The sequence below is a fragment of the Stegostoma tigrinum genome, chromosome 26 (assembly GCF_030684315.1).
Source record: "Stegostoma tigrinum isolate sSteTig4 chromosome 26, sSteTig4.hap1, whole genome shotgun sequence".
NCBI classification, from domain to species: domain Eukaryota; kingdom Metazoa; phylum Chordata; class Chondrichthyes; order Orectolobiformes; family Stegostomatidae; genus Stegostoma; species Stegostoma tigrinum.
In genome coordinates this window covers 45,590,091-45,865,903 of record NC_081379.1, presented here as the reverse complement: position 1 = coordinate 45,865,903, position 275,813 = coordinate 45,590,091, and the positions used below count along the sequence as shown (strand labels likewise).

At 46.0% G+C, this 275,813-nt stretch overlaps 2 protein-coding genes across 5 annotated transcripts in view; both read right to left on the bottom strand.

Annotated features, from left to right (window-relative positions):
- Positions 1–32,488: 32,488 nt before the first annotated feature.
- On the bottom strand, positions 32,489–209,707 carry depdc5 (DEP domain containing 5, GATOR1 subcomplex subunit). Of its 4 annotated transcripts, none has more exons than XM_048556254.2 (41): positions 209,534–209,707; positions 207,009–207,096; positions 200,228–200,274; positions 197,152–197,237; positions 195,264–195,347; positions 194,933–194,982; positions 186,786–186,855; positions 180,316–180,394; positions 178,009–178,070; positions 174,462–174,531; positions 167,846–167,918; positions 165,605–165,708; positions 162,901–162,975; positions 157,833–157,967; positions 154,862–154,923; positions 143,131–143,204; positions 139,131–139,200; positions 137,448–137,484; positions 134,506–134,632; positions 131,340–131,554; positions 124,188–124,391; positions 118,914–119,049; positions 117,411–117,508; positions 110,393–110,449; positions 106,653–106,836; positions 97,943–98,103; positions 95,984–96,104; positions 91,906–92,073; positions 90,507–90,726; positions 88,466–88,599; positions 85,799–85,922; positions 67,448–67,623; positions 64,768–64,851; positions 63,356–63,488; positions 62,731–62,839; positions 60,035–60,259; positions 52,193–52,362; positions 46,727–46,898; positions 43,953–44,013; positions 37,204–37,286; positions 32,489–34,438 (listed from the first exon to the last, which is right to left on the bottom strand). In XM_048556254.2, the coding sequence occupies exons 1-41, from the start codon at positions 209,589–209,591 to the stop codon at positions 34,143–34,145; spliced, it is 4,782 nt and encodes a 1,593-aa protein (XP_048412211.1). In that variant the 5' UTR covers positions 209,592–209,707; the 3' UTR covers positions 32,489–34,142. The 4 variants fall into 4 exon arrangements, with proteins under 4 accessions (XP_048412211.1, XP_048412212.1, XP_048412213.1 ...); XM_048556255.2 differs by having other exon boundaries at positions 64,768–64,848; XM_048556256.2 differs by having other exon boundaries at positions 106,653–106,809.
- Positions 209,708–260,899: 51,192 nt separating this feature from the next.
- rsph14 (radial spoke head 14 homolog) overlaps positions 260,900–275,813 on the bottom strand; it is a 631,180-nt gene continuing 616,266 nt past the window's right edge. The window contains exon 6 of the mRNA XM_048555903.2: positions 260,900–261,951. Within this exon, the coding sequence (XP_048411860.2) occupies positions 261,713–261,951 (239 nt within the window). The 3' untranslated portion in view covers positions 260,900–261,712. The remainder of the gene's footprint in view (positions 261,952–275,813) is intronic.

The following is a 275,813-nucleotide window of genomic DNA, read 5'->3' as shown; positions in this document are numbered from 1 at the left end:
TGTGTGTGTGATTTGTGTGTGTGTGTGTGATATGTATGTGTGTGTGTGTTATGTATGTGTGTATGTGTGTGTGTGTTATGTATGTGTGTGTGTGTTATGTATGTGTGTGTTGTGTGTGTATGTGTGTGTGTTATGTATGTGTGTGATGTGTGTGTTATGTGTGTGTGTGTTATGTATGTGTGTGTGTGTTATGTGTGTGTGTGTTATGTATGTGTGTGTGTGTTATGTATGTGTGTGTGTGTGTACGTATGAGTCTGTGTGTGCATATGTGATTGTGTGCAAGTAAGTGGGGTGTTCGTGTGTGTTCGGTGTCATCTTGGTACGTGCTTACACACACTCACGTACACAGGAGATAGGTGAAACACTAAACAAAGATTTTGCATCAGTATTTACTGTGGTGAAGGACATGGGAGCTAATGAACTTGGGGAAGCGAATAGCGATGTCTTGATGAGTACATATTAAAGAGGAGTAGGTGCTGGAGGTCGAAAAACATATAACGGTAGAAAAAACCCCAGGACCTGATCAGGTGTTTCCCAGAACTTTGTCAGAAGTTAGGGAAGACATTGGTGGGCCCCTGGCTGAGATACTTGAATCATTGACAGCCACAGGTGAGATGCTAGAAACTGAAGGTTGGCTAATGTGATTCCATTATTTAAGAAAGGTGGTAAGGAGAAACCCGGGAATTATAGACCGGTGAGCCTGACATCAGTGGTGGCAAAGTTGTTGGAGAGAATTCTGAGGGACAGGATTTACATGCATTTAGAAATGCAAGGACAGACCAGAGATAATAAACATTGCTTTGTGCGTGGGAAATCGTGTCTCACCAACTTAATTGAGATTTTCTGTGGAGGTGACAAAGAGGGTTGATGGTGGATATTGTCAATATGGACTCCAGTAAAGCGTTTGACAAGATTCTGCGTGGTAGACTAGTTAGATCACATGGGATCCAGCGGGAGTTAGCCATCTGGATACAAAATTAGCTTGAAGGTAGGAGACAGAGGGTTTGGATGTGAATACAGGAGATATAGTTAGTAAGTTTACAGTTGACACAAAAATGGGTGGTGTAGTGGACAGTGAAGAAGATTATCTCAGAGTACAACGGGACCTTGTTCAGATGGACCAATGTGCCAAGGAGTGGCAGATGGAGTTTAATTTCGTGAAATATTCGGTGTTGCATTTCAGTATAGACTTATACAGTTAATGGGAGGTCACTGTGGAGTGTGGCCAAACAAAAGACCTCAGGGAGCAGTGTATTGGGTCTGAAAGTTCTTGAAACTAGAGTCACAGGTGAGGCCACTTTTAAAATACTGCATACAACTCTGGTTACCGTTCTAATCGAAGGAAGTTGTTCAACTTGAGAGAATGCCAAAAAGATTTGCAAGGATGCTGCCAGGATGAGAGTGTTTGAGCTATAGGAAGGGGCCGAAGAGACTGGGGCTATTTTCCCTGGAGTATCACAGACTGAAGCATGAAATTGTCAAGGCTTCGAAAGCATGAAGGGCATGGATAAGATGAATAGTCAAGGTCTTTTCCCCAGGGTGGGGGAGTCCAAAACTAGATGGTATAGGTTTAAGGTGAGAGGTGGAAGATATAAAAGGGGCGTAAGGGACAGAGAGTGGTGCGTGCATGGAATGAGCTGCCAGAGGAAGTGGTGGAGGCTGGTACAATTACAACATTTAAAAGGCATCTGGATGTTTAAATGTATAGGAAGAGTTTAGAGGGATATGGGCCAAACGTTGGCAAATGGGACGAGGTCAGATTGAGATGTCTGGTTGTTGTGGATGAGTTGGACTGAAGGGTCTATATCTGTGCTGTATAACTCTGCAGTCAGTCGGGAGAGATGGCTGAGGAGCTGTGAATGCTCACAGCCAGACTAAGCTCACTTTCCGAGTTCCGAATGTCATTGTTACGGGTGCCTCACTCAGTAGGACAGCTCTACTAAAGAGCCAGCACAGCTTTAGAGGGGCTAAACATCCTCTCGTCGTGCTAAAGCCAACTGCGGGCTCAGTCCAAACAGAGAATGTGAACATTACAACAACACTGCTCGCAGCCTGTCTCCAGTGAGACCCCGACCACGCGGCGAGGCTACTTGGACTGGGAGAGAACTGCTGCTCTAACCAGATGAGTGAGTGACTGACCTGAGCGAGGGAGGCCACTGCTGCTGCCCCTGGAGGATATTTCTGGACACTGCGTCAACAATCTGTGGGTCTTTTTGCGGTGACAGGTAGTTCTGGCTGTGAGGTCCCCTTTCGGCTCCTGCCGACTGTTGACTCTCTTCCCTCGCCGTCTGTAGTTTGCAAACCAGTTGTAGATCTGCTCTTTTTGAAGACCGGTCTCTTTGATCAGCTGCTCCTAAGTAAGAGGTGAACACAGGGCTCCGCACGTTACTCAATGGGATACTGTCAGCCAGGACTGACTCACTCTACACCGGGGGTACACTCGGGACTGACTCACTCTACACCGGGACTGACTCACTCTACACCGGGAGTACACTCGGGACTGACTCTCTATACACCGGGAGTACACTCGGGACTGACGCACTCTACACCAGGAGTACACTCGGGACTGACTCACTCTACACCGGGACTGACTCACTCCACACCGGGAGTACACTCGGGACTGACGCACTCTACACCGGGAGTACACTCGGGACTGACTCACTCTACACCGGGAGTACACTCGGGACTGACTCTCTATACACCTGGAGTACATGCGGGACTGACTCTCTCTACACCGGGAGTACACTCAGGACTGACTCACTCTACACCAGGAGTACACTCAGGTCAGTCTCACTCTACAATGGGAGTACACTCAGGTCAGTCTCACTCTACAACGGGAGTACACTCAGACCTAACTCACTCTACAACGGGAGTACACTCAGGACTGACTGACTCTACAATGGGAGTACACTCAGGGCTGACTCACTCTACAATGGGAGTACACTCAGGGCTGACTCACTCTACACAGGGAATACACTCAGGGCAGACACTCTCTACACCGGGAGTACACTCAGGTCAGACTCACTCTACACCGGGAGTACACTCAGGACTGACTCTCACTACACTGGGAGTACACTCAGGACTGACTCACTCTACACCGGGAGTACACTCAGGACTGACTCTCTCTACACCGGGAGTACACTCAGGCAGATTCTCTCTACACCGGGAGTACACTCAGGTCAGACTCTCTCTACACCGGGAGTACACTCAGGGCAGACTCTCTCTACACCGGGAGTACACTCAGGGCAGACTCTCTCTACACCAGGAGTACACTCAGGGCAGACTCTCTCTACACCGGGAGTACACTCAGGACTGACTCACTCTACACAGGGAGTACACTCAGGGCAGACACTCTCTACACTGGGAGTACACTCAGGCAGATTCTCTCTACACCGGGAGTACACTCAGGACTGACTCACTCTACACCGGGAGTACACTCAGGACTGACTCACTCTACAACGGGAGTTCACTCAGGACTGACTCACTCTACAACGGGAGTACACTCAGACCTGACTCACTCTACAACGGGAGTACACTCAGGACTGACTCACACTACAATGGGAGTACACTCAGGACTGACTCACTCTACACAGGGAGTACACTCAGGGCAGACTCTCTCTACACCGGGAGTACACTCAGGGCAGACTCTCTCTACACCGGGAGTACACTCAGGACTGACTCTCACTACACTGGGAGTACACTCAGGGCTGACTCACTCTACAATGGGAGTACACTCAGGGCAGACTCACTCTACACAGGGAGTACACTCAGGGCAGACACTCTCTACACCAGGAGTACACTCAGGGCAGACTCTCTCTACACCGGGAGTACACTCAGGACTGACTTACTCTACACTGGGAGTACACTCAGGACTGACTCACTCTACACTGGGAGTACATTCAGGACTGACTCACTCTACAACGGGAGTGCACTCAGGACTGACTCACTCTACAACGGGAGTACACTCAGACCTGACTCACTCTACAACGGGAGTACACTCAGGACTGACTCACACTACAATGGGAGTACACTCAGGACTGATTCACTCTACACAGGGAGTACACTCAGAGCAGACACTCTCTACACCGGAAGTACACTCAGGCAGATTCTCTCTACACCGGGAGTACACTCAGGTCAGACTCTCTCTACACCGGGAGTACACTCAGGGCAGACTCTCTCTACACCAGGAGTACACTCAGGGCAGACTCTCTCTACACCGGGAGTACACTCAGGACTGACTCGCTCTACACTGGGAGTACACTCAGGACTGACTGACTCTACACCGGGAGTACACTCAGGACTGACTCACTCTACACCGGGAGTACACTCAGGACTGACTTACTCTACAACGGGAGTGCACTCAGGACTGACTCACTCTACAACGGGAGTACACTCAGGACTGACTCACACTACAATGGGAGTACACTCAGGACTGACTTACTCTACACAGGGAGTACACTCAGAGCAGACACTCTCTACACCGGGAGTACACTCAGGCAGATTCTCTCTACACCGGGAGTACACTCAGGGCAGACTCTCTCTATACCGGGAGTACACTCAGGGCAGACTCTCTCTACACCGGGAGTACACTCAGGACTGACTGTCACTACACCGGGAGTACACTCAGGACTGACTCTCTATACACTGGGAGTACACTCAGGACTGACTCTCTATACACCGGGAGTACACTCAGGGCAGACTCACTCTACACTGGGAGTACGCTCAGGGCAGACTCTGTCTACGCCGCGTGTACACTCAGGACCGACTGACTCTACACGGGGAGTACACTCGGGACTGACACACTTTACACGGGGAGTACACTCAGGGCAGTCTCTCTTTCAACGTTTGCTCGCTGGCTCGTTTGGGTATTTGCAGTTTTTCACCATTCCAGGCAGTGCTGGAGGAGACAACTTTCCTCCTTCTGCCTCTCCAGAATAAAAACTTTCCTGTTCTGTCCCCATCACCCACATTGATCCGATGCCTGTGGAACTGTAAATTCTCACCAACCTGCTTCCTCAAGCCTTTCAACCAGTGTCCATCAGATCACAGCAGAGCGCATCATGCCACTATCATCTTCACTTGGTCCTATTGACAGTACGCCTAGTCTGAACACAATGCTCAGGGACAGACTCCACCTCGGCTAACAGGGTGTTCAGTGACCGGAGAAAGGTGAGTACTCTGGCTGCCACTGCATTAACAATAATGTCCCTTTAAGAAACCCGACAGACAGATGAGGTAGTGTCCGGGTGTCACCACATAACCAGGGGACCAGGTCCCTCTGCATTGTACCTATCAAGACCCAGGGCGTGTGTAGAGATCACGGTCACTCTGTCAGTTTAGCTGTAAAGAAACCCAGCAGAGATCTCCAAGTAAACAGAATTGAGGTACCTCATTTATGTGTCATATAGACAGCACAGACATTCATTGCATCCTCTTCACTAGGTTCAGGAATTATCTCAATGCTTGACAAAGTAGTTTTTCAGATGCCTTTTCAGTACTGACATTTTCCTTCACTTCATACTGTTCTTTACTGGCTCATGCAGGTTTTAAGAGGAATTAAAATTAAGAGCAAATGATGTTCCAAAATGTAGTAAATCCACTAAATGGTAGAATACAGGTCAAGCGGTCTTTCCTGGACTGGAGAAAGTTCGTGCAGAATGAAACAGGTCTCTGTTACACTGAATTCACACTTGGAATCAGGCCATTCAGTCCAGCTAGACTATACTAGCAGTTCCATTCTATGTGCGCACTCCCACTCCCCAGTTCATTCGATTAGCAGAGCTTTCTCCCTGAAATGTGTACCTCGAGTCTTCTTAAACACACATCTGTGATCTGTCTCAAACACCATACTGTAACCAGTGAGTGAAGAGGTTTCTTCTCTAAAAGCAATGGCCAAAGATGCTGCATACGAGGTTATAAGCTAAATGCTTGAAAATGGGGATTAGAACAGATGGATGTTTCACGACTAGCACAGACGCAATAAGGCTGAAGGGTCTCCTTACACGTTATACAAACTGTGTAATAATTGTACTGCAGATCCAGGAATAAGGGATGGGCAGGATGGAGAATCCTGAGAATTAGTAACTGTGCAGGGTCCTGAGCTGTTCAGTGATAACCACATCTGAATTGGCCCCTTTTAAGTTACTGCACACACCCACACGTGCAAAACAAAAATTTAAAGGGGCCTCACCTTAAGGAAATATTGCAAGTAACTCCACGATGGAATGAAAGAGACAGTACTGTTGGCAAAGCCTTTCTCAGTGTGTGTGGGAGGTTGGGATCTTGGGGGGTGGGGGGGTGGGCACGGGCGGTCAGTGTGGGAATATTCCCGATTGCATCGGAATTGAAATGGTTGTGGTTGTGGGAGGTCAGTCATGTCAGTTCCAGGACATCTCTGCAGGAGTTCCTTGGGGCAGTGTCGTAGACACAGCCATCTTCAGCTGCTTCATCAACGACCTTCCCTCCAACAGAAGGTCAGAAGTGAGGATGTTCGTCGATGATTGCACAATGTTCAGCACCATTCGTGACTCCTCGGATACTGAAGCAGCCCGTGTTCACATGCAACAAGATCTGGACAATATCCAGGCTTGGGCTGACAAGTGGCCAGTGACACTCACACCACACAAATGCCAGGGAAAGACCACCTTGAATACAAGCCAATCTCATCACAACCTCTTGACATTCTACAGTCTTACCATCAATGCACCCCCACGAACATCCTGGGGGTTACCACTGACCAGAAACTCAACTGGACTCACCACAAACACAGTGGCTACAAGAGCAGGTCAGAGGTTGGGAATACTGCAGCGAGTAACCCACCTCCTGACTCTGCAAAACTTGTCCACCATCTGCAAGGCACAAGTCAGGAGTGTGATGGAACACTCCCCACTTGCCTGGATGGGGGCAGGCCCAACAACACTCAGGAAACTTGACACCATCCAGGACAAAGCAGCCGCTTAATTGGCACCACCTTTGCCACCTTCAGCATCCACTGCCTGGACCACCAACGCGCAGTCGCAGCAGTGTGTACCATTCTCAAAGTGCACCGCAGTAACTCATCAAGGATCCTCTGGCAGCACCTTCCAAACTCACGGCCACTTCCAACTAGAAGGACAAGGGCAGCAGATACATGGGAACACCACCCCGTGCAAGCTCCCTTTCGTGCCACTCACCCTCTTGACTTGGAACTATTTGGCTGTTCCTTCAATACGATTGGTTTAAACTCCCTCCCCCACTCATCCAGCAGCAGTGTGGGTGTACTACACCAAATGGACCACAGCAGTTGGAGGCAGCAGCTGATTGTCACCTCTTTGGGTGCAGTTAAGACTGGGCCATTAATGCTGGTCCAGCCAGTCACGTCCAAATCCTGTGAATGAATAAAAAATAAAGTACGCACAATTTAGTTGTTCCTTCAACGCTGCCGTCGGATTCCTTTGGTCATTTCCAACTGACCAGTCGATACAAAAGGAGATAGTAGGAACTGCAGATGCTGGAGAATCTGAGATAACAAGGTGTAGAGCTGGATGAACACAGCAGGCCATGCAGCATCAGAGGAGCAGGAAGGTTGACGTTTCAGGCCGAGAAAGAAGGGGTTCGGCCTGAAATATCACCTTTCCTGCTCCTCTGGCGCTGCTTGGCCTGCTGTGTTCATCCAGCTCTACACCTTGTTATCTCAATACAAAAGGAAGCCATTTTTAGGAAATTTATCCCACCTCCTCGGTCTTTTCCAATCCTCATGACTCAGGTGGGAATAGTGTGCTGGAAAGAAGCCCAACATTCTGGAGTTGTTACAAGTATGAAATATGGCCAGTTATTGGTTATTACCTGACTGACAGCACTACCTAAGTTAAAAGAAACTCATGCCAGGTTTCATCAAAGAAGCAGAAAACCGCAATTGTATTTATTATAACAAATCTATCCTCTAATATGTGGCAAAACAGATTATTAATTGCTAATTTACAAATTTAAACTATATCCTATTTAAATTCAAACACACACACATCCTCATTCATTCACACATATGATGCACAAGCATTTGAGATAAAGAGTCCTTTTAAGAATATTGTAGCTAGACATTCAGACAAATATAATCATAAAGTCTGCGGGTCTAGACAAAAAGAGGTGGAAAGAGATGATTTCCTCACAGTTCCATTTTGGACTTTGTTGATGATATTTTGTGGCAACCCTTAATTCAGTAGTCGGTCAGTTGGACCTAGGTCTTAGTTTGCAACAGAAGTTTTACTTCTGTTTTTGAAAAGTCTTTGCACATTATTTCTCTGCCAATTAAAAAGAGAGTGTGATTTGGCTTATTGCAGGCTTTATGCATATTTATGTCTCAACTGCTCACATGTCTATAATAAACTATAGCAAATTTGTTATTAATTGGCACTTCTGGGACCAGGACTGTACTGGTTAATCAAATGTCCATAATCAAAGTAAAACACACACTAATAGAAATGTAATGCAGGGGGTGTACACATCGCCGTTATATTTTATTTGCAGCATAAATCACTTAAATAACAATGCAACATTGCCTTAACTAAAATTTAACAGCAGAGCGCCTCCTCACTCACAGCCTCAATTGACTACCTGGACATTGCAGAGACTATAATAAGACAGTGAACTGCCCAGATATTTCACGTACATAATTTTTGCTAGTTTATTGAGAATGCTAGTTCACAAGGTGCCAGTCAATCAAAGTTAGGTGTATTTAAACAAATCCGAATTCTGTTGCCGGGCAAATACTTTTATTGCCAAGAAACCCGGTGCCACCATCTCACAAAACATAAATCCTTGTGAAAAACACACATCATTGTGTATTCAGTAAGTGACCACACTGTTCAACTTTTCTTGAGGTTATAAAAAAATCTAACTAACTCTCCACGACAAACTTCCATTCGTCCGGTTTATATTCTAAAAGTATTATCACACTGTGGCCCTGCACATTTCTCCCTTCAAGCATTTGTTCAACATGACAGAATTGTTGACGGAGACTATTTAATCGACTGGGTCTTCTGCACTGAATGAACACTGTGGCTCTGTTCCATTCTCCTGCCTTTCCCCCACACCCTGTACATTATTCCCACTTAAATTAACACTCAGTGCCCTCCTGAATGCCTCCATTAAACATGTTTCCACCACAGTCCCAGGCCCTGACTTCCTTTTGAAAGTTATGACCGAAGCTGCTCCTAATGCCCTCTCAGACTGCTCCATAACCCGGGGAGAAGCTGGGGGACAGTAAAATTCAGGGCCATTCTGCAAATAGCCAAGAGTTACCCTTTGAGCCTGCTTGTGCAGCCTGGTACAGACGCAGTACCCCAGTCCCGGTCTCGGAAAGGACAGGGACAGAACTAGGCAAACAGCATCCGGTGTTTGTGCCACTAATGTGCTGCTCCCACCATCATCCTTCCCACTGAAACATCAGATTAATAACAACTAGAATTCTGTTACCAGTATCAGGAGGTGGGAGTCAGGGTTTGAGAGGTACACTGGGTCCATCATTGCTTTCATCGCGGCAGCCACAGACCAACAGGTTCATCACACATTTCAGGTAAAACTGAAACATTTCCACGCCACCTCCCCATTTCTCCATCAACTGTCCCTCTTCAAGTGGTGCTCTTTCATTCTGTTTCTTCTCATAAAGTCATACAGCATGGAAACACACTCTTCAGTCCAACCTGTCCATGCCGACCAGATGTCCTAAACTAATCTTGTCCCATTTGCCAGCACTTGGCGCATATCTCTCTAAACCCTTTCTATTCATGTACCTGTCCAGAGATAGCAGGAACTGCCGAGGCTGGAGAATCTGAGATAACAAAGTGTGGAGCTGGATGAACACAGCAGGTCAAGCAGCATCTCAGGAGCAGGAAGGCTGACATTTTGGGCCTAGACATTTCTGAAGAAGGGTCTAGGCCCGAAACGTCAGCTTTTGTGCTCCTAAGACGCTGCTTGGCCTGCTGTGTTCATCCACCTCCACAACTTTGTTATCTCATATATACTCCAGTTGCCTTTTAAATGTTCTAATTATACCCATCTCCACCACTTCCTCTGGCAGCTCATTCCACACACACTCCACTCTCTGCATGAAAACGTTGCCCCTTAGGTCCCTTTTAAATCTTTTCCCCCTCACCTTAAACCTATGCCCCTCTAGTTTTGGACTCCTCCACCCTGGGGGATAAAGATCTTGACTATTCGCCCTATCCATGCCCCTCATGATTTTATAAACCTCTATAAGGTCACCATCAGCCTCTGACATTCCAGGGAAAAGAGCCCCAGCCTATCCATCCTCTCCTTGCAGCTCAAACCCTCCAACCCTGGCAACATCCTCGTAAATCTTTTCTGAACCCTCTCCGGTTGTCCTGGTTCATATTCTATCCCTCAACTAACACCAGTAATAAACTGATGTGACATAATTACATTGTAATGGGTAGCAGCTTGCAGTGCACAAAGGGACGCTTTGGCGTGAGCTGAGGCTATAAAGGATGCTACATAAATGCAAGTGTTTCTCCCTTTACCCTCTCAGGCCGAGTGGGTCTGTAGTTATTAGCTTCTGCCCAGGCTTTCAGGTACTGCCTGGCCTCCTGGGGTAGACTCCTCATCTTGATTTCCTCAGGACACAGGGAGCGAGGTGGAGGATTCCTGCAACAGACACGGTTAAACCATCACTGAACCCACCCGGCACTACTCCAAGGCATCCCAAACAAGCATCCTCTCGCCGCAAACTGATTCTCTCGCTCTCTCTCTAGCGTCAAAATCTGCAAATACAGAGTCCTAGAGATGTAGTGCGTGGAAAAGGCTAGGTGGATTAGCCATGGTATGCGGTGGGAGGGGGGGTGCGGTTACAGGGATAGGGTAAGAGGATGGGTCAGTGTGTGGTGCTCTTTAGAGGGTCAGTGTGGACTCAATGGGCTGAATGGCCTGCTTCCACACTGTAGGGTTTCTATGACATGGTACAACTTGGAAACAGACCCTTCAGTCCAACTCATTCATGCTGACCAGATATCTTATATAAATCTAGACCCACTTAGCCCATATCCCTCTAAAACCCTTCCTGTTCATGCACCCACCCAGATGCCTTTTAAATGTTGTAATTGTAGCCGTCTCCACCACTTCCGCTGGCAGCCCGTTCCAGAATTCAACACCATATTCCAAAAGTGGCATCATCAACGAGAGCAGCTCGTGGTCTCGCGGCACGCCTACCTCTTCCTGCAACGGAACCGTTGTACGGGGGTCAAGCTGTCCTTCCCGAGTTGCTCCTTCAGTTTCGTATAATGGACTTCATACCACAGAGACCTGACGTCTCCTTTCTCTTCGATCCTGCAGGCCTAACATCAAACAACTGCCTATTACTGGGCCAAACTATTTCCAGCGTTTGCTATCATCCAAAGTCTCTGACAGTGAAACTTCCGGGATCCGAAACTGCACCAGGGACCCCCGCCCTGTATACCGACCCCGCCACATTGATAATTGTTACTGACAGTGCCCCAGTGCTTGCCTTGTGTATCCAGCACAGCGGTGCTCTCAGTACTAAGAATGGAAGTGGATACAGCATGGGCATCAGAATTCAATTCAATTTACCAGGTCTTTTAGATGGATTTCAATCATTCACGAGATGTGGGTGGCACTGGCTGGATCAGCATTCATCGCCCACATATCCCTAATTGCCCACAGGGCTCTTAAGGGTCTGGAGTCACATGCAGGCCAGACCAAGTAAGGATGGCAGATTCCTTCCCTGAAGGTGAACTGGATGGGTTTTTTCAGCCATCAGCCATGATTTCCTAGTCATCATGAGGCCAACTTTTTATTCCAGATATTCCTAAATTCAAATTTTGCTTTCTACTGCGGTGGTATTTGAATCCACGAGACAGGGTCATGTTTAGGGTTCACTGGAGGTTTGGGGGGGGGGTGGGCTTTAGCCTGAGGATATTTTGGTGGGTGACTGGAACAGACAGATGTGTCTTGTTCTGTCCTTTTGGAAAACACTGACATTTTCTGTGAGATAACAAGGTCCGGAGCTGGATGAACACATTTTTTGAAGAAGGGACTAGGCCTGAAACGTCAGCCTTCCTGCTCCTCTGATGCTGCTTGGCCTGCTGTGTTCATCCAGCTCCAAACCTTGTTATCTCGGATTCTCCAGCATCTGCAGTTCCCACTATCTCTGGAACATTTTCTATGACACCGGATTAGAATTTGATGTCAGAAAGAGATGTTCTCAACCCCTTGAGGCCTGTAATGTAATAAGCTGCAAGCCAATGGGAGAATGGTTCACCATGCAGTCTGTCCAAGGACATCCCTGACAACACTTACGCTGTGTCATCCTCCATTTAGAACTGGGATCCCGCTGTGCAAACAGATAACTTTCTCACTGTCTGTGTTCTACTCAGCAGATTGGCCAGAAGCAACCTTGCTCTGCAAAATATGATGGGAATCACGATATTCACCAGCAGGCTCTCACGTAAAATGAGTATATCCTCTGAAAATCTTGGACTTTTTCCTCTCCCTCCTGGTTTCTTCAAATATTTTGGGTTCAGTTGCTTAGCTTCTCTTAGTTAGATATGCGCTTGGCTAGCCCTGACATATTGTTGGTCACCGTTCTCACTCTCCCATTCAAACTATCACAGCAGCATCTTAGTCTCTTCAACTATCTGTACCCACTGGTATAAAAGGGTTTCCAGTTGAAGAGAGGGCAAGCTCCATTTAGTTCAACTTCTACCATCGTGCTAGTGACAAGCTGCAACTGTAGTGAGTTCATACAGCACAGGGACAGACTGTTCGATCCAACCAGTCCATGGCGACTGTAATCCCAAACTAAACTAGTCCCGCCTGCCTGCTCCTGACCCTTATCCCTCCAAACATTTCTTGTTTGTGTTACTGATCCAAATGTCTTTTAGATGTTATAACTGTACCACATCCACCACTTCCTCTGGAAGCTCATTCCACACACAAATCACTTTCTGTGTAAAGAAATTGCCCCTCCTATCTTTTTAACATCTTTCTTCTCTCACCTTAAAAATATTGCCCTCTAGTCTTGAGATCCCCCACCCTAGGGAAAAGACACTGTCATTCATCTTATCTATAGCCTTCAAATATTTTGGGTTCAGTTGCTTAGCTTCTCTTAGTTGGATATGCGCTTGGCTAGCCCTGACATATTGTTGGTCACCATTCTCACTCTCCCATTTAAACCATCCCAGCAGCATTTTAGTCTCTCCAACTACCTGTACCCACTGGTACAAAAGGGTTTCCAGTTGAAGAGAGAGCAAGCTCCATTTATGTAAATCTCTGTAAGGTCAGTCCTCAACCTCCTTCGCTCCAGTGGAAAAAGTCCCAGCCTATCCAGCCCCTCCTTGTAACTCAAACCCTCCATCCCCAGCAACATCTCGGTAAATCTCTTCTGAACCAGCTCCAGCTTAATAACAATCTTCTTATAACAGGGGAGCCCAGAACTGAACACAGAGATCCAGAAGAGGGTTCACAAGCATCCTGTACAACCTCAACATGACGTCCCAACTCTTGTACTCAAAGGACTGAGCAGTGAAGGCAAGCATGTTAAAGGCCTTCTTAACCCTCCAATGTAAATGTGATGCAAACTTCAAAGAATGATGTACCTGAACCCCTAGGTCTCTCTGTTCTACAGCACTTACCCAAGGCCCTACTTTTAATTACATAAGGCGTGTCCTTATTGGTTTTCCCAAAATGTCAATGCCTCACATTTATCCAAATTAAGCTCCATCTGCCATTCCTCAGCCCACTGATGCAGATCCTAAGAGCTTCTTGGCTCATCAGATGACTGTACATCTCCTGCTGAATTTTATCCCTTCAGAATCCTCAATCCTTAAGGGGTTGACTGAAAATCCCCGAAGATTTTGTTCTTGTTTCCTACAACTTTTGTCTACATGGACATTTTTTCTTACAGTATCCCCGTGTCCTACGCTCTAGGATGACTTTACAATAGGATTCTGGGGGTGGAGAGTTAATGTCCACACCGGGACTTTGGTGGCAGAAGGTGTGTTCGTAATGTGGTCACAAGGACTGACTGTAAATCCTGCCGGTACGTCTGAAGGCAGGCACCTAGAGCAGGGGAGTCTTCTGCACAGAAGGCAACGGCTAACCATGTAGCATTTACTGCCCACGAGCGTGGGCCATCCAATGCAAGTCCATGTTTGGAGGATTGGCCATGCCAAATTGCTCACAGTGTCCAGGGGTGTGCAGGCTAGATGGGTCAGCCATGGGAAATGCAGTGTTACATCCATAGGGTAGGATGGTGGGTCTGGGTGAAATGCCGTTTGGAGGGTTGGTGTGGACTTGATGTGCCAAATGGTCTGCTTCCACACCGTAGGGATTCTATGATTATTTAGGTATTCTTTGTTCAAACCCTCAGAAATGCAGGTTGGAGGACAAAACACAAGTTGTATTGTAATCTTATGGGGATGCCACCTAATATTGCACTCTCTTCCTTTCCAGATTCCACAGCACTGTTTTCTCAGTACTTTACTGGCAGAACTAGTTTAGCCATTCCTCCTTGCAATCTCTCGACCAATTGTTATGTGTCTGTGGTATAGTCCCAGCAAAGAACACAGTACTCCGCACAAGATCAGATTGTAAACCTTTGGCGCAATGTGTGGAGATTTCCCTGTTTCTTTCTCTCTTTCTGCTCTGAGCTCTCTATCGTTCAATGCATCATTTAACACTGTCTGTATTATAAATACTGTTGCTTCCTCCAAAAAGAACAAACTCAACGTCTGCTTGTTGTGATTCACCAGTTAACCCCACCTCCCCCCCGCCCCCAACTGCAGTCTTTGGGATAAGTAACAAATCACAATTCTCTCTCATTCTCACACTCCTTATGGTACAGCGTTAGTGCGTGTGGATACTTGATGAGGGCAGGGTTATGCCCAGAGGCGGCCGTCACTTCTACCCTGCTGCACTGAGAATGGTCTTGCTGATAAATCATATTCTGAGCCTCTGCTGTTTATTCTGATACGTCAGGGTTTGGCAGCCTGTGCAAATTGCATACCTGCCCCAGTGCCCAATACCTTCTAAAAATAACCTCCAATAACAGCTCAACAACCCAGCACCTTTCAAAAAGGAATGTGATCCGTGCTGGAAAAGGAAACTTTTGTGGGAACACAGATCAAGGAAGCAATTAAATAGTACCGCATTAATCAAGTTTATCCTTTACACTGTTCAAGAAACCTGACTAAATCAAATTCAACCGTACAATGCAAAAAGGAAACAGACTCGTTTGAAAAGAAGAATACGGGGAGAAGATGGGAGAATGTCACAGCCAATTGCTCATTCGGAGAGCTAGTACATGCACCATGGGCTGACTGGCCTCCTTCTTAACCGTAATCATTCTGTGATCCTCTAGTGCAGTGCTGAGGGAGGGCTATATTGCCTGAGGCACACCTTCCTAAGTAGACGTTAAGCCAAGGTCTAGTCTACTCCCTCAGGTGGGCATGAAAGAGGAGCAGGGAAATTATTCCCATTCTCCTGGTCAATGATTCTACCCCCATCCACCCCAAAATAAGGGGTTGTATGGTGGCTTAGTGGTTAGCACTGCTACCTCCCAGTACTAGGGACCTGGGCTCAATCTCCAGCTTCAGACATCTGTCTGTGTGTACATTCTCCCTGCGTCTGCATGAGTTTCCTCCCACAGTCCAAAGTTGAGCAGGTTAGGTGGATTGGCCATGAGAAATGTAAGGGTTAAGGGGGATAGGGTCAGAGGTGGAATGCTGTTTGGAGGGTCAGTGTGGACTCAATGGGTCAAATGGCCTGCTTCCACACTGTAGGAATCCTATGATTTTTGGTCAGTCTGGTCCACGGTCCTGCTTGGCTGCCAATTCAACAAAGACGCTGCACTTCAAAGGGTTTTCGTTATCTGCAATATCTTGCCTAAGAACAATACTAAATGAGTCAGTTGGGTCCAGTCTCCCTTGTTATTAATTTCTGGATTCTAAGGCTTGAGGATTCTCTCCTCGTTATACTAGTGTTGAGGTAGCAGAAGAGAGAGCTGAGTGAGATTCTAAGAATTGCCAGAGTGCTACCCTTACACTGTGCCAGATCAAATCTTGAGTACTGTGTTCGGTTCCTGCTCAGTGACAAAGAAAACATTCAACTCCTAGGCAACCGCCTCCCCCTCTCACCCTGTTTATTCCAGAACCCTCTCCCCCTCCCCCTTTTCCTAATGAAGGGTCTAGGCCCGAAACGTCAGCTTTTGTGCTCCTGAGATGCTGCTTGGCCTGCTGTGTTCATCCAGCTCCATTCTTTGTTATCCCAACTCCTAGGCACTCTAAAGAAAGGTCAGAGGTTGGCTGCAATTCATGAGGATTGACGAGGAAAGGCTGCAGGAACTTGTATTAGAAGGGGATAGTGAGTTTAACAATGGTGTTAGAGTAACCTAGGTGTTAGAACGTTAGAATAATCTAATCACACACCTCTGAAACACTGACTTTTAGAAAAAGTAGACAAATAGAAACATCTGAATAATAAAGGATGAAGATAATGGGGAGAAGGATCTTAGTCCAGGAAATGTGAATGGAGAAAATGGTAAGAGCTATAAGCAGTAACAGGGAGATTTTGTTTTGGTGGTGGGTGTTGGTCAGAGTATCAGGAAATGACAGGAGGATTAAGATGCAACAATCACTGGCAATTTGAACCCACATTTCAACTTTTCAGACCAAATTGTCAAAGGCAGCTTGGAGGATAAGATCATGGAGTGTATTTGAGACAATTATCTTGAATTAAAGCAACCAGACTATGTTAGATTAAAGATAATGGGAACTGCAGATGCTGGAGATTCCAAGATAATAAAATGTGAGGCTGGATGAACACAGCAGGCCAAGCAGCATCTCAGGAGCACAAAAGCTGACATTTCGGGCCTACACCCTTCATCAGAGAGGGGGATGGGGGGAGGGAACTGGAATAAACAGGGAGAGAGGGGGAGGCGGACCGAAGATGGAGAGTAAAGAAGATAGGTGGAGAGAGTGTAGGTGGGGAGGTAGGGAGGGGATAGGTCAGTCCAGGGAAGACGGACAGGTCAAGGAGGTGGGATGAGGTTAGTAGGTAGCTGGGGGTGCGGCTTGGGGTGGGAGGAAGGGATGGGTGAGAGGAAGAACCGGTTAGGGAGGCAGAGGCAGGTTGGACTGGTTTTGGGATGCAGTGGGTGGGGGGGAAGAGCTAGGCTGGTTGTGTGGTGCAGTGGGGGGAGGGGATGAACTGGGCTGGTTTAGGGATGCAGAATCTCCCCTTCCCCTACTGCATCCCTAAACCAGCCCAGTTCATCCCCTCCCCCCACTGCACCACACAACCAGCCTAGCTCTTCCCCCCCACCCACTGCATCCCAAAACCAGTCCAACCTGCCTCTGCCTCCCTAACCGGTTCTTCCTCTCACCCATCCCTTCCTCCCACCCCAAGCCGCACCCCCAGCTACCTACTAACCTCATCCCACCTCCTTGACCTGTCCGTCTTCCCTGGACTGACCTATCCCCTCCCTACCTCCCCACCTACACTCTCTCCACCTATCTTCTTTACTCTCCATCTTCGGTCCGCCTCCCCCTCTCTCCCTGTTTATTCCAGTTCCCTCCCCCCATCCCCCTCTCTGATGAAGGGTCTAGGCCCGAAACGTCAGCTTTTGTGCTCCTGAGATGCTGCTTGGCCTGCTGTGTTCATCCAGCCTCACATTTTATTATGTTAGATTAAATCTTCTGTAATGGGATAGGGTCATTCATAAGGACTCTCTGTTAGTGGTTATAATATGATGGAATTTCATATTAAGTTTCAGACTGATATGTGATTATATTCAAAACTAGGGTCTTTAAACAAAACCAATTTTGCAGCTTTTGAGAGGTGAATTAGGTGAGGTTGGTTATGGATTTAAATTAAAAGATATGACATTTGACAGTCATTGAATGAAATAATTCATAGCTCTCCACAAATATCCAAAAATTGCCTTGAGGAATAAAAATATCACTGGAAAAGTGATACAAATGTGGCTAATTAGAGAAATTAAAGAAAGCACTAGATTGAAAGAAAGGGTTTACAATGTTGCCAAAAAAAGTAGAAAGTCAGACTACTGGGAGAGTTCTGAAAATAAACAACAGATGACAAAAGAAAGTGATAAAGTGGTAGAAGACAGGATGAGAGTAAAATGGCGAGAAATATAAATCAGATTCTAAAACCTTTCACAAGTAAAAAGGAAGAGGTTAGTGGGAGTGAACGTAGGCGTGCGAGTGGTAAGGGGGAATTAAGGTTAAATTAAAATACCTTGTATCTGTCTCCTGCACAAATCATACCAGAAAGACTGTGTGTGGACATCCCTCTGATTGAGTCTTCTAACGTTGTTAGGCTGCAGCTAGTTTCTGCTGACTCAGAAACTCCCCTGTTTTTATCATTGAGTCATGCAGCACCGACGCTTCGGTCCAACCAGTCCATTCTGAACATAATCCCAAACTAAACTAGTCCCAGTTGCCTGGTCCTGGCCCACATCCCTCCGAACCTCAGTCACTCATTGACAATCAACCCATGTAGCCACACTATCACTCAGGGTGGCATGGTGTCTCAGTGGTTAGCACAGCTGCCTCACAGCACCAGGGACCCGGGTTCGATTCCAGACTCGGGCAACTGTCTGTGTGGAGTTTGCACATTCTCCCTGTGTCTGCGTGGGTTTCCTCCGGGTGCTCCGGTTTCCTACCACAGTCCAAAGATGTGCAGGTTAGGTGGATCGGCCATGCTAAATTACCCATAGTGTTCAGGGGCGTGTGGGTTACAGGGGGATGGGTTTGGGTGGGATGCTTCAAGGGGCGGTGTGGACTTGTTGGGCCGAAGGGCCTGTTTCCACATTGTAGGGAATCTAATCTAATCTAATCACCATACCTGGCTGGGGATGGATACACCAGGCGATAGCTCAATCAGGAACGTCTGGCACTTCAGGCTGATCTTGGGCCAGGAAGTAATTACTCAGAACAAAGCATCGGAGAAACCGACAGGGTGAAAGGCAACAAATCCACTGGACCCTGTGGCATGTTGTTTTATGGCAGGAGGTGGTGAGCAGATTAGTGTTGACTGGTCAGACTGAGGGTTCAGTGGCCAGCAGGGAGTGAGTAGAGGAGACCAATATATAAGATGCTATTGTGAGGGGGTCAGTGAGAGATCCATGAGGAAAACTGTGTAAAACTGCTAAACGAGGCACGCTGGCCCAGCCTGTCGCATATTCTTCTAAACAGATCCCCAGCATGGCCGGGACATTTCACTTCCACAGAGGAGGAGGCAACGGTATTATCGCCAGAGTATTAATCCAGAAACACAGCTGATGTGCTGGGTTCAAATTCGACCATGACAGCTGTCGGCAGAGTCTGATTTATTTTTAAAAATCTGGAATTAAAAATCTAACGATCATCGTGAACCTATTATTGATTGTCAGGGGTCAGGGGAGAAACCCACCTGGTTCACCGATCCCCTTTAGAGAAGGAAACTGCCATTCTTACCTGGTCTGGCCTACATGTGACTCCAGGCCCACACCAAGGGGTTGACTCTTAACTGCCATCTGGGCACATCCCTTCAGTGAATAAAAAAAAACTACTGTTCTTCCTCAGGGGTGGGAGAGTAGCAGTCAGTGTGAGGGCTGAGGGGTGGCTGAGTGTGAGTGAGGGGTCCTGAGGAGAGTAGGGATCGTGAGGATCACTGGAGGTGGGTTGGGGGGCTGGTGAGTGATGGTCAGTGAGGGTGAGTGGGGTGTGAGGGAGGGTCCTAAGGGTGTGAGGGGTGAGGAAGGGGTTGAGTGAGGTGTAGGGGTGACGGCGGGGGATGAGTGAAGGGTGAGGGGGGGAATGAGAGATGATCCTGCGGCTGTGAGGGTGAGTGACGGGCGAGGGAGCGTGAGGGACGCTGAGTGAGAGGTGAACGAGGGGTGACACAGGCTGAGTGAGGGAGGGTCTTGGGGCAGTGAGGGTTGAAGGTGAAGGAGGGGTAGCTGGGGGTTCACTTGGGGGGTGTAAGGCTAAGAGGGGGTGAGGGAGGCTGAGAGGGGGTAGGGGAGGCTGGGAGAGGGGTGGGTGTGAGGGTGGGTGTGGCTGTGGGGGTGTGAGGGGGTGGGGGTGGGGAATTGGGGGAGTGTGGGGGTGGGTGTGAAGTGTCAGGGTGGGGTTGGGGGTGTGTGGGGTAGGGATTGGGGGTGTGTGTGAAGGTAGGTGTGGGGATTGGGGGTGTGTGTGGGGTTTGAGGTTGGTGTGAGGGGGTGTGTGTGTGTGGGGGGTGGGGGTGGGTGTGAGGGTGTGTGTGTGGGGGGGTGTGTGAGAGGGTGTGTGGGTGTGGGTGTGACGGTGTGTGTGTGTGGGGGTGTGTGTTGGGGGGTGTGTGAGGCGGTGTGTGAGGGTGTGTGTGGAGGCGTGTGGGGATTGGGGTGCGTGTGGGGGGGTGGGGTGTGTGAGGGGGTGAGTGTGAGGGGGGTGGGTGTGGGTGTGACGGTGTGTGTGTGAGGGGGTGTGTGTGTGTGCGTGGGGGGGTGTGTGAGGGTGTGTGTGAGGGTGGGGGCCGTACCTGCAGGAAGCGGGTCGCTTTCCCGAACTGGCGGAGCTGCAGCAAGTGGCGGACGGCGGCGCGGAGCTGCTCCCCTGTGCAACCACCGTCCCCCCCGCTCACATCCCCCTCCATCCCCCTCATCACCCCCCCGCCCCCCTGCCGACCCCGGGAGAGTGAGGGTCAGTGACCGGCCTGAGGGGTCCCCCCACCCCCAGGGGCCGGCTGCTGCCCCGGGGCTGTGCCTCGCTTCACTGCAAACGGGGCAGAAACCTGCTACTTCCCCCCCACCCCCCACTCCCCACTCCCGGTCTTTCTCTCCGTCAGGGCACGGCCTTTACAGCGGGGAGGGGGGGGGCAGTGACCACACCCCGAGCCCAGCATCCCCGCCCCAGGCCTCGACCTCAGCCACCCACAGCAACAAAACCTCCCCGCGGGGCAAACCCCCACCCAGACCAAAAACCCCCATCTACAGCAATACCCCCCCACCCAGAGCAAAAACCCCCATCCACAGCAATACACCCCCACCCAGAGCAAAAACCCCCATCCACAGCAATACCCCCCCACCCAGAGCAAAAACCCCCATCCACAGCAATACACCCCCACCCAGACCAAAAACCCCCATCCACAGCAATACCCCCCCACCCAGAGCAAAAACCCCCATCCACAGCAATACACCCCCACCCAGAGCAAAAACCCCCATCCACAGCAATACCCCCCCACCCAGAGCAAAAACCCCCATCCACAGCAATACACCCCCACCCAGAGCAAAAACCCCCATCTACAGCAATACCACCCCCACCCAGAGCAAAAACCCCCGTCCACAGCAATACACCCCCACCCACAGCAAAACCCCCCATCCACAGCAATACCACCCCCACCCAGAGCAAAAACCCCCGTCCACAGCAATACACCCCCACCCAGAGCAAAACCCCCCATCCACAGCAATACACCCCCACCCAGAGCAAAAACCCCCGTCCACTGCAATACTCCCCCACCCAGAGCAAAAACCCCCATCCACAGCAATACCCCCCCACCCAGAGCAAAAACCCCTGTCCACAGCAATACCCCCCCACCCAGAGCAAAATCTCCCAATCACAGCAATACACCCCCACCCAGAGCAAAAACTCCCATCCACAGAAATACCCCCCCACCCAGAGCAAAAACCCCCATCCACAGCAATACCCCCCCACCCAGAGCAAAAACCCCCGTCCACAGCAATACCCCCACCCAGAGCAAATTACCCCCACCCAGGGTAAAATCCCCTCACCCAGAGCACAGAAAACCCCACCCACAGCAAAACATTCCTACCCAGCGCAACGCCCCCACCCACAGCAAAAAACCCTACCCAGAGCAAGCACCCTTCTACAGAAACACCCCCCTTCCCCCCACACTCCAGAGCATACCACTGTGGACCAACTACTCCTAGATGGCTCAGTCCCATCCCAACTGACCTGGAGTTACCTGCAAAACCCCTGAAGCAGATTCAGGAACAACTTCTTACAGATGATGAACAGACTCTCTAGCCTCAAATCATCCTGATCTTGCTAATGTTGATCCCGCTCACCGCACACCCTGTGTAATGTATGACTCTATCTAAGTCTTTTCAAGTACGTCCTTTGTTTGCTGTGATCTGCCTGTACCGCTCATAAGCAAAACTTTTCACTGTATTTCGGTACATGTGACAATAAAATCAATCAAACGAAAATCCGTCAATCAATCAATGCCTTGGCATCGCAATTGCACTTCTGAACATTTCTGAAATGTTCTGAGGTTTCTGCCTCTACCACCCTTATGGGCAGTGAAATTCACATTCCCACCCACCCTCTGGGTGAAAAGGGTTTTCCTCACATCCCCTCTAAACCTCCTGCCCCTTACCCTAAATCAATGCCCCTGGTCATTGCTCCTGGAACCCAGGGTTTCTTCCTGTCTACCATATCCGTGCCCCTCATACTTTTATACATCTCAAACTCCCCTGCTCTGAGGAAAATAATCCCAGTTTGTCCAATCTCTCGTCATCACTGAAACTCTCCAGCCCCGGCAAATCTACCCTGCACCCTCCCCAGTGCTATCACATTGCTCTTGTACTGCGGGTTCCAGAACTGTGCACAATACACTAGCTGAGGCCTCACCAACGTTTAATGCAGTTCCCAGCATCACCTCCCTGCTCTTAAGCTCTGTGCCTCTGCTAATAAAAGCAAATATCCTGTATGTGACTTCTTAACCACTTGTCCTGTTACCTTAAGGGATTGGTGTACATTCACACCAAAGGCCCAGTGATCCTCAGTGCTTCCCAAGATCCTACCGTTCCATCATGTATTCCACTCCCTTGTTTGTCTGTATTTAAAAGTTGCTCTGTGCCTGCCCTGGGAATGTTTGATATCTGAATGTAGAAAGGTTGTATCAATCTGGTATGAGAGTTTTTTCTGGGACAGTATCTGCCCTGGAAACGTGATGAGAGAACGTACAAGATTTGGGTCTTACACTGTATCTGACCCTGTGCTGTCTTTGTCCTGGGAGTGTTTGCTGGTGGGACAGTGTAGAGGAAGCTTTACTCTTTATCTGACCCTATGCTGTCCTTGTCCTGGGAGTGTTTGATGGTGGGACAGTGTAGAGAGAGCTTTACTCTGTATCTAATACTGTGATGTCTCTGGATTGGGAGTGTTTGATGGTGGAACAGTGTAGAGGGAGCTTTACTCTGTATTATTGAACCTCATGCTGTCCCTGTCCTGGGAGTGTTTGATGGCGGGACACTGTAGAGGGAGCTTTACTCTTTATCTGACCCTGTGCTGTCTCTGGATTGGGAGTGTTTGATGGGGGAACAGTTTAGAGAGAGTTTTACTCTTTATCTGAAACTGTGCTGTCTCTGGATTGGGAGTGTTTGATGGGGGTCAGTGTAGAGGTAGCTTTACTCTTTATCTGACCCTGTGCTGTCCCTGTCCTGGGAGTGTTTGATGGTGGGACACTGTAGAGGGAGCTTTAATCTTTATCTGACCCTGTGCTGTCTCTGGATTGGGAGTGTTTGATGGGGGACAGTGTAGAGGGAGATTTAATCTGTATTATCGAACCTCATGCTGTCCCTCATCCTGGGAGTGTTTGATGGGGGAACAGTTTAGAGAGAGTTTTACTCTTTAACCAACCAGGGACAAGCAAAAATAAAATGCTGGCCGGCCAGTAATATCCACATCCAGAAAAAATTAATAATTACAATGAAAATTAGTGCCAACTTGTTCAATGTGGATTCAGATTGTAGGTGCTCACAAATTAATTTGGGTAACAATAGCTTTTTGGTAACATGGGACATTGCTCTGGATCTTGAGGCCTGTGAGTGAATAACATTTGGATTAAGTGTGCCCGTGTATAGTTAATATTCAGATCACTGCCGCAGTTGGAATAGAAAAGCTGTGTATAAATGATGCATTAAAAATCAAAGAAGACACAACTGCTCGAGGTGAGAAAAGCCCTACTTAATTGTCGGCTCAAAGCCTGACAGAGCTAAGACCATCAAAAGTGTTACATCAATCTTTCCATAAAAACATCCAGTAACTAAACCAGTGATAATGGGAACTGCAGATGCTGGAGAATCCAAGATAACAAAGTGTGGAGCTGGATGAACACAGCAGGCCCAGCAGCATCTCGGGAGCACAAAAGCTGACGTTTCGGGCCTAGACCCTTCATCAGAGAGGGGGAAGGGTTTAGGGGGATATGGGCCAAATGCTGGCAAACGGGACCAGGTCAAATTGGGAAGTAAGTCTGGAGAATGAACAATGAACAGAAGATCGCAGACAAACTGAACAGACATTTTACAATAGACTTCATTATAATGGGTGAAAATAACTGCGCAGAAATAGTTGTAAATCAAGAAGTGAGGGAGGAACCCAAGATAACAAACACTGATGAAGTGGTACTTGGCAAATTTTTGGAACTATATCTCCGGCTTCTTATGGACTTCATTCTAGGGGGTAAACAATCTCTCTCATTTGAGAGAGATGAGCTGCCTGTATTATCAACATCCTGAGGTGACCAGTAACCAGAAATTGAACTGGATTAAAAAATAAATCTAAGTGCAGAGGTTACAAATTTAGCTCAGGGGCTAGGAATACTGCAGCGAGTAACTCCCCTCCTCATTCCCCAAAACCTGTCCACCATGGACAAGGCACAAGTCAGGAGGAATACTCCCCATTTGCCTGGATGAGTGCAGTCCCAACAACACTCAAGAAGCTTAACACCATCCAGGACAAAGCAGCCCACTTAATTGGGCTACAAACATCCACTCCCTCCACCACCGACACTCAGTAGCAGCAGTGTGTACTATCTACAAGATGCTCTGCAGAAACTCACCAAAGATCCTCAGACAGCACCTTCCAAACCCACGGCCACTTCCAACTAGAAGGACAAGGGCAGAAAATACATGGGAACACCATCACCTCCAAGCTACTCACCATCCTGATATATTACTGTTCCTTTATTGTCACTGGGTCAAAATCCTAGAATTCCCTCCCTAAGGGCATTGTGGGTCAACCCACAGCAGGAGGACTGCAGCGGCTCAAGAAGGCAGCTCATCCCCACCTTCCCAAGGGGCAACTAGGGATGGGCAAGAAATGCTGGCCAGCCAGCAACATCCACATCTCATGAAGAAAAAAGAATGCAAAAATGTCTAGATTTGGGTGAGGTCCCTTTAGAGTGGATAGGCATAAATGTGTCTTTATCAGGTTGATGATGTGGAATGAGTGCTGTGCTGCAGGTGATGGGACCTCAATTTCTTACAACTGATATAAATAACTTGGATATCAAGGCCAAAGATTTGCTGATGACATGGAGACAGGTGGGAAAGTAAGCTACGGAAGGGAGAGAAGGAGGTTACAAAAAGATACAGATATACTACGAGATGGTTAAAAAAAATGTCAAATGAAATAGAATGGAAATGTCCTTCTAGGCAGAAACAATAAAATGAAATGGTGGAGGTTGCAGACCTCTGAGGCGTAGAGAGATCGAGATAGCCTACTGCACGAATCACAAAAGGTTAGTCTGCAGCAAATAATCGGCAAAATTATTCGGGCTCTATCTGCCCCTAAAGGGCTTTGCTTGTACGTACTCAACTGGAGATATGGGTGTTTTTACAAAGTTAAGATCAAAGGGAGAGAGTGGTCATGGTGATTTTGGTGCGGGAAGGTGTTCAGTTGTGTGAGTTAACACTTCTGTGTAGGAAAGGATAAGAGAAATTGGGACACTATCATTCACTGTGTGGGGTATTCAGGCGAAAGAAAGAAACTGCAGTGAGTCACGAGCACAGTCCAGTCCATCAAACAAACCAGTTTTCCTTCCATTCAGCCCATTTACACTTCTCGTTGCCTTCGGAAAGCAGCCACATAGTCGAAGACCCCTCCCACCCTGGTTATACTATCTTCCACACTCTTCCATCCAGCAGAAGATATAAAATCTTGAATACACGTACAAACAGATTCAAGAACAGCTTATTCCTGATGTTATCAGGTTTTTGAATGATACCTCTCAAATGTTAATTCTGATTTCTCTCTCTGCACCTTCTCTGTAGCTGTCACACTGTATTCTGCCGTCTGTTCTGTTACCTTGACATATTTTGTATGGTCTCCTTATTTAAGCTATAAACACTGGCAGTAGCGAGTTTTGAGAAGATTTGTAACTCAGGTTGAGGTTCTGGATGTGAGTTTGCTCGCTGAGCTGGAAGGTTCGTTTTCAGATGTTTCGTCACCATTCTAGGTAACATCATCAGTGAGCCTCTATAGAAAGCGGGGCATAACACCAGTGCTTCGTCGGAGGCTCACTGATGATGTTACCTAGAATAGTGACGAAATGTCTGAAAACGAACCTTCCAGCTTAGTGAGCAAACTCACATCCAGTACACTGGCAGTAGTTCAGAGAGGGTTCCCTGGATTAATACCTGCCATGGGCAGATGGTTTTCTGAGATAAGGTTGAACGGGGTTGGATGACCAAAAAATAATATGGGGATGGTTTGAATCTGCTGGCACTTGGGAGACGACAGGGTGACTTGATTGAGGCACAGGATCCTGTGGGTCTTGCCAGGGTGAATATGGAAAGGATATTTTTTCTTGTAGAACCAGTGCAGCAGTGAAGGGAGAGCAAGACCAGGTGTGGAAAGGCCACAGTGTGCAGGCTATAGAAGGATTGTAACATTTATCTTAATTTCTTTATCTTCCTACTTTATACCACAAAGAACTGTAAAGTAGAACTTTTAGCTTTTCTCTTTATTTCTCTATTTTGTACCTAACCTATTTTAGTGCAGATTTATGCTTTGTATCTAAGATGGCATTTGTGTGGTGACACTGTAGAGTTTTCGCTGTACTCCTGTACTTCTTTACTTGAGTAAACATGTCAATAAAACCCAATGCTAATTCTGAGAATGTTTAAAAACAAGTGACTGCCCACTGAAGACAGAAATGAGGAGAATAGTATCAGAGATAATGGGAACTGCAGATGCTGGAGAATTCCAAGATAATAAAATGTGAGGCTGGATGAACACAGCAGGCCAAGCAGCATCTCAGGAGCACAAAAGCTGACGTTTCGGGCCTAGACCCTTCATCAGAGAGGGGGATGGGGAGAGGGAGCTGGAATAAATAGGGAGAGAGGGGGAGGCGGACCGAAGATCTTCGGTCCGCCTCCCCCTCTCTCCCTATTTATTCCAGCTCCCTCTCCCCATCCCCCTCTCTGATGAAGGGTCTAGGCCCGAAACGTCAGCTTTTGTGCTCCTGAGATGCTGCTTGGCCTGCTGTGTTCATCCAGCCTCACATTTTATTATCTCTGATTAGGAGAATAGTTTTCTTACAGATTGCAATGAATCTTTGGAATTCTTAATAATTGGAGCCGGCAGAGTATTTGCCTATTTTTAAGACGCAGACGGGTAAACAAGAGGGTGAAAGGTTATTTATGTGTAGACAGCAATGTGGGTTGATCAGAAAAGCCAAGATCTTACTGCGTCCTATTTCTGAGACCCACAATGGCTTATTTTATATATAAAGAGGCAGGTGCTGCTTGTTATGGTGACAGTAAAATTGAGAATCATGACAGAAGTGTACAGCTTTTCCCAATATCCTGTCTTGAAGATGTTTTGAATACCAGCTGAATTTGGGGCTATAACAGCATGACATGACTTACAGCTTCTCAGCTTCAGTGTTTGATCCTGAATATTTGCGCATCATTATTTTAATCTAAAACATAATCAGGCTACAAAAAGAATTACCAGGTTCAGACGATTGAAGGAATTTGACTCGCTTGAAGAAACTAAAGAACTTGACAGGGTGGCTCAGTGGTTAGCACTACTGCCTCACAGTACCAGGGATCCCGGGTTTCATTCCAACCCTCAGGGGACCATGTGTATGGGCTTTGCATGCTCTCCCTGAGTTTGTGTGGGCTTTCTCTGGGTGCTCTGGTTTCCCTCCCACAGTCCAAAAGATGATCAGGTTAAGTGGATTGGCCATGAAAAATACACGGATGGGATGCTCAGTGTGGACTTGATAGACCAAACGGCCTGCTTCCACACTGTAGATAGTGTATGACCAGGGGAAGTTTTCCCCTTATGGGAGATGCTAGATGGTGGGGTCTCTTTTAGCACAGAGGGTCCACAGCTATTAAATTCAAACTTAGAATTTCCAGAGTGTGGAAGCAGACTATTTGGCCCATCAAGCCCACTCCACAGAGCATCCCACCCCAACTCTCCCCCCTACATTTCCTCTATGGCTAACCCAATCCAGCCTGCACATCCCTGTGACACTGGGGGCTTTTTAGCACGGCCAATCCCACAAACCTGCACATTTTTGGGCTGTGAGAAGAAGCCAGAGAATCTGGAGGAAACCCATGCAGAAACGGAGAGAATGTGCAAACTCCACACAGACAGTTGCGCGAGGATCGAATTGAACCTGGGTCCCTGGTGCTGAGAGGCAGCAGTGCGAACCACTGAGCCACTCCAAACTGGAAGCTCAATTTGTAGATTTGAAATGAAGACCAATTTTCAGAGCATATACAATTGTCTGTACTACACAGTCTAACACTCTATGTCCCATGTTGATCTTGTCACAATACGGTCTCAGCTGATCTTTTGTTTCCACTATTTCTGCCCTAGATGTAAAGGTGATGCACTGAACTGGTTTTGCAGATCGATACGTGGCCTTTCTCTTACACCAGGCATTGTCTCCATTTTTGGGCTGTGCACTGGAGATGGAGTTAACACAGCAAACGTGCATTTTCTGTTTGTACTGAACCAGCTAATTTCGTTACAGCATGAGGAGTCAAACTTTAGCTAACACATGTAGTAATTAAATCCCCACTTGCCTGTCCACCACATGCATTTTATTTGAAATACAAACCAGAAAGTGCAAATTTGGACTGCTGTGTTTCAGAGAAAGATATGTATTTTTTTATAACTTGAAGAAAAGGTGGAATTACATGCTGAACACTAATTGATGATGCAAAGTCATGAAATATTGTTAAGAAGATTGTTTCGAACAAACTGGCACCAGGTGCCTTTGGGCTTCAAACTGAAAACTGCCCCACAACAATATTTGGATTGGTTTTAAGTTTGTCACAGATTTGAGGGACAGTTGCTCACTGCCTGTCAGAAACCTGCAAAGAGGAGAATTTCTAATTCAAGCAAATACCTAGGTCAAAGTGACCAGCCAACAAATTGAGGATTACCATGGGAGGCAACAACAAAACAACAAAAAGGTGAGAAGGCCCCTCATTTTCCCTTGGGATTTGGACCCTTCATCCACGGACGTTGTCCCTTTTTTTCCCCCAAAGTTTCCATCTGCGATATTCCTGCAAAGCTGCATCCACTTTGTGAGTGTGTGTGCTTAGATTTAAAGGGAGTATTGCTTAAGGGTGCAAGTTAGTAATCTTTCCACTGATTAAAGGGTACATTTGCTCATAAGAAGTGGGTTTTCGGTATTTTGTTTATTAATGAAACCTGGTGTGAGTTTTGTTTATCTTTTCTGGTGGTCACAGTCAGGCGCATTAACTGTCCTCGTGATTAAATTAGTCACTTGTGACCTGTGGAAGAGTGGGGTTTGATTTCAATCAGTGTTGTGATGCCACATAAAAATCCAAGTTTGTTTTCATCAAAGCTGCTCCTTCTCCTGGAGCTGAGGTTTCCAAACATTAGGGCACTTGCTCAATGACTGTCTATGTGTCTGCAGATTGGCTGCTTTCCTTTAGATTTATAGAGTCATAGTGCCATACAGCATGGAAACAGACCCTTCAGTCCAACTTGTCCATGCTGACCAGGTATCCTAAGTTAATCCAGTCCCATTTGCCAGCATTTGGCCCATATCCCTCTAAACCCTTCCTAATCCATCCAGATGCCTTTTAAATGTCGTCACTGTACCAGCCTCCACCACTTCCTCTTGCAGCTCATTCCATACACGCACCACCTTCTGTGTGAAAAAGTTGCCCCTTCAGGTCTCTTTTAAATCTTTCCCCTCTCACCTTCAACTATGCCCTCTAGTTTTGGACTTCCCCACCGCTGGGAAAAGACCTTGGCTATTCACCCTATCCCTGGCCCTCATGCTTTTATAAACCTCTATAGGGTCACCTCCTCAGCAACTGGAGTTCCGGGGAAAATAGCCTCAGCCTATTCAGCCTCTCCCGATAGCTCAATCCCTCCAGCCCCGGCAACATCCTCATAAATCTTTTCTGCACCCGTACAAACTTTACAACATTCTTCCTATAGCGGGGAGCTCAGAGTTGAATGCAGTATTCCAAAACTGGCCTAACCCATGTACTACATAGCCACAACATGATCTCCCGACTCCTATACTCAATGCACTGACCAATAAAAGCAAGCTCACCAAACACCAGCTTCACTGTCCTGTCTGTGGCTTGTTTTTCCACTTGCTTCATTCCAATGGGTATTTTACACAGTTTACACTAAATGGGATTACTCCAGCTGAATGAGTAACTGTGGTCGGTTTTGAAGGTGTGTCGTAAAGGGGGAGGAGGTCTCGCCTACTTTGCAAAAAGGCGAGAAATTCGGGAATAGTTTTTGAAAAAGGCATTATAGTAGATCAGGAATTAACCAATTTGAATAGTGGGGCAAGTTGGAGTGGCTGATGGCCTATTCCTGCTCCAAAGTTGCTCCAAAGGGGTGGCACGGTGGCTCATTGGTTAGCATTGCTGTCTCTCAGCACCAGGGACCCAGGTTCGATCCCACCCTCGAGCAAATGTCTGTGTGGAGTTTGCACTTTCTCCCACCCTGGTTTCTGCCGGATACCCCGGTTTCCTCCCACAGCCCAAGGCTGTTTTGGCCATGGAAAATACAGGATTACAGGGGGAGGGTGTGGGATGTGTTTTGGAGGGCTGTTGAGGACTTAATGTGCCAAATGGTCTGTTTCTACACTGCAGGGATTCTCTGATTAATGCCAGGCTTATGCTGCTTTTGCAAATTTAAAGCTCGAAACAAAAGAAAAACCAAGTAATTATTTATTGAAATAGCCAGAAGGAGGATGAAGCAATCGAGCCTGACAAGGGAAGTTAAGGACAGCATAAAGGCAAAAAAAAAGAGCATACAATACGACACCAATGCAAGAACTGGGAATAAAGAGGGTGAAAGATGAAATATGGGAGTAAGCTAGCTAGTAACATCAGAGTGTAAGAGTTTTTTTTCCCCCCCTGAGATATAAAAGAGAAGAGAGAGCCTGGAGGAACTGAATAGGTACTTTGCATCAGTCTTCACAGCGGAAGATGCCAACAGTATTCCACAACTTCAAGACAATTGGGGGGCAGAGGTGGGTGTGGTGGCCCTCACTAAGGAGAAGGTGCTGGGGAAGCTATAAGGTCTGAGTGCGGATAAATCACCCAGACCAGATGGACTAGTCCTCAGGGCTCTGAAGGAGATGGCGGAGGAGATTGTCGATGCATTGGTGATCTTTCAGGAATCACTAGAGTCAGGGATACTCCCATAGAGGACTGTAAAATGGCTGATGCAAAACTCCTGTTTAAAGAGGAGGGAGGGCAGAAGATAGGAAATTATAGATCTTGATCATTAAAAAGATTTTAGAGTTCATTGTTAAGGAGTACTCAGAAGTGCATGTAAAATAAGGCTGAGTCAGCGTAACTTCATCAAGGTTTTTTTTTGGGGGGGAGGGGCAGGGTGGGGAATCATGCCTGACAAATTAGTTAGAATTTTGAGGAGATAATGAGTAAGTCCCGCTTTGTTAAAATGATCTATTTGAATTTCCAGAAAACCTTTGACAAGGTGCTGCACAAGAGGCTGCTCAGTAAGAGCCCATGTGATAGGGGCAAGATTAGCGGATTGGCTGACTGGAAAAAGACAGGGAGTAGGGATAAAGGGGTCTTTTTCAGGATGGCATCTGATGACTGGAGGAGTTCTGCAGGGGTCACTTTATACACTGACAATCTGAACAAAGGAACTGAGGGCATTGTGTCATCTTCAAACTTAGCAATTAAGATAGGTGGACAGGCAGGTAGTTTAGGGGAAGCAGGGAGGCTGCAGAAGGATTTGGGCAGGCTAGGGCAGTGGGCGATAAAGTAGAAGATGGAATACAATGCGGGAAAGTGTGAGGTTATGCACTTTGGTCAGAAAAGTAGAGGCAGAAACTGTTTTCTAAATGGGTAAAGGCTTCAGCAATCTGAAGCACAAAGTGGGGATCCTAGTCTGGATTCTCTTAAGGTTAATTTGCAGGCTCCATTGGCATTTAGGAAGGCAAATGCAATGTTCATATTTATTTCCTGATCAACCACAATCAAATCATGGTACAGTCTTCATGCACTGAATAGCCTAATTCTGCTCTATATCTTCTGGTCTAATGGAGATGGGAAGTGTATTTATGAGATTTTAAAAATCTTTTGTGGTCATTGAATTGCTCAGCCCAATAATTTTCTACATAGAATTTTTAAAAATTGGACAACAAATGACAATTTTTTAAATGTTATTTTATTTGCAAATATAAAATTTTGAAGATCAAGCTCAGGATATGTTCTTGGTGTTTGCTTCTCTTCAGATCCATCAGTCAAGTACGTTGATAAGGACAGAACCAGTCTGAGTGCAGGCAATGGACTAAATCCTACTGACCACAGCTACAGTCATACACCAAGTGGGCACTCAATCGCTGGCAAGAGAAGAGGTATGCAGAGGGTTGCACAATCTTAAACAACCTTCCACAGTCCCTCCCTGTTCAGGAATTGCAATGAGACACTCCAACATTTGATATGGAAGGCATGAAGAATAAATATCAGCCCAAGTCTGCCCCTGACACTTGGACATTATCTGCTTACCAACTCCATTATCTTCATTGGGTAATGTTTCCAATAGGGACCCACTCAGCAGTGATGGGGTCTACCACACACAAGGGGCACTGTGCAGGGAGGGTCCGGGTTAATACACTCACAAAACAGTCCATGGAGGATGGTGTATACTTTGTGCATTTTTTCCTGTTCACATAACCCTGATGACTGAGGAGTGCAGACGAACATTGTGCAAATTATATAAATCGACTGAAACTTCAGTGCTCACTTTTAGGGTCTATTTCGAAGTGTTCAAGATTTGATTGAACCTCATCGCTGGGTGCCAGAATCCTCATTAGATTCTTCTATCTGCTGCAGGCAATTGCAAACTAGTGGAGAATGTATGCCCCAGGGTGAGGTGTGCTTCGTGGGGAGGGGGAAGGACTAAACAACGGGGAATATGAACAAAACGCTCAAAGGACATAATGAATGAAAGAGCTCGTGATCTGGCTGGCAGTGTGTACAAGTGCCGTACACTGGAGCCTGGTCACAGTTCAGAGAGCAGGCACTGTCTGGTCCTGATGATCAGCACTGTGCATACAACAAGCCCAGGCAAGTTTACACAAGACTACATTTGGCCAAGTTAATATTTCTATTGGAACATTATCCTTCTTGAAGATTTGTGCCATTCCATTCCTTCAGTTTTCTTGCAAAGGGAAAGTATTCCGTGCGCGCGCGCACACACGCACACGCACACACACACACACACACACACACACACACAGAGACACAAACAGTTCCAATTTGGATACGATCTCTCAACACAGTCAACTGTACAGGCACATCCCTCAGAAAGTGTGGGCACTGGGGTCAGTCATTCTAATGAGCTCAAGAAACTAAGCTTGGAAACGAGCCCAAAGCACAGCGAGCACACAGGGTCGTTTTGAGAGAGCAGTTTGTTCAGAGAGAGATTTGACCCGATGATGGAGGAGTCACAGGTCCTTCCTCTCGGAATTTCTCCACAATTACTTTCACAGCTGTCACTGCCGGGGGGGGCCAGGAATTTGTTCCCAGTCTGACTGGTCAGATTCGCTGATCCTTTTTAGCCGGGCCAGCTGAAATCAGGCGGAAACCTGGAACTACAGTCAGCTCAACCAAGAAGCACTGACAAGGTCAACCAGGGCATTACAGAAATGGTCAGGGAAAAGCTCAGGTGCAGAGGCAATAAGGTTGAAGAGTGCCTAGCACTGCAGACCAGCAACATATCTGACAAGCCACCCCAGGTGATGTACTCCAATGGGTAAAGGAGAGATGGAAGTGGTACTGGTCGGATATCCAGAATGTGGCCAGGATCCCTGGGACTTCCCAGCTGCCATATTCCGGATCTCTCTCTCTCTCAGGGTGCACTGGAATGCATTTTCTCCAGGCAGCTCTCCCAGAAACTGACCAGACGGTTCTCCTTGTTGCAGCAGAAGTCACTGAAGTCCTTAAGTAGCCGGTCAGCGAATTTCTCATCGCCAGTAGCACTGGAGCGCCATGTTTTGGTGAGCATAGTGTTGTAGGCCCAGTTGTAGCCAATTCTCTCCTCACCAAAGAGGCTCTGCGTGCTGGAGCTGGTGGAGTTCCTTCGCCGTCTCTGCTGGCCACTCGCGAACTTGCGTTTCGAATATGGCAACTGAAGGAAAACCGTACCTGGGAGAAGCGGAGAAAACCAGCAATATTATGTTAACAGGCTGTCTCTGCAGACTGGGGCGTCTTCATCTCCATCTAAGGGAGCAGCTACTGGCTTCACCTTCTCCTTTTCACCCTTATGTTTAAAGCGCTAGACAAACCTCTTTTACAGCTTCCTGTGGGAATTTGTAACATAATGAGCCCTAAAGCACTGCCCTCATTTTTCTCTCCAACAGCAGATGTGAGGCCTATAGGTTGGACACATCCCAGGCACAGGGAGCAGTGGCCTGATGCCAAGGGAAGGATGTCCATGTGCATGGTCTGTGCCCATCTTCCTTATGCCAACACTGCAGCCGTTTTTGCTGCTCAGCCACACTCCATGCTTCCCAGTTGTGCTGTAATCATTTACACCTCATCTGTTTCACACCAAAGGAGGCCGTTCAGTCTATTAAGGCCAGGCTGGCTCTGGGCATCAGCAATTTAGCCTGTCTAAATTGCCTCCTTTTTCGCTAAACTTATCCAACACCAAAACCCTCTTTTATCTCGCACCATCACTGCATTTGTCATCTAATTATTCCCAAAGACATGTTGGGGACAGTGTGATTGAGCAGACACATTGACAAATGATTTGGATCTTGGTAGCCTCAGAGCGAAGGGACACGCCTTTAGACCTGAGATGAGGAGGAATTTCTTCAGCCGGGGCAGGGGGGGGGGGGGGGGGGGGGGGGTGAATCTCTGGAGCTCACTGCTGCAGAGGCCTGTGGAGGCCAAGTCATTGAGTGTGTTCAAGACAGGGAGAGCGAGAACGACAGCGTGAGCGAGAGAGAGGTGTTCCTGATTGGTAAAGGGGAGCCAGGGTTACGGGGAAAAGGCAGAATGGGGTTGAGAAACATATCAGCCATGATTGAATGGTGGAGCAGACTCGATGGGCTGAATGGCCTAATTCTGCTCTGACATTTCATGGTCTTATACAGAGGACAATTTTGTAGTTTGTAGATGGTTCAAAACTAGGGAGAATTACAAACCGTGAAAACAGAACTGTCTAGAACCTCAAAAAGATATTGAAATGTTGATGGAGCAGGTGATTAGGTACCAGATGAAGTCCAATGTAGAGAGGTGTGAGGTGATACATTTTGGTACAAATTACTAGGAGAGGCAGTACAAAGAGTATGATTTTAAATAGTGTGCAGGGGCAGGGAGACCCAGATGTACATGTGCATAAGTCATTAAAGGTGGCAGGACAGATAGAGAAAGCCGTTAATAAAGTATACAGTATTCAAGGCTTCATTAATCGTGGCTTAGAGTACAACAGCAGGGAGGTTATGATGAACTTACATAAGATGCTGGCTAGAGCTCAGCTGGAGTACTGCACATGGTTTGGGGCACGACATGATAGGAAGGATGTGAACACACTGGACAGAGAGAAGCACAGGTTTAGGAGAATGGTTCCTGTGATGAGAACCATCTGTTATGAGGAGAGGTTGGAGACAGTGAGGCTGTCTTTTGCAGAAAGCCATGGGATGGCCCATTAGAAGCTTACAAATTCATGAGGGGTCTGGGGTAGAGTAGTCGAGGATAAGCAGTTCCCCTTGTAAATGAATTGAGAACCACAGGGCACAGTTTAAAAGCAAATTGCAAAAGAAGCAGAAGCAAGATCATTAAAAAAAATCTTCTCTCATCCAGGTGGTCTGGATTCAGAATGTACTGCCTGGGAATGTAGTGAAGGCAAGATCAACGAGAGTATTCTTTCTCTTTAAATAATCCAAAGTGCAGGGTTTCAGGGGAAAAAAAACACTAATGCAGAACACTTGTGTAGGTAGTGCAAGCTTGAGGGACTGAATGGCCTCTTCCTGCATCATCATAATTTCTGGGATATATCGGGGACAGTGGGATTGACGCTCTCAGCTGAAATATAGACAAAGAAAGAAGACGATAACTAGGTCAAAAAACAGTATTAAGAAATAGAGGTTATTTTTGATGGAACAATGTAGTTTGAGGCTCAGGATAACCCAAGTGGCAGCAGAAATTAGCTTCTGGGTGCTCAGGAAATCATATGTAATGGAATATAACTTTGAGAGAGATTTGTTTTGTCCTGTTCATCTTAAAAGATGATTAAAAAATGTAGCTTAGGTGTTTGCTTCATGGAAAGCAAAGTAATAGCTTTGCTTTTTTTAAAAATTAGACAAAAGAAGCATGAATGGGTGCAGTCAGGTTCACACACAGGCAGGGCTTTAGTTTTACTTTCAGTGGGAAAGTTGGTTTTTTTTTGGAGTTGAAGCTGCTAGAACAGCTCTCTCTCTGCCATTACAGAAAGCTCGAGTTCTCGCGCTGCTACTAGATTCAGTCTGTCAGCGTTCCTTCTCCTGGACTGTAGATAGCAAGTGATGGAAATCTGTTTTGCTGAATTTGTCTGTGCCTAGGGGGGGTTATCGGATGCTGCTATATTGGAACAGTTGATAAGCAGGAGTTAAAATATATTATTTTGTTAAATATTTTGACAGAGCCAAAGTTATGCCATTTTTTATTTGTATTTTAACTGAGTTATAAGAATAAAGTATGTATTACTTAGTAGTAATTTGTAGTAGTAGTTTGACCAATCAAATCACATCTGGAATACAGCACCTCACACTTGCCTGTCAATAAGAAAGAAAAGTTAAGGTCTAGTCTACTTCCTTGATGTGATTTGAAGGTGCTCAGTCAGATCCATAACAACATCTCCCAGTGACGTGGTCACTCCGAGTGCCACCTGAATATACCGAGCCCAGAACCCGAAAGCTAGAACTCACCAGTGACATGAATATACTGTGGCTTGTTCTCTGCAGGGAAGTTAAATGCTGAAGCAGTGTACTTGTCTTGGACAAACCCAAACCTGTGATAGCAACAAAAGCATAAAAAGGTAAATGAAAGCAGAAATTCTGGCCACTCCGATAACCAGACTACCCCAATCTGTAGTTACAGTAATCCAGATGTTCAGCACAGAAACAGACCCTTCGGTCCAAATCATCCACACCGACCAGATATCCTAAATAAATCTAGTTCCATTTCTCAGTGTTCGGCCATTATCCCTCTAAACTCTTCCTATTCACATACCTGTCCAGATGCCTTTTAAACGTTGTAATTATACCAGCCTTCACTACTTCTCTGGCAGCTCATTCCATACATGCACCACCCTCTGCGTGAAAAAGTTGCCGCTTAGGTCCCTTTTAAATCTTTCCCCTCTCATACAGTCATTGGCTGATCCGATAATCCTCACCTCCACTTTCCTGTCTTATCCTATAACCCTCAATGATTAGGGATCGGTGCTTCTCGGACTTCAATATTGACCTAGCCTCAACAGCTTGCTATGGAGAAGTATTTCAGGGATACACTACTCTCAGAGAAAACAAAACCTCACTTCTGTCTTAAATGGGTGACCTCTTACTCAGAGTTGATGCCCTCTAATGCCAGACTTTTCCACAACGGGGAACAACCAACTTTCCCAATATTATTTTTTGTTATGCACAGACCTCCGAGAGGCCCCTGCTCACCTTGGCCTCTTCCATTCATTATATACATTTAAAGAATGCCTCATAATTTGCTTTTATATTACTTATTTCTTTACCCTCCAGCTAGTTTTCTCCCTCTTCATCATTTTGGTTTTTTTTTGGCTTCCAGAACTTGCCCAATTGTCTGGTTTACTATTAAAATTTATCTCAATGTCTGGTTATCTTTCCACTTTATCCAATTCTCAACTTCCTTGGTTAATCCTGGCCAGTTTACCCCTTCCTAGAATCTTTCTTCCTCACTTGTACATACATTTGTTTTGAGTCATGAACTATTTTCTCAAATATCTGCCATTGTCTATTCACTTTCTTTTCAGATGCTAAGCTTCCTTCTCAATCCACTTCAGCCCTCATTCTTTTACAATTAGCCTTATCTAAGTTTAGCACAGTTGTTTCTGACCCATGGTTCTCACTCTCAAACCGCAAGGTAAATTCTGCAATGTTATGGTCACCCTTTTTTTGGGATGACTTCCACTGAAATACTTTATTAAACCTGTCTCACTACACATTGTCAGATCCACAATAACCTGATTGGATTCACAGTTCGAGGAGATGGTCTTGAATACTCTCAGATACAAATAAATTCCTCCTTGTGGCTTCCTCTGCTGACTTAGTTTTCTCAATTTGAAGATTAAAGTCACCCACGATTAATGTACTGACCTTTAAAAACATATTCCATCGTTATTCACCGATTTATTATACGTCTCCTACTTCCATCAGTGGCCCTCAGCAGCTCCCCTTATGACCCTGTTGTGCCAATGTGACTGGAATTTCTTCATATCAGCATTGGTGATTCTGGCTCCCCCTGCCCAGGTCCTGATGGTTAGACTATTCTTCACTAATCACGCCTTAAAATCTATGTCAACAATCCTGACAGCTGCTGCTGTGGCTCGGTTGGAATGTAATATAAATGCACCTTCTTTAAAGGCAAAGATAGGAAGATGTTGCTCTTAACATTGAAAGCCAAGTCTGACTTCTCCGCAAACACAAGCCCGAAGCTGCACTGCTGAGAACAGACAGTCTTTGCCCACTTCCAATCGAGTGGAGTTCACAGCAATGCTCCTGCAGTAAACACCAGCTGCAAATCCCAACATCGCCAGCCCCTTAACGCGCTCAGTCACATATCACGGTTCAAAATCTCAATCTGAAAAAATGCTTTTAAAAACAGGATTTCTGTTATCCAGCTGGGGGAGTTTTACTCAGGCTTTTACCTGTTCATGGAACGTGGGTGTCACTGGTTAGGCCCAGCAATTATTGCCTAGAGGGTAGGTAAGAGTCAATCACCTTGCTGTGAGTCTGGAGTCACACGCAGGCCAGACCAGGTAAGGATGGCAGCTTCTTTCTTCAAAGAATATCAGCGAAGCAGATGAGTTTTTGCAACAATTAACAACAGTTATATGGTTGCCATTAAGACAGCTCTTTATTATTGAGATAACAAGGTGTAGAGCTGGATGAACGCAGCAAGCCCAGCAGCATCAGAGGAGCAGGAAAGCTGACGTTTCTGGCCTTGACCCTTCAACATCAGCCTTCCTGCTCAGCCTGCTGTGTTCATCCAGCACTACACCTGGTTATCTCAGATTCTCCAGCATTTGCAGTTCCTACTATCTCATTATTTCTGAATTCAAATTTCACTATCTGCCATGGTGGGATTCAAAACCATGTCTCCAGGCATCAGTCTGGGGGGTTCTGGATTGCTGGCCCCGGGACAACAGCACTGCCTTCCATTTTGTTATGTACACACCCGAGAATTTGGTATCAAGACAAAGTGCTCAATGAAAAGGCAAGATCTTAGGCACAAAAGCACTTTTTATTGTGCAGATGCCAAATAGAACTAGATGTGTGCTGCCTGAGATATACCAAGCTCTAACCTTACTGTTACATTGTGAAAAAAAACATATTCTCTAAACTCTATCAAATTTTCACCTTCTACCTAACACGACCAATCCCCCTCCACCGACATCTTCATCCGCCTAGCCGAACTTGTCTTCACCCTCAACAACTTCTCTTTCAATTCCTCCCACTTCCTACAGACAAAGGGGGTGGCCATGGGTACCTGCCTGGGCCCCAGCTAGGCCCGTCTCTTTGTAGGTCATGTGGAACAGTCCCTCTTCCACACCTACACTGGCCCCAAACCCCACCTCTCCCTCCGTTACATTGATGACTGTATCGGCGCCGCCTCGTGCTCTCACAAGGAACTCAAACAGTTCAGACACTTCACCAACACCTTCCACCCCAACCTCAAGTTCACCTGGACCATCTCTGACACCCCTCTCATCTTCCTGGACCTCTCTGTCTCCATCTCAGGCAACCACCTAGAAACTGATACCCATTTCAAGCCCACCGACTCCCACAGCTACCTACCATACACCTCCGTCCACCCACCTTCCTGCAAAAATTCCATCCCCTATTCCCAACTCTTTTGCCTCCACCGCATCAGTTCCCAGGATGAGGCATTCCACTCCCGTACACCTCAGGTGTCCTCATTTTTCCAAGGACTGCAACTTCCCAACCTCAGTGGTCAAGAACACCCTCGACCGTGTCTCCCGCATTTCCAGCAACTCATCCCTCACACCCTCTCCCCGCAATAACAACCAAAAGAGAATCCCCCTCGTCCTCATGTTATCACCCCACCAACCTCCGGATACAACGCATCATCCTCTGACACTTCCGCCTTCTACAATCTAACTCCCCCACCAAAGATATTTTTCCATCCTCACCCTTGTCTGCTTTCTGGAGGGACCACTCTCTCCAGGAGTCCCTTGTTCGCTCCACACTCCCCTCCAACCCCAGCACACCCGGCACCTTCCCCTGTAACCGCAGGAAGTGCTACACTTGCCCCCACACCTCCTCCCTCACCCCCATCCCAGGCCCCAAGATGACATTCCACATTAAGCAGAGGTTCACCTGCACATCTGTAAATGTGGTATACTGTATCCATTGTACCCGATGTGGCTTCCTCTACATTGGGGAAACCAAGCGGAGGCTTGGGGACCGCTTTGCAGAACACCTCCACTCGGTTCACAATAAACAACTGCACCTCCCAGTCACAAACCATTTCAACTCCCCCTCCCATTCCTCAGGCGACATGTCCATCCTGGGCCTCCTGCAGTGCCACAACGGTGCTACCCGAGGGTTGCAAGAACAGCAACTCATATTCTGCTTGGGAACCCTGCAGCCCAATGGTAGCAATGTGGGCTTCACAAGCTTCAAAGTTTCCCCCCGACTACTGCATCCCAAAACCCGACCTCCCTAACCTGTCCTTCCTCCCACCTAACCCCCCCCCACCTCAAGTCCCAGGCCCATCTCCTACCTACTAACCTCATCCCGCTCCCTTGACCTGTCTGTCCTCCCTAACTCCCCACCTGCACACACTTTTATTGGCTCTATCCCTGCCTCCTTGACCTGTCTGTCTCCTCTCCACCTCTCTTCTCCTGTATCCATCTTCTCTCCACCTTCCCCTCTCTCCCTATTTATTTCAGAACCCCCTTCCCCCTCCCCCATTTCTGAAGAAGGGTCTAGGCCCGAAACGCCAGCCTTCCTGCTCCTCTGATGCTGCTTGGCCTGCTGTGTTCAACCAGCTCTACACCTTGTTATCTCGGATTCTCCAGCAACTGCAGTTCCTACTATCTCTAGCTCAGTCCACACTGTGCCAATTATATCCAGTGGGAGCAGTTCTGCCATTGCAAGGTTGCTCCAGGGTCCCAGTGCCCTTACACTACATCTGTGGCCTGAAAAACAGGACACGAGGAAGTAGTTCACCACACAAGTATTTACCTTACACATTACAATGAAACAAAAATTTTGCAATACTGACTTTGCGAAGTACACTATTGCTGGGTTAATAAGGGTACCGTTTAAAAATGAGGATAAATATCCTGCCCAAGCCAATGGAAGCAGCTTGGCACTGAGCAGCTATTTACTTAGGGAAAGTCAGCACTGGGCTGCACAAAGAACATTTTGCATTTGAGAGAGTAAGGAATTGAGTGAAATGCTATGAAGTGTGTTGATGCAATGCAGCTCTCACATAGAAATTGTGAATAAGGCAAGCTCAGGTACCCTCTAGTGGTGAGGGTCCGGTACTGCCAGTTCGTCTTCAGGGGAGCCCATGGACATGATCGATTTGGATTTCCAGAAGGCCTGTGGCGAGGTGCAGTACAGGAGTCTGCGAATGAGTCCACGGTGTTAGGGGCAAGGTACTAGCATTGACAGAGGATTGAGCTGACTGGCAGAAGACAGAAAGAGGGGATAATGGGGCCTTTTTCAGGATGGCAGCTGGCAACTCTTGGAGTTCCGCAAGGGTCATTATTGGGACCACAACATCTGTATTACACAGCAACAATCTGGATGGAGTAACTGAGGGCACTGTTGCTAAGTTGGAAGATGACAACAAAGATGGAAGGAAGGACAGGCTGTGTTGAGGAAGTGGGGAGGTGGTAGAAGGACTTGGACAGACTAGGACAGTGGACAAAGCAGTCACAGGTGGAATACAATGTTGGAAAGTATGGGGTTATGCGCTTTGGTTGGAAGAATAGAGGCGTAGACTATATTATAAACAGGTGAAGACTTCAGAAATCTCTATCACAAAGGGAGTTGGGAGTCCTAGTTCAGGGCTCTTTTAAGGTTAACATGCAGTTGGCAGTTAGAAAGGCAAATACAGTCAGTTCTGCTATGTGTTTCTTCAAAATGAATTGGCTTTAATGTGATTGAAGAATTTAGACTATTATTTGTAGAATGCAAACTTTCCTTACCTGTACTGGCTATACCACAATTCTGGCCCCATTAGTTTAAATGGGGTGGCTACTGCGTGGTTTTCTTAATAAGACGAGGTTGCGCGAGAACTGACTATCATGTTATTTCAGAACCAAATGTACAACATTAGTATTCATTTCAGGAGGACTATGATACAACAGCAGAGATGTACTGCATTTGGAATATTGAGAGCAGTTTTGGGCCCTGTATCTAGGGAATAATGTGCTGACCAGAGGAGTTCACCAGAATGACCCCAAGGATGAAGGGCTGGTCATATGAGGAGTGGTTGAGGACTCTGGGTCTGTACTTGGTGGCGTTTAGAAGAATGAGGAGTGGATCTGATTGAAACAGAGTACTGACAGGCCTGGATAGAGGGGGCATGGAGAAGATATTTCCACTAGTTGGAGAGACTAAGACCTGAGGGCACAGACTCAGAGTGAAGGTATAGCACTTCAGATCTGAGATGAAGGGGAATTTCTTCAGGCAGAAGGTGGTGAATCTGGAACTCATTGTCCAGAAGGTTTTGGAGGCCAAGTCATTAAGTGTGTTTAAGACAGAGATAGAGAGGTTCTTGACTAGCAAAGGGGGTCAAGGGTTACAGGGAGAAGGCAGGAGAATGGGATTGAGAAACATATCAATTGTGATTAAATGGTGGAGCTGAATGGTGTTTATGGTCTTACGAAAGTGAAGAAACAGTCTGAACAAGGAGGACAGTTAAGAGTCAACCACATTGCTATGGGTTAGGAGTCACATGCAGGCCAGACCAGGTAAAGCGGGCACATTTCCTGGGTTTTTACATCAATGGAAAATAAGATCATGTCACCTGTCAATGTCATCACTTGACATTTAATTCCAGACTATTAGTCTTTTAAATCTAATTCAAATTTCACCATCTGCCATCAGTAGGTAGATTGTTTTCCAGGTGAAGATCTTTTTATAACAGAACTTTTTAATAGAATCCCTACAGTGTGGAAACGGGCCCTTCGGCCCAACAAGTCCACACCAACTTTCACAGCATCCCACTCAAACCAATCCCTCTATAACCCACCTAATCCACACACCCCTGAACACTACGGGCAATTTAGCATGGCCGATCCACCAAGCCTGCACATCTTTGGACTGTGGGAGGAAACTGGAGCGCCCAGAGGAAACCCACGAGGACAGGGGAGAACGTGCCAACTCCACGCAGAGTTTACACTGTCTGAGGGTGGTGCTGCTGACGGAAGTATCCCGAAGTATTGTACCTGGCAAGAATGGCCTCTTGCAGAAGCTGCATCCGATCCCAGTATGTCTCAGGTTCGAACCCTGAAAAATACGAACAGCAGTACAGTGAGAACAAAGAGTGTAAAGACCAGTGCTGTCTCTTCATAACTGCGCTGGGAGTGGATCAACTGGTCACTAAAGCTAACCCTGATTATCACAAATGCCTACTTCTTCAATGCATCCCAATGTCTACAAAGTGTCCCATTCACCCCACTGTGGTAGGGCCCCAAGGTGTCCCATCCATCTCCAATGTCTTGTACATGTCCCTTCCACCTCAATGTCTAAAATGTGTCCAATCCATCCCACAGTCCCCATGTCTTTTACATCCCCCATATCATTCCCAATGTCCTATACTCACCCCATCCATCATCAATATCCCCTTTAATGTGACCCTTCTTCAGAACAGAACTAAATGCCTTCTCTGCACAGATGCTGCCAGACCTGCTGAGTTTCTCCAACATTTTTTGATTTTATTTGTTACCATCTTCTTAGTTGTTAAACTCTATGAATCTAAGCACTGAGGGTGGCTGGAGCACAGAGTGTGCTCAGGGGTGGAGGATTTCAGTGTCCACCCCAAGAGTGGCTCAGCAAAAATGCTATTGATTGAGCTGGTCAAGTCCTAAAGGACATAGCTGCTAGACGGCATCTGTGGCAGGTGGTGAGGGGTCGACAGGCAGTAGAATTGAACGCCATCTGTAACCTCATGGGCCAGCATATCCCTCACTCAACCATTACCATCAACCCAAGGAAAAAAACCCTTGTTCAATGCAGCGTGCAGGAGGGCATGCCTGAAAGCTACCAAACAGCATTAGCAGCAAGTGACAGACAGAGCTAGGCGATCCCAAAACCAACACATCAGATCTAAGCTCTGCAGTCCTGCTACATCCAGTGGTGAATGTTGGTAAACAGTTAAACAACTCACTGGAGGAGGAGGCTCCACAAATATCCCCCTACTCAATGATGGAAGAGCCCAGCACATCAGTGCAAAAGATAAGGCTGAAGCTTTCACAGCAGTCTTCAGCTGGAAATGCCGAGTGGATGATCCATCTTGGCCTTCTCCAGTGGTCCCCAGCACTACCGATCCCAGTCTTCAGCTAATTCGATTCACTCCACACGATATCAAATGTTTAGAGACACTGAATGCTGCAAAGGCTATAGGCCCCGACATTCTGACTACAGGACTGAAGACTTGTGCTCCTAAACTTGCGGCTCCCCTTACCAAGCTGTTCCAGTGCAGTCACAACACTGGCATCTACCCGACAACATGGAGAGGAATCCAGTCCATAGGATGATCTGTCCTATCAACGGGGGATAAACTGCAGAGAGCAGCCAGTCTACTGGGTGTGGCCAGGGAGATACAAGCTTCCCAAGGGAGATTCCAGGGCCCAGTGGGGGGGAGTGGGGGGGGGTGGTGTGCAGTGGTGTTGTGCAAATTAAGTGAGTGCCTGGAAATGGTGAAAGGGGGAGATAGGAGTGCTTATGAAGGGGGAGAGGGAAAGAAGCTGCAAACAAAGAAATAGCTGGGATACGGGGAGGGAAGGAAGGAAGGACGGAAGGAAGGACGGAAGGAGGGACTTGCAAATTAGTATGCTTTCATTGAACAGTCTATCAGTCACTTTCAAAAGAAAACATTTGTTGCTAACGTGTGCTGTTGTCTTAAGCCAATTTAAATGATATGGTATAACAAGGTGTAGAGCTGGATGAACACAGCAGGCCAAGCAGCATCAGAGGAGCAGGAAGGCTGACGTTTCAGGCCTAGAAAGAAGGGTCTAGGCCTGAAACGTCAACCTTCCTGCTCCTCTGATGCTGCTTGTCCTGCTGTGCTCATCCAGCCTCTGCAGTTCCTGCTATCTCTAAAATGATATGGTGCCTTGGAAATTAAAGTTTGCTTCAGTTGTACATTTAAGTTTAATGAAGTGGTGATGATTGTTGAGGATATTGAACGCATCTATGTGAATCTATAATGCTCTGTGTATCAACACAAATATAGAAAGTAACACCACTCCGTGACCAAAACTCACATAATGAGGTCTCCCCACAATAGGAAAGATACTGTGTAACTTTAGCGTGCAGTAAAGATTTACCAGGATGTTGCCTGGTTTGGAGGGGTTGAGCTACAGGGAAAGGCTGAATAGACTGGGGTTCTTTTCCCTGGAGCATCAGAGGCTGAGGGGTGGCCTGAGAGATTTATAAAATCATGAGGGGCATGGAGAGGGTAAATATAAGGACTTTTCCCCAGGATAGGGGGAGTCCAAAACTAGAGGGCATAGGTCTAAGGTGAGAGGGGAAAGATAGAAAAGGGACCTGAGCAGCAACTTGTTCACACAGAGGGTGCGGTGCAGGTATGGAATGAGCTGCTAGAGGAAGGGGGGAAGGCTGGGACAATAACATTTAAAAGGCATCTGGATGGGTCTGTGAATAGGAAGGGTTTAGAGGGATATGGGCCAAATGCTGGCAAATGGGACTTAGATTTATTTAGAATATCTAGTTGGCTTGGATGAGTTGGACCGAAGGGTCTGTTTCTGTGCTGCACTCTATTAGTGAGAATGAAAACGTAGCCCCTGAAAATGCAAAAACTACACCTGAAATTCAAAATATAGTCCGCAGGAAGAGCTCTTGGAAAAGAAATGAGTTCGCCTCCTTAAGTGGATAAGTGACAGTTCCAGCCCCTTCACCATGACATTTCCTTGAAACCCCCCCGACAGTTATATTATTTGATTCCTCTCAGTGTACGGTAAGACAGCGAGACACTTACCATCAAAGAGATGCTCTGTGCCTTCCTTCATCAAGCAGCTGATATTAAGAGGGATGAAAAGTTGTGTTCGCAGTGGGTCTCCGTACAGGTAGCTGGGTAGAGCAAACGGACCCTCGAGGACAGGCACCAAGAGAAACCCACAAGAAGTGGCCTTTCTGTGCCAGCCTTGCACCTAGGTGAGTAAATTGGTGACAGATTAATCAGCCTGTGATTTAACCAGGCCCAGTACAACAGCAAAACGACTCTATGCCCTGCTGTGTTCCAGCTACAATGGTTTGCAGTTACAGCACACATTTTATTAACCGGGGTCCATGGGAACCAGGAGTGTGCTAGTTAATCAAATATTCGGAGAATGAAGAGCTACACATTGCCGCAATAAACCCTGGCTAAGCAAAGCTTCGAGGCTTCAACATCCCTCAGAAACAACACACCTCCTAAAATCAACATCAGTGACTGAAATGCAATGCCCGCACATCACTGTTATACTTTACAGCATAAATACTCGGACGATCACGGTAAATTGTGGTATTGAACATTTGCCAGTTTATCGAGAATGCTGGTTGATCAAGGTGCCAGTTAAAACAAAGTTTGCAGTTCGTTGTCAAATGGTGATTAGCAGCTGGTACCTCTGCCCACTTTGGCCATATCTTTCACTGACTCTTATTCCTGTTGGCACTGGATCTATCTTACCCAGTTAATCATAGAATTCCTACAGTGTGGAAGCAAGCCATTCTGCCCATCGAGTCCACATTGGCCCTCTGAAGAGCATCCCACCCAGACCTATTCCCTTAGTCTATCCCTGCATTTTTCATGGCCAATCCAGCTAGCCTGCACATCTTTGGACTGTGGGAGGAAAGTGGAGCACCCAGAGGAAACCCACACAGACACGGGGAGAACGTGCAAACTCCACACAGACAGACACCCGAGGGTGGAATCGAACCTGGGTCCCTGGGGCTGTGAGCCAGCAGTGCCAACCACTGTGCTAGTGCACTGCCATGGTCAGGGCATCTATCCTCAACTGCTCAACAAGGTCCCATGTGACAGCTGAAGAAATTTAAATTCAATTATTCAATTCATCTGGTTCACTGATGTCCTTTTGGGAAGGAAATGTGCAATCCTTACCCAGGCTGGCCTACATGTGACTCCAGGCCCACAGCAATGCCCCCTGAAATGGCCAAAGAGGAGATGTGGCACAGGGACTATTACAGATGCGCAACAAATGCTGGCCTTACCAGCAATGCCCATATCTGATGAAAGAATACATTTTAAAATCAATTCCTGCCTCTGTTAGAATAGAGATAGGTGGAGTGGAGTCGGGTATGAGATTCTGGAAACATTCTTGCTTCCCACAAGAGTAAAACCCACTGTGTTTCTGGGGTTAAAATTGCCCTCCTCAAAGAATTTTCATCAGTTTGGAAAGGTTTTCCATATGATTTCACTTGGACTAAAAAAAAATCAAAGAAACCAGCTGCAGGAAACAAAGAACAAGAGCAGAGCTCCAGGGTTTATATGACCATTCTATCAGATCATGGTTATTCTGTACCTGCCTTTTAAATCCTAACAAAAACACAATCTCATAACTGAAACTTCAAATGAACCCTGTTCTCAAAAATGAGTAAAATTAAGAGAGCAGAAGACAGGTGAAGGAGGAGTTTAATTGAGATAAATGTGAGGTGCTGCATTTTGGGAAGACAAATCAGGGCAGGACTTACACACTTAATGGTAAGGTCCTGGGGAGTGTTGTTGAACAAAGAGACCTTGGGGTGCAGGTTCATTGTTCGAAACTCAATTGGTGGGTAGTCAGCAAAGTAAAGAAGGCATCAGAGATAGTAGGAACTGCAGATGCTGCAGAATCTGAGATAACAAGGTGTGGAGCTGGATGAACACAGCATGCCAAGCAGCATCAGAGGAGCAAGAAAGCTGATGTTTCGGGTCTGGACCCTTCTTCAGAAAGGTGCTTGGTACACTTGCCTTTATTGGTCAGTGCATGGAGTGTAGGAGTTGGGAGGTCACGTTGTGGCTGTACAGTAGTGAGGACAATTTTGGAATACCATGTTCAATACTATAGTCTCCCTGCTATAGTAAAGATTTTGTTAAACTTGAAAGGGCTCAGAAAAGATTCACAAGGATGTTGACTGGGTTGGAGGGTTTGAGCTATACGGAGAGGCCGACTTGGCTGGGGCTGGAATTTGAGAGGCTGAAGGGTGACCTCATAAAGGCCTATAACATCATGAGAGGCATGCATAGGGTGAATATTCAGGGTCATTTCCCCAGGGTAGGTTCACCAAAACTAGAGGGTGTAGGTTTAAGATGAGAGGAGAAAGAAATAAAAAGGATCTAAGGGGGTAACTTTTTCACACAGAGGGTGGTGTGTGTATGGAATGAGCTACCAGAAGAAGTGGTGGAGGCTGGTACAGTTACAACATTTAAAAGGCATCTGGATGGCTATATGAATAGGAAGGGTCTAGAGGGGGATGGGCCAAACGCTGGCAAATGGGACTGGATTAATTTAGGGTATCTGGTCAGCATGGACGAGTTGGGCCAAAGGGTCTGTTTCCGTGCTGTACAGCTTTGTGACTCTAAATGCGGAAGCAATGAAACAAGATACCAGAATGGTTAGATACAAGAGAAGAACTGGCTGCTCGGTGACGAGCTACCAAAATGAAGGGCCACCACACAAGTCCCATTGCAAACTCTGAGAATTCAGTCTCTGGGCTTGGCAGGTATTTATCGCTGATTTCTAGATCCCTGTGGCCGGTGCTGAGTCACTTCTGTGAGCAATGTTGAACAGCTGGTGATGTTGACATTTGCCTCTGTGATCATAGTCACTCCCAGCCAAAGTGGATTCTGACAGCGTGTTTGAGGGTTTGAATTCAGTGAGACACTGCTACAAGGTTATGAAAGCAAATCTTCACCGTGCTTAAATTTAGATAAAATTAGGCAGAGCTAATGAAACAGACTGTGAGATAGTCATCCAGATATCATGTAGCAAGCGAGAGTCATTTTGAAAGGTACCAGCCATTAACTTGCTAAATAACCCAGAACATTATATGTGCTTGACACAGCGTCAGCAGTGACTCATCAGGGACAACAAATCTCAACTTAAAGCTTATCAGCTGTTTGTGTTGATGGACATCTTTGACATTGTTACCTGTATTCACTTTCTTAATGACTAAAAAAACTGAAATAAAACAATGGCAATGAGGTGGAGGAACGGGAAAGGGAGCGAGTTAGGAAATGGGGAGAAGTGGAATGTGAAGAGAGAGAGACGTATCAGGAAATTGGTGAAAAGATGACACAGAATGTCAGAAACGGGGGCAAAAAGAGAAGGAGCAAGAGCTTGATGGGAAAAGGGCACCAGTGTGTGCAGGAGGCAAGTCTGAACCACTTAGGAGGTTGAAGGAATTGGGAGAAGGTGAGGACAGATTTTAAAAAAAGAAACCGATTTAATGGTCATTTACTTCATGGTTAAGAACGTATAACTGAAAAGGAATGATTCAGTTTTCAACAAGTTATTGTTTTATATTAAAAACACTCTTTGGTCTCTCCTTGAAGTACAAAGAGAAGTGAGCAAATACTTGCTTCTTTATGATTGTACTGAAAGGTGCCACAGGCTTTCTAAAAAAAAAATCTACTGGTAAAGCATTTCTCATTTTGTGTTGATTACTGTAACTCACCTTCAGGACTGCAAGCTTTTCTCCCTTGCCATCTCAGAACATATCAGGACCTCCTCTACAACTTCATGCATCCTGTCACACCAGAGGGTTGGACTGGTTTGCCATGAGGTCATCGGGAATATACTTCCTCCGGCAACTCATTCCTTTTACGCATAACTCCCCGCCTGTGGGAAAAAGTTGTCCTCAGGTCCCTCTTTCCCGTCTCACCTCAAATCTATGCCCTCTAGTTTTGGACTCCCTTACTCTGGAGAAAAAAAAACTTTGACAACTCACTGTATCCTCATGCCCTCACGATTTATGAACTTTGAAGGTCATCCCTCAGCCTCCTATGCTCCAGGGAAGAAAAGGTCACAGCCTCTCCCTATAATTCAAACTCTCAGTAACATCCTTTTAAATCTGTTTTGTACCCAGTGTAGTTTAATAACATCGTTCCTGTAGCAGGGTGGTCTCCTGTTTTACTCACACTAAGCCTGTATACTCTTGGCTCAGATGCTGGATACCTGCATCTCTCACTTCTGGCTGCAAGCCAAGAACAAACCTTATTGCTCTGGCTGGGAACACAGTTAAGCGTCAACATGCTCAATACCATCCAGATCAAACCAATACAGCTGGCCCACACCCCATCTACTTCAACACCCACTGTCTCCACCACTGACACTCAGTAGCAGCAGGGTGTACCATCAATAAAATGCAGTGCAGAAACTCACCAAGGCTCCTTTGAAAGCATCTTCCAAAACTTCGACCTCTGCTATTTACAAGGTTAAGGGCAGAAGATGCAAAGGAACGCCATCACATGCAAGATCCCCATAAAGTTAAATACCTTTCTGACTTGGAAACATCCCGTTCTTTCATTGCCCTAGGTTAGAATCTGAAACTGCTCTCGAACAGCACTATAATCACATATGGTACAGCTTTCCAAGAAAGTGACTCACCATCAGCTTTGGGGGTTGGGCAATAAATGCTGGCTTTGCTATAAAACAGGCAGGCAGAAAATCACAGAATCTCTACAGTGTGGAAAGAGGCCATTCGGCCCATTGAGACCATACGGATCAATCGAAGAGCATCGCACCCAGACCCACCCCACATTCACCATGGTTAACCCACCTAGCCTACACATCCCTGGACATTTGAGGCAATTTAGTGTGGCCAATCCACCTAGCCTGTGCATCTTTGGACTGTGGGAGGAAACTGGGGCACCCAGAGGAAACAGACATGCAGAACATGCAAACTCTACATCGACAGTTACCAAGGATGGAATCGAACCTGGGTCCCTGGTGCTGTGTGGCAGCAATACTAAATCACTGCGCCTCCGTGCCGCCCCCTATTCTATGCAAATAAACAGTGAGGAGCAAATTCCTCACTGGCAATCTTTATAGATTCCAGAAGCTCTGTACCTGGATTACAATCAGGTGTCAGGGACCGTTGGAAAGTCGTAGCAAAATGCCGTGGATGCTGGGAATCTGAAACAAACACAGAGAATGCTGGAGAAACTCAGCAGGTCTGGCTGCATCCATGGAGAGAAAGCGGCTCACGTTTCAGGCCGAGTGTAGAAAATACTATGCCTCCTGTATCTGCCAGAAGTAACAGAAGAACCCATTTTCTAGGGACTTTCAGTTCTGGAGAGTCAGGCCAGACTCAAAACATCAACCACCTTTTCCTCAGGATGCCGTCAGGCAGTTTCTCCAGTGTTCTCTGGAGCTGGTGCTGGTTAGGAAAGATTACATGTAGCAAGGAGACAAGAGTGTCTACTCCTTCTGAAGGTGTAACTGTGCCGTCTGATGCCACCTACCATTTCAAAGAGCATGGCTGATGTTACTGCCATCCAGTGCAACTTGACTTCAAAGGCAGCATTTATCGAGTAGTTGCTGTGGTAATAGCAGCTGCACCATTCAACCCGGTCTGAGCGGTTATTGACGTCCACATCGAGGGTCACCGTCTTTTGCTCAGGGACTGTGGCAGCTATGCAGGAAGAAGGTCAAGAGAAAGCAGCCAGAACAAATTAAAAATTAGCCGCAAACCTCAATGTGTTAAATACCACAGGATTAGCAGGGTGGGAAACGTCAAAAGTGAAGCATAATTTTTAAACTTAAATCAAGGTCATCGAGGAGGGGAATCAAGAACCATTGCTGGTTTTGTACAAAACTGGGTCAAAAATCGGTAAATTTCTTCCCCAAAAGGGTGCCAATTGCAACTTTCAGAATGGTTTTTGTCAGATTTTGACATCGAGCAAAGGGTGCTCCTGCAAACCAAGTTCAGGCACAGACTGCCTGCTTCATTAAGACTTCAGTGTCCACTTACTTTTTAACGATTTTGTCCTGTTTTGGCCCAGTCACATCTGTTTTTGTCAATCCCCTAACTGGAGATGCCTCTAAAGTAGAGTCTAAACAATGCCAGTTTATTCGGGCAGGAAGAACAAATAACGAAGAAAATTACAGCACAGGAACAGGCCCTTCGACCCTCCAAGCCTGCGCCGATCCAGATCCTCTGTCTAAACCTGTCGCCTATTTTCCAAGGATCTGTATCCCTCTGCTCCCTGCCCATTCATGTATCTGTCTAGATACATCTTAAATGACACTATCGTGCCTGCCTCTACCACCTCCACTGGCAACGCATTCCAGGCACCCACCACCCTCTGTGTAAAGAACTTTCCACACATATCTCCCTTAAACTTTTCCCCTCTCACCTTGAAATGGTGACACCCCCTTGTAATTGAGTCTCCCACTCCAGGGAAAAAGCTTCTTGCTATTTACCTTGTCTATACCTCTCATGATTTTGTAGACCTCAATCAGGTCCCCCCTCAATCTCCGTCTTTCTAATGTAAATAATCCTAATCTACTCAACCTCTCTTCATAGCTAGCACCCTCCATACTAGGCAACATCCTGGTGAACCTCCACTGCGCCCTCTCCAAAGCATCCACACCATTTTGGTGATGTGGTGGCGAAGACTGTAAGCAGTATTACAAACGCGGTCAAACCAAAGTCTTATACAACTGTAACATGACCTGCCAACTCGTGTACTCAATACCCGATCTGATGAATGAAAGCATGCCTTATGCCTTGACCACTCTATGGACCTGCGTTGCCACCTTCAGGGTACAATGGACCTGAACACCCAGATCTCTGTGCATCAATTTTCCCCAGGACTTTTCCCATTTACTGTATAGTTCAGTCTTGAATTGGATTTTCCAAAATGAATCACCTTGCATTTGCCTGGATTGAACTCCATCTGCCATTTATCTGCCCAACTCTCCAGTCTATCTATATTCTGCTGTAATTTCTGACAGTCCCCTTCACTATCAGCTACTCCACCAATCTTAGTGTCATCTGCAAACTTGCTGATCAGACCATCAATACCTTCCTCCAGATCATTTACATATATCACAAACAACAGTGGTCCCAGCACAGATCCCTGTCGAACACCACTGGTCACAGGTCTCCAATTTGAGAAACTGCCTTCCACTATAACTGTCTCCTGTTGCCCAGCCAGTCCTCTATCCATCTAGCTGGTACACCCTGGCCCCCATGTGACTTCACTTTCTCCATCAGCCTGCCATGGGGAACCTTATCAAACGCCTTACTGAAGTCCATGTATATGATATCTACAGCCCTTCCCTCATCTATCAACTTTGTCACTTCCTCAAACAATTCTATCAAGTTGGTAAGACATGACCTTCCTTGCACAAAACCATGCTGCCTATCACTGATAAGGCCATTTTCTTCCAAATGTAAATAGATCCTATCCCTCTGTAACTTCTCTAGCAGCTTGCCTACCACTGACGTCAGGCTCATTTGGGAGGCCAGCCCAATGACAGTGTCCTGTGATAGAGTGTTCCTAACTTAGCTATAAGACAGTCTGCTGTGAGACTGTTTTACTTTCAGCAAATACCAGAGTGGAAGAGGCGCCAAAAGTTTTGGCATTATTTGAGACCAGTAACACTGCTCATATCTTGTCCCTTGGGAATAAAGCAGCCTTCTAATCTGAATCAAACATCAAGTGTTATCCTGTCTGTCTTCGGAAAGATTTAAGCAACAAATATTTTGCAACACGTATGTGTCTGGTCCAGATAGGAATTGGGGTGTTATGGTGGCTTTTCTCTGTTGTTCAAATTGACGTAGGGCCACGTGAGCTAACTCCCAGCGGAGCAAGACTGTGTCCGAGAAGCAATGAGTGCAGTGAACCCAAGCGGGTACTCATTGCGGGCCTGGGTTTGCAGCAGAATGCAACAACAAATTGCGTTTATAAAGCACCTTTAACACAGCACCCTTCATAGAGAGAACTATGGTCTTTTTGCAGACAGTGGGGTTCCTCGCTAGCAGAACACCAGAATGCTCACATCCTCTATGGGAGAAATCCAGAAGAGACAGCAGCAGAGGAAGATAAACAACTTTCTGAATAAAGCCAGAAGCAGACAGCATTTTGAGACCTGCTGTAGATAATTACTGGCTACAACACTGAATAAAGACGAGATCATGGAAGCTACCATTATCGCTCTGGTAAACCCATCACATCTGTACAAAGCTGTGATTCATTGTCTTGGCTGTGAATTGTAAGAGGCGTTTTGTTCGGGGAGTTCTGTCTATCTCACATCGACTCCCAGCTGAGTGGCCTTTGATTCTGAGGACCCTTTCCAACAGACATCACAGAGACTGCTTTTGTCACTCTGATTCGAGATTCTCCAACTTCCAATCATATTGCTGCTCCCTGTTCCTGGAGTACAGGACCATAGCAACAGCAACCTCACCTTGTCAGCTATTGGATGTCTAACCTGGATTCCCACATTCCGCCAGCACAGGGGAAGATGAAGGTTTGATCCTGTGGCTATCCAGTGTAGGAGCCGAAAAGTAGGGATCCATTTTCAGTCACCACACAATGTTGACCCACCTACCCAAGTTCATGGGGGCCATTTCCTAAAAACTCTTACGTGGCGCGTGGCTGTTGCTGGGAAGGCCAGTATCCGTGGTTGTCCCTGAACAGACTGCCCTGCCTCATCATTTCAGCGGGCAGTTTAGAGTCAACCGCATTGTCATGGGGCTGGAGTCAGGTGCAGCTCAGACCAGGTAAGGATGGCAGACTTCCTTCCCAATAGGACATGAACGAACCAACTAGCTTGACTTTAGTAACGATCTGGTGGTCAATGAGGATTTACTTTGAAATGCAGTTTTAATTTAAATGAACTTAAACCCTATCAGCCAACGTGAAGCCACTTTCTACCCCCCCAAAAAAAACCGCAGGCCAGGGCCCATGGATAACTGCTATGCGGTCATTGGTCCAGTCGCACAGTCCTGACTGGGAACAACTAGTTCAGCCCAGACCAGGGGAGTTTCTGGTCTGCCCAGGTCTAATTGTAAATGTGCCTTCACCCATTTGTTCCATCAGTCTGAGCCACAATTCGACAAAGTGAGAGGTAGCTGAGTCATGTAACCGAGTCCTGCGAGCTCAGAACTAATTCTAGAAATCTATTACTGACACACAGCTCCTTCTCACAGTAAGTCCATAATGATTGGAGCAGTTTTCTCTGCCTCCGCTCTTTCAACTTGCACAAGGCTTTTTTATGTTCTTGTAAATTCCAGTCCGGTGAACTCATACAATCGTTGCTTCCAAACAAAGGACAATATTGTTTTGGTGACATTCAGTAACGTGCCCCCTTTGACCTCAGTAGCCTTTATCTGGCACCTATGGTACAAGGAACACTTCGAGACAGCTTTCCACCTGCCACTTAAGTTCCACAAATCCTGGGAAATGTTACTTGCTCGAAGCAAGTACAGTGGGATTTATACCCTGGGGCAGACCTGCACTGTTTTCAACGAGACAAGTTTCTCAGGTGCTCAGCTGAGGTGCCTGGTTTTGTGGTGTTGAAATGCTATTTAAATGCAAGTTGTTGTCACATGTGAACCAGCAAGATCCCATTGCACTATTTCAAAGGGAAAGGGAATTCTCTTGTGGCGATTAGCCCATCGTTATCACACTGTGGATTGTGGGACCTCATTCCAACATTACAGCACTGCTTCGGGGTATTATGTCAACATCGGCGCAAGTCTCCTTTCTGAGACGAGCAAAGTATTTAAGCGGAATGGGTATAAAAGCAAACACCGCAGATGCTGGAAATGCTGGAACGTTCTGATGAAAAGTTGATGACTTGAAACATTAACTCTCTTTCTCTCTCCATAGATGCTGCCTGACCTGCCGAGATTCCAGTCTTTACTTTCTTTTCTGAATGACACAGAGCTTTTTTTTGAGGCTAACTTTAGAAATGAAAAACACAAAACCCAAGGGAAAACAAGATCAGGTGCTCCTCTGAATATTAACCCTTCTTTTACGTAACTGTTCCCAACATATCTTTAGTTCAAAGGAAATAAACGTAAACAATATACTTTAGCTGCTAAAATGCAAATCATTAACCGTAAAATGCTGGTATTTTTGCAATTTCCAAACAGCCAATGAAGTCACAATCTCTGCCATATTTCCTGGCAACTGGTGAAAAATGAAGAACTTTACGTCACTGATAATAGGAACCACAGATTTTGGAGAATCCGAGATAACAAGGTGTACAGCTGGATGAACACAGCAGGCCAAGTATTTTCTGATGAAGGGTCCAGGCCCAAAACGTCAGCTTCCCTGCTCCTAAGATGCTGCCTGGCCTGCTGTGTTATCTCAATTTTTTTTCACTGCTTAGTAACAGCAGCACAGCCACAAACTTCCAGATTCCTAGGCCTCTAGCTGTGGATGAAGTCAGCCTCTCAGTCACAAAAGTGCTCACAACTTCAAAAAATCTAAGAGAGTATAACATTCTCAACAACTCCTGCCAGTCTGTGGGCCTCACAATAAACTGTGCATACCAGAGGAGTGACAATTCGTCTAATGTTCACGTACTCCACCCTCCTGCCACTTCCTACACATCGGCTAAACTCATACGTCACCACAAGGGCCATGCATATCTGCTCACTAGGCAGAGGGAGGAAATAAACAGCAGACTTGGTCTCTCAGCTCCAAGTATTCAGTCAGGAACTTGTGCATTTCCATCACATGTGCTCCCACCGCGTGGGGCTGTGAAAAACCAAGGGGAACGATATGATAGATAACACAGATAGGGGAAAAAGTCGTCACATCGACAAAACAAACTGTGCCAATGGAAGTGAAAACAGTGGCTTTGCAAACATTGAACACATTCCCATCTCCAATTCTTTATGCTTCATCCTTTCTATGGGAAAGCAATTTGCCATAACTGCTTTTGTTATGTCTCACAGTTAGCATGCAGTACACCTTCAGGATATAGGCTCACTGGGAGATATCATCGTTGTACCATAGTGTGTGACCTGAGGGAATAAAGATCTCAGACTCCATCTCAACTAGGTCCACTTGGAGCATGGCATGCTAATGGAAATGTGCTACCGTTTGTAACTGAATAGTCTAATATTAGCCCAGACATTGAACTGAGTCTAACACCAGGAGCTGTAAAATAAAAATCTTTCAATACCACGTCACCCATGTCTAGTCTTTAAACTCCAGGGTCGAAACGCTGTTAACATCACCCAGAAAGACCCTGCTGGAGGCAAGTCAATAATCAATGGCACAATAATGGCTCTTGTTTGACCTTTGCAGGTAGTCAAATACCCGCACCTTCCAACAGGGATCACTGGACAGTTAGTGATCGGCAGCAGGGAGTAGGTTCAATTTCTCCCTTTGTGGTCTCCATTGCTGTTCAACAGAGAGTCAGAGAGAGCAGAGACCCACCCACGTTTTCCCATTTAGCACTGTACCAGTAGGGCCTCGTCTGCCAAGAAATCAACCTTTGTAACATTGTGTCAACCCACACCCTCCACCACTGAAATTAACGAGAGGGGGAAGGAGAAAGGAATGATGCAGGTTTATCTGAAAGGACTGACTTGCTGGGAGGGTGGGGGCAGGTTTAAGTCACAGGGCGCTGTTGGAGCTTGTTCCCCAGCTCCATTGGACATGCAGTTCCACATCACAGGTTCAGCGAAGGGAATCGGTTAATGACATCCAAGAGGGGAACCGATGAGATCATGTGGACAGGTTGGATTCAGCAAAAGCTTAACAGATGCTAGGTTTTAACCAGGAGCCAGAAGAGAGAGTGGGCATGGTGTATTTGCCTCAAAGCTCGGTATCAAACAGCTCCAGTGGTTTCAGCAGCAGCAGGGTATACCATCAAAAGGAAACAATGCAGTGCTTTGTCAGAACAAGCTTATCTTGGGTACTTATGGTTAGTAAAGGTTACTGCTTGGAAATTGATAGAAGAAATGTTCTGGAATGTCTGTTTCAACAGGCAGTCCTTGCTTCCGAATCAAAGGCTTTATCACATACCTCACTTCACAGAATATAAGGGCCTGGTTTTGGGTTCTAGACGCTTATATATCTCATGTTATATCTTGGCATTTGGCCTATACTGAGGACTCAAATCCTGATCAGAATGGAGATGCTTGGCAAACAGAAGTTACTGGAAAAGCTCAGCAGAGTTTGGCAGCGTCTTTGAAGAGAAATCAGTTAATGTTTCGGGTCTGGTGACCCTTCCGCTGAACTCTTAACTGGAGGCTGTTCTACTGTAAATTACTTTAACTGCTGTAAGCATATAATGTATAGCTATCCTCCACTCACTGGACTTTTGCTGGACCTGAGACAGTTTATTTGCTTACGGGGGAAATTGAGAGCTTGGAGATTTAATAATTTGAAAGCACCAATTCCAACTCATCGGCTCACCGAATGCTGTTCAGTATTCACCCCATTTAAACAATAATAGAGTCGAACAACGCCTTCTGCATTACAGATGAAATTAATTATCCAGACACCCCTAGGGCGCAGGGCTGTTTTTCTTTTAAAATAAGTCAATCTATTGTATCTGCAAGAGGATGAGGTCAGGGAAGGTCTCTGCTCCTTCATTCACAGTCCCTACAGGTAAAGTATAAGGAAGAAATGGCTACCTTTCATGTCAGTGAGAGTCAGTGTTTTAAGCCTGTTCTGAGATGAGGAGGAAGGGTCACTGGAGCTGAAACATTAACTCTTGATTTTTTTTTTCCTTCACAGATGCTGCCAGACCTGCTGAGCTTTTCCAGCAACTTTGTTTTCGTTCCTGGTTTACAGCATCCGCAGTTCTTTCGGTTTTTATACAAGGTACCATGGTCCCAGCTGGAAGTTCTGGTTTGAAGGGATAAGCTCTGTTCTCCTTAAAAGTGTGGGATACAGGCAGCAACTTTTACGAGAGATCACTCCGGTGAATTGAAAGGAAAGCTAAAAGGTTGCGGGACAGAAATTAAAAACTGAATCCATATTGGCAGTACACGGGAGGCAAGGTGTTATTTTAATAGAAAGTACATAACCCCCACCACCCCACCCCCCCCAACCTTCAGACAAGCAGGAATTCCACGCATTTTTAGTGAGGTGGTTGTCAACATTCCAACTGATCCAGTGTGTGTGGGCTCTAGATTCAGGAAGCTAGAAGGAGGCAAAGGTGGTGGGGGGTTTGCGGCCTTGTGAAGAGGCTACAGGACAGGTAACTACAGATGGGTAAACAGCCTGAGCAGTTGGCACGGAGAACGGGAGAAGGCACTTAGCAGCAGTCCACATGAACTCATCCCCTTGGAGCCCATTCCCCCGCTGCCTGGGGTGTGCATCTACCTAGTAAGGCAGCAGCTTGACTTCGTCCTCCAAAACTGCGGCTGAAGGAACTGTGCCTACTTGCATAGGACGCTGGCCTACTGGGCAACCACGGTAACAGGAAGGCAGGAATGTCAACGTGAAGCCGCTCCTCTGTGAGGAAAGCCACCTCGAACCACTTGCGCTGGAATGCAGCCAGGTCATCCATTGTCGAGGTGTACCAGATCGTGGAGGACTGCAGGTTCCCTGTTAATGGAGGGTGGTGGCGGTTAGTTTGGGACAGCTTACAGATCGGAAACCCGACGCGCAAACTAGTCAGTTTCTCAATAAACGTCACGTTGCCAGAAGCACCAGTCAAATGTACCCCACGGCAACGGGGGAAAACAAAGGGCTTCAACACTGCCAAGGGAATATGAGCAGCTAAATTAAAAGAACAGAAAGTCATAACCTCCAGTTTACTACCTAACTACCTTCTTTATTTCTTCACTTTTCTGCCTTTCCATTCAATGTTTTGGTTTACTTTTGTATTTTAAGATGGCGCCAGAGAGTGGTGACGCTATATAACACTTTTCACTGTACTTTGTAACAAGATACATGTGACAATAAATAAATCAAATCTTATAAGAAGGGAGGGAGGCAGAGGTCAGGAAATTATAGGCCAGTCAGCCTGATCTCAGTTGCTGGTAAGATTTTAAGGGTCCATTATTAAGGGTGAGATTGAAGAATGCTTGGAAGCACATAGTAAAATCGGGCTACTTTTTCAAGGAGAGGTATACCCGTCAAATCTGTTAGGATTCTCTGAAGAGGTAAAAAGCAAGTTAGACAAAGGACAGCCAGCTGCCCAGATCTATTTGGATTTTCTGAAGGGCTTTGGCAAGATGCAGCACAGGAGGCTGCTAAATAAGAAAACTGCCCAAGGTGTCAGGGGCAAGGTAACTGGTATGGATAAAGGACTGTCTGACTGGCAGAAAGCAGAGAGCGGTAATGAAGGGATCTTTTTCAGGATGGCAAAGATAGGTGGAGGGACAGGCTGTGTTGAGGATGCAGAGATGCTACAGAAGGGCTTGGTCAGGCTAGGAGAGGGGGCAAAGAAGTGGCAGATGGAATACAGTCTGGGAAAGTGCGAGAGTATGCACTTCGGTTGGAAGAATAGAGGCACAAGCTATTTTCTAAATGGGGAAAGGCTTCAGAAATCTGAAAACATAAAGGGACTGTGAGTCTTATCCCAGGATTGTCTCAAAGTTAACATGCAAGTTCAGTAGGCAGTTAGAAAGACAAATGCAATGTTAGCATTCAATTCAAGAGGGCTAGAATACAAGTGCAGGGATGCACTGCTGAGGCTGTATCAGGCTCTGGTCAGACCACATTTGGAATATTGTGATCAGTTTTGTGCCCTGTATATAAGGAAGGATTTGCTGGCATTGGACGAGGTTTACAAGAATAATCCCAGGGCTGAAGGGCTGGTCATATGAGGAGCAGTTGAGGACTCTGGGTCTGTACTTGACGGAGTTTAGGAAGATGAGGTAAAGTCTCATTAAAGCTTATGAGCATGGAGAGGCCTGGATAAAGGGGATGTGGAGGAGATGTTTCCACTGGCAGGAGAGACAAGGACCCAAGGGCACAGCCTCAGGGTGACGGGACAACCCTTTAGATTTGAGATAAGGAGGAATTTCTTCAGCCAGGGAAGTGGGGGGGGTGGTGGTGAACCTGTGGAACTCATCACTGCAGGAGGCTGTGGAGGCCAAGTCATTAAGTATATTTAAGACAGAGATAGATACGTTTATGATTAGTAAGGGGAGCAAGGGTTATGGGGAGAAGGCAGGAGAATAAGTTTGAGAAACACAATAGCCGTGTTTGAATTGGGGGGGGAGGTGACTTGACGGGCTCTATGGCCGAAACCGGCTCCTGTGTCTTACACAGTGTAAAACCTGGTCTGAGGAAGTCTGACATTTATAATAGTGCCTTTCACAACCTCAGGACATACAAATATGTTTTCATTAAGTACTTGACTGACTGTAAATGAGTCACTGTTTTAAAAGGAGGGAAACATGCCAGAAAACACATGTAATAGAGTCACTCGGACTAACAAGGTGGAAGTTTATTACCGTCTGTGACAGCAAGACCACTTTCGGAATGTGACTCCAACTTTGCTCTGAGCCAACCTTCCAGCTGCTTTCCCAATCGAAGCAACAAACAGCCCACTATCAGACTCGCTGACTGACTGGGAGGGTCATTTGGTTTGAAGGGACCTGATACATGCAGCAGCATCAGGCCACAGCCCCTGCAGGAATGGCAGCTCCCCACCCGACCCTCACGGGGTCTCTTACTGCAGCCCAGCTGATGGGTACTCAGTGCGCCAAGGTGCCCCCAGCATGGCAGGAGAACACGAGAGCTCAGTGGAGGAACACCATTAGACAGCCTCAGACTGCTCCCACAGGTGAAGAAACTTACATCTCCACTCATTCCTCTCACTGTAGGCATCTAGTGGTCAATGCTGACACTCACCCCTCAGTCTCCGTCCTTGCCTCACTCTCCACAAATGGTGTACAGACAAAGGAAGCAGGCAGGAGGGTTCAGCTCCTTGCCTTGGGCAAGATGGCAGGTGGTACCAGGGTCTGGGCAAGTGTCACAGGGTTCGGGTCGGTCATTCTTGAAGCAAATGGTCCCTTTAAAAAGCCAGGCTGTGACTGCGCACCATGTGTAACATGCATCTTTACCTTTCTCGGTGTCTTTGTCGGTGACAAGCCTGTACAGGTAGAAGCCGTACACAAATGCCCGCATGGACTCCCCAAACGCATGGACAATCAGCTGCTCGTCCAGCATTTTCTGCAGAAAGCAATACATACAGGGCAAGGTCAGGGTCTCCACACTCTGAGTGCCCGCCAGCATGGGCAAACCTGGCACAGGCGCACCCAGCACAGCACCAGAGCGCAACTGCCTCCGCAGCGACATGGTGGAGCCACCTCCACATTCACACACACACACACACACACACACACACACACACACACACACACACACACACACACGCAGGGTCACCCAGACTGAGAGCTGCAAACTTCACCTGGATCCCAGTCAATACTCCGAACGGTACACAGCGTGTCCAGATTCCCAGCAAGAGCCAAAGGAGGGCTCTCGGTGCTCCTGTAGCCTGTCGCAGAAACCCCTTTGCTCCCACAAGATTACAGTAGCCACGGAGCGGGGACCTTGGCTCAATTTGCTCTTCTCAGTCAGGGCAGACCCTGCAGCTGCAGCAGAGGGTCAGCTTGGTCAACACAAACTCTGTTTTCAAGTTGCCCGAGACAAACTGGATTGGTACATGCTATTGTTTGTGTACACTACCTGCATGATATCGATGGCCATTGACTGCGTCTGCACACCTTCAACGTTACTGATAAGCCAGTGTACCACCTCTGCACTGATGAAGCAATTGGGGTGTAGACCCCTTTGCTCCGGCAGCAGCTGGATACCAGTTCTGAGAGCAGGGAAGAAGCAGAAACTATTAGAGCCAGCATTTAACTCAACATCCATGGAAAAGAGAACAAATTAACACCAAATTTCGAGTTTTATTTAATCGATCACACAAACCCAGGCATCAGGCACATTTCTAACATACATTGGTTATCTGACACGGTCCAGAGTAATCACACATTTTTAAGTGGTGATCAGTCTGATTAAGATGACATTTGGAGTTTTGAGAATGCATTATTCAATTTCCTGACATCACATTTCCTCCCTGCCACTACTGCCCACACTCAGGTAAAGTTCAGCTTCCATGCACAGAGCTGGAAAACAGTCTCTAAACAGCTCCAAGTGAAATATAAAAGCTTACAGACACAAGGATCTGCTTAACTGTACAATATACTGCCCAAATATGACAGCTACAAAGCAAAGATAATTTCCTGTACAAATTATTATATATTCCATCCAATTTCTGACTCAGGCTCCACTTCACCAATGAAAAATTTGCCTGTGTCTCTTAAATCTGTTTCCCAAAGATTCAGATACTCTTGGGGATTCTTACCACACTCAAATTGTTGTGATATGGACCACTTTGTGCTGCAGACCAGGAACTGGCTGATGAGTGCACAAGGACACAGTAGTGTGGCCTAGTGTTACAGTTCACTATATGCCGCCTGGTGTAGACTGACACTACGCAATGTCTCACTGGTCTGTGAAGGAGAGCTGGTGCAGGGCCAGTTCACCGGCATTCACACCAACTGGAACTGGGCGCGCTTCGGTCGGGAATGAGGCAGCACTGTGAAATTGTAACAAGTAAAAGGGAAAGTTGTCACAGTCCCAGCAGGGCACAGGGCTGCTCTCTCATGGCAGAGAGACTGCTGATGGTTTAACTCCAGGGTCACTATGCCTCAGGCAAGAGGAAAGGTCAAAAAGGCAGGACATTCTTGGTGACTTCAGCTGGTATGAAACTCCTCCTGAATGTGCCCCCTCAAATTCAGCAGCACAGGGTTTACAATTAAGGCATATTTTAACCAGATGAGCCCTGCTGCTAATTTACCTCTCAAGTCTATTTCATCCTCGCTCACAGTGTGAGAGAGCATTAAAGCCCTTATTTCTATTTTTCCGTAATCTTATTAACTGAATGACCAAAACTCACACTTTTGTTACAATCAATGCCCAGTAGAATGGGATAGACAATGCTGCTGAGAGGAAATCATGACCCTCAGGAATACAAGGACAGACACACTCACAGGTACATCCCCAGGACAAAGCAGGATAGTTTAAAGACTCACGTGGGGTGCTTCATTATTTCTAGTATTTCTACTAGCGACGAGGAGGAAGTCAGTGAGTTTGCGACCCCAGCGGAGAGCTGGCTGCTGTAAATGTAACAAAAGCCACTAAGTAACATCGTGGATGTGTTTCAACGGCTGAAAAAATACAACTGACTCAGCAGTTACATCATCTAGAGTGTGACCAAAAAGAGCTCTCAACTCTCCAAAACTAAGAAGCAATTATTCAGGTAATTACACAGAATTACAAGCAGAGCAACCAGCCATTCAACTGAGCTAAGCTGGTCTTCATAGATGATTCCACTTTCCCTACTCACCCTTTCTGTAAACTTTTCTATTCTCTTCTGTCTCTCTCACTTTCCTTTTGAAAACGTCTTAGCTCATTTGCCTCAATGGTGTACAGTTTCACATTCTCAAAGTAAAATAACTGCCAAACTCGCTAATGGATTTATTAGGTACTGCCGTGTGCTTGTGATCTGCTGAGGGTCAGTGACCTGAAACCTAAACTTGGCTTCTCTCTCCTCAGTTGCTGCCTGAGAGGCCACATACTTCCAGTGTCTTTCGTTCTTATTTGGTGAAACTTGAGATGCCTTGTCCTTCTGTAACTCAGCACAAGCCATGCCCCCGTCCTCTGAAACTAGGGCAATGTGGAAGTGACCCAGGCAGTAGCTCAAAATGTTGTCTCCTCACATTATCTTTTGCCAATTTTATAAACATGGTAACTCGCAAACTCACACTGGAGGTGAACACTTCAAGAGGCAGGATATAGAGGACCAATGCATCACATAAAATAACTCCGTTCTAACAACGTGTATCAACGCAGCCTCAGAAAGCACCTCTAGCTGGTCATTTGACCATTCCCATGCTGAGTTTTTGGGGTCTTAGTGTCTAGAACAAGCTAGTGACTAAAAATCTTCATTGCACCATTTAGACCATGTTTTGAAAGTCTTAATGTTTTTGATCATTTTTCTGTACATAATTTACTATGTGTAGCACAGATATAATGTAAGTCGATAATTAGCAAGTTTTAATACTTTCATTCAGCACCAACACTGGGCAGGGTACAAACAAGAATGTAGTTTAAACTGCTTTCCCTACTCAGCTAAAAAAAATCAAACCAGTAATTACGCATCGCATCCCACTTTTCTGTTTGATCTTAAAGCTGAACAGTCAGTTTATTTCCAGGCAATGTATCAACTGTCAATCAAATCAAATAAAGGAATAAAGAAGTCTTGTTTCCTTTGTATGAAACCTTTGGGAGGCCATACCTAGAGGATCAGAAGCAGTTTTAATCTCCTGGAGGGAGGGCTTTATTCTTGATTCATTCAAGAAATGAGGGTGTCACTGGCCAAGCAGTATTTACTGTCCATCTCTAAGTGCACAGAGGGCAGTTTAAGAGTCAACCACACTACTGTGGGTCTGGAGTCACATGTAGGCCAGACCAGGTAAGGATGGCAGTTTCCTTCCCTAAAGGACATGAGTGAAACAGATGGGTTTTTCCCAACAATCGACAATGGGTTTATGGTCATCACTAGATTCTTAATTCCAGGTATTTTATTGAATTCAAATTCCACCATCTGCCGTGGCGGGATTCGAACCTGGATCCCCGGAACATTATCTGGGTCTGTGGCAGGGGACTAGTTTCTGGGATGGCAGGGCTTTAAGGTGAGGACAGACTGAGGAGGCTTGGTCCATATTTTCTGGAGTTTAGAAAAATGAGAGGCGATCCAATTCAAACATAAATAAATCTTAATGGGGTCAACAGAAAGGATGCTGCGTCAGACTGTTGTTGGGGCAATGGGATGGACAGGGATTGTGTCTAGAATGAGGGGAGACCGGCTCAGAACCCGGGGCAAGACAGTTAGGACTGAGAGGAGGAGACATTTCTTTGCTCAGAGGGTAGAGAATCTTCGAAATGCTCTACTTCAGAGGCCAGTGCAAGTTCAGTCATTAAGCAGGTTCATGTCAGAAATCAACAGATTTTGAGTTATTACTGATATCGGGGATGGAGATATTGGGGAAGGTGGTGTTGATGCAGATGATTAGCTATGATCCAGAGTGGTAGTGCTGGATAAGGAGAGGGCGAATGGCCAAAACCGGTTCCTACTTTCTCATCATTTATAGATGTCAAAATTATACATTTTATTCCAGACTTTCAATTGTTGAGTAAGGCAGGCATTATTGGGTATCAATGGGGCAGAGCAAGTATTACTGTGAATGGGGGGGAAACTGAGTGGGTATTATGCATTATCCGAAACTAGTTCAAGATGAGCACAGAGGAATTTCCCCGCACAAAAGCAATGAATCCCCACCCTTCCTACAGAAACCAACATACCAGCCTCTCCAGTCCCTCAAGACTCCTTATCAGGAGGACAACTTGGTCAGCAGGAACAAGTTGGACCAGGGGCACTGTCTCCGTGCTGTCTGACTGTGTGGAAACAACGCTCACCGAGTTCACATGACGTCACTAGCTCAGCGCAGTGCAATGACGGCATCAAAAACGCAGCATTAGAAATTAATAATCCAACAACTTAGATGCAGATACCGTTCCCATTCAGTGGCACAGTCACATCAGGAGTATCGGAAAACAGCAAAGATTTTGTATGAGATTTTCTAAAAAAGGCATGGCTTGCCCTTCCTGCACACCTCAAATAATGTCTGTCAATATTTTTGTGAACCTCACCTGCCCTCTAGTGTGGCAGGGGCTGGAGGCTGGTCTCCTGTGCCCTGAGTGATGCCCACTGTTGAGGTTTGGGCATTTCCCAACGTGTTGGGTCGGTCTCCAGTTGAAGCAGTGGGTCCTGAAGCTGGGCTGTAATCTGGATAGTCTGTGCCTGTTTGCAACTGGTCCCCTTGGACCTGTGACCAGGAAAACATGAACAATAAATGCAGATATAGTGGATTTTTGTACCATTTCAAAAAACTGGTAAACGAAACCATTTGAAATCACATCTTGAGAAAGACTCACTGAATCAAAACCAAAGTGTCTGTTCTAAGCAAATGCAGACGCATCATAGACCAAACAATATCAGCCCCAAATTAATTTACCACTGTTCATAGTAAGGTGCAGAATCAGGACAGCACACCATTGTAGCTATGGGCTGCCACTTCACCCTCAAACCTACACTGATGGATCAAAAAACCATTAGACAGAATTCACAATCAGAAACAAACAGTGGGAATTTCGTAACAGAATTACAGCAAGGTAGAGTTCTTCACAAGGAGTTCCTTCTGCAGCTATCCTGTCAAGTCTCTTAAGAATCTTATATGCTTCAATAAGGGCATCTCACTCTTCAAAACTCCAGTGAGCACAGGCCCCAACCCTTCTGACCCTCTCCTGATAAAACAGTCCCTCTGTCCGCAGCTGAATGAATCTTCCCTGGGCCTTCGATGTTAGTATACATTTCCTTAGGTATGATACGGAGGTACTGGTGTTGGACTGGGTGGACAAAATTAGAAGTCACGCAACACCGGGTTATAGTCCAACTGGTTTACTTGAAATCACAAATTTTCAAAGCACTGCCCCTTCATTAGGCGACTGTAACCTGGTGTCACAGTTTTCCTCAGATAAGGGGCCCTAAACAGTTGACAGAATTCTGGTTATGGTCTGACCAATGCCTCGAATAGCGATTTAGTAAAACCCTCTCTACTTCTATACTCCATTCCCTTTGAAATAAAGGCTAACAGTCAATTTGCCTTCCCTAATACCTGCGCAAATTGGATGCTTACTTTTCTGACTTCAGGATGAAGGCTGCCAAATCCGTCTGTTCTGTAGCTTTCTGCTCTTCAGTACTTCCTGCCAAAGGAACTTCACATCTCCCCACATCATATTCCATCTGCCAACTTTTTTGCCCACTCATTTAATGTGTCTATATCCTTCTCTGAGTCTGCATCACCATCTTCCTTCCAAACTGCTTTTGTGTTCTCTGCAATTGGGCAACACTATATTCGCTTTCCTGATCCAAGTCATTAATATGTTGTAAATAGTTCTGACCTCAGCACTGACCCCTGTGGCACTCCAATAGTTACAGGCTGCCATCCTGAAAATGCCGCCCTCATCCCAGCTCTCAGTCTTCTGTTAGCCAATGCTCTGTCTATGCTAATATACTGTCACCCAAGTGTGTTTGGGGCTTATTAATACCTTATTGTGCAGGACCTTATCAAACATGTTCTGAAAATCCAGACTGACAAGATCTACTGCTTCGCCTTTATTTATTCTGCTTGTTATCTTGACAGAAAAATATAAAATGTTTTCACACCTTGCACTGCGACTATTGGGTGCAGTATGTTGCTTTTAATGCAGTGATTCATCAGATTGAGAGGTGACTTTATACAGGTTTATAAAATCATGAGGGGTATGGATAATGTGAATGGTACATGTCTTTTCATTAAGGTGAGGGAGTTCAAGACTGGGGGCATGTCTTTCTTAAGCGAGAGGGGAAAGATTTTTAAAAAGGCAAGAGAGGTATGTTTTTTTAAAAGACAAAGAGAGGTCCGTGTGTCGAATGAACTTCCAGAGGAAGTGGTGGATGTGGGTAAAGTTACAATGTTTAAAAGACATTTGGATAAGTTCATGAATAAGATAGGTTCAGAGGGATATTGGCCATATACAGACTAGTGGGACTAGTTTGGGCATGGACTGGTTGGACCAAAAGGTCTGTTTCCATGCTGTATGACCCTATAAAAGTCAGTCTTTTAGGAAAGCTAGACCCATAGTTTGGAGGGTAACAGCTCCGACTGGGTCAAGGTTCAGATTCAGTCTTCCATCTGTGCTGACAACCTCTGGCTAAGGAAGCTATGTGTCCAAAACCTCCACGGTCAAAACTGGGCTCTGTACTGACTGAAGCTTTGTGACAACAGTAATCAATATCTTCAAAGACAACTTGGCAACAACAGGGAAATCTACAAGAGAAATTGACACTACGTGCATGTTGCATTTTCTACAATCTGGTTACAAAGTGCCCTGATACAAGGCCTTTCCATTAGCAATTACAGAAAATTTTCAGGAACAAAAAAATACACATTTAGAAGGCAACTCATCTGGGATATTTTCTGGCTGCTATACAAGGTTTGTTATTTCACCCATCTTTAGCAATACGAAGACAAACCCGTTAGAATTACAGGCACTCAGGAGTATGATAGTTATGCCTGCTTTATTAAATAGACTTTTTTCAGACTGCAGGCTAGGAAAGGAAGCTGTGGTTAGTTCTATCAGTTGTAGTCATGGGTGGGACACAAAGCCACTTCCAACCTTCTCTTTAAACCTTCCCGACAATCCTCTCCTGAAAAATAATGTTCTCTACCTCCTGGCTGCAGTGGTGCACTGAGGAGAGTGGGAGTCAGTCTAGATACAATTTGCTGTTGGAACAAACTATTACACATAGACTAGGGATTGCAAATTGAATGCCAAGCAGCAACAATAAGGCCAAAAGCCATAAGGGCAGAGTAGGCCACTCAGCCCATTGAGTCTGCTCCGCCATTAAGTGAGATCTTGGTGGATCTGATAATCCTCAGCTCTACTCTCCTGCCTCTTCCGCATAACCCTTGATTCCCTTCTGTCTCAGCCTTGGATATAGTTAACAGTCCAGGCTCAACAGCCAATAATTCCACAGGTTCACAACCAAGAGAAGAAATTCCTCCTCAGCAATGTTTTAAATGTGTGAAGCCTCATTCTAGGATTGTGCCCTCTGGCCCTGGACTCTCTCTCAAGGGAAATCAACCTTTCCTCAGTCTAGCAGTGAGTATGGGAGTTGGGAGGTCATGTTGTGGCTGAAAAGGAAACTGGTGAGGCCACTTTTGCAATACTGCATTCAATTCTCATCTTCCAGCTATAGGAAAGATGTTGTTAAACTTGAAAGAATTCAGCAAAGGTTTATGGGACTGGAGGTTTTAAACTATAAAGGAGAGGTTGACTAGGCTGTGGTGATTTTTGTCAGTGGCTGAGGGGTGACTTATAGAAGTTTGTGAAATCACCAGTTGGGAGAGTAGGGGGTTGGGAGAGTAGGGGGTTGGGGGAGTGGGGGGTTGGGGGAGTGGGGGGGTTGGGGGAGTGGGGGGTTGGGGGAGTGGGGGGTTGGGGGAGTGGGGGGTTGGGGGAGTGGGGGCACGGATAGGGTGAATAGAACATAGAACATTACAGCACAGTACAGGCCCTTCGGCCCTCGATGTTGTGCCGACCTGTCATACCGATCTCAAGCCCATCTAACCTACACTATTCCATGTACGTCCATATGCTTATCCAATGACGGCTTAAATGTACCTAAAGTTGGCGAATCTACTACCGTTGCAGGCAAAGCATTCCATTCCCTCACTACTCTGAGTAAAGAAACTACCTCTGGCATCTGTCCTATATCTTTCACCCCTCAATTTAAAGCTATGCCCCGTTGTGCTCGCCGTCACCATCCTAGGAAAAAGACTCTCCCTATCCACCCTATCTAACCCTCTGATTATCTTAAATGTCTCAATTAAGTCACCGCTCAACCTTCTTCTCTCGAATGAAAACAGCCTCAAGTCCCTCACCCTTTCCTCGTAAGACCTTCCCTCCATACCAGGCAACATCCTAGTAAATTTACTCTGCACCCTTTCCAAAGTTTCCACATCCTTCTTATGACGCGGTGACCAGAACTGTACACAATACTCCAAGTGCGGCCGCACCAGAGTTTTGTACAGCTTCACCATAAGCTCTTGGTTCCGGAACTCGATCCCTCTATTAATAAAAGCTAAAACACTGTATGCCTTCTTAACAGCCCTGTCAACCTGGGTGGCAACTTTCAAGGATCTGTGTACATGGACACCGAGATCTCTCTGCTCATCTACACTGCTAAGAGTCTTACCATTAGCCCAGTACTTTGCCTTCCGGTTACTCCTACCAAAGTGCATCACCTCACACTTGTCTACATTAAACTCCATTTGTCACCTCTCAGCCCAGCTCTGCAGCTTATCTATGTCTCTCTGCAACCTACAGCATCCTTCGTCACTATCCACAACTCCACCAACCTTAGTGTCGTCTGCAAATTTACTAACCCATCCTTCTACGCCCTCATCCAAGTCATTTATAAAAATGACAAACAGCAGTGGACCCAACACCCACCCTTGCGGTACACCACTAGTAACTGCTCTCCAGGATGAACATTTCCCATCAACTACCACCCTCTGTCTTCTTTCAGCAAGCCAATTTACGATCCAAACTGCTATATCTCCCACAATTCCATTCCTCCGCATTTTGTACAATAGCCTATTGTGGGGAACCTTATCGAACGCCTTGCTGAAATCCATATACATCACATCAACCGGTTTACTCTCATCTACCTGTTTGGTCACCTTCTCAAAGAACTCAATAAGGTTTGTGAAGCACGACCTTCCCTTCACAAAATTGTGCTGACAATCCCTAATCAATTTATTCTTTTCTAGATGATTATAAATCCTATCCCTTATAACCTTTTCCAACACTTTACCAACAACTGAGGTAAGGCTCACTGGTCTATAATTAGAGATAATGGGCACTGCAGATGCTGGAGAATTCCAAGATAATAAAATGTGAGGCTGGATGAACACAGCAGGCCAAGCAGCATCTCAGGAGCACAAAAGCTGACGTTTCGGGCCTAGACCCTTCATCAGAGAGGGGGATGGGGAGAGGGAACTGGAATAAATAGGGAGAGGGGGGGAGGCGGACCGAAGATGGAGAGTAAAGAAGATAGGTGGAGAGAGTGTAGGTGGGGAGGTAGGGAGGGGATAGGTCAGTCCAGGGAAGACGGACAGGTCAAGGAGATGGGATGAGGTTAGTAGGTAGCTGGGGGTGCGGCTTGGGGTGGGAGGAAGGGATGGGTGAGAGGAAGAACCGGTTAGGGAGGCAGAGACAGGTTGGACTGGTTTTGGGATGCAGTGGGTTGGGGGGGAAGAGCTGGGCTGGTTGTGTGGTGCAGTGGGGGGAGGGGACGAACTGGGCTGGTTTAGGGATGCAGTAGGGGAAGGGGAGATTTTGAAACTGGTGAAGTCCACATTGATACCATATGGCTGCAGGGTTCCCAGGCAGAATATGAGTTGCTGTTCCTGCAACCTTCGGGTGGCATCATTGTGGCACTGCAGGAGGCCCATGATGGACATGTCATCTAGAGAATGGGAGGGGGAGTGGAAATGGTTTGCGACTGGGAGGTGCAGTTGTTTGTTGCGAACTGAGCGGAGGTGTTCTGCAAAGCGGTCCCCAAGCCTCCGCTTGGTTTCCCCAATGTAGAGGAAACATTGGGGAAACCAAGCGGAGGCTTGGGGACCGCTTTGCAGAACACCTCCGCTCAGTTCGCAACAAACAACTGCACCTCCCAGTCGCAAACCATTTCCACTCCCCCTCCCATTCTTTAGATGACATGTCCATCATGGGCCTCCTGTAGTGCCACAATGATGCCACCCGAAGGTTGCAGGAACAGCAACTCATATTCCGCCTGGGAACCCTGCAGCCATATGGTATCAATGTGGACTTCACCAGTTTCAAAATCTCCCCTTCCCCTACTGCATCCCTAAACCAGCCCAGTTCGTCCCCTCCCCCCACTGCACCACACAACCAGCCCAGCTCTTCCCCCCCCACCCACTGCATCCCAAAACCAGTCCAACCTGTCTCTGCCTCCCTAACCGGTTCTTCCTCTCACCCATCCCTTCCTCCCACCCCAAGCCGCACCCCCAGCTACCTACTAACCTCATCCCACCTCCTTGACCTGTCCGTCTTCCCTGGACTGACCTATCCCCTCCCCACCTACACTCTCTCCACCTATCTTCTTTACTCTCCATCTTCGGTCCGCCTCCCCCTCTCTCCCTATTTATTCCAGTTCCCTCTCCCCATCCCCCTCTCTGATGAAGGGTCTAGGCCCGAAACGTCAGCTTTTGTGCTCCTGAGATGCTGCTTGGCCTGCTGTGTTCATCCAGCCTCACATTTTATTATCCTGGTCTATAATTACCAGGGTTGTCTCTACTCCCCTTCTTGAACAGGGGAACCACATTTGCTATCCTCCAGTCATCTGGCACTAACCTGTACACAATGACAAGTTAAAGATCAATGCCAAAGGCTCGGCAATCTCCTCTCTGGCTTCCCAGAGGATCCGAGGATAAATCCCATCCGGCCCAGGGGACTTACCTACCTTCACCCTCTGAAGGATTTCTTATACCTCTTCCTTGTGAACCTCAATCCCACCTAGTCTAGTAGCCTGTATCTCAGTATTCTCCTCGACAACATTATTCACTCTAGAAAATGACACTGTTGAAAAATATTCATTTAGCGCTTCCCCTATCTCCTCTGACTCCACACACAACTTACCACTACTATCCTTGATTGGGCCTAATCTTACTTTCATCATTCTTTTATTCCTTAAATACCGATAGAAAGCCTTAGGGTTTACCCTGATCCTATCCACCAACAACTTCTCATGTCTCCTCCTGGCTCTTCTGAGCTCTCTCTTTAGGTCTTTCCTGGCTACCTCGTAGCCCTCAAGTGCCCTAACTGAGCCTTCACATCTTATCCTAACATAAGCCTTCTTCTTCCTCTTGACCAGAGATTCCACCTCCTTCGTAAACCATGGCTCCCGCACTCTACAGCTTCCTCCCTGCCTGACAGGTACATACTAATCTAGGACACACAGAAGCTTTTCCTTGAATAAGCTCCACATTTCTAATGTGCCCATCCCCTGCAGTTTCCTTCCCCATCCTATGCTCCCTAAATCTTGCCTAATCTCATCGTAATTGCCTTTCCCCCAGCTATAACACTTGCCCAGTGGTATACACCTATCCCTTTCCATCATTAAAGTAAACATAACAGAATTGTGATCGCTATCACCAAAGTGCTCACCTACTTCCAAATCTAACACCTGGCCAGGCTCATTACCCAGTACCAAATCTAATGTGGCTTCGCCCCTTCTTGGCCTATCTACATACTGTGTCAGGAAGCCCTCCTGCACACACTGGACAAAAACTGACCCATCTATAGTACTCGAACTATAGTGTTCCCAGTCAATATTTGGAAAGTTGAAGTCCCCCATGACAACTACCCTGTCTCTCTCACTCCTATCGAGAATCATCTTTGCTATCCTTTCCTCTACATCTCTGGAACTATTCAGAGGCCTATAGAAAACTCCCAACAGGGTGACCTCTCCTTTCCTGTTTCTAACCTCAGCCCATACTACCTCAGTTGACGAGTCCCCAAACATCCCTTCTGCAACTGTAATACTGTCCTTGACTAACAATGCCACACCTCTGCCCCTTTTACCATCTTCTCTGTTCTTACTGAAACATCTAAATCCCGGAACCTGCAACAACCATTCCTGTCCCTGCTCTATCCATGTCTCCGAAATGGCCACAACATCGAAGTCCCAGGTACTAACCCATGCTGCAAGTTCACCCACCTTATTCCAGACGCTCCTGGCATTGAAGTAGATACACTTCAACCCAACTTCTTGCTTGCTGGTGCCGTCTTGCTTCCCTGAAACTTTATTTCGGACCACCCTACTCTCAACCTTTTCTGTAGTCAAACTACAATTTTGGTTCCCATCCCCCTGCTAAATTAGTTTAAACCCACCGGAATAGCCTTAGCAAATTTCCCCCCCCAGGATATCGATACCCCTCTGGTTCAGGTGAAGACCATCCTGCTTGTAGAGGTCCCACCTACCCCAGAAAGAGCCCCAATTATCCAAGAATCCAAAACCCTCCCTCCTGCACCATCCCTGTAGCCACGTGTTCAACTCCTCTCGCTCCCTATTCCTCGCCTCACTGGCACGTGGCACGGGCAACAAACCAGAGACAACAACTCTGTTCGTCCTAGCTCTCAGCTTCCATCCTAGCTCCCTGGATTTCTGCCTTAAATCCCCATCTCTCTTCCTACCTATGTCGTTGGTGCCAATGTGGACCACAACTTGGGGCTGCACCCCCTCCCCCTTCAGGATCCCAAAAACACGATCAGAGACATCATGCACCCTGGTGGCAACACGCCAACCGTGAGTCTCTCTCGTCCCCACAGAACCTATCTGTCCCCCTAACTATCGAGTCCCCAATGACTAATGGTCTGCTCCTCTTCCCCCTTCCCTTCTGAGCAGCAGGGATGGACTCTGTGCCAGACAGCCGTGCCCCACTGCTTTCCCCTCGTCAGTCGTCCCCCCCAACAGTATCCAAAATGGTATACTTATTGTTGAGGGGAATGGCCACAGGGGATCCCTGCACTGCCTGCTGGTTCCCTTTCTGTCCCCTGACCGTAACCCATCTGCCTTTTTCCTGTACTTGAGGAGTGACTACCTCCCTGTAACTCCTCTCAATAACCCCCTCTGCCTCCCGAATGATCTGAAGTTCATTCAGCTCCAGTTGCCTAACGCGGTTTTCAAGGAGCTGGAGTTGGGTGCACTTCCCGCAGATGTAGTCAGCAGGGACACTAGTGGTGACCCTTACCTCCCACATTCTGCAGGAGGAGCATTCAACTGCCTTGACCTCTGTTCCCATTATTCTAAATTCCCAAGACTTAAAAAATAAAGAATAAAAAATAAACTTCTTACCTTACCAATCAGGCACACAGAACCTTTTCTTTTGGTTAGAGGAGGATGGGTGGGACACACTACCCGGGTAGTGTTTCGGGTAACGCAACCACACAAATATATTACCTCACTCACTCACCAGTCCCATGTCGGCTCCTGCTCAGTGTCCCTCCGCCTATTCACGAGGTAAGCTTTTTAAAGATTCAAAAACAGTGACTCACTGGCTTCCCGACAGGCTCCTGCTCCAAGCTCCCGCTCCTGCTGCAACCAGAAATGGAATAGCCAGGGCGGTGGAGTCCACAACTAGAGCGCATAGGTTTAAGGTGAGAGGGGCAAGATACAAAGGGGTCTAGAGGGGAAATTTTTTCACAAGGAGGCTGGTGAGTGTCTGGAATGGGCTGCCAGAGGTGATGGTGGGGTTGAGTGCAATTTTGTCACTTAAGAAACATTTGGACAGCTAAATGGATGGGATGGATATGGAGGGATGTGGACTAAACACAGGCAAACAGGACTAGATTAATTGTGAAAACTGGACAGCATGGGCAATTTGGGCTGAAGGGCCTGTTTCCATGTTGCAAACTTTTACAGCTTTATATCCAGTCGGTGTAAACAAATTGTACCGGAGGGTCGGTTTCCGCATTGTGTAATTCTATGACTCCATGAGTCCCCTAAGAATCTTGTCTGATAATGTCTTATTCCAACTTGAGAATAAGTAATGGAAACAAAAACTGAAGGGATCTGGCTCTATCTCCGCACAGTCCAAGTGCTTTTGGAGATGTGCTGTCAAGCTCAACTGTCAAGTTGTGCTCTTTGAAGGGTTTGGGAGCTCGAAATTGTACCCAGTGTGGAACTGAGTCACCAACAACAGCCTCAGGTTTGACCCCTCATTTGAGTGGAATTGTTTGCAGGTTAATAACTGTTCATATTAGCACTACAAGGCTGGACATAGGAAACAGAAAACAGATTGAATCATTAACTCCTCCAGGGAACCCTGAGGATGAGGATAATTGTGCCTAAACAGCATGACTCACACGACAGGACCACTGGCACTAAAAACAGAAGTTGCTGGAAAAGCTCAGCACGTCTAGCAGCACCTGTGGAGAAAAATTAGGGTTAATGTTTCAGGTCTGCTGATCCTTCCTCAGAACATCAGTGGACTTCTGTCAGGCCTGCTGAGCTTTTTCAGCAACGTCTGTTTTTGTTACTGATTTATAGAACCTGCAGTTCTTTCAGTTTTTATGTAAGATCACTGGGAGGTGATTATGGAACTGTATCCTGCAGAGAGATAATACCCTCAGTAGGAGAATATTAAAAAGAACCAGAAGTGGTTAAAATTAAAAGTTAGCAGAAAAGTTTGGGAGAGACAAAAGCTTTCTCCAAGTCCACCCCGATGTAACAGCTAAAGGTTGGCAATGATTTAGTTGGAAATGATGGGTTGCACGGAACAGAGTTATTAAAACAGCAATACAGAGCTGACCAGAGGTTGGTACGTCACTGCTGTACAGTTGGACCTAATCACAAACTCCAGAAAGTAGGCCCTATCCTGGGAGCAGTGATGCCAAGAATTGTCAAAAGCAGAGCTCACACCAAAGTAATCACAGTTAAAGGGCAGGTGTACACACAGGAGCGGTGCAACGTATTACACTGAAAACGTCATACCAACAATTAATATTAGGCAAAATAAATGTAGAAATTAGATGGTACTGGGAATCTAGGAACCTGCAACTGTTGGAGCTGGAATGACCAAAGGAAAATTAAAAACAAAAACACAAGCTTTTTAAAATATATGGTTCCTCTTCAACCGCAACATGATTTGATTCAATATTAAGTCTCTGATGCCTGTTTGAAGAATATCATCCCTCTGGAAAATAAGTTATTTTAAGTCCATGTGATAACTGAGCACCTTAGTCCAGAGATAACAACAAGTTGCTTTGATCCAGAACCTTTGAGATGCACCCTAGCTACTTCAAAGGAATGCACGTCAATTTTTTTGTGAAAGCAGGAGGAATTCTGATTGTTCTCTTTGAATTTTCAGATAGTGACCTACACAACAGAACACAATTCCCTGCGAAGAGAAATGGACTGAGCGCAGGATGACACCATCATCCCTTTCCCCAGAAGTCTTTTTAATTGTATCTTTACCCAATTCAATGATTTCAATCCTGTCTGATATAATTCTGCTCCATGCTTACGTTTTGCCTTTTCATCCAATCTCTCCTTCCACTCAGCATGGACTTGATGGGCCAAACGGCCTGCTTCCACACTGTAGTGATTCTATCAGGCCCCTCTCTGTTATACAAACCTCTCAAACTTCCCTTCCACCCAACTCCTTTACAACAAGAAAAGCGTGCATTTAAACACTTCTTTTGACAACCGCTGGCCATCACAAAGCACCTTACAGCCAATAAAGCATTTCTGAAGGTCAGTCACGATTGTTACTCAGGAAACACGGCAGTCAATCTGTGCACAGCAAACTCCCACAAACCACAAAGGGATCATGACTGGATAATCTGTCTTTATAATGTTGATCTAAACATAACTATGAGTCAGAATTACAGGAATAATTGTCCCGCTCATCTTCAAAATTGCACCGTGGACTTTTTGCATCCATCTGATAGCAGATAGAAAGGGCCGTAACATAACGTCTCATAAAAAGCCTTTGGCAAAGCAGCGCTTTCGAAGAACGAGGCGTTGGGTTGGTGGAGGAGATGGAAAGAGGAAGAAGAATCCCTTAGAAACCTATAAAATTCTGACAGGGGCTGGATAGGGCAAACAAAGAAAGGGCATTCCCTATGACCAGCAAGCACAGAACCAAGGGAACAATCTAAGGAAAGGGTGCTAGGCAATTCAGGACTGAGATGAAAATTTGGAAAAAGGCCATTCAGCCCATTGAGTCCACATTGACCATCCAAAGGTGAACCCAACCAGGCCTAGCCCCCCTGCGCTTTCCCAGTGACCCTGCATTTCCCCATGGCTAATCCACCTAACCTACACCTCCCTGAATGCTATGGGCAATTTGGCACAGCCAATTCACCTGGCCTGCTCATGTTTGGGCTGTGGGAGGAAACTGGAGCACCTTGAGGAAATCCAAGCAGACACGGGGAGAATGTGTAAACTCCACACTGACAGTCCCCCCGAGGGTGGAATCAAATCCAGGTCCATGGTGCTGTGAGGCTGCAGTGCTAACCACTGAGCCACTGTGTTGCCCAGAATATATCGTGGGGAGCTTGTGCAATTCTCTGCCACAGAAAGCAGTTGAGGTCAAAACACTGAATACTTTCAAGGAGGAGATAGATATAGCTGTTAGGGCTAAAAGTATCAAAGGATACAGGGAGAAAACAACAGGGCATCGAGTCATGACCATATTCAATGGCAGAGCAAGCTTGAAGGGCTGAATGGCCTGTCCCTCTCAGTAGTATCATTAGTACTGTATCTGCCTGAACTGTGGTGACCAAGTGCTACAATTGACTTGAACTCAATCACATGACTTAAACATAGAAAACAAGTGCAGGAATAGGCTATTCGGCCCTTCGAGCCTGCACCATCATGGCTGATCATACAATCTCAGTATCCGATTCCCCTTTTCTCTCCATACCCCTTCACCCCTTTTGCCACAAGGGCCACATCCAGCCCCCTCTTGAATATATCTAATGAACTGGCCCCAACAGTTTTCTGTGGGAGAGAATTCCACGGGTTCACAATTCTCTGAGTGAAGACATCCTTCACCATCTCAGTCCTGAATGGCTTATTCAGGCCTATACTCAAATCGTCTCAGCTACAAAGACCACCATGCCATTAGCTTTCCTCATTGTCTGCTGCACCTGCATGCCAACCTTCAGTGACTATTCCACTATGACACCCGGGTCTCGCAGGACCTCACCTTTTCCTAAGCTGCCACCATCCAGATAATAATCTGCTTTCTTGTCTTTGAGACCAAAGTAGATAACCTCCCATTTATCTACATTATATTGCATTTGCCATGTATTTGCCCACTCAGCCAGTCTGTCCTTGCAGCCTCTTAGCATCCTCCTCACTGCACACACTGCCTCCCAGCTTAGTATCATCCTCAAATTTGGAAATACAGCATTCAATTCCTTCATCCACATCGTTAATGTATATTGTATCTGGGGTCCCAGCACTAAACCCTGCAGCAACCCACATGTCACTGCCTGCCACTCTGAAAACGACCTGTTCATTCCAACTCCAATACCATGAGCTTTAATTGTCCTTACTAACCACTTAAAGGCCAGAGATTGAATGGGGGCTGTAGTCAGAATCAATCTTTCTTCTCTGCTCCTCAGAAAACAATACCCAACCACCTTTGACATTTCTCACAGTGAGCAAGAAAATTCAACCTCTTACAACTGTAGAGAATATACAGATCAGGGAACGATAGCTGAGGGGACAGTGAGGTACAAAAATTCACAGTGAAGCCAACTATCAATATAAAATACAAAATGGAGAATTGACACTACAGTGATAAAACTTTTTGCCCTGAGCCCTGCTGAAGGCACCGCTGATAAATATTGCACCCAGTGCAGAGACAAGCTGAAGAAGATAACAGTCAGTAACATGTTAGCCAAACTCAAGAGAAGACAGGATGCTCTGGCCACGGACACCCGAAGGAAAGAAGGGGCAGTCAGCCAGAGTTCACTCTCCAGCTTGTTAACATGAGTATGGATGTGTTCGCTTAAGCAACCCCTTGTGGAGATTCAAACATCATATCTAGGCTGACACACCGTGTACGATGAACACAATGCTGCACTGCCAGAGGGGCCATTTTCCTTGGGAAAGTGGTACCTGTGAAATACTGATACACTGACATCCCCAAACGTTTGGGTGTGTACGGTACTAGCCCAGTGCAGACAGAGGAGCAGGAAGGCATTCCCATGTTTAGAGCCCCATATCCCAGGAAGGTTGCACTGGCTCTGCAGTGGGTTCAGAGGAGGTTCCTGAGAATGTTCCCAGGAATGGAAAGCTTAGCATATGAAGAACATTTGAGGAGTCATTGGAGTTTAGAGGATGAGAGGGGGAATCTAATTGAAACTTACAGAATAAAGAATGGCCTGGACTAAGTGGATGTTGGGAAGATGCTTCCATTGGTAGGACAGTCTAGGAACCGAGAGCACAGCCTTAGAGTAAAGGGAAGACCTTTTAGAATGGAGATAAGGAGAAACTTCTTCAGCCAGAGAGTGGTGAATCCATGGAATTCAGCACCGCAGAAGGCTGTGGAGGCCGGATCATTGAGTGCGTATAAGACTGAGATAGATAGGTTCTTGATTATCAAGGGGATCAAGGGTTACGGGGAGAAAGCAGGAGGATGGGGTTGGTCTGGAGAACTTATCAGCCATGACTGAATGGGCCAAGTGGCCTAATTTCTGCTCCTATATCTTATGGACTTATGGAGAGGTTGATTTTGAATGGCATCACTGAGGGACAGCATGTAGATTAGAATGATGGCGTTAGAGGCTTGAGAACTACAGAGGCAACCATGCAGGCAGTGGAGGAGCTATTCTATATGATGCTTTCACTATGTCTGGGTAGGTCAGATTAGACCAAAGCCACAAAATCCTGCTTAGATTGTTTCTTCCTAAGAAACGACAGAGTTTACCTTCTACGTAGTCAGCAAGGTCTCCTAGACATGAGATTTTGTCACTACTCCTTTCTCCAGACCAAAATGTAAAATTCCACTTGGAAACTCCTCCCTCGCTCTGTAATAGGAAATTCTATTTTCACAAAGAACTGGAGAAGCTCATCATTAAAGATAAAAGCCAGTGTCACCATTAGAATTTAGTTTAAACAGGATTTATTGTCTCTTTTTTCCCCACCTGGCCAACAGTGGGCTATACTTCAGAGGTAGTTTGTTGGCTATGAAGTGCCCGAGTTGACATGAAGTTATGAAAGGTGTTATCCAAATGCAACTCCCTCACATCTAGGCCACTTGCTAGAAGATGCAACAGCTCTGAACTCAGACACAGAAGCTTGTAACACTAGCATGTTGATTTTGCAAACAACTGTCTAGCCATCTATGGAGAAAGTTGGCACAAAAGGCTGTGCTATTGGACAGAACTCAGAGTACAGCCAGCAGGTAAACATCCATTCAACTGTAACACATTGGTCTCGCTTGTTTTCCAACTCGGTTCAGATTTGCAAAACAAATGGATGACTGAACTATCTACAAATAATCTCAAGCAGTCAAGATATTATCTTCCTGACAGCAAAGGGAGCTTGCCTCTGCATTCTGTGGATCAGGTGGTAAAAGCCTGTGGCACAGAATCTATAATGACATCCGCAGCAGACACAGTGAATTATAAATTTGCCATCACAGCGTGGTTAATTGTACAGCGACAGTAACAGCTCCATTTGACATGCTGGGTGCAGCCGGGCTTTCGTGCATAATTAACACGGATTGAGATAGCAATTCGATCGTGTCGAGTCTGCTTGGAAATGCTTGTAAAACAGAACAGTTGGGCCAGAGGCACTGCCAATCTTGGTTGGCAAATGAAGGAAAGATTTCACACTCTAAATGGACCTCCATTTACTCACACAGTTCTTTTAAACCTCATGCTTCCTCTTTGCTATTTCCTTTCTGCATTCCATGTGATAAAAAGGCTACATGGGAACAGCAGCAGTGTCACAAAGCAGCATGGGTAGAGTACATTACACCTTGTAAGGAATGAGTAGGGAAATTAGTCACTGTGGCCACGTATTATATATCTGCATGGAGGTCATGCTGCAACATCTACAGGACATTGGTTAGGACCACTTTTGGAATATTGTGTGCAATTCCGGTCTCCCTGCTCTCCGAAGGGTGTTGTGAAACTTGGAAGGGTTCAGAAAATATTTACAAAGACATTGCCAGGGATGGAGGGTTTGAGCTACAGGGAGAGGCTGAATAGGCTGGGGCTATTTTCCCTGGAATGTCGGAGGCTGAGGGGCGACCATATAGAGGTTTATAAAATCATGAGGGGCATGGAGAGGGTAAATAGACAAGGTCATTTCACCAGGATGAGGTGAGTCCAAAACTAGAGGGGTATATGCTTAGGATGAGAGGGGAAAGTTATAAAAGGAACCTCAGGGACAACCTTTCACACAGAGGGTGGTGTGTGTATGGAATGAGTTGCCAGAGGAAGTGGTGCAGGCTGGTACAATTACAACATTTAAAAGGCACCTGGATGGGTACATGGATAGGAATAGTTAGAGGGATACGGGCCAAATGCTGGCAAACGGGACTATGGATGAGTTGGACCGAAAGGTCTGTTTCTGTGCTGTATTGCTCTAGGATATCAATGCTATGTAGATCAACATCAATTGCTATTATGAGTCAACCACATTGCTGTCGGTCTGGAGTCACATTTGGCCAGACCCGGTAGGGACAGCGGTTTTCTTCCCTTAAGAACATTAGTAAACCAGATGGAGTTTCATGAAAATCAACAATGGACTCATGATCATCATCAGACTTTTAAATCCACATTTTTACTGAATTCAAATTCCACCATCTACCATGGCAGCATTCAAACCCAGGTCTCCAGAACATTACCCAAATCTCTGGATTATTTGTCTCGTGATAACACCACTGGGCTATTTGTCTTTCCTGCTCTGATTTGAAGTTTGCCTTATTAAATACAGTGCGCCGCTAAGTAATACAGCAGACTGAATTCAACAGGGATCTGTCATTACCTTTTCTAATGCTTGCTGCACAAACAAGGAGTTCAAGACAACAGCAGAGTATTGACACACAGCTCCCGACCACACGAGAACAGAAACTTGTCAAAGGAGAGTTAAACAAAACCCATTCGGCACCCTGCCCTTTCACTGGAGCAGTGAGAATCATTCTCCATTCTGTACAATACAACCATAAACTGACCCTCGAGGCAAGATCCTGGGCTGAACTGCTGGTAATAGCTCCTGCGTGGGATAATCCATCATCTCATTTAACTCTCTGTGATATCCCGTCACAGGCTGGTGGAATGACAGTGCTACTATGCAGTCAAGTGAAAGTAACACCATAAACGTACGCACAGCACAAGCTGATACCAGAACCCAAAGGTGAGCAGGGCAACCACTGAAGTCAGACTATCACAGTGATAATGGGAACTGCAGATGCTGGAGAATTCCAAGATAATAAAATGTGAGGCTGGATGAACACAGCAGGCCAAGCAGCATCTCAGGAGCACCCCTCTGATGAAGGGTCTAGGCCCGAAACGTCAGCTTTTGTGCTCCTGAGATGCTGCTTGGCCTGCTGTGTTCATCCAGCCTCACATTTTATTATCTCAGACTATTACAGTGTCTGCTTTCTATATAATCTATACAACCTGAACAGTCACCAGGACAAAGACAAAAAAATTCTCATAATTAACTGTGTCTAACAAAAAAAAGGGAAAGACTTACATTTATGTAGTGCCTTCCACAACCTCAGTACTTCTGAAAGCATATCACAGCCAAAGGTACTTTTGAAGAGCAGTCACTCTGTATATCGGAACCAACTTGAGCACAGCAAGATCCCATAAAGCACCGATGTAATAGCGGCCAAATAACCTGCTTCACTGGTGATGATTGGGGGATGATTGTTGGCCAGGGCAACAGGGAGAAGTTCTGCTCTCTCCTTCATTTTCCTGCTTATGATACTCCACATGAACATAGCTCATTGGCCAAAGTTTAGGGTTATCTGACCCAACTCCTTCTTGTGGCCCAGTCTCAGACTCAGTTTGTTCACATTCGTGCTGTAATTTTTCACATGTTCTGTGATTTAGTACTTCTGTCACTGTTAGAAATATAGGTCCCTTTAAGGGTCAAACCTGAATATCCCCAGAATTGATTGAGAGAAGGTAACTAGATGGTGTATTTACGATGTGGGGTGCACTTTTTGAAACAAAAAAGAAACAGCCAAACCAGGATGGGTATTAATAGGTCCAGGTAGCAGACCACAGATGGGGCCTTAATCCCTGACTGCCTGCCTCTCTTCCACAGTTCCATCTGTGTCTGTGCGTTCTTGGAGAGGGAGCACAGAGTGTCCACTGGCACCAGGCATCTCATTGTAACACCATGGGTGCATTAGTACCCCACCAACACCATTCTGATTTAACCCGCTAAATTTTCTTTATAATCTGGTTAACGTTACAATGGTCCTCGGTGTGCAGTTTCATTTTTAATTTGCTTTGTAATTTATAAAGAAGGCTGGGTTCTTCCCCACTTGGCCTGTGGACAGGGAAAGGGAAATGTGGAAACTTCTGTTTGTGCTAATCTGAACTAAAACCATTGTAAATCTATAAGTCTTTGGTCCCTAATGTATAAATGGATACCAATCTGTTCAACTACATCTCAATGAGATTATTTGCATGCACTTCTGCCTGTCCCCTATGTTCTACTGTTCGTAAACTCAAGTGTGTCCCACCAAAGTCTACAGCCCACTCATTTGCCAACCAGCTCTCTAATCTAGTCGGACTCCCTGTCAAATTAAACCTGGATATTAAAGCTCGCAACCTTGCGGCCATGATCTAATGAGTGAGCAGATAGAAGCGAGAGATCTTTATTACCTTCCTTGGGCTGTCAACATAGCTGGGAGTAACGGCGACGTTCGCTCCAGAGTGCAGGGTGCTGTCAGAGGCTGGGCCAGCACCTTTCCCTGAATGGACTGCTGCCTGCTGCTCCTCAAAGCTCCTAGGGGCCATTGGAAGGGAAATAAAACAGAAGGTAATGTAGCAGCAGTGATAAACTGAACCTTGCAGTTGCAATAACAGGGGATATGAGACAGGATACACTCCAGCATCACCGGGATCCCCTAACAAACAACAAGTGGGCTGCTCGCCTCTTCTCAGCTGACGCATTACGACCCAAGTCTAGACCAAATGGGACTTAAACCAGGGTCTTCTGATCCAGAAGTAGGGACACTACCACTGCATCACAGGAACCCAATAGAGCAGTTATGAAGAGGCTCTCACTGTAACTAAGTTCTATAGTGGCCGAAGACAGCAGCTCACCACCCCTTCCCCAGGGCAACTAGCAACGGGCAATAAATGCTGGTCCAGCCAGCGATGCTCACATTCCATGAGTGAATCTTCAATAAAAGGGCAGCACACTAAAAGTTAGCACTGCAGCCTCTCAGCGCCAGGGACCCGGGTTCAGTTCCACCCTCGGGTGACTTGTCTGTGCGGAGTTTGCAGATTCTCCCTGTGTCTGGTGGGTTTCCTCTGGGTGCTCCAGTTTCCTCCCACAGTCCAAAGATGCCTGGGCCAGATGGATTGGCCATGTTAAATTGCCCAATAGCGTCCTGGGATGTGTATGGTAGGTGGGTTAGCCATGGAAAATGCAGCATTACAGGGATAGGGTCGGCAAGTGACTCCACGTGGGATGTTCTTCAAAGAGTCAGTGTGGACACGTTGGGCTGAATGGCCTGTTTCCACACTGTAGGGATTCTATAAATCGGATACAAAAGACTTAGAATGAAAATCACTTTCAAAAATCACAATCCAGTTGTATTACTTTGCAGCTGGTGTTTTATTTACAATTTGTACCAGAGCAAAAGTCAAGTTTGAGGGGTAAAACTCAAGTCAGGTCTTGTGAAGTCAAGTGGGCAGATCAACTTTGGAATTCTTGACCTGAAGGGGCCATGGAAGCACAGATATTAAATTCATGACACAGACTGATAGATTTCTGACTACTAAAAGCATGAAGGGGCATGGGTTTAGTGCAGAAATCTGGCAGTGAAGTAGACTTCAGCTATGATCCACAATGGTGGAGTAGGTTCAAGGGGCTGAATGGTCTAGTCCTGCTGTTAGGTTCCTCACTGCAAACTACTCATAATGGTACTGATATGGTCCTGAATTCAGCAGGGTCTAGCTGTTCTGGGCTGGATTTCTAATGCTTACATGAGTAGACAGCAATTGTGAAAACAACACTCTCACGAACCTTACTCCCAAAACAAGGCAAATGAAAAATGAAAGATTTCTGGCATTGGCTCTTTTACAAGATCGACTATTACCTGAATTTTCATTCATTCACAGAGCATGGCATGCTGGCCATATATTGCCCATCCCTAGTAGCTCTTGAGAAGGTGGTGGCGATCTGCCTCCTTGAACTGCTGCAGTCCTCCTGCTGTGGGTTGACAGAGTACCCCTCTGTGGGATCCCACTGAGGAATACAGATTGAAATCTCCTACGTTATTCCTTAGGGGGGAATTGCGGGATTGTGATCCAGCAACAGTGAAGGACCGGCAATATATTTCCAAGTCAGGAGGGTGAGTGGCTGGGAAGGGAACTTGCAAGTGGTGCTGGTCCTAGGAATATTCTATCCTTCTCCTTCCAGATGGAAGTGGTCACGGGTTTGGAAGGTGCTATCTGAGGACCTTTGCTGAATTTCTGCAGAGCATCTCATAGACAGTATATGCACTGCTACTGAACGTTGGTGATGGCAGTGAATATTTGGTATTACTGTATTTGTAGTACATATTTTTCAAAAATCCACAACTTGCCCAGCTCGGGAATCTCCACTAAAATGGCAGGTTCTGTTTGATATCCCAATCCTTCAGTGTAAAACAAACCCTCTCTGTTTTCACCCTGCCAAAAACTTTCCAGGTTGCTTTGGTTCACATTCTGTCTGTGAAAACGTCGGAGATCTCAATTTGTACTCCTCAGTGGGGTCCCACAGATCAAAAAATCCTCATCGCCAACTGGGCTGAAACATGGAACTAACCGGGAGGGAACAGATTAAAAAAAGTTAAACAATCCGGAGGGTTAATCCAAATAAAATGTGGAATAAAAACCTCTGAGCAATTCAGAGAGAAGAGTGAATTAAGCGGATGTGTTTACTGGAGACTATGTAATGAAGCAGATCACCCTGAATGAGGTCTCAATTACAACTGAATGAAGACCGGCATTTCTGACATGCTTTCTCCTCAGTGTATATTCAACCGGGTTAATGATTCCCACTTCGCTCAAACCCCAAATAGAGGTTAAAGCTCCCTTTCACGGCAAGAGCAGTGAGCTTTCTGAGGTAGGAAAGGAGCAAGGGAGAGAGGGAGAAAAGTGCTGAGGGAGAGAAAGACAGAGGGAGGGATGAAGGAATGAAGAGAGAGAGAGGGAGAGAGAGAGGGAGAGAGATGGAGAGAGCAAGGGAGAGAATTATAATCTAACGGCTTCTTCAGTCACAGAGGAACTCATGATGAATGATGTGGAACTGACCACTCAGAGCAAAGGAGGTCTCACCTCTGGTTAGCTTCCATCTCCAGCAAGGCCGACAATGCTGATGTTCCCTTCTTCCCAACAGATGGACCTGCTGGTTCAGTGGGATAGTTTGAGAGGGGCCCGGTCACCTGCAGCCCTTTAATGGGAGCCCCCTTCTGAAAGATGAATTGCAAAAACCACATGGATTAAACAAACCTTCAGCATCACGTTCATGGCCAGCTGAAAGCCAATTATAAGATCATTAGATATTGCAGCAGAATTAGGCCATTCGGCCCATCATGTCTGCTCTACCATTCGATCATGGTTGATATGTTTCTTGAACCTATTCTCCTGCCTTCTCCCTGTAACCCTTGCTCCCCTTACTAATCAGGAATCTATCTCTGTTTTAAATACACTCAATTACTTTGCCTCCAGTCTTTCTGAGGCAGTAAGTTCCACAGATTCACTATCTTCTTGCTGAAGAAATCCCTCCTCATCTCAGTTTACTCTGAGGCTGTGCCCTAGAGGCACACTAGTGGAAACACCATCCCCATATCCACTCTATCCAGGTCTCTCAGTTTCTGTAAGTTTCAATCAGATCTCCCTTCATCCTTCTAAACTCTATTAAGTACAGACCCAAAGTCCTCAACCATCCTCATAGGACAAGCCCTTCGTCTCTGGGATAATTCTTGTAAACGTCCTTTGGACCCCCCCCCTCCAAAGCCAGCAGATCCTTCCTTCAACATGGGGCCCAAAACTGCTCATTATATTCCAAATGCAGCCCGATCAGAGCCTTGTACGGCCTCAGCAGTACATTGCTTTCTTGCAGGCTAAACCTCCTGAAACGAACGCCAACATTGCATTTCCTTTCTTAACCGCCAACATGTTAACCTTAAGAGAATCCTGACCTAGCCCAGAAGTCCCTTTCTGCTTCACATTTCTGAATTTAGAAATTGGCCTACGTCTCTATTCTTCCCATCGAAGTGCATAACCTCATAGCTTCCCACATTGTATTCCATCTGCCAGTCCTTTGCCTACTCTCTTAGCCTGTCCAAGTTCTTCCGCAGCCTCCCCACTTCCTCAGCACCTGACCCTCCACCTACCTTTGCGTCATCTGCATACTCAGCAGCAGTTCCTTCGTACAGATTGTTAAACAGTGTGACGTAAATAACGTGGTGCCAACACTGACCCCTGCACAGCTCCAGTCGTCACTGCCTGCTATCCCTCCTCAGAATTGATGGGAAAAAGTTGATTTTTATGCAGAAGATAGGGTGTTGGGGCATGGGGTAAGGAGTAAATGATAGGTGGGGATACAGCCCAAAGAGAGAAGAGCATTGGACAAAGGAATGGTTAACAATCTGGTTGGGAGGATGAATAGTTATTCATGGGGACTGTTAGTGGCTAATAATAGGCTAACAACAGACTCTGTGATAATAAGGCCCGATGTGTAGGAGTAGGGGTAAGGATGAGGGAGAACTCAAGCCGAAATGGTGTTGAACTTGATACTGAGTCCAGAAGGTTACAGAGTGCCCAAGCAGAAAATGAAGGGTTGCTCTTCCATGCTGCACTGAGCTTTGCTGGAGCATTGCCACAAGCCTGAGACAGAGATGTTGGCCAGGGAACAGGGGTGCCATGTTGAAGCAGCAGGCAACTGGAAACTCAGGATCGTTTTTGTGGACAGATCATATCACCCTATCTTCTCCACATAAACCAAAATTTTCATAGCTACCATCAGTTCTGAGGAAGGGACACTGGACCTGAAACGTTAACTCTGATTTCTCTTCACAGATGCTGCCAGACCGCTGAGCTTTTCTAGCTATTTCAGTTTTTGTTGGGCAATGTTAATCCCTTTCCTCCCTAACGAAATGGGATAAGTGGCTCTCAAATCCATGGAGTAGTAAAGAACTGACAAAAGCTCATTCAGTCAGAGCAATGCTGGGGGCAGCTGCCAAACATTAACACAGCACGCCCCAGTCAGGTCATTTACACACTCCACTGTCTGGCTCACCCGGACGACAATAAGGGGTGTCCTCCCCGGACAGTAATAAGGGGTGTCCCCCGGATAGTGCGACAGCACACTCACCCGGATGATTCGGTCTGAGCGATGGCGTCTCCGGATTCGGTTCAAACCTTCCACGAAGCGAATGAAGCCATCCAGGAGCTGCCACTCCTCCTGGTCGGAACGGAGCTTCTCTCCGTAAACATCGCAGCGGCTCTCTCCCTCCATGATCCGCTTGGTAGCCGTGACACAGGCCGGCAGCAGCAGGAACCTTGTTCTCCAGAACTTCAGGGATTCTATCAGGCTGGGAAACAAACAAATTGAAAACAGGGAGATTTACGCATCGCTACCAGGGTGTCACTTACTTCGAGCACAACTTGCATTGAAGTCGCATTTTTATTAAAGCAAACTACCCAGAATGCTTCACAGGAGCGCTGCCAGATAAAATCTGATGCAGAGATGATAGAGAAATGAGTGGTCAAAGACTTGGGTCAGAGACTTTTTTTTAAACAAGAGCATCTTAAAGGCAAGTTCCTCTCCAAGCCACTCTCCACCCTGACTTGGAAATAGATTACTGCTCCCTGAGTGTCGCTGGGCCAGAATCCTGGAATTCCCTGCCTCATGGTATTGTGGGTCAACTCACAGCAACATGAACTGTGGCCGTTCAAGATGGCAGCTCACCACCACCTTCTCAAGGGGTAACTGGGGATGGGCAATAAAATGCTGGTCTAGCCAGTGACACCCACATCCAAGAGGAAAATAAAATGGAGGATAGCAAGGTGGAAAGGTTGAGAGAGGGAATTCAAGAGCTTAAAGTCGAGACGGTGTAAGGAACGGCCACCAATGATGGCGCAATTAAATGGAGCGGGTGGAGAGGCAGGAGAATGTCTCAATGAAATGTTCTCTTGAAGGTGGTTGGAGGTCCGCAGAGAAAAATAAAGTGGGAGAGAATGTCAGTTAAGAGGTCACAATAGGCAGATGTGGAGATCTGGGAGACTTGTATAGATACAGGAGAGTGCACAGCTAGGGAGGGGAGAGGCCACAGAGATTTGGATGAACTCCAAACAACAGAGGCTGCCAGGCGGACTGTCGGCCGAGGGATCACTGGAATAGACAAGGCCGGAGGCGAGTGGTATATCACAGATGAAGGGCACAAGCAAATATGTCCTTGTTATTGAGATTTCTAATCTTGGCCTGGTCTCCAGTTGACTCCTACTTACACACAGGAACTCTCACACAGAAGGTAGCTCTGAAAAGTCTCCCACTCTAAGTCTGCAGTTGGCATCTACAACGTTCTCCAGCGTCCTTCTCTCAGTGGGAGTCTGGCACTTTGCTGCATCCTTTTACCCGTGCGGGAGGTTCATGCTTTACAGCAGGACAACTTTCACCCATCATCGGTGGGTCTGACAGAGCAACCAGAACCCTCGAGGGAGCTCAGAGACGGCAAGGTGGCCAGGAGTGGGATGAGGGGGAAGGGACGTACCTGAAATCCTCGGATCCCGAAGAGCAGATGTACTGATCCAGGTAATTCCACTTGTACTCTTCCAGCCGCTCATGTGAGAACTCCACCCAGCACGACACAAACTCAGTACTGGAATGTGGTGGGCACAGGCTGTAGGTGTACTGGATCTGAGCGGACTCGTATGGGTACCTGAAACCAGACAAAAAAATATAGCCGTTCTCAGTCAGTGACAGCCCCTGTGCGATGCCTTCACCCTTGTCAGTTTCTGCAATCTCTTCTTTCCTGTCTCCCCCCAGCCTCCACCCCTCCTGCAGCATTGAGGGGATCTCCAGGGCAGCCTGCTTTTCAGAACCACGGGCCAAATCCTCCCATTGGCAGAGACTGGATGTACAACTCCAGGTGTGGGGAGCCTGAAGCACAGACCCACTTGGGAATGGTCCAGGAAGGTTCAACTTCCGCCGGGGAATTTCCCAGCTCCCTGGAACACGCCATGAAAATCGGTGGCTCGGAATGAGAGACACATGGCTTGGAGGTACGTACCTGGGCCCTTACCCAGGGAACTCCGTACAGTTGTGGGCGCCATATCAAAGGCGGCATGTGAATGTATTGGAGAAAGCACAGAGTGAATGGTTTCAGGAATGAGAACCTTCTGTGCGAAGGATAGATTGAAGAATGTAGGACTGTTCCCTTTAGAAAGGAGGCTGCGAGGAGAGCTGATGGGGCTTCTCCAAAATCACCAGGGAGAAACGGTTTGTGTTCATAAATAAAAATGATCAACAAGGCATAGATTTAAAGTGACATGTGAAAGAAGCAAATGGTGATGAAAGAAAGTTGTTTTTTACACCACAAATAGTTAGGGTCTGGAATGCACTGTAGGAAATGTGTTCAATTGATGCATTCAAAAGGGGTACTGGATGTCTATTTGGATAGAAGGGGTGTGCAAGGGTGAGGGGAGAAAGCAAGAGATAGGTGTTAGGCAACAGAACCACTATAGGCATGATGAGCCAACCGGCCTCCTTCTGTGCTGTAACAAATCTTTGAAATGTTGGTCAGGTTAAAACTGAGGCTAATATCATTTTTCTGAAGAAGGGTCTAGGCCTGAAACGTCAGCCTTCCTGCTCGGCCTGCAGTGTTTATCCAGCTCCACACCTTGTTATCTCTAACACCTGGGGAACTGCTCAAATGAATAGATACCCCTCTGTCACTCACAATCAGGGCTCCCTCACTCTGAACCAGCTAACCCTACCGACCATCTGGCCACCCCGTGCCCCTCACCTGCAAAACCTCTCCCCACCCCCAGCTAACCTCACTACAACACCCACCAACCCCCCCACTTGATGCTGGGTGAATAAATGTGGGAGTGCCCTGAGTTGGCATGGAGGGTAATGGGGGGGGGGGGGGGGGGTTTTGTTGGGTTGGTTCGGGAGACATGAAAGGTGGCACAGGGAATGGGTGGGGGCAGGGATGGGGTTTGATGTGGGAGGGCTAGACCATCCAAAAGAGAACGGGAGAACGGGCAACGGTATCTCAAAGTGCTGAGCAGGGCTTTTACCCAGCCTGCCCCGACACTCGACAGGGCCTGTGGTCACCTTCAAACGGGGAGCAGTCAGCCTGATGCTAAGTTGTGAATTGTGACGTAATATGCCTTTAAGGGAGATCAGCTGTATCCTGGTTCTCTTGAGGACAGGTGTTGAAAAGCTGGTGCAAAGGTATCTGCGCCATGGAAACCGAGTAAATAACTTCGGGTTTTTTTTCAAATAAGGCAAAGGAGGGTGGAGTCAGGCTCACACACTGCCAGGTTTTAGTTTTGCTTTTAGTGTTGAAGTTGGGGTTTTTGGGAGTTGCAGGTGCCAGATACAGCACTCTCTCTGCTGTTACAAAAAGCTTGAGTTCTCTGCTGCTAGATTCATTCTGTCAGCGTTCCTTCTCCAGGACTGGAGACAGCAAGTAATGGAAATGTTTTGCTGAATTTGAGTGCATTTATGGGATGCTGTTATATTGGAACACTTGATTAGTCATTAAATAATATTATTTTCTTAAGTATTTTGATAGAGTTAAAGTTATGCCAATTCCTTTCTTTTCTGTTTGTATTTTAACTGTGGATCTTCTTTTATTCATTTGAGAGATGTGGGTGTTGCTGGTTGGACCAGCATTTCTTGACCTTCCCTGATTGCCCTTGGGAAGGCAGTGGTGAGTTGCCTTCTTGAACTGCGGCAGTCCACCTGCTGCGTTGACCCACAATGCCATGAGGGAGGGAATTCCAGAATTGTGAGCCAGTGACAGTGAAGGAATGGTGACATATTTCCAAGTCAGGGTGGTGAATGGCTTGGAGGGGAACCTGCAAGGGGTAGTGTTCCCATATACTTGCTGCCCTTGTCCTTCTAGATGTAAGTGGGGTTGTGGGTTTCGAAGGTGTGGTATAAGAATAAAGTGTGTTTTTCTTAAAGTCTAGTAGTTTGACCAATCAAATCACATCCAGAACACAGATCGGTACAGAGATAATGGGAACTGCAGATGCTGGAGATTCCAAGATAATAAAATGTGAGGCTGGATGAACACAGCAGGCCAAGCAGCATCTCAGGAGCACAAGATCGGTACACTTGCTTTTAAATAAGAGAAAAGTTAGGATCTAGGCTCTCTCCTTGATATGCTTTGAGGGGGTTTGGTCTGGTCCATAACAGTATACCTCCCCAGAATGAATGCAGCACTACAAGAGGCCACTTATAACAAAATAGGCAGCTTGTGACTCCAGAGGCCTGCTTCAGCGGTGAATTTCTGACTTCTCATTTTGAAACTGTGTCCCCTTGTTCCAGATTCCCTCACTGGGTTCATCCTCCAGCAGCCATTCAATCAAGACAGCTCAATAAGACCACCTCTCATTCTTCTAAGCTTCTACTAGTCTTGGAGTAATTTGTTCAACATCTCCTCAAGAGATAACCCTTTGTCCAAGGAATCAGCTGAGTGAGCCTACTCTGAACTGTTTCCAATGCAAGTACATCCCTGCAATAACTAAGGAGACCACAGTATCGTCTCACCTATGGCCTGCACGGCTGGAGCAAGACTTCTCAATGTTAATAAGCTATCCTCTTTTGTGATAAAGGCTAACATCCTATTTGACTTTTTAACTACTTGCTATCCCTGTTGTTAACTTTCTGTGATTCTTGTTCAAGGCATCCCTCTGTAACACAGTGCTCTGCAGTCTCTCACCATTTACATTGTATTCTATTAATCTTCCTGTGTTAGGACACAGCCTCATATTTTCTCACATTATACGCCACCATTTCCCCACTCACTTAACCCAGCTCTGACCCTTTGCCCAAACTTGCTTAGTTACCTGTCTTTGCAAACTGGCTTCAAAAAACTCAGTCCCTTCATCCAGGCCATTGATAAACAGTGTAAATAGTCAAGCCACTAACTGAATCACAGAACTGTTATGGTGTAGAAAGAGGCCATTTGGCCCATTGTGCTTGTAGCATTCTACTATTTACAGATTGCCAAATGGTGAACACCAAACTAGTTACAAATGGCCATTTATCCGTCGCCTGTCAACTAGCCAGTCCTCTATCCATGCTAATATCTCATCATTAATTTCACCAGCAGCATAGCTAAACCACAAGGGAAGGGAAAGGAAAGAACAGGAGACCATGTAATGAAAGGGGATAGGTAGTGTACACTTCAGTGACTGCAAAGCGCTTTGGGATATCCTGAAAAGGTGCTACTTAAATGCAATTTGTCTCGCTCTTTTCTTTTTAGATACACAAATATGGTACTGTCTTGCCATGTAAGGCAGCAGCCCTTGTGAGAACGAGGGGAATGCTCTACTCAGACCTGCTTCCGCCTGCTAAGGGATTAATATCCACTTTACAGACCAGGATAAAAGCATCTGGTGCTGACAAATGACATCAGCACACTGTAACCCTGAGCTGCCCACTTTAAAATCTCCAGTCCTGCTCATATTTTCCAATCTGATTTTGTGCTCGCCTTTTACTTTGCAGAAGACATAAGAAAGGATGGGGTAAAGAGCCCACCCCCATCCTGGGTGAAATTAGCCCAGCAAAATAAATAAATGACAGGGCTGGGCTTGCTGCCTCGCACTTACTTTGGGAGGTAGCGGGTGACGGTTATGATCTTGTCCTTTAAGCAGACTTTATGAAAAGTGCGGCCCATGCTCAGCCAATAGGCAGTCTCCTCCTCCTCCAACTTGTTCCGGGATACCAGGCCTGCAGACATGAGGATTACATGGGTCATGAACAGGCATTTCACACCTAAAGCAAACACAGCAAGTGCAGGAGGAACTCAGCAGGTCTGGCAGCATCTGAGGAGAGAGAAATGGACCTAAAGTTTGTCATATCAAATGTAAAGCGCTGTCTCTCTCACCACAAAACAGACCTGTTTTGTTGGTACAGTTTTTGTTTCAGATTTCCAGCATCTGCAGTATTCAAAATTTTATTTCATCTGGAAGGATTCCTTTGATCAAGTGCAGTGTGTCTTAATTTGTGGAGAAATCCCACTATCGTTCTGGCTGGGCCCAGGGGATCTATGCAATGAGGTCTACCACACAGACCGGTCACAGTCCGGAGACTGATGGTGGCCATGAGAAGGTGGAGACCTAGATTTACTGTCAGTGTACACGCTGACTTTCAACTTATAGCTCAGCATTACACTTACCCCCTCTGACACAGGGGCTTGGAAGTCAGTGGATTAAACACTTGCCTTTTACCCCATAACAATCCCCAGTGATGACTGAATCCCTAGAGTGTGGAAGCAGGCCATTCGACCCATTCAGTCCTCACTGACCTTTTGAAGAGCATCCCAGCCAGGCCCGCCCCACCAACCCTATCCCTGTAATCCTGCATTTCCCAGGTCTATCCACCTATCTTGTGCATCTTTGGATTGTGGGAGGAAACCGGAGCAACTGGAGAAAACCCTCACAGATATGGGGAAAATGTGCCAACTCTGCACAGACATGCCCAGGGGTGGAATTGAACCCGGGTCCCTGGTGCTGTGAGGCAGCTGTGCTAACCACTGAGCCACTGTGCCACCCCAACGATGGTCTTAGAAGCGGAGTCAATCTTGTAGCTACCTCTGATCCTGTTGCACTGTTCATTGAGATTACAACTGAACAGTAGCTCTCTAACACTGTCACCTTTCCCCCATGTCATCATTCAGGATCATCTCTGCCCAACATTTTTAAGGGTCTGAGCTGGATTTAGTTTCCATTCCCACTCGGTGCAAACGTCCAGGGCTTGGCTTTTCAAAGTGTGCCGGGCAACTTGGCACCTCAGGGGATGGCAGCCAGGAGAAGCTACTGGAATGTAGCAAGGGCAGCTGACTGAGTCTGAGTTGGCCCTGTCCCTGACCAGGAGCACTCTGTACAACCATAGTGCGAAAAATTCAATGTGCTTTCACCAAATGGAGTCAAGGCAAGGCGGGGGGGGGGGGGGGGGGGATCCATTACCGCTGTAACAACACAACAGCCATGGGCACAAATGCTCGGTGCAGTGTGCCAGGAGTGGTTTAAAATACCCACCCATACCCCCACAGAGGGTGGGTGAAACCCTGGAGTGGCACTCGAGGTGGCAGGGAGGAGATGGTACCAAATCTGCGAGAGATGCCCCCAACCTGCAGCAGTGATGCAGAGGATGGGTTAATGAAGTGATGGGCATGGGTCATCCCAAACAGAACAGCAGTACTCTCATGCCCCAGCCTTAAAATGGAGGAGGTTCACAGGAATAGCCGCTGTGCGGGCTCATGATGGTGATACCACCAACAGTCGCAAAAATGTTGAGGTTCCTGTAACCGTTCCTGTTTCTTTGTGCTGAATTCCCTCCTGTGAAAACCGGGTCCGGGTCCCAACTCATCTCCTGCAGTCCAGCCCAACAATTATCCTTTACGATTAAACTCAGGCACCGAAGGCTATTGGGCAGTTCAGCACATCACAGTCAGTCTAGCACCCTCTCACAGATACACACAGGGGAGAAACTCGACTGGCCACCCAGGGGGAACTGAACACTCCACTGACACCAGACACAAACCTACCAAACACTAGGCTCCTCACCTCGTGTGTAGAGGGGGCTACTGCTGAGTGGTGCAGAGGCTGCAGTACTCGATAGCTTGATCTTGCTCTGGACAATGATCTGATAGCCCTGCATGAGGCGCTGGCAAATAAACTCCTCAAATACCTGCTGGGCTGTCATGACAGGTCCATCCTCATCTCTCCTGTAAACCAGCAGAATACACAGGTCAGAAAAATGATTCCCCTTTGCTCTCTCCTTCAGGCTAACAGGGAGAATTACTTCATTCTCTTCATGGAGTAGCAAGTGTCCAGCTCCAGCCTGTATATCATCATGGAAACTTACCTCTCACAGCAGAATCCTGGCCCAAACCTGCCCAGTCTGTTGTAATGGAGTGTTTAGGTAACCAGACTATCCCTGTTCTAAGGGAAACCTGCAATATTGCAGCAGCGAGAATTCAGAGAATGAGCTTCCGTCCCTTTTATATTTCAGCAATCCCTCCTGTTTTGTACTTTGTAAATTTGGCACAACTTCCTGCATCACCGCAAAGCAATAGCACTGAATAGTGTGTTTAACCAGACTGCATGTGGTTCCCTCCTCAAATCAGACAGACCCCCTCCCCCACACCCTCTAAAAACCAGTCAGACCCCACTCTCAACCCGAACCAGCCCTGTTACCGCCTGTTCAGCCAGGCTTACATTTATATAGCTACCTACCACATTGTGAGGAGATCCTGAGGAGGTACCTCCAACAATGCTGCACTCTCTCAGCACTGCATGGCTGTTACCAGGCTGCACCTCTGATCAGCTTTAACCCGAAATCGGGACCTTCAGGGCTGGAGACTACCCAGGGGGCCACAGCGGAGGTGGTGAACATAACCCCGGCTGAGCTACTGGCTGGGCATCACAAAGGCTGACACAGCACCCCACCCCCACTTCCCAGATGGTAGTCTCTGTGATGACTGTATTGTTGTAACAGGGTCTAGGCAGGCAGGAGAGGGCCCCATTACCGCACAAAGTGCTCTTTCTTTCTACTAGTCTGATGATAGCTGTCATTGCATGTTGTTTCAGACATTCCTGTGGCTGTTCTACGAGGTGGTCAGTCAGTGGTAGGGTACAGTCAAACCCAGCTTGAGAATTTCACTTTGTTCCTTCCAGTGCCCCTGCACTGAGGATTAATCACATTCACTTCTATCTCCTGCAAGGTTTCAACTTGGAAATTTTCTACCCTTTTCCAATCCAGGCAGCTGAGAACCAACAGTAGCTAGCGGGTGCAGATGGAAGCTCCCTTGATGCTGTCTGAACCACGTATGGACCTCCGAGGGCAGTGTGCTCCCCTCTGCCCGATGGCAGAATGTCCCAAAGCAGCTTGTAAGCTCTCAGAAACACGGAGTACGATCGTGCAGGTTTCAGAGCCCAGTCCGCACTCAAACTGAAATCACCTGCCTCTGGATCAGCCCCAAATCCACAGTCCCACCATGGGATCACCCACCAATTCTGAAGAGGACCTCCTCCCGAAATATTGGCTTCTCTTTTGTTCCCATGATGCTCGCTTATCTTGACCCAGTGTGCGACCTCATGAGCTGCTCAAATCTGTAAATCCACATCATTGCAAAGACTGTGTTTGCTTCAGAATGTGTAATAACACCCGCCTCCTCCCCGTGACTGCATCCTTAGCTAAAATACTCATCACCGCTGGTGATCCAAGAGCCGATACCCTTGGAACCAGCTGCCAAGGCTGTAGCTATGTATGATTGATGCCAAGTGGTCAAACCCCTGCTCATATTGCTCCCTTGTCACCTTTACTCCCGCCTTTAACTGACACCCTCCCTTCCAAAACATTTCACATGATTTTCCTGGGTCATCCCATGCCCCTTAGAATCATAGAATCCCTACAGTGTGGATGCAGGCCACTTGGCCCATCGGGTCCACACCAACCCCCTGAAGAGCATCCCCACCCAGACCCTCTACCCTATTCTTGTAACGATGCTTTCCCATGGCTAAGCCACCTAGCCTGCACATCTTTGGACTGTGGGGGGAAACCGGAGCACCCAGAGGAAACCCACGCAGACACGGGGAGAATGTGCAAACTCCACACATACAGCCACCCGAGGATGGAACTGAACCTGGGTCCTTGGTGCCATGAGGCAGCAGTCTAAACCACTGAGCCGCTGTGCCACCCTTGGCTCTGGGTGTTCACCCTCAGCAATCTTCACTGGGAATATTTTGCGCCTATTTAGTCCCATGTCCCAGTAAACCCCTTCCCAATCCTCTCGTCTCCATACCTGTCTCTCGTTTTGAAAAGCCTCTTCAAAACCTGTCCGACAGCGTGCCTTTGCCCAGCTCTGTGTCACTGCTGTCCACTGTGAGGCTCATTAGGACTTGGTGAGGTTCAAGATGATAATGTTCCAGCGACGGTAGAAACAAAGAGGCCAGTCAGTTACGGGAGGGGGGGTAGGCGCTCTCCAAGGATAGGAGTGTGGAAATTAGGCTGACAGCCCGGTGGGCAGGGGCTGGGGGATCCAGCGTGGGGAACAAAACATACTCAACATCATCCTCACCCATCTACCCTGCCACAGATCCACTGGACCATGACAGGATTGAAAGGAGTGGCTACTGTATAGTCCCCGTGAAGAAATTCCATCTTCACACTGATCTCCATCTTCACTACCACCACTCCCCCCACCCCACCCCCTCCCACCCAACTCCATCATCATGTTGTGGCTCACTTGGTGTGTTATGTAGGTTGGAACCGGGACTGATCCAGCTGGGCATCAAGACCCATTCAATAAACAGTATATGAGGGCACGCCAGGTACAGCACCAGGCACAATCTCAACACAGGACTGGTCACCCACAACGGAAGCAGAATGTGGAGGCAGGGCGAATCAGTTGTGAAACAAACAGATCAGAGCAACACTGTGCAATACCAGCACACCCACTTCTCAATGATGGTGAACAGTTAGAAAGATAAAAAACAAATGGGATGGAGCGGTTTTATGAACATCTCCAAATCCAATGGTACGGGGGGGCAAGGCATTTACAGCCATCTTCCACAAGTATCAAATGGACAACCCATCTCGGGCATCTTTGCAGGACTCCCAGCATCACCTTTACCAGCCTTCAGCTAATTCAATTCCATTCATGTGATACCAAGAAACGGTTGGAGACACTGGATGCTGCAAAGGCTAAGGGCCTGACTATATTCCGGCAACAGTGCTGAAGATTTGTGCCCCAGAACTTGCTGCTTCCCTAGCCAAGTTCTTCCAGTACAGTTATAACTCTAGCATTTACCTGGCAATGGGGAAAATTGCCCAGGATTATCGTGTACACAAAAAAAAAAGGACAAAACACAACCTGGCCAATTACGGCACCATCAGTCTACTCTCAGGTCATCAGTAAAGTGATGGGAGGTGTCATCAGCAATGCCCAGTCTGGGTCCTGCCAGGGTCACAGCTCCTGCCCTCACAGGTAGACAGGGTGGTTACAAAGGCATTTGGCATGGTTATCTTCATTGCTCCGACCACCGAGTATTGGAGTTGGGGCATTGCGTTAAGGTGGTACAGGGCTTTGGTGAGGCCACCCCTGGAGTACTACGTACAGTTCTGGTTGCCCAGCTAAAGGAAGATGTCATTAAATTAGAGAGGGTTCAGAAAAAATTTGCCAGATGTTGCTGGGAATGGAGGGTTTGAGTTGTAAAAGTAGGCTAGAACATTTTTCACGGGAGCTTAGGAGATTGAGGAGTGATCTTATAGTGGTTTATATAATCATCAGGGGCATAGATATGGTGAATGGCAGGTGTCCCTTCCCTAGGTTAAGGGAGTTCAAAACTACAGTGTGTATTTTTAAGGCGAGAGATGAAAGATGTAACAGGGCCTGAGGGACAACTATTCCAGAGAGGGTGGCTTGTATACAAAATGAACTGCTACAGAAAAAGTGATAGATGCAGGCATGTGACAACATTAAAAAGACATTTGATAGTTACACAAATAACACCATAAGACATAGGAGCTGAAATTAGGCCATTCGGCCCATCGAGTCTGCTCTGCCATTCAATCACGGCTGATAGGTTCCTCAACCCCATTCTCCTGCTTTTCCCCCATAACCCTTGATCCCCTTGATAATCAAGAACCTATCTGTCTCAGTCTTAAATGTACTCAATGGCATGGCCTCCACAGCCTTCTGTGGCACTGAATTCCATAGATTCACCAATCTCTAACTGAAGAAGTTTCTCCTTATCTCCGTTCTAAAAGGTCTTCCCTTTACTCTAAGGCTGTGCCCTCGAGTCCTAGACTGCCCTACCAATGGAAGCATCTTCCCAACATCCACTTAGTCCAGGCTATTCTTTATTCTGTAATTAGATCCCCCCTCATCCTTCTAAATTCCAACGAGTATAATCCCAGAGTCCTCAAAAGTTCCTCATATGTTAAGCTTTCCATTCCTGGGACCATTCTCGTGAAACTTCTCTGCACCCGCTCTACGGCCAGTACATCCATCCTAAAACATGGAGCCCAAAACTGCATACAATACTGCAAATGTGGCCTGATAACCTGCCCAAATCCTTCTGCAGCCTCTCCACCTCCTCAATACTACCTGTCCCTCCACCTATCTTTGTATCATCTGCAAACTTAGCCAGAATGCCCACAGTTCCTTCATCTAGATCATTAATGTATAAACTGAAAAGTTGTGGTTCCAACACTGACCCTTGCGGAACACCACTTGTCACCGGCTGCCATCCTGAGAAGGACCCTTTTATCCCCACTTTCTGCCTTCTGCCAGACAGTCAATCTTCTATCCATGATAGCACCTTGTCTCTAACACTGTGGGTACTTGTGTTACTCAGCAGCCTCCTGTGCAGTACCTTGTCAAAGCCCTTCTTGAAGCCCGGGTAGATAACATCCACTGGCTCTCCTTGGTCTACCCTGCTCGTTAGTTCCTCAAAGAATTCTAATAGATTTGTCAGGCATGACTTTCCCTTGATGGGAACATGCTGACTTTGCCCTATTTTACCAAATACTTCCAAATATTCAGAAATCTCGTCCTTCATAATGGACTCCAAAATCTTACCCATGACTGAGGTTAGGCTATTCGGCCTGTAATTTTCCATCTTTTGCCTTACTGCCTTTTTAAACAGGGGTATCATGTTAGCGATTTTCCTGTCCTCGGGAACCCTCCCTGACTCTAGCGATTCCTGAAAGATCACCACTAACATTTCCACTAACTCTTCAGCTATCTCCTTTAGAGCTGTGGTGTGTAGTCCATCTGGTCCAGGGGATTTGTCCACCAACAGGAACTGTTTAGAAGGATATGGGCCAAGTGCAGGCAAGTGGGACTAATTAAATATCAGAAACTAGGTTAGTATGGACGAGTTGGACCGAGGGATCTATTTCTGTGACTCTATGACTAGAAGTGTGGATGCTCACCAATGACTGCACAATGTTCAGACATTGAAGCTGTCCATTTTCAAGTGCAGCAAGCTCTTGATATTCCTGCCACACAAATGTCAGGTGATGACCACTTCCAGTAAGAGACAATCTAACCGCTGTCCCATCACATTCAATGGTGTTACCATCACTGAATCCTCCACTATCATCATCCTGGAGGTTACCTTCAACCAGAAACTCAACTGGGCTCACCAGATTAACAGAGTGGCTAGAAGAGCTGATCAGAGGTTAGGAACACTATGGTCAGTAACTCACCTCCTGATTTCCCAAAGCCTGTTCATCCTGTACACGACATAAATCAGGAGACCGATGGAATAATACCCACTTCCCTGGATGGGTACAGCCCCAACACCACTCAAGAAGCTTGACACTGTCCAGGACAAAACAGCCTGCTTGAGTGGCACCACATCCACTCTCCCTCCACCATCGGCAGCAGTGTCTACAAGATGCACGACAGAAATTCACCAAAGATCTGCAGACAGCACCTTCCAAACCCATGGCCACTGCCATCTAGAAGGACAAGGGCAGCAGATACATGACAACATCACCACCTCCAAGCCACTCACCCTCCTGACCTGGAAATATAATCGCTGTTCCTTCACTGTCGCTGGGTCAAAATCCTGGAATTCCCTCCCTAAGGATATCGTGGGTAATGCACAGCAGGAGGACTGCAGCGGCTCAAGAAGGCAGCTCACCCCCACCTTCCCATGGAGCAACTAGGGATGGGCAAGAAATGCTGGCCAGCCTGAGACACCCACATCCGATGAATGAATGAAAAACAGTAATCACATCCAGATTTGGGCCGATAAGTCACAAGTAATAATCACTCCTCACAAGTACTAGGTCAATGACCCTGTCCAACAAGGGTCAACCTAACAGTTGCCCTGAGATATTCAATGCCATCACCGTCACTGAAACCACACTACCAACATCCTGGGGGCTACCACTGACCAGAACTGAACTGAACCTGCTGTATAAACAAGTGGCTAAAGGAGCACGTCGCAGGCAAGGAATACAGCAACAAGGAACTCACCGCCTGACTCCCCAAAGTCTGTCTGTCATCCAAAAGGTACAAGCAGAGGTTGACAACACTTGCCTGTACATGGGCTGCTCCAATAACACTCCTGAAGCTCAACACTGTGCAGGACAAGACTGCTCACTTGATTGGAACTTCATCCATCAGCTTCAACATTCACACACTCCAATGCCAATTCACCACGGGGGTAGTGTGTACCGGCTAAAAGATGCAGAGCAGCCATTCGCCATGGATCCCTTGACACCACCTTCCAAACCTACTATCTCTAGCAGCTAGGAGGACAAGGGTAGCAGATACAAAGGAAAACAAGTTCCCCTCCAAGCTACTCACCATCCAGAGTTGGACACTCACCGCTGCCGGGCTAATACCCCGGAAATCCCTTTCTAACAGCAGTGTAGATGCACCTACACCAAACAGGCTACAGCAATTTAAGAAGGTGGCTCCCCATCATATCCTCAGGGGCAAGATAGGCAATAAATACTGGTGATGCTCATATCTGAGGAGCGAATATAACAACCCCCTTATAAATCTAGGAAGAATTCCCCATTTTTTAATGTTTTTCTTAAAGAAAACAGGTGGTGTCTGCATTCAGAGAACCAGGACAGCTCCACTCAGCTACCGCCGCTTAAGTGATTCACAATGAAAAGCCGAGCAGAATAACATTGTGAATACAGTGTGCATTTTTATAGTGATTAAATCAGTAACCCTACAGGATAAGAGCACTGGATTAACATCGCAGAATACAAACAACTGGGCTCAGGAAACGTGGCCCCACCATTGCACACCAGGACTCCTTGCAACTCCTGAGCTGTTTAAAAGGTCAGGGGAAAGCCAGTGTAAACTTTAGCCTCCCCAGCATTAGCCCATGCTGTTATTTTAAGCCCAATATATTCTCTCATCTCAATGTGCCATCCACTGACGCCAAAGCTCCAGTGAATCCCAATGCTTTGCAAAATACAACTTATTTAAAAGTGAATTCGGAAAATTGTAGGGAACCAGGGTCAGAGTTCAATCGGCAGGAGGATAATTGGCCAACGGTCCAATAAAAGGTAATACCTCTGGTACTGAGGTAAAGGCACATGGACTGAAAAGGAGCACAAAGCAAAATGCTGACCCAGAATCGTGATGGAATGATTTCAATGTAAAACACAGTTTATAAACTGTGCTCATTCACCAAAATAACTGCCGTTCCAACAGGCCACAACCAAAACTGGTGAATTAACAGCATTCTCTTCCCTGCATCATTGTCTCGAAACCCCAGCACCGGAAACATCTAAGTCACACATACACACAGCCAAAACTAAATGTAGGAATTTCAGGGAAGCATGAATGCATCCTGAAATTCTGCCTCCATTTGCTGCAGGGACGGATACACGGTGGAAAAACACTGCCACCTGCTGGACAGAACTAGAGCTGTCAGCAACTGGTTCAAACTCCACTGGGCACAGGTTAATAAAATGTGAGGCTGGATGAACACAGCAGGCCAAGCAGCATCTCAGGAGCACAAAAGCTGACGCTTCGGGCCTAGACCCTTCATCAGAGAGCCTGCTGTGTTCATCCAGCCTCACATTTTATTATCTTGGAATTCTCCAGCATCTGCAGTTCCCATTATCTCTCCACTGGGCACAGGGCCCACTCCAATCAATTGTGAACATTCATGAATCAGGTCACATTGATTAACAACTAATTAGCAGACATCAGTTTAAAAAAAAATGTGTAAAACTATCTTTTAAAAAAATATAAAGCGAATATAATCCAGTGGAATGAAGAGCGAGTGAGAATTGAGAGAGTAGTTCATCACTGTGTCGATTTTGTCCAACCCACAGCTCAGCCTCACGCAACCTCATTCCCTGTCTCACCATCATCCTGCTTGTGTCTACCTGGAAACTGCTGGCAGCCCAAAGTCTAATCTCTACATCAGACAATAAGAACAAAGAGCAGGCCATTCAGGCCCTGAAGCATGTGTCACCACTAAATACCAACATGGGTGATCTCATCTTAGCCTCAAACTCCACTCTCCATATCCCTTCATCCCATTCCCAATTAAAAATCGGGCTCTCTCCTCCCTAAAAGTGTCCCAGCATCCACCCAAGTCTGGGGTAGTAAATTCCCACAGATTCAGGGCCCTTTGAGACAAGTATTGCCACCTCATCTCAGATTTAAAATCTGTCATTCCTTCGGAGGGGAAACAGCCCCTCTACATTTGCTTTGTCAACCCCCTTTTAGCATCGTATTTTACCTCAATTAACTCAGGGTTAATGATGAGTGTGACAGACCTGTCAACTTCAGTCTCAGGGAGGAGGTCGTAGCAGCCCTCTGTGTAGTCGTTCTGGAGGCTCGGCCGGTCTGGGAAGTAGTCTGTGGTGAGTGGTAAGCAGGCAGGCGTGGTGAGCGACTTCCAGTCAACGCCCACTGTGCAACAGAAACTGGGCACTACAGGGGGAGCAGACAGCATCAGAACTTCAGCGCGTCAGAAAATCATACGGACACCGAATTCCAGGACAAGGAACGAGAAGTTGGGTGGAGGGGGGTGGTGGGTGGAGGAAGGGAATGGGAAGGGAGGGAGAGAAGGGACAGAGGGTGGGGGGACGGCGGGAGTGGGAGAGAAACGGACAGAAGGAGAGGGAGGAAGGAGAAAATTAAAGCCATTGATTGAGCAAAAAGGGAAGTAGGAAGAGTGAGAAGAAAGAAAAAAATTATTATTAGCTGTTTAAAAAAGGATTCTTGTTATCCAAATTTAACATGCATGTACATCATTTGCATAATTTGACAGCGATATCAAAACACAAAAAAAGGTTACCTTAGGAATTGTTAAGCATATAAATTAATTGTGAACTGTGCAAAACAACAGGAGGGATTATTTGCTTGTCAATTATGTTTTTCATCCATTGTTAAAAAGGTAGAAGGATTGGGTCATTAGGCACGGAGATTGCACTGTTACACGAGACATCCGACAGAGAGACTGCACATGGGGAATGGGTCACAATGACACACCATGCTGGTTATGTTTCAAAGCGGAGAGAACAGGCACAGGGAAAGCACAAATCAAAAAGTGGAAAACAAAGTCAATCCAGCATCAAATCCTGCAACAATCAGTAAATACTGTTTTACTTCCACTGCTACACCAGGAAGCAGCTGGAACCTTCTCCAAGCTTGTTCATTGTAGGAGGACTGGCGAGGGTTGCTGACTGCAGCAGGTAAGTGGTATCAGACACACAAATGTTAATATATTAAACAAAATAGGCACAGATACAATGCACCCTGCTCTGCGTACAACAGGATTATACTCAATAGCTAGCTGTAGTGATATCAGGTGTTGCTCTGACTAGAAAAATAAGCAGTTACAACTAACAGTTAGTACATCAGAGAACTGCTATTGCTTATGGCTTTCATTAGTTGGATTACATGCAGTTAGTCATAGTCTGGCCGAGTGCACTTTTCAATCGTTCTGATTCTCTCTCTTCCTTTCCACAAGGTGTTCTCACATGGACAAACATCCCTCTAATAACTCAATACAGTGCCTACTCCTGACCAGTGAGTCTGGGCAGCCAGCGTTAACAGGCGAACCAGTCTAACTATCCCCCAGACTGATACGTAGACATGCACATTGCTTAGCAGCAGCTAGTGGGTTATAGTCCCAGAGATAGTAGGAACTGCAGATGCTGGAGATTCTGAGAATAACAAGGTGCAGAGCTGGATGAACACAGCAGGCCAAGCAGCATCAGAGGAGCAGTTTGTTTCTTTCCCCACCATGTACGCTGAACTACAGCCTAATCGAAGTCTGCCCCCCTCCCCAGGTTGCTGTCTTGGGTGGAAACACAGTGAGATGTGGGGCCTTCATATTAACCTCCAATTCCCTGTCGGGCCACTGAAGGATCAATGCATCTTTCCATCTACAGCGCTAAAACACCATGATTAAGGTTGGTGTAAATGAATAAAAACATTGGCGAAAAGTTTTAATGACTTTCTGGTCTTAAAATGATAGAAAGTGACAACCAAAATGACCAGGCATTTTATCCTGCAGTCAATTTATTTGGAAAGTTAACACACAGAGGATCAATTTTCACTTTCTGGGTTTGTTCGCCCCAGTCTTCTCTGGGTTATGTTAATGCTGAGCTGAATACACTGTATGGGTGAGAATTCTGACCCGTACACTGAGCTGAGCAATAACAGGTCCCCTTTTCCAGTTCCCCCAATGTTAGATCTGGCTGAGCACCATGCACTCAGCACAGACGAGAGATTGAAGCTCAAGGCTGCTGATCTGGGTGCTGCAAGTGCTGAAGCATCTTACTCACTGGGGCCGTGGCTATAACCGCTACACCAGCACCTTCCCTTCATGCGTGTGAATGGCAGCAGTAGACTGGAATTCAAAGCTTGCATTAGAGGGTGTCATCTCAATTCGGGAACCGCTCACCATCCCCAGTAATCTCTAGCTTGGTTTTGGGTAGCAACTCGGATCACACAGAACAAACTAGGACAAGTATGCAGGGTTAGGGCTGGATTTCAGAGTCAGTTGACAAGATGTGCAAAAGAAGAGCTAAGCTCTGTGGGGACAGTGGGATGTAGGTTCAAAATAAACTGGAGGGCGTGGAGGAATGGTATCAAGGTATGGATCAAAACAGTGAAATACCAACTTACAGCTGATGGGAGTCTGGAAGATGTTTTTAACTGGACCTTACAGTACACAGCGTTCTACTGATTATGTAACATCATCCATACCACAACAGCCCAACAAACAGTAAACACATTGTTACAATACTGAGGAGTTCTGATAGCAAGCAAAGTTTTCTGAGATGAGGTTATCTATCTGCCCTTATCGAAGCGCAGAGCATGATGGACACCTCACACGGGGCACTCAGTAAGTTTAAAGTGCTTTCAGTTTAAAGACACCTTTAGGCCAGAGAGTGGGCATAACTGAAGGGGAAACATCACGTCAGCAAATAAATCTAGAATCTTAGAATCCCCACAGTGTGGAAGCAGGCTATTCAGCCCATTGGAGTCCACGCCAACCCTCCAAACCGCATCACACCCAGGCTCACCCGGTCCCTGTAAGCCTTCATTTCCACAGCTAATCCTACACACCCCTGAACACTACGGGAAATTTAGCGTGGCCAATCCACCTGGCCTGCACATCTTTGGACTGTGGGAGGAAACCGGAGCACGCAGAGCAAACCCACGCAGACACAGGGAGAATGTGCAAACTCCACACAGACAGTCGCCCGAGGCTGGAATTGAACCCGGGTCCCTGGCGCTGTGAGGCTGCAGTGCTCACCACTGAGCTGCCCCAATGTGTCCAACATTAAAGGTACTGGAAGTGCAGTCAGTGAAAAGACAAACTGCTATTCTACTGAACAAGATACTGAGATTGGTGTGGGTTTGGACTAGACACACTAACCTGAGGAGTGCAGGGAGGTAGCCAGTGGCTACCATCTGATCCCTCCCTGATCCTGGCTACGCTGAGCTGGGAGACAGTGGGTATAGGCCTGGCAGAGAATCAGACCGGCAGTCACTCCTGGCCTGCTGCTTCCAAATACGTGGCACTGTACAGGCACTGAGGGCGAACCCATGCTCCTGGCTGCAGGATCATCTAGGCAGATGGAAAGGCAGGGACAAAGAGACAGAGTAAAATCGCTAAAGCATCTTGAAAATAAGATGCAATGCATCTTGTGGGACAGATGTACAGCAAGCAGCTGCCTGGCTGAGATATGTGTGAAGTGATTCAGTTCTTTAGCTATTCAGAGCTATTGGGTTTGTGGGGAAGGAAGGGAGAGAAAGGCAGATTTTTTGTTCTCCTTTCATTAAAGGTCAAAATGCTATCAGCAGGCAGAAGGTTAACTACAATCTGGAAGAAGAGAGGCTGGTTAATGTTCCACCCAGTCTCTCCCTGGACATGAACCTCTCCTCCCCGTCCACCTTTCAGCCGACATTGACCTGGTGGGCACTTTCACCGTACTTTCACTATGTATCGTTTGCCTTTTCTCCTCTTTTGACTGGCTCGATTCAGTCAGGGACTCACTTGGATCACGGCTGACAGAAGGATCTTCACAGGCCGATGCCTGGTTCAGCGGGGTGCCTGAAATGGAAACAGACGTGATCAGCCGGTGCTGATCCATCAGCATACAACACTCTGTGCTTTCAAACTCCAAGGACGCTCACCTCGCCAACAATGCTGTCTGCCCAGCAACTACAAACAGGTCATGGCCACTCCTGTCCTTTTACGTAAGGAATCTGCCATCAGTTCTACTGACCAGGTCTGGCCTACAGGTGACATCAATGTGGTTTACTCTTACTCCTACTTTAGGCAATTAGGAGTGGGTAATAAATACAGGCCTAGTCAGTAACACTCACATCCCATCAATGAATAAAGAGACAAACTGACCAACTCTAGACCAAAATTAACCTACCAAGCCCAATGTCCCAAGACTGTTGGTCACAGTCTACCGCACATCATGAAGTGTTCGGGGAACCAAGTCAATCTGGTTCACACAGAGGAAGCTGATGCAGTCAAAAGTGTCACCAAACAGGATCTGTGGGATAATAAACTGTGAGACTGGATGAACACAGCAGGCCCAGCAGCATCTCAGGAGCACAAAAGCTGACGTTTCGGGCCTAGACCCTTCTCTGATGAAGGGTCTAGGCCCGAAACGTCAGCTTTTGTGCTCCTGAGATGCTGCTTGGCCTGCTGTGTTCATCCAGTCTCACATTTTATTATCTTGGATTCTCCAGCATCTGCAGTTCCCATTATCACTCAGGATCTGTAGGAAGTGATTTTACCAAGTTTGGTACTTTTCCAGTCTCTGGCAGTGAACCAGCCTGCCTTTTGCATTTCAATGTAACTGCTCTCCTGTAAGCAGAGTAATACACCTGAAACCAGGATGCCTTTTTAAGCCACACGCTTGATTTGTTGGTTCCTGCCCCCTGCCTATCCCGAGAATCCAAGTTGAAAACACACTCAACAGACAGATTTTTTTTAAGCGTTGTAACTGTACATGCATCTCTACCACTTCCCCTGGCAGTTCATTCCACACTCAAACCATTCTGTGTGAAAACGTTGCCCCTCAAGTCCCTTTTATACCTTTCTCCGCTCACCTTAAACTATGTCCTCCTAGTTTAGAACTCCCCCGCCCTAGGGAAATGGCCTTTGCTATACTTCTTATTTATATCCCTCCTGATTTTAAATCTCTATTAGGTCACCCCTCAATCTCCTACGCTCTTGTGAAGAAAGTCCCAGCCTATCCAGTCTCTCATTATAACTCACCCCTCCACTCCCAGCAAAATCCTGGTAAATCTTTTCTGAACCCTCTCCAATTTAATAATATCCTTTCTACAGCAGAGTGAGCAGAACTGGATACAATACTCCCAAAAAAAAATGGCCTCACCAATGTCCTGTACAACAACAATATGACGTCCCAACTCATTCTTCAAAGGTCTGAGCAATGAAGGCAAGCGTGCTAAACACCTTTTTAACCAGCCCGTCTACCTGTGACGCAGCTTTCAAAGAACTATGTACCTGAACCCCTCGGTCTCTCCGTTTGACAGCACCGCCCAGGGCCCTAATTGTGTAGGTCCTACCCTTGTTTGTTTTACAAAAATGCAACACCGCGCATTTAGCCAAATTAAACTCCATCTGCCACTCCTCAGCCCGTTGGCCAATCTGATCAAGATCACTTTGTATGCTTAGATAAACTTCTTCCCCGTCAACCATACCACCACATTTGGAGTGATCTGCAAACTTTATTAACCGTGCCTCCTATATTCTCAAAGTCATTTATATAAACGAGAAGCAAAAAAGGACCCAATAACGATCCCCGTGGAATACCGCCAGATACAGGCCTCAAGTCTGAAAAATACCCTCCAACACCACCTTGTGTCTCCTTGTGTTAAGCCAATTTTGTATCCCATGTGAATCCCATGTGATCTAACTTGAATCCCATGTGATCTAACTTTACTAATTAATCTACAGACAGAATCTTGTCAAAGGTTTTGCTAAAATCAATGTAGACAATGTGTACGACTCTGCCCTAGTCTTTCTTCTCAAAAAACGTCCTCAGAAAACTCAACTATGTTAGGAAGACATGATTTCCCTCGCACAAAATCATGCTGACTATTCCTAATCAGTCTTTGCCTCTCCAAATAAACATAAATCCTCTCCCTCAGGATCGCCTCCAACAACGTACCTACCATTGATGTTAGACTTGCAGGTCTGTAGCTCTCAGGCTTCACCTTACAGCCTCTCTTATATAAAGGCACAACATAAACCACCCCCCAGTCCTTTGGCATCTCACCTATGGCTGCAGGTGATACAAATATCTCTGCTAGAGGCCTTGCAATTTCTTCCTGAACTTCCCACAACATCCTGGGCAGGGTTCGTTTGAGGGACTGAGCTACAGGTTTCCACTGTTCCTGAAAAGGTGCTCCTTGGCATCACTCCCCCTCACTGGAAAAGTAAAGGCCTCTTTGCCCCAGACTGTGACAAAATAGTTTCTCTTTAGCTCGCCCCTTAATCCTCAATACTTATAAAATAGAGATTTTGAGTCTGAGTCTCTGAGGTATGGTTCCACGGTGAAGTCTGCCCAGGCTTCAGACTTGCTCTTACTAGTTATAGCTAATGAAGGACATGTGCAGAGCCATATAAAAATAAAACAGCATACGCGACACTCCACTGGGACAGACAGGGTTGTGTCCATGGGTAGCAGAGAACTGGGAATCAATACTGAAGTTGCAAATATTCTGCAGTTTTGTGTCACAGTGTTTAGGGATCAGGAAGTATTCAAGGAACATTTTCCTGAGGAGCTTGTCTGAGTGGATCTGAACCCAGGATGGGGGAGAATTATAGCCAGCGTGTGGAAAAGGGTGGGCCTGAACTGCTCAGATTCCCAGCTTCTTTAAATAAGGACAGTAAAGGAATTGGCAAAGTTCAGTGCAGCTGAGGAAACTTGCAACATTTCACCTTCTTGCAGATTCTGCTCAGCTTGCTGTTTCCATCATTTTCTATTTCTGTTTCAGATTTGGTTCTGGTTTTGAAGATTTATGTAAACGCCTATTAATAGGAGACCAGTGGGTAACATCAGAGGATGCTTGGGCCAGGGCAGAGTAAACTGAGGCACAATCAAGGAAACTCGCAACTACAAACTTCGTAAAGGATCTCTTTTACCTCTTTTGTCCACATTGCTATTTGGAAACAAGAGCATCCAATATGTAACTCAAATTTCCTTCTCGGTTTCATTTATTTGGATTTTAATCCCACTTCTGATTAGTAATCACTCTCAAATGGCCATTCTCAAACTGTGAAGCAAAACGGCAAAGTATTGACAGGCTACCCAGGTGTGGGAGAGCTTATTATGAAGATATGAATCCCATCCTCAGCCAAGGTCCAGATACTTCCGACAGGCTCCACTGGGTGGCCATCAGGTGCAGGAACGCATCCCCTTCCCCTCAGCTCACTGCCCATCGAGAGATCGGCCAATTCAAAACGTCACAGACACAAGCTCACAATCGCTCTGGTGTCCAGAGATTTAAGTATGGCCTTCTTCTCCTCTCCAAAGTTCTTAAACACATTGCCATCTCTCAAACTCAGGCCCATCTTTCCTACCATGCCATGAACTGCTCTGTCCAATCTAAGTATCGAAGCGACTTCTCTCAGTGTCACAAATGGCATCCCCTTTGACTGTGGGTTATGGTAAACCCGTGCATTCCTCCTCTTGTGGTGACCAGAACTGTACATCTCACTCAAGGTCCATGCAGCAGCAAAACAACTTGCCAATTTTCATACTCTATGCCCCGAATGAAGAAGGCAAGCATGCCATATGCCTTCTTGACCATCTAATCCATTTCTGTTGCCACCGAATGGTCTTACTTCCACTCCTATGTCTTATGGTCTTTCAGTGAACTATGAACTAGTACACCCACATCCCTATGTATATTAATGCTTCTAAGCATTCTGTCATTTACTGCATAACTCCATCCAGCATTAGATCTTCCAAAATCCATCACCTTGCATTTCTCCAGATTAAACTCCATCTGTCATTTGTCCATGTACATCTCCAGCCTACCTATATCCTGCTGTAGGCTCTAGCAATCTTTCTGACTATCCACAGCTCCCCCAAACTTTACATCGTCCACAATTTTACTAATCAAGCCACCTACATTCTCCTCCAAATAATTTATGTATAGTACAAACAACAGGGATCTTTGCACTGCTCCCTGTGGAACACCACTGCTCACAGATCCACAGTCAGAAAAAACACCTTCCATCACTACTGTCTTCTATGACCAAGCCCATTTCTGTATCCATCTTACAAGCTTACCATGGGTCCCATGTGACTTCAACTTCTATATTAACTTGCTACAAGGAACCCTCTCAAAGCCCTTGGTAAAGTCCATGTAGACAACATCCAATCCATCTTTGCTACTTCCTCCAAAAACACTCTCACACAAAGCCATGCTGTCTATTGCTGTGAAGTCCATATTTCTCCAAATGTGAGTAAATCCTGTCCTTAAAAATCTTCTCCAATAATTTCACTTTCACTGACATAAGGCTCGCTGGCCTCTAATGTCCCAGATTATCCCTTTTGCCCTTCATAAAAAAAGGATTAAAACTGGCTCTTCTCTAGTCCTCTAGGACCCCTTCTGTGGCTGAAGAGGATACAAAGATTTTGTACAAAGCGCATCAATTTATTCCTTGTCTCCCTCAGTATTCTGGGATAGATCTCCTCAGGTCCTGGGGACTTGTCTATATTAATGCTTTTCAAAACACCCAAAAACTTTTTTATACCGACATGTTCTAGAATATCAGCCTACCCCTCTCTAGACTGACATGTCCTTCTCCTTTGTGAATACAGATGCAAACTATTCATGAAGAACCTCACTCACTTCCTCCAGCTCCACGCACAAAATCCCTCCTTTCCCCAGATACTCTCTTGCTCCTTATACATGCATAAAACGTCTTGGTATTTGCTTAATCCTGTTTGCTGAGGACATTTTATGGCCCCTTTTAGCCCTCCTACCTCCTTGTTCAAATTCTTTCCTATTTTCTTTGTATTCCTTGAAGGCTTTGCCTGTTGTCAGTTTCCTAAACCTGACATATGCCTCCCATTCCTTTTTGGCTAAGCTTTGACATCCAGGGTACCAGGATCTTGCCATCCTTATCCTGCATTTTTACAAGAACACGCTGGTCCTGAGCTCTAATCGAGTGGTCCTTAAAGGAATCCCTCATGTGGATTTACCCTCAAACAGCCATCCCCAATCTACGTTTCCCAGTTCCTCCTTAATATTGTCGCAGTTAGCATTCCCTGAGAACTATTCTCATCCTTACCCACAAATAGCTTAAAACTTATGGAATTATGGTCACTGTTCCCAAAAAGCTCAATCACTTTTTTTCAAAATTCACTGAGGGAATGAGGGTTTTGCTGGCTGGACCAGCATTTATTGCCTATCCCTAAATGCCGAAAGGCATTGAGAGTCAACCATATTGCTGTGTGTCTGGAGTCACCTGCAGACCAGGCCAGGTAAGGATAAAAGTTTCCCTCCCTAAAGAACATCAACGAACAGATGGGTTTTTAATGACAATCATTATACCCTTTATTCCAGATTTTCTTTAAACTGAATTCAAATTCCGCCGTTTGGAATTTGAACCTGGGTACCCATAATATTCCCTGGATCTCTGGATTAACAGTCCAGTGATAATTCCGCTAGGCCACCACAGCTCACTTGTCACCTGGTCAGGCTCATTCCCTAATACCTGGTATTCTATGGCCCTTTCCCCATTAACATGTTGCTTCAAGAATCCTGCTCGGATGCACATAATAAACTCCCCCCATGGTCACTAAGAGAGTCCAAGTTAATACAGGCAAAGTTAAAATCATCTGTCACAGCAACTCCAATGCTTCCACATTTTTACCTAATCTTTCCACACATCTGTTCCTCAACCCGATTTTCTGATGAAGGGTCTAGGCCTGAAACGTCAGGTTTCCTGCTCCTCTGATGCTGCTTGGCCTGCTGTGTTCATCCAGCTCTACACCTCGTTATCTCGGATTTTCCAGCATCTGCAGTTCCTATTATCCCTCAACCTCCTGCTGGCTGTTGGGAGCTGTGTAGTACAATTCCACCAAAGTGACTGCACTCTCCCTATTCCTGAACTCTATCCATACAGCCTCACTGGATGAGTTCAGCAAGGTTTCCTCCCTCAGTAGAGCTACAATATTGTCCCTAATCAGGAATGCAACATCTCCACCTCTTTTACATCTCTCTCGCTTGCCCGAAACATCTAAGTCCCAGAATGATAAACTACCAGTCTCGCCTCTCTCTCAACCAAATCTCAGCCAAACCTCTCTCTCCGTAATAGCTATAGCATCGTAGTTATATGTATTATACCAAGCTCTAGGTTCCTTGGCCTTACTTGTCATATTCCTCACGTTAAAATAGAGTTCAGGCTATCAGGCCTGACTAACATCCTGTATGACCTCAACATGATGCCCCAACTCCTACTCTCAAAGGTCTAAGTCAGCTCTGACTGGTCCAGGTGTTGCCATGGTGAATGCACCAAAGAATGGCTGTTTGCTCAAGGTTTTGTTTAGTTGAAAAAGGCATAATGTGTGGACGTGTCTTTTTGTTTACAAATGCCTTTTGTCATTTAATCTGTCCTATCATTCACCTTTCCAGAGGCCTTTTCTTACGCTGTTTTCTCCCACATCCCTACTTTGCTGCCTCTATACTTGCTGATCAACTTTTACATCCTAAAAGCTTTCTCCTATTCAATCAAAGGTCAAAGTGAAACATTCATTATGCTTCTCTCTGCTGCTGTTGCCTGACCTGCTGAGTATTTTTGGCATTCTTCACTTTTTATTTCTGTGTCCCCTCAATATTTTGTCATATGTATTTTGACTACAAAAGATTTCAAAACCAACATTTTAATTATTTTTGAAATAATTCTATAGATTACTGTGACTGAACTCAGCAAGGGAACATGAAACTGTTGCTGAAATTAACAACAGTGGAGCCAAAGGCGAACACTCCCAGGCCCTGCACAAATTTACCTGCACTGTGGTTGCTGGAAGGACTGGTGGCAAACTCCTCGGTTCCTGTACAGCCCAGGAATGATACGTTGTCAGCTGCCTGCCTGGCAGCACTCCGTCTGGGAGGGATGGGGGCAAAAGAAACCAGACACGCATTATAATAAGCAGCAGAAACGCGAATGCTGCTGAATAGCGCAACTAGAGCCTGCGTTACAGTTCGCTCCTTAACTTTAATCAAAATCACAAGAGCCCTGCCAGATGGAAGACAGGTTGCGATTAGAAATTCCCGGTGAGGTGAAGGACAGAAGTGACGAGGCAGCACATGCTTGCCGGTTTCTCAGCCAAGATCCAGGATGTTACAGGTCACGCTAATCACACTCTAACTCCAGGAACCGATAAATCAGGAATTATTCCTCCCCCAGCATTGAGATTGGGGGTGGGGATGGAAAAAGGCACTGTACTATTTAATGTCAAAGTTATTACTTCAAAATTAAACCTGATTTCGAAGGAATGGGTTGCTAAATCCTAACATTAATTATACATTAATATAAGGCTGCAAGAGCAACTTATGACAGACTTAATGAAAACATTCACAGGTGAGATCAGTGTTCTGACTGTGATTCTTACCCATTGCTTGTTATTGTATTCCTGTACATTGCTCCTGTCTAACAGCCATTGGGCTTAGCTGCCCATCTTGTGGCAACATGAAGCTCTGCTCCAGTTACATCACAAAGCAGGAAAATATATTGGTCCAACACCATCTGACATGGTAACGGAGTTACAAACCATCTACCTGCCCGTCCCCAACACGAGGGCAGTTTGTGCAGGTCTAACCTGGGGTTGAAGGTCAGTTACACACAGGACAGTGCAGGGTGAATGTCCTCTTCACTGATTATAAATGAGCATTTGTAATATAGGGGTGAACTCTGACTCCTAGCTGAATGACGCAGGTGGGCCATGAAGCAATCTGGGATGCACGAGAATGATCAGGCAAGCCCTTCACTGCTGGCACAGCTTTATAAAATATTGCAGATTGTTTTGGGGGGATTGAAGCCTCTAATCGAGGCTAACACACTCAAGTGAAGGCACTGAGGGAACGCTGCATTTTCACAGGCACTGTGATTGAAATGAGACATAAAAGCTCCACTTAAGGGGACAAAGATGGAATCTCTCACCGAAATGAGACAATCTGCTCATTTATTTCGTTTATCTAAACAGCTGTTTGTGGCAGCTTCTGTGTGCAATCTGACTGCTGCATTCCCTTCACTGCCATACTGTCTGCAATTCATATCCAATCAGTTACTTCTGACATGGGGAGAATGATCAGGTGCTACATAAATTCCAAGGTCTTTCACAACATAACAACTGAGGAAACAATTGTGTAAAATAAATTTGCCCAAATGGTACAAGGCTGAAAGGGGGAACGGAATAAGAATTGCAGGCAGCTTGGGTGGTCTGCTTCTAGTTTCTGAATGCAGGTTAGTCTTTCTGAATCATTTGCCAGTTTGCAGCATGCATGCCAACCTGCCAGTCGCTTCGTGGTAGGCCAGCTCTAGCAACTCTGCAGAGGAGTGGGTGGGATCTCGCATGCTGCTTCCCTGAAGCTCAGCCATATGCTGCCTGGTCTGGTGGTGGATCTGAATTGCTTCGCCAGAGGGACCTGTGAAGAAAAGGTACAGACTGTACTATCACACCCATGTCACAGAAACCACAAGCCCTACACACACACAGACACACACCTGATGCAAAACTATAAGGAGGGAAGTGATTCAATCCAAAGGCAAGTTTAAAATGCTGGCTCACTGAATTCTTACAGTGTGGAATCAGGCCATTCAGCCTATCGTGGCTGCACCGACCATCCAAACAGCATCCCACCCAGTCCCAGCCCCTCTAACCTATCCCTGTAATCCTGCATTTCCATGGCTATCCCACCTAGCCTGTGCATCTTTGGACTGTGGGAAGAAACCGATGCAGACACAGGGAGGAGGTGCAAACTCTACCAGACACCCGGGTTCGATTCCAGCCTTGGGTAACTGTCTGTGTGGAGTTTGCACATTCTCCTTGTGCCTGCGTGGGTTTCCTCCGGGTGCTGCGGTTTCCTCCAACAGTCCAAAGGTGTGCAGGCTGGGTGGATTGGCCATGCTAAATTGCCCATAGTGTTCAGGGAGGTGTGGGTTATTGGGGGAATGGGTCCGGGTGGGATGCTTCAAGGGGAGGTGTGGGATGCTTCAAGGGGCGGTGTGGACTTGTTGGGCCGAAGGGCCTGTTTCCACACTGTAGGGAATCTAATCCACACAGACAGTCGCCTGAGGCTGGAATCGAACCCAGGTCCCTGGGGCTATGAGGCAGCACTGCTAACCACTGAGCCACCGTGCCAGCTCAGCTCAGCAGATGGCATTTCTTCAAGCACAGGAAGATGTGGGCCCAAGTCTCATGTCAGGTTTGTGCCCACTTCAGTATTGACATTGAGGATGCAGCGTCCCCAAAGGGGCAGCTTCTTTCATGATGGTTTTTGAATAAGACACAAAACCAAGGATGTGAGCCCATATTTCTATTGATGTTAAGGACCTTGTGGTGCTGTTTCAACATAAGTAGCAAATCTTTCCAGCATTCTGCCAATATTCATCCCTCAGAAGCAGCACTCTATATCAACAAGCAGTAAATGATTCATCTATGGCATTCTGGAGAGTAAGCCCAAAATTAAAAATTAAATCAAAATCCATTTTAGAATTTGGGGAGCAGTCCCTAATTAAATACAGAATTAGCTATTCAGTTAGCTTTGTTGTGTAAATGCTGCAAATGAACATTAATTGCAAGTCACCAGACTTTTTCTAAAATTTGTTATAGAACAACTGGGCTACTGTCAACTATATCACTAAATTTTATTTTGAGTGTGCACAGAACTGTACTGAGGTCCATGGTCTCATTAATATGTTTTTAATGAGGGGGGAGGCCTCTATAGTGCCATTAGAATCAGCTTTTAGCCACCCAATATCACATGGTCATCTGAATGAAGGTCAGAATTCTGAGGTAACAGTGTGGAGATGAAGGAACACAGCAAGCCAGGCAGCGTCAGTGCAGCTGGGAAGTTGACGTTTCAGATTGGAATCTTCCTTCAGTAATGTTTTTGATTCATTCATTTGGTCTTGTTGGCTGACCAGCATTTAGGTTTGATTAGATTCCCTACAGTGTGGAAACAGGCTCTTCGGCCCAACAAGTCCACACCGCCCCTTGAAGCATCCCACACAGACCTAAACACTAGGGCAATTTAATATGGCCGATCCACCGAGCCTGCACATCTTCGGACTGTGGGAGGAAACCGGAGCACCCGGAGGAAACCCACACGGACACAGGGAGAATGTGCAAACTCCGCACAGTCAGTTACCCGAGGCTGGAATCGAACCCAGGTCCCTGGTGCTGTGAGGCAGCTGTGCTAACCACTGAGCCACCATGCTGCCCCATTTATTACCCCTCCCCAACTGCCTCAGAGAGAGACACTTGAAATGCGTGGGGTACATTATCAACCTTTATTCATACAGTTTCCCTCTTTCTGTTCAATGTAATATGCAACCCATTCGTTCTGATTTTTATTTCTCACCTCCCTCTGCTTTGTTCCCACCCGCTGTCAACTGGCCCCTGTCGATTTCTAAGACGTCACTGGGTAAGCATTTTGCTGCTTCTGAGCCAATCTAAACTTGGCAAGTCAATTTCTGACACTCCTCTCTACAGTTTCCAGCCCCGGGGTGAATCACAGGCTCTCAGTGCCTCCAGCTGAACAAAACTTGGCACAACTTCAAGCAGCTACACACAGATCAGACCAACATCATCACCTGCATTATCTCCCCATGAAGACAGAGCATCTTCAGACAGAGACTAACCTCAACAGATCAACACAACAGGGCAAGCTTTTTCTGTTTCTATTACAAGTTACATTTATCAACATTCTTTGGAAATTACTCAATACATTCACTGCTGTGGATGGCAGGCACTGGTCTGATAAGCTTCACCTTCCAACGATTGGTCTGTGAGGCAGGGTGTTTCGCATCCAATATCTAGCCAACTGTGAAGCCAACTTTCTGCTACAATATGACGCAACACTGTCTCTCGCTATTTCTATAATGCCTGACACTTAGGGCAAATACCAGCAATCTACGCCTTAGTTCTCCCACCTTAATCTTCTGAATTTGAGAAATGTGTTCAGGAGCCCGTGTCTTGTTAAACACCAGAATATTTCATTTCCAGACTGAAAGCGCTGTCTCCTCTCCAGAGGTTGCTGCCCAGACTAAGAGGCGAACACTTGTATTTGCTCACCTCCATGAAAATGTCCTGAGCAGCCACAGAGTACAGGCGCGGACGGAGTTGACTGGGCGCATCAGGCACAGCATCTTTACTGCTGCAATGCACCAGCCACACGAGAATAAGTTGGAGCAAGTTACTGCAGATGCTGGAATCTGTACTGAAATTACAGCAGGTCAGGCCCCATCCATGGACAGACAGCAAGGTAATGTTTCAAGTCGTGATGAGCTCTGTCAGAATAAGCTGGTCACAGAATCAAGTGAATTGCATCACTCATTCAATGAAAAATGAAATAAAGCAAATAGCAACTCGTGACAAACCTCATCTCAGCTGCCACTGGTTTGGTCAGCCTTTCGAACAAAACGGAAGAGACTGAGCGATACAGCACCTTTCACTAACCCGGAGCATCTGAACAATAACTGAAGTAATTTGGAAGCTTTGTGCAATGTCAGAAACATGGCAACCTATTTACACACAGCAACTTCACAGGGACCGTTCTGAAAGCAGTCACCAGATAGCCTTGTCTGCATTGGCCATGAAATTAACTACTGGTCAGAAAACTGACCTTCTCTACCTCAAATACTGACATGCAATCTGTGAAATAGAGGGGGGGCAGACTGGGAAACTTAACATCTCATCGGAAAGGTGTCCCTCAGTACTTGATTGAGTTGGCAGCCCTGATGATTGGTTCCACTCCAGCAACGTGAGCCAGAGTACAGTGGACCCAGGTGGTAGATGTGAGGGGCTGGTTCAGGCCACAAATGGGTAGATCCCTGGGCAGTATGTTCTAGAGTCTTATTGGCGAACCAATAACGTTTGCACAAACAAACCACAGACAGCTACTTGGGTACTTGGTTCACGGTGTGAAGAGTCGGGGAGGGGGGGGAAAACACGAGAGGGGGGGACGGGACACGAGGCGGGGGACGGGACACGAGGGGGGGGGGAACGACACGAGGGGGGGGGGAAACGACACGAGGGGGGGGGACGACACGAGGGGGGGGGACACACGGACACGGCGGGGAGGGACACCACGAGAGGGGAGAGACCACGAGAGGGAGGGGGCGAACACGAGAGGGGGGGGGGACACGAGGGGGGGGGGAGGGACACGAGAGGGGGGGGGAGGGACACGAGAGGGGGGGGGAGGGACACGGACACGGGGGGGGGGAGGGACACCACAAGAGGGGAGGGACCACAAGAGGGGGAGGTGGATACAGGGGGGGGGGGGGGAGACACGAGAGAGAGGGGGGACACGAGGGGGGGGGGGACGACACGAGAGAGGGGGGGGACACGAGGGGGGGGGGACACGAGAGAGGGGGGGGGACACGAGAGAGGGGGGGGGACACGAGAGAGGGGGGGGGACACGAGGGGGGGGGGACACGAGAGGGGGGGGACACGAGAGGGGGGGGAGGGACACGATGGGGGGGGAGGGACACGAGAAAGGGCAGGGGGGAGGGACACGAGAGGGGGGAGACACGAGGGGGGGGGGGACGACACGAGAGAGGGGGGGACACGAGGGGGGGGGGACACGAGAGGGGGGGGACACGAGAGAGGGGGGGGACACGAGAGAGGGGGGGGACACGAGAGAGGGGGGGGACACGAGAGAGGGGGGGGAGACACGAGGGGGGGGGACAAGAGAGAGGGGGGGGACAAGAGAGAGGGGGGGGACAAGAGAGAGGGGGGGGACAAGAGAGAGGGGGGGGACAAGAGAGAGGGGGGGGACAAGAGAGAGGGGGGGGGACAAGAGAGAGGGGGGGGACAAGAGAGAGGGGGGGGACAAGAGAGAGGGGGGGGACAAGAGAGAGGGGGGGGACAAGAGAGAGGGGGGGGGACAAGAGAGAGGGGGGGGGACAAGAGAGAGGGGGGGGGACAAGAGAGAGGGGGGGGGACAAGAGAGAGGGGGGGGACAAGAGAGAGGGGGGGGACAAGAGAGAGGGGGGGGACAAGAGAGAGGGGGGAGGGACACGAGGGGGCAGAGGGACACGAGAGAGAGAGAGAGGAGGGGGAGAGGTGTGGGGGGAGACACGAGAGAGAGAGAGAGAGAGAGAGAGAGAGAGAGAGAGAGAGAGAGGGGGGAGGTTGTTTCCATCTGGTCAGGTAAAGCACTATAGTCGTATAAAGCCATGCAGTAATGCTCAACAGGATTGCTTGGCCTAATAACGCAGTGACATTAAAGCAATCGACATTGAAGAGGGTTGGCTTTCTCTGTCGATTCCCTGATGTGTGTACATGTTTCTGGGACAGTAATGGCAAGTGCTCCGATTGTCAACAATATAACAGTGAAGGTTACAGTCCCAGTGCCCCCAGCCCACGCACATGGAAGTCCATTATTCCAGCTCAGCAGTCCCGGCTGGACAGTCGGCAGGGACTGAACCCTGTGCTAGGTCAGCCTGTTTTGCTTGTACCAAAGCTGAGCAGCACATCCAGCAGCGGAGTGCATCAGACAGCGAGTTATTCAGTTTATTCTCTTGGTGTGGCAGTGAACTGCCAGCCTGTCACACTTACCCACTGGGAACGTGTGCATCCACCTCCTCCTGTTTGATGTTAGCTTCATCGGCATCCGGGAAGGGGCAAACGGATTAATGAGCGCCCGCTGAGGGGTGTATCCGCCTGGTCGAATACGGAGCATGGACTCGGCACTGCCAACGTGGAAGCGGCCAGGGGCACTGGAATCTCTCTGCTGTGAGTCGATCATTCGCTCCAGGATATCTGCAACAGCGAGTTCACAATCAACAAAAAGGGCAGGCCATTGGCGACAATACCTAAAGCAAAGACATTGCGGGAATCAGAAACAAGAGAAACTCAGCAGGTCTAACAGCATCTGTACAGGGGAAACACAGTCAATGCTTTGAGTCTGGCGTGACTTCAGAAATGTTAGGTGCTGGAAAACGTGTTTTCCCTCATACTTTGGACAGAGTCACAGGAGGAGCAAGAGGGAGGATGGCACAGTGGCCCAATGCAAAGAATTGCAATGCGGAGAAAGGAAAGAAAAATGAGATGAGAAAAGGGTGTAAATTAAGGTGTGAAAAGGAGAGAATGGGTCCTCTACTCAGAGCAAAGTAAACAAGACAAGAGTCTGGCCAGTTTTTACCGGATGCTTTCTATCATGCACCTATCTGGATGCATGACAGCTTAGTGTGGCAACTGCTTTTCCCAAGACCAAAAGAAACTACAGGGCCGTGAACATAGCCCAGTCCATCACAAAAACCAGCCTCCCATCCACTGACTCCACCTCTCCTTCCCACTGCCTTGGGAAAGCAGCCAGCATGTTCTAAGACCCCTCCCACCCTGGTTATACTCTCTTCCACACTCTACCATAGGACAGAAGATATAAATGTTTGTATACATGTATGAATAGTTTAAGAACAGCCTTTTCCCTGCTGTTCGGAGGTCCATTCAGAAGTCCACTAATTTTTAGATTTAATGCTGACCTCACTCTTTCTGCAGCCGTAACATTGTATTGCTCGCTCTGTTCTACTAACCCAATGCACTTTGTATGGTATGATCTATGGCTGTGAGGAGGTAACTGTGGGAGTCAGTGGGTTTGTCATGAATATTGGTGGGCCCCACAGAAACGGTGAAGTCAAGGATGGGAAGAGGCAGAAGTGAAGGTGAGAGATATTTGCAAATCGATTTGCCCATAACTTACTCACCAGTAAATGGCTAAGGGAGTGAGTAACACTGGCTAGTCTGTAAGGCTGGCATTCCACCTGATGGAGTGACTCTGTGTCCATTTGTACTTTACCTTTGTAGGGCCATGGAGGTCTGTAGCACAGGAAAAGGCCGTTCGGCCCATTGAGTTTGTGGCAGTTGAAATCATCCACCTACCTATTCTAATCCTATTTCCCAGCACTTGGCCCACAGCCTTGCGTGCCTCTGTGTCCCCAGTGCACATCTAAATGTAAGGAGGGTTTTTTGCCTCGATCACCCTTACAAGATGGAGAGTTTCCCACCACTTTCAGTGAAAAATTTATTTTCTCACACACCGTCTAAACGCCCTGCCCCTTAGCATTAATATTGCTGGGCTTTTTACAAACCGGTTTCAGGAACTAAATCCCTTATTTCCTGAACCCACAACAATCCAAACAGGAGATCGACAATCTGATCCATCTCTGGCAAAGGATTTCTCCTGAGCTCCATACCAGACTTAGAATCATACTGCTCTGCAGTGCAGAAACAGACCTTTCTGTCCAACTCGTCCATGCTGGCCAGATATTTTCCATTACTCCGGTCCCATTTGCCAGCTTTTGGCCCATATCTCTCGAAACCCTCCCTGTTCATATAGCCATCCTGATGCCTTTTAAATGTTGTAACTGTACCAGCCTCCACCACTTCCTCTGGCAGCTCATTCCGTACACACACCACACTCTGTGTGAAAAAGTTGCCCCTTAGGTCCCTTTTATGTCTTTCCCCTCTCACCGTAAACTTACGCCCTCTAGTTTTGGGCTCCGCCACCCTGCGAAAAAGACCCCGACTATCCACCCTATCCATGCCCCTCATGATTTTATAAACCTCTAAGGTCACCCCTCAGCCTCCGATGCTCCAAGGAAAATAGCTCCAGCCTATTCAGCATCCACCTACAGCTCAAACCCTCCAGTTCCGGCAACATCCTTGTAAATCTTTTCTGAACCTTTTGAAGTTTCACACTGTCCTTCCTATAGCAGGGAGACCAGAATATTCCAAACGTGGCCCCACCAACATACTGTAGAACTGCAACATGACAACCCAAACCCTGTACTCAATGCACTGACCAATAAAGGTAAGCGTATTTCTTAGTGGTTCTCATATTTCTGACTCTTTGGTCCAGTCCCCTGTCCATCGACTCCATCCAATCCTTGCATAACCATAGACATCTCTAAAAGGGTCACTTCTCAACCTTCCTACACAAGGACACCTCAGCACCACACTCACCCCAGCGCTGGCCACCAACACCCTGGTTTCTCTAGTCCCGTCCCCGCAAATTGGGTCCAGACAGTGTGTCTGCAGCATAATCAGAATACAACCATATCCAGGGCAGAACTAGCCTTTTAAGAAACTCACAGCTCTCTTAGTATAACAAACACCCTTAATGAAAGGTGCATTACCGAGAGCATCAAGCACAGAAATTGGCAATTCAGCCCAACACCGCGTTCAGATTCTACAAGCGCCTTCTCCCACTCTCCATTACCTCACCCTGTCATCAAATCTTAACACTCTCTCTCCCCACAACTTCTCTCAGAGTTTCCCCTTTAAATGCACATGATGCTTTTGTTTCAGTTACTCTCTGCTGCAAACATGCTCCCAATCTTTGGGAAAAGATTTCTCAGAAAATTCTATCAGTGATAAAGGGAACTGCAGATGCTGGAGAATCCAAGATAACAAAGTGTGGAGCTGGATGAACACAGCAGGCCAAGCAGCATCTCAGGAGCACAAAAGCTGACGTTTCAGGCCTAGACCCTTCATCAGCGGCCCGAAACGTCAGCTTTTGTGCTCCCGAGATGCTGCTTGGCCTGCTGTGTTTATCCAGCTCCACAATTTGTTATCTCGGAAAATTCTGACTGGATTTATTCATGCGCCATAGCATTGACATAGTCCACCTCATCCACACGTGCTGTATCAAGCCCCTTCATAACTTCTGCAGAAAAGAATCGCAGCCATTCTCAGTGATTGTAACCTTCCAGCTCTATTACCATTCTTGACATTTCTTTGCCCAATGACACTTTTCCCAATGGATCTGCTTTTTTCAAGAGTATGGAGATCAAACTATTAAAAATACTCCAACTGTGTCACAGGCAAGGTTTAAATATAACTGTGGTGTAATGCTCTTTTGAAGAGGAGTCATACAGGACTTGAACTATCAACTGTTATTCTCTCCATAGATGCTGTCAGACCTGTTGAATTTCTGCAGCATTCTCTGAGTTTAGAATTCAGAATTTGAATTAGCATTATTGTCACATGTGCTCAAATGAAAAACTGCCACTCATGGCTCCATCTTAGGTACAGGATACCTAGGTACAGACTCTTAAGGCGGTGGTACAAAATAGAAATAAATAAATAAAAATCTAGCATTAGAATAAACAGAAGGCACAAGGCTTCTTCCATCTCAGAGTAGCAAGGTGTCAGACACACTTTAACTGATGTTATGAATGGGTTAAGCGAGGGGATGGGCTGCTGGGAATCAGGATTGCTGCTCCATAGGCTGAGGTGGGCATGGGTGAGATGCCGGTAATCAGGATTGTTGCTCCATGGGTTGAGGTGGGGAAGGGGAGTGGTTTGGGGAGGGGGAGGGAATGGGTTGCTAGGAATCAGGAGGGAAAGAGAGGGGCAGTGGGAGGGAGTGAAAGAGAGGAAGAGAGAAAAGGCAAGAAAGAGAGGGGCAGGAGAGAAACAGAGGGAGAGGGAGAGAGAGAGAGAGAGGGAGTGTGAAAGAATTGAGAGTGACAGAGTAAGAGTGACACAGTGAGAGAGAGAGAGAGAGAAATAAAGAGATAGAGAAATAAGGAGATAGAGAGAGAGGGAGAGGGAGAGGGAGAGGGAGAGACGCTGTACATGTGTGTATGTATGTGAGACAAAGTGTTTCTTGATACCAACCTGAATAACCTGGCTACAATTTGAAGTTATGTCTCCTTCTTTTCAACTCCTCAACTGGAAAACTGTTTTCCCCCAAATAAAAACTGTAAGAATTGCAGTTGCTGTAAATCAGGAACAAAAACAAAGTTGCTGGAAAAGCTCTGCAGGTCTGGCAGCATCTGTGAACGGAAAAAGGAACCAGTTCTGAGGGAGGCCACGGGGCCCACAACGTTAACTATTTTCTCCCCTCACAGATGCTGCCAGACCTGCAGAGCTTTTCCAGCAACTTTGTCTTTGCTGTTGAAATTGGTTTTCCCTATCTACAGGATTAACTTGGTTTCTCATTTAATTACATAGTTCCTTAATTTTCAATGTATGAGGGAAGCCAGCTTAATCTGTACATCCTGCCTTCGACATCAAACTCTTTCAGAGCTGACAGCATAGTGAACTGCATCAGTGATAATGGGAACTGCAGATGCTGGAGAATCCAAGATAATAAAATGCGAGGCTGGATGAACACAGCAGGCCCAGCAGCATCTCAGGAGCACAAAAGCTGACATTTCGGGCCTACACCCTTCATCAGAGAGGGGGATGGGGTGAGGGTTCTGGAATAAATAGGGAGAGAGGGGGAGGCGAACCGAAGATGGAGAGAAAAGAAGATAGGTGGAGATGAGAGAATAGGTGGGGAGGTAGGGAGGGGATAGGTCAGTCCAGGGAAGACGGACAGGTCAAAGAGGTGGGATGAGGTTAGTAGGTAGGAGATGGAGGTGCGGCTTGGGGTGGCAGGAAGGGATGGGTGAGAGGAAGAACAGGTTAGGGAGGCAGAGACAGGTTGGGCTGGTTTTGGGATGCAGTGGGTGGAGGGGAAGAGCTGGGCTGGTTGTGTGGTGCAGTGGGGGGAGGGGACGAACTAGGCTGGTTTTGGGATGCGGTGGGGGAAGGGGAGATTTTGAAGCTGGTGAAGTCCACATTGATACCATTGGGCTGCAGGGTTCCCAAGCGGAATACGAGTTGCTGTTTCTGCAACCTTCGGGTGGCATCATTGTGGCACTGCAGGAGGCCCATGATGGACATGTCATCTAAAGAATGGGAGGGGGAGTGGAAATGGTTTGCGACTGGGAGGTGTAGTTGTTTATTGCGATCCGAGCGAACCGGTCCAACCTGTCTCTGCCTCCCCAACCTGTTCTTCCTCTCACCCATCCTTTCCTCCCACCCCAAGCTGCACCTCCATCTCCTACCTACTAACCTCATCCCACCTCCTTGACCTGTCCGTCTTCCCTGGACTGACCTATCCCCTCCCTACCTCCCCACCTATACTCTCTCCACCTATCTTCTTTTCTCTCCATCTTCGGTCCGCCTCCCCCTCTCTCCCTATTTATTCCAAAACCCTCACCCCATCCCCCTCTCTGATGAAGGGTCTACGCCCGAAACGTCAGCTTTTGTGCTCCTGAGATGCTGCTGGGCCTGCTGTGTTCATCCAGCCTCACATTTTATTATCTTGGCATAGTGAACTGTAATGTGTGATCACCAACTGGGCTGTAGCTGACTTCTGTTTCTAGCTGGTCTTGTGCTGAACACAGGTTTGCTTGATATAATAATGTCATACATACGAAGAGAGTGAATCCACACAATTAATAACTTCTGCAGTAGATTTGCCACACTTAAAAACAAACTATAACAAGGCACTGAACCAGAGATGGCTGTGGTTAACATCTGCCGGCTAACTGATAGCAACTCATGAGACTTACATTCTTTTGAGGGAGGGTCCCAATAAAATTTGACGGCCTGTTTACTGCCAGATCTAAAGTAATTTTGATGACTCAGTTATTCTAAAGGGACTGTGAAATCTCGAAGGGAAGGCCGGGTCAAAGGAAGCAATCTTGTTAGGGATCTACAATCATAGCTTTGCTCTTTTACCAGAATCTGAAAGATCCTCAGCACTGACCTGCAAGCCAACAAAATTATTTGCTTGAATTTGACCGTGGGTTTTTCTTGGGTTGGTATCTACCTGAACATATCTATTTACACTTGTTGAATTGGGCAACGAATCACTTTCAAAGGTTAGCAAGGGTTAAAATCTTGTTTAGCACCAATACCAGTTTCCACATTTCCCTTTCCTTCCCTGTAAACAAACCTTCTCACTGGTATTTCGGTACATGTGCCAACAAATAAATCAATGTCCAGAAGCCAACTCCCCACTGGGAAAGAACCCAGCTCATTTTTTAAAATCTTTTGACGCCCACCTCTAAATCAAATTAAATAAAGAACAAACTGTAAGCACCATCAAACAGATGCAGTGAAGAACTGAGCGCTTCATGCCTGTTCAGAGATGCTGTTGCACACCTTTAGGGCAGCTCAGAGACAGGCACACTACCACCTCACCACAAGAACCGTCCTGTATGCTGGCTCTTAAACCCTAAGTTCATCGCCAGTTGTCAATCAAACTCTGGTCAAACCCTTGGAGGGATCTCTTATTCTAACACAAACTCCCAAGAGAACACCTTGGTCTTTTTCAAATCTAAAGGCTCCTTCCCTGTCAGGAAAGGGAGCGTATAGCCTACTCATCATATTCTAGTGAGTCATTGGTGAGACTGAGCCGCAACAAGGCAGATATATTCAAGTGAGAGATTGGCAATCAGGAGTGGCCTTGTCCTGTTGGTTGGAACAGGGAGCAGTAACTGGGAGGGGTTTTGTGGGCCAGTCTGAGGATGCCAGGTCCTCACCAGCTAGACTCCCGCAGATTAAACCTACGTCAATGCTTTCTAAAATGCAGGTTCGGAACTCAGGTGGAGTTGTGAGCCGAGGTTCTGGGGTCACAAACTCTGAGACCCTAATAACCACTATGCAACGTCAACCATGTTCCGGCAGCCATGCTCCCAGTCTATCAGGCTCCTCACCCTCCCAGTCTCACGGGTCTTTCCCACCACAGCTCAGATCACCTCACAGCAAAACCCTCCCAGCCGCAACACTCTCAGTTCTCACCAAGGGTTCACCACATCATCTTCAATCCTTGAAACAGGGTCAGCGCAGGAAACCATTTGGGGAGCACAGACCTGGGAGAAAGTGGTTTACGAAAAACATGTAAACATATCGAAGTCCTGTCCTTACCCCTGGTGCTGGTGTACCCCAGAGAGCTGCTAACTTCGTACTGATGAAGGTGGGGCCGTGGGATCAGGAGAATATTTGAAATTTTCCCAAGTGAGCTGTCATCAGAGGCCTGACTCCTGACTTCCTCCAGGAGCAGTGCTCCTCTGTGGTGGGGCGGACTGTTTGAAACATCGTAGGAGCTGGAACTTTTCCTGGTGTGGCTTTCTCGAACCGGCCTGAAATTAGGGACAAGAAAACCAGGGTCATCGGACGGAATTGCTCAGACATCACATGCGGCACGACCGAAAGAACCGAGAGCATAGTAATTTTATAACTGCCTGACAGACAGAACACAAAGTAATAGAATGTAACAGTGCAGTGATGGAATGGGGAGCCTGTAATCCAGACACATTGCTTCCAAATTCCACACAGTTCCATCGTGTCCTCAGCTGGTCACCACAAGGAATGTCCAAAGTTACAAAAGAAGCAACCAGCAGTGAGGCAATGACCCAGTATTTCCCCTTACTACTTCCCCAGTTGTTTAAGAGTCATAGAGAAGTACAGCATGGAAACAGGCTCTTTGGTCCAACTCGTCCACGCTGACCAGATATCTTAAAATTAATCAGGAACAAAAACAAAGTTGCTGGAAAAGCTCAGCAGGTCTGGCAGCATCTGTGAAGGAAAAAAACAGAGTTAACAAGATCTGAATTGAATACAGGGAATACTGGAGAAACTCAGCAGGTCTGGCAGCATGATTGGAGACAGAGGCAGAGCTAACATTTTGAGACCATGGTGTGAATCTCATAACAGTCTAAAGAGTAAAATTTCACAGAAGGTGCGGGAGGAGGAGTTGAAATGCCCATCAGCCATGATGGCAGAGCGGACTTGATGGGCCGAACGGCCTTACTTCCACTCCTATATCTTATGGTCTTAACGTTTCGGGTCCGGTGACCCTTCCTCAGAACTGTTCTGAGGAAGGGTCCCGAAACCTTAACTCTGTTTTTTCCTTCACAGATGCTGCCAGACCTGCTGAGCTTTACCAGCAACATTGTTTTTGTTCTTGGTTTACAGCATCTGCAGTTCTTTTGGTTTTTAAATTAATCCAGTCCCATTTGCCAGCATTTGGCCCATATCCCTCTAAGCCCTTCCTATTCATGTACCTATCCAGATGCCTTTTAAATGTTGTAATTGTACCAGCGTCCACCACTTCCTCTGGCAGCTCATTTCATACACACACCACCCTCTGTGTGAAAAAGCTGCCCCTTAGGTCCCTTTTATATCTTTCCCCTCTCACCTTAAACCTAATCTGTCTTGTTTTGGACTTCTCCATCCTGGGAAAAAGACTTTGTCTATTTACCCTCTCCATGCCCCTCGTGATTTTATAAACCTCTATATGGTCACCCCTCAGCCTCCGACATTCCAGGGAAAATAGCCCCAGCCTATTCATCCTCTCCCTGTAGCTCAAACCCTCCAACCCTGGCAACATCCTCGTAAATCTTTTGCGAATCCTTTCAAGTTTCACAACATCCTTCCTAGAGCAGGGTGACCAGAATCGCACACAGCATTCCACAAGTGGCCCTAACCAATGTCCTGTACAGCCGCAAATTTAACCTCCCAATCCCTATACTCAATCCACTGACCACAAAGGACAAGCATACTTAAAGCCTTCTTCACTATCCTGTCTACCTGCAACTCTACTTTGAAGAACTGAGAGCCTGGTCTCAGTAACACTCTCCAGGACCTCACCATTAAGTGTATAATTCCTGCCCAGATTTGCTACTTTATTGCAGAAGATTACATTAAAATAAGCATAATTTCAGATCAACGCTGGAAGCAGGAAGTAGCTGTTGGGAGTACACATTTATATGCACAATCTGGGAAGTGCTGGAATAGTTTGGATTGTTTGCTTATTTTTTTGAGGATTTTAACTATGTCTTCACTTGGGAACTGAAGTCAACAGTTTAACGTGAGCTGTACGCCCCTGACTTTTATTAGAAATTGAGAGACTTTGGAGAAAAGCTAAGGAAAACTTTCGAGGAGATAGGGGATGGGGTTTATTACCTGAATTACTGACAAATAAACTAGCTGGGAGGAGAGAACCGGATGCTCCAATGCTAATGGCTGCACAGGAATTCTTTCTGGGCTGAGTAGAGTTCCACAGTCCCAGGGGACCACATGAGGATGGCACCCATGAAGCTGTAAGTATCTCCTGGAATCCCATGATCATTAGACATCTCTGGGAGAGTTTCCTAATAGCAGCAAGTCTGTCCGCATGGTATAACCTGAAGGGGTAGATTGTCTGACCCAATCCTAACAACTTCAATCCAAGTTGACAGGAATTAGAACTGAACTGACATTTATCATCCATCTAATGCTGCCAGCTATTCAGCTTCATCAGTGGAATGCACCGCACATTAGAAGACATTACATTTTATCCTTGGCTTCCATTCCCTTAGCCCACTGGCTTTTTCCTTCCTCGTGCCTTTTTCATTTGAAACACATTATCCCTGCAGTGACTTGTCATCTTTGCGCTGTGTGACAATGTGTGGGATAAGGTTTTAATCCCAGGTGATAGTTTGAGTGTTAACCAGAGTTTGCTTTACGAATAAGATTTGTTCATAATATGTGGATTCTTTCGGAGTTGATTAAAGTTAGAGTCACAGAGTCATACGGTCATAGAGACATACAGCACAGAGACAGATCCATCAGTACAACCAGTCCACACCGACCGCAATCCCAAACTAAACTGGTCTCACCTGCCTGCGCTTGGCCCATATTCCTCCAAAGTCCTCATTCATGTAGTTATCTAAATATCTTTTAAACATTGTAATTGTATCTGCATCTACCACTTCCTCTGGAAGTTCATTCCATACACAAAACATTCTGCATAAAACAATTGCCCCTGAAGACATATTTTAAACCTTTTTTAATCTCATCTTAAAAGTATGCCCCGAGTCTTGAAATCCCCCACGCTAAATACTTGAGGGATGTTTATCTTCTGTTGGATAGTAATACCGAAGAGAAGCAATTTAAGAGTATGGTAATCGAAGCAACATCTTTGTACTAAGTGGTGACTGGCAGAGGAGTGGGACTTGACTAGCAGCTGTAGAAATCCTTGGGCAGAGGAAGAAAAGGACAGGAATACTTTTGAGTAAATCATGGGCTCCAAAAGTGTCACGCAACTGACCTGAAAGAGGTGGGCCGCTGGACTCGAGATGGTCCAGGTAACCGGAACACCTGAGCATCATACGCATCGTAATCGACTTGGATCGGGAGACTGTTCTCAGATTCCTTTGGGCTGCTCGCACCTATTGCTAAAGATGAAGGAGCACACAGGTAAATAAATGACAAACACTTGGTGTGTTATTGACTGCAATCATTATGGGAGCTCTGAGGATGTCGTCATAATATCATTGTCACTTCAATTAAATCACAGAGAGATCTCCAGAATGCCCGGAGGTACCAGGTCTCAGAGCTGGCCGGGCATTTCAGCTCTGCACAGTTTTATAATAATTTTGAATCAACCATTACTAAAGAAATGTAATTGTGGAACAATGAGTTGAGGGTGTGAATGTTAATGAAGCTCAACATTACTATCTGAACTGGATATGATTTCAGTAAATTTTCAATAACTAATATTTCAACTTGACAGTGAGGGCACGGTGGGAGAAGAGAACGAGGCCACAGGGGCCGGGCGAGGTGGGGGGGGGGGGGGGGGGGGGGGGGGGGGGGGGGGGGGAGAATGGCAAGGGGGAGCAAGGGCACGGGGTTGAGATACTTAATGCAACCAGAAAGAAAAACATACACAGTTCATAACACAGGCTGGAAAACACAAAGCAGTGAGTTCAGGGACAGAACACAATCCGAATCTTAATCTAACATTCTCAACAGTTTGAGTTTTCCACCTAAAACCAAGGATGTTCCCAATGGTTTTGAAAGCCATTATTAATTCAGAAACATCACAAAATGGATAAGGATTCGATGGGAACAGAGATCTACAGTAGGTATTGGGTGGCCTTGTTAGTCAGCACATTGTCTCTTCATTTCAATGAAATGAGTCTGTCTACACTCAAATCCTATTCCCAGTGGGTATAAGCTCACAGCTCTGATGGTGCTGACGTGGCAAACTCATTCAAGAGGCCACAGAAACAGCAGTGGGGGTGGGGGTGGAATGTTGCAGTGCAGGGGCAGCAACAGCATGTTCCATAGAGCTTGGGGAAAGTCAGCAAGCGTATAGTTTTCGTCCTCAGGGCCCATCATCTTAGGAATCAGTTCACAGGCACTGGTGCCTTTCTTGCAGGTCACTAAACAGCCAGAATTCACGGTTACTGCCAATGCTCACATACTGCTTGACAATGGGTGGCACCGTGACCAAACCTCACCCAGGCCTCGCTTGACATCTACATTTACTGGCATACTCCGCCCTTCAGTTCCCAGCCCCTCACTCACATGGCGCAGGCCAGCGTCCAGCTGAGTCATCACAAAGCAAGGGTCAGTTGTGTACAGCTCAGGGCCACAGCAGAGGATGCATGATCTCATTGAGGTATCGCTTGTTCAGAATCGGCTAAGCCTCAATTAGGCATTGCTGGCCTTCCAGGATTGGACCGCAGTCTCCAAAAATTTGGAGAATTAAATGGCAGGGTCAAGTTTCAAAGTAACTTGGAAAATGACACTTTTTGTAATGCCAAATGATTTACTGTTCATTCTTATTACTGACAGAAATATTGGAGGTGGGGATTAAGGGCGACATCACTAACAGTCAGGATAAATCCATCTGAGTAAGAGTTTGTTCCTGTCCAAATGGCGTGGAAAGGCACCGTGTCTGGAGAATGAGCTCATGGTGAAGAACTGTCATCTCGGAGTACAGCAGCGTAGAACTTCAAAAGGACATTGATAAGTTGGTGGAGTGGGCAAGTAGGTGGCAGATGAAGTTCAATGCAGAGAAGGGCAAGGTGTTGCATTTTCGTACAAAGATGATAGAGAGACAGTATTAAATACGGTGCATTAAAGGATGTACAGAGAGATCAGAGTGTATATGTACATTATTAAAGGTAGCAGGACAGGTAGAAAGAGCAGTAAATAAAGCATATTGTATAGTAGCCTTCATTAATAGAGTATGATAGTAAAATGTGGGGTATGCAGGGTAGTTTGATCTTAGAGTAGGATATTAGGTCGGCACAGCATCATGGGCCGAAGGGCCTGTACTATGCTGTACTGTTCTATGCTCAGTACAACAGCAAACAAGTGATGATGAACTTATACAAGTCAGTGATTAAAGCTGGAGAACTGTGGGCAGCTTTGGGAGCAACACTTTAGAAAGGGTGTGAACGTATTCGAGAGAATGCAGAAGATGTTTATCAGAATGGATCTAGGGATGAGACAGCTCCATAATGTGGAAAGACAGGAGAAGTTGGGGCTATTTTCCTTGGAGAGTAGACGTCTGGGGGGACGATTTGATAGAAGTATTAAAAATCACAAAGAAACAGAGTGGCTAGGGAGAAACCGATGAAAGGATTTAGAATGAGAGGCCACAGTATTAAAGTGTTTTGCAAAAGAAGCAAATGTAAGATGAGAAAGAGACATTTTCTACATAGCGAGTGGTCTGGGCTTAGAATGCACCACCTGGTTCAACCAAAGCATTGAGGAGGGCATTAGATGAGTATTTACACAGAAACAACATGCAAGATTCTGGGGAAAGTCACGAGTATGGCTCTACATTAAAACGCTCAGAAAACCAGGCACAAAGGGCTCAGTTGTGTTCTGCATCGTAACAGTTCTGTGATTCTGTAACAGAAGCGGAATGCTCCTGCTCAGGAGGTCACATGAGGGAGCCCCAGCAGGGTTGGCGACTCAAGCCTTAGGACATGGCCCTGTGAAGCCTGAGTCTTTCTGCTGGTAGTCAATCTCTGCTGCATTGCCCAGCTTCAGCCTTGACTTAAAAGACAGCAGGTTATTGAGTGCTAGAAACCAAAAAGGGCAGAAACAGCAAGTCCTCCTGCAGGGACCCAAACAACCTCCACCTTCACAACATCCATGGTTTTGACAGATACATCACTGCTGGGGGTCCTACATTCAACTTCAATAAAGGACTTGCAGTCTCTCTGACAATGGAATGATGCAAACACTCACTGTTATCCTTATTACTTTTGCCTTTCTCCGCTGGAGCCTAGAAAAACAGAGCAGATGTGAGACAGTCTGCAGAGTTTAACAAACTGACCTCAATACAAGTGATCCGAATCTGAAAACTGTGCAAAATACAGAAAATTGAATTTCAATCAGCAAATGCATTCTTTCAGAACAACATTAAAAAGATAACCTGCTATTGTTGCAAATGAAATAAAACAGTGGGTAGTATAAAGTTCTTTTACAGGGCTAAGCAGGATAGAATTAAGGATTGGGCTATATAGCTTCTGTAGCTTCAAATAGAGTTTATATAAGCATTGTGAATGTAAAATGGGATGAGTCCTTTAAAAAAAATTAGGATATAACACAGGCAGATTTACAATAAATTGTGTCTGCAGTGTGACACACATGCATGTACACTATACTACAGATATTAATAAACAAGACCCTATACTTTGCAGACAGAAAGAACATTTACATGCATTGTGTCTGCTTAAATTCAACAAAATGGCTGAGAGCCATTCAAGAGTTCATTTCTCAGGGCAATGCACTGAGCAATCAGAGACAACTTGCCTGGTTTAAAATTTAAACAAAGCCTGTCTGTTAACTGTCAATCAACTAGGTGCATCAGTATTCTTCTCTCGAATGTTGAGTTCTCCCTTCAATTTGTAGAAATTACGCAATCAACCAGTTCAGAGATATTCACACACCTCTGGAGTTGAGCCCAAGCCTCCTGGTTCAGAGCTAGGGACACTAACACCCAGGCGCCCCAGGAGCCCCCTTGAATTTGTGTTCTCTGTGAAAAGCCCCAATGAATGCAAGTTGAAAAACTGCAACAGAATCTGCCCTTTTTAAGAACTTTAATAAATACATTCTGCTAATAGATTTTCTTTAGCGATGGTTCAACAGACACTGGAGAGTCACCCATGTACTTTCCACTGGGAAGCATTTGAAAACGGCCCGGAAACCTGGCTGAATTTTTTTTCTTTATTTTGCAAAGTACTGCAGAAAGTTGTGAACGCAGCCCAGACCATCACACAATCTAGCCTTCCATCCATGGACACCATCTATACTTCTCATTGCTGCGGAAAGGCAGCCAACATCAAAGACTCCTCCCACCCTGGTTATAATCGCTTCTGTCAAAATACAAGATACAAAAGCTTAAACACATGGGCCAACATGTCCAAGAACGGATTCTTCTCCATTGTTATTAGACCACTGGATGGATCTAGCAAATTTAATATCTAATGTTGCTTTTTGTGTACCTTCTCTGCAGCTGTAACGCTCACTCTGTTCACCCTATGATCGTTGTATGCTACAACCTGCCGGTACTACACTAGTCCAAACCTTTTCACTGTACCTAGGTGCATGTGACAACATAAATCAAATCAAAGATTCTGCCTAGTTTAGATGAGTTACCTCAGCTTAGACCCAGAACTCAACCTGAAACCTAATCTGTACAGCATTTGATTAAATTTAATGTTGGTTCTACTTGATAGCCCTCTGAGGAGCTTTCTAATATCATTCAAATGAAAATAATTATAGAAAAAAGTACTTGTGCAGCTAGCGCAAATACAGCTACATATTATTTTGGATGAGTAATAGGGCAGATGTTAATGGGAAACAGAACTAATCTCTATCATTTTTCAAACACTACCACGCTGCAGTGGTAAGCAAGTCCCAACTCACCTTCCTTGCAGCAAGTTTAATGCGAGGAGTGAAACTATTATAATAAAGCTGACTCTTGGAAGTGTAGAAGCTGTAGGTAAAGCAATGAGACTGAGTCAATCCAACAGGACGTTATTTGCATTGTGGTTAGTGACATTCAAGTACAGCAAAATAGAACAGATTCCTCTTTATTGCGGCAAGAGGCTGACAGGATGGAATTCCTCGCTGAAACATGTGATCGCATTTTCCAGCTGTTAGCTGATCTCAGCCCTCTCCCAATCTCTGATCCCGTGGCTTGTTGCAAAGTAACTAGCCAGAGGAACAGGAGAATGGCCAGAACACACCAGCTGTTTTGGTGACACAGAGAGCAGTACAGAATGGAGGAAAAGATGAAATGGAGGATTTAGGGTATGCATCGTCATGTTTCTACATCTATTCAACACATGAGTTTAATGTCTGCAGACCTTAGACAAAAATAAAAATCTGGTCTCAATTTCTGTACTTCCCTACCTACCCAACTCTCAAATTTGCCCATTTCCTACGACAGCAATTACACCCTCAAAGGCACTGTGTTAGCTGTCAAGTAATTTGGTGAAATGGCTGGTGATGATAAAAAAGTCCGACTGAAACACAAGGCTTACGGTCTGGCCCCTCAGCTATTTTTCTGGTTCAGCCTAGCACAGAGCAGTCGATGTGTCTATGACTGTGAGGCACAGAGGGCTGGATTCCCTGTTAGGGTTTATGGAAGCTGGCATTGAAGCTCTGCTGGTACTAATATCAAAAATTCCCTTTGGAATCGGAATTCCTTCAGTGTGGAAGCAGGCAATTTGGCCCATCAAGTCCACAATGACCGTCTGAAGAGCCCAGCCCCCACCCTATTTCTGTAACCCTATACTTCTCATGGCCAATCCATCTAACCTGCACATCTTTGGACTGAGAGAGGAAACCAGAGCTCCTGGAAGAAATCCACACAGACGTAGGGAAAACGTGCAAACTCCACACAGTCGCTGGAGGGTGGCATTAAACCCGGTCCCTGGTGCTGTGAGGTTGTAGTACTAACCGCTGAGCCAACATCCCACTCTATCATTAAGGGGAGGATTTGCCTGGTAAAGACAACTGGCAGACAGGAGACAGTGGGGTGTCTTTCTGCAGTTGAGTGAATGACAGGAAAGCTTACAGCTAGCTGGCTGCCTTGTGCCTGACTGGAGGGGGCTTGCTCTTGACACAAGATACATCAAATGCACATGGCATGTCACATCTGGGTGCACAGCAGAAATAAAAGCTCTGCACAGTACAGCCTCAGTGTCAGGAATGAGTCACCCTAAGATTGCTTTGAACACGAACGGGTTGGTGAGACAGAGAAAGAAAAGTGGCACAGAAAAGAAAATCAGTGCAAGGGAGAACTTGCACACATGCAGCACCTGTCTTAGTCTCAAGGCATTGTACAAATGCAGTCCCTGCTGTAATACAAGAAACACAAGGTCCCACAAACTACAACACGTCAGTGATAGGATTATCTATTTCCACAGAATCATAAAATCCCTGCAGTTTGGAACGGCCCATTGAGTCCACACTAGCCTTCTGAACAGCACTCCACCCACACCCACTCCCCTACTCTATCACTGTAACCCTACAGTTCTCACGGCTAGCCCACTGGACTTCAGTGACGTTGGTTGGGGATAAACATAGGTCAGGACACTGGAAGAACTCCACGTTGTGAGATCTTTTAAATTTACCCGAGAAGGTTGTTTAACCTCTCTACCGCAAGACAGCACCTTTGAAAGTGCAGTACTCCCTCAGCAGGACACCAAAGCGTTAGCCTCAATCACATGCCTCTGGAGTGAAGCTCAAGCCCACAGCCCTTCCCACGTGCAAAAACAAAGAAGGGTTTTGGAAGCAAGGGAAGACAGATTTTATTTTAATAATACAAGATCGGGCCGAAGTGGTTTGAGAACAGCCACTTGTGGGTAAACCAATAGCAGAATGTGAAGGGGCATTGAAAATCAGACTGGGGAGAGTACAAACCCATCATGGTCCCTTTAGGGTCAAATGTAGGAGCAACAAGCCAAGAGTACACTGGATGCCTTGCAATATTTCATTCTAGGATAACAAAGAAAAAAGAGAGACTTTTAACAAGTGCAGGAAGAAAACAATGGAGGTCCTGGTGGAGTATAGAAAGAGCGCAGAAAAACTTAAGAAATCAATTAGGATTGCAAAGAGAGGGCATTGGAAAACACTGATGGATAAGATGAGGGAGATTTCCAAAATAATCAGGGAAAAAGTAGTGTCACTTAGGGACCAAGGGGGCAATCTGTACATGGAGCTGGATGTCTGTGATAAGGTGTTAAACAAATACTTAACTTCTGTTTTCATTCTGGAGTATGTAGATGCAGAGGGAAGAAGGGCTGTGAGGTTTCTGAGTGGTTTGACATTGGGATCGAGGAGATATTGGAGGTTTTGGCGGGGGTTTAAATGTGGACAAATCCTCAGGTCCTGGTGGATTGTATCCCAGGTTGCTCTGAGTGTGTGCGTGCGTGCGTGAGAGCACATGCGTGCGCGAGAGCGTGTGTGTGTGAGAGCGCGCGCACGTTTGTGAGAGAGTGTGCGTGTGCGTGTGCGTGTGTGTGTGTGTGTGTGTGTGTGTGTGTGTGTGTGTGGGGGGGGGGGGGGGGGGGGGAATAAGGGAGGGAAATACAGAGGCTCTGAGCCAAAATTTTAGTTCCTCTCTGACTACACAAGAGGTGCGGGAGGACCAGAGGGAAACTTTTGTGGTTTCACTTTTCAAAAAGAGTGGTAGAGATAGACTAGGAATTTACAGACTCAACCGTCTCACATCAGTAGTAGGGAAACTATTGGAGAAAATGCTGAAGGAGAGAATTAATCTTCACAGCGTTTGGTCAGGGATAGTCAGCAGGGACTTTGTCAGAGGGAGGTCATGCCTAACAAATTTGATTGAATGTTTCAAGGTGGCCAGCTGTTTAGGTGAGGATAGGGCAGTTGTTGTAGTTTATGTGGATTTCAGCAAAAGCTTTGACAAGGTCCCAAATGGGTGACTGGTAAAAGGTAAAAACACATGGGATCCAGGGTAACTTGGCAAGTTGGATCCAAAACTGACATAGTGGTTAGGGACAGAGAGCGGTGGTAGAAGGCTGTTTGTGTACCTGGAGCACAGTGTGCAGAGGCGTACCACAGGGATCAGTGCTGGGTCTCTGACTGTTTGGGATATATACAAATTATATAGGACAGAACGTTGGGGAGGCTGGGGGGGGGGGGGGGGGAGCAGGGGTGATGATAGGTTTGTTTGGGAATGATACGAAGATTGTCTGGGTGGTTGACAGTGAGGAGTGTCCGTAGTGTTCAGGGAGGTGTAGATTAGGTGGGTTATAGGGTGATGGGTCTGGGTGGGATGCTCTGAGGATCGGCGTGGACTTATTGGGCTGAAGGGCCTGTTTCCACACTATAGGGATTCTGATTCTGATCATAAGATTATGAGGGACACGCAGAGGGTGAACAGAAAGCAGCTTAGTTGAAGGGTCAATAACAAGGGGGCATAATTTTACTGGGAAAACTGATGGTTTAGAGGGGATTTGAGGAAAAATCATTTCACCCAGACAGTGGTGAGGGTCTGGAATGCACTGCCTGAGAGGTGTTGAGGGAGGAAATTGCCCATCCCTATCAAGTGTGTGGATGAGCACTTGAAAGGACCTAGTGTTAGAAAGTAGAACTGGTGTAGATTTAGAGTAGTTTTGTTGGGGTAGACTAGATGGTGTTTGCTCATCAGCACAGACATGATAGGCCGAAGAGTTTGTTTCTCTGTTGTATGACTCTATGTCCTTAGATGGGCTGGAAAGTCCACATGTACTTATGATTCAATAAACCTTCTGACACAAAGGCACCGACCAAACAGCAGTAGGAGGACAGGTCTTTGTGGCAAACAACTAGCAAACCTACAAACTCAGTCACAGAGTGATCAACCATGTCCATCACTAAGTGAATAAAGTGTGATGTGAGTGCCACCAACCTGTGGTTTATCCAGTGGGGAATGTTGTAGTCATCACCTAGACGAGAATCTCCAGGGATCCCTCGATTGTGCAACTGTTGAAAAGAGAGAAAAGACATGAAGCTTTACACACTGCTGAAACACCATGGTATTCCTGGGGGTAGACGACAAGGAGGTAGAAAATTCTAAAGGATCATTTTAATTTAACTCAGTGTGAGGGGGGGGTTGTGGATCCACAGGACGTGGTGAAATACCTCTCTTACACGCTAACCAACATTACCACTTCATGAATACAGTGAAGCATGAAATTGCAGATGGAAAAACACTAGCATTGCACCTGATCTCAACTGTTTCCCAGTGGGTGGGACTAATTCAGTCCCACAGCTAATTCTGATTGCTCACCAAAGCAAGGAAACTCAACGTTTCAGGAGCAAACAGTTTTTCACAACTGTGTCAAACGGTCCTTCAAAAGCACCAGAGATGCTGCATTTACGTACCGTTCCTCCAGGACTGAAGGACGATCATGCAGAGTCTACGTCACTAAACAACAGACTTGGATACAAGACTGAGGTTCGGCATGTCTTTGCGATACTTTATATTCATTTGGCCCAGTGTGCATGGGAGGCCAAATAGTCCTAGGTCTTTGTCATTAATTATCAAGCATTTCTTAAATAGACAATAAAAATCACAAACATTTGACTGGTTGATATGAATGTTCAAATATAAATGAATAGGCCATAAAGCAATTAAAAATAAATTGGTGCAAACTGCTTCAAGATAACGAAACTCCTCAACAGCTGACCATGGTCAGCACAGAAGCCACATTCCGTAAAACCCACCAACCCAGGGGCACCCAAACTCAGTCTGGGATGCTGCTGGGTCACAGAGAGATCAAAGATGGAGACTGCACCCTGGGTACGTTCTGCGCAGGGACAGCGCTAACACAATGGGGTGGGAGGTGAAGGGGGTTAGAGAGGGGGCAAAGGAGGGGGTGAACGGAGGAGGAGGGGGAACAAAGGAGGAGGTGATGGAGAGTGGGGGAGGCAGGGGAGTGGGGGCGAAGAGTAAGGGCAGAGAGGGAGGGAAGAAGATGGCGGGGAAGGGGGCAGAAGAAAGGGGAAAGAAAAAGAGGCAACAAGGAGTGTTTGAGGTTTGGACGCTAGGACAGGATAGCAAAGACAGCCATGCAGGGTAGTTAAGCCCTGGAAACTGAGTGTACAGCTTGGTCATTTTACATTAGCAGCTGCTGCTATCTATGTGAAAGCACTTTCAGAAGCTCAGAGAGATGGGTGAGACAGCTGGGAATCGGGGTTAAATGAGGATTCTAAGTCGGTGGGATTAGCAAGAACAAGCAAAAACTCAAACCACTATGACTAATGGCCTCAAATCAATTGGAGAGAATATTAACGCTGCAGGGAAAGATGTGGAGCTAAAGCACTGGATATTCATGATGCCTGGAAGGCAAATGGATGCTGAATCATTATCTGCTCCTCTATCAGGCATGGATAGCGTGCAAGGAAAAACCGGATCATCCCAGTTCATGTGAACAGACAATCACCTTTACTCTTTCCAATTTACTAAAGAGCTGGAATCCTGTCACTTTATACTATTCTAAAAAAGACACAAAGGATCAAGCTCCAAAGACTGAACACATTGAAGAAAGGACAGAGGCACCCAACTCCCGTACCACAAAAACATGACAAAGGGGAAAATCGGTTTCATACAAACCTCTGGAGCATAAACAAAACAGGGACATTTCACGTAGTGGAATTGAGAATTATCAAATCAGCCATGATCTTACTGAATGGTAAAGCACCTACGTTGTATGGCCTTACATAGAAACATAGAAGATAGTACCAGGAGGCGGCCATTTGGCCCTTCGAGCCTGCTCTGCCATTCTTCACAATTATGAATGATTGTCTAACTCATGAGCCTAATCCTGCTTTCTCCTCATAACTTTTGATTCCATATGTCTCAAGTGCTGTATCTAACTGCCTCATGAATACATTCAATCTTTTGGCATCAACTACTTCCTGTGGTAATGAATTCCACAGGCTCACCACTCTTTAGTGAATAAATGTCTCCTCATCTCTGTCCTAAATGGTCTACCCCAAATCCTCACACTGTGATGCCTCGTTCTGGATACGCACCATCAGGAACACCCTCCTTCCGTCTACTCTGCCCAGTCCTGTTAGAATTTTATGAAGAAGAAAGTTTTAAAATCCTACTATCCCTACAGTGTGAAAGCAGGCCATTTGGCCCATCAATTCCACACTGACTGTCCAAAAAGCATCCTACCCAAACCCATCCCACATTTCCTATCCCTGTAACCCTGCATTTCCCATGACTAATCCACTTAACCTGCACATCTTTGGACCGTGGGTGGAAACCGGAGCACCCAGAGGAAATCCACGCAGACACAGGGAGAACGCGTAAACTCCACACAGACGGTCACCGGAGGGTGGGATTGAATCCAGGTCCCTAGCGCTGTGAGGCAGCAGTGCTAACCACATACCCACTGTGGCGTTTCATTGTTGGGCAAACGGCTTGGCACAGCTTTGCAGGAAGTGAAGGTGAGGCACAAAGTATACTTCCAGATCTTAGGTCTAGAGGCAGTGAGAAGCTGGGATTAATTTCTCACTGGATTGTATTTTTTTTTTAAATCAATGCATAAAGTCGTGGCTGTGGAGAAGAAAGTGTGCAGAATCCAGGGGGTGATAATGGGAACTATAGAAGCTGGAGAATCCAAGATAACAAAGTGTGGAGCTGGATGAACACAGCAGACCAGGCCAAGTGCTCCTGAGATGCTGCTTGGCCTGCTGTGTTCATCCAGCTCCACACTTTGTTATCTTAGAATCCAGGGAGTGCCTGTTTGTGGATACAGGAGAAACATGTGAGACCACAGCTAGCTGCGCAGATGGCTACATGAAAGCTCCTGTAGCACCATTTCAATAACAGCAATAACTTCTCCTGGCAGGCCAGTCAAGATGCTTTCCGGTCACATCTCACCTGCTGCTTGGTGATCTTTGCTGGACACATTTTGGGTGCTGCACTACCCCCCCCCCCCACCCCCACCCCCGCCACAACAACAGGTTTATGGGTGATGTTCTGACTTTGAAGAGGTGCCTGTCCAATCGTTAGAGTAGATGTTAAGAGTGATTGTTGTGTTCATTCAAACTCCTCAGATACAGAGATACTCCGTGACTGCAGGCAGCTCGATTCTGATGACATTCAATCTTGAGACAATATGCGACAAGTTACAGTACAGCCCCAAAAGTGCCAGGCATTAGCCATCTCAAATGACAGCAAATCTAACTTCCTTGCCTTAATATTAACACTGGCATCATCATTATCACTGACTGGAAACTGAATGGCACCAACAATACAAATACTGCAACTACAAAAGCAGGTCAGAAGCTGCCTATTCTATGGTAAGTAACTCACTCCTGACTCCCCAAAGCCTGTCCATCATCTACGAATCAGGAGTGTGATGGAATACTCCCCACTTGCCTGGATGGGTGCAGCTCCAACAACACTCAAGAAACTCAACATCATCCAGGAGAATGCAACTCTGAGTTCCCAATGAATTCTAGGCTGATACCAGATACAAGAGAATGCCTTCTCAGGGCAGGTGGGTAGATTGGGCCTGTGCACATTGAACTTTAGAAGAATGAGGGATGACTTTATTGAAACATATGAGATTCTTAGAGGACATGACAGCATAGATGTGGAAAGGTTGTTTCTTCTTGTGGGAGAGTCCAGGACCAGAGGGAATAATCACAGAATAAAGGTATCACATATTTAAGACAGCGATATGGAGGAATTTCTTCATTCAAGGGGTTGTGAATCTGCACAATTCTTTACCACAAAGGGCTGTTGAGGCTGAATCATAAAGTATATTGAAGGCTGAGACAGATTTTCAATCAGAGGGGAATTTAAAGATTATGGGGAAAAGGCAGGAAAGTGGAGTGGAGGATTGTCAGATCAGCCATGAGCTCGTTGACTGGCAGAACAGTACTGATGGGCCTATTTATGCTCCCATGGCTTATGATTAGCACCACTTCCAGAACCTTCAACGCTCACTCCCTCAGCAGTACACGCTCACTGGCAGCAGTGCATACCATCTACAAGACAGAGCTCCCCAAGGCTCATCTGACAGCACCTTCCAAACCCGTGACCTCTGTCACCTGGGAAGACAAATCCAGTAGGCACACGGGAATGCTGCAATGTTCAGGTGCCCCTCCACGGCACACAACTTGGAACTGTATCTCTGTTCTCTCTCTGTGGCTGGGCTGAAATCCTGGGGCTCCTATTCAGCAGCACTGTATGGGTACCTGCATAAATTACACTGTGGCAGCTCAAGAAGAACTCACCGTCAGAATGATAGGAGCAAAACGATCACCAATGTGCATGTACAGCAAATTAATTAAAAGGTAAGCACTTCATGCAGTAGATGGCAAATTGCACTTAGCGGTTTTCCAAATGTCACATTTAAAAATCTTGGAAAAATGGGACTTTGAAACCGAAAGGTACAACATAAATACAAGATAATAAAATGTGAAGCTGGATGAACACAGCAGGCCAAGCAGCATCTCAGGGGCACAAAAGCTGACGTTTCGGGCCTAGGCCCTACATCATGAATACAAGTTCTTTTTTGTTTCTTGGCCCATTGCAGAGGTCGACAAATCAGATTCAATGACTTTGCAGGATAGGGTAATAAAATAAGAAACACATAAATGTCCTGATTGCCAGAAGGCAAGAAAACCAGGCAGAGGTCAAATATATGACGGAGCAGATTGAAAAATGTGGCCACAGTCACTGAGTTTAAGATGAAGTGCCTCAAATCAGTGAATGGCATACTAATGTCACAATACCATGATCAGAAAATCATACTGCTCTAATAAAAGGCCGCAGCAGAAAACTTCAACTTGTCTATCCACAGAGGTTCCCTCGCCAGTGTCCCCTGCAGTTCCCAAGTTTAATATACAAACAGACTGACAGGAAGTTAACAGAAGTGGAGACATCATCAAGTTCACACGGGAGTGAGCAATGTATCAGAGTCCATTACAAATGATATTTCTGGAAGTTGGTTCTGTACATTTTTTATTGCAGTTCAATAAACAACTGAACCATCACAATCCTCATTACTTAAAGGTTGTAATTTCACACTAATGTTGCAAAATTATTGTGTAATTTTCATTTACCGTTAAATGGATCTCCCAATTTTCATTCTCCTTACTTCAGGTTTCATTTGGACTCGAGGTCATTTTCATACTACACAACTGCAAAGTTCATAAATTTTAGTCAGGCTAATAAAATTCTTAATGGGATTGTATTGGTAACCAGAAGTATAGCTTTACTGCATGGTTGAAAAATATATTGAAGTGCATGGATACCTGCCATCTATTCATTGTGTAATCGTGATGTTGCAAATCCCTCCACATTCTCTTAAAGGGAATGTACACCCTGAAAAAGTCACTCAAGTGCAAACAAAGTAATGACAAACTTCGGTTTCTTCATTAGGGATAGATGGAACAGTTTGAATACTGGCTCCAAAGTGATGATATATGTCTGGACTAGTTTGGTTTGGGTTATGTTCAGCATAGGCTGGTTGGACTGAAGGGTCTGTTTCCATGCTGTGGACTCTATCACTCTGTGTTACCTGTATTGTGAGGCTCATAAACAATAATGGGAAGAGTGGAGACTCTAACCTATTCCTCTGCTACTTAGCAAAATGTGTTCCACTGTACAAAGCTAAACAAATGTGAGGTAATTACATGCCTCAAAACTGCAGCGTCCTTTGACTAATCCTCATGGCAATTCCTTGATCTCACCAACACCAGAAAGGACGGGGGGGTTTTAATCTGAACAAATACGATAGGACATTAAATACAGCTAATTATCACTCAATAATTGCACATTGACAACAACTGTCCATTCATTGGAGAGTTAATGAGATTATTCAAGCTGGGATAAAACCAGAGGACAACCATGTAAAGCCCAAAACAAGTCACATCCACCTTAAATGGACTGATGACTGGTTACACCGCATTTGAAATGGACGAATTACCTTCAAAAGAATGTGTTGGGACTGAGATTGTCAAAACAGAATTGTCACAACTGTGCAATTATAATGTATATTTTGAAAAGAAAGCCATGTCTTTAGAAAAAAAGGACAAAGAATCTTACAAATTAGCTTCCGGATATCACATAACTAGGCTTGTGGATTTTAGTTAGAGTGGAACTAGACTGTATTTATTTCAGGAAGTTATCACAAGGGATTTTTTGAAATTTCATGGACATTTCCAGGAATAAACAGAAACTATTTGATAATAATTCTCCTGGAAGCATCGATCGCTTTTCTAAGTTGACCACAACCTGACAATGGGAGAGACAGTTAACCATGCTGGAACTATGCTGTCACAGTTTTGGAAAGTATCCACTTAAGTTTTTGACTGTTGTGAGGAACCATTTTAGTGCAGGAACCCTCAGGAAGGAATCAGCAGCACACTTAGAGAGTGGGATTGTAACAGAGAGAGAGAGAGAGTGAGAGAGACAGAGAGAGAAAGAGATAAAGCCAAGCTAGCTACATGTGTGCAGGGTAGTGAACCAGGCTCCCAAAAGCTGTACCTGCAATGTCATTAAAGCAAAATAAAGGAGACTTCACTCCCTCCCAGCACCAGTTCTGCTCAGCACACTTATAAAGGCAAGCTCCATCTCTATGACTACAGAAGATATCTCAGCTTTTGAACTCTGTCGTTCATAGTTTCAAACCTTTCCATTTGCAAAGAGAATCTTCAACCAAATATTAGGCCTGAAATAATCTGACAGACTGATCATCTTGAGAAATAACGTTTATCCTCACTTAGTTTTAAGATTTGTATCATAGTGCAGCTAATAACTTTGGCATTTCTTTTTTTAAGGTGAATAGATGTCAGCAATAGTTGTGTAATAAACTAACCTTTGATTTGTGTTTAAAGCCTAAAGCTAGGCTGCTGATTATTTTTAAACTGAAATCACTGGAAAACAAAAAAAAAGTGGGCTATATGAGCTCAACAAATTTGTAGCCCATGGAACAGTGACTCTAAAGACACACTTGGCATGATTGTGGTAGAAACAGTAGGATAATTACTTAAATTTCTCTGGTTCTTAATATGTTCTCATTGCAAAAGATTACAAAGAGCAGAATTCAAACCTTCAAAAGGTGGTTCATTGTTATGAGTTCTTTGTTTAAGTTCTGTTCCAGAGTGAACAACTGCAAACAAGTCTGGCTTCAATGCAGTCCATCAACCTGCTGATATTCAATGGCAAGAAAAACATGAGGAGACAGCTCACTTGGCTGAATGCTGGAGGCCAGTCAGTGTCTGTAGAAAGGTGTCCCATTAACAGTCTGTCTCATTGTGAAGATGGCAAGAAAAGATAAAACTGGGGATGGGAGTTGGGAAAAGGCACCTGAATAAGTAGAATTCCTCCCTACAACAACTGAGAAGCTTTCATCGACCGAAGAAATTTGATTTTGCAAGAGCTGACAGGGAATTCTCATCACCAGCTCCTGTTCAGTACAATTCAATACACAACAAAACCTCCAGCACCAAAATGATCTTTCCTGCTTCTGAGCCAAGACCTACCCTGAGTCCAGGCCACTAGAGCTTCAAGTTCAAAATATTCAGCCTCATTTTTAAACTTGCTTTGCTCCTCCAGTGAGGATAGGTAACTGCACCTCCTCCACAATAACACAACACTAAAGCCCAACAAGGACATATCCTTAGCCCCCTACTGTACTCCCTTTATATCTACGACTGTGTTGCCAAATTCTGAACAAACGCCATCTACCAGTTCGCTGCCAACACCACTATAATGGGAAGGATATTCAACAACAATAACGAGTCAAACTTCAGAAGGGAAATACAGGTAATGTATCGGCAATGTAATGCAATGAAAATGATCTGAAGGTCAGCATCGGCAAAACCAAAGAACTGATCATTGACTTCAGAAAGAAGGGGAGGAGGTCACGTCCCCACCCTAGTAAAACTGAGGTTGACGGGGTGAATAGCATCACGTTCCATGGAGTGATGATAATCAAGCAGTGACCCAGACTGAGGGTAGTTCCAGAAGCTGAAGTGTACAAACTAGCTCATCTTTAACATCAAAATGGCTTCATACCACTGGGCCAATAAACAATGGTGATGTGCTCAATGTTAAAGTGTGAGCTGATGCATTTGGGACGACTAACGAAAGGGTACCCAGACACTAGGCAATACAGCGGATCAGAGGAGGCCAAGTGTACGAGTCTGTAGAGTCTAGAAAGCAGCACAACAGGTAGATAAGATGGTTAGGAAGGCATATCCCCTGGGCTTTCTACACAAGTGCAACAGTCAAGCAGCCACAACAACGCCCCTTCTTCCTCAGGCGGCTCAGGAAATTTGGTATGTCCATAAGGTCTCACGCCATCTTTTACAGATACACCACTGACAGCATACTGTCTGAGTGCGTAGCAGCCTGGTACAGCAACTGGTCTGCACAGGCCCATAAAAATCTACAGAAGCTGGTGTGCACACACCAGACCAACATAGAAGCCAACCATCTATGGACTCCCTTCATACAGCTCGCTACTGCAGAAAGCCTGCCAACATCATCAATGACCCATCCCACCCGGTCATTCTTTCCCACAACCTCTTCCATCAGACAGAAGATACAGAAGTCTGAACACACACACACCAGCAGGTTCAGAAACAGCTTCTTCCTGGCTGTTATCAGACTAATGAATGGACTTTCCAGCCTCAAATAACGCTGATCTTGCTAACATTGATCTTGCCTACCGCATGCGTTATGTAATGTAGCCTGTATGCCCCTGTCTAAGTCTTTTTGATCTGTACATCCTTTTACTTACTATGATCTGCCTGTACTGCACAGAAACAAAGCTTCTCACCGTATTTGTGCACATGCGGCACCGTGGCACAGTGGTTCACACTGTGGCCTCAACACCAGGGACCTGGGCTCGATTCCACCTTCAGGCGACTGACTGTGTGGAGTCTGCACATTCTCCCCCTGTTGTCTGTTTCCTCCCACAGTCCAAAGATGAGCAGGCTAGGTGGACTGGCCATGCTAAATTTCCCGTAGTGTCCAGGGATGCATAGGTTAGGTGGGTTTATAGGTGGAATGGGTCTCGGTGGGATGCTCTGAGATTCAGTGTGGACTTGTTGGGCTGAAGGGCCTGTTTCCACACTGTGGGGATTCTATGAAATCAATCCTTGTTGTTACACCCTTCGAAAATCTGTGCAATCCTCCAAAACTGGCATCTTATACATTTCAACATTTCCTTCGTCCATCCCCACTGGCAATCACTCCTTTCTAGCCCCCAAGCAAACCCCACAGCACCTCCCAACCAGCTCCTCCCCCAGCCCCTTGAATGTTATGACATTTCATGTGTTATTCTAAATACTTATTAAACGTTGAAAGTTCTTGCCTCTTTTAGATAGTGAGTTCCGGATACCCATAACTCTCTGAGCAAGAAAAGGTCTTCCTCAAATCCCTTCGAGGCCTCCTGCTCCTGCTGTTAAAACTCTGCCTCCTGTTAGTGACCCCTCTACTAAAGGGGAAAAGTATTCCTCAATCTACCCTATGCCACTCAGAACTTTGTACACCTCAACCGGATCCCCCTCACACTTCCCTATTCAAAGGAAAGCAACCCCAGTCTCTCTTCAGAACTGAACTATTCCAAGATGCTGGTGATTCTCCCCTGCACCCTCTCTAGCGCAATCACATCCTTCCTACAGTGTGGTGACCAACACTGCACATTGGTTAGACCACAGCTGGTGTACAATGCTGGTCCATCATAATGGTCTTGCTTGGGTATTCAGTGACTGACTCAAAGCCCATATGCCTTCCGAAACACCTTATCTACCTGTTGTGCTGCTTTCTAGACTCTACAGACACGCACACTTGGCTCCCTCTGATCCGCTGTACTGCCTAGTGTCTGGGTACCCTTTTGTTAGTCGTCCCAAATCCATCAGCTCACACTTTAACATTGAGCACATCACCATTGTTTATTGGTTCCGTGGCATGAAGCCATTTTGCTGTTGTTAAAGATGAGCTAGTTTGTACTCGGTAGTTCCAGAAACTGAACTCAGTCTGGGTCATCGCTCGTCTGCTCTGTTGTGCACAATGCATCTCAGGAAGGAAATACTGACCTTGGAAGGAGTGCAGCATGACTCGGGTGGATCTACGGATTCACCTAAAGGGATTATATATCAAGTACAGATGGCAAATTTTAAGCTTGTAATTCCCAAAGTATACAAAGTTTAGTGTAACCTCGTGATTGAGGCACTGGGCTCAGGTTGGGTCATTCCTTTACTTGCTGAAGCCTGGTGAATTCTGGGCTCTTTCTGAGGGTGTGGGTTCTAATCTCACTCCTGACATTCACCTTCAGGGCCATTGTGGTGCAGCGCATCGCAGCCTAAAGTCTTGGGTTCAAGTCATACCTGCTTGAGGAGGTGCATTAGAACACAGCTAATGTGGGCTTTAATTAACTTAAAGGATGGATCTGGTAGATACAGGAGTTTATTCCTGGTGGGTCCACACCACTTCTTCACAAAAACAGTACTGGAAATCTGCAACTCTTCCCCAGTTGACGCTGATGGTCAACAAAAAGACGTGAAAAGGAGATGGATAAGCGTAGTTATGCAACTAAAGTAGGTCAATTAAGACACGGTAAAGATCAACTATCTAACTGAATGGCAGGATGGTCATGGTGGACTGAATGGTCTCCTCCCGTTCCTGTGACACATTCTTAGGATGATTTACATATGTTGTTTCTATTGGCATAACATGATGTGCACACCATCTACCTGTAAAAACGCATCTCCTTCGCTTAACCGAGAAAATCCATGCATGCTGTGCAGTGCTGAGGTCCAGACTTGACATGCTGCAGGTTAACAGTGATAAGGATAGGCTGGGATAACAAAGTGTGGAGCTGGATGAACACAGCAGGCCAAGCAGCATCTCATAGGCTGGAACGTAGTTTTACCGTAGTGTAGGAGGTTGAGGGACGACTTTATAGAGGTTTATAGAATCAGGAGGGGCATAGACAAGGTGAATGGCAGGCAGGTGTCTTTTCTCTAGGGTGGGGGGCTTTCAAAACGCAGGGGGGGCTATCTTAATGTGAGAGGAGAAAGATTTTAAAAAAACAGAGAGTAGTTCTTGTGTGGAATGAACTTCCAGAAGAAGTGGTCGATGCAGGTACAGTTACAACATTTGAAAGACATTTGGATCAGTACATGAATGAGAAACGTTTGGAAGGATATCAGCTAAGTGCAGGAAGGTGGGACTAGCTTAGTTTGGGGCTACGGTTGTTGTGGACTAGTTGGACTAAAGGGTCTGTTTCTGTGCTGTATGGCTATATAAAAGCTTATTTGTCGTATGTGCACACACCCCCAGCAGAAAGTGCGAAAGTAGTCTCTAAACTCTTGTCTAGTTTGGACCACCCTAGTCACTGGGGCATTGGATGGCAAAGGTCCCTGCGACTGTTTACTCCCCAGTATCCCACAGCTGTGCTATAAACAGGAAAGAACGGTCTCATTGTAAACTGGGTCAGTGATGGTGTTTGGACAGACGCTTGTTGCTTGATGTACAGTTTTGTAATCAGAAGGAATTCGTCATAAGAAATGTGAAACCTTGACAGATTTTTCAGCCATTCTGACCATGTGTGTAACTTTACACAGATATCAACTTGGCAAGGTAGAGCTGCACTCACCTTAAACAATGGCACGGCATGAAGAGGCTGTTCACCCATACACACCAGGTCAACACCAATACCTGCACACAGCAAAGAAATGTTAAAGAGTGTCCTCAGGAACCGACTGCTTTCCTTAAAAGAAAAATCAGAGGAAGCAAAGATTCTCCATTCTTGGTCTGATGGAGTCCAAGTGTTGCTTCGTACAGACAGAGGGGGATTTTAGTGAAGGCGGCAACAGCATAGTCTCTCACTCTCTGTGATGTAAAAATGCTGTAATGGTGCTCTGTACGCATGTTATCAATTTTGGTCTCAGAAACACAGTTACACCCTGGACAACTGCCTGACAGCACTTATTCCCCACAGAGAAGTCAGTAGCAGCAGCCCCTTGTACTGGCTGGACCGATCCACCCTCGGATGATTGTCTGTGTGGAGTTTGCACATTCTCCCTGTGTCTACATGGGTTTCCTCCAGGTGCTCCAGTTTCCTCCCAGAGTCCAAAGATGGACAGTCTAGGTGGATTGGCCACGGCAAATGCAGGGATAGAGTGGAGGGGCGGGTCTGGGTGGGATGTTCTTCAGAGGGCTGGTGTGGACTCAATGGGCTGAATGGCCTGCTTCTACACTGTAAGGATTGTGTGTTCTGGAAGCCAGGCTGGTGCGATCCTGAGAACAGCTCAATACAATCAAGTTGGAGGAGACATGCTGGGGATTAAAATGGATGGTTTCTGAATATGATCAGGGGCATTGTGTTGTGTGATTAACCTGCTCCCATTGACTGAACTTTGCACTGTTAGCCCACTGAAGTGATCGTTGCATATACTGAGTATTAATCATGTTGTTTAATGGATGCATCTGTTCAGAACCCTACTTAAATCTAGCCTGCATGTCCTAAACAGAAGGTGCATTCATCCCTGCTGGAGCTGTTGGTAGTCACACAGCAGTGAACCGGGCTTGGCACAATAATGGGAAAGAACAGAGTTTAAGGTGTTCTGATGCTACACTTAACAAAGGAGGTGGAAGAGTAGTGTCCTTTATCAAAAAGAAACAAGGAGACCCTCCAAATATAGGTACCAAAGCAACTGAGCTCAGAGTGTCAGGAAGTTCATAAGGTTGTAAGGCTGTAAGGTGCAGGAGCAGAAGTTGGCCATTCAGCCCATCAAGTCTGCTCCACCATTCAGCATGTTCAAGGGTGATCTGATAATCCTCAACTCCACTTTCCTGCCTTTTCCCCATAACTCTCATTTCTCTTACTGATTAAAAAGCTACTTCAGCGTTCAATATGCCTTCTAACCCAACATCTACGATGAAGAATTTAATAGATTCACTGCCCTCCAAGAGAAGAAATTCCTCCTCAAACTGTGTCCTAATTGAGACAGCTCTTGTTCCAAGATTATGCCCTCTGGTCTGTGACTCTGCTACAATGGGAAACAACCTATCTACATGTAACCCTGTCAAGTCTCTGAAGAATCTTACATTTTTCAACAAGGTCACCTCTCATTTTCTAATGAGTACAGGCCCCTCAATATCTCTTCATTAGAGAGTCACTCAATACCTGGTGTCATCCTAGCGACCTTCTCCAGACTGCCTCCAATGCCAGTACATCTTCCCTTAGGTAAGGGGCCCGAGGCTGTTTGCAGTTCTCCATCTGTGGATCTGATGAGTGTCTTGTTTAGTTTTAGCAAGACCTCCTGCTATTTATAAGGAACTTATGAAATCTCTCATTTTGTACAAGTATAGAAACTAACCCAAGAAGTGTCTGGGTCACTCAGGTCAGGCTTCCATGTTGACATTCCAAGGGAAACTTGCGATTCATGTGTGCGTTCAGAAACAGCCAGGAGATGAGAGTGGTGTCATGCAAACAGGTCTAGAGCTAGTAGGTGACTATTTCATATCCAGTATTAATTGGCAGAAAGGTTCAAACAACTGACCAACATAGTGCAGAAACAAAATACTTCTTTAAGAAATGGGTGTGTGTGCGTATGCGGGAGTTGGGAGAGGGTGGGTAGATGTTGGCATCCTTATCAAATGGGAGTGCTTTCCAGGCTGCAGCCTTCTTCAGATAGATGATGAACCAGATAGGAAGAAGGCGGCCTAGGGAAAAGTCCCCTAACACTGTGGCTAGAGAGACTGACATACGCTGTGGTATTCATCCATCGTCTGCTGTCAGCAAACTGCCCTTAACTTGCCCAAGTCACATACATGAGTTAATTTGACAGAGGAAACAAAAAAATCATATCTGAACTGCTGTTACTGAATAAACTGTCTCAAAGTTATTTGCCAATGGTCGATGGTCTATCTTTAGTAACTATGGCCCCGAATCCAAAAATATTAACATTGGTATCAGGAGTTGGATACACAAGGGTCTATGTGTAATTGGCCATCAATCCGGGAACTGAGAAGCAACAGTCTTGGACAGATCAAATTATTTGAAGTTGTTTGAAATCTTGTTATATTTGCTGTCGTCGGTCGACAAAAAGTACAGCATTCTGCTCAAATCACAGATGTGAGCACACGGCATGAAATCCTAACCAGCCGGCTAAAAGGGTCATCATTTCTCGGTCAGTTTCTCCAGGTCTTTGGACGCCAACCACTCGAAGCCCATGGCTGCACGAGTTTGCAGCCACCAGATGAGTCTCAGCAAGAAATGGCTCTTAAAAAAATTTTTAGTTTATTACATGAAAGTGAAAACCACATGCACACAACCCCACAACGCCCACACAGACACATACATACACATACTTGTGCACTCGCACACCCACACACACACTCATGTGCACGTATACACACGCGCATGCGCATACACACACACTCATGCGCCTGTGCGCGCACACTTAAGCGCACACACACTCATGCATACGCATACACTCAGATATATACACACATATATGTATATATCTATAAATTCCCATTCCTTCCTTCCTCTGCACCTCATTAAAGATGACTAAACATGCCGAGTGAACAATGAAACATGGAAGTATGTCGAAGCCCACCGTTGTCGATCATCCGTTGTTTGGTGAGAATCATCAGCAGCCGATCAACTTCAAACACTCCCACTCCAGGTGTGATAACAACAGACATCTGGCCAGTGCGGTCGAAGTTTCTGTTTATGTAATGCTTGTCAAACACTAAAGGAGGAAAGGAAATATTTCCCATGAACACGAAACAAATGAGACACAAGGCCTAATATGTACATCGAATCAGCTGACTTCCATTGTATTGTCCAGGGTACTACAAGGTAACACAACAGGATAACTTATGGCGTTCTGTGCCCAGGAGATGAGAAGAAACTCATTAACTCCAAGGACTGTGAACCTTCGGAATTCTCATGGATTCCTCACAGTTTCCTAGATTTTTCGTTTAAATCAACAGCGTCTTGGTCTCTCGTAGGAACAAGGGGTACTGGAAATAGGTGAATAAGTCTTTGATCAGTTATGGTGGTACTGAGCAGAACAGATTTGAAAGACTGTATGGTCCACTCATGCTCTTATTTCAGACGTTCTTAAAATGTTTTGAGTGCGAGCAGCAGCGGAGGCAAGACGGACCCGGAAGACTGCAGCTAAGGTAAAGCAGTTTATTTTTAAAATTACTTACCGGTAGCGGGCAGCGGTGTTTTTTTTTTCCTCTTTCAGAGAAGGAGCGGGAGCATCAGAGGAAGTGACGAGGACCAGAGGGGCAGCCGGGAAGGAAAGCAGTGACCATATATATCAGCAAGGCCAGATATAGCCAGAAATAGGTTTGAGGATATAAAAAGTGATTTCAGGGAGTTAGGATGGAAGCTGCAGAGCAGGACGAACAGAGTAGTGTTCTCTGGTTTACTACCGGTGCCACGAGATAGCGAGGTGAGGAACAGGGAGCGGGCGCAGCTGAACACGTGGCTACGCAGCTGGTGTAGGAGGGAGGGTTTCAGATATGTTGATAATTGGGATGCCTTCTGGGGAAGGTGGGACCTGTACAAGAAGGACGGGTTGCATCTGAACTGGAAGGGGACCAATGTCCTGGGTGGAAGGTTTGCTCGAGTAGTTCGAGAGGGTTTAAACTAGTATGGCAGGGGGGTGGGAACCTGAGCTGTATACCAGAGGTGAGCGTTGATGCAGGTGAGGCAGTAGCAAGAGGTAGACCAGCTAGTGGGAAGGATTTTCCTGGGAAGGAACCAAGGGATCGGTTAAAGTGTGTTTGCTTTAATGCAAGGAGTATCAGGAATAAAAGTGATGAACTTAGAGCATGGATCAGTACCTGGTGCTATGATGTTGTGGCCATAACAGAGACATGGGTTTCTCATGGGCTGGAATGGTTGCTGGATATTCCAGGGTTTAGAACATTTAAAAAGAATAGGGAGGGGGGAAAAAGAGGAGGGGGTGTAGCACTACTAATCAGAGAGGGTATCACAGCTACAGAAGCTTCCATTGTCGAGGAAGATCTGCCTACTGAGTCAGTATGGGTGGAAATTAGGAACAGCAAGGGAGTAGTCACCTCGTTAGGGGTTTACTACAGGCCCCCCAATAGCAGCAGGGAGATTGTAGAAAGCATAGGTCGACAGATTTTGGAAAAGTGTGGACGCAGTAGGGTTGTTGTAATGGGTGACTTTAACTTTCCTAATATTGATTGGAACCTCCTTCGAGCAGAAGATTTGAATGGAGCTGTTTTTGTAAGGTGTGTTCAGGAGGGTTTCCTAACGCAGTACGTTGACAGGCCGACGAGGGGAGAGGCCATTCTAGACTTGGTGCTCGGAAACGAGCCGGGGCAGGTATCAGATCTTGTGGTGGGAGAGCATTTTGGTGATAGTGACCATAACACACTCTCATTCTACATAGCTATGGAGAAGGAGAGGATTAGGCAGAATGGGAGGATATTTAATTGGGGAAGAGGAAACTATGATGCGATTAGACACGAGTTAGGAAGCATGGACTGGGAGCAGTTGTTCCATGGTAAGGGAACTATAGACATGTGGAGATGGTTTAAGGAACAGTTGTTGGGAGTGATGAGTAAATATGTCCCTCTGAGACAGGCAAGACGGGGTAAGATAAAGGAACCTTGGATGACGAGAGCGGTGGAGCTTCTAGTGAAAAGGAAGAAGGTAGCTTACATAAGGTGGAGGAAGCTAGGGTCAAGTTCAGCTAGAGAGGATTACATGCAGGCAAGGAAGGAGCTCAAAAATGGTCTGAGGAGAGCCAGGAGGGGGCACGAGAAAGGCTTGGCAGAAGGAATCCGGGAAAACACAAAGGCATTTTACACTTACGTGAGGAATAAGAGAATGGTCAAAGAAAGAGTAGGGCCGATCAGGGATAGCATAGGGAACTTGTGTGTGGAGCCTGAGGAGGTAGGGGAAGCCCTAAATGAGTTTTTTGCTTCTGTCTTTACGAAAGAAACGACCTGTGTAGTGAATGAAACCTTTGAAGAGCAGGTGTGCATGCTGGAATAGATAGAGATAGAGGAAGCTGATGTACTGAAAATTTTGTCAAACATTAAGATTGACAAGTTGCCAGGCCCGGATCAGATTTGTCCTCGGCTGCTTTGGGAAGCGAGAAATGCAATTGCTTCGCCACTTGCGAAGATCTTTGCATCCTCGCTCTCCACTGGAGTCGTACCTGAGGACTGGAGAGAGGCAAATGTAATTCCTCTCTTCAAGAAAGGAAATAGGGAAATCCCCGGCAATTATAGACCGGTAAGTCTCACGTCTGTTGTCTGCAAGGTGTTAGAAAGGATTCTGAGGGATAAGATTTATGACCATCTGGAAGAGCATGGCTTGATCAAATACAGTCAACACGGCTTTGTGAGGGGTAGGTCATGCCTTACAAACCTTATCGAGTTTTTTGAGGATGTGACTAGGAAGGTTGATGAGGGTCGAGCTGTGGATGTGGTGTATATGGACTTCAGTAAGGCATTTGATAAGGTTCCCCATGGAAGGCTCATTCAGAAGGTCAGGAGGAATGGGATACAGGGGAACTTAGCTGCTTGGATACAGAATTGGCTGGCCAACAGAAGACAGCGAGTGGTAGTAGAAGGAAAAGATTCTGCCTGGAAGTCAGTGGTGAGTGGGGTTCCACAGGGCTCTGTCCTTGGGCCTCTACTGTTTGTAATTTTTATTAATGACTTGGACGAGGGAATTGAAGGATGGGTCAGCAAGTTTGCAGACGACACAAAGGTCGGAGGTGTCGTTGACAGTGTAGAGGGCTGTTGTAGGCTGCAGCGGGACATTGACAGGATGCAGAGATGGGCTGAGAGGTGGCAGATGGAGTTCAACCTGGATAAATGCGAGGTGATGCATTTTGGAAGGTCGAATTTGAAAGCTGAGTACAGGATTAAGGATAGGATTCTTGGCAGCGTGGAGGAACAGAGGGATCTTGGTGTGCAGATACATAGATCCCTTAAAATGGCCACCCAAGTGGACAGGGTTGTTAAGAAAGCATATGGTGTTTTGGCTTTCATTAACAGGGGGATTGAGTTTAAGAGTCGTGAGATCTTGTTGCAGCTCTATAAAACTTTGGTTAGACCGCACTTGGAATACTGCGTCCAGTTCTGGGCGCCCTATTATAGGAAAGATGTGGATGCTTTGGAGAGGGTTCAGAGGAGGTTTACCAGGATGCTGCCTGGACTGGAGGGCTTATCTTATGAAGAGAGGTTGACTGAGCTCGGTCTCTTTTCATTGGAGAAAAGGAGGAGGAGAGGGGACCTAATTGAGGTATACAAGATAATGAGAGGCATAGATAGAGTCGATAGCCAGAGACTATTTCCCAGGGCAGAAATGGCTAGCACGAGGGGTCATAGTTTTAAGCTGGTTGGTGGAAAGTATAGAGGGGATGTCAGAGGCAGGTTCTTTACGCAGAGAGTTGTGAGAGCATGGAATGCGTTGCCAGCAGCAGTTGTGGAAGCAAGGTCATTGGGGTCATTTAAGAGACTGCTGGACATGCATATGGTCACAGAAATTTGAGGGTGCATCCATGAGGATCAATGGTCGGCACAACATTGTGGGCTGAAGGGCCTGTTCTGTGCTGTACTGTTCTATGTTCTATGTTCTATGTTCACTGTCTGCCAGCTGTGAAGAGCTTGAGTTAGGTTATGAGAGGGCGAGTATGGAATTCTTGGTCTGTGGTTAGACATCACAAAACCTCTCATCCTGGTCGATGATATCACAGAACGTGGAAGCCTGTCTTTGCTACATATACTATCACAGCAATTCCTCACTCTTGTTCCCAGGAAAATGAACCCAACTAAGATTAAATCGCACCCAAGAGTAACTCTTGTCCATATGCTCAACTTAAGGCTACAGTAAATGCTTTGGTACAGTTATGCAATCCATCATCACAGATAGACAGAGAATATATCAAGCTTTATCATTATCCTTCTGTCCTCGCTCCAATTTATATTGAATACAGCTCCTGTACATTGGCAGTATCTCACACAAGCTGTGACAGAGCACGTGGGAGAGTTCTTTAACAAAAAGGACCACGGAACAATAGGAGTTAGACTTGCTCCGTTTACACTTCATAGTGGAAGACACTACACAGTGATGTCAAGGCACCACCGTCTTACCAGGAAATTGAGCATGGCCAAACACTCTGGAACTCTGGGATTGTCCACCATGTCAGGTAAAGGACACAACTAACAAGTTGGTCATTCTCCTTGTTTAAATGTGTTGGCTTTTAGGTCAAGTCACGTCACCATAGTCTTACCAGACCATAGAGCTGCTCTTTCATTCGTGAGTAATGGCTGGTGCTGGTTTCAACTGAGGGCCACCATACCTCAACCGAAGGGAGAGGTTCAGAAGGAGAGTCCTTCATAGTAACCTAAGCAGGTGATGGGAATTGAACCCATGCTGTTGGCACAATGCTGCTTTGTAAACCGACCGTCCAGCCAACCGAGCTAAACTGACCCGATCCTATTACCAGCTCATTTCTCCCTGATCAGCCCAGGATCAATGAAATCAATTTTATGTCACTACTGTGATGCTTGGGTTTCCCTAGTTTGTTGAGGTTGGAACCACAGCTGCCAATGTCTCTCAGGGAACCTAGCCCATGCAGATCTGTAGACGTGCACACTCACAGACACACAAACCCATACCATTGAAGGAGAGATTGATGGCCTCCAAATAGTTTCCTTGAGCTGCCGTAGAATTCTGTCCACGTGGAAAACCATCTAAGGAAGGAAGCAAAGCAGCAGATTGTACCATCAGCTAGTATTCACCCTGGTTGTTGCCCACTCTTTGGTGCTGGTGTTAACATGCAGCGAGTGGGTAAAAATCCAGCTCTCTTTTAGACTGGGATGGTGACCAGATGGTGATTTCAAAGCTGAAAACTGCATATAACTGTCCCTGACATTCCACATGCCTCAAGCTAAAGCAGAAGAGATGGATGTTGTTGCCAGTTGCTACTCCATGGCACCAGCAACAAGTGTAAAGCTCCATCATCTCGACTGAATTCTTAAGGAGAGTGGACAACTCAGCATGGACCAGCAATGCAACTCCCAAACCACAACGGCCAGAAAGGATACTCCTCAAATGTCACGCTTATGATACCAGAAGCTGTCAAATGTGTGATTAGAACAATGTCAACAGAACTCAGGGAAAAAGTGTTTTGTTGTACAACTTCCCCACCCCCTTCATATCTCGGTTCCACTCTGTGACAGTAGTTCACCATATCAACTGCAATGTTGACCGCCAGATATTTTGACTGGAGGACAATGTTCATTGTCAGAAGGGCTCCTGGTTCTGTTGGAGGGTCGTGGGTTTAAGCCACCCCTGACCCTAGAGATTCAAACTCACTGCAGGCTGATGCTGCAGCACAGAACTGAGGGACTCAGTCTGCATTGCTGGTGGGTCTACCTTTCAGACAAAAGTTTCAAACACTCAAAGATAGGTACCTTTCCTTTGCAGAGCAGGGGTAAACTTGTCACAACTTATCTGTCAATGAGTCACAAAACAAATTACCTTAGCAGAAATATTTGTGTCATTTACAGCCACAGGTAAGGTGCCAGAGGACTGAAGGGTGGACAATGTTGTGCTTTAATTGAGAAAGGCTGTACTGAGAAGCCTGGGAACTGTAGACCAGTAAGTCTGACATCAGTGGTGGAAAAGTTGTTGCAGGGATTCTGAAAGATAGGATTTATATGCATTTGGAGAGGCAAGGGCTAATTAGGGATGGTCAGCATGCCTTTGTGTGTGGGGAATCGTGTTTCACCAATTCAACTGAGTTTTTTGAGGATGTGACCAAAAAGATTGATGAGGGCAGAGCAGTAGACATTCTCAAACCTTTTGCTAAAGTCTGTGTAGACAAGGTTCCACGTGGTGGACTAATTAGTAAAGTCAGGCCACACGGGACTCAGGGTGAGCCTGTCAACTGGAAGCAAGATTGGCATCACAATATGAGACAGAGGGTGGTGGTGGAGGCTGTTTTTTTGAACTGGAGGCCTGTCACCAGCAGTGTTCCAGGGGGATCATCATCGGATCCACTTTTGCTTCTCATTTATCGAAACAATTTGGGTGAGAGTATAGGAGGCATGGTTAGTAAAGCTTGCAGGTGACACCAAAAAGTGGTGGTATAGTTGGCAGTGAAGAAGGTTATCTAAAATTACAAAGGGCTGTTGCTCAATTGGGCCAATGGGCTGAGAAGCGGCAGATGGAGTTTGATTTGGATAAATGCGAGGTCCTACATTTCGGTAAAACAAACAAGGGCAGAACTTATGCAGTTAATGGTAGGGCCCTGGACAGCATTATTAAACAGATAGACCTAGGGGTTCAGGTATGTAATTCTTTGAAAGTTGCATCACAGGTAGTCGGGGTGGTTAAGGCGGCATTTGGCACACTTGCCTTCATTGCTCAGGCCACTGCCTGTGGGGGTTGGGGCGTCATGTTGAGGTCGTACAGGATGTTGGTGAGATCTCTTCTGGAGTATTGTGTAAGTGTTATAGGAAGGATCTTATTAAATTGGAGAGGGATCAGAAAACATTTACCAGGATGCTGCTGGGAACGGACAGTCTGAATTATAAGGAAAGGCTGGACAGGCTGTGATTTTTTTCCACTGGAATGCAAGAGTTTGAAGGGTGACCTTATTGAGGTTTACAAAATCACGAGGAACAAAGATAAGGGCAACAGTAAAGGTCTTTTCCCTGGGGCGGCAGAGTTCAAAAGGTGGGGGCTGGTGTATTTTTAAGGTGAGAGGGGCAAGATTTAACAAAGGACCTGAGGGGCAACTTTTTCCACACAGAGGGTGGTTCATGTGTGAAATGAACTGCCAAAGGAAGCACAGGTACAGCAATAACATTTAGAAGACATTTGGATAAGTACTTGAATATGAAAGGTTGAGGTGTATATGGGCCAAATGCAGGCAAGTGGGGCTTGATTAGTGTGAGAAATTTTGTCAGCAGGAATGATTTAGACCAAAGGGTCTGTTTCTATGCTGTATGACTATGACTCTACCTAAATATGACCTCATTGCTGTCAGTGGGATCATGCTATGCACAAATTAGCTGCTACTGTGGGTTCTGGAGTTCTCGGATTGTCCAGCTGATTTACAAAGAGTTAGTCTGCTTGTGGACTTTAGACCCATGTTGCAAGGCTTCAAGTAAATCCATCTCAAAATTAAGGTCAAACAACCCAAGGTGGCCTGCTTCTGGATAAGACCACGTACGCAGCAACGTAAAGGTCCCTGAGCAATACAGCCATCCCAATGTTGGCAGAGCCGTGATCCCACTGAATTAATAATCAATTTGGTACAGAATGTGTCACCTTTATTACCAGTGACCAAAAGTTCCTGTGATAAATAAGTACCTGCTTCCTGCAAACGCACCAGCACAGGATATTGAATGAATAGCTTTTTAATTGTTGTAAGCAGTGACGTCCACTCCTCCCGCCGTTCATTCTGGGCAACCACTCTGGGAAATACAACAGGGTTTGGAAATCAGAAGGAACATCATGAATGAGTTCAGGTGTTGTTCTCAAACTAAGGTCATTACTAAATTTATTTATACAAAAATAGCTCAACCTCTACATGAAAATTAGCAGCAGGATCCAGTTAGAAACATATCAGAGCAGAGGCAGAGGCAGTGATTAGCCAGCTAGAAGGACATTGATAATAAACTCCTACGCTGTTGTCTTCCAGCATCTGCTTTATCAAACTCAAGAATTAAGCCACAATTGTCTGAGTCACTGCCAACCTTGCAGCTCACAAGCGACAATGTTAAATGAATAACAGGAGTGAGTTGTGGGCATGAGTCACTGCCCTCCTGCCTCAGGTATCGTAGCTGGGAAAGAAATGGACTGAGATTACATGAGCTTTGCTCAAAGTTTCTGTGCAACTGTAACTTCCTTTCAGAATAAATCAAGCCAGAAGGTGTCCCAGAAACACCCAAGATAAGGGAATTGGCACAAACTGGGCTACAGCATCAGCAGACCCTGATACTGAACAATATTCGCAACACGTCAAGCTACATTACCTACAAAATGAATCACTCCTTGGTGTCCTCCAGGGATAGGATGCAACCCCTGAAGTATGCTCATTTAAAACAGACGTATTATCATTGTCTCAGTATCAGTCAAACGCCCTACCCAGATCAAAATCAACAATTTCTAGACTCAATTTGAGCAGGTCTTCTCCAGCAACATAAGCAAGATTGAACATAATTTATGATGGGATCAAAATACTGCACTCTCAACACTAGTAACAAAAATGGATAAATGCTGACTGATGGAAGTCTAATATCACTGTGACGGAAGTCACCATTGATTCAAAGCAGCTCTCATTAATTACAAGAAAGATTTGATCAATTAGACATAGAAGTATTTAAATACTGAAAATGGGAACAGGAGTAGGCCACTCCAGCCTGCTTTGCCATTCAATATGATCATGGCTGATCATCCAACTCAGTCCCCTGTTCCCACTTTCTCCCCAAACCTTTTGGCCCCGTTAAGCCAAAGAACTATATTTATCACCTTCTTGAACACTTTCAACATTTTTGCCTCAATCGTTTTCTATGGGCAACAAATTCCAGATTCTCACCACTCTCCGGGCAAAGAGACTTCTCCTCATCCCAGTCCTAAATGACCTACCCCATATCCTTAAACTGTGACCCCTGGTTCTGGACTCTCCCATCATCTGGAGCAAGCTTTGTGTTTACCATGTCACGTCATGTTAGCATTTTATAGGTTTCTGATATTCCTTCAATTTTTCTAAACTCCAACGAATATAGTCTGAACTGATCCTGTTTGTACTTATACATCAGTCCTGCCATCTCAGGAATCAGTCTGGTAAACTCTGCTGCACTCCCTCCATCACCAGAACATCATTCTTCAGATGAGGGGGTCAGCATGGACTCAATGGGCTGAATGGCCTACATCCACACTGTAGGGATTCTATTCTGCGTAACTAAAGCTTTCTGTCAGAATAAACCAAGCCACAAGGTGACCCAGAAACACTCAAGATCAGGGAATTGACATCAACTGGACCACCACCATGCCGGTTGCCTCTTTCACCACCTGCTTACTTTCAGTGAGTGGTACACAAGGATATCAGGTCTCACTGAGGACGGAATGCACTTTGAAGAGATTGGAGGTGAAGTTCAACACACCATTAAGCGTGTGCCAATACTGGTTACAACTTGGTCACAAAATCCACATAGCTCAGGGACATGTATGAAGAGATGAAAAAGGCAATAGGTCGATCAGCAGAGAAGGTGGATCCATTGAAAACAAAAGCAGAAGGGGGTCACCGATAACAAAAACAGTTGCACAGCCAGTGGAACACTAGCTTCAGTTGTACTGAGGAGGACGAGGAACTTCATTTACCCTCAAAGCAATGTTATAAAGTTAGAAGAAAATTCCATCAAGGCCAGTTGGATAACGGCTAAACAGTTCACACCCACAATGGACTGAAAACAGAAATCTAAAGGATCTGTTGCCATTCAGTCGAATGTTCTGATGTCTGAGTCACTTCCATTCGGGGACAGTTTCTTCCTGTGACTGACTCTCATTGAGGAGGTTGCACAACAAAAGAAAATCACAAACAAAACTCACTTATAAAAGTCTTCATAGAATCTGCCCTCATGATCCAGCTGAATGGAGGATCGGTGACTCTCGGGGAACTCATCTGTAACAAAGAGATATCGCCTGTGAGCACAGATTGTACTATACGTGAACAAACAGTGGAGGCAAGGCAGAGCAGAGGGGCACCATTCAAATGGAAATGCTTCAAAAACTGGACACTGACAGCGGGTGAAGCAAACTAATGTAAAACAGAGTGGTATAAAGATAAATGAGTGAGTGAGAAAACGCTGTTTAGAAATGAACCGGGATAGGTATAAATCCAATAAAGAAGCAGTTCCTTTTCCAAACAGCCAGGGGAGTGGGGGGAAGAGAGCAAGAGTGCACGAGAGAGCAGGTCACACAATTAAGACAGAGATGAGCCGGAATTTCTTCTCTTAAATCTGTGAACTTCTTTGCCACAGATGGCTGTTGAAGCTGGATTATTAAGTACATTCAAGGCTGAGATAGACCATTTTAATCAATTAGGGAATTGTGGGTGATGGGGAAAAGACAGGAAAGTGGAGGTGAGGATTATCAGATGAGCCACGATCTCACCGAACAGCAGCGCAAACTCGATGGACTGATTGGCCTACTTCTACTCCCATGTCTATGGCCTTCTAAATAGCTAATGCAACACTGGAGAGGACAAAAATCACAATACTGATCACAATACCAATGTAAAAACAGAAAAGGATGGTGGGTTTGTGTTATAAAGAGAGGCTGGATAGGCTGGGGCCTTTTTCACTGGAATGTAGAGGGTTGACAGGTGAGCTTATTGAGGTTCATAAAATTATAGGGGCATGGATACGGGGAATAGCAAGGGAGAATTCCCTAAAGTGGGGGAGTTCAAAACTAGGGGGCATATTTTTAAGGTGAGAGGAGAAAGGTGTAAAAAGGACATGAGGGCCAACATTTTTTTTTATTAAAACACAGATTGCAGCGAGTTATGGAATAAACTTCCAGAGGAAGTGGTGGATGCAGGCATAGTTACAACATTTAAAAGACATTTGGATAAGTACATGAATAGGGAAGGTTTGGAGGGATATGGGCCAAGTACAGGGAGGTGGGACTATTTTAGTTCAGGAACATGGTCGATGTGGACTAGTGGAAATGAAGAGTCTGTTTCTGTGCTGTATGACTCTTGGTAATGCTGCTTATCCCCCATGCCCTGCTTTCACTCACCACAGGACTGGGATCCAATGACACTACTCAGCCTCAGGTGGGGTATAAAACTGCCTGCCAGTGGTGCTGCAGGGCCTCTGACTGGTCTGGGGAATGTCCAATGTTGTCCAGTTAAAGGGGTAGTACTTACTGCAGCAGACCTTGCCTCAGAAAGCTGACACAGTGCTCTCCCCAGCTAACAGGAAACACCTACCCTGCCCCAACCCCGTCACCTCCATTAAATACCACCCAGTGTAAGTGAGCGGGAAGGTTAGCTAATGGGCCAACATGTCAGTGATGGAAAACCTTCAAACACCAGCTGGATAAAGTACTGAAGCAACGCAAAATGGGCTGTGTCAAACCACTGTACTCTGGAGGTAAACCTAGGCTAACTTAGGAGAAAGGCATGCTGATAAAACCGGGGTTTCTGACACCAAACAAAATCGTTAGGAACGCAGAAAGAGCAGCCGACGGGGAGAAAAAGGCAACGTTTTCAAAAAAAGTAACTCAAGACGAATGTAAAAGATTAGGCCTTTTTTAGATTACAAAGAATAGGGAGTGGCATGTCGAGGTGAAGGAGGACATCCACTCAGAGGGTGAAATTATCGAAGAGGCACTCAGTAATCATTTCATGTTGGTTTTTTAAAAAATGGCGGTGAGCACTCGGGTGTATTACAGCAGGGGAAAGAAAAACTGTGGAAATACTGAGTTTTAAAATCGCACAGAATTTGAGACGGATATTACACTGAGCCCTGATGGCTGCAGCCTTCACTGTGGAACAATGTCTGAGAAGAGGCGGCAGAAGCTCAGGTCACTTTTTGGAAATTGTCTCTAAATATTCACACTGTGTCATCAAAGTGTGAAACAGCCAATGTCACTACTCTGTTCAAGAGGGATATACAGGCACAGTGCAATATTCGCTGTGGACATGCTTTTACAATCCATAATTCAAAACTTAATTAACAGGCTGCTGTGATGTAATTACATGGGATAATGAATGAAGAAGAGCAGAAATTTATCAAAGCTAAGGCATGAATGATAACTGAGTTTTTTGAAGAAGTGATTGATTTTCAAAAAAGCCAAAGAACTGCAGATGCTGGAAATCAGAAACATCAAGCAGAAATTGCTGGGAAGGCTCAGAAGGTCTGGCAGCATCTGCGGAGTGAAATCACAGTTAACATTTCGGGATCCAGTGACCCTTCTTCAGAATTGTTCTCAGTGTCTGTAAAGGATATTGCCGGGGAAAGGGTTCATTTTTCCTTTTGCTGTTTACACTACAATGTTTTTAAGCTGTCTTATAAATATTTAGTCCTTTTTTTAAAGTTTGGAAATGAGCTTGTGCTTTTTTCTTCAAAGAATATTAGCAATCTTGTGTGAAAATGTTCAGTGACTAACCACCACAGTAACCAAACTGAAAAACTAAAAATTACGATCCATCAACAACAAATTCCGAGGAAGGGTCACTGGGCCCAAAACGTTAACTTTGATTTTCTCTTCGCAGACTCTTCCAGATCTGCTGAGCTTTTCCAGTAACTTCTGTTTTTGCTCCAGCTTTACAGCATCTGCAGTTCTTTTGGCTTTCAGGTTTCACTCGGACATCCAACTTGTGCCACTGTTACCATCAGCTGAGATTGCAACAGAAGGGAACACATTATTGAAAGTCCATACTTAGGCCCTCCCAATTTGGTCCCAACCATGACAATGTCTACATTCAGAACACTGAAAAACGTACCACCCCACCAGCCTCTGGATCCAACACATCATCCTCCGACACTTCCGCCATCTGCAATCCGACCCTACCACCAAAGACACTTTTCCATCCCCTCCCTTGTCTGTCTTCTGGAGAGACCACTCTCTCCAGGACTCCCTTCTCCACTCCACACTGCCGTCCAACCCCACCACACCACAGGAAGTGCTACACTTGCCCCCACACCTCCTCCCTCACCCCCATCCCAGGCCCCAAGAAGACTTTCCACATCAAACAGATGTTCACCTGCACATCTGCCAATGTGGTATATTGTATCCACTGTTCCCGTTGTGGCCTCCTCTACATCGGGGAAATCAAATTGAGGCTTGGGGACCGCTTTGCGGAACACTTATGCTCGGTTTGCACTAAACAACTGCACGTCCCAATTGTGAACAATTTCAACTCCCCCTCCCATTCCTCAGATGACAGGTACGTCCTGGGCCCCCTGCAGTGCCACAACAATACCACACAAAGGTTGCAGGAACAGCAACTCATATTCCGCTTGGGAACCCTGCAGCCCAATGGTATCAATGTGGATTTCACAAGCTTCAAAATCTCCCCTTCCCCTACCGCATCCCAAAACCAGCCCAGCTTGTCCCCGCCTCCCTAACATGTCCTTCCTCCCACCTATCTCCTTGTCCCACCTCAAGCCCCACACACAACTCCTACCCACTAACCTCATCCCACCTCCTTGACCTGCACGTCCTCCCTGGACTGACCTATCTCCTCCCTACCTCCCCACCTACACTCACCTTTACTGGCTCCATCCCTGCCTCTTTGAACTGTCTGTCTCCTGTCCACCTATCTTCTCCTCTATCCATCTTCGATCCGCCTCTCCCCGCCCCCCCCCCTCCCTATTTATTTCAGAACCCACTTCCCTTCCCCCATTTCTGAAGAAGGGCCTAGGTGCAAAACATCAGCCTTCCTGTTCCTCTGATGCTGCTTGGCCTGCTGTGTTCATCCAGCTCTGCACCTTGTTATCTCACATTATTGAAACTGACCGACGTCATGGAACAAAAGGGTCTAACAAACAGTAGAGAGAACTGTAGAACAGGTCAGAATTGGTTGATGGACTATCGATGCAAGTTGATCAGTGAGAGGTCTGGCGTTCCAGGAAGAATGACAATGGACAATACTTTTCAGGAGGTCAAGTTTCCCATCCCACCTCCTCTCAAACAAACAGTAAGTGAGGGAGCACATCCATGCCAATGTTAGCTGCTACACAGATATTTGGAGCTCTAAGAAGCCTTAACTGCCTAAAAATAAGGCTCTGCCCTCATTTGGGATAAACCCCACCCGCTCTCGGAGAGTTGCTGGCGAGGTTTAATGGTTCAAATAGCACCACCAGGAGAGGTGGCCATTGCTGGAATTACAAGCAGTTCTATTCAGTAGAGAGCCAGATTTCATAAGATCAGGTTCGTGCAGGGGGGGGGGGGGGAACAAATCGACGAACAAACGTGGGGGTTGCTGAAGGTGGCGATAGCAAAGTCAGACAGGATTTGGGGCTATTAGTAGCCTGGGCAGACTGTGTGCATGAAGGGGATGAGGGGATTACTTAGGTTGGAAAGGATGCCAGTAACGAAGGCTCCCTCACCCACACTCACTCAAGGCATGTGCAGGGTGATCTACTGGATCTCCACAACAGCCCAGAAACTTCACCGCCAGCAACAATATTGGGCAGGAAGCAGGCCCTTAGCCTCATCTGGGGCCAGGCTGGGCAGGCTGTTCTTGACCTTGCCCATCACCCCTTAAATTTTGGTTATGTCAGGTCGTGGTGGAAGGGAGGGGAGCAGGAAGACCAGAGAATTATACAGCCTCCACCCCTACTGTCAAACTGATGAAGCGCCCTAAAACTCTGCCCCATGGCCTAATTCAATTCAATTCAAAGATACTGAAAGACGTGAGTTGGTAGAGAACTTGTTTTGGAAAACTGCGAAACTGGGTTGATAAAGACGTACAACATTTTGAACTGCACATCCACTGACACAGAACACAACTGTGGATAAACCATTACACAATGACATTAAATTATTGGGTAAGCAGATTCAAAAGGCTAGTAAACTCGACCTAGGGGCACTCCAGATAATCTGGCTATTACCACAATAACAGAGATAGTTAAGGAGAGATTTAGCATAAACATTCTAAAATAGTGAACAGTTTCTGCAGAGAGAATAAGTGCCAAGAGGGTATGAGTTGCCACTTTGAAAGTGAGAAGAGGTACAGCAAGTTTATTCTCACTGCTCATTGTTCGAGTTAAATGTTTCATCACAGGGCCTGGGTTAAGGCAGAGATCCTAGCAATTTTAAGAGAGAATGGGATAAATATTTGGAATGGGAAAGATACAGCGATAGGGACAGAGAAAGGTTGCACTTTTGCACTGTTTATCCTCACAAGGGCTGGCACTGATACAACGGGCCAAATTATCTCCTCCTCCAGAGTTGGAAGGCTTCAGCAAAAGGGATATGCCAAACAGGCTGGGGTTTTTCTCCCTTGGACCATCAGAGGCTGAGGGGGTGATATTATAGAGATTTATAAAATCATGATGTGCCTGGATAGGGCCAATATCCAAGGTCTTTTCTCCTAAGGTGGGAAAGTCCAAAACTAGAGTCCACAGGTTTAAGGTTAGAGGGGAAAGATTTAAAAGGGACCTAAGGGGCAACTTTTTCACACAGAGGGTGGTGTGTTTATGGAATGAGCTGCCAGAGGAAGTGGTGTTGGCTGGTACAGTTACAACAGTTAAGAGGCATCTGGGAGGGTATGTGAATAGGGAGGGTTTGAGGGATATGGGCCAAATGCTTGCAAATGGGACTGGATTGATTTAGGATATCTGGTCGGCAAGGGCAGGTTGGACAGAAGGGTCTGTTACCGTGCTGTACATCTCTTTTACACTATGCCACAAACCTTTGTGGTTCTATAGCTGGATGTCCCCAGACCTCAAGATTTCAACCTGACAAGGGAAGTATGAAGCGCGTCTCTACTTCTTCCTATTTCCACATGAGTGTCCCCTCCTCCTTGGTCTTTGATGTTGGCCTATGCATTGCAAGAACAGCCCATCTTAAAGCAGTGTGTTTGAATCTCTAGGCATACCCTAACAGGCAGTGGAATTTCAGAAAAACAACCTCTCTGACATTGACGCACAGAGATGTACAACCTGTATCTTAGTTTTACAGGTCTCAAAGCAAAATCACAATCCTCTGATTCAAAAGTAAGCGTGCAATAAAACAGAGCCACGAGGATCCACAAAGCTGAAGCACGGAGCTTACTGCTGTTTAGCCGTGGCAGTAACTTTGGATGTACATTTGGACGTGAAGAACTTTTCTTAAAATAAAAAGCAAAGACTGCTCCAATTTGTGACAATAACAAAAATGCAGATTTTGTAACTTTTGAAGAAATTGGCCCAAAACATCAATTATTTTCTTAATGACACTGCCAAACATAATGCACTGCATATACAGTAACATTAACCTAAGATTTAGGTTTCACACTGCAACAGTTTTATAGAACTGGAAGCAATTTTTGTGCTTGAATTATCTATGGATTAACTTCCAATGTTGCGACAAATTACGACCAGCAGCACCATTAGTACGTGAGTTCCTATGATAAACAACTGTTATAAATATGCAACAGGGGAAGTACACTGATGAAATCTTTGCTGCTTCCTAACTCCGAGCCCACCACTGACAAAAAGGACTAACTTACCCATTGACTTGCCATCATAGAAAGTTCTGGAAAATAAAACCACCGTCACTTCATGGCTGCAATTTTTATCCTAAAATTCAAACAGAGGAATAAAGTGAAATTTCGAAGTGTGGTATTAATCTGTACAGCAAGATCGTACAGGTTTGACTATTTATTCAATGCTTTCCTACCACATGATTAGATATACTCAAGGAAGAGTTGTCCCATTTCTCCACGCTATGGAATAAAAGATTCGGAAGTAGGAGAGGCCACTCGAGCCTACTTGTCCAGTCAATATGACCACAGCTTCCATCTCACCTCCAGGCTCTCACGCCATCCTTAAATTCCTCATTTCCCTCAGTATCCACAAGTCCATCACTCTCAGTTTTGAATCTCTTCAATACCTGAGCACCCACAGCTCTCTGGGAAAAAGGATGTTAGAGATGTGCAACCTTTGAAAAGGTTGACCCCTCATTCCAAATCTGTGGCCCTTAATTCCACGCTCTCCAGCTAGGGGGAACATCCTCACAATCTGTAAGCCTATCAACGGCTTTTAAACATTTTATATATGCTTCAATGAGATCACTCAGATTCTGTCAAATACTGGAGAAATTAGCCCAATTTCCTCACTATCTCTTCACTGGGCAAGTGCATCAAACTAGGAGCCAGCTGCGTGAACCTTCACTGAATTTGCTCCATGGCTAGTAATATTCCGAGTTAGGTAGCCAGACCGAACTACACAAAGTACACAAGGTTCATATTAAAGACTGATCTGTCCATATTAAAGACAAAATCATTTGCTTTTCTAACTGCTTCCTGTACCTATATGGCACTGTTCCATGATTCATGTACTCAAGTCCCTATGAATGCAAACATTTCCCATTATCTCACCATTTAAAATAAAAAATTTTTCCTTCTGATCACTTCCCACTTGGTCATGTTACATTCCACGTTCAATATTCTCACGCACTCACCCAATCCATCCAAATCCCTTTACAATTCATTTCTGACCTCCTAGTTTCCTCTCCCAACACTGAATCATCAGTGAAGATGGATATGTCACATTTGTTTTCAGCTAAGCTGTTAGCGTACGTCTGAAGCCCAGCAATGATCATGAGGCACCCTACCACTTACAGCCTTGGAAGATAATCTGTTTAAACCTGTTGCCCATCAATCTATCATTAATGTTACCAAATAACCATCAAAACCATTGATTTTAAATCAGAAAATACACCGCATACACTGGTAACCCCTTTATCATGCTCCCAGTTATAACCTCCAAAACGTCCAACACACAAGTTGTCAAAACTATTTCCTTTTCCTAAATCCTGGTCCACCCATGTTGATATGACAGTCAAGAGAGCTCAACAACGACTCCACTTCTTCAGGAGGCTAAGGAAATTCAACATGTCCACAAGGACCCTTATTAATTTTTGTAGATCTACCACAGAAAGCTTCCTATCTGGATGCATCACAGCATGGTTTGGCAACTGATCTTCCCAAGGCCACAAGAAACTACAAACAGTTGTGAACACAGCCCAACTCATCACACAAACTTGTCTTCCTTCCATTAACTCTATCCATATTTCCCACTGCATCCGGAAAGCAACTGACATCAAAGGCCCCCTCCCGCCCTGGTTATGCTCTCTTCAGAAGGTACAGAAGTTTGAATACATTTACAAATAGATTCAAGAACAGCTTCTTCCCTGTTGTTATTAGGCTTCCAAATAGACCTCTCAAATTTTAAACTTAATGTTTATCTTGCTCTGTGTGCCTTCTCTGCAGCAGTAACATTGTATTCCTCTCTCTGTTCTATTACCCTAATGCGCTTTGTACAGTATGATCTGCCTGTGTTGCAAACAAAACAAAACTTTTCATTGTACCTAGGTACACGTGACAATAATAAATCAAATCAAATCCTATGCTTATTCTGTGTCATCGTATGAAAACAAATTCCTGCATTTTCCTTATCATGATGTTAGGCTGAAGATCGGGTGTACAGATCCCTGTTTCCTTTCTCCTGGCATGACGTTGTGTTTGCTATCCTCCAATCCATAGGACTGTTCTAGAACCTTGAGTATTCTGTAACATCCAAACCAATGCTGGACAAGCCTCTTCCAAAAACTGAGGATGCAGGCAACCAGATCCGGAACAACTTGAAGAGCCATCAATTTCTCCCTTTAATGATAACATTGAATACATTTAAGGAGGAGGTAGGCAGAATTTTAATTAGTAATGGCTTAAAGGATCAGTGGCAGGTAAGTGTGGTTGAAGCCGAGTTGAGATCAGCCATGATTGCATTAAATGGTGCAGCAGGCTTGAGGGGCTGAAAGGCCTACTCCTAATCCTAGTTCTCATGCTCAAAGTTTCACATTTCCACTGGACCTTTAGTTCTCCATTAAAAGTACCTTTAGAAAATTAATGAAAAGTCATTGACCAAAAACGTTAACTCTTTCTTTCTTCACAGATTCTGTCTGACTTACTGAGCATTTAAAATATTCTACTTTTATTTCACAATTCCTGTAGCATTTACATTTAGTTTCCAAATTCAGATTGGAACAGGGCCACAGCAATTTAACACACCGACAAAATGGAGGGTTATTGAAACTGTTGTCTCAGATACAAATGTAGGGCGATGTTTCATAGAATCCCCACAGTGTGGGAGCAGGTGGCCCATCGTGTCTGCACTGACCCTCCGCAGGCATCCTCCCCAGACCCGGCCCACTGCCCTGTAACTCCACATTTCCCCTGGCCTATCCACCTAACCAGCACATCCCTGGACACTATGGGCAATTTAGCACAGCCAATCCACCTAGCCTGCACATCCTTGGGCTGTGGGATACACCATATAGAGACTGAGCATATCCCAGCAACCCAAAACCATCCTAGGATGCTGAAGGAGACCTGGGAAGAGACAGCAGTGAAGAACTGATTACCCATTTAGACTTAGATTTTATTGTCGGGTGTACTGAAGGAGAGAAGTGCAAGAATACAGTGAAAAGTATATAATGTCACCCCATCTCAGGTACAAAAGGCTTATATAGAAAGTATAAAAGAAACAGACCTAAAAAAAGTTAAGCATTACTTAAGGAGAAAAATAAAGAAATAAGGCAATAGGTAACACTAAAGTCTTTCTCAATCTTAACTAGGAAAATAAAAGGAAACAGTTACATCTGTCATATTAGCAACTGGAACACTATTTCCTTAAGGGAGGACATAATTAGGTCCTACAGCACTGAATTCTAACCCTCAACACTGAGACACATATTAAGAGGATTCATTGAGGAGAGTAGGAGAAAGTAGATATCAGGTAGTTCGTGACATCGTAGAACTACATCTCAGCACCCAATTTCAGGAAAGAAGAACAGAAAAAAAATATAAAAATTCAAAGGTCTGACAAGAATATAGTGAACTATTAATAACATATGTTGTCAATTTGGTATCAGTTACCTAATACTGTGCATAGGTTTTGTACAAAAACTCAGACACGTTGTATATGAAAAACTAACTCCATCTTTCACGTGCAGATAAATTTCATGGTTTGCTCCCGCATTCCGTATTTTTTTACCTTCCATTTGGCGAAGAGGTCAGCAAGGAAGCCATTTACAGCCTTCTCAAAGTACAAATCACCTAAATGAGAAAGAAATATGTAAGGTGGTACAGAAAAGCAAAACACTAGAAGAAACATCTGCAATCTTCTCACTTCCCTTTCATAGTCCCTAGAGGAAGCTGTAAAGTTCTAAGTGAAACTACTTCTTCCTTTCCATTCTCACCAGTCTAGGGCTCAATAAGTTTGCTGTCATGGCATCAATCCAACCCACAGGGTTCTACTCAGTCTGCAATAGCGAGAATACTTCAAAACAAAAACTGAGGCAGATGATAAACTACCCAAATGCAAGAGGTTATCCTGTAATAATTTGCCTACGTAACAAAAACAAAGTTAAATCCAATTAATAAGGAGTATTTTAAATATCTAAATTTCTACCACATGAGTAAGGGGTATCAGCTCATGTCTACTTGCATTATACCAATACAGAAAAAAGAAGGAGAAAGCTTCACATTCAGGCTAAGTTACAATGAAAATGCAGGAGACATTGCCAGTACTCATCGGAAAGGATTTTTCAAAGCCTGCTCCTGAATGGGATACAAGTGTTACTGACCAGACTAGCATATGTTGCCTAGGAGCAGGCCATTCGGCCCTTTGAACACACTCCCTTAATCTTTCTGATCACGGCTGATTCCTCATCTCAACACTAAGTTCCTGCTTTCTCTTCATACCTCTGGTGTCTCTTTAAAAAATGGTCAATGTCTTTCTTGAATATACTCATCGATCTGGCACCCACAGCCTTCTGTGGCAGTGAACTGCGCAGGCTGACCAATCGCTGAGTGAAGAAATGTTGCCTCCTCTATGGCCTACTTTGTATCGTGAGACCATGTTCCCTGGTTCTAGACTCTCCAACCAGGGGAAGCACCCTCTCAGCATCTAGATCTTCCATCCCTGTTACAATTTTATACATTTAAATCAGGTAGAGTCATACGGCACAGAAACAGGCCCTTCAACCCAACTCTTCCATGCTGACCAGGTTTCCTAAACTGAATTAGTCCCATTTGCCTACGTTCGGCCCACAATCCTCTCAACCTTTAAAATCGATGGTCCTACTACTGAGAGTTCAATTTCAGATGAAACGAACAAGATTTAAATTCCACCAGACGCAGTGGCAGAATTTGTACCTGGTTTCCTCACAGCTTTAGCTTGAACTACTATATTACTGGTCCAGTGACAACATCTCCACCTATTTACAGAAATACTTAATAGAAACATTTATTCTTTAAGAACATGAAGTAATATCAGTTCAGTTCATATTATGAGTACATGTTGGCTAAGTATCCTAGAGTTGCTGGTTCTGAAGAAAAGTCACCGGACTCGAAACATTAACTCTGGTTACTCTCTACAAATGTTGCCAGACCTGTTGAGTCTTTCCACCAATTTCTGCTTTTGTTTGTGTTTCCGGTTTCCAGCATCTGCAGTCATAGAGTTAGAGAGACATACAGCAGGGAGACAGAACCTTTCGTCCAACCAGAAACATGCCGAGCATAATCCCAAACTAAACCAGTTCCACCTGCCTGCAGTCAGCTCATATCCCTCCAAGCACTTCTTATTCCTGTACTTACCTAAAACCTAAACATTTGACTTTTAAACATTGCCCACATCAGCCACTTCTTTCAGAAGATCATTCCACACACAAACCACTCTCTGCGCGAAAAATATTGCCCCTCATGTGTTGTTTAAATCTTTTTCCTCTCACCTTAAAAATACGCCCCCCTAGTCTTGAAATCCCCACCCTAGAGAAAAGACACCAAACATTCACCTTTCCTATACCTCTCATGATTTTATAAACCTCTATAAGGTCACCTCTCAACCTCCTGTGCTCCAGCGAAAGAAGTCCCAGCTTGTTCAGCCTCTCCTTAGAACTCAAAGCATACATTCCCAGCAACATCCTGGTAAATCTCTTCTGATCCCTCTGACAGGGTGAAAATGTGGCCTCACCATTGTCTTTCAGTGTTTTGTTAGGTTTTCGCTCTGTCTCTTTCACACACACACACACACACACACACACACACACACATATTCCCCAACACCACCAAACCCTACAACCCCCCAACAGCACCCTACCCATGCTGTCAATAGAGCCAGTAAAAAAAAATGACAAAATAAAACCCTCCCCCATCGGAATAAAGAACGTGAAATCCTTGGCTCGCTGATTAAATAAATATAGCACTGAAAATACACAGCCAGCGAACACGCCCATTGAATGTTGCTACATTTCTTTCAGTGCAGTAATACACTGCACAACTTCATTTAAAATCATCTTACCATAGATGTCAAAGTCCCACATCTCACAGCTCATCTGGATGAAAATATAGACCATGGCAGAGGTCGATCGGAACACCACCTATAGAAAAACACCAATCATGTTATGCACAATGTAATCATTTCCTGTTTCCTGAACATCACCATCCACAAACTCTGGACTCAAAACAATCCGTCCCCACCATCATATATCTCACAGAACATAGAACATTACAGCACAGTACAGGCCCTTCAACCCTTGACCTTGTGCCGACCTGTCAAACTGATCTCAAGCCCACCTAACCTACACTATTCCATGTACGTCCATATGCTTATCCAATGACGACTTCAACGTATCTAAAGTTGGCGAATCTACTACTGTTGCAGGCAAAGCGTTCCATTCCCTTACTACTCTCTGAGTAAAGAAACTACCTCTGACATCTGTCCTACATCTTTCACCCCTCAATTTAAAGCTATGCCCCCTCCTGCTCGCCGTCACCATCCCAGGAAAAAGGCTCTCCCTATCCACCCTATCTAACCCTCTTCTTATTATTTTATATGTTTCAATTAAGTCACCTCTCAACCTTCTTCTCTCTAATGAAAACAGCCTCAAGTCCCTCACCCTTTCCTCGTAAGACCATCCCTCCATACCAGGCAACATCCTAGTAAATCTCCTCTGCACCCTTTCCAAAGTTTCCACATCCTTCTTATAATGCAGTGACCAGAACTGTACACAATACTCCAAGTGCGGCCGCACCAGAGTTTTGCACAGCTTCACCATAACCTCTTGGTTCCGGAACTCGATCCCTCTGTTAATAAAAGCTAAAATACTGTATGCCTTCTTAACAGCCCTGTCAACCTGAGTGGCAACTTTCAAGGATCTGTGTACATGGACACCAAGTGTGAAATCCCCTGCATTCAGTTTCAATACGCACACCTGCTAAACTTGCCACTGACCTCAATCCTGTTCCATTAGACCTGTCCTTTATTATCTCCCTTTGGAGAAGCTGATTAGGCTGGGACTATTTTGCCTGGAGGGTCAGAGGCTGAGAGGTGACCTTGCAGAAGTTCATAAAATCATGAATAGGGTGAATAGCCAAGTTCTTTTCCCCAAGGTAGGCCAGTCAAAAACTAGAGGGCATAGGTTTGAGCTGTGAGGGGCAAGGTTTAAGAGGCAACATTTTCATACATAGGGTGGAGGAGGTATGGCATAAACTACCAGAGCTGTGGTGGAGGCTGGTACAATAACGACATTAAGGAGGCATCTGGATGGGTACACAAACAGGAAGGGTTTAGAGGGATATGGGCCAATACCGACAAATGAGACTGGATTTATTTGGGATATCTGGTTGGAATGAACGAGTTGGACCGAAGGGTCTGATTCTGTGCTCTATGTCTCTGTATTGCTGGGGTCTCATGTAATGTGGGCTCTTTTCTCAGCCTCAAGCAAGATCTCATGGCAGAAGCAAGAGCATGTCCTAAAAATGTCCTTAGGCATGGAGGCTTTTCTGAAAATGGTAAGACTTTGGTTAAGGTCATAAGAACACAAAAAATAGGAGCAGGAGGCGGCCATTTAGCCCCTCACAACAGCCTTTTCATTTGATAAAATCATGGCCGATCTGTCCCAGGCCTAAGCTCCCTTTTCTGTCAGCTCCTCATAGTCCTCAACTCCTTGGTATTGCCACAATCCATCCAGCTCTTCATTAAATACTTTGCGACCCAGCCTCCACAAGTCTCTGGGTAGAGAATTCCAGACACTCACGTTCCTCAGAGAGATATTTAGAAAGGGACAGAGAGGTTAAAGTGAACATCGGCCGCTTAGAAAGAGAGCCTGGGGAGATGATAATGGGGAATAAGGAAATAGCAGAGTGAAACAGATATTTTGCATCAGTCTTTATTGTAGAGGATATCTCCAGGATTCCATTAAAACTAAAGAATATAGGGGAGGAAACACTATCATCACCAATAGAGAATTAGTACAGCTGTATTAGAAAAGTTAATGGACATGCACGGTCCCACCTCTGATGGCTTACTCCTACAGTGGTAATGGATGCGTTCGTTGTAATTTTCCAAATGTCCCTGGATTCTGGAGAAGTACCAGAGGATGGGAAAACTGATAATGTGGCATCCCTATTCATAAAGGGAGGGTAGCAAAATGCAAGTAAGTATAGACAGATGAGCCTAATATCCATTGTTGGAAAAGTATTAGAGTCAATTATTGAGCACGCATTTGGAAAATCGTAATCTAATCACAGTTGGCATGGCTTCATGAAAGGGAAATAGTGTCTGATTAATTTATTAGAGCTGTCTTAGGAAGTCTCAACCAGAGTAGATAGAGAGAAACCAGAAGGTGATCAACAAGGCACCTCACAAGAAGTTGTCAGAACTCATAGGTGTTGGAGGTAATATATTGGTGTGGATAGAGAATTTGCTCACGGGCAGGAAACACCGAGCAGGATAAGAGTTTTTTGGACAACCTGTAAGCAGTGGGGTTCAACAGGGATCAGTGCTGGGACTGCAGCTGCTTACATTATATAACAATGAGTTGGAAGAAGGATTTGAATATACTGTAGTCAAATTTGCAAAAGACATAAAAGTAGGTGGAAACAAGTTGTAAAGGGGATGTAAACATAGAAACGTAGACAAATTATAGAAAGATACAAGTTGGCAAATGTAATATAACGTGGGAAAATATGAAGTTGCTCATTTTGGAAAAGAGAACAAAAGAATAGAATATTAGTTAAATGGAGAAAATCTGCAGAAAGCTGCAACACATAAGGGACAAAGTATGAAACACACAAAGCTATCACACAGGGGCAGCAGGGAACCAGAAAGTCTAATGGAATAGGAGGACTTATTTCAAGGGGGTTGGAGTATAAAAGCAGGGAAGTCTTATTGCAACTGCACAAGGTGCTGGTGAGATTACATCTGGAGTACCGTAAGCAGTTTTGGTCTCCTTATTTACAAAAATACATTGTTTCACTGGAGACAGTTCAGAGAAAGTTCATCAAGATGATGCCCAATATAGAGGGGTTATTTTACGAGCAAAGGTTAAACTGGTTGGGACACGAATCACTGGAGTTTAGATCAAGCAGGAATCTCAAAGAGATGACCTCCAAGGGGCTTGTCAGGATAAATGCTGAGAAGATGATTCCTGTCATGGGAGAGTCAAAGGCCAGAGAGTGTAGACTCAGAATTAAGGAGCACACATTTAAGACTGCGATGAGGAGGAATTTCTTCTCAGAGAGTTGAGAGTCTCTGGAACTCCTTGCCAGAGAAAGCTGTGGGAACAGAGTCGTTGAGTATATTTAAGGCCAAGATTAATAGATTCTTGATTAGTGGTGAACCAAGTGTTACAGGGAAAGGGCAGGAAAATGGATGTGAGGAATATCAGACCAACCATGATCCTACTGAATGGATCAGGCTCAAGAAGCCGAACGGCCTACTCCTGTTCCTTTCCTGAATGGTCTTATAGGAGAAATTCCTCTGCATTCACTTTTAATTATAGTTTAATCAGCTTGCAATGTCAAATATTCGGTAAACAGAGGGCGAGAATAGGTAGTACGGTGTAGTGCGTATTTCCCTAGAGGCTCAGTAGCTGAACACACCACATGGTGTAACAGTGAACCACCACAGATTCACATAATGGCTACAGCCCACCAGGCCATTCAGCCTATCAGGTCTATACTAGCTCACTGCAAGCGTAATTCACTTGGGCCCAATCACCCTTCCAGATTAATCTGCTAAAAGTCTTGATAGAACGGACCTCTTAACTACACACTGTAAAATTGTTTTCCTCTTGTCACCACTGCCACTTTTAGCAATCCCTGAAATCAATGTCCTGTGGCTTGCAATCTTTTTATCTTCTCTGTCCAGCCCTAACAGTATTTTGAACACTTCTATCAAATCTCCTCAATCTTCCCCAAGGAGAACAGCCTCAGCTTCTCAAATCTACTCGTGTGACTGGAATTCCACAGCACTGGAACCATCCTGACGAACGCTTTCACATTCCCAAGTGTGGTGCTCTAATCTGGGATGCTGTATAATTTATTAGTCGCTTTCTATTTCTGACATGCTACCTACAGTGATTTGTATACATATAACCCAGGTCCTTCCTGCACCCTTTTTTGAATTACACCCTTCATTTATTTTTAATTTTGCCTATCAAAATAAAATAACTTCATAGAATCCCTACGTGTGGAAATAGGCCATTTGGCCCACTGAGCCCACACTGACCTTCCAAAGACCATACCACCTGCTACCCTATCCCTGCATTTCTGACGCTAGACACTATGGGCAATTTAACATGGCCAATCCACCTAACCTGCACATCTTTGGACTCTGGGAGGAAACTGGAGCACCTGGAGGAAACCCACACAGATATGGGGAAAATGTGCAAACCCCACATAGACAGTCGCCTGAGGTTGGAATCGAACCCGGTCCCTGGTTATTTGTGGCAGGTGAGCTAGCCACCGTGATGCCCCGAACCTTCTTCACATGAAATTTCATCTGCCACTTGCCTGCTCAACCCATCAGCATATCTGCCTTCTTTCGAAGTTCTACATTAGTTTTCTCAGTGTTTTGACATTTTGTGCAATACACAGATTTTGAAATTGTGCCTCGATACTCAAGTCTACGTTGTTAATATTGGAAAGTCTGTGACACCAACACTCTGGTAATTAATTCTGGCTGCTGACACTCACCTCTGACTGCTTTTCTTTAAAAAAACACTACTGCATACTATAAAGTCAATTTAAAAATAAAACTTATTACAAATTTCAACTTTAGTTAATAGCTTTTTTTTTCCCCCTCTTCACCTATACATTTTTCAGAGAGAGTCATAGAGATGCACAGCATCTTCGGTCCAACTTGTCCACGCTGATCAGTTACCTTCAATTAATACAGTCCCATTTGCGAGCATTTGGCCCATATCCCTCTAAACTATTCCTATTCATGTCCCCATCCAGATGCCCTTTAAATGTTGTAACTGTACCAGCCTCCACCACTTCCTCTGGCAGCTCATTCCATGCACACACCACCCTCTGTGTGAAAAAGGTTGCCCCTAAATCTTTTCCCTCTCACCTTTACCCAATGCCCTCTAGTTTTGGACTCCCCACCCCAGGGAAAAGACCTCTTCTATTTACCCTCTCCATGCCCCTCATGACTTTATAAACCTCTATAAGGTCACCCCTCAGCCTCTGACATTCCAGGGAAAATAGCCCCAGTCTATTCAGCCTCTCCCTATAGCTCATAGCCTCCAACCCTGGCAACATCCTTGTAAATCTTTTCTGAATCTTTTCAACTTTAACAACACTCACTCATTCATTTTCATTGTAAGGGTTTATTATGCTTTCATCATTCGTCACTTCAGTGTATTTCAGAATTTTCACTGCTGCAATGCATGCTCTTGAGTGCCAGCAAATGCTGCCCAGTAATACAAAGCAGATCTCTTAATTCCAACTCCTGGGAACCCTGATATAACCATTCCTCTGGTCTGTAAAAATATTAGTGTTTTTGCCACTCAGCTAATATCGTATCCATGCTGCTACAGTTCTGTCCCTTTTACTCCATGATCTCAAACTTTGCTGACAGGTTGGTTAACTGAGACCTTTACCCTGGAGCATTGGAGACTGAAGGGTGACCTTGTACAGCTCTATAAAATCACGATAGGCATAGATTAGGTAGATAGCCGACAGCTTTTCACCAGGGGTAGTGGAGTCTAAAACCCGAGGGCATAGAGTTTAAGGTGAGAAGGGAGAGATACAAAAGTGTTCAGAAGGGGAACCTTTTACACACTGAGGGAGGTGAGTATCTGGAATGGGCTGCCAGAGGTAGTGGTGGAAGCAAGTACAATTTTGTCATTTAAGAAACATTTGGATAAGTATGGAGGAATTGTGCATCAAACACAGGCAGACAGGGCTGGATTAATTGTGAAAACTGGGTGGCATGGACAAGCTGGGCTGAAGGGCTTGTTTCCATGCTGTAAACCGTTGTGACTCCAAACCTATTGTGTGGCATTTTATCAAATGCTTTTAGGAAGTCTATACACCACAGTGCCCTCGACGAATCTCTCAGTTAACACATCAAAAGCAAAGCTAGTTATTTGAACATGATTTTCCATTACCTGATCTCTGCTGTCTTTCCTTAATTAATCTATATTTATCCAAGTAACTATCAGGAGGGAAATCCAAAGTCCATGCAGAGCCTTGTCTATGTGTGACTTCAGTCCCACAGCACTACATTCAACTCTCAGCTGTCTGCTGCGGGGCCCAGCACGTCACTCAGTTGAGACAGTTTAACCTTAAATCATTTGCACGGCATCCCAGCGCTACCTTCTCCCAGCAAATAAGAGGAGACAAATTTCTAGACTTGCATGAGATGTCCACACCCTAAAACTGAATATTAAAATATGCAAGATGATGAGAGATTTTGACTGAAGGTTTCAGAGCCCACAGGAAGGCTAATGTCACATGGGATCACAGGTAAATTCTTACCCTTGTATCTTCACTTATGTAGCCACAGGTAACCTTTACACCTTTGACCCATAGTTCACTTGCTTGTGCTCTGAAATCAATAAACAGACATCTTGAATTAGCTGGAGAGAGAGATCTGGTGTCTAGAATGCGACAGGGTCCTTGAGTCCAGCACGTCTGGTATCCCATATGAACCTATCCCTGGACTCCCCTCTATTTCTCAGCAACATGCTGCCCCTCAGTGGCATTACCTGGGCACATATCTGGCATCAGCTGTCGATGCCCATATCTATCTCACCACTTCTTGTAACTCCACCATTGAACGGGAAATAGCATTCAGCTTGTCCAACATCCAATAATGTATGAGCAGAAACATTCCCCAAGTAAACACTGGAGACACCATCTTCAGTTCCTACCATAGGCATACACCCACTGTCACCACCCTTCATCCAGGCTGAGTCTGAGACATGCCTGGTGTTATATTTGGCCTAGCCATAAGTTTCTGATCACTGATGTAGGTAAATATGTAATGTCCCAACAGTCTTTCATTGGAGAGAAACACAAACTGGTGGTGAGCTTAACCTGAGGGTCACCACATCACAGGCAAGGGGAGAGATCGAGAAGGAAAGTCCTTCATGATAACGAGGGTTGGGGGTGGGAGGAATTGAACACGTTCTGTTCACCTCACTTTGCATCACAAACCAACCATCCAGCCAAGTGAGCTAACGGCCCTGTGTACAAACGGGAAGGTCACCTATTTCCACCCCTGTTACTCTGCCCTACTTTATAAACCTGAAAATGATTGAGAATTTAACAAATGCAACTTGACAATATGTGATCAATGGGCTTTAAAACAAATTGTGAATTGCAGTAGACCTTTCATTTCTATACTGTAAATTAATTCCAGCACATCGTAAAGATTTGTAGACTGGAGTCTTCATAATTGTGTAATGCTTCTAGTGTTTTACACTGTATAAATAGGCTATGAATTATAATTGATCAGTGATAATGGGTACTGCAGATGCTGGAGAATCCAAGATAATAAAATGTGAGGCTGGATGAACACAGCAGGCCCAGCAGCATCTCAGGAGCACAAAAGCTGACGTTTCGGGCCTAGACCCTTCTATTATTATGAATTATAATTATTTGCTTAGTTGCATCATCATAATTCTGCACCTGCTGCCATGATGATCTTCCAATAAATCAACTATTTTGCTTACTTATCTAGTTGACACTGTCCCACTGCAGTTGATCTGCTTCTGAAGCCTTCGTCCAAGCTATTGTCACCTCTAGAGTTCACTATTCCTATATTTGACAAGCTGGAAAATCTCCAAAATCTTATCCTCTGTTACCTCCAAGTCATTACAACATTCTGCTGCCTGTGCTCTCGTGAGCACTGTCCTATTCATCCACCACTTCATACCCACTGACTTACACTGGCTGCCAATTAAGCATGCCTCGATTTTAAATAGCTCACCTTAGCTTTTGAATCTTTCCATAAACTCACTCCTCCTGAGGTCAGTCATCTGCTCCGGCTGCATATTGCAGAGGTATAGACACTCCTCTAATTCACAATTTTAATCATTCCACCAATGACAGCCACAGCTCCACTTATCCAGGCACTAAGCTCCGGCACCTGCCCTTTTACCTCCTCCCAGCTCACTGCTGAAAGACTCAAATACTGCCTTCAAAGTGAATCACTATTCAATTGTACCTCTCACAGTTTATTATATTCTTGAGGTTTCTCACAAGGTAAGCTCGCTCTGCTTTGGAGTAATTAAATGCAGGCTGGATGACAACTTTGCACTTCTGTTCAGTCTACAAGCATAGGCAATGGTGACGGTATTATTGCTCGGCTATTACTCTGGGAGACCCAGCTAATGTTTTGGGGACCTGGATTCTAATCCTGCCATGACAGTTGGTGGAATTTGAATTCAAAAATAATCTGGAAACGAGTTTGATGATGACCTTGAATGCATTGCTGAGTGATGGGAAAAACCCATCTGGATCACCAATGTCCAAATCTCCTGATCTGGCTTACACATGACTCCAGTTCCACAGCAATGTGGTGGGCTCTTAATAATTAGCGAGAGGCAACAGTTGCTGGTTCAGCCAGTGACTCCCACATCCTGTGATAAACAACACAAAAAGTTCCCTTCCTAAAGCTCTCTTTCCCTATATCTTAGCTTCTTCCTTCAGGATACTCCATAAAATGTCTGAACATCTGCTCTGATATTTCCTTCTTGATCATGTGTCAAATTTTGCTTTATAGCAGCCCAGAGAAGCACCTTAAGACATTTATTATGATAAAGGTGCTACTTTTACACGAGCTGTTTTTGTATAAGAACACTCATCCCTTCTTGGTTCTTTGCCACTAGCTATAATTCTACTGTTGTGATACCAGTTGATGGTAATGTGATGTGACTTATACCTTCATTAGCAGTCAGTCTTAGAGGTGTGACTTTAAAATAGTAGCATAGGTTGCATTTTCTTTTTTGAATGATTAAAGGAACAAAGGCAAATATCGGTGTTATGAACCTATAAAGTCCTTCAGGGAAGGAAACTGCCATCCTTACCTGGTCTGGCCTACGTGTGACTCCAGACCCACAGCAAAATGGTTGGCTCTTACCTACCCTCTTACCTAACCTAGGGTTGGGTAATAAATGCTGGTTGAGCCAGTGACGTCCTCATCCCATTAATGAATAAAAAGGTATGGACTTCCTCAAGTGTTAATGGAAGATTGTTTTTACTGTGGTGATTTATGACAGTGGGGTAAAAATTCGAGGTTTGGGATAACTAGGAATATTGCGTTCAGTTTTGGTCTCCCTGCCAAAGGAAAGATATTGTGAAACTTGAAAGGGTGCAGATAAGATTTACAAGGATGTTACTGGAGTTGGAAGACTTGAGCTAAAGGGAGAGGCTGAATAGGCTGGGACCATTTTCCCAGGAGTATTGGAGGCTGAGGGATAACCTTATAGCGGGTGAGGAGTCAAGATCTTTTTCCCCCAGGGTGGAAGAGTCCAAAACAAGAAGGCACAGGTTTACGGTAAGAGGGGAAAGATATAAAAGGGACCTAATAGACAACTTTTTCACACAGAGGGCGGTGCATGTATGAAATGAGCTGCCAGAAGAAGTGGTGGAGGCTGGTACAATTACAACATTTAAAAGGCATCTGGATGGGTATACAAGGAGGAAGGGTTGAGAGACATATGGGTCAAATACTGGCAAATGGGACTAGATTATTTTAGGATATTTGGTTGGTGTGGATGAGTTGGGCCAAAGCATCTGTTTCCATGTTGTACAGCTCTATGACTCTGTTTATTTTCGGTTAGAAAACCCAGAGTTTGGAAGCTTAAGCAGTCATTTATAGGAAAATTGATGGGGTCAGAAGCAAGTTATGCCTCTCTCCTAGAAAGGAGCACTGGATAGTTCGGAGAAAAGCACTGTTACCTTCACATAACAGCCAGCATTATGAAACTTCCAAACCAGATGTGTTTAGAAATCTGCAGATGATTGAAAGCTGAGAAAGTCTAAGCTCTTAGTTTGTACTAAAATAAGAAGTCTTCACAGAATAGAAATGAGGAAAACCAGTCAAACAGAAAGATTTGATATAAAAGAAGTAGTTTCTCAAGATTTGGGTCTCTATACGTGTAATGTCAGAAAGCAGAATGAGATTTTGCTTTGCTGTGCGTTTCAAGTTATTTCAAACAGGGTTCTATCTTTAGACAGCTTGCTTTGTTTTATTTTGATTTTGTCTTTTCTGTAATAAGTCTGCTCTGTAGTTGAAGAAACCCTGCAGTCTTATGTGACCTTGTTTCAGTGAGTGACCACTATATTAACGACAGCAAAAAAAAAATCAAGCTTGATTGCATTTTGCGATTGGCTTTGTCCAACAACACTATCAGTTGGGATCATAATTTTAACACTTGACAAATGTGATCCCAGAAGGAAAGCGAGCATGTTGGATGAAGTGTTTAACTTATGCAATTGGTTACTGGTTAATCACTGAAACATTTTTATGTAAATATTCCTTAAAAACAGAACATAAGTTTAGTGCACAGAAAAATAAAGCTACATAAATATGCAACATGGAAAAATCTTAACATTAAAAAAAAACAAGTTTCTACCTGCTCCTCCACACTGGTCAATTCGAGAGATTTTTAGTCATATTTTAACTCTAAGTTTTACTTAAATGACTCCTTCCAGGTTCGTTTCCAATTGGACAATTAGATCATTCCTTTCTAAGCCCATTAGCATAAATATTTCACAGCTCTGACTGCCTAAATTTCCTCAGCTCCAATAATTTGATGATTTCAGTTCAAATTCTCCTGACTTGAATACTCCATAAAATTAAAACCCTTCAGACTTGTGCCTCATTCCTTTGAACTTAAACTGATTCCCATTGGACAATAAAATATGAAGCTGGATGAACACCATAGGCCCAGCAGCATCTCAGGAGCACAAAAGCTGACATTTCGGGCCTAGACCCTTCATCAGAGAGGGGGATGGGGAGAGGGGTCTGGAATAAATAGGGAGAGAGGGGGAGGCGGACTGAAGATGGAGAGAAAAGAAGATAGGTGGAGAGAGTTTAGGTGGGGAGGTAGGGAGGAGATAGGTCAGTCCAGGGAAGACGGACAGGTCAAGGAGGCAGGATGAGGTTAGTAGGTAGGAGATGGAGGTGCGGCTTGGGGTGGGATGAAGGGATGGGTGAGAGGAAGAACAGGTTAGGGAGGCAGAGACAGGCTGGACTGGTTTTGGGTATGCAGTGGGTGGAGGGGAAGAGCTGGGCTGGTTGTGTGGTGCAGTGGGGGGAGGAGACGAACTGGGCTGGTTTTGGGATGCTGTGAGGGAAGGGGAGATTTTGAAGCTGGTGAAGTCCACATTGATACCATTGGGCTGCAGGGTTCTCAAGCGGAATATGAGTTGCTGTTCCTGCAACCTTCGGGTGGCATCATTGTGGTATTGCAGGAGGCCCATGATGGACATGTCATCTAAAGAATGGGAGGGGGAGTGGAAATGGTTTGCGACTGGGAGGTGCAGTTGTTTATTGCGAACCAAGCGGAGGCGTTCTGCAAAGCGGTCCCCAAGCCTCCGCTTGGTTTCCCCAATGTAGAGTAAGCCACACTGGGTACAATGGATACAGTATACCACATTGGCAGATGTGCAGGTGGACCTCTGCTTAATATGGAAAGTCATCTTGGGGCCTGGGATAGGGGTGAGGGAGGTGGTGTGGGGGCAAGTGTAGCATTTCCTGCGATTGCAGTGGAAGGTGCCGGGTGTGGTGGGGTTGGAGCGAACAAGGGAGTCACGGGGAGAGTGGTCTCTCCGGAAAGCAGACAAGGGTGGGGATGGAAAATGTCTTGGGTGGTGGGGTCGGATTGTAGATGGCGGAAGTGTCGCAGGATGATGCGTTGTATCCAGAGGTTGTTTGGGTGGTGTGTGAGAACGAGGGGGATCCTTTTCGGGCGGGGTGTGAGGGATGTGTTGCGGGAAATGCGGGAGACGCGGTCAAGGGCGTTCTCGACCACTGTGGGGGGAAAGTTGCGGTCCTTGAAGAACTTGGACATCTGGGATGTGCGGGAGTGGAATGCCTCATCGTGGGAGCAGATGCGGAGGAATTGGGAATAAGGGATGGAATTTTTGCAGGAGGGTGGGTGGGAGGAGGTGTATTCTAGGTAGCTGTGGGAGTCGGTGGGCTTGAAATGGACATCAGTTACAAGCTGGTAGCCTGAGATGGAGACTGAGAGGCCTTCCATCTCAGGCAACCAGCTTGTAACTGATGTCCATTTCAAGCCCACCAACTCCCACAGCTACCGAGAATACACCTCCTCCCATCCACTCTCCTGCAAAAATTCCATCCCCTATTCCCAAATCCTCCACCTCCGCCGGATCTGCTCCCACGATGAGGCATTCCACTCCCGCACATCCCAGATGTCCAAGTTCTTCAAGGACCGCAACTTCCCCCCCCACCCCCCACAGTGGTCGAGAACGCCCTTGACCGCGTCTCCTGCATTTTCCGCAACACATCCCTCACACCCCACCCCCGCCACAACCGCCCAAAGAGGATCCCCCTCATTCTCACACACCACCCAACCAACCTCCGGATACAACGCATCATCCTCCGACACTTCCGTCATCTACAATCCGACCCCACTACCCAAGACATTCTTCCATCCCCACCCTTGTCTGCTTTCCGGAGAGACCTCTCTCTCCGTGACTCCCTTGTTCGCTCCACACTGCCCTCCAACCCCACCACACCCGGCACCTTCCCCTGCAACCGCAGGGAATGCTACACTTGCCCCCACACCTCCTCCCTCACCCCTATCCCAGGCCCCAAGATGACTTTCCATATTAAGTAGAGGTCCACCTGCACATCTGCCAATGTGGTATACTGTATCCATTGTACCCAGTGTGGCTTCCTCTACATTGGGGAAACCAAGTAGATGCTTGGGGACCGCTTTGCAGAACACCTCCGCTCGGTTCGCAATAAACAACTGCACCTCCCAGTCACAAACCATTTCCACTCCCCCTCCCATTCTCTTGATGACATGTCCATCATGGGCCTCCTGCAGTGCCACAATGATGCCACCCGAAGGTTGCAGGAACAGCAACTCATATTCCGCCTGGGAACCCTGCAGCCCAATGGTATCAATGTGGACTTCACCAGCTTCAAAATCTCCCCTTCCCCCACCGCATCTCAAAACCAGCCCAGTTCATCTCCTCCCCCCACTGCACCACACAACCAGCCCAGCTCTTCCCCTCCACCCACTGCATCCCAAAACCAGTCCAACCTGTCTCTGCCTCCCTAACCTGTTCTTCCTCTCACCCATCCCTTCCTCCCACCCCAAGCCACACCTCCATCTCCTACCTACTAACCTCATCCCACCTCCTTGACCTGTCCGTCTTCCCTGGACTGGCCTATCCCCTCCCTACCTCCCCACCTATACTCTCCTCTCCACCTATCTTCTTTTCTCTCCATCTTTGGTCCGCCTCCCCCTCTCTCCCTATTTATTCCAGAACCCTCACCCCATTCCCATCTCTGATGAAGGGTGTAGGCCCGAAACGTCAGCTTTTGTGCTCCTGAGATGCTGCATGGCCTGCTGTGTTCATCCAGCCTCACATTTTATTATCTTGGATTCTCCAGCATCTGCAGTTCCCATTATCACTGATTCCCATTGGAGCCCTTTTCCTCCCATCTACACTGAATTCCTGGCCCTCCTGAACTGAGGCCGTGAACCTTCTATTCTGAAGTCAAAACTGAATCTAATGACTTTGTTGCCTGTTGTAAAGTCAGCACCATACACATTCCATCATTAGCCCTCTTTGGGGGTTCTCCCAGGCACTTAACTGCAGTCACATGCTTTCATAGAAGTGACGCACTTAAGTCATCGTTTCAAATTATTTTCTGTGCTCAAAAGCAAACTTTTACAGAACTGACCCACATCCATCTGGCTCGATTCTAAAATCCAAATCAAAAGAGTACAGCCTTCATCACTTTGTGCCTTCTGCTTTTTGAGTCTCTGAACTGTTACAAATTCTTTGCTTATCTTTTCAAATCCCATCACAATTGTTAACACCGTAATTAAATCTGTTAATCACTGTCATACTGTCACACAGCATGGAAACAGATCCTTTGGTCCAATCAGTACATGTTGAACATAATCCCAAACTAAACCAGCCTTATTGCCTGCTCCTGGCCCATATCCCTCCAAACATTTGCTATTCATGCACCTGTCCAAATGACTTTTAAATGTTGTAACTAGCTCCTCCAGTCATTCAACATAACTGAATTCTTTCGATCCTGGCAGAATCACTGGAAATCTGCTCTGCACCTTCACAAAAGCATTGACATCTTTAATAATGTGCGGCATGCAGCATTAAACACAAATCTCCAGCTGAGGCCTGGCAGAAATTCGGAAATGCCACTGAGCGCGCACAAAGGCTACTAGGAACCAGCTGCAAAGGGACACGAGACAGACATGACCCTTGCCTGCAGCGACTTCCACAGATTGCTCGAAGCTGCGTCAGGAGTCCTACTGTCCATATTCCAGATCACAAGGCTCCAAAACGAAGGACAAAGTAACAACTGATAATGCCACGTTCCAGTGCTCCAGTCTCTCAGGATCTATATTTCTAAATTGGAAATGTAACAGAACGACAAATCTGACCTTATTCCAGCAAATTCCACCTTCTGAGTGACATAGGCACAGGTGTTAACCTGGAAGAGATACACAAGAAGTGGAGTGAATTGCACATTCTAAACCAAAGCTTGACAGGTGGACTTTGGTGTGGAGTGGTATTACAGGTAGAAGATCGTGGCAGATTTCTTTCTGGAATTCCAGATCAGCTGTGATTGAACCGAAGAGCAGAACAACCCTGAGAAGCCGAGTGGGTTGCGTCGGTCCCGAAGTGAGCAGACATGATCTGTTTACCCACCAAACAAAGGAATTCAGAAGCAAGTTGGGGCTACAGTGATTTGGAAAATGATTTACAACTCACCAAGGTTTTCTTCAACCGCCACATATCACTGCGTCCAATGTACTGGTCCTTGAACGTAAGCTCCACCAGATCAAGAGCCACATCCTGTTACAAATGCAGACAGCAACACTTATAGTCAGGAAACAGTTGGAAATTAACACACAGCTTCCAAAAAAAAATCATTTTTTTTTAAACACAACCAGTGAATACGGTGACAAAAACCAAAAGAACTGCGTATGTTTTTGTTCCTGATTTACAGCAAAGTTGCTGGAAAAGCTCAGCAGGTCTGGCAGCATCTGTGGAGGAGAAAACAGAGTTAACGTTTCGGGTCCAGTGACCCTCCCTCAAGTACGGTGATATCTGGCTTAAATTCACGAAACACAGGCTACCATGAAATATACTCAATACTCCCAGACAATTTGCTCTATGAAAGATTCAGAAGGAAACTCTACAAAACCAGACACTCTAATCAGAGCATTGTGCAGCTCTGAATGTAACAAGCTGTCTGTACCCAGCTGTAGTGGAGACACCTGTAAACCTTTTAATGTGAGGTGTCACTGGGTATTGTATCATGCATGTTTCAAAAAAAGGGGACATATTCTGAACGCGAGAGGAGAAAGTTTTAAAAAGGACGAGGGGTAACTTTCTTTTAAACGCAGAGTGGCTCATGTGCGGCAAGAACTGCCAGAGGGAGTGATGTATGCAGGCACAGTTACAAGGTTTAAAAGACATTTGAATAAGTACATGAATAGGAAAGGCTTGGACGGACGTGGGTCAAACACAGACATGTGGGACTTACTTAGGGAAAATGGTTGGCATGGACTATTTGGACCGAAGGGTCTGTTGCAGTGCTGTATGACTCTATAAAACAGCAGCAAAGTTTCAAAATGAAAGACCGAATACTGTCACGCCGGGCAGAGAGGATCTAATTTTTGTTTGGGACTTGCTGCAAAGAAAGTGTGTGTTCCGGATGTGAATTGAGCAATGTTCAGCAAGAGCAACCTGGATCCCAGTTATTTAACCTGCCAGAGGGTCTGTATGGACCCGATGGGCAGAATGGCCTGATCCCGAGCTGTAGGGATTCTACGATTCAACTGGTGAGAGACTGGGCTTCTATTTGTTGTATCTTGGTGAGTCAGCCAGCTGATCAATTGGTCCTTTTATCATTATTGAATCAATAGTACAGTCTTCAATAGGCAAAACAGACTTACAATAAAGATACGTTCCTGGGGCCTATGGTTCTAATTGTGATGGATAACTGCGGCTGTTGGGGTTTCCCTCCAAATATCTCACCTTGGATGCTGCAACTTGTACACTTCCTACTATTCCCTCAGGACAAGAACAGAGGTCACACTAGGTTCATCTACAGAACTGCATGAAGAGCTGGTAAACATTACTTCCCACGCTGTTCAGATACGATCACAAACTTTTTCTGTGCAGGTTTTCTAATCTCCCACTGCAACAAAACCTATAGAAACCTAAGTAGCTACTTACGCTTGCCAGATAACACGAGGTGGCTCGGGGTTAGCACTGCTGCCTCACAGCACCAAGGACCGAGGTTCGATTCCACCCTCAGGTAACTGTCTGCACATTCTCCCACACACATCTGTGTGGGTTTCCTCCGGGTGCTCCGGTTTCCTTCCACAGTCCAAAGATGTGCAGGTTAGGTGGATTGGCTATGCTAAACTGCTCAGTGTTCAGGGATAAGCAGGTTAAAGTCAGTTAGCTACGGGTAATGCAGGAACAGGGTAGGGAGTGGTTCTGGATGGGATGCTCTCTGGAGGGTCAGTGTGGACCCGATGGGTCGAATGGCTTGTTTCCACAATGTAGGGATTCAATGATTCTAAGATAACCATGTTCAGGAGGCAGGGGAATAATGCAGGAGATAAAAATAAAGCACATCACTCACCTTGGGATCCACAATGTTAACATAGACATCCTGGTAAGCCCGAAGTTTAAATACCTGGGCCACAGTCTGGTCCACGCTAATGGTTTCTGAAGCATACAACGGGAACAAAATATGTGAGTACATTTATTTCACATTGAGCCTCTAAAGGAATTTACTCCCCCCCCCCCACCACCGATATACTGATGGGAAATTATTCGAAGAACACAAAGTTGTTGCACAAGTATTTTTGCTGTCAACAAGGATTCATGGGTAACCCAGTAGTGAACCTCTGCGCAGTTATGACATATCTGGTAGGGTTGGAGATTCTAACAGTGAGGGAGATGTACCTATGGTAGACCAAACCAATGTCCAGGTTCGCGCGCACACGTGGGCAAAATACAGAAGTGGGAAGAACTGTAGCTGGTAAGGCCGGAACCAGGCATACCTTCAATATAGCAATGGAAGTCTAAACAGAAAGGTTTACGATTGCTAAGCAAAAAAACAAACTCATGGAGATCAGGTTGAAGCCGAAACAAGATAGGAGCTAAATGTATCAGCATACAGCAATTTTGACAAGGATTAGGCAAGACCGCAAGGTTAATAAAGAGGAAGCTGATGGAACGGGCTAGACACAGAAGTCTTACATGCAGGAAGGATGTTTTTCCAGGTAAAAGGAGAGATAGTCTCAGAGCTCCTGGGTACTGAGATGAGGAGGAATTTCTTCACAGAGAGGGTGGAGAATTTTTGGAAATTTTGAGGCCAGAGAGCTGTGGAAGCTCAATCACTGAATATGTTCCAGTCACAGATTGACTGATCTTTAGGTAATGGTCGCAAGGGATACAGACAGAGCTGGAACAGACTCAAGGGGCCAAATGGCCAATACATGCTCCTATCTGATTACCCACATTCCTTATTGGCAAGAATGAAGCTTCGTTATAGGGACAGATCCAAAACCGAAAGCTGTTAACCTAAACCAGCTGACTATAAGAACTCGACAGAAGAACAGATTTACTGAAAAGGTTTTCCTCTGTCCCACTCTATCACGCACGTCTACAGCCTACTTTTAGCCAAACTCCAGAGGTCAGAGGTATTAGGGTCACTTCAGCTTATGGCTGCTATTTGAAACCTGCCCTAGAATGGTGAATAGGCGATTACTTAAAACTTTTAAATAGTGTAACATTCCCAAGGATCCCAACAGTTAACCAAATAGATCCAGAACTATCATTTCGAAAAAAAAGTACAAACAGCTTAAGCCACTCAGCAGGCATCTCCCTCAAAGCCCAGCTTGAACCTTTGACCAGAAACTCAACTGGACTCACCACATAAACACAGTGGCTACAAGATAACAAAGTGTGAAGCTGGATGAACACAGCAGGCCAAGCAGCATCTCAGAAGCACAAAAGCTGACCTTTCAGGCCTAGACCCTACATCAGAGGGTCGAGGCCCAAAACGTCAGCTTTTGTGCTCCTGAGATGCTGCTTGGCCTGCTATGTTCATCGAGCCCCACACTTTGTTATCTCAGATTCTCCAGCATCTGCAGTTCCCATTATCTCTGATCACACAGTGGCTACAAGAAGCAGGTCAGAGGCTAGTAATACTGCTGTGAGTAACTCACCTCCTGACTGCCCAACGCCTGTCCGCCATCTACAAGGCACAAGTCAGGTGTGTGATGGAATATTCCCCACTTGCCCAGATGGTGCAGACCCAACAACACTCAAGCAGCTTGACACCATCCAGGACAAGGTACCTGCTTGATTGGCACCACATCCACAAGCATCCATTCCCTCCATGACATTCAACAGCTGTGTGTACTATCCGTAGGATGGACTGTAGAAATTCACCAAAAGATCCACAGGCAGCACCTTTCAAACCCACAACCACTTACATCTAGAAGGACAAGGGCAGCAGATACACGGGAACACCACCCCCTGCAAGCTCCCCTCCAAGCCACTCACCATTCTAACTTGGAAATAATATCACCGTTCCTTCGCTGCCACTGGGTCACAATCCTGGAATTCCCTCCCTAAGGGCCATTGTGGGTCAACCCACAGTACATGGGCTGCAGCAGTTCAAGAAGGCAGCTCACCCCCACCTTCTCAAGGGCAACTGGGTAATAAATGATGGCTCAACCAGAAATACCAAGTCCACAAGCGAATAACAAATAAAAAACCCACCTCTACTTCTCTGTCCACTATGTCTGACTGGGCTGCTGTTAACTTCAGCATTTTCTGCCTCCAGTTTAGATTTCCAGCACCCACAAGGGTCTGTTCCTGTTTTAAGTTTAGTATTTGAAGAGGAGCAGTGATTCCCACTCTTGCCTGGACTAACATTCTTCCATCAGTCAGCGCCAACAAGACTAGGCCTTCCTCTTCTTCATGGGTAAGGCACAGTGTAAAATGCAACGCTTCCCTTCTGTAATATTAGTCTCTCTCAGATGCAGCATTTTAAAGATGACACCTACCTTCCTTACACAACCCAGCTCTGCAACTCAGAAGTATTTCTGAGAATGGAGGAAGACTCTAGCCCTTGTGGGTCGATTTTTAAAAAGAAAATTCATTCATGAGATGTGAGCATTGTTGGTACTTTCTGTCCGTCCTAATAGCCTTTAAGAATGTGGTTGGTGAACTACTCCGACATTTCAGAAGCAACTTTAAAAGCCAACCTCATGGCTGCAGGTTTGGAATCACATCTGACCAGGTAAGATGGTAAAGATTTCCTTCCTTAGTGGATGTTCGTGAACCAGATGAGTTGTTAACTGGGGATAATTTCAAGATCAACCTTCCTGAGGCTATTAATTACATTTAAGTCCCACCAGATGCCCTGGTGGGATTTGAATCCATGATCCAGAGCTATCTCCTGAGCTTCCTGAGATCACTGCTCCGGTGAAACACCACCATCTGTGTTCGATTCAAACTCAATTCTGACTTCCCAATGCCAATTTGGTGATGAGTATAAAATTAGTGCCCATCTCTCTCTTAGCTCTGGTGTTTACTAATTATCTCATATCATCCTGTTTAACAGACGCCTGTGAAATTCCACGCTTCCCTACCCTTCCCGGCCACTGCAGTAAATAATGCCAAATAATTCACAGGGTTACCTTTCTGCAAGTCTTCTTTCAAAGATTTCACTTGAAGAAGCAGTGGGCTGCAAACAATAGAGACAACATGCCAAAGGTTATGCTCCATATATAGGGATATGTATTTTGTAGCACCTTCCACATCCTCAGGCCATCTGCGGCTAACTAAATACTTTTGAAGTGTAGTCATTGCTGTAATGAAGGATGCACAGCAGCCATTTATGCACAGCAAGCTCCCATAAAGAGCAATATAAATAAAGGCCACAGTAAAAACCAAAAGAGCTGCAGACGTCATAAATCAGGAACAAAAGCAGAAGTTGCTGGAAAAGCTCAGCAGGTCTGGCAGCCTCTGTGAAGAAAAAAACCAGAGTTAATATTTCGGGTCCAGTGACCCTTCCTCAGAACTAATGGGAAAATGTCGATTTATGTGCAGAAAATCAGGAGGGGGATGGGGCAGGGAGTAAATGATAGAATACAGCCCAAAGAGAGAGAAGAGCAGTTGGATAGACAAAGGTGCTGATAACGATCTGGCTGGGAGGTGATTAACAATAGCTACAAAGTATAATGGCAGTCTATGTGATAACAAGAGGTAACACAGTGTGAAGCTGGATAAACACAGTTTGACATTTCGCGTCAAGCCCCTTCTTCAGATGATTTCTGAAGAAGGGTCTCAGCCCGTAACATCAGTTTTCCTGCCCCTCTGATGCTGCTTGGCCCTCTGTGTTCAACCAGCTTCACACCTTGTTATCTCAGATTCTCCCGCATCTGCAGTTCCTACTACCTAAGTGATAACAAGGCCTGGTATGTGGGCTAAGGGGCTAGGACATGGGAGAGTTTAGCCCCTAAAATTATTGAGCTTGATATTGAGTCCAGAGGGCTGCAGGATCCCCAAGTGGAAAATGAAGTGCTGTATTTCCAGCTTGTGCTGAGGTTTGCTTGAACACTGCAGCAAGCTGGAGATAGAGATGTTGGCCAGGGAGCAGGGTGGCGTGTTAAAATGGCAAGCCACAGGTAGCTCAGGATCTTTTCTGTGAGCAGAACGTAGATGTTCTGCAAAGCGTTCACCAAGTCTATGCTTCGTTTCCCCAATGTAGAGGAGACCACAATGTGAGCAGCGAATGCAGTAGACTAGATTCTTGGGGGTGCAGGTAAAATGTTGCTTCACCTGGAAGGTATGTTTGGGCCCTTGGATAGTGGGGACAAAGGAGCTAAATCGGCAGGCGTTACACCTTTGCCAGTTGCAGGGGAAGGTGCCAAGGGCTTGGGGGTTGTTGGGGGGGGGGGGGGGGGGAGGAAGCGTGGACTAGGGTCCGAGAGGGAACGGTCCCTGTGGAAGGTGGACGAGGGAGAGGAGGGGAATGTGTGTCTGGAGGTGGCATCTCACTGGTCGTGGTACAAATGGTGCCTGATGACCTTCTGGATGTGGATGCTGGTCGGTGAGGATAAGGGGAGCCCTATCACTGTTGCGGGAGGGAAGAGGAGGGGTGAAGGCAGAAGTGCAGGAGATGGGTCGGATCCGGTTGAGGGCCCTCTCGACAATGGTGCTGGGGAAATGAAAACAGAGATGTCAAGGAAAGGAAGGGAGGAGTCAGATACTGTTAAACCCACAGTAAAACCTGGCTTGTTCAATCCTAGATCGTGAACATATTCATCATAGTCTTTCAGTGGACCCCTTACAAAATGTTTATCAACCAAAAAAAAACTATACTTTTTATGAACTATATTACACTGGACTAAAGGTTGGAAAGATTTCATTACAGACATCAGAAAAAAAATTCACCTGACACAACCTCCTTATTAATCTTTGAGCAATTCTTGGCTGCTTTTTATTTTGTCCGATCTTCTGATTTATGTGCAGAAAATCAGGAGGGGGATGGGGCAGGGAGTAAATGATAGAATACAGCCCAAAGAGAGAGAAGAGCAGTTGGATAGACAAAGGTGCTGATAACGATCTGGCTGGGAGGTGATTAACAATAGCTACAAAGTATAATGGCAGTCTATGTGATAACAAGAGGTAACACAGTGTGAAGCTGGAGCCATCTATCTTTGCACAATTATGTATTTTTTTTGCATCTGATGCTATCGTTAGATTTTTTAGTTAACCAAGGAGGCTGGGTCCGTCCCTTGAATTTATTTATACTGTGCTTTCTGGAATATTCCCATAAATATTTGTCACAGCACCTCTATTGGCCTATCCTTAAAATAAATTGCCAGTTAATTTCCCGAGCCCTGCTTTCACACCCTCATAATCACCCTGTTTAAATTTAAAACAGTCATCTAGGACTCACACTTCTCTCCTTTGTTTGCATGTACAGTTCAATCATTTTATGGTCACTACTACTCACTAAAAGGTCAATAACTAATCCTATCTCATTGGTCAAAACCAGGTCCTGTATGACCTGCTCTCTACTTGGTGCTAAAACACTTGTCCCAAAAAAATTCAATTAATTCCTCTGTTAGATTACATTTCCCCATCTGATTGTTCCAGTCGACATGTAGGTTGAAATCCCCTAGGATAACTGCTACACCTTTCTGACAAGCCCCCATGATTTCTTCCTTGATACCCTGTCCTACCATGTGGATACTATTGGGAGGCATCTGTACACAAGTCCCACAGATGGCCTTTTGCCTTTATCATTCTTGATCTCTACCCAGATTGTTTCTATATCCTGGTTTCCCGGATTTAGGTCCATTCCTCTCTATTGTGTGAACATCATATTTAGTTAACAGAACCGCTCGTTTACCCTCTCCAGCTTCTTGTCCTTCCTAAACATCACACACCCTTCAATATTCAAGTCCTTTTCCACATCATCCTGCAGCTATATCTCGGTAAAGGCCACCAAGATTGAACTTATCTTAATTTGTACTTAACTCAAGTGTTTTGTTTTGAAAGCTACATGAGTTCAAATACAGTACCTTATGATTTTGTCCTTTATTTATTTTTATAACCGCAATATTTGCTCATTTGTTCTCAGGTCTGCATTCTCTTCTGTCACTGTCAGTTGATCATTTCCTACATTAATTCCTTCCGCTGTTGACTTCTCCCCACTTTTCAATTCACCCTAAATGATTCTAAAATGTGGGTCCTTGCTCCAGCATTTCATTTAAAAGCCACTCTGCTTCCCTAGTTTTGCAGTTCACAAGAGCACCAGCCCCAGTATGGTTCAGGTGTAAACTGTGCCACTGACACAGATAACACTTCCTTCAGTTTCGGTGCCAATGACTCATGAACTGGCACATTAAGATTAAGATTGACAAGTTGCCAGGCCCGGATCAGATTTGTCCTCGGCTGCTTTGGGAAGCGAGAAATGCAATTGCTTCGCCACTTGCGAAGATCTTTGCATCCTCGCTCTCCACTGGAGTCGTACCTGAGGACTGGAGAGAGGCAAATGTCATTCCTCTCTTCAAGAAAGGAAATAGGGAAATCCCCGGCAATTATCGACCGGTAAGTCTCACGTCTGTCGTCTGCAAGGTGTTAGAAAGGATTCTGAGGGATAAGATTTATGACCATCTGGAAGAGCATGGCTTGATCAAATACAGTCAACACGGCTTTGTGAGGGGTAGGTCATGCCTTACAAACCTTATCGAGTTTTTTGAGGATGTGACTAGAAAGGTTGATGAGGGTCGAGCTGTGGATGTGGTGTATATGGACTTCAGTAAGGCATTTGATAAGGTTCCCCATGGTAGGCTCATTCAGAAGGTCAGGAGGAATGGGATACAGGGGAACTTAGCTGCTTGGATACAGAATTGGCTGGCCAACAGAAGACAGCGAGTGTAGTAGAAGGAAAATATTCTGCCTGGAAGTCGGTGGTGAGTGGAGTTCCACAGGGCTCTGTCCTTGGGCCTCTACTGTTTGTAATTTTTATTAATGACTTGGACGAGGGAATTGAAGGATGGGTCAGCAAGTTTGCAGACGACACAAAGGTCGGAGGTGTCATTGACAGTGTAGAGGGCTGTTGTAGGCTGCAGCGGGACATTGACAGGATGCAGAGATGGGCTGAGAGGTGGCAGATGGAGTTCAACCTGGATAAATGCAAGGTGATGCATTTTGGAAGGTCGAATTTGAAAGCTGAGTACAGGATTAAGGATAGGATTCTTGGCAGCGTGGAGGAACAGAGGGATCTTGGTGTGCAGATACATAGATCCCTTAAAATGGCCACCCAAGTGGACAGGGTTGTTAAGAAAGCATATGGTGTTTTGGCTTTCATTAACAGGGGGATTGAGTTTAAGAGTCGTGAGATCTTGTTGCAGCTCTATAAAACTTTGGTTAGACCGCACTTGGAATACTGCGTCCAGTTCTGGGCGCCCTATTATAGGAAAGATGTGGATGCTTTGGAGAGGGTTCAGAGGAGGTTTACCAGGATGCTGCCTGGACTGGAGGGCTTATCTTATGAAGAGAGGTTGACTGAGCTCGGTCTCTTTTCATTGGAGAAAAGGAGGAGGAGAGGGGACCTAATTAAGGTATACAAGATAATGAGAGGCATAGATAGAGTTGATAGCCAGAGACTATTTCCCAGGGCAGAAATGGCTAGCACGAGGGGTCATAGTTTTAAGCTGGTTGGTGGAAAGTATCGAGGGGATGTCAGAGGCAGGTTCTTTACGCAGAGAGTTGTGAGAGCATGGAATGCGTTGCCAGCAGCAGTTGTGGAAGCAAGGTCATTGGGGTCATTTAAGAGACTGCTGGACATGTATATGGTCACAGAAATTTAAGGGTGCATACATGAGGATCAATGGTCGGCACAACATTGTGGGCTGAAGGGCCTGTTCTGTGCTGTACTGTTCTATGTTCATACCTCTTCTGCACTGTCTTTTAGCCACATGTTTGTCTCTGCAAACTGTTCACCCCGGTCAATTTGCTTGCGGGCTGCAGTGTCCTTCTTCCTGACAATGCAGTCCCCTACAACCAGCTGGCTTCCACCCCGCACCACGCACCCCCCCCCCCCCCCCCCCCCCCCGGCAACACCAAGAGGAATGGCTTCCTGTACCAAGGCCAATTTGCTCCATAGTCCATAGCCATCACTCATCCAGACAAACGAAGACAACCTCAAACCTGCTGCAGAGGCTGGCAGCCTTGCAGAGCTGTCCTCTGAGTCCCTCCTTTAGCTGCCACACCCTCTTGTTCCTCTCCCCATCAGTGGCTCACAGGCACAGGGCTGCAACCACCGTCTGCTGTACCGCAAAATTCACTTTCCTAACAGCACGTTCAGTTTCGCTGAGAAACGAATTGGGATTGAAGGAGCTGAGTAACCTCCCCACAATATCAGCAACTTTTCATGAGTCCTGGTAGAGAGTAGCATGATCCCTTTGAGTCATAGAGTAATAAAGTCATTCGGCACGGGAACAGACCCTTTGGTTCGACCAGTCCAGTCTGACCATAATCCCAAACTAAACTCGTCCCACCTGCCAGCACTTAGCCCATATCCTTCCTAACTTTTCCTTTTCATGAACTTATCCAAATGTTGTTTAAATAGTGCATTCACCACGTTCTCTGGCAGTTCATTCTGCACATGAACTGCTCCATGTGTAAAATAAGTTGCCTTTCATGTCCTTTTTAAATCTCTCTCCTCTCGCCCTAAAAGTATACCCAGTTTTCAACGTGAACTTATCACTTCATGCAAAAGACCTTTGCTTTCACCTTGTCTATGCCCCTCACGATTTTATAAACCTCTATAAGGTCACACCTCAACATCTTACATTCCAGTGAAAAAAAGGTCCCAGCCTACTCAGTTTATTTTTATACTTTAAACCCTCCATTCCCAGCAACATCCTGGTAAATCTCGTCTGAACCCTCTCCAGTTCAACAGTATCCTTCCCCCAGCAAAATGATCAGAATTGCATACAAATGCATTTCACAAAAGAAACAGCCAGGCGATCCAGCCCTCAGTCAATGCTGCACGTCAGCAGTGGGTCATGACCACCCATCCTGTGACACTCCCATCTCAACCACAGTCCTTGGCAGGTTGCCCCTGATGCCGCTCTGGGATTGGGTGACACAAGCAGGTCACCCTGTTATCAGACGCATATGGTTAAACTGGAGAGAGTTCAGAAGGAATTTACCAGGATGGAGGGTTTGAGATATAACAATAGGCTGGAAAGACTGGGGCGTGTTCCACTGGAGCCTAGGAGGTTTACAAAATCGAGCGGAGCATAGAAAAGGGTACAGGCTTCTTTGACTGACAAAGGTCTTTTCCCTAGTTTGGGGAAGTTCAAAACGACAGGGCATAATTTTATGGTGAGAAGAGAAAGATTTAAAAAGGACATGAGGGACAACTTTTTTTTAAAAAAGAACACAGACAGTGGTTCATGTATGGATTGAACTTCCAGAGGAAGTGATGGATGTGGGTACAGTTACATTGTTTCAAAGACATTTGGACAAGTTCATGAATATGAAAGGTTTGGAGGGATACAGGCCAAGTGCATGCAGGTGGGGCTAGTTTAGTTTGGGATCATGGTCAGCACAGACTGGTTGGGCCAAAGGGTCTGTTTCCATGCTCTAAGTCAGATGCTGATATCAACAGTGCACTGAACCATGCATGTAACCTTCCAAAATTCCTGCACATCTACGTCAATTTCTCCAACCAGGTCTAATTTAGTTTAAGCAAGGCAAAAAGTGCAGAGATGTTGCTGCTCATCGAGTAAAACAGCAACAAACTGTTGTTGGCTGTTGAAAGAAGTTGCAACCCTGAAGGTTAAATCACAAAAGAAACCGTTAAACCTCTAGTGTTGTACGGATCTTAGGAAAGGTTCTGTGCATCACAAGAAGTAACATGCAACTAGAAGCATTCAGTGCTGCTGTATTTACCTGTACTCATCATTGATATATGCAATCTCCACAATATCGCCCAGCTTCACCTGAGGGAAGACTTTGGGGTTCACCATCAATTCATAGTCTGAAGGAAATAAGATGGGAAATATGAAGATAACAACAACTTGCACTTGTATAGCTGCTTCAGGATGGTAAAACACATGCAGGTGCTTCACAGGAATACTGAGAAACCACATTTCACACTGGATCACATAATGAAGCAGCACCTTCCAAATGTGTGCACGTTACCAGCTGGGAGGACAAAGGCAGCAGACAACACGGGAGCACTGCACATCCAAGCTCCCCTCCATGATACTCACCATGCATTGGAAATATATTGCTGTTCTTTCAGGGCAAAATCCTGGGACTCTTTCTAAAAACATCGTGTGTGTATCTGCTCCACACAGACGACAATGATTGAAGCAGGCAGCTCATGGTCACTTCTTGAGGGGAACTACCAGTAATGCCCACATTCTGTGGGAACGCTTTTATGAAAAGGAGGACAAATGACCAAAATCCCAGTCAAAGAGGTTAGTTTTAAGGTACATTGTAAAGAGGAAAGAAAGGGAGTGTGCCGGAGAGGGTTAACGGCCCAAAAGTTGAAGGCTCTACATTCAATATGACAGCAAATAAAAATGGCAAAGATCAAGAAATCAGCATTGAAGAGGCACAGATTTTGGAGTGCTTTTGGGCTGGAACAGATTGTAGAGTAGGAAGGGGGAAAAGCTGTTGCGGGATATAAAAGCAGATTTGAATTTAAAATTGACTCCGAGTTAAATAATGTGTCAATGTGGTCAACAAGTACAGTAGTGATGGATTATTGGGAATTAATGAGTTAAGACATAGACAACAGAAAAGGCTTCAGCACGAGAGCACAGAGACAAGGACAGCGTTGTGGAACATGACAGAAATGGAAACAGACTGTCTCCACGACTTGATAAGTATGCAGTTGGCACCTCTTCCAATGTCACTGGGGTTGCAAACAAAATAGGAGGGTCTCAGACAACTGTCATTGAGTCATACAGCATGAAAACAGACCATTCAGTCCAACCAGTCCATACCGACCATAATCCCAAACTAAACTACTCCCACCCCCCTGTGCCTGGCCCATATCCCTCCAAAATTTTCCTATTCACGTAACTTGGTTGTAGCGTGCACTGTGTTGAAAGCGATGTTCACATCTGGCATGCTGTTAGAGAGGAAGTTCCAGGTTTCAGCAATGTATTTCCAAGCTAGGATGGTGAGTGCCTAGGAGGGGAGCTTGCAGGGGCTGGTGTTCCCAGGTATCTGCTGCCCTTGTCCTTTTAGATGGAATTGGTCAGGGGTTTGGAAGGTGCTGTCTAAGGATCTTCAGTGAATTTCTGCAGTGCATCGAGTAGATAGCACTCACTCCTGCTACTGAGCATCAGTGGTGCAGGAATGAATTTGGTACCAATCGAGAGGGCTGCTTTGCTCTGGACGACGTCAAGCTTCTTACTGTTGTTGAAGCTACATCCATCGGGACAAGTGGGGAGTATTCCACCACAGTCCTGAATCCGGTTGAGTTTCTGGTCAATGGTAGCCCCCCAGGATGTTGAAATATCAGATAAACTGGGCGGCAGAGTGGGGGTACAATGAAGTGTCCTGGGTTGGGCTGAGGGGGGGGGGGAGAAGAACAATGGGGTGTCCTGGGGCAGGGGAGGGGGGAGGGGAACAATGGGGTGTCCTGGGGTGGGGGGGGGGAGGGGAGAGGGGAACAATGGGGTGTCCTGGGTTGGGCTGGGGGAGGGGAACAATGGGGTGTCCTGGGGGGTTGGGGGGAGAACAATGGGGTGTCCTGGGGTGGGGGAGGGGAACAATGGGGTGTCCTGGGTTGGGCTGGGGGAGGGGAACAATGGGGTGTCCTGGGGTGGGGGAGGGGAGGGGAGAGGGGAACAATGGGGTGTCCTGGGTTGGGCTGGGGGAGGGGAACAATGGGGTGTCCTGGGGGGGGGCGGGGGGAGGGGAACAATGGGGTGTCCTGGGGTGGGGGAGGGGAGGGGAGAGGGGAACAATGGGGTGTCCTGGGTTGGGCTGGGGGAGGGGAACAATGGGGTGTCCTGGGTTGGGCTGGGGGAGGGGAACAATGGGGTGTCCTGGGTTGGGCTGGGGGAGGGGAACAATGGGGTGTCCTGGGGTGGGGGAGGGGAGGGGAGAGGGGAACAATGGGGTGTCCTGGGTTGGGCTGGGGGAGGGGAACAATGGGGTGTCCTGGGGGGTTGGGGGGAGAACAATGGGGTGTCCTGGGGTGGGGGGGGAGGGGAGAGGGGAACAATGGGGTGTCCTGGGTTGGGCTGGGGGAGGGGAACAATGGGGTGTCCTGGGGGGGGGAAGGGGAACAATGGGATGTCCTGGGGGGGGGGAAGGGGAACAATGGGATGTCCTGGGGGGGGGCGGGGGCGCGAGGGCCCGAAGCCTGAATAACGCTTCCCCCAGCCCCCTGTCAGTGGGCCCGGGCTCCCGCGCGCTCCCGCTCCCTCTCCCTCCCCCACACACGGACTCACCGCTGCCCCCGAAACCCTTCTTGTGGATCCACAGTTTATAAACCCGGTTGGTTCTCATGGCGACACCAAACACACACAATTCCAGCCTCTCCCGAGGGGGAACCTTCTGACAACCCGTGTCTCAGCCCGGACACATATCCGGCTGCACGATGTGGTGTGACGGCGAATATTCTCCGGGGGAAACCGTCCCCGCCTGCAGTGACCCTGACTGAGACCCTCAATGAGAGACAGTTGTAACACCAGTGCCTAGCGCACACCTGAATATCAAGTACATATGCAGACATAATATATATCACATCTAAATAAGTGTCAAATATAAATGTTTAATGTTGAGTTTAAAATTGTAGTTAAATTGTTCTTACAGCAGCTTTCTCAACTTCACAATATCACAAAGTATTTCACTGCCAGACAGATTTTCACAAATGTTATTGCTATAGCAAGTAGTCTGCTTTAGTAATGTTGGTTGGGAGATTTGACAGGGCACCAGGAGGAATATGCTACAGTACCATGACTGTAAATGTGGATTATGGGTGGACAGTGAAAATATTGTAGGGCCATTACACGGTAACGCCTAAAATAAACCCACAAAGGCTGGTATCCCATCATCAAGCCAACCTTTACTTATATGTACATGACACTGACCCAGCTAGCTAAAGTGAGCAGAGCCCCTCTGTTTATCTGTTAGCCAGGGCTCCCTGATTGGATCAAGTTCACAAACCCAATAAGGGACTACTTGGCCGACCTCATTGCAGTCATTATAACACCAAATTCAATCTTCAAAACTCATCAGATGTGAGGAATGCAGAGGATGTCAGATAAAGTCAATTATGTTGTGACACATTTGAATAATAGACACGATGGTCCACCATTCCAAGTCAAGATGTAAGCTACTGGAAACCTTATGTTTTATAAATAGCAGGCTTGTTGGAAGCAGTGATTGAACAATTTCACCGCACGAACTTCGGCCCCTTCCTCATCCATCAACAAAGTGAAATCTGAGGGAATCCAGGTCCATGTAAACCTAAACAACAGAAACCTGAGAGAAGGTGTTTCAGACGTGGCAACTTGGGCACAATGGAAATGATGCCACCTGCCCTGCCAAGATAAAGAAGTGCAGAGTATATGGGGGCAAAGGCCATTTTGCTCAGAAATATAGAAGCAAAACTGGGGGAACCCTGTTCAACCAAAAGAAAAGAGGGTTGATAGGATCACAACTGCCCAGAAGAAAACAAAAAAGTGGTGAATGAGATAAACTGGCCTGACTTGTATACTTTAAAATGCAGAACTAGTGTATGACCAGTGTATTCATTTCCAAGTATTACTATTTTCAAACTTTATTTCCCCTCAGGGTGTGAAATGAGTTGAAAACGATATTGAGAGTAAGGAAATGAATAACAATCTCGGATATTGTCGACCGGAGCAACAGTGAGAAAATGCCAGTGATTTTTGATGGTGTTGCAGTGAGCCTTATTGTAAATCCAGGCAGACACAGTAATTTTTCATTGACAGAGCCCTGCCAAGAGATCTGAATTCAAAGAGAATCAGGTACACCTCCCAACAATATGTCACAAAACTCAAGCCTTGCCCAACAGATGACACCAAAATTGAAGGTGTAGTTGACAACAAAGATGGTTACCTCAGAGTACAGTGGGACATTGATCAGATGGGCAAATGGCCAAAGTGTGGTAGATGAAGATTAACTTAGATAAATGTCAGTTGCTGCATTTTGGAAAGACAAATCAGGGCAGGAGTTGTACACTTAATAATAAGGTCCTGGGGAGTGTTGTCAAACAATAAGATCTTGGGATTCAGGCTCATTGTTCCTGGAAAGTGGAGTTGCAGGTAGACAGGGCATTGAAGAAGGCATTTGGTATGCTTGCCTTTATTGGTCAGTGCATTGAGTATAGGAGCTGGGAGCATGTTGCAGCTGTATAGGACAGTGGTTCAGCCACTTTTGGAATACTGTGTTCAATTATCTGTAGAGAGATGTAGGCCAAATGCTGTCTAATGGGACTAGGTTAAATCAGGATATCTGGTCAGCATGGATAAGTTGGACTGAAGGATCTTTTTCAGTGCTGAATGACTCAATGACTCTATCTAAAGCTCCACTTCAAGCTGCTGGATGCTTCAATGTAGATGTGGGAGCTGGGATCAGAATGTAGAGGCAAAATCTGCAGTGATTGAGGAGAATGGTGAGCCCCTTCTGAAGAGAGCAACCATCCAAATTTTAAAGGTGTTACACACTTGGATTCAAAGCATATTTGGTGAAATCCTATGGAGAACTTTGATATGATCTTAAGGCAGTGTTACAGGGAATTAGGAAATTGCGCAACTGCTAAATAAGATTCACCATTAACAAGAAGATTGAGCATCCTGTGTGCAGAACATCTTGTGAACTGAAAGAACGAGTTGAGGTATAAATAAAAGAACTGATTGACCAAGACATCATTAAATTACTTGAAGGATCAACACTGTAGGTGAACCGTAGTGGGGTTGTGCCTAAGCCAAATGGTGACATTAGACTGTGCATTGATATGCAACTGGTGAGCGATGTGGCAGTCAGATAATGCCACCTAGTTCCCACTGTGGAGAAAATCTGAGTCGTGTTGCCTGCTGCGTGTGGCCTTGGTTCTGAAAAGTTAAGTCTGAAGGTTTGCAATATCACTTCTGGGCAGCAGAAGAAATTGGAGTGGGAGGGGAAGAATTTACATTGTCATGGCTCGTATAGGTATCAACAACATGGGAACAGGAAAGAGGTTCTTCTGAGGGATTATGAGAAACTCGAGGTAAAATTAAAAAGCAAAATTGCAAAGGTAATATTTTCAGGATTGCTACCTGAGCCATGAGCAAATTGCCATGGGGTAATCACATGGCTGAAAGAGGAGTGTTGGAGAAATGGTGGCCCTGTGATTAGACCTGCTGCCTCTCAGCACCAAGGATATGGATTTGATTCTAGTCTTGGGAGACTGTCTGTGTGGAGTTTGCACATTCTCCCTGTGTCTACATGGGCTTCCTCCAAAAGATGTGTAGGTTAGGTGGATTGGCCATGCTAAATTGCCCGTAGTGTCCAGGGATGTGCAGACTGGGTGGGTTAGCCATGGGAAATACTATAAATGGCAGAATCCTTAAGAACACTAACATTCAGATGGATCTGGGTGTGCGGGTCAACAGTTCCCCAAACGGGGCAACACAGGTGGCCGAGGTGATTAAGAAGGCATAGAACATAGAACATTACAGCACAGTACAGGCCCTTCGGCCCTCGATGTTGTGCCGACCTGTCATACCGATCTCAAGCCCATCTAACCTACACTATTCCATGTACATCCATGTGCTTATCCAATGACGACTTAAATGTACCTAAAGTTGGCGAATCTACTACCGCTGCAGGCAAAGCGTTCCATTCCCTTACTACTCTCTGAGTAAAGAAACTACCTCTGACATCTGTCCTATATCCTTCACCCCTCAATTTAAAGCTATGCCCCTCGTGCTCGCCGTCACCATCCTAGGAAAAACGCTTTCCCTATCCACCCTATCTAACCCTCTGATTATTTTATATGTTTCAATTAAGTCACCTCTCAACCTTCTTCTCTCTAATGAAAACAGCCTCAAGTCCCTCAGCCTTTCCTCGTAAGACCTTTCCTCCATACCAGGCAACATCCTAGTAAATCTCCTCTGCACCCTTTCCAAAGCTTCCACATCGTTCTTATAATGCGGTGACCAGAACTGTACACAATACTCCAAGTGCGGCCGCACCAGAGTTTTGTACAGCTTCACCATAACCTCTTGGTTCCAGAACTCGATCCCTCTATTAATAAAAGCTAAAACACTGTATGCCTTCTTAACAGCCCTGTCAATCTGGGTGGCAACTTTCAAGTATCTGTGTACATGAACACTGAGATCTCTGTGCTCATCTACACTACATATGGCGTGCTTGCCTTCATTGGCCGAGGCATGGAGTATAAGAGTTGGCAAAACATGTTGCAGCGATATAAAACCCTTGTTAGGCCACATTTGGAGTATTGTGCGCAGTTTTGTTCACCACATTACCAGAAGGATGTGGAAGCTTTGGAGAGAGTGCAGAGCAGGTTCACCAGGATGTTGTCTGGTATGGAGGGCACTGGCCATGAGGAAAGGTTAAAAAAACTAGGATTGTTTTCACTGGAAAGATGGCGGCTGAGAGGAGACCTGATAGAGGTCTACAAAATTATGAGAGGCATAGAAAGGGTGGATAGTCAGAGGCTTTTTCCCAGGGTCGAAGTATCAATTACAAGGAGGCACAGGTTCAAGGTGACAGGTTTGTGTGAAGAGATGTCAGAAAGATTTTTCCCACAGGGAGTGGATGGAGCCTGGAACGCAATGCCGGAGGTGGTGTTGGTGGAAGCAGGCATGTTGGAGACATTTAAGAGGCATCTGGATGGTCACATGAATAAGGAGGAAATAGACCAAACAAAGGCAGAAGGTTTGTTTTATGAGATTAGTTAGGGCATGGTGATTGGCACAGGCTTGGAGGGCCGAAGGGCCCGTTCCTGTGCTGTACTTCTCTTTTGTTCTTTTGAAATGCAAGTTTACAGGGACAGGATAGAGAAGTTGGGGGCGGGCGCGGTGGTGAGGTCTGCGTGGGATGCTCTTCAGAGGGTCAGTGTGGACTTGATGGGCTGAACAGCCTGCTTCCACGCCAGGGGGATTCTATGATTCTGATGAAATAGGTTCTGATCCATGGGGCACTGGCACTAATCTTGGGCAAAGAGGGAGTTGTTCCACGGGTTCACCTGACAGATGTTGGAACCAGCGAATCATATAACAAGGATTGCAGGTAGGTTTTGGGGGAGGGCTCAGTTGAAGGGAAGCTTAAAAGAATCAACAGGAAAACAGGTAACAAAGTGTGGAGCTGGATGAACACAGCAGGCCAAGCAGCATCTCAGGAGCACGAAAGCTGATGTTTCAGGCCTAGACCCTTCATCAGAGAGGAAAGCAGAGGTGCAGGGTAGTGAAGAGGTGAACATAATCAAAGTGTGATAGGAAGGTGCAGAGAACATAAACAGGTGAATGCAGCAGGATTTGGAACTGGATAGTGTAGTAATGGTAAAATAACAAGCTTAAGGTTTTTCTTTTAATCTGGAAGCATCAATATTTGTAACATGACAAAGGATTTGACGGTGCAAATAGCAATAGACATGGGACCTGTGCTTGGAACTCAATATTCAAGTGCATTTGATGTTCCAGAAGAAGAGACAAATAGGATGTGGTGCAGCTTTGTTAGTAAAGGAGGATATCAGCGTGGTCATGAGTACTGATATAGATGCAATAGATCACAGTGTGGAATCAGTTTGGGTGGAAAAAATCCCAGATGAGAGTCATCAATAGGCCCCCAATAGCATTGCCTCACAGTGAGACAAAGTATATATGAGGAAGTAACAGTGGCATGTAAGAAAGCCTCTACAATTACTCTGGGTGATTTGAATCTGCACATTGACTGATGGGAGAAATTAACATAGAATGTGGAGAGCGGATCTTTGCATCATTGTTTCTCAGAGCACCAGGTAGCACGACCTACCCAAGCACTGAGGAAAGGTCCCGACCTGAAACATCAGCTTTCCTGCTCCTCTGATGCTGCCTGGCCTGCTGTGTTCCTCCAGCTCCACACCATGTTATCTCAAACTTCAGCATCAGCAGCTCTTACTATCTCCACCCAAGAACTGGCTCTTTTTAGCTCTAATATGACAATATTATGGCTTTAGAAAGCTATTTTGGCTTTTTTTATTGAACAGAGATTTTAAGGCAAAGGTGATGAACAGTCTGTGAGAAGATAAACAATTTGTGAAGCATTGGGTTTTTTAAAAAAGTTGGAACAAAAGATCAGTCTAAACAGGCGTGATGAATCTTTCACCCACCGATTTTTGGTTCACCTTTCAGCAGTTGCTGTTGGTGGTTTCGAAGTGAAAATTATTTTTTCCCTCTCTCAGTTACCACTAAAATCTGGGGGTTCTCTCCTACTCCTGGAATTGCGTATGAGACAATCTGTATCTGAATTTGCCTGCTGTCAAAGGTGTGTTTATGGGATGTTGCTGTACTGAAACAGTTAATTAGTAATAGTTGCCGAATCTATTATCCTGGTAAGTTTTGCAATAGAGTTGTTATTACAATTCCATCTTTCTTAGTTGTATTTTAACTTTAGTGGATTAAAAAAAACTGTGTTTTGCTCTAAATATGGTAGTTCGACCAGCCAAATTGTATCTGGAACGCAACACCTTACATTTACCTTTAAAATAAGAAAATGTTAGGGTCTAGATTATTTTCTGAATACTTTGAGGGTGGTTTGGTCTGGTCTGTAACACCAGTAATGCAAAATGATGATTGAGATGGGATCTAAGGATGTTTTAGGGAGGTGGCAATCACAATGTGGTGGAATTTCAAATTCAGTATGAGGGAGAGCACATCTTGAGTCTCAAACCATTGAGTTCAACTGAAATAAGGGCAATTACAGAAGGATGAAGGAAAAGTTGTCTGAAGTGGGCTGGGGAAGTAGACTGGGGTGGAGAGGGTCAGCAGATGAGCAGCGATAGACAGTTAAACATATATTTCATAACATTCCACAAAAATCAATCCCAATCAAAAAGAGAGACTCAGTGAGGAAGGGTATCCAATCAAAGAAAAAGCTGTACAAAGCAAGATTGGGAATTCTTTTGGGAACTAGCAGCAGGTGACTAAAAGGGAGAAAATTAATGATTGAAAATGAATTGACAATTTGTAGAAAAGTAGACAGCGAAGAGCTTTTACACGGGTATGAAAAGAAAGAATAACTAAATCGAATGTGGACTCTTGGAGGATGCAACTGAGAATTGGTATCGGGGAATGGAGAAATGGCAGATAATTTAAACCAATATTTCACATTGGCCTTCACGGTAGAGGAAGTCAAAGATGTTCCACAGATATCAGATAAGAAAGGTATGACTGGGAGGAAAGTCTTTGTAACAGTGTCGAATATGAGGAACAAAGTAATTGGACTGAAGGCTGACAAGTTGCCAGGTTCTGATAGGCTGAGTTGGGAAAGATTGATTGTTTGGTCATTACTGACAATAGACAATAGGTGCTGGAGTAGGCCATTCAGCCCTTTGAGCCAGCATCACCATTCATTTTGATCATGGCTGATCATCCACAATCGGTATCCTGTTCCTGCCTTATCCCTATAACCCTTGATTCCACTATCTTTAAGAGCTCTATCCATCTCTTTCTTGAAATTATCCAGAGAGTTGGCCTCCACTGCCTTCTGGAGTAGAGCATTCCATATATCCACCACTCTCTGGAAGAAGACGTTTTTCCTACTGTGATAATGGAAACTGCAGATGCTGGAGAATCCAAATCAATAAAATCTGGGGCTGGATGAACACAGCAGGCCAAGCAGCATCTCAGGAGACAAAAGCTGACGTTTCGGCCCTAGACCCTTCATCAGAGAGGGGGATGGGGTGAGGGTTCTGGAATAAATAGGGAGGCGGACCGAAGATGGAGAGAAAAGAAGATAGGTGGAGAGGAGAGTATAGGTGGGGAGGTGGGGAGGGGATAGGTCAGTCCAGGGAAGACGAACAGATCAAGGAGGTGGGATGAGGTTAGTAGGTAGGAGATGGAGGTGCGGCTTGGGGTGGGATGAAGGGATGGGTGAGAGGAAGAACAGGTTAGGGAGGCAGAGACAGGTTGGACTGGTTTTGGGATGCAGTGGGTGGAGGGGAAGAGCTGGGCTGGTTGTGTGGTGCAGTGGGGGGAGGGGACGAACTGGGCTAGTTTTGGGATGCGGTAGGGGAGCTTTTGAAGCTGGTGAAGTCCACATTGATACCATTGGGCTGCAGGGTTCCCAAGCGGAATATGAGTTGCTGTTCCTGCAACCTTCAGGTGGCATCATTGTGGCACTGCAGGAGGCCCATGATGGACATGTCATCTAAAGAATGGGAGGGTGAGTGGAAATGGTTTGCGACTGGGAGGTGCAGTTGTTTATTGCGAACTGAGCGAAGGTGTTCTGCAAAGCGGTCCCCAAGCCTCCGCTTGGTTTCCCCAATGTTGAGGAAGCCACACCGGGTACAATGGATACAGTATACCACATTGGCAGATGTGCAGGTGAACCTCTGCTTAACATGGAAAGTCATCTTGGGGCCTGGGATAGGGGTGAGGGAAGAGGTGTGGGGGCAGGTGTAGCATTTCCTGCGGTTGCAGGGGAAGGTGCCGGGTGTGGTGTGGTTGGAGGGCAGTGTGGAGCAAACAAGGGAGAGAGTGGTCTCTCCGGAAAGCAGAGAAGGGTGGGGATGGAAAAATGTCTTGGGTGGTGGGGTCGGATTGTAGATGGCGGAAGTGTCGGAGGATGATGCGTTGTATCCGGAGGTTGGTGGGGTGGTTTGTGAGAACGAGGAGGATCCTCTTTGGGCGGTTGAGGCGGGGGCGGGGTGTGAGGGATGTGTTGCGGGAAATGCGGTCAAGGGCGTTCTCGACCACTGTGGGGGAAAGTTGCGGTCCTTCAAGAACTTGGACATCTGGGATGTGCGGGAGTGGAATGCCTCATCGTGGGAGCAGATTCGGCGGAGGCGGAGGAATTGGGAATGGGGATGGAATTTTTGCAGGAGGGTGGTTGGGAGGAGGTGTATTCTAGGTAGCTGTGGGAGTCGGTAGGCTTGAAATGGATATCATTTTCCAGGTGGTTGCCAGAGATGGAAACAGAATTCCCCTTGTCCTCACATACCACCCCATCAACCTTGGGCTTGAAATGGACATCAGTTACAAGCTGGTTGCCTGAGATGGAAACTGAGAGGTCCAGAAAGGTGAGGGATGTGCTGGAGATGGCCCAGGTGAACTGAAGGTTGGGGTGGAAGGTGTTGGTGAAGTGGATGAACTGTTCGAACTCCTCTGTTGAGCAAGAGGTGGCGCCGATACAGTCATCAATGTAACGGAGGAAGAGGTGGGGTTTGGGGCCTGTGTAGGTGTGGAAGAGGGACTGTTCCACGTAACCTACAAAGAGGCAGGCATAGCTGGGGCCCATGCGGGTGCCCATGGCCACCCCCTTAGTCTGTAGGAAGTGGGAGGAATCGAAAGAGAAGTTGTTGAGGGTGAGGACGAGTTCGGCTAGGCGGATGAGGGTGTCGGTGGAGGGGGACTGGTCGGGCCTGCGGGACAGGAAGAAGCGGAGGGCGTTGAGGCCATCTCCATGCGGAATGCAGGTGTATAGGGACTGGACGTCCATGGTGAAAATAAGGTGTTGGGGGCCAGGGAATTGGAAGTCCTGGAGGAGGTGGAGGGCGTGGGTGGTGTCACGGACGTAGGTAGGGAGCTCCTGGACCAAAGGGGAGAAAATGGAGTCCAGATAGGTGGAGATGAGTTCGGTGGGGCAGGAGCAGGCTGAGACAATGGGTTGACCAGGGCAGACAGGTTTTTCCTACTGCCCAGTTTACCAGTTGAGTGGAAGCCAAGCATACATTAGCCTATTCACCCACAACATTTTTTTTATTTCAAAGGTAAACTTTATTTATAAAGAAAACAATATATACGTACAAAGTCACGAACGCAGTTTGGTTCTGTTTGAAGAAAATAAACAATTATTGGAGTTTGAATCTATTTAACAAACCGACCAAAGGCATCTCTTGCTTGTGCAAGATGATATTAGCATGCATTTGAGGCACACTAGGAGGGTCTGATAACAGAACTGGCCCCCGTTTAACTTCAGCAGAAAGACCTCAGATGATGGTCTTTCCTCACTGTGCAATTGTGCCAAGCTTTAGTGTACCCCTCAACACGTACTCCTGCACCTTGGAATGTGCTGGTCTGTAACATCTTTGAGCAATGTACAGAAGAGGTAATCGCTCAATGGATTGCAGATGGATTTGCATTAGGGAACACATTGTACAGGGTGAGTGATTAAGGAACCCTATACGTTGCCGTGGGTGAAACTAAAGTCTCACACCCCCGACCACGGGTGGGGCTCAAGAACAGTAGTGCAAATGAGTGGGACATTTGCTAAGAGAGTTGGCTAAGACCATTCAAGAGGCAGGATGGGGACAGGGCAATCCATTGTACATTAAACTAATGCGAATCAGGGCAACACCCACTGGAGTTAAATGTTTAACACCATCTGAGTTAATGATGGGATGGCAATGAAATTCCAGGTAGGGAGGAGGTGAGATTTGAGAGCGACAGAGAAAAAGACAGTAAAACACCTTGTGAGAGAGCTGCACAGAAGATTGCACAAGACCAGGAACAGGTTGAGATTCCAGATACAAGCCCATGGGAAGGTCATACTGGAGTAGCGATCAAGATTAGCACTATGTACACCTATGTCGGTGTGAGGAGATGTCATTGGGAGCATTGGCGACAGCTGAAACAAGTTATCAACTAATGTTGTTTTACAGAATTAATCAGGACGAGCTGGTGAAGGCCAAGAAATCGCGTCACAGTCCTCTCACTGAGGGAATGTTGGAAGGTCGGGGCAGTGGTTTGGGGGATGTGGGCAAGCATACATCCAGAAAGAGGACCTCCCTCATGGAGAACAAAAATGGCCCCACATTCCAGCCACTGACTAACGACAGGGGCATATCCCAGGGTCCCAGACAAGGGCATCAAATGACAGCCATACCTACCATCACAACTGTGACTGCAAATAACAGACCCATCTCATCCGATGTGAAACCCAGGAGAAGAAAATGGACCCGTGCTGGTAAAGGATGATAAACGTTTATATGTTATTGTGCATCATGAGCTGATAGCTGTTGCTTTTTTGGAGGGATATGGAGGGATTGGTGATCAGAGGTGGGGCCATGATGATGGCTTGATGATCACACCAACCCCAGCCTTACCATTAAACTCGCCGACATTGTTGAGGCGGGTGGTGGGGTCGGCGGCGGAGGGGGGGGGGGGGTGTGCGTGGCGGGATGCACGGTGCAAAATGCCACAACATCAATCACCTGGATCTCTTTCACCCCGTCATTTATTCCGACATCTTCCCATCGGAATGCATAGCCCTCTGCTCCCTTCACTCCAACCCCAACCCGCCAAAACGTTGGTTGGGGGTGGGGTTGGTCATGGTGTTAGTATAGTTTACTGACCTCTACATCACTGAGGCCAGATGCCAACTCTCCGACACCACCTCCTACCAACCCTCAGTCATGACCCCACCTCTGATCACCAAGCTGCCATCTCCCAGACCGTGAACAACCTCGTCACTTTGGGAGACCTCCCATCCACAGCCTCCAACCTGATAGTTTCCCAATCCCGCACCGCCCATTTCTATCACCCACCCAAAATGCATAAACCTGATCGCCCCAGTCGACCTGTTGACTCTGCCTGCTCCTGCCCCACCGAGCTCCTCTACTCCAACCTTGACTCCATTCTTTCCCCTTTGCCCCAGGAGCTCCCCGCCTACATTCAGGACACAACACATGCCCTCCAACTTTTCCAAAACTTTCCATGCTTAGTCCCCCAACACCTCTCTTCACCATCAATGTACAGCCCTTGTACACCTGTATCCCCAACATCTTCACCTTCATCTCTCATAAGCCCAACCAGTCCCCCTACGATTCTCAATTCGCTTGGCTGAACTCGTCCTCACGCTCAACAATTTTCCTTTGAATTCCTCCCACTTCTTCAAAACCAAAGGAGTGACAATGGGCACCCGCATGGACCTGAGCTATGCCTGCCTCTTTGTAGGATTCATAGAACATTTCCTCTTCTGCAACTGCACCAGCACCATCCCCCACCTCTTTCTCTCCTGTATAGGTGACTGCATAGGTGCGGTATTGTGCTCCCACAAGGAGCTCAAACTGTTCATCAACTTTGCCAACACCTTCCACCCTCTCCTCAAATTCTCCTGGACCATTTTTGACATCACCCTCCCCTTCCTGGACCTCTCTGTCTTCATCTCCAGTAACCAACTCACCACCGACATCCATTTCAAACCTACTGACACCCACAATTATCTTGACTATACCTACTCTCACCAACCCTCCTGCAAAAATTCTAGTCCATACTCACAATTCCTCTGCCTCCACAGCATCTGCTCCCACTCTAGGTCTTCCTAGATATTCTCCTACTTTAGGGACTATTGTTTCTCTTCTCTGTTATTTAGGATACCTTCAACTACATCTCCTTCATTTCCTGTGCTCCCGCCCCCAAACGCTCCTCCCCAACGACAATAACGATAGAGTCCCCTTAGTCCTCACATACCATCCCACCAACCTCTGAATACAACACATCATCCTCTGACATTTCCGCCACCTACAATCGGACCACACCACCAAAAAGATATTTCCCTCCACAACCCTGTTCATTTTCAGTAGGGACAGTACACCCCAGAACTCCCTTGTCAGGTCCATAGTCCCCCCCAACCCCTCCACCACAGCCGGTACTTTTCCCTGCAACTGTGGGAAGTGCTAAACCTGCCCCTACACTCCCCTCTCATCCTCGTCCAAGGCCCCAATCAATCCTTCCAAATCAGGCAGGGATTTACCTACACCTCATCTAACCTCATCTACTGTATCCATTACTCCCGATGCAATCTCCTCTATATTGGGGAGACCAAATGCAGACTTGGAGACAAGCTTGTGGAGCATCTCCACTTTGCACGCACCAACGAACTTGACCTTCTGGTTGCCATTCACTTTAACACTCCCCCTCCCACTCCCCTGGTGACATGTCTCTTTGGCCTCCTCCACTGTCAGAGTGAAGCTAAATGTAAACTGAAGGAACAACACCCGATATTTCTCCTTGGGAGCTTAATATTGACTTCAACACCTTCAAAATCCCTCCACCCCCAAGCTGTCTATCTTCCTACTCACCTATCTACTCCACCCTTGGCATTGACAAACCAATAACCCCTACCTGCATCCACCCATCTCTGTCCATGTGTCTCTGGGCTCCCCTACTCCTCTCCAGTCCTGATGAAGCATTTTGGCCTGAAATGTTGATTTCCTGCTCCTCAGATGCTGGCTGGTGGCCTGCGCTTTTTGAGCTCCACATTTATTGACTCAACACTTCTAAAGAACTCTTCAAAGCCACGATAATATCTGGCCTCAGAAAATAAGTGATCACCAGCAGCCATTCAAGGTTGCAGTGAAAATGCGAATTTCCACTTTCAGATCGGGATCCCATTGCCCTTCCTGCTCCAAAGTGTATGTTGGCTTTGGCACATGGAGATAAGGCAAGTGGATCAGAGAGTGTATCCTTATTTTAAGCTGGTGTCCATCAGTTGGGGAAAATTAGTCAAGCATTTCATGTCACTTCAAGTAAGCAATAATATTTTGGGCATCTTTTGCTATTGAATCATCAGGCAATAGTGGCTATTTGGCAACATACTCAAGACTAGTTGACACAATTTTCATACTTACACACAGCACCGCACTCACACTATGCCTGACTCAAATATCATGCATCCAATCACCTGGCTCCTCTCAAGCGTTACCCACTCTGCACATTCCCCCAGCACCTGTAAGAAAACACAATTTCTCTCTCCAGTATACACCTATTCGAGTCTGCTTTCTTACATCTTACCTTGCAATCCCATTGACCACACCACTGCTGCTCACGCACATACCGACACACTCAAATAATCACAAAATTTCCACACAACATCAGTACCATTTCACTCCATCACAGTGGCAATGGCTTGCGAGGGTAGAAACCAATTACAATGTTACCTGAACAGGAGAATTTATACCCAAACTAATCCTTCATCAGTACCTGACTTTGCTGGAACTTGTGGACTTTCAAAATTGGTTCTTTCAGGAAGAAATGTGAAACCTAATGGCACTAACCAAAGACTCAATACCTGCGGAGTTCCCTGTGTTATCCTCCAATATTGCAGCATGCTGGAGATGAGTCATTACAGACAATATGACAAATTGCCCTGGATCCCATGGGCTCATAGCTCCTTTCCCAGAGTGCTGTGCCAGACCTTCTCAATTATCTGGCTAAGGCCCATGGAGACAACATCAACTGCACAGACCATGAACACACCAAGACCCTTTTGAGGGGTGGGATCTTCCAACGATCAACAGTCAGGGTAATGTTTCCTGAAGCAAAGTGAGTACGGGGTGTGAGATGCTGCCATGTTGGTGATGCATCAGAATTCAAAGGTGCTAACAACTTTTAATATAACTCCATGAATTGTGTCTATTAATCCATCAACCCACTAATTTGTGGTTATAAAACAAACTGCAATTTCCATGATAACAAAGTGTGGAGCTGGATGAACACAGCAGGCCAAGCAGCATCTCAGGAGCACAAAAGCTACTAAGATGCTGCTTGGCCTGCTGTGTTCATCCAGCTCCACACTTTGTTATCTCAGATTCTCCAGCATCTGCAGTTCTCATTATCTCTGATTGCAATTTCCATGAGCTAGCCAGCCCCCATTTAAACTAATTCAGAGGTTCGCTACCGTATCAGAGTACAACAACTTCAATTTGCGGTTACACCCCACTCGAAAGCGCACTCATGCATAATTCCCTATGTAAACAACCCCATTTCAACAAGACCGACATTCCATTCAAAGGTGCAGTCAGGCGTGACAGCTAGCAAATCTGCACAGATACTACAGAATGGAATTCCTGAAGGGCCCAGATCCGAAAGGCCGCCTTCCTGCTCCTTATCCCACCACAAGCGGCACCTCCATTTCCTACCTACTAACCTCATCCCGCCCCCTTGACCTGTCCGTCCTCCCTGGACTGACCTATCTCCTCCCTAACTCCCCACCTACGCTCACTTTTACTGGCTTCACCCCCGCCTCTTTGACTGGTCTGTCTCCTCTCCACTTATCTTCTCCTCTATCCATCTTCTATCCGCCTACCCCTCGCTCCCAAATTATTTATGAAGCCTCTTCCTCTCTCGCCTTTTCTGAAAAAGGGTCCAGGCCCAAAACATCAGCCTTCCTGCTCCTCTGATGCTGCTTGGCCTGCTGTGTTCATCCAGCTCTACACCTTGTTATCCCAAGCCTCTGCTTGGTTTCCCCGATGTAGAGGAAGCCACACCGTGTACAGTGGATACAGTATACCACATTGGCAGATGTGCAGGTGAACATCTTCTTGATGTAGAAAGTCTTCTTGGGGCCTGGGATGGGGGAGAGGGAGGAGGAGTGGGGGCAAGTGTAGCACTTCCTGCGGTTGCAGGGGGAGGTGCCGGGTGTGGTGGGGTTGGAGGGGAGTGTGGAGCGGACAAGGGAGTCACCGAGAGAGTGCTCTCTCCGGAAAGCAGACAAGGGTAGGGATGGAAAAATGTCGTTGGTGGTGGGGTCGGATTGTAGATGGCGGAAATGTCGAAGGTTGATGCATTGGATCCGGAAGTTGGTGGGGTGGTATGGTTATTATTGTGGGGATGGCATGTGAGGGATGAGTTGTGGGAAATGCGAGAAACACAGTCAAGGGCATTCTCGACCACTGTGGGGGGGTGGGGTGGGGAGAGGAGTTGCGGTCCTCGAAAAACGAGGATTTCTGAGATGTTCGGGAATGGAATGCCTCATCCTGCGAGCAGATGCGGCGTAGGCGGAGGAATTGGGAATAGGGGATGGAATTTTTGCAGAAGGTGCATGGGAGGAGGTGTACTTTAGGTCGCTGTGGGAGTTGGTGGGCTTGAAATGGATATCGGTATCTAGGTGGTTGCCAGAGACGGAAACAGAGGTCCGGGAAGGAGAGAAAAGTATCAGAGATGGTCCAGGTGAACTTACATGTTCCACCCCAACCTTAAGTTCATCTGGACCATCTCTGGTACCTCTATCACCTTCCTGGACCTCTCTGTCTCCGTGTCTGGCAACCTAGATATCGATATCCATTTCAAGCCCTGTATACTTTTCCTGTATAGTATGTGACCAGGTATTTGTCCCAAGTTTTTATTCAACATGTATTTAAAACTTTATCCCACTAATAAAACTAACAAATGCTATGCAGTGTATTAAGTAACCTTGAACCTACTAATAAAACTAACGCGCTCTGTCCAGACCCGCGCAAAACCAATGGGGGATGGGTCTGGGTGGGATGCTTCAAGGGACTGAAGGGCCTGTTTCCACACTGTAGGGAATCTAATCTACGTGCCAAGCGTGTTTACTTTAGCCTCGCTCAAGTCTGGTGAATCCTGATCATTTTCTAGCGGTGTCAGTTCAAATACTACTCCTGACGTTCTCCTTTTCTCCAGATAAACCTTCCCACACCCACTCGGTGTGCGTGGTTTGCTGCTGGAATTGTTCCTGTTTGCTGACCCTTCCAACAATCTGAGAAAAATCTAGGACTGCCGCAGGCTAGAGGAACCCCTTGTGTTTCCATCAAGGCTCAAATTTTGTGTAAATCACTCAAAGGAAATGTGACTACCAATTCTATCATGAGATCAAAACATTAGCATATAGATTTGAAGAAAACACTGTAGAAAACAGTCATTTTTGTTCCATCCTTATTTAATACCTCCTTCTTCCACTTTAAAATTTTCTCTTTCTGTTTATCTCCCATACGGTGACTTTGAAAATCAGTTCCTCAATGCATCATATCTTCAAATGATCAGTTGCAATAAAACTAAAGGTTGGAAAATATTGGCCATGTTTATTATTTATTGTGTACTGAGCAGTCTACAGTCTTTGGCAATCCAGGGAGCAGCCTTGTACTCTGATCTGATGTTTTGTTAATATTTGGCTCCAGCCACCTGCTTATTAAAAGAACAAGAAATTTTGGCAGGAAACGTATCAAAGATAATTAGACGAAAGACGTTAATTTCCCAGGGCTGATTTCCACAATACCCTGGTTTGTAATCTTATTCATTTCAGGTTCCTGGCTGGATGGATAAGAGTCATTTCATTTATTCCATTATCCCAAGCTATGATTAAATTGAGAATGCTAATTTCAACTCACTGAAAATGTAGAGTTTAACCTGTTGGCGCAGGCCATCTGTATCATATGGTCATGCACAGGTGTCTGCAGAAAAAAATGCACACTCCAAACTTTCACCTCTATCTCCTGATAACGCAAAGAAGTATACCAGTAATGTATTTAAAATCACCTGAGTCTCAGTGGTGTTGGAATAGCAGGTTTGAAGTTGGCCAGCAAAATTACAATATCTCAACTAACTGTTGGAAGAATGTTTAAGCCTCAAGATGATAAAGAGCATGGAACAAAGTCGTGGCCAAAAGAAGAAAGAAATCGCTCTTTGCACTTCTAAAAAAAAATCAATTAACCTAAATTTCCTAAACAACCTGTTCAGAGATGTTATTACAGAGACACACCACGGAATTCCTGGAGGCCTGGTATTCCAACTGGAATGCCACCAACAAACACATTGAATTAGACCCTGAGCACAAACCACTGAGGAGACACACCAGAGGTAATACCAATCACCCCAGCAAACAAGCAGGACAGAACACTGGCAGGGTGATGAAATGTTTGCAGTCAAACCCAACAGCTCAGCGAGCACATCTTCAACCTCATGTCGTTACACACTTCTGGAGCAGGTGGGACTTAAACCCAGATCTCTCAGCCTAGGAGTATGGACACAGCCTCAGCGTGCAGATTAAAATAACCAGGACCCAAGTGAGGCTTCCCAAATTTAGGAAGAAGCAGTGAGTCCAAAAAAAGATATAGCTTAAAAGATAGAAGGACTAGTTCACTCATTTGGGCAAGGTAAATCATGGAATTTGAGAATTGCTTCCTGTTTAGAAAAAATGCCATTTCTACTGTCTCATGAAGATGAACAGTTTCTGAAGAAGGGTCCCAACCCAAAATGTCAACTTTCCTGCTCCTCTGATGCTGCCTGGCCTCAGCTGCACTCTGTGATCTCTGACTCCAGCATCTGAGGTTCTAACTATCGCTGAGTTTCTGCTTTTAACTCCTCTTCTGATCTTTGTTGACTTCCCAAGCTAAAGTGCTTCCAAACTCAGTCAGAGATTTTGTAATTCCTTGCTTTCTGTTACAGAAGCCACCACATCTATTTGTGAAGCTCCACATTGCAAAATAGCAAAGGGGCTAACATTTTCCAAATAAGTCCAATGATGTGCAGGTTAGCTGGATTGGCCATGCTAAATTGCCTGTAGTGCTCAGGGATGAATAGATTAGGTGGGTTATAGGACGATAGGTCATGGCGGGATGCTTCGAGGGTCAGTATGGACTTGTTGGGCTGAAGGGCGTGTTTCCATGTAAGGTTGCTTCTTGGGCTAAGTGACACTTTATACAATCTGCCTGGTTTCCAATCCAATGTCACTAAAAGCCCTGGAAGCCTAAGCTTCCAAATTTGAATCTAGCTTTTAGCACATTAACAGCCATGGGATGAATCCACTCAGTGGAGGTCCTCCAAAAGTCCAGCATTCCTGGTGGCCATGCCATTTTCCAAAGAAGCTGTGCTGACTGATTGTGAATGGAGTCAGGAGGGATGGCAGAGAAGGGGAGGCTGGCATCATGCTTCCCTGAGAGAGGCTTAGAGGTCCTTGTGGAATGGTGGGCTGGTGCCCTCCTCCCTGAGAACCAGCAGAGGATGCCATGCCATGTGAGCCTGGTTGGAGATTGCTACTTGAGTCAGTGCCAGTTCCAGAGTGAGGGCAGCAGCCCAGGGTGAAGGACAATGACATTCTCCGCTCCACCAGTGTACTCACAATATTCCACTCTCTGCTACCTCACTCTTAACTGTGGCACTGCCTCAACTTTCACTAATGCCTGATGGTCTGATACCCATAACTGGTATATGTTGCTCTCCCGCACTCCACACTGCTAACTCTGCATAGCCTCCATTCTACCTCCTCATTCATTCATGTCAACGTCTTTCCTCCACATAGACCAGCCCTGACAGGTGCACCACCTGCTTGTGTCTGACTGATTCAGTCTCTTGAAATCATTACAGAGACCAAGGTCACGCTCTGGGGACCCAGGTTTAAATCGAGCCATGGCAGATATTGGAATTTGAATTCAATAAAAATCTAGAATTAAGAGTCTAATGATGACCACGAATTCATTATCTGTTGCCGGAAAAACCAATCCAGTTCATTAATGTCCTTCAGGGAAGGTAAATTGCCATCCTTCCCTGGTCTGGGCTACACATATTAAAGAGAAATGGCACAGGCCAAGTCTCAACATCTGCAGATTATTCGCTAATAGAGCAGCATTCTAGAGATGAGTCATTCAGTCACTGTACCACATTGCCCAGGGCTGGCAACTTCTTTGCCAGTGTGCTATGACTGACATTGTCAAAACTGTGACTGAGGTCCAAGTAGGCATCATCAAGTGAACACAGCGAGTCCCCTCAGCGAAATTGCTGACCAACAGCGTGCACAGTACTCCCTCTGAGGCGTCCCCAGGGTCTCATGCAGTTTCCTCATTCTGCCCCACCTTTGTTTTCGACATCACTGCCAACAAAGGTGGGGATTCCTTGTGCGTTCTTGACAAACTGATCAAACTCTCCTGCTACTTTTAGTGTCCTCTGTACTCGCACACAAGAACTCTCACTTCTACTCCTGGTCTCAGTTTATTCCGTTTATTGCATATTCCGAGTTACTGTCTTTCCCCTCAGAATGTATCACCTCATATTTGTCGGAGTTGCAATCAATCCGCACCTTTCCCTCCGACTCTCCCAGGCCATCGGCGGCAGTCTGGAATTTACAGCTTTCCTCCACAAAACGCAGTGCGCGGCCAAATTGTGTGGCGCCTGCAAATTTCCCGGCTGTTTGCTCCATGGTCGAGGCCAAACAGCCCATGTCGAATTGGTACGGAGAGGAATGTTTGAGAGTAAGCATGTTATTTGACGCATGATGTGTGAGTGCGGCAGAGTAGCAGAGCAGTGCTGTGTGTACTGGTGGTCATTGCGGAGATCTGCCTTGAGGACGCTGGCAGGTTGTAGATGTTTGAAAGTGTGAGTGGAAAATAGTGTGTGAGATGTGGTTCCAGTGAGCGTTTGTGCGTAATAATGTAAGATGCCAGGAGGGGGATTTGAACCCACGCCCCGAGAATGGGACCCGAATTCGCCAGGCTGATGCCAGATGGGGATGAATACTGTTTGATTCTGGCCGCCTTGGACCACTCGGCCATACTGACCAGCCGCCAAGTCGTCTCTTCCCTTTTCTGCACGACACCTACATTCTCTCTCTCACACACACACACACACACACAATATTCTGCTCCTTTTACCGTTGCTTATGTTTGGCTCTACTTCATGTTACATGACTTATGCCTCCGTGAACTCAACTTTGAATAAATTCACCACAGCCCTCGATCTCACGGTGAGCAGTCTCGATTAAATTGTTACCCTGACTTTAACAGCCTTCCTTGTGTTGTTATTGGGGGACCTACTTCAACCAAATCTATTGCTTTTCCTGTGCAGCGTGCTAAAATTCCGACAGACTGTCGAAATCTATAAACCATTAAATATTCTTCGCGTTCAGGCGCATCTGATGACACAATGTTAAATTATCTAATTTAAAATATCTAATATTTTTAAATTATATAATTTATATATTATATATTATTTTATATGGTTTATTATAATTATTATAATATTATAATTTTTATAATTTAAAATATCTAATGTTTATCTAATAACAATTCTTCTCAGAAAGACTAATGAAGTCTGAAGTCATTCTTAGGGTATTCTTATTCATTGAAGTAATGAAACAAGTTCTGATAAACTTATTGATTCCTGCACTTTCCAGGTTTTTTTAAAGTTCTTTCGGCAGTTTAATTGCTGTTTTTCTTCTAATTCCCAAACGTCAACATCGGAATCAATATGTGGAATGGTCTGAAAGTGTTGATACAAATTCTGAGTTCACTCTCAGGTCAAAATTTTAACTTTGTCAGAAGCACTTTGGTTGCAGAGTTCCAGTTGGGCCCTATATATTGTCACAACTGAAGGTGAAGAAGCGCACAATTGCTCTTTTTAAAAGTTTCAGTGGTTCGAGGGGCTGAATGGCCCACAATACTCCTTGTTTATGGCAGCATTACAGGCGTGACCAGCTTTACGATGTACTGCCCAAAGATTGTACCCATTGGTGTATGAGGACACACAATTTTAAAAGCTGTTTCATCTGCGTTCCAATTAAAGGCTTTAACCGCAAATCCCCCATAGCTCATAGCTCAGTGGAGCTCAATGAGTTTTACGAATGTAATCTACATTCACAGAACTATCATTGAAGCAAAATCGCTAAATTGAGCAATAGATAAAGTTTCAGTAAGTTACTCTCCGTAGAAACACAGACAACTCTCATTCATGGCTTTGGGCTTATGTTGCTGATGTATCTGGATCATGTAGCTTTGGTATTTTTAGTATATTTGAGACACTGAATAGACAGACCCAGCTTTCAATGGCCCTTTGGGTAATTTAGCTGGTCCGACTGGGCTCTGTGCCAGCAGTCAGGCTGATTATAAATGTGGGTGCGGACTTGCATCTCTTTCAAAGAAGAGACCATCATTGCTCAGTTGCAAATTTGAGCAATGCTTCAACAGCCGGGGACTCAGAGAATTCCATTTGACCTTGGCTGGAGGAATCTGAGGAGTAGATTGAGTGTGAGGTGGTTATTTCTCATTCCTCTCCCTTCTTTAAGACAGGAGCCATTCTTCCTCTACTGTCATCACGACAATTGCTCTACTTCAAGTGGAATCAAGTACCAGTCAGGGATCAGTAGGGTATGAGGGAAATGGGACTGCTCTGTTTTTTCATCAGCTGCAATTTAAATGTTCCAGTTTCGTGAAGGGAATGATCTGGCTGAATAAAGAAACAAAGCACCCTATTTTCGAGGATCAGGAGTCAGCCACATCTACCGCCCGCCCCCCCCACCCCCCCCCCACCCCCCCCATGCCACCATACCAGTCCTGACTAGTGCAGTGCAAAAAAAACCCTTCATAAACACTTGATAAGGTTACAAGTATGATTTTCTGCGGCTCTAACTACCTGTAGATGGAGCTGAGAGATTTTTTGCTTTCATTACAAACTCTGCTCGCTTCAGACTCTCAACTTGCATTTAATTTCTGCGTCGAGGCTATTTGTCTGAGTCTTCATAGGGCTCGGACAGCGACCTATTCATATTTCAATGTACCATGTTGAGGCCTGTGATATTTATTACCTGTTATGGGCCAGCCCAAACACCCTCAGAATATATTGAGAAGATAGCCTGGAGCCTAAATTTTCCTTATTTTTAAGGTAAATCTAAGATGTTGTGTTTCAGATGCACTTCAATCAGTCAAACAAATCAACTTTAAGCAAAGCACACTTTATTTTTTCACTATGGTTAAATACAGACAAAATAAAAATAAAGAATTGGTTTAACTGTCACTCTATTGAAAAGTTTAACAAATTATATATACATACATGAATTGCTACTAATTTGCTGTTCCAATATCATAACATTCCATTAACATTTCCTTTGTAAAGGCAAATTCAGTAAAATATATTGTCTTGCATGCAATTCAAGCAATAGGAAAGAAACCCCAGTTTTTTGTTGTAACAGAGGGATGAATAAGATCTTCCACATTCAGCTTCAGAACCCCAACAGCTGCTACAGAAAGCTAAAACTAAAAAAAAACTCTTGTTCTGTCAGAGATTGACCTTCACCATTCACACTGCTTGAAATAACTGCACAGAAGCCTGTATCCCATCACCAAGTCACCCTTTATTTCCTAGTGCACAGTACATTGGCTGTGGCCAGCCAGCTTGAAGTCAGGCCACTCAACCGAGGAGATTCTGATCTCCTGGTTATATTGGTCAGCCAATGCTTTCCTGATTGAACCAGGTTAACAACCCCAATCGAGAAACCTTGTAGTTTTACGGGGTCCACCTGGTCCCAATTACTGCATTCAACCCGTGGCTGGTTCACTCGCCAAGCTGGTTCGCTAGTTTGCAGATGTTTCATTACCCTGATGGGTAACATCATCAGTGCAGCCTCTGATGAAGTGCTGTTGTGTTTTCCTGCCAGGTATTTAAACTCTGGGGCCCATTGGAATTGGTTATCTCATTTCTGGTATTTCTTCACAGTGGTGTAGTGATAATTGATGGCCTTCTTGGTGGGGAACCAGACCTTTATAAATTCCGGCGCGTGTCTCTGTTTGGCCTGTCCTAGGATCTTCCTGGATGTCACGGTAGAACGCAGGGGCCAATGGGGTATTTCTGACCAAGATACACAGAAAGGCCACACACAGGGATGAAGTCCTGAATTTCAACAGCAACCACCCCAATACCTACAAACTAAGTCGTGTGAAAACACTATTTAAACGAGCAACAACATGCTGCAGAAACCCGGAACTACACGGTGGCTCAGTGGTTAGCACAGCTGCCTCACGGCACCAGGGACCCAGGTTCGATTCCAGCCTTGGGTAACTGACTGTGCGGAGTTGCACATTCTCCCTGTGTCTGCGTGGGTTTCCTCCCACAGTCCAAAGATGTGCAGGCTGGGTAAATTGGCCATGCTAGCTTGCCTGTAGTGTTTAGGGGGATGGGTCTGGGTGGGATGCTGCAAGGGGCAGTGTGGACTTGTTGGGCCAAAGGGCCTGTTTCCACATTGTAGGGAATCTAATCTACGTATTTAAGGACAACGGATACCTGGACAGCTGGGTCCAATGATGCCTATCACACAAACTACAGGAAGATACAGTACAGCCTGACACAGTTGTCCCATTACCAAACATCAGCAGCATATCTGAACTGATCACAAGGCTCCGAAGACCATCAGGTATCACAATGGCCACAATCTATGTCAACCCTACGCCAACTGCTAACTTGAACCAAACACCCCTTACCCACTATGGACAGAACCAATGTGATATACAAGTTCCCATGTCAAGGACTGTGACAAACATTATATTGGACAAACAGGAAGGCAACTGGCTACAAGAATACGTGAACACCAACTAGCAACAAAAAGACATGACCAATACTCACTCATTTCCATTCACACAGATAGGGAGAACCACCAGTTCGATTGAGACAATATCAAGATCGAAGGACAGGCCAAACAGAGACAAGCACAGGAATTTCTAGAGGCCTGGTTCTCCACCCAGAAGGCCATCAATAAACACATAGAATGAGACCCTGTGTATACACCATTGCAAAGAGAAAAACGGAAATAAGGTAATCAACTACAACAGACCCCAGAGTTTAAATACCAGGTGGAAAGACACAACAGTTCTTCATCAGAGGCTGCACTGATGATGTTACCCAGCAGGGTAATGAAACGTCTGAGAACCAGCGAAACAGCTTGGCGAGCCAAACAAACACAGCATTCACAACTGGAGCTACAAATCTACCAAAGAACCTTAGACTACATCCATCCCCCCCCTCCCCCACCCCACCCCCACCCCCATCCTGAGGATGTAGGTCTGGTCTTTCGCTTGTAGCTTTTCCTGTGATGTTTTTGCCCCAGGTCCCTTTCTCTGGCTTGGACTTGGACACAGGTGGTGTGTACCAGACTGTGTTCCACCTCTTGCACCTGGAATGTCAAAAAAGAGTTTCCTTCTCTTCTTCTGTCAGCAATGGTATTGAGGCTGCATCCACTTTGGACTCTGAGGTTTCCTCAACACTAGACAGAAGGGGAGCACATGCAGTTCCTGCCAGGCCTTCTGGCTGTTCTGAGGGGCCAGGTATGTTTTGCTCCTTTCCCATTTGTGAGGTTACAGCTTTCAGGTGATCGGGGTGTTTGCTCAGAACTGAATCGCCTACCTGAAAGCTACAGGAAGTGACCTTGTGTCAATCTCACCTTATTCCGATACAGGGTCATTTCCATGGTTCTGGCACCAAACTTCATCCCCTGAATTAAATCATCTCCCTCGCTTCGAGAAGGCACTTGGCCAGCATTGGCACTCCTGCTGCTGCTTCTCCCTCACCCCACAGGTGTGAGGTATCAGCTTTAACCTAGTGCAGAGACACTGCCCCATTAGCCACTCTACCCCTTTTGTTGTGTGTGTGGCGTGGTTCTATAATCAAACTGGAACCAGGACAGTTTTGTCTCAATTGATGCTCTAGGATGCTTCTTTAAACCTGCCTTCAATGTTTGGACCACTCTTTCTGCCAGACCAGTGGACAATGGATGGTATGGAGCTATTCTCATGTACAGAATGCCGTTTGACTTTAGGAAATATTCAAATTCCCTGTTGGCAAGTGATTTTGCATTGTTTCTGTCCAATGCTTCCAGGAGTCCATGTATCATAAGGGCTGCTTTAGCTTTTCAATCATCATCCCTGAGTTTGCTGAATGAATTTTATGCACGTCCAACCACTTTGAATGGGTATCCACAAAGCCCAGGAACATCGACCCCATGAAACGACCAGCATAGCTGCTGTGCAACTGAGTCCAGTATTTACTGGCCATTCCACAAATATGGGTGCGCTGCTGATGGCAATTTTCTCCTGGTTGGCACTCTGGACACTGCCCGACCAATACAGTCATGTCAGCATCAAATCCTGGCCACCAGTCATAGATTCTTGCCAGATCTTCATCTCGGAAACCCTCGGAAGACTGTGGTGAAGTTTGGCCAGTATCTGGCAGTATCTACCTCTACTCGGGACAATCGCCCACGTTCGCCGAAGTAATATGCCATCCTCCTTTGTGACCTGGTTTCACCAGGTCCGGAAATGTTTCCCAGTCTGTTCTCGGCCTGGCTGAGGTCTTGTGCAAGCTTAAAGGTCTTGTGCAAGTGTTGCTAAAGACAGATTTTGCAACCCACATGGGAACTGAGTGACCATTTAACCGAACATTAATTTTAATTGGCTCCAGTTTGGGCGTCAAGAAGCAATGTAACTGTTCCAACTCAAATGCAGGGAAAATTTCCAAGGTGTGCACTTTCCTGGATACCAGCCTCCGAGTTTTCCTCCTCAAGTCAGGCCCAGCAGGACTCCTTTGCCAGCTCGAGTCCACATATGGGCAGCAACTAGAATGGCTTGTCGAACCAGATCCTGAAGAAGTTTTTAGCCACGTGGCCGAGGCCCAGCTCTGTGTGAGGTTCTGCTGTGGGTTGGCCGAGGGTCCCTCTCCTCAGGACATGCCCTGGATGAGGCTCTGTGGTTGTCTACACTCAAGTGATGTGCCCCACGCTCACTTGGACAGGTAAGTGTATCCACTTCAATTGGGATGCCCTGTAGTTCCCATGCTCCACTTGCTGCATTTTCTAATGACAAGGCCAGCTGCAGTGCCTGTTTGAAGTCGAGTTGGATTTCTGCCAGTAGGCACATCTGCATGATTATGTCATTAATCTCACATACCAAATATCTTTCAGCATCTCATTCAGGGTTAACCCAAAAATCACATGCCTCTGCTAGTCGTTGTAACTTCATCAAAAACGCCGATACAGATTCCCTTCCCAAAATCCACAAACCTGCCTGCCCTGGTCGACCCATCGTCTTAGCCTGCTGTCTGCCCCACCGAACTCATCTCCACCTATCCGGACTCCATTTTCTCCCCTTTGCTCCAGGAACTCCCTACCTACGTCCGTGACACCACCCACGCCCTCCACGACTTCCAATTCCCTGGCCCCCAACACCTCATCTTCACCATGGACATCCAGTCCCTATACACCTGCATTCCACATGCAGATGGCCTCAAGGCCCTCCGCTTCTTCCTGTCCCGCAGGCCCGACCAGTCCCCCTCCACCAACACCCTCATCCGCCTAGCCGAACTCGTCCTCACCCTCAACAACTTCTCTTTTGACTCCTCCCACTTCCTACAGACTAAGGGGGTGGCCATGGGCACCCGCATGGGCCCCAGCTATGCCTGCCTCTTTGTAGGTTACGCAGAACAGTCCCTCTTCCGCACCTACACAGGCCCCAAACCCCACCTCTTCCTCCGTTACATTGATGACTGTATCGGCGCTGCCTCTTGCTCCCCAGAGGAGCTCGAACAGTTCATCCACTTCACCAACACCTTCCACCCCAACCTTCAGTTCACCTGGGCCATCTCCAGCACAACCCTCACCTTCCTGGACCTCTCAGTCTCCATCTCAGGCAACCAGCTTGTAACTGACGTCCATTTCAAGCCCACCGACTCCCACAGCTACCTAGAATACACCGCCTCCCACCCACCCTCCTGCAAAATTTCCATCCCCTATTCCCAATTCCTCCGCCTCCGCTGCATCTGCTCCCATGACAAGACATTCCACTCCCGCACATCCCAGATGTCCAAGTTCTTGAAGGACCGCAACTTTCCCCCCACAGTGATCGAGAACGCCCTTGACCGCGTCTCCCGTATTTCCCGCAACACATCCCTCACACCCCGCCCCCGCCACAACTGCCAAAAGAGGATCCCCCTCGTTCTGACACACCACCCCACCAACCTCCGGATACAATGCATCATCCTCCGACACTTCCGACCCCACCACCCAAGACATTTTTCCATCCCCACCCCTGTCTGCTTTCCGGAGAGACTACTCTCTCCGTGACTCCCTTGTTCGCTCCACACTGCCCTCCAACCCCACCACACCCAGCACCTTCCCTGCAACCGCAGGAAATGCTACACTTGCCCCCACACCTCCTCCCTCACCCCTATCACAGGCCCCAAGATGACATTCCACATTAAGCAGAGGTTCACCTGCACATCTGCCAATGTGGTATACTGCATCCACTGTACCCGGTGTGGCTTCCTCTACATTGGGGAAACCAAGCGGAGGCTTGGGGACCGCTTTGCAGAACACCTCTGCTCAGTTCGCAACAAACAACTGTACCTCCCAGTCGCAAACCATTTCCACTCCCCCTCCCATTCTTTAGATGTCATGTCCATCATGGGCCTCCTGCAGTGCCACAATGATGCCACCCGAAGGTTGCAGGAACAGCAACTCATATTCCGCCTGGGAACCCTGCAGCCATATGGTATCAATGTGGACTTCACCAGTTTCAAAATCTCCCCTTCCCCACCGCATCCCTAAACCAGCCCAGTTTGCCCCCTCCCCCCACTGCACCACACAACCAGCCCAGCTCTTCCCCTCCACCCACTGCATCCCAAAACCAGTCCAACCTGTCTCTGCCTCCCTAACCTGTTCTTCCTCTCACCCATCCTATCCTCCCACCCCAAACCACACCTCCATCTCCTACCTACTAACGCCATCCCACCTCCTTGACCTGTCCGTCTTCCCTGGACTGACCTATCCCCTCCCTTCCTCCCCACCTATACTCTCTCCACCTATCTTCTTTTCTCTCCATCTTCGGTCCGCCTCCCCCTGTCTCCCTATTTATTCCAGAACTCTCACCCCATCCCCCTCTCTGATGAAGGGTCTAGGCCCGAAATGTCAGCTTTTGTGCTCCTGAGATGCTGCTGGGCCTATGGTGTTCATCCAGCCTCACATTTTATTATCTTGGATTCTCCAGCATCTGCAGTTCCCATTATCTTTGATACAGATTCCCTCTCTTCTTTCGCAGCCAAATAAAACTGATAGTGTTTCAGGATTAGAGGAGTTTGGGTTTGAAATATTCTTTAACCAATTCTGCCAACTATTAGAAGGTTTTAGTGTCTGGTGCCTCTGGGAAAGTTAAGTCTGTTATAATTGAAAATGCTGCAGGACCACACACACTTAGAAGGGTAACTTGTTGCTTTTCATTTGCCCAATGTCATTTACCCAGAAAACATTGCATTCTTTTGACATACTGGGCCTAGTCTTTGACAGCAAGGTCAAATGAGTCAAGCTTCCCAAACAGAGGCCTGATGCCAGAAATACTTGACCTAATTCCAAAATGACATTTGCAAGCAAATGCTTTTCAGGTGTGTTCTGTTTTCACTTGTTGAGACTTGTTCACCTGTCTCCCATCACCAAGTCACCCTTTTATTTACTTGTGCATTGTACACTGATGATGACCATCCAGCTCAAAGTCAGTGTTCAACTGAGGAGAGTCTACTCCTCTCCTGATTATATTCTTTCTCCCAACATCCCCCTCCCCAACAGCACCCATGTTGCATGTGCATGTAAGTGCAGAAGTCACTTAAAAAAAACCTCTCCTGATTAAATATATATATTTCTCCTCGCCTGGTTATTTGTTTTTGAAGCAAGGAGATTCTCATATGGCGGTTATATTTTAATCTCCTGGATATATATTTTTGTTTATATATTTTTTCCTCTTTCTCTTATAACCCCTAGGCCGATGCCAAAGAGCAGTAGGTTTATTTTCCCCACAGCCATGTACGCATGCATATGCCAGACACAGTAAAAGCACTAGTTGTAGAAGTGATTTTATTAATTTTCCACCGCGAGAAAAAACACTCCTCACTATGTTACATTTTCTCCCCACGGTTATACTCTTTTTATTACAATTTCACCTAATTTACAGTACCACAACATAACACATAACAGTTACAGTACATCAAAAATAAGTCATCAAAAACAAAACCATTTACAAAGAACATGCTACAGAAAAATCTTCCCAGCCCAAACAGCAAGTTCAAGTTCACAGAAGTTTCCCCAAACACAGCGCATGACAAGGTCACCATACATTTGGCAATTCACCAAAGAGCAGAGAGACATTGATACAAAATACCATACAGAGACACAATTCAGTGCAAACAGTGGGACAATAATCTTACATACAACAAGCATAAATCATCAGTCACGATGCTTCAAAAACAAACCACGTTAACAGAGAAAATTCCACTAAAGAATGTCTCAGTTCAAACAATAGATTGAAGTCGACACAAGACAAGTATCTCAAACACAATTCACAACAACGTCACTGTACATCAGACAAGTCACAAAAGAACAAAGTCATTGACATGAAACATCATGCAGAAGCACAGTTTGGTTCAAATGGTAGTGCAAAATCACACAGACAAACCCACAGTCCCCAGAGCCATCAGTCAGTCCCCTACACAAGTGGGGATACACAGGGGCACAAGGCACACTCAAAAGCACAGTCTAAAACATGAGAACACAGGATACCCACAAAAGCACAGACAACACACACCAAAACATGGTCTACACATGAACAGCCAGCACTACGACAAAGGGCCGGCACACCCACAAAGGGACGGCACACCCACAAAGGGCCGGAACACCCAGAAAGGGCTGGCACACCCACAAAGGGACGGCACACCCACAAAGGGCCGGAACACCCAGAAAGGGCTGGCACACCCACAAAGGGACGGCACACCCACAAAGGGCCGGAACACCCAGAAAGGGCTGGCACACCAACAAAGGGCTGGTCCACACACAAAAGTTCAGTCTCGGACCCATATACCCATCATCAGTGTACAATGCACAAGTAAATAAAAGGGTGACTTGGTGATGGGAGACAGGTGAACAAGTCTCAACAAGTGAAAACAGAACACACCTGAAAAGCATTTGCTTGCAAATGTTATTTTGGAATTAGGTCAAGTATTTCTGGCATCAGGCCTCTATTTGGGAAGCTTGCCTCATTTGCTAAAGCAGTGGCACAACCAGGTCCTATTACCAAGTCACCATCCTCATCACCAATACAACAGGATCACTGGCTGTAACTAGCCTGCTCAAACATCAGTTCTCAACAAACTGCAGTGCCACTGGCTTTGGGCACCAACTCAGAGTCGGTCCTCAACTAAGGAGATTCTAATCTCCTGGTTAAATTGGTCAACTGGGGCTTTCTTAATTGGCCCAGGTTAACAACCCTAATCGAGAACCTTGTTGTCAATGAGGCCAACTTGTTCCCAGTCACTACACTGCTTCTATCGTTCCCCTTTAACAAAAACCAAGGCTGTTTAGTTTATTGGCTTTGAGCAGGTTACTTAACACCTCTGCTTCAACCTCTCGTCACAAAAAAGCCAGGACAAAATTAAAAGTCTAGCATCATTGCACACCTTTGCTGTTTTGGGGCACAAGGTTTTGTGGTTGTTTGAGGCAGTCTACTTCAACTAATTGTCCTTTAGTCTGTCCTGTGCCCAGGGCCTGTCTAATGATCAGTGTTAGGGGATAGACCCAAACAGACGTGGAGCTTACATCAGTTATCAAGATAGGTCAGTGCACAACAGCAGTGAGTATGGTTTACATGATTAGGAAGGCAACTCAGCTCCCACATTCCTGATGCTCGTCATCTCCTGGTGCTGGATCCTCCCATTCCAACTGGATATTTCATTCATTAGCTATTTTTTACTTGACCAACTAGATGCTCCCCACCCCTGCCCATGCCTGATTTTTTGGTGACAGATAAACAGAAGTGTTTACAGTCCATACAACAAAGGAGCAATAGTAGGCCATTCAGCCCACTGAGTCTGCTCTGCCATTCAATGAGATAACGGCTGAACTGATAATCCTCAACTCCATTTTGAAGCCTTATCCCCTGTAACCCTTGATTCCCCTTCTGATTAAAAATCCATTTGGCTGAGCCATGGGCCTTTTTGGTAAAGAATTCCATACATTCACTCCTGCCAGTGAAGAAATTCTTCCTCATCTCTGTCTTAAATGTGCAATCTCTTATTCTAAGATTATGCCTTGTGTTAAACTTGCCAACAAGAAGAAACAACATTTCCCCTATCAGAGCCTATAAAAATCTTGATGGGTTCAACAAGGTCACCTCTCATTCTTCTATATTCCAGGCCCAATCTATTCAAACTCTCCCCAGAAGTCCCTCCGTACTCTGTGTCAGCCTAGTGAACCTTCTCTGGGCTGTCTCCAATACCAGTCTATTTTCCTTACAGAAGGAGCCCAAGGCTGGTCACAGATTTCCAGTTGTGGTCAAAAACATGCCCACTCTTATCCTCTATTCCTTTCGAAATAAAGGACAGAATTCCTTTTGCCTTCCCTATTACCCGACGTCAGCCTTTTTGTGATTCGTGGATGAGCAACTCCCATGAATCTTCACAAAGGGAGGTCGTTGCTTTGTATCTAACTGTGTTACTCCAGACAGTGCCCAGCACAAGTAGCCGAAAGGGATGATAGAAATGTTATCTCCGTTTCCGGATGATTCCCATTGTGTGCCACACAATATCGAGTGAGTGGTGCACTTTAAGCTTACAGCAGTTTACGACAAATAGTTGTAATCAAACAAAAACATGCCGTGAGATTTTTTTTACAACTTGCACTGGCTTACAATCTCTCCACCGTTGACTCTCTTGACTGTAAATGCTGTGTAAAATATATTTGAGCCTTCAGCTGGCCCTTCAGCGATCACTCAGCCTGACAACATTGATACTCACTATAATCCGAGGGTGGAGGCAGGGGGAGAAACCAAAGATTCCAGCTGGTGCAGTGTTTAACAAAGTGAATTTTATTCAACGAGCAATCTTTCCTTCCACAAATATAAATTTACTAAGAACAGGCTTTGAAAAGCAGAGCAGAAAGAAACAGAAAAGATATTCCTGCTTCAAAGACAAGCACAAAGTCTTATTGGAAATGATTGATCCAAGTAGTGGGAAAATGACCGGAATGGGATTGAAACTGCGCAGGGATAAACAGACAGCTCTGGGAGCAGAGACTCAAAGGTCACAAACCACGCACCTCATAAGAATTAAATCATTCTTTCAGTCCTTTAGGGCTGAATCTTCCTCTCTTTTTGACTTAGTCGGAGTTGTGTTTTTTTGTTGGTTTTTTTTTGCTGTGAGGTTTAAGGTTTCTCTGGCTCTACCTTACCAAACATGCCCTGTGCACGAGCTAAACTGTCCCCACAGTGTCTCTTACATTCGATTCCAGCCCCATCTTACAATGAACCAATGCTCAGAACAACACGCCACTCTGCAGATATCCCAGAATTCTCCTGTCTCCTTCGCCCCGGTGCCATCCTCAAAAGCCCCAGACAATTACCGTCAGCCTGCAGCTGCCCTGCAAGGCTCCTGACATTTACCCTCTGGATGTGGCAGACAGGGGGGTTTGGGTGATCAGTGCCCCACTGTGTGGGCAGTGCCCTGGAGCTCCTGCTGGACTGGGTGGTGCAGACATGGCAGGTTCCCTTCTCCCAGGACGGGCCATAGAGGCCGTGACACCAGACCGTAACCAGGTTGGTCCGAGGTTACCACCCAGCTCTGAGCAGACTCAGTCACTCTGGAGGAATGGCCAGTGCTCTTGGAACAAGGTCAATGACCTTCTCCACTCCCTCACAAAACTGCCACCATCTTACCCCCCAATACCTCACCTTCTCTCTCTCTCTCTTTCTCTGTGCTCCTGCACCTCTCTCCCACAAAGCCTCATGCTCTACAGCTCTCCCTATTGCCTACCACACCTTCCCTCGTTCACCGTCACTCACCCGGACACCATTTACTGCATGGCCTAGTCACCCACCCAGGCCACCTCCTCGCCTGCACCAGAGATAACCGCCAGGCCCGTGCTTTTGTCTCCTGTAACACCTGCCTCTCTCTCTCTCGTTCTCATTCCAGAAAGAAAACAGCCCACAACAGGCCAGAAAGGCTCAAAATGGGTGGTGGGCTGCCCCATATTTGATCCTCACCCCTTTCTGTGGAGAGTATCTGTGAACCTGACCAGCCTGAGGGGTTGATGGGCTGTTAACAGAGCCAGCCCTTGGCTGACTGCACTGGGAGCCCCTGAGCAAAGGCTATTTCCCCTGAACTGGCTGGGGACCACTGGCAACCAGCACAAACATCCTGGCTTTGTGCTTGTGCTAAATGGCAAAGCATGGCAGGAGTAAGATAAGCCTGGTATCTGTGGCTGAGGAGGCAGACTGTAAAAAGGCAAGGCAGGGATGCTGTGAGTATCCAGGTCAACTCAGTGAGAGTGTGCATTTTGACAGCCAGCAGGCAGCCTGGAGATACAACCTGGTCCAGCCCCTAATCTGGGTGGGTGTGCTTCAGTGTCCTTGTTGCAGTGTTACACTGAGACTGACCGGGGTAGGACTGAAGGGACAGGATTGAAGGGCAGAAAAGCCCTGAGGATCAAAGATGTGCCACACTGTTTCTTATGCTTGGCACTTTTATTGTCAATGGTCATGGATATGAGGTGCCTGTGGCTGGTGTTAATGGAACATACCTGAGATGTTGGTGCCTGGTGTCCAACATGGGGTTCCTACAGCATCGCGTTTATCTGGCGAGCTTGGTAAAATAGCAAGACAAATATTAATGAGGTGAGTTGTGCTGTTAACAAGTTTTAATCCCCCTAAACTCACGCTGCCCAGCGAGAAGCTCACAGGCTGCTCGTGAGAAGTATAAAAGGTAGAGTGCGGGGCTCATGATGTTGAAATGGATCTCTCGAGAACCATCATCACTGTCTCACCATATCCCACATCGTTTTAGAGCCCCATTAAGGTTCGACTGGCTGCGAGCTTTGTGTGTTTTAGACAACACGTACAGAATGTCAGGTCTTCTTTCCTCTGAATGCCTTCTGCCCAAGTCACCAGACGGCGAAGACAGCCTGGGTGTCAGCAAGAGAGATGCTGGCACAGATGGTTTCGTAGGCAGTGTTAGATTCCTTTGTGGGAGAGGTGCTGATCTCGTGTCTGAGGAGCTGCCTCGTGTCTCGAGTGGGCGGGACTGCTCATGACTGCAGCCTGGCTAATTATAAAACTGTGTGACTGTAAATCTCTGTGACTGGCAAAGGTTCCTCTTTTAACCAACACCATCAGACTCTGGTGAGTGTGTGAGCACAGTCCTGTTTACCCTCAACTCCAGTCCCCTTTTGTGATGCCCCTCCCTGGGATAAATCTACAATCCACCGAGACAACGCCAGCCCATCACCAGCCTTTCTTCCTTCATTTCTCATTCTCAAACTTTATGAAATGGTTGGTATTTCATTTTCTGATATAACACCCCCTTAACATTCTCCTTTCCTCTTCTGCAAGTCCTGTCTGGCACAATGCCCAATAGGCAGTCTTCATGGTGGAATCTTGAAGGTATCAACCAGCTATTTGACTGCAGGCAGCGTCACGACCAACGATAATCGACTCTTCTTTCAACATCTATCTACTGTCTCGCACTTTTTTGGCAGGGTCACAGGAACATAAGGAGTAGGCCATTCTATCTCTGTAACCTGCTCCACTATTCTGGATCATGGTTGATCTACCTCAAAGCCATTTTCCTGCTCAATCCCCACATCCCTCACTGACATTATAGTGTTTAGACATATATTAACTCCTGTCATGAATACACTCAAATACAGAGCTTCCACAGCACCTTTGTGGTGGAGAATTCCAAAGATTTATCACCATATTCATGAAGAAATTCATAGAAACATAGAAATAGGAGCAGGAATAGGCCATTCAGCCCTTCAAACTTCCTCAATATTCAATATGATCATGGTTCATCATCCAACTCAGTGTCCTGTTCCCACTTTCTTCCCTTTTCCCCTTTAGCCCTAAGAAGTATGTCCAACTCTTTCTTAAAAATGTTCAATGTTTTGGCCTCAGCTACTTTCTGTGGGAAAAAATTCCAAAGGCTCACCACTCTCTGGGTGAAGACATTTCACCTCATCTTAGTCCTCAATGGTCTATCCAGAGACAGTGTTCCCTGGTCAACAACCTGCGGTCAATGGATAATGATGAGGAGCAAGAACTTTTGATGATTTCTACCTTCCCTGAAGTGACTGGGCTGCGTATCTGTATTAACCTCCCAGATGGAAACTGCAGTCCTCAGGGAGATCCATTTTACTGCAGATTATCAGAGATTTGGCTCAAATTCTAAATTAAATGTTTGTCTTTGTAGGGACAGCGATAATTGTAATTGCAGAGTCCAACTCATGTTAATCAGGCCCAGAAATCCATTCTGCTTTCATTCAACAAATGCATTATTTAACAATATCGCAGAGTAGGCTGGTACAACACAGGGTGTGTGACTGCTGTGAAAGAATGCAGAATGCAATAATCTGTCCTGACATCTTTGGACTCAATTGCTCACTGGCTATTTCCACCCTCACAGATGTTCTGACACACCTCTAGGGCAGGTGGGAATTGAACCTGGGCCTTTGGACCTAGAGGTAAGGACACATTCATGTTGCCAGAGGATCTCTCAATGATGAGGTGCCAGATCTTTATTCAGAAGCAGGAATATTTCCTGCAGCTTTCTTTCTCAGTCTTTGTCTCAGTCACTGGAATCGACAGCTGGGAGATGGAGGTGATCACATGCTTGCATGAATGCTTTAACTTCAGCATTTAGCTAGAGACCACACTTGGTGACACTGAGGTAGTAGCCACCACATCCAAGATGGATAGTGCATTACAGGAAATTTATATTTAGTTTTAGATCTTGTGGGTTGAGATAGAAATTGCTTTGCTCAAAAATAGCAATGTGTCATCAAAGGCCTACAAAATACAGAAAGATAGAAAATAGGAGAAGCAGGAGGCCATTCAGCCCTTCGAGCATGCTCCACCATTCATTATGATCGAGGTAGATCAACCAACCACACCTTTCAACACCTCTAGCTCCAAGTGTAACATCAAACTCTTTCTTGAAATCACACAAAGTTTGGGCCTCCACTGCTTTCTGTGATAGCGAATTCCATCGGCCCACAACTCTCTAGGTGAAGACATTTTCTTCATGTTGCTGTGAAATGGTTTAACCTATATCATTAGCCTATGATTCTTTCATTGACATATCTTTCTGCTAAACGGTGCCATAGACATGAGTCCTGTAATTCTGATGGGTCGAGGACAGCACTGAATGGAGGCGGAAGGGCACCTGGAGGTGGTTTCAGTTGTCCCACCCTCCTCTGTCAGTCGATGTGCCAGGCTCCCCAGCTGCCTCCCTGCATTAACCAACTGCACTTTCGTCACCCTCTCCCTGGAGGGATCCATGCCCGGACGCAGCTGGGATTTGGCTGAACATGGAGCCTGGATGCACTCCACAGGAAGATAAAAAAAGTTAAATCTCCAGTCAATGGTCACTGGCAGCCTCCTCACTGTCTCTTGCAGCTTGGAGGACTGACACTGACAGGGAGGCTCCTATCATCCACACACAGCTATTCCTTCAGAGGCCATTGTTGCTGAGGTCCATTACTGTTCCACCCCACTCACCAATCCCTCCCTGAATGAACGTTTATCACATGTTGCCCACCTGGCTGTTACAGACCACCCGTCATTCACTCAGGCTTGCCCTCGCGCTGAGCCCACTGATCTGTTTCTGATATTGATGCCAGTTGTTCTGCAGGACCCAATGATGCTGACCCCTGTCGCTATCTCTGTCCAGCCATCCTCAGGGTGAGAAGTGTTCTTCACTCCCTCCCTTTGGAGTATGTCTCTGGATTCACATGGCACCTGGAAGAGAGTGTACAGAGTGCATGACTGACCACGGGGTTGTGTGTGTGTGTATGCGTGTGTGAGGGAGGTGGGGGGTATGTAGGGTGTTTTCCTTTGTTGGCCCCACACAGTCCCTCTACTAACAACCCTTCCCAGACTGAAAACTGAAGGTGAAGGGTTGCTCTGTGTCCAGTGCAGGATCATATTGACAACTGCTTTCAGTCCTTCCGGGTCTCTCTGTGCTGTGTGGTGAATCCTCACAGCTGTAGGCTAAAGGAGAGGGAGGAGAGTGAAGGATAATCTCACTGGTGTGTTAATCCCGAGATCCAGGCTCATGGCCCAGGGATTTGTGTTCAAATCTCATCACAGCAGCTGGTGAATGTATGAATGTTTGGCTGATTTACAAAAAAAGAGACACAATTTAGATTTCAAAATGTTGTTAATGAATTTGCTGTCGATAATGTAGGCAAAGAAGATAGGTTGAGAGGGAGATAAAGGAAACAGAAAATCAGTGTTTCCAACAATAATTAAAATCTCAAACAACATATCGCTTATAGAAGTAAATGCTCAGTGGTTCTTTGATTATAACAATGACCGTTGACATTGTTAAACATTCATTTGTGCCAGAGTAGGCAATCAGTAAACTTTTCAGGAACAGAAACAAAGTTGCTGGAGAAGCTGAGCAGGTCTGGCAGCATCTGTGAAGGAGAAAACAGAGTTAACGTTTTGGGTCCGGTGACCCTTCCTCGGAACTGATGGTGGATGGGAAAACGTCAGTTTATATGCAGAAAATAGGGCGGTGGGTGAGGTAGGGAGTAAACGATAGGATAGAGCCCAAAGAGAGAGAAAGACAGTTGGACAGACAAAGGAGTTGCTAACGATCAGGCTGGGAGGGTGATTAGTTGTTAATGGGGACTGTTAGTGACTAACAACAGGGGGTGTGTAGTGGCAGGCTGCGTGTTAACAAGGGCTGGTGTGTGGGGTGGAGGGCTGGGACGTGGGAGAGTGTAGGCCCTGAAATGATTGAACTCAGTATTGAGCCCGGAGGGCTGTAGGGTCCCCAAGCGGAAAATGAAGTGTTGTTCCTCCGGCTTGCGCTGGGCTTCACTGGAACACTGCAGCAAGCCGGAGACAGAGATGTTGGCCAGGGAGCAGGGTAGTGCATTGAAGTGGCAGGAAGCAGGTAGTTCAGGGTCTTTTTTGTGAGCAGAACGTAGATGTTCTGTGAAGCGGTCGCCAAGTCTGTGCTTCGTTTCCCCAATGTAGAGGAAACCACATTCTGAGCAGCGAATGAAGTAGACTAGATTCTGGGAAGTGCAGGTGAAGTGTTGCTTCACCTGAAAGGTATGTTTGGGCCCTTGGATACTGAGGAGGGGGGAGATAAACACGTAGGTGTTGCACCTTCGCTGGTTACAGGGGAAGGTGCTGTGTGGAGGTGTTGGGGGTGAAGGAAGTGTGGACCAGGGTATGCTGGAGGGAACGGTCCCTGTGGAAGGCGGACAAGGGAGGGGAGGGGAATATGTGTCCGGCAGTGGCATCTTGCTGGAGGTGGTGGAAATGGTGTCTGATAAACTTCTGGGTATGGATGCTGGTTGGATGGTAGGTGAGGATAAAGGGAACCCTATTGCTGTTACGGGAGGGAAGGGAAGAGGGGAGGTGGAAGTGCGGGAGATGGGTCGGACCCGATTGAGGGCCCTGTCACCAACGGAGCTGGGGAATCCTCGGTTAAGGAAGAAAGTGGACATTTCGGAGGCTGCCATGTGAAAGTTGGCCTCATCTGAACATATGCGACAGAGACGGAGGAACTGAGAGAATGGGATGGAGTCTTTACAGGAGGTGGGGTGTGAGGATGTATAGTCCAGGTAGCTGTGGGAGTCGGTGGGTTTGAAATGGATATTAGTGGCCAGTTTATCCCCAGAAATGGAAACAAAAATGTCAAGGAAGTGAAGGGAGGAGTCAGAACAGACCAGGTGGAAGTGAGGGCAGGGTGGAAATTGGAGGTGAAATTGATGAAGTTTTTCAATTCTCGACAAGAGATGGAAGCAGCACCGATGATATCATCGATGTATTGGAGAAAGACATGTGGGTGGGGGCCGGAATTGGACTGGAACAAGGAATGTTCCACGTACCCCACCAAGAGACTGGCATAACTACGCACCACGCTGGTACCCATGGCAACCCCTCTTACCTGAAGAAAATGAGCGGAGTTGAAAGAGAAGCTGTTGAGGGTGAGGACAAGCTTGGCTAAGCGGCGGAGGGTGGTGCTGGGTGGGGATGGTTCAGGTCTTTGCTCCAGGAAGAGGCAGAGAGCCCTAAGACCCTCCTTATGGGGAATGGATGTGTAAAGGGATTGCACATCCATGGTAGAGATGGCTAGAGCCTGTGAACTGGAAGTTTTGAAACTGGCGTAAGGCGTCTGATGAATCATGGATGTATGTGGATAGGGATTGGACCGGGAGAAGGAGACTGGATCAAGGTGGGAAGAGATGAGTTCTGTGGGGTATGAACAGGCTGAAACAATGGGTCTAACCTGGACAGCCCTGTTTGTCGGGTTTTGGCAGGAGGTATAAACGAGCCGTGTGGGGTTGGGGGATTTTTCAGCCCTTTTACTGACCATCTCGTGTGTAAGTTTACGTGATTTCTGGGTCTGGATTGCAGAATCCCTTGGTGAAATACTATTAGAGGAAAACCTGAGGAACAGCAGAGCAAATCAGCCAGTAACTTTTAGAATTTTGCATTTAATTACCCATCTGTGGACACGGGAAGTTGATGTCTGAGTTACTCTCTAATGATTTTCTCCTGCTGATAGCCTCATCATTTTCTAACTGCAACATCTGAGCCAATGTATGAGAGATAAAAACCAATTATATTTTGGAAAGAAGACTAGAGAATCAACTCTCAATGGTAGAATTTTATTTGAATCAGCGATGCAGTGGAAACTTTATGAGTAGCTTTGTGGGTCACTTAGAGTGGCAGTGCATGTTGTCAAAAAAAACCAAGCAGATTTTGTAGCTATCTATAAAATTCGTAAGTGAGCATATAAAGCTGAATTTTTACAAATAGATCTTCATTATATTTTGAGGACAATTTTACTTCCCCTATTAGAGGAAAGATAGATAACAATGAAAAAAAATTACAGCATAATGAGGGGACGTTAGGGGAAATGTCTTTACATTTGGTGTACAAGTGGTGGCTTTTTTTTGCCATCGGGATTGCTTGAAGTAGAGACCATTGCATCCTGACGGAAAACCATATAAATATTTGAAGCAGATAAAATTGTTGGTCTATGGGGATTAAAGTTCGTGTGGAATTTGTTTTGGATTGTTGGAGCATTGTTGGGCTTATATGATAAATCACCCCCCACTTTCTAATACATTAAAACCTAATAGACAATAGACAATAGGTGTAGGAGTAGGCCATTTGGCCCTTCGAGCCAGCACCACCATTCATTATGATCATGGCTGATCATCCTCAATCAGTATCCTGTTCAGTATCCTAATGCCTTAAAGTCAGGAAGAACAATTAAAAATAATGGTCATTTGGTTCCAGTCGTTTTGAAAAGGAATGATTTTAAGATTGACCTTGTGCTCTTGTAGGCTGGGGTTTGTAAATGGATTTTCCCCAATCCATTCGCAGCTGGATTTCAGCACTTCCAGCAATCTGACCAGAGGCCGTTAATGTTCCTGTTGGAGGTCATTCAGAAAGATCAAACAAGTTGAAATGCTTTAGTATTTTGTGAACAACAGCAGCAGGAGTGGCTACCTGACTTCACATGGTAAACTGTGTATCACTGTCAGCTAGGCCTCACTCGCCTCTCCACCTTACCTACCCCTGCTCCAGATAATGCAGTGTGGGGCTGGATGAACACAGCAGGCCAAGCAACATCTCAGGAGCAGGAAGGCTGATGTTTCGGGCCTAGACCCTTCCCTTCCGCTCTCATTCCTGGATTCACCAGTAAGTCTTGACATGGGAAGACATGAGTCTAGTGCTATCAGGAGAGCCGCTGGGTGCTCACATCTCATCAAATTTAATCTGCTGCTTGAGTTTCTCTGTTTCTGTGCAATCCCACCTGAGCTGTGGCCCTGAGACATTCGGACACTGGCAACTGGAAGTAAATGAGCCCGGTAAATGTGTTACCTTAAGATAGATGTTAAACAAACAGAATACGGGACCAGTGATAATGGGAACTGCAGATGCCGTAGAACCCAAGATAACAAAGTGTGGAGCTGGATGAACACAGCAGGCCAAGCAGCATCTCAGGAGCACAAAATCCACTTCCCTAAGTGATGTTTGACGGTACAAGTTGCTAAGCTGTTCTTGTTGCAGCTAGCCTTGCTGGTCCCTTATTCTGATGAACCATGGACCAGTCCCCGAGCCTCCGTTTGGTCTCCCTGATATAGCAGAGATCACATTGGGAGCAACGGATACAACAGATGAGGTTAAATGTAGTGCAGGTGAATCTCTGCTGGATCTGGAAGGGTTGTTTGGGGCCTTGGATGGAAGTGTGAGGGAGAGGTATGGGGCAGGTGTTGCATTTCTTGTGGTTGCAAGGAAAGTTTACCTGTCGGTGGAGAAGTTGGTAGGGAGTGTGGATCTGATGAGGGAGTCACGGAATGAACGGTCCCTGCGAAAAGCAGGCAAGGGTGGCGACGGAAATGGTGTTGGTGGTGGGATCTGACTATAGGTGCCGGAAATGTCAGAGGATGATGCGTTGGATTTGGAGGTTGGTGGGATGGTATGTGAGGACTAAGGGGACTGTATCCTTATTGTTGTTGGGGAAAGGGGTTTGAGGGCAAAAGTGCAAGAAATGGAGGGGAGGTGGTTGAGGGTATTCTTAATTACAGAGGAAGGAAAATTTCAGTCCCTAAAGTAGGAGGATATCAGGGATACCCTGGAGTAGAATGCCTCATCCTGGGAGCAGATGTGGCTGAACTGAAGGAATTGGGAGAATGGGATAGCATTTTTGCTGAAGCGTGGTTGAGAGGAGGTGTACTCGAGGTAGTTCTGGAAGTCAGTGGGTTGAAATGAATGTCAGTGGTGAGTCAGTTTTCGGAGAGATCCAGGGAGGGAGCTTTTGGAAATAGTCCAGGTGAATTTGACAGTAGGGTGGAAGGTGTTGGAGAAGTTAATGAACTGCTCAAGCTCCTCATGGGAGCACAGTGCCACACTGATGCAGTTATCTATATAGTGGAGAAAGAGGTGGAGGATGGTGCTGGTGTAGTTGTGGAAGAGGGATTGTACCACCAATCCTACAGTGAGACGGGCATAGCTCGGGCCCATGCTGGTGTGCAAAGCCAACCAGGTTTGTAGGAAGTGGGAGGAATCAAAGGAAAATTAATTGAGATTGAAGACCAGTTCAGCCAGGCAAACGAGAGCATCAGTGGAGGGGGATTGGTTGGGCCTACGGGAGAGGAAGAAACGGAGGGTTAGAGGTGTACAGGGTCTGAATGTCCATGGTGAGGATGAGGTGTTGGGGCCAGGGAATTGAAAGTTTTGGAAAATGTGGAGGGTGCGGGCTGTGTCATGAATGTAGGTGAGGTGTTCCTGGGCCAAAGGAGAAAGAATGTAGTTGAGGTTGGAGGAGATGAGCTCACTGGGGCAGGAGCAAAATCAATGGGTCAACCCGGGCAGTTGGGTTTGTGGATTTTGGGTAGGAGATAGAAACGGGCAGTGTGGGATTGAGGCATTATCGCAGTGGAGGCTGTGGGTGGGAGATCTCGCCAATGCCCTCCTCCTCACCTCCTTGACCAGGCCTAATCTGTCCAAATTTGTACTCACCGATCTGCTCCACCCTCCCCACAGACCAATCACAATAACCCTCTACCTAACCACCTATTAGCATCTCTCCCACCCTTCCCCCAGTGTAACCCTCCTCTCTCTATTTATTTCTGGGCTCCCTCCCCACTCCTCAGTCCTGATGAAGGGTTTTGGCCTGAAATGTTGACTCTCCTGCTCCTCGGATGCTGTTTGACCTGCTGTGCTTTTCCAGCCTCACACCTGTAGACATTCAGCCCGGTGTGAGTGCACTGGCACTCAAAGCATTTTGACTCAGTGCCAAACTCTTGTGTTTTCCCCATATCCTGGACATGGTTTCGACTGAAATAACTATCCAGTACCCTCTCGAATGCCTCAATCGAACCCGCCTCTACCACAATGCATTCCAATCACTCACTGCTGTCATGGCTCCTGTCCCTTTAAGGGATGAAAGCCCATCTCCTCAAAGCCAGTAGGGGGCAGTCATGTCACTGTAGCCACACCCAGAAACAGGTATTAGGGTGGGGGAGCGGTGCCAGTGTCTGGGGCTCAAAGCTCACTGTGCTTGGTCACCAGGCTCTGGGTGAGTCAGTTTGTGAGGGCAGTGGGGGAATGGGGGACTGTAGTCATGAGGACTGAATGAAGCCAGTCAGAAAAGCTCCAGTCTGCAGCCCAGAGGATAGACACCAGAGATCTGCTGGTGAATCCCCCGACCTCCCACTCCCCAGCTCCCGGTAACCGGGAGTGACCTTCCTGCCACTAGGAGAAGTGCCAGCAGCTGGAGATCTTCCAACAGCTTCCTCACCACTGACAACATGTCATTGCAGTTCCTCACTCCCTCCTCATTTGTTTTTCCCGCCCCTAGACTATTATTGTCCTACCTCTGGCCTTGTGCCAGCCTATCATTCTAAAAGGCCTGAACTAGTGGGTTACACTAGCAAGCACTGCCCTTTGGTCTCCACACTATAGGAAGGATGAGATTGCACGGAAGAGGTGATTAACCATGCTACTGCCTTGGCTGGTGTGATTCAGCTATGAAGAGTCATTAGATGTCTACAGCACAGTAAAAGACTCTTTGGTCCATCGAGTCTGTGCCAGTCAAAAACAAACTAACTATTCTAATCCCATTTTCCAGCAAATGGCCCATTGCCTTGTATGCTTTGACATCACAAGTGTACAGCTAAATACTTACTAAATGCGATGCGGGTTTCTGCCACTGCTTCCCTTACAGGCAGTGAGGTCCAGGTTCCTACCACCCGCTGAATGAAAAAAGTACCTCATATCCATTCTAAATCTTCTGCTCTTAACTTATATCCATGCCCCTGTAAACTGACTGATCACCCCACCTACATTCAAGCCGAGATCATTTATGTTTACCGCAAACAGCAACAGTCCCAACAGTCCCGTTTCTGAAGAAGGGTCTAGGCCCGAAACGTCAGCCTTCCTGCTCCTCTGATGTTGCTTAGCCTGCAGTGTTCATCCAGCTCTACACCTTATTATCACAGTCCCAACCGTGACCTCTATCAGACCTAACTGAACATAGGCTTCCAGTCACAAAGCCATCCCTATACTTCCTGATATCGGCTAATTAACCAAATTTCCTTGGATCTCATGGGCTACTACCTTTTCTATCAGTCTGCCATTCCGGACCTTATCAAAAATCTTGCTGAAGTCCAAATAGACTGTATCAAAAGCAATGTCCTCATCCACACATCTGACCACCTCTTCAAAAAAATTCAATGTTATTTCCTCCTGTGCTTCACCCAACATCCTGAGATCCATTTCATCCAGATCTGGAGATTTATCTACTTTTAAGTCTGCCACACTATTCAAGAGCTCTTCTCTGTCCATGTTAATTTATTTGGTTATATCACAAACCTTCCCCCTGATCTTTACATCCATATCGCCCTTTTCCCTCGAGAATATCAATGCAAAGTATTCATTTCGAATCTTACCTATTTACTGCAGTTCCCTACACAAATTACCACAAGAGCCCTTAATGGGCTCTACACTTTCCCTTATTATCCTTTTACCCTTAATGTAATTGTAAAATAACTTGGGATTTTTCTTTACTTTACTTCCCGTGCGCCCATTTTGCTGTCCTAATTTTTAAGTTTACACCTGCACATTCTGTTCTCCTTTAGGGTTTCTGCTGTTTTGAACCCTTAGTATCTGCCATCAGCCTCCCTTTTTCTCTCCATTCAATCTTGTGTATCCCTCAATATCCAGGGTTTGCTAGATTTATTGGTCCCACCCTTTATCTTCACAGGAGTTTGTTGGGCCCTATACACTGCTTATTTCATTCTTGAATGCATCTGACACTGATTTCCCTAAAAGTCTCTGCTCCCAGTCCAATCTAGTGAAATCATTTTAAAATTGGCCTCCTCCCTAGTTTAGAACTTTGATTTCAGGCCCATTCTTGTACTTTTCCAAACAATCTACAATTTAATGAAGTTATGATTGGAGTTAAGGAATACTACACAGACTGAGATTGTTTTCCTTAGAGCATGGAAGCTGAGAGAGGACCTGATTGAGGTGTACAAAGTTCTGAGGGACAAAATAGGGTAAATAGGGAGAAATGTTTCCTCTTAGTAGACAGGCCAATAATCGGGGGGGCAGAGATTCAAGGTAAGGAATAGGAGATTTACAGAGAATTTGAGGAAGATTTTTTTCTCCCAAAAGGTGCTGGGTATATGGAGCTCATTGGCTGAGAGACTGTTGGAGGCAGGAACCATCACAGCATTTAAGAAATATTGAGATGACACTCAAAGTGCCATAGCAAGGGCAAAGTGCTGGAAAATGGAATTAGGGGAGATAGGTGCTTGATGACCAGCATAAACAAAATGGGCCAAAGGGCCTTTTTGTGTCCTATAAAACTCTGTGATTCAATGACTTTGACAAAACAGAACACTAGTCTGATCCAACAAGGTGTGAAACTGGATGAACACAGCAGGCCAAGCAGCATCAGAGGAACAGGAAGGCTGATGTTTCGGGCCTAGACCCTTCTTTAGAAAATTTTCTGAAGAAGGGTCTTGATCCAAAATATCAGCTTTCCTGCTCCTCTGATGCTGCTACGCCTGCTGTGTTCATCCAGCTCTACACCTTGTTGTCTCAGGTTCTCCAGCATCGGCAGTTCCTACTATCTCTGCAACAAGTATGACCCACATTAGTTTATTCCATAAAATAAAACAAACAATTGCAGATGCTGGACATCCGAAACAAAAACAGAAATTGCTGGCAAAACTCAGATGAAGGGTCTAGGCCCGAAACGTCAGCTTTTGTGCTCCTGAGATGCTGCTTGCCCTGCTGTGTTCATCCAGCCTCACAAATATTCATCTCTGAGTTTGGCTCAGTGCCTTAATGTAGGCTGCTTCTACAATTATCAAAGAGGATTTAAGCAGATATTCACATAGCATTTGAAAGAGATTACTTTCAATAAATGAAAGCCACAGAAGAGGCGTCTCTTTGTGATGGGCATGTTTCATGCAGCAGTTCTGCAAACTTATCACTGCTTTATCCATCAAGAATGTTGCAGCAACAACATTTGCTTAACATTACAACTTCTCCTGTATCTTTGCTGATGGGCACTGACTGCCTGCCCTTTCCTGGACTTCTCAAGCCATTGACTGTGGTGAGGTTTTCACTCAAGTCACTGCTACCTGGCCACATTCCCCTTGCCCTGAGGTTTTTTTTTAATCCACTTATGCGATGCTGGCTGGCCAGCCTTTATTGCCTGTACCTGGTTGTCCTTGAGAAAGTGATGGGGAGCTGACTTCTTGAATCACTGCCCTACACCGGCTGTGGGTTGCCCTACAGTGCCCGTAGGGAGTGAATTGTAGGATTTTGACCCAGCAACAGTGAAGGAACAGCAATATATTTCCAAGCTGAGATGATGAGTGTCTTGGAGGGAAACTTGCAGGGGGTGGTGTTCCCATGTATCTGCTGCCCTTGTCCGTCTGGATGGAAGCGGTCATGGGTTTGGAAGGTGCTGTCTGAGGATCTTTGGTGAATTTCTGCAGTGCATCTTGTAGATAGTACACACTGCTGCGACTGAGCATCAGTAGTGTAGGGAGTGGATGCTTGTGGGCTTAGGGCCGATAAAGTGGGCTGCTATGTCCTGGATAGTGTCAAACTTCTTGAGTGTTGTTGGAGCTGAACGTATCCAGGCTAATGGGGAGTATTCCATTGTACTCCTGACGTGTGCCTTGTGGATGATGGGCAGATTTTCGGGGAGTCAGAAGGTGAGTTACTCATCACAGTATTCCTGGCTTCTGACCTGCACCTGTAGCCACTGCAATTGTGTGGTGAGTCCAGTTGAGTTTCTGGTTAATGGTAACTCCTAGATGTTGATAGTGGGGGGTTTAGGGATGATAACGCCATTCAGGGTTGATAACACCATAACACCATCAAAGGGCAGTGATTGTCTCTTATTAGTGATGGTCACAACCTAGCACTTACGTGGTGCAAATGTTACTTGCCACTGGTCAGCCCAAGCTCAGATCTTGTTCATGTTTGATCTTCGGTATCTGGGGAGTTGCAAATGGAGCTGAACATTGGTTCAGCCAATGGCGGTAATTGGCTGGGTTGAATTTCTCCTGTTTTTTATGTGCAGGTCATCTGCAAGCAATTTTCCACATTGTCAGGTAGATGCTAATGTTGTGACTGTACTGGACCAGCTTAGCCTGGGAATGGCAAGTTCTGGAGCACATGTCCTCAGCACTATTGTTGAAATGTTGTCAGGGCCCATAGCCTTTGCAGTACCAAGTGTCTGCAATAGTTTCTTGGAGAGAATTGAACTGGCTGAAGATTGGTATCTGAAACTCTGGAGACCACTGGAGGAGGCTGAGATGGATCATCCACTTGGCACCACTGGCTGAAGATTGCTGCGAAAGCTTCAGCCTTCTCTTTTGGACTGATGTGCTGGGCTCTTCCATCATTGAGGATAATGATATTTGTGGAGTGTCCTCCTCCATTGAGTTGTTTAATTGTCCACCAACATTCACAAATGAATGAGACAGGTTTGCAGAGCTCAGATCTGATCCTTTTGTTGTGGGATTGCTTAGTTTTGTCAATCACTTGTTACTTATGTTGTTTAATGTACAAGTAGGACAGCACTGTGCCTCAGTGGCTAGCATGGCTGCCTCAGAACACCAGGGACCTGGGTTTAATTCCACCCTCAGGCGACTGTGGAGTTTGCACATTCTCCCTGTGTCTGTATGGTTTCCTCCGATAGTCTAAAGATGCACAGACTAAGTGGATTAGCCATGGGAAATGCAGGGCTACAGGGAGGAGAGTGGGTCTGGGTGGGATACTGTCCAGATAAATGGCCGGTTTCCACACTGTAGGCATTCCATTCTATTGTTCTGTTTGATGGTTTCACCAGTTGACAGCCCCTCCTTGGGAGTGCCTGGTGCTGCTCCTGGCATGCATTCCCACAATCTCCATTGAATCCGGGCTGATCCCCTGGCTTGATGGTAATGGTTGAGTAGGGGATATGCCGGGCCATGAGGTTACAGATTGTGCTGGAGTACAATTCTGCTGCTGTTGATGGTCCACGGTGCCTTGTGGATGCCCAGTGTTGAGTTGCTAGGTCTGTGTGAAGTCTGTCCCAAAGCACAGTGATAGTGCCACACAACGCAATGGAAGTCATTCTCAATGTGAAGGTGGGACTTTGTCTCCACAAGGACTTACTGATACTGTCAAGGACAGATGCACCTGCAGCTGGCAGATTGGTAAGGGTGAGACAAATATGTTTTTCCCTCTTGCTGGTTCCCTCACCATCTGCTGCAGACCCAGTCTAGCAGTTACATACTTTAGGACCCGACCAGCTCGATCAGTAATGCTGCTGCTGAGCCACTCTTGGTGGTGGACATTAAAATCCCCCACCCAGAGTACATTTTGTGCCTTTGACATCCTCGGTGCTTCCTCCAGTGTTGCTCAACATGGGGTAGTGCCAATTCATTGGCCAAGGGAGGACGGTCTGTGGTAATCAGCAGGAGGTTTCCTTGCCCATGTTTAACTTGAAACCATGAGACCTCATGGAGTCTGGGGTCAATGTTGAGGACTCTCAGGGAAAATTCCTTCTGACTGTATACCACTGTGCCAACACCTCAGCTAGGTCTGTCCTGCTGGTGATATAGCACATACCCAGAGATGGTGATGGTGGTGTCTGGAACATTGTCTGTCAGGTCTGACTTCGTCAGTGTGACTAAAATCAGGCTGTTGCTTGATTAGTCTGTGAGACAGCTCTCTCAGTTTTGGCACTAGCCCCTAAATATTAGGAGGACTTTGCAGGGTCAAAAGGGGTATTTCTGCCATGGTCTTTTCCTCGTTTCTTTGATGAGACTTTGTGGTGATTGGTACAGTTGAAGGCAGTTGAGAGTCAACCACATTGCTGCGGGTCTGGAGTCACATGTAGGCCAGACCAGGCGAGGGAGGCAGATTTCCTTCCCTGAAGGACATTAGTGAGCCAGATGGGTTTTTCTGGCAATCAGTGATGGTTTCATGATCATCTGTCGATTCTTACTTTCAGGACTTTTTCTTTATTGAATACAAATTTGCACCCAGACCCACAAAACATTAGCTGAGTTTCTGGATTAGCAATCTAGTGATAATACCATGAGGCCATCACCTCTCTGTCTGGGTCTGGGTCTGTGCAAAAGATAATTTCAGAACTGATCCTGAATGATTCTACACTGCAGGAAGAGAGGAGATTGATCTGTACTTCTTCATATGTTGCTGCTTAAGAGATTGGCTTTAGACGAGAAAATTTACATGACATTGAGAGAGACAGACAGCTGAGAGTTTCATCAAAATTCCAATGGAAGAAATTCGTGTAGATTTAATGAATATGCAGATAAGCCTCATTAGTAAGCGGCCATGTCAGGTAAAGAGGTGTCTCTTTCTATGACAATTACTGTCATTTTCCAGTGTTTAAAGATGTTGAAACCACTTTCACAGTTACTGAGTCAAGCTATGTAAGATAAATGAAGGGGTAAGGTTGCAGCTGGGTAGGGGTCAGGTGGGTGAGGGGTAAAGAGCCAGGCGAATGTCTGGGTTGTGGTGGATTATGGGTGGAGGGCTGAGACAGCCAGATGAATTGGTAGGGTGCCAAATAGACAGAGGGTATAAAGAGCCAGATGAAGGTCTGCATAGGGAGCCAAGTGGATGGAAGGTATAGAGAGCCAGGTGAATGTCTGAGGGGGGGGAAGAGGGGTTGCAGGTGGGTGAGGCCTGTGAGGGAACATGGGGGGGTGAGTGTCCTGGGGCAGGAGGTGGGAATTCAGGATCGGGTTGGGTAGATGATGGATCTAATTTAGTAGTTAGCCGGGAGATAAAGTGGGTGCTCATTCCTGCAATGTTTCCTGACTAACTATTAAGGTGAGTAATTCAGGGCCTTCTAGGGTTTTTAATGCCACCCAGAGTTGGAGACATTTTCAGAGCGTCCACACTGCTGGATAATTGACTGTGTGAAGTTTCCGGCAGCTGGGTCGGGACTTGCAGTATCAAAGACTTGTGCTCCAGAACTTGTTGCATCTCTAGCCAAGCTCTTCTAGATCAGTTACAACACTGGCATCTACACGACAACACGGCAAATTGCCCAGGTATGCCCTGTACACAAAAAGGAGAACAAATCCAACTCTGTCAATCACCACCCCATCAGTTTACTCTCGACTATCAGAAAGTGATGGAAAGGTGTCATAAATAGTGCGATCAAGCAGTATTTGCACTTTGTGCTTAATTTGCTTTCCATCAGGCACATTCATCTCCCAACCCCTTGACAATCTGCAGCCAAAGACGGCCAAACTGAAGAGGTTAGGTGACAGTCACTGTCATTAACTATTTATTTCATTTCCCCCACACTTATTCCCTGAAAACCAGCAAGTTCCAAACTCCAGCACAGTCTTGGAGCAGCAGCTGTTGGAGCTCCCTCGATTTGTGCCACCTGACAATGTACTTAGTCCTTCATATTTAAATCTCTGTGTTAAATCTGACTCTGGAAAACCAAATCTCTCCTATCGGTTCATGTCCAAAAATGTTCCACTTGGGATCTAATCTTGACTCTGTGTAACTGAAGAATAACCATTGAATTGCAATATTCTGAGATGAAGGCCCAATATATTATTAGCCTCTCTTAAAAATTCTCCTTTGTACCTGCGCACCATGTTTTAGTGATGTGCTGACAATGGACACCCACACCCACATACACTTACATGTGTATCTTACAGTAGGACTTCTTCTTAACAGGAGGAAGACTATACTTTTATCAGGGACGTTGAGCTAATTGTAATGTCCCACTGCTGCCCTCACTGTGAGTAACTGACACTGTGCTACACCTTCAGGTTTTAATGATCTTCATTGTATGAGTAAGCTCAAGATACCCAAATGCTATCATGTCTCTTTTTGTTTAAAGCTTGTGTATCTGCATATTGATGGTGTAACACAAATACAGCCTTCCATTTAAACAATCGCTACAAAAAACCCATGCTGGCTTCAACTAATTTGAACGAAACAGTGATAATAATTAGGTAATTAAGAAAATTACACACTTAAAGCCATACAAGTCCTGAGTGATATTTGCAGTTTATTTCCACTTAACAAACTGTGTCCAATCTACTAGAAAGACAAATTATCACGCACAGCACTGTTGCACTCATTACATTCTGTGTACACAGAGCAGCAGCCCATTGAGAGACGGGGAATAAGACAGAAGGAAGAAGAACAAGATTATAAGCATGAGAGAATGAGACAAAGAATAAAACAGACATGGGAAACAACATGAAAGAGAATTTGGAAAAAGATTGAGCAGAATGACAGGCAGTCTTAGAGAGCTTTATTAAAAGAAAAGACCTTAAAAAATTGGTTTAATCGACCAGTTATTGGTAATAAATGGTATTAATTATTTTGACAGCCCTGAACAAACCAAAAAGTGAGTTGAGAATTCCTGATGGTCACAATTTAACAGGATGAAAGCACGGCCTCACGAAAGCCATACTATACAGCATGTCAGACAGAGTGAAGTGTCAGAGGAGGAAACCACAGAACACCATAAATGGCAGCAGGAAGCTAAGGCTAATGGCAAATCCCAGAACAAATAGCAGAGGCTGGGAATCTGAAATAAAGACTTAATGTATTGCGAATGCTCAGCAGGTCAAATGGCGTCTGTGGGAAGAGGAACAGGATTCATTTCTTGGGACAGTGAGCCTTTATGAAAATAAAGAACTTGTAGAGGTTAGTGGAAACCCAACTAAAAGACAATAGGCTGCCATGGAGCAGAAATGATTATATATAAAAGTTAGTGTGAACATATTCAAAATAAAAGAGGGAAAGCAAGATTAGAAAAGGGGGTGTGCAGAGATCACGTCTGAGGGGCCCATAGTGCAGCATTACCACATTTTGACTGATGCAGCTAGGGTTTCCAGGTAATGACATCAATAGCAATCTTGGCTGCCTTTCTGACTGCCTCACTGGGGTCCTTCAGTTTGCCCTGTAGGAGCTCCACCTGGTCCAGCAGGATTTTTCTTCCCTCTGGAGTTTCAGACACTGTTGCAATGGCCTTCATGACATTGAGCCGCACTTTACTTGCTGGATCGTTCACCAAGTGCAGTAAGGGTGGAATGACATCAGCCTTCAGAGCGTCGTATTTCCCTGTGGAAACATAAGAACCCAATCAGAGATATTGTCACTCATCATGGTCGACAAATACTCTGAAAAGGGTTTATGTGATCAGAAGCAAACAGAGCTAACCCTACAAGAGCAACAAGCTGACAAGTACTTAACACATAATTTTTCTTTTCAAAAGAACACAATAACCTCTTAGGCCCAACAAACCCATCCACCTTTTCCTCAGCTTTACCTTCTCATTTCTCTCAAACTTTTCTCTCTCCAGAAAAAAAATTAGCTAATTGTGTCTGACACCACAAATACAAGACAACATTGTCTTGAAATTGGTGTTAACAATATTAATGGATTAGTACTTAATGCCGTTAGTGTCTCATTCCTCCATCTTTTACCACAGGTATCACATTTTCACTTTAAATAGCTTAACATCTCCGTAAAAATACCTGACAGAATTGTGAGGACATTCGTCACTAACATCAACACTATCATTTCTAATTTCAAAACTTAAAATAAAAAAATCACAATCATGTGTTACATAACTAATGCCCTTTGGCATTTTCTAGTCATTGGGCCCGTTTGACCGGCTGGCCTTGCTCCAGGGATTTAAGATTATGGTATAAATCTCAAAGCCTTACAGTATCACCATTTGGATGCAACTTACCAATTCCCCTGCTCATTGCCGTGATCATTCCTTATCCATGACATACACGTGTTCCAAAGATTAGACAGTACAAGGGACAAGGCAGCTTTTCTTGATTGGTACCACATCCACAAATATCCACCCCCTTCACTGCCAAAGCTCAGTAGATGCACTGCAGAAATTCACCAAAGATCCTCAGGCAGCACCTTCCAAACCCACAATCACTTCCATCTCGAAGGACAAGGGCAGTAAATACTTGGGAACATTACCACCCGTAAGTTCCCCTCCAAGACACGCATCACCCTGACTCGGAAATATATTGCCGCTCCTTCAGAGTCACTGGGTCAAAATCCTGGAACTCCTGCCACAATGGCATTATGGCTTAATCTATAGCACATGGACTGCAGTGTTTAAAGAGGGCAGCTCACCACCACCTTTTCACAGGCAGCTAGAGGTGGGCAATAAATGCTGGCCCAGCCGGTGATTCCCATGTCCCACAAGTTAATAAAAAAAATCATCATATGACACTTCAAAAGTAAATAACCATCAATTGATTCAATCAAGGGATTCAGAGCTAAGTCTTGGAGTAGAATTTATGGCTCATTATCTTCTGGGCAAGATGTTCAATTCATAGGAATCACCCGATTATCATTTGGATTGATAATGATGGATGTGCAATGCCATCCATTCCTGGGTTGGCAAGGGTCACATTGAAAATCCAAATCACCACATCTTCTCCCCTTTGGCATCTTCCAGTCATTGGGCCCGTTTGACCGGCTGGCCTTGCTTATCTCTAAGAATGGCATCACAGGATGTGGCCAATTAACAGTCTGCCTTTTTGTGCACTGCCCAATTAAGAATGGCAGGTGGGACTTGGAAGTGGGAGGCCCATTAGGATAGTTGGTAACCATGGCCAGCTGGCAAGTGGTGACAGAAGGAGGTGTTGAAACGCAATGGTACGTCAAAATGGAGGCCTTGCTGAAAGGCTTTGAGTACTGACTAAAAATGACGGGGTATGAACATGGAGGAGAAAGTCATAGATCAAAATGCAATATTTTGCCATGGCTTCATAACTCCCTGATGGCCAAGAGCCTCAAATGGGGAGACATTTTTAAAAATCTTACAGAAAGCCCACCTCTGATAAAATCTCCTGGTGGCCAAGTGAAACCAAAGCTCCTCAAACCAAATTTTCACATCTCCTTTCCATCAAAACAGCATTTGTTGGGCTGGGAAAATGCTACTCAAACCCACAAGCTACTCCTCCATTGGGGTATGACATAATCTGCTGTGCCATCACCAGACAACATTTCTTTGCATAGTGCCCCAGGATAATCTGAATTTATTTTAAATCTGGTGCAGAGAGAAAAAGATTCAAATGATTAACACTGAGCACATCTGCATATGCAGCTCATGTCAATTTTGCAATGATGTCAGTTATGATGAGTAACAGCATTAAATTGTCACTGTGCTTCTCAAGGTTCAGTTCTGACTCCCTGTGGTGTGCCACTACATTAACTCAGCTAAAACATCAGAGGATTAGATAAGAGAAATGATACATTAACAGTCCATTTGGCCCAACCAGTCCGTGATGCACTTGAAGTTCCTCTCATCGTTCCTCATCTAAACCTATCATTGCAATCCTCTGTTCCTTTGTTCCTTTCTGCCTCAAATACCATTCTGGTCTTCCAGTAAATACTTCTATACAATTCATTCTACCATCTCAGAGCTGTGAGGATAAAGAACTTTCCTCTGAACTCATCAACACATTTCTGGATGGCCATCTTTAATTTACATTTCTTCTATGCAACATGGCATTTCTTGGACGATGTTGAGGTGGGTGGGACAAGATCTCAGTAATCCTCAAACATTTACAATCCCCTGCTGTATTTGTGTGACACAACTCGTGCTGTATATATTGGAATAAAGTCCTAATGCCACATGGAGACATTGCATGGCCCTCATTGTCAGAGGCCTCCACGTCTCACTGTATAGACGGCCAGCTGCTTTACCAGGGTGGCTACTGGGAAGCATGGGCCACCCTCTGCAGCTGATGACTTAATTAGGCAAGCTCTTGGTTGAGACTGGGTATAGATACAATAATGTCATTTCTTTAACCAGGTTCATTAAGGAGCAGATGATAGGTCTGCTGGAGATGAAGTTTTGATGCTTGGAGGCTTTCAGTACACCGCGCACAGAGTGTGCTACATCATGCTAGCTTGCTCTTCTCTGCACGACTGGAGCAGGCAAATCAAAGATGTGATGGATGCTGAAGAGCTGGGAGAGCAGCTGTTGTTTTCTGGGGAGAAAGATGAGGACATAGAGCAAGAAGAACATCACCTTCAGCATGGTAGAGTGCTGTAGAGTTAGGTTCAACAAGCCAGACAGGACTTTAATTGAGAGTTAGCTCCAATTGATGTGGGCTGAGCATAGTGATCACTCGTTGACTGCAAATTTCTTGCTGATCAAATGACAAGTCACTATTCCCAGAAGTAAATGTAGCTTTTATTTGCCTGTTTTTTATTTCATCTCTTTTGTTGTTGCTGAATAAAAGCAAATAATTTCAGCCATTTAAAGGTCTTCCCATATGTGACAGTCTCACATGGAACAATGAGGAGATGTTATGTTACACAGGGCACTGGGAAAAGGATAGTGCTTCTTTCAATGGGGTTCCAACGAGGACTGAGGCTAAGGACAGGTAACTTGTGTAGCTTGGATCTTAAACAGCAATGCATTTTCCAAATGCACCTGAGCTTGAAGCAATAGCTGTGCCACCTATATGCCCTCGGAAGTATTTCTTTTTGCTCCCAGTGCTCAGTGAAGGGCAGCTCCTGGCTGGCAACATCTGACCTGGTACATGGCTAGGCTTTAAAAATGGTGCCAGTGTCAGGAATCCCAGGAGGCATCAGAAGTAGACAGGGCTTCTGCCCTGGTGAGACAGGAGAGGATGGGAGGATGATCATGGGGACATGGTGTGTAGGTAATGAGGTAGGTGCTGGAAATCAGCATGAGAAAGCTCACTCGCACCCATGGAGAGAAACCCTCCATGAAACCTGCCAAATTTGAAACTTAGCGAGTTTTGGGTAAAATTCAGTCCTTTTCTTTTGGTTCTGAAGTCCAAATTATTAAAGATAATGTGTGATGAGCAGTGGTCCTAGCTCTGATCATTGGAGCACCAGTCTCACAACACTGCACCCCCACTCCCAAGTGTGAATTGCTACCTTTATGTGGTGGATAAAAGCTGATTCTAATTTTACTTGGGTTAACTCAGTCAGGGGACATTCAAGCTATCAGCAGACAGGATAATCTGATAAATTACTATCTGTAATTCGGAGTCTGAATATTGCAATGTTCAGACTGATGAAGGTTTACAGCATCAAATCTGCCCTGGTTTTGCATTCCAGTATTCACTCTTTGCAACTGCACCTCACTATAAAATTGTTCATTGTTAATTAACTTTCTAGACTGTGCAAAAATATAAAATATTCAAGAAGGCAGCATCAACTAGTCTTAAATATTATTCTTGCATGTGGCTGTGACAACCAATTACTGAAGTGCTGTAAATTCTTTTGCATTATATTTTTGTGTGTACTTTCTCTCCTCCCTGAAACTGTCAGAAACGGTCAACTCCTTTATTTAGCTGGTGGGTTTTGTGAAATATCTGGTTTACTTGGTTGGAAATTTCAACGCATTTCCAACTTACCACTTGATCAGCAGGCAGTAGCTCCTGACTTTGTCAGAATGGGCAACACATGTTGGACAGCTGTTATGGCATAGTGGTAGTGCCCCTACCTCCACATCAGGAGGCCCAGGTGCACATCCCACCTGCTCCAGAAATTTGTAATAACTTCTCTAAACAGCTTGACTATGAAACATGTCAGAGTAAATTGGCAGAGAAAGTAGGGCCTGCCGATGCTGGAGAATCTGAGATAACAAGGTGTAGAGTTGGATGAAACAGGAGGCCAAGCAGCATCAGAGGGGCAGGAAAGCTGACGTTTCGGGTCTGGACCCTTCTTCAGAAATGGGGAGGGGGAAGGGATTCTGAAATAAATAGGGAGCATGGGGGATGTGGATAGAAGATGGATAAAGGAGAAGATAGGTGGAAGGGAGACAGACAGGTCAAGGGGGGGGGGGCGGTGGAGCCAGTAAAGGTGAGTGTAGGTGGGGAAATAGCGAGGGGACAGGTTAGTCCAGGGAGGATGGACAGATCAAGGAGGCAGGATGAGGCTAGTAGGTAGGAGATAGGGGTGGGGCTTGAGGAGGCAGGAGTGGGTAGGTGGGAGGACAAGTTAGGGAGGCGGGGATGAGCTGGGCTGGCTTTGGGATGCAGTGGGGGGAGGGGAGACTTTGAAGCTTGTGAAGTCCACATTGATATCATTGGGCTGCAGGATTCCCAAGTGGAATATGAGTTGCTGTTCCTGCAAACTTCGGGTGGCATCATTATGTCACTGCAGGAGGCCCAGGATGGACATGTTGTCCAAGGAATGGGAAGGGGAGTTGAAATGGTTCGTGACTGGGAGGTGCAGTTGTTCATTGCGAACCGAGCATAGGTGTTCTGCAAAGCGGTCCTCAAGCCTCTACTTGGCTTCCCCAATATAGAGGGGGCCACAACGGGAACAGTAGATGCAGTACACCACAGTGGCAGACGTGCAGGTGAACATCTGTTTGATGGGAAAGGTCTTCTTAGGGCCTGGGATGGGGGTGAGTGAAGAGGTGTGGGGGCAAGTGTAGCACTTGCTGTGGTTGCGGGGCAAGGTGCCAGGTGTGGTGGGGTTGGAGGGGAGTGTGGAGCGGACAAGGGAGTCACTGAGAGAGTGGTCTCTCCGGAAAGCAGATAAGGAAGTGTCGGAGGATGATGTGTTGGGTAGGTTGGTGGGGTGGTACGGAGGGTGAGAAGAATTCTGTTTTGATTATTATTGCGGGGAGGGGGTATGAGGGATGAGTTGTGGGAAATGCGAGAGACATGGTCGAGGGTGTTTTCGACCACTGTGGAGGAGAAGTTGCGGTCCTTGAAAAATGAGGACATCTGGGATGTCTGGGAGTGGAATGCCTCATCCTGGGAGCAGATGCGGCGGAGGTGAAGGAACTGGGAATAAGGGATGGCCATTTTGCAGGAAGGTGGGTGGGAGGAGGTGTATTCTAGGTAGCTGTGGGAGTCGGTAGGCTTGAAATGGATGTCATTTTCCAGGTGGTTGCCAGAGATGGAAACAGAATTCCCCTTGTCCTCACATACCACCCCATCAACCTCCTGATCCAACGCATCATCCTCCGACACTTCCGTCATCTACAATCCGACCCCACTACCAAAGACATTTTCCCTCCCCACCCTTATCTGCTTTCCGGAGGGACCACTCTCTCTGTGACTCCCTTGTCCGCTCCACACTCCCCATCAGCCCCACCACACTCGGCACTTTTCCCTGCAACTGCAGGAAGTGCTACACCTAACCCAACGCCTCCCCCCTTACCCTTCTCCCAGGTCTTAGGAAGATCTTCCACATCAAACAGATGTTCACCTGCACATCTGCCAATGTGGTATACTGTATCTGCTGTTCCCGTTGTGGCCTCCTCTACATTGGGGAAACCAAGTGGAGGCTTGGGGACTGCTTTGTGGAACACCTACGTTCGGTTCGCAATGAACAACTGCACCTCCCAGTCGTGAACCATTTTAACTCCCCCTCCCATTCCTTGGACACCATGTCCACCCTGGGCCTCCTGCAGTGCCACAATGATGCCATCTGAAGGTTGCAGGAACAGCAACTTAAATTCCACTTGGGAACCCTGCAGCCCAATGGTATCAATGTGGACTTCACAAGTTTCAAAATTTCCCCTCTCCCTACCACAACCCAAAACCAGCCCAGCTAGTCCCCGCCTCCCTAACCTGTCTTCCCACCTATCCACTCATCCCACCTAAAGCCCAAACCTATCTCCTACCTACTAGCCCCATCCCGCCTCCTTGGCCTGTCCGTCCTCCCTGGACCGACCCATCCCCTCCCTACCTCCCCATCTACACTCACCTGTACTGGCTCCATCCCTGCCTCCTCTCCACCTATCTTCTCCTTTATCCACCTTCTATCTGCCTCCCCCTCTCTCCCTACTTATTTCAGAATCCCCTTCCCTTCCCCCATTTCTGAGTAAGAGTCTAGACCCAAAACATCAGCTTTCCTGCTCCTCTGATGCTGCTGGGCCTGCTGTGTTCACCTAGAGTAAATTGGCAGCTGGCTTTTTAGCTCTACTTTGCATTTCTATTGAAAATGAGCCTGTTTCTATAAGGGGGAAATCAATCTACAATGCCAGCAACAAATTAAACATCAATTTCAAGCTGCTTCTACAATCTTTGCTTCTTAAGCATTTTAACAAGAGGTATGGACATATTTGTTAACCAGAATCAGACAATCCTTTATATTTATTCTGGCCAGCTGGTCAGAATTCTTACTGAGACGTGGGTGTGCACTGTCATTGAATTTCCTCAAAATGATGGTAACTCAAGATGATTCCTTCTCCTCCAGTTGTTAACCCATACTTTCAGATTTGATTAGAAAACCTCAGTGCTGGTTGGTGTTTTAATACATGTTGGGGTAGTTCACTGTGCCTCTCACTCAGGCATTCTGACTTTAACGCAGAGGTTCTGAAAGTGATGGGAAATTTGTTAGACCCATCAAGGCATAGTGAAGAATCATTGCTCTATGACAGTTGAAAGCTGTAAACTACAGTGATGCTTCCCTGCCTACATAGGTATGTGTTTCAGAACTTCTGTGAGTGTGCCTTCACTGTTGTAATGTTGGTTCCAATATCTGCAAAGTTGCTTTTCCTTAACGTTGATGTCTTCACTATGTGTGCCCTCACTGCCAGCTTTCACTGTAGAATGGGAGCAGTCTATGTAGAGTGTGAACACTTTCTGAGGAACAAGTGGCCCAGTAGCAGAAGTGTATTCAGGCAGAGGATAGGCTTTCTTGATGTGACAAAGCCTCAAGAAACTCAGGCTTTCATTGCCACTGAATGCCGACATCTGCAGTACATTGACACAAGGCTTTCTCACAAGTGGATCCGGTGGCCAAGTGCTGGCAGTCACAACAATGCTGAATCTCTTCACTTACAGCACCTTCCAAGAAATGCCAGTGACATCTGCAGGACTTCACAATCTGTTGCACTAAAGTGGCTAATGCCCTGGTTGCTAGGGCTATGACTTAACGGATTTCACTCCATTAATGTTCAGCTGGGATGTGACCACTGGAAGGCTCCCACACAGGCCAGTGCATGGTATCAGGCATCTACCCTATTACCATTGTTCTGAAACAGTTACATCGCACCTCAAACCAGAGTCGCAAGCTGGCTCCTTGCTGATAAAAGCTATCTTCTGGGGTTATGGCTGATGGCACCAATAAGAAGTCCTCTCACTATGGAAGAGGAAAGATACAGCTGAAGCCATATGGGCACAAGGCCACGCCATTGGCCTTCTGAAGATGTGATTCAGGTACCTTGGTAAATCTGGACTGCCCTTCAGTAAATATCAGTCTGGGGTTCAGAATGGTAGTGGTCCTGCATGTCTCGTAGAGATGACTGGAGCTGCAGGATGAGGTAGGTGAGGCCCACTCAGCATCTGGAGAAGATGAAATGGATGAGGATACTGCAATTATTGACTAGTTACTAGAGAAGATCTCACCAAACCTGTCCAGGCCACATTTCAGCTGACTCAGGAGCACGGATCATCATGGATGGCAATGTTGAGTTGGTGGGTCACCACGCCCCACCCACTTCCTCTTGCTTCAACCCCTTCACCTCCCAATCATTCCCACCATTTCATTCGCATGTACACTTTGCACTCTCGTTATCATTCTCCTACACCTAGAATCCATTCACATTACATCATTTCCTGTAGGCTATCATCCAATCCCATTCCCTCTTATATGCTAATGTTTACTTTCATTATTTTATAATTGATTGGAGTTTAGAAGAATGAAAGGGGGCTTTATGGAAACATATGAGATTCTTAGGGTTGTCATGACATGGAAAGGCTGATGCCCCTTGTAGGACAGTCTAGCACCAGGGGTCACAATCTCAGAGTAAGAAGGCCACCCACTTAAGACCGAGATGAGGGGGAGTTTCTTTTCTCATTGGGTAGTGAATCTGTGGAACTCTTTACCACAGGTGGCTGGCGAGCCATGGTCATTGTGTGTATTTCAGGCTGAAATAGACAGATTTTTAATCAGTAAGGGAATCAAGGGCAAAAAGACAGAAAAGTGGAGTTGAGGATTAGCAGATCGCCATGGTCTCATTGAATGGCAGGGCATTGGGTTGAATGGCCTACTTCTGCTCCCATGTCTTATACTCTCACAGTAATATTCTCTCTTATCACAGATTTCTCCAAAAGGCTAATGCCCATTCATGAGGTAACAGCAACTGGATCATAGAAATGTTAAATAAAATGTTTGGTTCATATTCATTCTATGAATCACAATCACATTTTTTATATGTGCAATGTAAAAAGTCATTCTTTTTCTTTGATCCGGTGCTGCTCCTAAGAGTCAGCAGAGGTAGACGCAGGCTGTTTCTTCCCATGGACTGACAGCTGAAATGCCCATGGTGGGTGTTTGCTGGGTGTAATAGACCCTGTCACAGACCGCCTCACCTACATCTGAGCTCGGACAGATTCGGTCATCAGGGCAGGAACCAGCAAACGAGGCTCTGAGTGGTGGAGGCTGATGAAATAGGTCAGTGCCTGGACATAATTCCTACTTCAATGGCTCCTTTCTTCATCTTTCCTCTCTTGATTTTCAAAAGTCTTTCATGGAACGTGGGAGTCATTGGCAAGACCAGCATTTACTGCCCATCCTGAATTATCAGAGGATAGTTAGAAGTCAACCACATTGCTGTAGGTCTGAAGACATGTGGCCAGAACAGGTAACAACTGCAGTTTCCTTCCCTAAAGGTCATTTGTGAATCAGATGAGTTTTTAAAATAATCAATGATAGTTTCACGGTCACTTTCACTGAGACTAGCTTCTAATTCCAGACTTTTTTTTATTTATTGAATTTTTCAATTCCACCAGCTACCATGAAGGGACCATTAGTGTGTGCAAGATAACAAAGTGTGGAGCTGGATGAACACAGCAGGACAAGCAGCATCTCAGCAGCACAAAAGCTGACGTTTCGGGCCTAGACCCTTCATCAGAGAGGGGGATGGGGTGAGGGAACTGGAATAAATAGGGAGAGAGGGGGAGGCGGACCGAAGATGGAGAGAAAAGAAGATAGGTGGAGAGAAGAGTATAGGTGGGGAGGTAGGGAGGGGATAGGTCGGTCCAGGGAAGATGGACAGGTCAAGGAGGTGGAATGAGGTGGTAGGTAGGAAATGGAGGTGCGGCTTGAGGTGGGAGGAAGGGATGGGTGAGAGGAAGAAAAGGTTAGGGATGCAGAGACAGGTTGGGCTAGTTTTGGGATGCAGTGGAGGGAGGGGAGATTTTGAAGCTGGTGAAGTCCACATTGATACCATTGGGCTGCAGGGTTCCCAAGCGGAATATGAGTTGCTGTTCTGGCAACCTTCTCTCCACCTATCTTCTCTCCATCTTCCGTCCGCCTCCCCCTCTCCCCATCCCTCTCTCTGATGAAGGGTCCAGGCCCGAAACATCAGCTTTTGTGGTCCTGAGATGCTGCTTGGCCTGCTGTGTTCATCCAGCTTCACACTTTGTTATCTTGGATTCTCCAGCATCTGCAGTTCCCATTATCACCATTAGTGTGTGCCTCTGGATTACTATCCAGTGCCCCTATACCACTATTATACCACCATCGCCATCCAGTCATCAGAGCATAGGCTTGAGACAATCATGGCACTCATGTTGCGATGGAGCCCAACAATCTCTCTCCCCTGGGTGCACTAGATAGAATAGGCTTTGCACTAAATGAGAAATGCCAATTCTCCAGAATCACAACACATTCCTAGGATATCACAGTGGATCCAGGATGTGGGCCTTCAATAACCTTCCAGGACTGTCAAGCGTATATGATGTACAGAAACTCTCAGGCAAATAAGAAAGTTTGTCCCAAATGTAGACAGTCTGGTGTGATGCATGAGAGAGCTTTTGATGAATAGACAGCAATGGCAATGGAGTCAGGGACAGACTGTATCTTTCAAAAAGATTAAAGAGAGCGACTTTTTACAGACATGTCAACGCATTACAGTCCAGACCCATTCTCGATAGTGGCCTCAAGGCATTATATACAGAATCAGAGCAGCTCTTGTTAAAGTGAAAACTGATGGAAGAAATAAATCTGTATACTTTACAATGAGGGCTTTGATTGAGACTGAACACAAGCATGCAACCATAAAGAAGAAAGCGTTAGCAGTTGCATGGGGACATCATAGGTTGAGAGGTTACCTCATGGGACTGACAATACAGGTCAGGATGGACCCTAATCTCTTGGGTTTCGTTATTATGAATGTAATAAATCTCAAGAAAGCCTTTACACAAAAATTCAGGCTTGGAATGATGTGATACTGTATCACAGTTCAGATTCAAGGCCAGGCACATGTAATGGTAGATACCCTCTCAAGGACAGCAGTGGTAAAGAGCAAAAGATGAATTCAACATTCCAAGGTGAGGTCAAAGACAGTCCACATAGATTCTGTACCATCATCTTGATGGTTTGGGGGTTTGAAACAGAATTTAAACTTGACTCTTGCTATATTGGCAGCCTGCCTGCCATGGTTGAACTCTAATCAAATTAGATCATGGGAAATAAAATTCCATGGACGATATACCACAGATATGCAGGTATACACAGGTATACACTGACATACAGATGTATAGATATACACAGATATCCAAACTTATGGACAAATCAGAAAAGATTTTATTTCTGTAGAAGAAGTGGAGTCTTGTTCGAAGATAACAACAAGCAATTTTCTAGCAACTGAGGGAAAATTGCAAGAATTTTGTGAAACTCAAAAGTCAGAGACTTCAGAAGCAACTATTAGGTGTTACCTTCGAGCCAGAGTGGTTTCAATTCTGTCTCCCGGCGTCTGGGAAACCCTTATCTCTCCATCACAAACAGCTGTGCACACCACTACTTCCCCTCCTTCTCCTCCTCCTTAGGGGTCAAAGTGGCTATCATTAGATGGTAAATTCCAAAAGGGTCAGCACTTCACCCATATGTGATTCTAGGCATTGGATGATATTGAGATTGTTATGAGGTTGTGTAGAGTAATTGTGAATTGGAAGGCAGGAAGCTAGAATTTGTTTGTAAAAAAATGATAAGGTAGAAGAGCGTGGGGTTCCTTTAAGAGGTAAAGTGCTTTTCTAAGTTTAGAGATTATACAGGAAAAAAAGTGTCTGTAAGTAGCTGAAGATGTGCAGCCAGTTCTGAAATTGAAACATCTATTAATTGGCAATGTGATTGGAAATCTTCGGCTTGTTTTAGTGTTTTGGTAATGAGCTGGAATCAGCCAATTAATTTAAGCCAAGCACTTAATGATTGAAATCAAATTGAATATAAATCTGTTGGTTTTGACAACCTCGGACCAATGCTATTGTGAGAAAATTGATATGTTATCCAAGGTATATAATGATAGGGTTTTTGAAAATTGGTGAGACAGCCAATGACCATCTGAGAAATAAGCATCGTACTCTCACAAAAAAATCATTAAGTTCTCAAAGAAAGCACCATCGTATCCAGGTCCCATGGCACTTTCAGCTAAGAGTCCTCATAGAAGACTTCACAGAGAAATATCCCTGCAACCAGACCAATGGAAGAGAGGTGTTTATTACTTGAGAACAGCAGAAGAAAGGCATGTAGACTTTGAGAGATTAAGTTTTAATTTATTTTCTGATTACTTGGGATTATGTAGTGGGATTTATGTTTATTGGAACAGCACACCAGTAGAATTTAGTTCAGTTAGGGAATAGTTAAGGGGGAATTGTGTGGTTTCTTAGTAATTCTGTTAATTTGTTCACTGTTACAGTTAAATAAATAAATTGTTACTTGTTACTTGTTACTTTTAAAGTGAATATCAGGGATTTTCTTTCAGTTAACCACTCTGATTAATAGATCATAAAGACGACACGAGTTTCTCTAAGTGTTTTAGGCTTAATTGTTAGAAGGGAACCTCTACTCCCACTGTAACAGATTGGGGGCTTGTATTCAGTTTAATTATCAGATGAGTTTGACCTCCCCATTTGTAACCAGATACTGGGAGATCACAGCTCAGCACAGTTTTGGCCAACCCATTCTTAGCATGGTGCACCCACTTAATTAATGATTCAAAGATCTTTCATAGTTCCTTCGATACTGATCCTCACTGAAACATGACAACTTAGAGTACAAACTAAACATGGGTTTTGGGACCACTGTGATACATATTACGGCATAAAACAGTCTTTTCATCTACAGCCTACAACCACTAAGGGAGCCTTGTTATTACGTTCTTATCAATCTGAAGTAAATTTAACAGAAATATAAAGGCTTGTAAATCTGCGGAGAAAGAGGAACCTTCATTTTGCTGTGCATGGCCTATCAAACTACAGCTAGAAATAACACAATTACTCGTCTCTAAGTCCCTTGGTTGCGTCATTCACCCATGCAAATTATATTTTATTATTTGTAAATTTCAGATCCAAGTAGAGCTGAGTGTCTCAGTGAAATATTTCATCTTTTTTTCTGCTGTCTGTGAATAGCCTTTAATTGGAGCATCTTCTATCTCCTGTGGTTTATTGCTTCTTCCTTCTCGTATCAAATATTCAAAGTCTGTGACCTGAAGTCATTCATTCACCCAGGCATGAAGCTGCAGGGCTTTGAGGGCAGGAGGAGTATATTGATGGGCTCTGAGAGGAAATCAGTACTTTTCTGGAGTAATTAGATTGTAAGCAATGAGGTCTGTCGGCTATTGATCACAATTCAGAATGTCAGAGGAGGCTGACTATTCCATCTTGGTCGAGCAGAGTGTGAGGCTGCTTCACTTCAATACATCATACTGCATGTGTGTTATATACGTCTGTTCTCTTCCTTTCACAGAATTACAGATGATTACTTTATGCAATGAGCATGTGCAGGCCATCATATATACATTGGCTCACTATAGGAGCAACATACATCATGCCATTGCCCCACCATCTCCCTTCAAGCCTTAACGTCCCTCTTTTTGATTATACTCCAATTCCATCAAGTATGTATCAATTACACACATCAATCCTGCCCCACAACAATCTCAAGCGATTTTAGCCGTTAGCTGCATGAAACCTTTTCCCTTGGACCACCTTTGTCTC

What these genes read in the sequence shown, in the direction of transcription:
- depdc5 (XM_048556254.2), bottom strand. Translation starts at nt 209,591, where the DNA reads ATGAGAACCAACCGGGTTTATAAACTGTGGATCCACAAGAAGGGTTTC. An exon ending in CCTGCCACACTAGAGGGCAG is followed by an intron (nt 64,852 to 67,447) that starts GTGAGGTTCACA and finishes TTACATTTACAG; the next exon opens with CAGCCAGCTCTCCGCTGGGG. An exon ending in GAAATAATGAAGCACCCCAC is followed by an intron (nt 63,489 to 64,767) that starts GTGAGTCTTTAA and finishes CCCTGCTCTCAG; the next exon opens with AACTGGTATCCAGCTGCTGC.